Below are 241,456 nucleotides of genomic sequence, written 5' to 3'. Positions count from 1 at the left end.
TTTTTTTTAAATTGTATTGTATGCTGTACAAATAATATACATATTTGATTTTGTTAGCTACTTTCATAGATAGGTATTATTCATTTAGTTCGTTTAGTTAGGTTAAAGTATAATGAAAGAAATATTATTTCAGAAATTAATGGCTATCTTTCTAGGTAGGTTTATGCCTTAAGCATGACGTTGTTCATTGTGTTCGTCATATAAGTTCTTTTTACATCAACTTAAAAATATTGGTAAGACATTTGAACAGTTTTATTATTGATAAGCAATTCAAATTATTTGACTAATTCACTTAGAACCGTTTGTGTAAAATAATTTATCATTGATGCTTAATATATAGCAGAACAGAAGGGAGCTATCAATTTTGAACAATTTGTTTTAAACATAATAGTTGGGGGATTTTGATACAGTTACACATGCAGTTAGTGGAAAATGATTAGTTTCTTTTGTTTGTAACGATGTATCATTTTTTTACCAAGAAGATGTAGCAATTTTTTTTTTATTTTAGTATGGTTTTAAAGAATATTGGAGGGGAGGGGGGTTAAGTTTAATTATATTATACCACTAATTGGAGATCCTTATTTAAATTTTTTGTAGATACATATACAATTATTATTTTGTCTTTTAAAAATTAGATAAATAATAATTTAAAATAATGAAAACTTTTATTTGTACTTATTTATTATTTTTTTTAAATTTAAATTAATATTATGAAGATAACTGGGTCTTTACGAGAAACACTTGTGTGGAGGTCCAGGGTTATCTTAGTTTATATATATATAAATGTTTAAAGGTATGTCTGCACATGTTATGGTATAATAAAAATAGAAAAAAAAATCATTTTTTAATAATAATAAATAATTTAAAATTCAACTTGTTATTCGGTGTGGTGCAAATATTAAGTTTTAGTTGCATCATATTTCTATCGGAACCAGTAGGAATTTTTTTTTTTGTAAAGGGGTAACGACATGTTGGCCACACCACTGGTCATTAAGTTAAATATCTGAATTCCCATAAAATAATATACTTTTCGACAATCAGTTTTTGTAGGCTAGTCTAAGGTAAAATTATTAGCCGCATATTTAGTGCAGACTCCATGGAGTTTGAACAATGAACTTATGAATTTGAGGAATCGCAAGTTCCTACACGAGAGTAACAGGTAAAGAAATGTAAAGAATTACATACGTTAATTCCAACATATGTGATGAATAAGTTCCTACATGGCGGAAGACAGGTACATAATATGTAAAAATAAATTCTATATTTTATATACTATAGTCACTTTAAGTTAAACTGATGATATGAAAATAATATCATTTAGAAGAATATAATAGTGCGGAGTAAATGAAGAAATAATATAACCACATAATAAATAAATTATTATTATATGATATAACTGATATTAGATTGATAACTTATAAATTATATATAATAATACATGTAGTATAAGAACGTACGTATTTTTACTGTGTAGGAACTTACATACTATTATGTACTTATTTTTATACTGTGTAGGTACTTACATATGTACCTTATTCTATCGTGTAGGAACTAATATATTATGTATTTTTTACTTGTTAGGTCTCGTGTAGGAACTTATATTCACCCTTGAATTTAACAGTATTTAAAGTAGTAGTATATTAGTATTTAGTATTTTAAACTGTAAGAAATAAATAACTCCAATCATTATTCGGTATTGTCAGCCAAGAGATATTTTAATATTACTAATATAAATTTAAAATCAAATTGTAGCTACAGGTATAAAATACATAGTCATACTCCGATACTCGTAATACGAGAGTCTTTTTGAAGTATGTCTCGATAATAAGAAGTCATGAAGCTCATATTACTGAGATTGCGTCCACTGAATAAGTTAACAGTAGAAGTAACTGTGGAAAATTTGTATGTGGCTTTGGCTCGAGTGGATGATCGATACCGTAGGCGCGGAGAGTATTTACAAAGTCGACATTTTGTACTCGCGACCGACGAAACACGATTGGTGATTGCGCTCTAGTAATTAGCACGATTGAACCAGTTTTACCTCTACCTGTAAAATACACACCACTAATCCTTCTAATAATTTTCCAATATTTTATTTAAATATATAGTTGGACTTGGTTAACTCAAAGTCAAAGTTAAAAGTTCGAGTTAACCAAGTTCGACTTTATACTTTATTAATACGTCATGGCATTATAAATATTTTTCATATTTTTTTTTGATGAAAGTATTTTCCCAATATGTAGAAAATAAACAATTAGACAATTTAAGTAATTTTAGTATTTATTTAAATATATATTGGGAAAATACGTTTATGAAAAAAAAAAATATGACAAATACTTCCAATCCAATAATGCGGCAATAATACCTTTATTGTAGGCTGGAGTAGTCGAGTGCAATCATGGTGTGTTTTCTCTAGGTAAAAAGATGAAACCGGTTTAAATCGTGCTAATTACCGGAGTGTAAATTACTACAATTGTGTTGCGTTTTTCGCACGTAAAAAGGTAGAGCGGGCGCAAACGTGTTACACCCCTCCCCCGGCGACATCTTACAACGCGCAAATCTTCTATCGTCCGCAAGTTGATTAAGTCACGTCCGGGTGGTATTACAGGGACGTTACGTTGTTCATTATTCGAATTTAACACGCTCTGGTCGCGATTCGTCATTATTCTAGATAAATAAATCGCGTGTATTATTTTATTTTTTTAAACTTATTTCTGCATTTTAGGCGCACCGAGTATTGAAATTTAAACAATCTTCCTGATGGTTGGCCTCGTAGGGTTCAACACGGAGATGCGCAAACGGGCGATTAATTAGTTTGAAGAATATTTTTTTAATAGTAGCAGGTAGCGTTTTCAGTAACTATTTTATTATAGTATAAAATATAATATAATAATTCTATATTTGCAGCCTTACAGGTCTCGTGTCAGGTATTAAGAATCGTAATTTTGTAACTTGTAAGCTTGTCTTTTTTAATTTTTTTTTTTTTATAAAACTAAAAACCAAACGATATGTGTTGTAATTTATTGTTTAAGGTTAAAATATATTTCGATGTGATATTATATAATACACATTAGTCTTAGGTAATCTAATTCGGTTCACAAACAGAAAAGAATAAAAATACAACTTAAGATTCTTAACTAAATCAAATATAATATAATGATTGCACAATAGAATTAATAAGCCTAAATATGTATCATAAAATTATAATTAAATAGGTATCATATGATGTAAATATTTTTTATATTAAATAATACTGTTATGTTACTAATAATACTGCTCAACAACGTAGCTATATTCTTAACATTAATCAAATAAAATAATATTACATATTATATTATATCCTAGACTCAAATACTCAATTTATTAATGGCAAATTATTATCATGGGAACAAATGCAATAAATTATTTACATCGGGTATAAATATTAATATTAACTTTTTATTCTAATGGGGAGAGAAAATAACAATTAACTACTAACCATTTTATATATTATACTAAAAACATGGACTATACAATGTACAATAGCAATATAATGAAAAACAAAAATGTTTTATAAAATAAGTCATATTAAAATTAAAACGAATAAAATATATTTATAATATAGTTTAAATGATTACATTCATAATCACTAGGCAGTTCTTGAAATATGATAACAATCATTAAAAAGGTTCTAGGAAGGTATTTGTACACGAATACAAAATAAGTAGTAACAATTTTTGATAAATCGATATGCATACAGTAAATTATTGAAGTAATATAGATACACGAATATTAAATTTATTATAGGTTGGAATGATCAAGTATTTTGTATTATAATGTATAATGTTGTATAGGACGAAAGTCGTAAAAATCTATTTTACAACTTGATTTAATTTAAAATAACCATTATGTAAGAATCCATTACTAAAATGACGAATGACCGAGTAAAACCTTTCAATACTTAATGAAATATCTATTATTTAAAATTACAGAGTTTATAACATGCGATGAGCATAGTCCATTTAAATCGTTTCTTTCTGGTAATCTTTCGGGATTTTAATCCCCATCAATACCACTGCAGTGTTTGGAAAATTGGAACTGCTGACCACTTGGCCTACAGCTTTCTGTTCGTATCTCCCTGCAAAATTCGTGTCCGTGGTTAGGTTAGGTTAGGTAACTCAACCATGGAACGTATGCCACTCAGGAAGCTGTCTTTGTCGTCATCAGACCACGTCTGGACCCATTCGGTGAACAGATTAATGCATCATTTGAATAGACTGAGCGGACGGACTTCCTCTTTGCACAGGGTTTCCATGATCGCCGGCGGACCATTGGCTGCGCCGCCGTTACTCCCGAACCCGTGAACTAACACTGGCGGGAAGTCGCCACGTCCCAATTTGCTTCACTCTCCGAACCACTGTAACATATGTGTAGTGGATCTGTGCCACGACGGTTGTTGTGTACGCGTTATCATTAGCGTACCACAATGAAAATCTCCGTTTAAGCGCTGAAGAGTGAGCTGAAAAATCGATAAAAAAAATTGCCGTTTGAATTAAAAATTATTATAATATAAAACAGTGCCCACAGCCGTCCTATATTAACGAAGGCACTTAAACTTCGTTTCACGTTATTTTACACGGCTTCGACATGTCATTATTAATTATTATTCACAGTATTTTTTTTTTTTTTGGTCGTTTACGATTTTTGAAGTTTAAATTTTAACGATTTTGGATATTTGTCGATATAATAACTATTTAAAAATTGATTAACTTTAGAAACTCGAGATTTTCATTAAATGTTTATGTTTGTATTTTCTATACATAATACCATGTACAATTTTCAAAATATTTAGGCACTAACAACTTAAAGTTTAGGCACTTGAAATTTTTAAAAATTTTTTCACAATAAATTAGTAATTACGATAAAATAATTATTCGTTCGGTAAAAATTTTTGAAATGTAATTTAAGATCTCATATCAGTTATTTTTATATGCGTAAAAAAATATCAAATAGAAATAGAAACTATTAGTTTTATATGCATAGGAAATTATGAAGTATATTTTCTTTTTACAAAACTTGTCAAAATAACTAACATTAATAAATTACAATAATTTTATAATTGAAAATTCATGAAATGTTCGATTTTTATGGCTTAAGTTTGAAAATGTAGCTTAATGTTCTTCATTATATAATAGTACCTAGGTAGTTAATACTGGAAATAAAAGTCTGAAAAATATACAATCAAAATTATTTTTTTATAGATATTTTAAGTTCAAATTTGGAGGAATTAAATTACATGTAATACCTATCATTAATTAGTAACAATATTTATTATTTTTTTATAGTTCAAAATCATTATTCGCGAGGACTTGAAACTTATATTATGAATTTCATTAAATGAAATGATGATTTCAAAAATTCAAAATATGTAGAGCAATATTATTTTAAATTATAAACTTTGAGTGTACGAGTAAATTATACTATTAGAAAAACAGTGAAATTTATAGGCTATCCATTTTTAGTTAATGTATCTATTTTTTAATTAACCGAGCTCTATTTGATATCATTTTATACAACTTCACTGATATTCATTGATACTTGAAAATTTAAAAAATAATACTATAATAGCTTTGCTTGTAATTATGTGAGTGAGCCAAATTAAGTGTTCAACTTTATATGTGGTTACATTAGTAGGTTATGCAGCTTAATATACATGTGATGTATGTGTACTAGATATTTCTTATAGTATAGGTATTACCTAAGTATTTATATTATTAACTATTAAATACTCTATTTATATATATTATTAAAAAATAACTCATGTTTGTGATTATTATAACGGCCTTATGTGGTTTTGTACCTATCGAATTATTACGCCTTTTTCGATGTTTTCTAATGATTTGTCAAATGAAATAAATATTAAAATGTATATAGTACCAAATCAAATATTACTGCACATAAAGATGTAAGGTAACTTATATTATATTAGTATTATTATGTCGATTGCTCGAAAACGTAGGTATTACGTTCACGCGAATTGTGAACTACGTGTAATATGGAAACAAAGGTATTACCCACGTCTTATACTCCTACGTATAAGTACTTATGCATAATAAAGCGGTTATTGTGATTCGTAATTTTCCGTATGTATATGCACAAGTTTGACGGTTGTGTGTATTTTATATTGTTTAAAATTGTTTTTATGTGTAGTTACGATTCCGCTATAATCTTATATTATGGCTTATCACCAGTGTTTAAAAAAAAAAAAGTATTTATATAAAAAACATAACAGTAGCATTTCTTTCGTACGTATATTTGAGATTCTTTTCTACTGCTTTTGTCATCGTATTTCTCAATGTTTCCTATTATTTATGGATTTTACCTCTATTCCTTTAGCTCTTTGTTTCTTGTAATATTTTATTTACTTAGGTACTTTTTAAATTATCTCCCTACTTTTTCATTCTTTAGTTTACCCACACATAATTTTATTTTAGTATTTCCATTTTTTCCGCTTTTCAGGGTTGTGATCGTTTTCATTAGTAGTGGATTAGGTATGATTAGTATCGATGGCCGCCCTTGGGTAACTTTTGTATTTTTATATTATCATTATCTATTCCTTATAAATATATTATCTATTTAACCACTTGTCGCAAACATCGAGCCAAGACCGGTTTTTTTTTTTACCGTGTGCGGCATTCGATGTTAAATAAGTTGACAGTTAATGGTGAACATCCGGTCACAAACATCTCGCAGGAACGGTTTTTCTTTTGTATGCATTTCTCGGTGCCTCGCATCAAATTGCATCTTTGAATGATTGATTGCTTGTTGCAAACATCATACATGTACGGTTTCTCACCCATGCGCGCCTTCCGGCTAATAATATTGAGATCGTTCGTATTTAATACGAAACCGGGTTATCGTTGTTATCATCGATCGCATGTTCACTGATAAATGTTACCGATTACAGGTCCATAATATCTGACTTGGATTGATTTACGTATATAATATGTTATACGAATAATATCGTGTTTTTTTTCGTAAAGTGATGAGGTCATTAGACTATTCTATTTATGATCGATTAGAATGTATTGTCAGTTGTAGGTTTACTAGCCAGAATTTGTTGTACTTTAAGTACCCCGTTTAAAATGAAATATTAAAATGAAATCAAGTGATAGAAATTGGAAGAATTAATAAGATATAATATTATGACGTGAAAGGGGATATTTGTTTAACTATTATAGTTATATGTTCAATTACATATAGTTTGTAGTTATTAACTATTGTAATTTATAAGTAAAAGACAAAATCCACGACGGAATGCATTGTTTACCAAAGTATAAGATCATGAAATCCCTGTTCATTTTTTTTATATTCTATTATAATTTATATCGTGTTCTTTGATAATATTAAATTTACACAAATAAAATGCTTACTATATTGAAATGCATAAAAATAATTAAAATTCATTTTTTTGTAATATCATATCTTTAGGTATTTCTATATGCCTATAATTGTATTAAACATAGGTGGTAAGTAATTAAAATGTCATAATTTAATACAGGTAAAATTTTACATAATTTACATTAAGTGTTAAAATGAAAAATTGTTTACTTTTTGATCAATAAAAAAAATAATAATATTTTTATTAAATCTTAGGTAGAAACATATTATTTATTTTTTTTAGAATATTTATAGAATCAATGTTGATATTTTGTCTAAGATTATTTAAATCTTATAATGGATTAAAATATTCTTTGATAAGAAAAAATAATTGTAGATAAATACATCTAGCTACATTTTCAATTTTTATTTTAAAATAAATAGTATAATAAAAAAATCCCGTCTAAATTGTATTGCAGTGAAAATATTGTATTTGACTTTAAATGCTAAAGTATTTCGATATGTGCATGTTTAAATACAATAAAAATAACCCACATAAGCTATAGTAATTTATTTATAAATGCATTTTCTAAATTTTTTAAACTTCTCAAATAGAAGGTTTTTAAATTTTAATTTGAGTGTATATAAGAAAACTAACTTGCATGTGCTATTTATAGATGCATGTACGTGGTTATTTAGTTAAAATAATATTTTTATAAATTATTGAAATAATATAAAATTCTAAATGAATCAATTCCATTTATTCATATTATAAAATACTATTAGTTGGAAATGGAGTTTTTGATGCTATTCAGTAATTTAAATAGTAAATTTTTAGAATAACATTGAAGTTTTCATAGTTAACTTCGTAATAATTTGAATCAATGTATTTTTATAATTTTTTTTTTAATTAACTTTTTTTGATTGTTTCCACAAGTTTTTTTTAATTTCGAATAGGAAATTATAATTTCTGAAAAAAGTGTAAAACGAAAATAGTAGATACTGAAATGTCACGTCTCAATTTCTTATGTTTATTACTTTTTTTTTATTAGAAAACATAATTTTATATACATATAACCATGTATGCTTGTTATTTCAGTAGAACATCGATTTTTGGGTAGACCGTTATACTATAAATCAGCCTTTTTTTCAGGATAGGGTTAAAGTTTGTGACACCTAGGGAACCCATTACATTTTTCAAAACGGCGTCTATTGTATATTGTATTTATTATAATAAAGATAAAAAAAATAATACATTAAAAGGTTGGGGGAGTGGTTATTATTTTTACTACATTTTTTATATAATCTAGAGAAATACGATTTGATATAAAATTTTTAAGATTTTAGTTATTATTGTTTTATACCATAGTAAATACATGAAGTCATAACCTATCTAATACAATTATATAGAAATATAAGTATACAGTTATACAACAGACTTGTGATAATTAGCAAAAGGTAAGTTTTAATTGATAGTTTAGATATCATATAATTTTTTTATATAGGTAGGTAGTAAGAATTTACAGATTATTTGAAAGTATCAAATATACCATATTAAGCCTTAAAGAGTTTCGTTTTATTATATTAAATACAATTGCAAACAATTAACAGAAAACATTTGTTTAATGTAAGTAGAAAAAATATAGGATCAAATGAAATATACTATTTATATTATATATTATAGTCACAATATATTGTTAAGACTGATTGTTTGCTAAAAAATGGTTCATATAAAATACTATAATATTTGATTTAGTAATACAGCAGTGGAAAACAAATTACACTTTAATAACACTATACATTGGGATAAAATAATATACTAAGCGTTTATAACTGATGTGGATAAGTGAAAAAAATTGTGTGTAGAACACTTAAGATAATTGTCAGAATTTACAAATACCGATGCCAACTATTTATTTCACAGAATTACTTTCATTTTCTTTGTTATTTAATGCTTTTAGTAGGTACATACATCATAGTAGGTAATATACATTAATTTAGGTACATAATATTCATAGCTTTGTCATTCATAAAAAATATATGCAGGTGTGACGAAAAAAACATAATATAGTTTATAATTCATCTTAAATGTCATATTTGTTATTTTTTGTAAGTGGCACTCAGAGCTATGTTACACATTTACACGGTAAGTGAAATTAATATTAAATAATATCTTTATTGTGAACTTATAGAAACTTTTAAATTTATCCTTTTTTTCTTTTTATCTCGTATCCGTCATTACAATTTGTATACTATGGTGAATTTTAATGTTAAAAAAAAATTAGTTATTGAATAGTGTATGAAAATTTGCCATTTACTATTACTATTGCAGTAGGTGATTTGATCCTTGAATCAATGTAAATATATTATATATATTAAAAAATAATTTTGTTGAAATTAGTCAAATGATTATAAATTAAAATTGAATTGAATATAGTTTTTAAGTTAATTTTTTTATCATTTCCATTATATTTATTATTGTTTTGAAACACCTGTATAGCTTATTTGAATATCGATTTTATATAGCTAATAATTAATATTGTATTACGATATTAAAACATAAATAAAAATTTTTTTTTCTAATAAAAATATTATGATAAAAAAAAAGTTAAAATATTTTCAAATTATCTTACAATATATTTGTATTTTGTAGTAATATGTGTACTAACAAGTAGCTTACTTAATTTAATTATTCTAACACGTATATACTATTGTATATTATACAATATATACATATAATAAAATATAATACTTTTAAGATTATACGTTGTATTTTGTATAACCCATGTGCGTAAAATAAAATATTATATTCATTTCTTGGTTTAATTATAGCCAGACATTATAATAGTTCGAAGTGCCTACTAAAAACAATTATTTTCTTTGATAAAAATTAATATAGCTAGTTATTTAGCATTAATTATTAAATAAACTTAAAGCTAAACATATTAATTAGAGAAAAACATCATAATATTTGTTTTTTTCTATGTCAATTTATTTATTTTTCAAATAAATTATTTTATAAATCATAACTTATTTTTTTAAAGTATATTTGTTTAGTTTAAACATTTTTTTAATATTTTTATTTTTTATTACTCAAAAATAAATTAATACTTATTTTAAAACAACTGAGTACTTGCAGTATATTTTGTTTTAAATGATGACAAATTTTCTTCACAAATTTCATAGGACAAGAAGTATAGTAATAATTACTAATTAATATAGTTATTGGAATGTTTTGATATTTTAGAGAATAGTAGTGCATAATAAACATATATGATTATTATTACATTAGTAATATTTTAGAACAAATATTGATGCTTTATCCATTAAATAAACTTTCAAGATGGTATCTAAATTCTAAACTAAACTATTCTCTACAATGTATAGCCTTCAGGAACTCGTATCTTCTCCTTTTCGTCATAGCTTAACTTGCCCACAAATTAAAAATTGTTTGAATACATTGATTCAATACAAAATGTAGTTATAAAGGAGTTCACCAGAGCCATAGAATGTGTATATGGACCAGAGTTTTACTTCGAAGAGGTCTAATCAAATGATAAACATTAATTTATCCCAAGACACAAACTTTTTGTGTTTGCAGGATTTGATGCGTATACAATATACACCTTTTTGATAATTTTTTTTTAACTACATTACAGTCGTGTCGTGAGAACTATGTGTCTGTGTCATAAGTATAATGCAAGTAATGCAAGTATATTCTATATTTTAGACAGTATAATTATTAACGTTACATTGTTTTGGACGCATTCGTGTATTCTAATATTTATAGGTAAAATAAAAAAGATAATATTACGTTCATAACTATGGAAATAATTAAAATTATTTTTAACGTAGAAAATATTATGTTATATTTTAGTCATTAATATAATGTGAACATAACACGTTTACAAATTTGTATATAAAAAATTGTATGTAAGTGTAACTAGCATACAAATAAATTATCATCAGATAGGTTGAATCAGTAAACTCTACATTTTACAAATTTTAAAATCATAAATGTATTCATAAAAACGTATAGGTAGTATATAATTCTTGCTAATATAATTGACATATTAAGTGAGTTTATATTTTATTTTAGTGTACAAATATCTATAATAATAATCTTTAATATAACGACTTACCTAATAATATATGTACATTTATAATATAAAAACTATTATTTGTATTTACTTATTTATACAGAACTGTAAGAGCATGGTTAAAATTTGATATTTATAATGTGTTTATATATTTTCCGGTGTGAAGAATTTCAGGGTTTGTATATATATGTGTACCATATATAGGAAATAATAATTCACTATAACTCTTTAACATAATCAAAAACTAAAATGGATTGCATATTTATATACTTATAATTCTACCAATCCTAACACTAAAATATTTAAAACTATACAAAACGTTGATATCAAAAATGTCATGGGTTGTTTTAGATCAAGACAAATTGATAGTTTGTTGTGCGGAACTAACTGTCTGCCACAAAATTACCTCATCACAAAGTATACACTATATAGCCAAAAAGATGTAGGTACTTTTCAAACACGCATGACATATTTTCATAAACCCATTGTAACCATCTTCTAGCTGTAGTAACCATTAGAAATATACATAGGTCTTTATAACAGTGACGTAGCGTGAGTTTCAACCTAATCCTCCCACCCCCTTTCAATTTTCAAAAATTAAATTTAAAATTTACACAAATTTAACTTTAATAATTATTAGCATGTCTCCACTTATCTCAATTATACTTTTTTTTTTTTTTTTTTATCAAAATTCAATGAACCGAAAGTTTTTAAAAATAGTTTTTCAATTGCACACCCACAGACTGTATTCATTATTGATTGTTAATTGTTAAAAAAATAAAAAAAATGCTAATTTAAAAACAAAATATTTCAATAAATAAATAATACTATTACGTCCGTATAAATGACAATAATAAATGTTATAATTATAAACTTATAAACATAAAATATGCGGAAGTATAACGTGCAAATTGATGTTGTATGCAATACTGATCATGCATACACGCGAAGGGACGAAGGGTATACGACCGCGACGGTCTAAGAGCGTTTTATGCTTTGTTATCGATATCATCCATAACAAAATATATAAATTATTGGCATTGTACGTATGGAATTGCCAACATGCATACTGTACACATAATAAATACAATAAAATATCGTTATACGATATTACCATGGCGCGGTGGAGCATACAAAAGTATATAGTTTTAGTATACAGTTATAGTTGTATTATATAGTTATCGCGTAGCGTGACCGTAGTGTTTCGGATTGATCAATCTCCACGAACTATAAAGATAATCCATAATATTAAATATATTTTATCGCAAAACACTATGTAATGTAACAATGAAAAAAAAAATAATTTTCCAATTGTTGAAGTGTAGCACAGCATATACGCTATGCCACTGCTTCAAAAGATCCTTGTAGAAATGTATTTCGACATCAATAATATAAAACCTAAGTAACTTATATCAACAATAACTACATAGAACTAATGGGGTACTAACTATATAGAAGCTAATTTGAACCTAGAATTTATTAAGAATTACACACCTCGTATAATTTAATTATCAATATTTTTTACGAAATAATAAACAACAAGTTCAAAAATTACTATGAAATCTATACCGACATTTCCAAAGTAATAATGATATAAGTAATAGTGTGTTATATTTCAAGGTGCTATAATTGATAGTTTTCGATTATCACGACAAAATACCGAAAATCATTTGAGGATAAATCAATATTATACGTGTAAATATCCAATTTCGTCAAAAATTTTAAGTTCAAATATTTATAAAAATAAAATAGTATAAATATCATATAATATACCTACAGTATATATTTTTGGTAAAAAAATGGTATCTAAAGTTATTTAATTTTGAATTATAATAAAAAATAAGATTTTTTACAACATTAATGGGGTGTAAACATTTCAATTTTTCTTGACATTTTTTTGGTTTTCCACGTTTGTTAAAAAAAAAATACTGTGAAATTTTGAACTGTTGATCTCCTAAACTAGCAACTATATCCAATTTGCTACCAGAAACAAATCTTGAAGCCGATGGGCATTATTTTTTACTATAAAAAAACACATACATCATTGTTGAATCAATACATTTGCCGAAATCTAAAATTAGATTTATTTTATATCCACTTCACTAGTTCTATTGTATATTATATGTACTTCACTTTTGTTAAATATTACTGATTTTGTATTATTTATTATTTATGAAGTATGAAATGTAACAGTATGTTTACAGTATATGATATTTATAAGCTTTATAGGCCATAGCACTTAAAGTATAGTTATCATTTTATGTTTTACTGTAAATTTGAGAAAGTAAAACCCAATTGAAGTTTTATTAAATAATAACCTTTTAGTGTATTGTAATTTTTAGTTACACAATAATAAATGAAAAAAAAATAAATCATTGATAATTACCTAAAATGAACTATGTTAATCTATACAATGCTTTCTACTTCAGCGTATGGTTTGGCCGTACTGGTGTAAACCATATCCTGCATCGGGTTGGACTTGCGGTTTGGATAGTGTACGAACGATTCACATATCTTTTGCTGATTGCTGTTCTGCGTTCGCGGTGTCGGTGTGAATAACCGGACATTGTTTTTATCATTCAAACGACCTTCCAACTGAAAAAAGAAATTGTTGTATCGAATTTTGTTTTTGTTAATCAAAAATAAAAATTATAATCGGCGAATAACCGTATATTATACTTATAATTTATTTCAATGTCTTATACTGCTATTACGATGTATATTGCTCTAAATGTCCCATAATAAACTAATATTTTTCTATCAATAATTAATGAATAAATTATAATGCGAGAACTTATCAGTTTATAGAAAAAATGAAATGTATACTATGCTAATTATTTGTTTATTAAATTTAGTACCCACATATTATTATGAAGGTATTAGTCATTACTTGTACAATAATGCAACGAATAAAGGACTATAAAAAACTCAAGGACTGTTTTATTTCTAGTTTATATTCTAATATTTGATCGAATTTGATTTGTTCAACTAGCTTAATATTATATCATATTATAAGTTAATATGCTATGACATTGAGTTAGTATATGTTTCGTTTTTATGTCCTTATTTTAGTAGTAATTTAATGGATGAACCTTGATAGTTAGAATGTGCATTAAAATAAATTAGGTAGGTACCATATCAATATGAAGTTTAATTAAATTACATCATTAATTTTACTTAATTAATACTGTCATTGTCTGTCAATATCGTATACTTAAATACAACGCATGTATCTAATGTAAACTCGTGTACCGATTCTATATTTTAGAATAAATGTCTCGTAGTTATATTACGATTTGACGATATTTAAAAATTATAAATATCTAAATACCTATTTATAACTAAAAATTATTATGAAAAGTGTATTTTTTTGTAACTTTTATGTTGATAAAATACAGTATTAAAAAGTCAAACTTTTTTTTTATAAATTAATGAAGGAGATTTAAGAAAACTCACATTATAAATTATTCAACAAAATTGATAAATATGTTTTTAAGAAATGATAATAACACTTAATAATTTATCTCTTTTAAAAGTACAGTTGTTAATAATATGTTAGATATACATTTCTATATATAATATATATGTATATATAAATATTTGTATAATTAATTATTATTCAGTTAAAATGATAAAAATAGCGTTATTATTAGACTGCAAAAAAATTAAAAAATAGGTAACTAGTTTAGTTGAAAAGTAGATTTTGAGCGTATCTTCGAACTCATTAGTCATTAGTAATAGTACATAACTGTAATAAATGTCAGCAAAGATGGTGAGCCAGCTTTTACATCTAATAATATTTTCTAATATATTTATATTAATATAGGTAATTAATTTTTCTATAAGTATTACGTTAAGTTGGATTAATTAATTAAAAAAAAAGTCATCGCATATAATAAAACATATGTTATTAATTATTATTATATATATATTATATTATTATTATAAATGTATAAGTTAATACCTAAGTATGTAAAACGTTATAAATAGCTTAAAATTAGTTTTAAAAATTTTTTCAGTTATAATAAATAGTTGCATCCCATTTTATCACAGCAAATTTATTCTTATAACGCCGATTAGTAATTATTTAATAGGTGCACGTAATTTGCGCCAAAAAACAACAATATATTTATATAAATATATTATGTAATTTGCACCGCATAAAACTAAATAAAATGTATTGTATAATCTACGTCATCTTGTACCCACAAAAATTGTAATTTGTGCCACTTTAAAATAAATAAAAATACAATATACTTTATGTATATTGAATAAGTGAAATTTCGGTTAATAATAAAATATATAAAAATCAGTATTATTATAATCATTCATTTTTTCAATATAATATTCGTGATTTATGTGCTTAAAACAAATAAATTGTGTAAAATAAATATTTGAAATGAAATAAAACTTATGATATCTAGCTTACTTGCCTTTTTTTTATACTTGTTAAGTTGTAACTTAAAGACGGAACTAAGATTTTTCTATCAATTTTCTTTTGTCTATAGTCCTTATATATGTATTTGTTGAAAATTTTCCAACTGATTTTTATTTAAAGTAGAATTATATTTATATTTAGCAAAAATTACATACGCACAAATGTACCTTATTTAATACTTTTAATCATTATTATTTTAGAAAAAATAAAATTTATTGAAAATTCGTGACGTCATAACATTGCCAATTTATAGTAAAATTGAGTCAATTTTTTATTTATAATTTATTTATAGTACATTTGGATAAGTTTTGTAATTAAAGCCATAGTTCTCGTCCAGTTTAGAACAATAAGTAAAAATAATTTTTAGTAAATATATTAAGCTTGAACAGAGAATTTGTAGTCAGAAAGTAACAAGTGATTATCCACAAATAGAATAGGTAGTTTATTTAGACAATATTAGTTACCTACTCAATTAAAAACAACGAATAATATTATGAATATTATATTACTTATAGAATTAACAAAATTGAGTTACCAGATAGGTTAATTATTATTTTTATATTATTATTATTCAGTAACCGATAATTGATGTGTGTACAACATTGATATGACATAATATTGTGATGTACCTGTAACTATCAATATTATCTATATCATAGAATAAATTAATGTAATTACTTGTATTTATAGTGACAATAATTCATATTATTGTTATTTGTATTATAATTATTATTTATTATATATTATTTGTATAATATAAAATACAGACATTGTCAATATTGACAATAGTATAAGTACTTACTCATTTAACACTGCTAATTAATTGTTTATAACAATTTGAATTAATCAGGTTTATTATACATTATAATGTAATAATCTAATGGACTTGTAAATTATGTTTTTATTTTATTTTATTTTTTTTTAAATAGATAATTACGTAAGGTATACAATATGCTATTGAATTTTATTGAATGAAAATTATTTTGTATAATTCAATAATATAATTTCTTATAAACGTAATATTAATTATTATTAATACTTAAAAAAAAGTGTCAGCGAAAAAATAAATTCAACGAAATTAAACTGTAGCTTAATGGGTATTGATCAATAAAATAGTTAAAATGGTTTTTTACATTTGAAAATATCTTATCAATTTGAACATCAAATACTTGTAAAAAAAAAAAATATCGTATTTATGCATTTTGGATATTTTGAATCATCATAACTTATATTAATATTCTAGCCATTATATAATTAAATTTATGATAAATCTTGTATTTCACTATAGATTAACTAAGATTGAAACCTTTTAATATATATATATATATAGGTATTGAGATTGAAAATAATATATCAATTCTTGTGACTTTGACAAATAATTAATTCTAAAGCTTATACAATTGTATTTCTTTCATTAATGAAGTGGCTATGTATATTCGATATTTTTACAATTGTAACATGATGAAGAAATGTACATTAAATTCCGAGCGTAGTGATTGCACAGTAGATAAGTTTTTTTTTTTATGTGTAGCTAATGACAATTTTTATTGCGATAAAAATGTTTTAAATTTCAAAATGGGTATTTGAGACTTGGTTGGACTTTTGGAATCAAATATTGACAAAGTTCGTTTAAATCGCGACATTTTAAAATAATTTTGTTGTTAAAAGTTTATACATTTATTACTTCAATACCTATGTTTCGAAAATGTAGTACAATGTCTCTTATAAGTTGTACTAATAGACTGAAGTATTACTTAGGTACTATACTATGGTATGGTTATTAGAAATCTTTTTACAAGTATTTGAAGTTAAACATTTGATTTATTGCTGTTTCAATTATTTAAACCTAAAGTAATGATTTTTCCTCAAACGGTTTTTACTTATTTTGTTGACTTGGTTTTTAAAAAAATATCACTTGTAAAAACTTATATTTAAAACGTTAAATCAGTGCGTAAATTATCATTTTCTATACATTATGAGATTTTTAAAATGAGTACCTATTTTCACCATTCTACAGTATTCTGATATTGAATATTTACTTATACCTAATTTAATATAACAATGTTATTATAATCAATATTAAATAATAATATGTGATTAATTCAACATACCAAACTTAAAATCTACCGTATTTATAATAAAAAATAAATTACAAGTAAACATAATAAAATACCTGTTTTAATAAATTCTTAAAACTATATTTTGACACATTGAAATTTAAAATGTGTGATAATATATATTTATATAGGTCGTTTATACCATATTTTTATATTTTATATCTTGAAATATAATCTATTAAAAATAATATTAACCTGCGATGCTCGTGAAGTATTAATATTTTGTATAGTTAGTACAGAATACGACGATTCTGAATTAATTTCTTTGTATTGTCCATTTTTCAAATTTTCATGAATTTTGATTTTGACTTTTGATCCTGTTTGCATTCCTCTTTCATCGTCTAAAAACAACAACAATGTGAATATTAATCATTAATATAGCTAATAATTATAAACATTTTAAATATGTTAGTAATATCATTAATAACAAACTTATGAAACAAACATTTTTATTTTTAAATTATTTGTAGTTTTTAAAATATTTATATGTACACCAGTATGATAATAACCATTAGAGTTATTGTTTAAGCGTTATTTAAAATAATAAATAAATTATTAACCCTTTTTCACACAATTGGACATTCTGTGTACACAATCGACGAAAGTATTATAATTAGAGTTTTGAAGTGAAAGCCTTATAGGGGTAGTATAATTTTCTATTATTATGTTGTCGATATCTAGCAGAAACTATGGCCGGAACTTTATTCTATACAATGACGAGTTAAAAATTAAAAATGTATATTTTTTAGTTTTAGAAAAAAATTAATCTTTTTCTTATATTACCTATGTGTATATTTGTAAATTATACTTAATTATTTAACGTAGGCATTTTATTGTTTTAAATATTTATGTTAAATACTAACACTCAACATAATGAAACTTTTGAATAGTACCATATTTTTGTTATACACCTCAACCACGTATAACTATTTTTACTAAATCACTAAACCAGTTTTCAACCGTATTTATGAAGTTATTTTTAATAAAACAATAATATTTAGATAATATAATATTATGTAACCGAGGGATTAATAAGCTGTTTTTTTTTTAAATATTGAACAACGTTTTTTGTATATTAAATTTGTACTATTGCGTATTTAAAATTTTATTTTTATATTTTATTTTAATTACCATTTCATAACATTCGATCTCTGACTTAAAATGGTTTTTTTTTCACAATACCTACTAATAATAAATTATAATAAGCAGTTAAATTAGTTAAATAAATTATTACACAATATACAATATAAATATTTAAATTATACTCATCCGGTTTTTTCTCAGTAGTAGTTGTTTAAATCTTTAAAAATAAAGTTTTATTCGAAAAAAAATACTTTTATACTCATATAATTGAAATTACAATAAGTCTATTCATTTCGAAACAATTTATAAAACTGTTATAATAATTATTTATTATATATGAAATTAATTATAATGTTAAAATATAAAGTTAGAGTTTCATATTTTTGAAAATACAGAACTTTTTAATTTACATTAAAAACTACAGCTCAATATTGTGTTCTATATAATCTGTTTTAAAATATTTATGAATTGTTGGTACCTATATGATATTAGCAGGAGTAAAAATAATTTTATTACAATACTAGGCATTTTGATAAACAAATTAATTCTTTGTTCTACTCAATATCAATAGGTACATATTATTAATTATACGAAAAACCAAATTGTTGTATTATTTGTTTTATTGATATAACTACTATTACAATTGTATTGTAAACGGTGCACTATATTATGAAGTTGATTTAGATTAACTAGTAGCTTTTGAATAATATTTAAATCAATAAAAAATAATAATCGACTGCAGAAATATCAATTAATGCGAACGAATGTAATACCAAATGTCAACAACAATTTTGCAATTAAAAAGTACACGGATCACGTTGGTAAGTACTCGATATTAAATCTTACTTAATACGGATTTCAAAAACAGTTTGAGTTTTTGTTAATGATGATCGATTTTAAAAATTTCAAAAGTATAATAAAATATTCAGGTGATTTTAATACGAGCGGTTTATGTGGTTTTATTTTTCAATTTGCCGGTGTCACAGCGGTGTATTTTTTTAAAGATGATATTATAAAACTCGTAATATATAGATAACACTATAGTAATACACTAAGTGTTTTTTAAGATATAAAATATAAATGCATTTAATGCGTTGTTTAAAATACATAACTACATTTACATTAATGTAAATATTTGAATCTTGACTGAATAATATAATATGAAATATAAATATTAGAATGTTTACTGAATAATATTATATAGTGCTTATTAATTAATTTTTTAGAATATCTATTAATATAGAAATTGAAATGTTTAAAAAATGATCTCCAGCTCTGAAATTGAATATTATATTGTTATAATATCTAAAATTATTATTGTTATGATCTAAAATTCAACACGTGATTAACCATATTACATAAACCATTTTATAATAATTTAAAATTTAATGACGAAATCAAAAAAAAAAAATTTCATTAAAATTAATTGATAGATTTTTAGGTGTAAATAGTGTATATCTTATATAAGATTAATAATTTTAGTATAGATAAAATAAATAATACATTTATAATATCTTCGATATTAAATATTCATGATATACAGCTGATATTTTTAATAGTTTTATAATACGTGTCTAGAACTTTAAATGTCAATAATAATTATTATTATTTGATTTGTAGTGGATTGAGTTAGTATAAAAATAATATTAGCATTTATTTATTTGAAAAATAATACATACTACATACATTTATACAATTTACTATGAAAAATAGCAAATACTGGAAAATAATTTTCAGGATTATTTTCTTAGCGGAATATTAGTTATTTGATTTAATGCACACGATTATGTGCATTTACTTTTTTAGCAGTTGTTCGGGAATTATTGTTTAAAATAATTGTAACGAACTGTTACTGTTTTTTTGGAAAAACTTTGTATCACTATACTAACCAATATGATTTGGAGTTTATCTTATTAATCCATTTTAACTTCCTGCTATGTTTTTAAAAATTCCCATGAAAATATTATAGTATATACCCGGAGTAGGAATGGCGTAACCAAAACCCTGAATATATCTAATCAATACGGAACTGTTGCGGTAGGGCCTTTTATAATCAAATTTTATAATTAAATTCCCATCATAAATACGTTATAACTTTTTGTTGTGGTATTTTATAGAGAATATAAAAGAGAAACAAATTAAGCATTGCATCAGTCGAACAACATACTTTGTTCAATAATAATTATCGTTGAAGTTTTACAGAGACAATCATGTAAGTAAATATTATTTTTAACTAGTTATTAAAATTAACTTGCTAGTTTTTATTTTTAAATCATACTATGTATATTATTTGAAAAGCAAAAACATTAAAATAACTATAATATTTAATTAATATAATATAATACTTGAATTATAATTTATTTTTTATTTTTTTATTTATTATTAAAAAAAACAAATATTCAGTTTAAAATATAAAATAAATCAAAATAGTATGTAGACATTTTTAAATATTTTTTGAGAAATTAATTATTCAAGTATGAAGTGTCAAATACTAATTGACAATTTTTATTATTTCAATAAAACTACGCAATTGGACAAATTAAAAAAAATTTAAAAATTACTTTCATTTATTATATAAGTTTCATTAAATTATTTGTAAATAAACATTTTAAGATAATTACAATATAAATTACAATATATCTATCACTCATCACATGTGTATTTTATATACTACGTAATATTATTACTGCACTTATTTCTGTTAAGATTATAAAGTAATATTAGGTTACAAATTATATTTCTTGTACGTACTTTGTATATTTTTTTTCTATTCATTTTCTATTTATTAAAAAAAAAATATTTTTATATTTATCTAAATGTTTATAAAACATATAAAAATATATATGAAACACAAATTTAATTTTCTGTTGTTATTTCACAAGGTTTTAAATCCAATAGATTTTTGAGTGAGGAGTGATGAATATATTCAAAAAGATTGCTTTACTCGTTTAGATTGGTTATTAAAAATTTATGTATATTTGTATTTTTTAAAAACCATTGATCTAATTTATGTGTGTATAGAAAAGCAAATAATCATGACAGACAAAAGCAACATTTTGTACTTGTTCGATCGTCCCAGTGAACCCATATTCATCGGTAAAGGCGATGAAAATGTATCATTTGATGTACCAGCAGAATATTTGGTGAGTTGAACTAGTATTTTATACAGATTTCAATCCGACCCATAAATTTAAAAAAAATAATAAAGCAATGATTAGATATAATATTTTTTTGTAGATTGTCTACGAGTAATACATTTTATCGTTTGTTGTCGCGATTTACGATTATTTAATAAACTGTAGGCAGATACTATTTTAGGCCCTGTGCACACCGCACGCTTGTGTTAAAATTTAATTGATAATAATTACGATTTATGATAATGAATGAATTTTATAAAACGTAAATTTTTAAAAATGTTAAATCATTATAAAATAATTTTTAGTATTTTGGTGCATTTTTTTTTAAAGATTTTTAGGTTATAAAGTTTCAGGCCCTAGTAATAATATAATTTAATAGTGAAAATTATGTTTCTAATAATAATTTGTCAAACAGTTAATTACATATTTTTTTTATGTGTTTAGACTGATCGATACAAGCCATTGGCATCTGACATTCAAAATCGTTTTTCTGGTGGAAAAACTATCTCAATTACTAAGTTGGACCGTATCCCCGACCTGTCATTTCCACTACAACTTCCCAGGGATGCGTCATTTTCTCTTTTTATTCCGTTTCACTCTAAAATGGCTTCAAAATTGATTGAAATTTTTATGGGTTAGTATATTATAATTTTTGTCAGTACTTTCGATATTTAAGTAACTACTAAACTAATCGGTTTTGAATATTTTACATGTATAATACGGTTAACAATATATATATATATATATATACATATTACATTTTACAGATACCAAATCTTTCGAAGAATTACTGTCATTAGCCGTGTACTGTCGCGATAGAATGAATCCGTACATGTTTATTTATGCATTATCTGTAGTCGTGACACATAGACCCGACACCCGTAATTTGGAGCTGCCATCGCACGCAGAAATGTTTCCAAGTTTATACATGGATTCGACAGTTTTTAGCCGTGCCAGAGAAGAATCGGCAGTGGTTCAAACAGGTTCGAGGGTGAGTAAATCTATAAATTTTCAGTTCACCGAATTGCTGTTTACATTAACAACTAAGATAATAATATACTTATGCAATTTCTGTACATTTAAACAAATATTATTAATGTGTTAGACCCCAATTGAAATACCCCACGATTATTCTGCCAACGATTTGGACTTCGAGCACAGAATCAGCTACTTCCGCGAAGACATCGGTATTAATCTGCACCATTGGCATTGGCATTTGGTTTATCCATTCGATGGACCTATGAGTATTGTAAATAAAGACAGACGCGGTGAACTATTTTATTACATGCACCAACAGATTATAGCCAGGTGAATTACTTTAATATTATCCATTTTATTTTATCGCTATATGATGTGATGCGTGAAATTGCGCAAATTGTCACTAATTACCAATGTGTTTAAATGGTATATTAACTCGTATAGGTACAATATGGAACGACTGAGCAACGATATGAATAGAGTGGTTCGTTTGACAAATTGGCGTGACCCGATCACGGAGGGTTATTTCCCGAAATTAGACAACATTTTGGCCAACCGTGTATGGCCACCGAGACCAGTCAACGCCAGATTTTCTGTAACGATTAAACATTTTAATTCCATTCGCATTATTTTCATAATTGTTTACATTTGTGTTGTATTGTACAGAATATTAACAGAGAAGTAGAACAGATATCGTTTGACATCGAAGATCTTGAACGCTGGAGAGACCGTATATTCAACGCTATACATTCTGGATTTATTATTAATGTATGTATAATGCTATGTGCACTCTTATAAGCTGATTATTTATTATCGTTTATAGTAATATACCGTATGGTAAATAATTATGGACAGTTATTAAAATCAAATCTGTATACTTAGTATAATAGGTTCTGTGATTGAGCTGTTTAGGTGGTAATAAAAAATTAACCATAAACCGAATATTGTTATTTTATTTATTTAGACGGCTGGTCAACAAGTTCGTTTAACTGAAGCTGACGGAATTAACATTTTGGGAAATCTCATTGAAGCTAGTATATTAAGTCTAAATCCAAATTTGTACGGATCTCTTCACAACAATGGTCACAACGCAATCTCATTTATCCACGATCCTGATAACAGATTTTTGGTAAAAATATATTTTTTTCTTTCTATTTATATTATATGTAATATATATATATTGATATGTAACAATCGGCTTCATGTATTTTAAGGAAAACTACGGTGTAATGGGCGACTCTGCCACTGCCATGCGTGATCCTGTATTTTACCGTTGGCATGCATATATTGACGATATATTCCAAGAATTTAAAGCTACTATACCAAGTTACAGTACTCAAAGCGTACGACAGTAGTATTTTTTTTAAATAATTGTTTGTTTAAATAAATCGTTATATTTTTAGTTGGGTTTCGAAAACGTAAGAGTACAAAGCATAGAAGTATCGGCCACTGGAATACCACGCAATGAGTTTTCGACATTCTGGCAACAAAGTGATGTTGACTTGTCTAGGGGTTTGGACTTTTTGCCACGTGGTTCTGTATTTGCTCGGTTTACTCATTTACAACACGCACCATTCAATTACAAAATTGCCGTAAGCAGATTTTGTTTATTTTATTGGACAACATAATAATATACCTACCTTAATGTTTTTAAATGAAAATTATAGTGTAGAAATTAAATGTAAAATTAAGTAGAGCCACACGAATAGTACAATTGATTTTCTTAGTTTAGTTTAACAATTTAGATAGAAAAAAAGAATTTTAACTAGTTATTGATTCATTATAAAATAATATGATTAAAATATGTTAAATTTTTATAAGGTTGAAAATAATGGAAACCAGCGAGTTGGAACAGTTCGCATCTTTATCGCTCCTAGATTTGATGAACGAGGTTTACCATTTTTATTTAGGGAACAGAGAAAACTTTTTGTGGAGCTTGATAAATTTAGCGTAACACGTGAGTATTTTTTTTATTAAGATTTACTCAGTGGCGAAGCTTAAGTTTTTAGTTGGGGAGACGTTGAATAAAATAACACTAATACGCTTGAATTCCTCCCTTTTTATTTTACCTATTGAATAATATATTTTTTTTCGTATGAGTAATTAATAATTCCATCGTTCAAAATGACATAAATTAAATCATCAGCCATGAGGACAAACTATAATATAAAAACAACAATATTAAGAAACACTTAGGTACCTATCGGCTAACAGTAATAGCGATTTACAGGGGACGATGGCGAGACAACGCGATGGCGATGTCGATAATTGAGGAAATCCGAATAGCGAGACGTGTCTCATAGCAAATATAGTAAATCCATAGTAATATATAATATTTTATAATACAAATGACGTTACAATTTGTAAATATTTTATAAAATAAAATTATTTGTCTTGTGTTCTAATTTTTTAGTGGGTAGACGTTGTCTCATTGTCTCCTATGACGCTTCGCCACTGGATTTACTGTTAAAAAAGTTATGACAATATTTTTTCTTTTATTGTATTCCGAGTTAGTTTTTCAATAATATAATTTGTAATGTTGTAATACTAATGCTATATTAATGTATAAACAAAAACACCCTCTGAAATTGGTAATTAATAATTATTATTTTTAAAATAATAATTATTGGTAGGTTCGTAGATAAATCAATAGTTTTTATTGTATACCTATAACTATTAATTTTTTTTCAAATCGAAAATTGTAACTGTTCAATTTTAGTTTCTCATTATTAACATTATATAGTATTATATAACACTATGCATAATTTTATTTATACAGTTAAGAGAGGAAAAAATGATATTACTCGACGATCTATTGAATCATCAGTGACTATTCCACATGAAGTAACTTATCGAAACTTAGATAGAAACAGACCATCCGCGGGCAATACAGAAGCATCAGCAGCTTTTAATTTCTGTGGTTGTGGGTGGCCACAAAACATGTTAATACCCAAAGGGTCATTTGAAGGATACCAGTGTCAATTGTTTGTCATGGTATCTAATGGCGCTAACGATCAGGTAATAAAAAACAAATGTTTAAATCTTATGAAATATAAAAACATTATGTCTATTGTATATCAATCACCAATCGTTGAAAAAACGAGCATCAATCGTTGACAAATGTCTAAAACAAGAAATATTGTTTTTTTTAAATTATTTTAACATAGTCTCGATAATAATTTACTAGGTGGTTAATTCAAACGTCAGATATGTATATTAATGAATTAACGAATATTAATTATCAACCGAAACAGGTGGAGAGCGCCCAAGACAGTCAAACATGTGACAATGCTTCCAGCTATTGTGGTATCCGCAACTCGCGTTATCCAGATGCTAGATCAATGGGCTATCCGTTTGATCGCACACCTAGAGACGGAGTGGTCACTCTTCAACAGTTTTTGACGCCGAACATGGCTGTACAGGATGTGCGTATACGTTTCGCGAATCGCACGGTGGCACCATTACAAAACAGAGTAGGAAGTCAACAGGCTCAACCTCCAAAAACTCAACCATCAAAACCGGCATCTGGTGCCAATTGGAACTAGTGACATTCGGAAAACGTAATATTTGTAAGCTTAACTTACTATATTAATGTATGAATAAATTAACATATTCTCATCCAAGACAAAAGAATTTTTAAAAATAAATAATACGAATTTGATTGATTTAAATTGTTAATATTTTAAGTATGATGACAACATTTTTTTTAATATTTATACAGGTCAAGAATTACATTGGGAAAATATGATTCAAGTTTATTCAATAATTTAAGTTAATATTATTATTTATATATTTATCACATTTTAAAATTATATTGCTTTATGAAAAATTATAAAATAAAATAATTTTTGCTTTATATTATATAATTTAAAATATATTATTATAGAAAAATATTGATTATAAATGGCATAATAAAAACATAAAATATACTTATTAACATAAAATTCTGTGCATTTTTATTTATATAAATTGATTTTTATAATATTATGATTCTATCCTTTCCGCTAATTAGAAAATGTAATAATTAATGAAACTTTTTAGTTAAATCATTTAATTGTTGTTTAGTAAGAGTATAATGAAAGAAATATTATTTTTAAATTGATTGACTATTATTCTAAGTAAAGGTTATGCCTTAAGCACATCGAGTTCATATTGTTTGGCATATAAGTCCTTTTTATATAAACTTAAAAATATTGATAAGATATTCGTACAGTTTATTTGATAAGTTGTTAAAGATCAAATTATCTGATTAATCAATTCAGAATCGATTTTTTTCTGTACATTAATTTCTAAATTCTAAGTTTAACCAAGTCCCATTTCCTGATTACATACCACTAATTGCAAAAACTTATTAATATTCTATGTGCTCATAATTACATATACAATAATCGTTTTAATACAATTATATCGCTTCTAAACATTAATACCTTTTATTATTATAACTTAAAAAAACTATTATTTACTTCATTTTTTTTTGAGACTGTTGTACTTTTATATTTTATTTTTACCAAATAATTATTTGACGATTTATTAGTTAAACTGCACAAGTTATTAAAATTTTAAGATAAGACTTGCTTATATTTAAAAAAATATAACATTATAAGAGTTTTTAACGTTTGTGTGTACAACAGTAGTTTATAGTGAGTATTTGAAATAGTTTTATACTAATATTTCTATTTTAAAAACTTTGTTTTATGAAGTTTCTGTGACCATCAGACCATGAGTAATAATTATCATATTTGAAATGTGCTATTTATTTAAAGATAAAAATCATTTTGTTAATAAAAAATAATCTAAACAAAAATTTTAAAATAAGGAAGCTTTTATGTATAGCTATTACTATTTGTTATGCACTTTGATTAATAGTATATTATAAAGTATCAGAATTGTAGGAAATCAACAAAAACTACAATAAATTGTTATTATTGTCAGTCCAGAGATATTTAGATATTGAAAATGTAAATTTAAAACCAAACTGTAGTTATTGTTAGGTATAAAATATGTATACTACAATCATACTCGTCATATGAGAGACTTTTTAAAATAAATTAATAATAAGAAGCCACGAAATAAAACCATCGAGATTGTCATCTATGTTCATAGATACAAATGTTTGTATCATAATTAATTATTACTTTTGGAGTTTAAATACGAAAAATGAATTAGAATAAAATAAACTGAAAAAAATATGGCTATTAGACAAAATATGTTCTGTGGACTAGCTACCACGGAAAGGGACACCATCGCTAATGATATTTAAATATACATACATATATATTTATTGTCGCTACCGTTCACAACAATCGAGTTTATAATTTATCATTTTATGAATTAGACAAAAATTTGTAATTTTGCGATTTTTTTTTTAAATTGTGTTTATTTAATAAATGTATATAAAACATATTTCTTATGACTTCATAAATTACAAGTATTTCATTGTTTACTCAAATCTTATAAGTCGGGCTCATTCTTCTTGTAATTTTAATATTTACGGTTGATCAAGTAGGAACGGCTAGTTTGATGAATTTTTATTAAATATTAATACATAATAATATTTATATCTGGTTAGGTCTATGTTTATTAATATGTATGTTTATTTTAATCTCCTTTAATTATTTGTTTTCTTTAATACCAGCCATTGTTTCTTAGTATAATAATCAATATTATTAAAATTATTTCAATTAAAGAATTATAATCTTTAAAACAAGTCGGCAACAATTTTAGTTGTTTATTTAAAAAAAAAAAAAATACATAATAATATTTAAAACAAAATAAATTGTTTTTAATTAAATATCTTTGAACCACTATTTTACAAGTGCGGTTGTAGAATCACGAGACTTTCGCCATAAAACCGTTTTGTACGTGGATGAAATAATTAATGATAATTATCGGTATATTATTATTATTATTAAAATTAATTTCATATAAAATAGACTAGAAATGTATCTATAAAATATTAAAACACCATTTTAAATAGATTTTTAGAAATCTAGTTTAGCACTGAGCTTATAACTATCGGGTATTAAAAAATATGACTTTACTAAATTAATGATATATGCAGTGTTAATCTATCTAAAAAGTAATTATTATTTGAATGCTTTTAGGATTATTTCTCTTTTATACTATCGTTACATTTAAAATTATATATATGTTATGATATCAACCTATTAAGAGGGCACAACTGTAACGAAATTATTCTGAAAACACATATTAAGACACTTTGCATACTATGCTCGCATCAATGCTCCTAGAAATTTTTAATAAATGTAACTTTTATATACCAGTATAAAGTTTACAAAATATAATAACATAAGCTTTTGTTAATATTTTTTTTTCAAAAAGTTCACGATTCATTTAATTATTCCACATTTTAAATTGATACAATTCAGAATTGTTTCAAAATGTACAATACAAATTTAAATTATAAAATTAAAAAATAACATACCTATACTTATTACGTGTATTGCACAAGCTGAGGTGTATACAAGGACTGATGTGATCTGATCTCCCTAAACGAGGTTTTTTTTTTATGAGTTTCATAAAGAACATAAAAAAAATATTAGAAAACTATCAATCAAACTCAAACAATAGCGTTCTAAATGATTGAATAACAAAATTACTATGATAATTTTTGACCATCAGGAGGCTGGAAACAACACACACACATACACACATATATATGTATAAAAAAATTACGTTATCCGAAATTTAAAATTCTAAAAAAGGATGGGGTCAGTGAAATAATATTATTTAGAAAAGGTTTCGAAGTATAATATCTGTGTTTATTATCATAAAACAACTCAGTTATTTTATTGTAGGTAATACATATTTAATATAGTTCATTACGAATTTTATATAGGTAGTACAACTATATTCTATATTTTTGATTATACTGATTATAGTATATTATACATGAGATAATATAGATGATATAATATTACCTTATCTTGTTAATTTATATCATAAATTATAGTTAAAAGGTACTGTCACCGTGAACCGTGGCTAATGTGGACGATATCATAGTTGCTGTCATAGTGTCATAACTAAGTTATTGAACCTTTAAATGTGCTGAAACTTTGTGATTATAATAGTAGATAATGGATTTGGGGAGCTTGAGTGTTGAGTATAATAAAAAATTGTTTTTTCATACACTAATTCCTTTTTTTTTTTAAACGAATATTTTTTGTTATCATGTGAATTAATAGGTTTTTTCTACTGATTCGAGTTTATTTTGTTTAATAAATGTCTTCTTTAATTGATGTCAACATACAGATTAAGTTAACTTTGGTATTATGAATGTCTAATGTTGTTCAAGTTACTTAGTGCTACGTGACAATAATGCATCATGCAAATGTATTACTAACACGACTACACGAGATAGATTAGACATGTGAGGTATAATACTTATATTTATAGATTAAAAGGTAAACACTAAACGCAGATGATATTTTTTTTAGAAATATATTTTTAAAATCCCTAGAGTTATTTAATTGAATAATGTAAAGTAAAAATGACATTTTCACTTAATACAGTAGCATAAAATGCATTTTAAAATCGGAGAAAGAAACACTTATAGACTATTTATAATATAAGTCAAAACCATAAAATAATGGAATTTTTTATAGAGATTGATATTTTAAATAAAGATGCATTCTTAAAATAGATTATATGTTGGTTGTTTTTCTGATTTATTTAAATTAAGTTCTTATTTTTAGATTTAAAATGTATCGTTACTACTTCAATGAATAATCGGAATCTTAAATTATTATTTATAATTTAAACCGTTCAACAGTTCACTGTGAATATCATAAAAAACTATAGCTACCAATAAATAATATCAATACATCAACTACTAATTTTTTCTCTGAAGTGAGCAAAGTGCGGCGAGAGATGAACCATAATATTATTATACAATAAAAAGCTTGCGAGTCTTGTCCGAATTTTTCAATTATATTTGTATAGCATAATGTTAGGTGGTTATTAAAATATAATATGATATACTTTACTGAGATAGTTTCAGTCATGTACATATGGTATTATTTAACCAAGAAACTATACACTTGACAGTGTTAAATTAGTATCCAGTCACGTGTTCAAAATTTAAAACTGTCTGTATATATATATATATTATATACATAAAAAAATCAATTCAGGTCAACATAATCTATTGTGGAGGGTTCCGGAGAAACAGTTTTATTTTTAAATTGAATATTTCACGACTACGGCGAGGACCTGTTTTTCCCTTCCATTATTTCCACTAACTTGTGACAACTGGACGTTCTTCGACACCCTTGGACCCTGTAAATCGAATTTCTTCGCCGTTTTGAATCCTGACAGTTTGCCGTTCACGGAATACTGATCGTCCACGGACGTTGGCCGCCAACCGTTTGGCGTACACCACGGCCATTGCACACACTCCCACGAAGCAGCATCCGAGAAACAGGATACCTATGTGTGCGGCTTCGGAAAACCGCGTAGCAGTGCTGGTGGAATCTCCTAGGGTCGAGTTGGAAAAAATATTAACAGCAATGTGAATATTATTATTATTATTATACTCGTGTAAGGTGAAATGTGAAATAATAATAACTATGGCGTAATACACCGGTGACCGGTTATCGAGTTTGAAAAATAACGAAAAACAATATTAGTTTTAGTTATTTTTTTTATATTTTTCGTGTACAATGTGTACATACGTCACGATATGGTATTATACTAATATCTCTAAACTGGTGTTAAATCGATCACGTTCGAACAGGTATATTATTCTAATAACAATATTGTTGGTAAATATTATGTTCTCAAATGGTTTGAGTAAATATCATTAAAAAGTTGTAAAACTATGTAACTAATAATTCAGCCATCACTAATCGAATGTTTTCAAATCAAATATAATGCAATCAAAATTACATTCATGACATATTTTATTTGTTATAGTCAAGTATCAACACCATGATATCAATAATTTAGTAAAATAAACAAATTGTTGTTCGGTCACGTTGTAAATATGTAGTCTAAATAGGCATTTAATTTAGAATTCATATTTATGTTTTGCTAAGATATGTCAAATTGTTGTTAATAAAACCTGCAGACGTATACGTGTAATCGTCTGTGATTAAATATATAACCCAAGAAACGATTACTATGATGAAAAAGAAAAGGCAAGTGACTACGGCGCTAGTAAATGGAAATGTAAAAGTTCTAATGAACGATAATTTACGTGACTAGAATTATATGTTGGTATGAAACAATTTGCAGTAAGCGTTCGATTGATAATAAACGTATTAACTGACGGCAAAGACATTCGTTCTGTTCGGTTGTATATGCACTTGGACTGGACAATGTTTATTGTCGAAGGGATAAGAGGCTTTTACACGAAATGTCGTTTTTTAAGAAATGAGATAACTTATTATTTATTTATTTTTTCTAAAAATATTTACTCTTATTTCAGGTTAGACGCATATTTGTAGATTAGTTATACACTCGCACGTAATTTTGTATTTAATACCTAAAATTTATATAGTGTAGGTATGCTACAGAAAATATTTAGAAAATCTCAAAATATTATATATATGTTAATAATAAATTATATTTCAAACAAAATATCAAATTATTTTTAAGCTGTCTAGTGTTCATCCGTCTTGCCTGTGGATACATCGAACTTACTCATATAATAATGATTTATAAATTACTATTAATTGATTAACAATACAATTTTTCAGTTTTTTACCATTTAAATAGTTGTACGAAACCATTAAAATGCAGAGAAAAGGATTATAAGTACCATCTTAGGGTATGTTCAAATTTTATTTAATTTGGGATAATAAATTTAAAATATTAAATTATAAAATAATATATTCAAATTTGAGAACATAAATCTACTGACCAGCTACATGTGGGTCCTTGGGATTAGGAGCTGTTTCGACATAAACTCGTACATGGCCGATACTTGAGCCTTTTGCGTTGCTTGCGTACACTGTGGTGACGTATCGGGTGGACGGTCGCAACCCGGTAATTTTTACAGTAACGTGACCGGTTTGGCCAACGTAACTGGCTTCGACTACATCTGGTCGATCGATCGTGGCAATTGTGCATGCAAAGTGCTGCGGAAGTCCACCACCATATCCGGGTTCACATCGAATTGTGAACCGAGTACTCGTCACATTTACTGGCAAGCAATTTCTAGGTGGATCTGGCCTACCTGTGAACATGGTGTATGATCGCATAATTATTATGTACTAAAACGTCTAAAACTACTTGCAGCATGCTATAATATTAGGATGTATCAATATGCTGTGTTCAAGCAGATAATTTGTCAATTACCGGGTGTTAATAACAGGACAGCTCGTAAAATATTAGTCGCAGATAGGACTGAGGTAACAGGTAAAATAAAAAAAAAAAAATAGTAGACATTTACGATACTCGGCCGTTTCTCCGCTGTAGTATTACGAAAATCAGCTTTTTATGATGCTTTTAAGACAAAGAGTTTATAATATATATTTTTCGAAAAAATCTTTATAAAAATTGCAGTGGAAATTGCTCTTTTATCATTCATCCAAATCTAATCGTGTTAAATGTCTAAACAGTCTCGAATTTAAAGTATCCAATATTTTTTATAATTTTGTAAAATATGCCATTTTTTAAAGAACACCATAATTTATGCATTTTTTTACACAATAATTATAATATAGACTTAAGTAAATATTCATTAAATATGAGAAAATAATAAATTATCAACATAAAGTTTATTATTGTATAAATTAAAAAGGTCATGAAAGAGGGTACTATTCTGCTATACGGTAGGTGTCGAGTGATGGATAAGTTAAATTTTAATTCAATGGTAGGTATATAGTTGTAAACCAAAAACGGTGTTCAACAGAGATAGTCTATACCACTAGGTAAATATATTTAATGATATAATTTCTTGTAATACAACTATTAAAGTAATTTATTTTATTATAAGTAATAATTATATAGTTTGAATGCTTGATGTAATTTTTGCCGAAAACATTGAATTTAAAAATATCATTGTGTGTATAAAATATAGTAATATATACGTGAAAGTTTTATATTTTCATAAATAATGTTTTTGAACTAAAACAAAATAGTGAATATTATTATTCATAATTTAGTTCAAATTTGAGTTTGAAACATCTATAAAAAAAGTAAAACATTTATATATTTTTATATTTTTTGGTTTCAGAATGTACTTTTTATTACATTTTCAAACCTTAGCTATAAAAACTAAAAATTTATGAATTTATAACTTCAAAAAATTTTATAAATTTTCACGATTTTGATGAACTTTTTCAGAATTTGTATAAATTTGGATTTCAAATGTTTAAAAATAACATCAAAAGATTCAAAACATTATATTTAATAATGTGGAAAGAATGTTTATACTCGTATAAACATGTGTTCAACATTTTAAATATCTATAATTATTCATTTAATTATAACAAAACATCAAAAATCATCTGAGTAGAAATAGTTATTTTATGGGTGATAATATGCTGTTGTAAAACTTTAAACTCATTGCATCACTAACCGGGATCTCGACTCTATTTACGGCTCAATAAAATGCATTATTACCGTCAATCTACTCAACAATATTACACAACTCTCCCCTATGTATCATCTAGTATTTAAGTAGTCTTTTTATCATCATTTTTGCATTGTTATACTTCTACGTTATCTACATTTAATATTGTCAAGAGCACCAAATGGTTATTGCTGCGTGGGTTTATTTAAACAATAATAATAATAATAATAAAAAACAATCAAATCTGAAGACTGTTACGCATAATTATTTTGCGGTTGTTGTTATAAAATAAATAATACAAATAATACAAGGATAGTAGAACACTTATCTTTAATAATCTATTTACAAATATTATTACAATTATTTACTGTATGAATATGCATAATATAATTTAAAAATAAAAATAAATATTACAAGCTTATCAATTCTAAAATCCCCTGTCACAAGAATTTATAAAATATAATAAGTTTACATTTCAGCTAATAGAAATTCTACCAGGCGTACAGAATATCAACAATATAATTAAAGGCCATAATTCTTAACTTACAACTATATTTTGGAATCAATCTAGGTACATTTAAAGAAAATAAATCGTTTTTAATGTATTATTATTTAGGTAAAAGTAATTGTTTAAATTTATTGTATTTGGTATTTTTTTTTCTAGAGAAATGTTGGAATGGGTAAGGTAAGCATTTTTTTTTTCATTTTATACTTAAAGTGTCATTTAGAAAACATTCCAATTTGTTCGGCATGCTACACGCGAAAATTCAATTACTGAAACACTACAATTGGTGTTAAAAGAATGAAAAACAAGTAGGTACATTCCAAATATTTAACATTCCTTTAAACCCTTTGATTTTTATTATCTTTGGAAATACATTCTTTTGAAAGTTTTGTAAAGTTCAATTAAAAAAAAAAAATATTAAGAATATAGTATTTTTACAGAATAAGTAGATAAAACACAAGGAAATTTTCCAGTTAGTAGAATCTAGTGGATAAATGAAAAAAAAATAAACTTCTTTATCGACTAAAATAATAAATTGAATTCGATTATATAAAAAGTTGAAAGATTAGGTATCATATTTTTTAAGCTTACGTAATAAAATATAATATACTTTCTGATCAAAATACAATAATAATAACTTGAACACTGAGTATTACTTACACATTATTATTGACAGTTTTCTATTCAGTTATATTTTTACCAATAAATAATACAGATACGATGCTTAAGTTTCAAGAAATCAATCTTAGATTTAGGAAATTTTACGACGAAAAAATGTGTACTAAATATGAATCTCAATCAAATTACAATACTAATTATTAATAAGACGTATAGGACGATTATTAATTTAATAGTTGCTACTTATTATTAAATTAATTATTTAACTACACACACAAATGTACAACTATTATTTCGAACATAAAGTGATAAAACTAAAATGAGTCTTACTATGAACTATTGCCATATAGTTATAGTACTCCTGTGGCCCAGTCTCCTAACCGTATAGACGTTATAATATATGTATATATGAGTTATAACTTTGAATATAAGTTAATATTTAAATAAAGAGTAAATAAGAGAATGGTAGTGAATTGGATAAAAGTATTGACCCTTCAGGGAAATCTGCTAAACTCTGCAAGTAGTTGTACACATATTATATAGTTCTTAGTCTAAAATTAAGTTTTATACTTCAAGTAGGTTAATAGTGATACAATATTGATTTAGGTATTGAGTTTTTGTTTTGTTTTGCTCTTTCGATCTTCCGGGCCATATATTTAATTATATTAATTTTATGGAAATTCTGCTTTAGTTAAGATTTTCAAATTAAAAAGCAATTATTATTCATATTATATCAATGGTTATTTTTATTATATGAGGTTTTTGACAAACATTCACGAATAAGAAAATTTATTTTTATTCTTTATGGTAAATTAGTCATAACGAATCATTAAAGCTTTGGTTTTGTTTTCAACCATGTTGTATAGAGTGTAAAATTTGTAAAAAAAAAATAAAAATGACAAAATTTAAAATTTTATAACGACATTTATATAAATATAATATGGTAAATAATGGTCATGGACTAAGAGTATAGATATAAATTATGTTGCGGGCAGAGTAGACTATCGGACAATGTTTACATTGCCTGATCTATGTATACTTTGCCCTGCGTTTTTAAGCAATACATTAAAAATACTATTTTGGCTGGGCAGGGTTATACTTTGACCTGTTCAAGTTACTTTGCCCGTAGTTAATTGGGTATTGTAACCTAAGCTATAAACAAAACTTACGAATTGAGTAATTTTTTTAAAAAACGTGTTAGACAATTAAGAAAGAGTAGGTTTAGTCAAGAGGATAGGTAGATACAACATTAAAGTCAATTTACTCAATTTAGTATATATTATACTTGGTTGGCATTATTTAGGCATTTTTATATTTATAAAGTAATAGGTATGAGAGTATATAGAACTAATAGTATAATATTATGAAACAATTGTCTGTCAGTACTTTAAATACTATTATGAGCCACGAGGTACCAATATACAGTATGTAAATTAATTGGAAAGTCTGTAATTGGAAAAATAATGCATTCAGATATTGTCGTGCAGTTTTTTCAATTTAATATATGACTTATAGCCTACCTTTTACAATAGTATAAAATAAATGAAAATAGCCATTATGTAAAGTTATTTATTTTTAATACGGAGGAAAACACACAATTTTGAAATCGGTTGAATTTTGAATGAACGATGAAACTTCTATTTCAAAAAAATACAGTATAATGTTATGGTAAAATTGTATAGTTTTGGTAACTATAATGGTATACCCGGGTAATGTCATCATTGCTCGAAAATCTATTTTGCGCGTAATATATTATTTATTATTATTATTACATAGTAATAATATATTTGGATAATATCGAAAAAGTACTTTATTAAATTATAATTTAATAAAATATGTATAAGTATAATAGTGCATACCTAAACTTAAAATTGGTACCGTTCTAAAACCAATGTAATAGTTCCGCATGAATATTTTTGATAATCGTGACTCGATACTATTACGACTGTTATTTTGGTTTTAGTTTATTTAAAAATGCTTATATTATTAAATATGTGGTAAATGTATAGACTGTTGGTTATCTCAACATTTGCTGTAAATATTTAAAAACAAAGTTCTTAGATGTTTGACTTACCTGCTGGAACAATGTGATAGACACAAGGTTGGGATTGAGTTGCTAAAGAGTTGGTTGCCCAGCACAAAAGCGTACCAAAATCTGATACTTTGAACTTAATGATGGACATACTCTTGTCTGAATTAGCTACGTTGATCAATCCAGATACGGAGTTGTTGAAAGCCCAACGGAACGAAGTAGGAATAGGATTGCTGTTGACGTCGCACTTAACCCACGCAGTTTCTCCTTTGTGTGCACCGTATACACGTTGTTGATCAGTTTTACAAGATGGTTCGTCTATAATTTCGTCGTCGATACAGTTTTACAGTTTTTAAATAAATAACTTATAGAGGTGTAGTATATAAGTATTATGTATACATGGATTATACGTGTTTGTGCGAAGTTGGTTATATAAGTAATAAGCATAGGTACATGAAGTATTGAAGTGTACAGTGGTCACTGGACAAGAATTATACCTTATTAATTGGTTGTCATGCTATATATATATATTAATAAATTAAAATTACTTTACTCTAGAATTAAACTATATTCGACTAAATATCTTACAAACATATTATCACATAGTATGAGATACAAGTTTAAATTTAGTATTATCTCAATTATTAGAATGAAAACAAGTACAGGTAATTGGAACTAGATAACTAACTCGTTTTTTAGATGGAAATCGCAATAAATCTATATGACTTATACGTTTAATTAATTACGCATTTTTTTAATAGTACTTAGATAATAATATATATGCAACTATCGTAAGACTTGCAAGTAATAAGTATAAATATATAAATTATATAAATAAGGTTAGGTTATGTTTATTGTATTGTACATGGTAGGTAGGTATATTATATATAATATGTGTGTGTGTGTGGGTAATTAATGAGCTTATTAATTTAGATTTATATCATAATATTGTTGTTAAATTAAAGTTTTGAGTCTTAAATAATATTACTATGTCAACGTATATATTATTTACCCCTTGCAAGATTTAATACAATTAATTATATATAATAATAAATATAATTATATAATATAATATATTATTATATATATATATTTTATTTTATTGCACTTTATATGAGTTAATATTTAATATTTAAATTTTGAACTGTAAACTGTAAAGCCAGTCTAGACCTCTAAATTTTATAGAAATCTGTCTAAAACAGAATTATTTTATGGCTTAATAAACAATAAATACCTATTATTAAATACACATAAAATGGTTTATAGCAAAATTTATTTGTGGTATCGACTACCCAGCAATGGACCCATTTCTATAGTGAATATTCTATGCAAACACATAACAGTAATTCTAGCTTGATATTAATATTTTTATGACCATTGGAATGATAAATTACAATTAATGATTCCTTTAACGTATTAATATAAAAAATTTTATTGTCTGTGTATGTTTTGGAACATTTAAAATTTGTTTTTAGACATAATTTTGGATATGTGACTCGTATTATTTATATGGTGACAATAGGCATGAGGATTAATTAAGGAAATCTGAGTATTAATTAATTTTATAGAAAAAAAGTTACTTATTCATCAAAAGTAAAGCAAAATTAAAATGTTTATAATTAGGTATTTATATCATAACTAAAGTAAAGTATGAAAAAAACATTATATTTTAAATAAATTAAAAACAGAAAATTCCTTTTTGTGTCATTATACTCTTAATAATCCATCATATATTCAAATTAAGTGGAAATTATTTGAAATATTATATGAACTTACATTTAACGTCAAGGTGATAGGCGTCACTTATCGATTTTCCTCTGGCATTTGAGGCTATGCACCGATAACTTCCAGAACCTTTTCGTGTTATTGATTGTAAGACTAATGTTTGATTGCTCACAATTGTCCTTCGGCTTTCGTGCTGTCCGACATTTGATCCCTAAAATAATAATTATTAAAAAAATTACTCAGTTTTCAGGTATTTCAATAAAGAATTATCTATAGTAACGAATATTTTCTTTCTTAGTTTAATGGCTTATCTAACTACAATGTATAGAATCAATTTAAAATATGTGTGAACTGTTATACTGACATTATGATCCCAATCAAGTCTGGTTATGGTCGGTGAAGCGTTGATAGTACATTCGAAGTATACATCTGATCCTTCTTTAATGTTAGACACATTTAGGTTCCTGCCTAAACATATTTGTAGCCTTGGAGGATCTAAGTAAAAATAATTTATAATAAAATATTACATAACACTTATATGGTTATTAATATCATACAATGAACGTTAAGTATTATCTTTTGTTCTTTTGTATCAGCTGGAAAATATATGTTGCTTGCCACGCAGGTTATAACACTTTGATTATCGTCATCAGTTGGTACTAATCTTAGAGTACTCCATGTCATATTATTATTTCCCACCACCTAAAAATTAATTGTAAAATATAATTAGGTAGATAATATTAAGAAGCTAAGCAATTCCTATTTTATGCTGCTAATTTTTATTTGTAATTCAAATATTATGTAAAGTTTAAATTCGAATATTTAATATTTTGATAGAAAGCAAATAAACATTTAAATACAAATAATTTTTTTTCTGGAAAATGTTTTGTTATTTAAATTTATTTTTACGATGTTCATTTTAGAAGTATTTATTATATACAAATTAGTATTTTAAATATTTTATATACCACGAATATATAATAAAAGAACCAATTGAAGTTTTGTTATTAATTAAGAAGTAATAAACTAATAAATCATGTTCATAAACATATTTCGATAAAATTTTAAAACAAAATTTGCGTAATATTTTGCCCAAATATAACTATAATAATTTATTTTTAATAAAAGGATAAAAAAAAAAAGAGAATAAAAAAAAATAAGAAATACTTAATATTTATTTATTTTTACTTTAAATGTCATAAGAATATTGATTATGGTTATACAATCGACTAAACGCAACCCAATTGACACCAACGGACTATTCTATAAATCGGTAAAAATTATTTATGACTTATTTCGGTCGTACATTTTGTTAAATGATTATAATACATAAAAGGAACTAGGTCGAGCCCAAAAGATTGTGGTGACCTTTCAAGAACCAAAAATACTTTGATCTCTTAAAAATGCTTGTATTTTTACACTCGATTGATTCATACATCATGGAAGTATGAAACTATTCAATCGCATATATTTTTACTTGAATTTTATTTTATTAAACAGTACCTATATAATATTTAATCAAAAATAAAGTATAAGGCAAAATGGCAATGCACGTACCTTTATCCTTTTTGTTTCATACTCGATGATCTGTCCATTGTGGTACCATGTGATATTAGCTGCTGGTCTTGAACCATATGAAATGCAATCGAGATTACTTGGCTCTCCTGAGAGAAAAGGGTGTTCAGCTCCTGTGATAGCCACGCTTAATGGCTTCACTGTATAATGTTTAGAAACAAAATTTTATAAGATTCTTTCATGATTGTAACAAGTAAAAACAAATTTTTATTTTATTTTTTGGATAAAGTGTGATGTTTTTAATTGTGGGAATTGGTATTTGAAAACATTATTTTGCATATTATATCATAAGAAAAGTTTTATGTACATAAATCTGTTCACTGATATTGTCATTACTCATTTGTAACATAACTTATAATTGTTTAAATAATATTTTTCTTTATTTTCACTTATTAATCAATGAAAACAATTTAAGCATTTAAAAGTATGGTCTTTAAATATATTTAAAAATTCAAAAAACTTGAAAAGTCCATTAATTTGTAGGTAAATAGACATCATGCTGCTATACAGAGTGCCGAGTATGGAGTGGGTGATTATAATGGATATGTTAAATTTGAATTCAATGTTTTATTATTTTACACAAAAAACGATTCAGACGGTTTGTCAACCTGTATCACTAAATTATGTCATGTTTTCATATGTTTTTTAATATAGTTGTTAAAGTCACTTAATTTACTATTAGTAGTAAGTTGACAACATTTTTGCCAAAAACGTTACGTTTATTTTATTATTGACATATTTTAATTATAATAGTAATAATATTCTAACTTTTATCATATTATGATCATGTTATTAACTTTTGAGTTAATACCTACCGCATTACCGAAAACCAGTGAAGATTGGTTCATGGTAAAAATAGATAATATCTTAAAATCATTCTATATATTTTGAAAATATCAATGCGTTTAGTGAAATTCATAATATATACGTTAAGATTTCAAGTTCACGTGAATAATGTTTTTAAATTATAACAAAATAATTAATATCGTTATTCATCAATAAAATATATAATTTTATCCACATTTAACTTCAAATATTCATAAAAAATAACTGTGATTGTAGAGATGTCCTCAGGATTTGTTATTGGGATTATTATTTGTTTTTGTTTAAATTTGTTAAATTACTGTACACATTTAGTCTTCAAAATTTAATTTCATTGGCAATTTAATATTTTTTTTTTTATCCAAATGAGTTTGGTAGGTAAATACGTGCACGAATAAGTTATTTGACACAAGAGTCTATATTTTTTCAGTTCGATATCTGAAGAAGTTTGTAATATAATATTATAATGTTAATAAATGGTTTCACATTTTATGTCTCGTTTGATAATAGATTATCTCTAGAGACAAGTGTACATATTATATGGTACTTTATTGTTCAATCACATCATTTTCTATGCAGATGTTAAATTGAGAAACGTTACTGTTGTTTCTTTTTTTACAACATTTTTTTCACGTAAATAGACACTAGACAGAGATTCATATAAATTCCCTAAAGAATTTAGTTTTTGAAATTTAAGTAGAAGTTTATATAAAATAAAAGTTTACAATAAAAGTAATAACTTTTTAGTTTGAATAATATACTATATTACACATATTACCATTTGTTTATATATTTCGTATATCCCTAAATATAATATTAAAATTTTATAATATAATATAGAATCCACATGAAGTAACAGGATTTTTCACAAAATAGATAGTCAATAAATGAACTTTGATCATAATAACGAATAAGGTCGTTTTTAGATTTCTTGTAATGGATATACATTTTATTAATTTCATAAAATATAGACCATTATTTAACATTTAAAATTTTGTTATTTAATTCAATGTTTTAATTTACATTACATGAGTAACTTTTGGTAAAATAGCCATCAGGAAATAGCAAACATTGAAGCAATATACATTTTTTTTTATGATTATTACACATACCTTCTGATAAGCTTAAAATAAATAAACCTACCTAGTAAATACGCTAAGCTTTTATTAGATAAACATCTATAATTTAATTGTTTAAAATCAAATATTAATCTCAAAATACACATTTTGTAATCAACATCATTTATATAAATTTAATCAGTATCACCTGAAATAAATTACCAACCAATGAAACATAATTATGAGAATTGTTGTTTTGTACATGTATTACATTGTATATTTATAATTAATCGAACATCACATATTTTAAAGTTATCATGTTTCATGATTGCTATACTTAATAGAGATAAAACAGGAATAATTGTTAAAAAAAATTAATTATATAAAATATAAAGATAAATGTATTTCAGTAGACTCGCGGATTATAATGAAAACTCTAATACGTAAAATATACAGGCGATAAAAGTTAAGTGTAAAAACATTAAGTATTTTTTCTTATACAATTACCTAACTATTACTTTTATTTATTATTGTATTGAGAAATTTATTTGTTCTTTGTGATGGAATTTAGATTAAATATTATAATTATAATAATTACGTATAATCAATGAGAAATAATTAATTTTCGATAAGTTATAAAAATGTGTTTTCATTTATTTTCCATTACTGGCTGTATAAATTCCCAGATTAATAATTTGAATAGAAATATTGTTGAATGTTCGTATTTACATATATTTACCTTATACGATTAGTTTTTCTATAATGAACTTTAATATTGTTGTACTTTGATAGTGTGATTGTGGTTTTATAATAATAACTAGCACATAATTTATAGCCGTTCGCTCAAACTATCAAATTTGATGCGCCATTATTGCGTCAATGCGGTTTGTAGTGAGTATTTACGATTTTATCAATATTTGCTAAAATAATATTAATCAACATATCCAATATCTATACTGTTAAACACGTACAATAAGGACAGTTTATAAGTTTTATAATTTGTTCAGAAAGGTTATATTTTTGGTAACAATAGAGCAATGTACATTACTATATTAAGTTTAAATCGTGGTTCTTATTAATTATATTGCTTTTAAAATATTGTCTAAAGAAATATTTTGTATTTTATCAGAATTAAAATAAAGAACATGCAAATAATCAAAAATTATTATTATTATTATTATTATTGTAGGTCTACAGACTCGTCAACACAGAATATTTTACCATTACGTCCACTAAAAAAGTTTAGTTAGAACCTAATTATTATCCATTTCATCTAAAATAAGTTTTATGTTCCGCGAAAGCATAAATAATCCCTCAATTTATATACATAAAGAATGGTAGGGGTTTAGTAAGTTATTTCATCCCTACACGTACTTTAAATATACCCTGTTACGGCCTTAGTCTCTGCTGTTAAACTTTTAACATTACTTTGTTTCTTCGTATGATGCATCAACATTTTTAGAAAAATATTTTCTTTTAATTATTAAATTAAAATAAATTAACGGATTATAAATTAAAAGTTTTTATTAAATTCACAAATAGGTAAGGCCGAAGAATAAATTATTATAATTGGGAAAATATTTAACACTTTTGTAGTAAAAACTAAAAAGTTTAAACACAATGTTATAATGATAATATTAAACATTGACAATGATTTTCATCAAAAGTTTAATTCATATAAAACTAACAATCAATAGAGTACCTATGTTCAACGTATGTGTGCATAAGTTATACAAGTTAATTTGCAGATGAGACGTATAAAATACAATTCACGACAATTAATAAATAATTGCTTTTAGTCCTAACTGTATTTACATTTCATCCGTGACATATGAAGTATAGTATTGTTGAAATTATTTTACATTACTCTGGGGAACTTGAATCTTGATAACTTGACTTTTTCCATCGTTTTAATGTTATTAATTTCCTTTAAACTTATAAGTTACCGTCGGTTTTTTGCATTAGTATATCATGGTCAATACTGTCCAACACTAAATATCTGAATTTAATTTAAAATAGACTCAGATACACGTGAATTACGAAGATAATATAATAGACATGATGATTTTGGACTTATTGCATATTAAATTTAAAAAAAAAAACAAGTATATTTTTAAAATCGTTTGATTTAAATGACGTAGATTAGTTATAAATTGTTCACTTACGATAAACATTCATAGTAACTGACGTTGATACTTGAATGGTATTTGGCATGTTGGACGCTTCGCAAATGAGTTCTCTACCGAGATTTTCTCGATGAACATGATCAATTCGTAACACATTGGCCACTGTATTGTCATCGATCTTCATTTCGTACGAACTGTCTATATTTTCTCCTCGTATATTCCACATTAAACGTGGTAAAGGATTTCCTATATACAAATAATGAATAATATACAATATTAAATAATTAATGTTAAAAATGTACAACATTTAATTTGCAATATTCTTAGTTCATTTATAGTTTTTATTACGTAACTAGGTACTATACTTGAATACATTTATGAAATAAATTGACACTCAACACATGTATAGATTAAAAAAAGTTTATAGTGTTTGTGTCGATTAATAATAAATCAATAATAACCGATTTCGGTAAGCACCTTTAATATTGCAGTCGTTTAAACAAATTATGTAGTTGATTTTTAGAGTATATACCTAAATAATACATAAATAGAATGATTTTATTTAACAAATGTACAAACCCCCCAGCTGAGATTATAGTATAGTATAGCCGGTGTTATTAGTATAATTCTAACGTCAAGTAATGTACTTGCAAGTGTGTACAATGAGCTTTGAATGGTTTTCCTTTCAGTGCGGACTAGGGTTTAAAATTTAAATTAACACTTTTATTTTTAAATTTGAGACGGGATTTGATTCGTTCTTGTAATAACTTATAATATAATAAATTATTTATAATTTTATATAATTAAGTAAAATAAACATATTAAAACACATTTATTTGACAGATTTGATGTTATTTTATTATTTACTAAAATGTTGTATAAACTTGTAAGCAATATTAAATATTCATACAATATAATAAATCCACCACTTTTATAATCAAATAACTTATGCATGATGATATGATAATATGATATATAACATTATATACGGGTTTACCAATGTTCACATTTTCAGATATTATGCGTATTTTATTCAGTTAAAATATGTGAGTAGAATAGTACATTTTATTAAATAACGAAACATGCATTATTAAATTATTTTATTTTACCAGTTACATAACTACATTTAATTTAAATTATTAATTAAATATTTAAATACCATTTGTCGTATTTCTATAAATATAGATACAAGTTGAATTTTCCTAGTGGTATTTAAACATATAATTAGACGTATTTAGCATATTATGACATTTTTATTCCATCGACACACAACGATAGAAAGCTGGAAACATTATTTATTTACTAAAATATTATATTATACGCAGTTATTTATGTAGACACAATGCATAAACAGTTCCGATGTCAAGTACTACACAGTTAACATTGAAATTGCATCCTAGAAAATATAATATATTATTCATACATTATTTGAGTGTACCTATGAGACCCAAGTCATAATTCGCAAGTTATAATTATCCGAGGTACAAATTAATGTATGATCGATAGTACGGACGTGTATTTAAAAGACATAAGTATTTTACTAGCGAAAATACATAATATATATTATGATAAAATTATTGAAAGAATAATTGTTTAGAACTAAATCGCTGTTATTTCAGATAAAAGAAAATATTATATTCGTTGTATTTTTAACGTTTTTTTGAGATTCTTAATAATACCTTAATAACAACTAAAACTGTTATATTACTATTTTCATCAACCATCTCAAACCATTTCACAAACTGAATACTTTGAATAAAAAAAAGCAAATTTTTAAACTGCGAATATTATAATCAACGATATAACATTATAAAATATGATTAATAATTATTTCATTTGGAATAATAAAATTAAGTGTAATAAAATACGGTGGTATTATAACAGCAGGGTTCATACAAAATGAAAATGGATAAATATATAAATGATATACCTAACATTGGTAAGTGCGATGTTACTTCTCGCAAATGTCCGATGTCGTATATTTTACTTTCTCCGTATATTTAATTAAAAATGACTAAGAATAATAATTAGGTACTTATTATTTCTGAAAAAAAAACAACTGAAAGAATAATGCTAATATATTATTTGTACCGCGGGAGTTCTGTTTAACCAATTAAATCCGCGATCTTAAAATTTTAGTTATTTTTCTCGATATTTTGCAATTTTGTTACAAAGCATTTTATATTTTTGGTGTTATACGATTAAATGATTATGTTCGATTTTTTAACATAAAATATATTACATTAAATAATTGTATTATTATATTTTGCAGAGAAATTCAATGATGTCTGTGCTTGCATAGGGGCTACCTAGTTAGAAAGTATTTTGGCGGTGTGTTAAAATGCAGATTAAACTGATTAAAAGTATAATAAACAAACCGTAACTACGAACAATGGTTAAGGCTGGCACAATATTGTTATATTTTTGCTTTTATTTCATACGAATAATTATGAACACGTAAAAGCCATGTTCGTGATTTTATATTGAATAATAATTGAAATTAAAATTTTTAAATAGTCTTCAGGCTATTATATTAAACATATATTGTGATTGAGCAATCAACACTTAATGATCTACGATAAATAAATCCTAAATAAATTTCCTTTTTGTATACTCGTACGTTATATTATATTATTATATGGGTTGATTGCCTTAAATGAATGCCAGTGCAATTTTTGTCATTTCTACCGGAAATACATGCGCTACATAGATAGCAGTGCGTTGATATCCTCTCAACACTGATCATTACGAAAATAATTATATTTTTTTAATAATTTAAGATTTGTGTACAATTCAAAAATGTTCTATTGCCTTTATTACTATAATTTATAACTCTTATGTTTTTGATACAATATTAAACAAGTAACAACTATATATATATTTTAATGACAATAACCTTTACATTTTTATAATTTCATAATATCATGAAATAGAAATGAACTCTTGAATACTTATTAATTAGGTTATTATAATTTATAATAATAAAAATTTAAGAGGTTTTTTACGAGCCCCGTTCTAAAAATATACTCATAATATTATTATGCGCAGATACGCGGTGTACGAAATAATCAATAAAGGTTTAATTCTAGTAGTTGTCATAATAAATGTAGGCTTTTTATTTTAATAGACGCAAATATTGAGAAAAAGTGAAATTAAAATTAAATTCACGTTCAGCGCGCGTGCCTTTTATATGTTCTTTTAATAATTATTAGTTAGTATTGACATTATTATTAGTTATTAGCCGTGTTGGTCGTTTGGACCAAACACCAATTTCATACTAACAATATTTATGTGAAGTCGAAACCGTGAAACGACCCCTCAACAAGGAAAGTCAACCCATCGAATACAGATGATGTACATAATTTTCGTTACCTATTAGAAATTAGATTTATTGAGGTTTTCGAACTAGAAAAAGAATATTTTATTTTATATGATATTAATAAATTCAAATATAAATATAAATATATTTTTCAGTAAATATCTCTTAATTATTACAAAGGTGTAAAATAATATTATGCACCAATTTTCTAATATGATAATGTTATATCTATATATTATATTCAGTACTTAACCTAATATTCTTTTAAAATATATATTTATACTAAGCAATCTTGTAATTGTAATCTCAACTTTCGAACAAAACTAAAAACTAAGATGATTTTTGAAATCAGAATTATATTTTAAATTGAATTATTATTATTGTTATAGTGTTGTTGACCCGGATTTGTTATAAGTAATCTAATTGAATTCTTCAAATTCAAATAATTTTGAGATAAACATAATCTATTTTATGCGTATTTAATGAGAACGGATACATTGTAACCACTACACTAGTAATGTTATTACTTATTAGTTATTAATATGTAATAATAGACTCATATTTAATTATTGTTATGCGAAATTACCTTGGTTAATAAAGAGTTTGCGTCCTATAAAATAAAATAAATTATTCTATATTGTAACTATTGCAAAATCACATAATATATTTTTTATATTTTTTTATAATTATTTCCTTTTAGATTCTAAGCAGAGTAAAGTTATAAATGTAACTACTCAAAGCTTAATCAAAATTAATAATTGGAGTATTATTTTTCACTCAAAAAGCATTATTGGACATAAAATTAAACTATAAATTATGATAAAAAGAACATATAATAATATCATTTTAAAATTAATAAATTCTTCGCTACACTTTCAATCTAAAATAGGAAAAACAAGAATTTTTACGCGAAACCACTTTTCACGATTTGAAATCGGACAATAGAGAATTAGAGAATTTTTGTTTAAAAATCTTCACCCCCTCCTCCAACCGCCCCTTAAGGCTTAAATATTGTGCTGCGTATTAAACATTTATAGAAAATGAGACTAGTATTTTTTGTAATATAGGTTTAATATTCACAGTTCTAATAGATTACCGATTAGAATCTAAAAACTTAATGGGTATATAATATATAATATGAGTTTTAATTATGACAAAGAAATTCAGAACTCGACTAGTAAGTTGAAGGTAACTTGCAGTTAAAAATATTTATTGTCATTACGGTCGATAATGTAATACCGTAAATCGTGATGCATGTCGTCGCGGTCGCGGTCGGTGCATAGTTTTCTGACAACGGTTCTCATCGTTACGCTGTTTCTCGGTGTTTTATCTTTACTATTATATTATTAAATTATTAAATTTATCTATAGCCGCCATCTACTGCAGAAAATTTCTTCAGGCGGGTACTATAGAATAATATTGGTAATCTATTTATAAATTTAAAAACTAGTAATTTGAATGACATATACTGTGTAGTAGGTACAATGAAAACAAGACAAGATAACTATCAAAAAGTATGAATTAAAATTTTAAAATTTTAATTTAGTTTTATTTATATTCATTAGGTATACAAAAATTAAAAATGTTCAAGTTTTCTTAAATATGAGGAGTTTTACTCACGTCCACACTTTAGTCTTATTTCTATTAATGCGTTATTTTCAAACACTGGAAATATGGTTTATTATAATAAAAATATAAAATACGAGTACCAATACATTCTCAAATTTCGCATACCTAATAACTGTAATATTTATCAGCTACCGTCATAAACATTTGTCCATGAGTTGCAATGTAACAACCTAACTTTAATTATTATTAAAAAATATCTCTATGCAATTTTAAAACAACATGAATGTCAAATCGTCAAACATTTAAATTTAAAAATAAATTTAATTAAATTAAAACGTATATGAATTTTTTTTAAATATTACGTTCCTAAATATATGAACTATCATCAAAATAATGAAATACAATAAAAAATATTTAACCGAATTTACTAATTAGTTAGCACCAAAGGTAGCTAATAATGGAGTGTAGAGTAACACGCATAATACAAATTCTTCAAACATTCCACGTGAATTTACGATCAGAGGACTATTATGACACTTTACGGTTCTACAAAACTATAAACATACTACGCTATCAAACTTCATTAAAAAAATTTCTAAAATATATACGCTAATATATAAATTTATCATATAGAGTCTATACTATAGACTGAACGTTCATCGATACGACCGGTACACACCAAAAGTAGAGAGGATACTGTTTCCACGACCATAATAATATTACAAGAGTTGATGAAAACTACAGTCGTTGGTCAGTTTTTTTTAAACTTTTTATATAAACTCATGTCGTTTGTGGGTTTTTTTTTTTCATTCAAATGAGTATTAATAAATTTACATCGTCCAAATTTCAATTCAAATAAGCTATGAAATCACTGGGTATTAGCCGTTTTGTATTAATCTTAAAAAAGTGACTTGTTGCTCTGTTTCACTATCAAGCCTGTCCCCTATCCATGTATTATTAAATGAATTTTAATTAGCATAACATAATATAGAAGATAGATCTAAGAATTAGTATTTATCATATAATATTATTGTTCATAATTAATTTAAGTAGGAATAATATTTTGTTTTAAATTTTAATTGGTTTCTAAGGAATCACATGATAGTTTCAGAGAACATTGGTAGTAGATTTATAGATTTATAGAGATAGCTTAGTAATAAGGTACATACGTACATTTTAAGATATAAAAGTGTACATGGACATCAGGAGTCTTTTAAATTTCATTCGATCCATGCTTGGCTCTTCGGTTGTGACAGACATCCTCACAAGTCACAATTAATATAGGTATAGTGGTATATACTAGATTAAATATCATATTAAAGATAAATTAACCTTATGTTACAATTTAGATTAGATAAATAATCACTAACATTAGAACAAAATAATTAAACAATTATTTTTTTTTTTTTTAAAAAGGCTCATTAGAAGCGATTAAAAAGGTGATTGTAACTGTTTAAAAATATCGATTTTGCTGTTGATAAAACTGCATGCTTAAACATTTTGAAATTGTGATAAAAAAAAAAATTGTTAGTTAAAACTAAAGAAACTCGTTTTTTTCGTGTTTTTTTTTTTGAAATTTCATAGCATGATCGACTCATAATCATTAAAAACTACGTGGTCAATGACATAAGTTACATTTTGTATACATTAAACCGATATAAATAGAATGATATTAAGCATATCATAGATATCATAGTGATACCGGTCATTGAACTCAACCCCGTCAAAACATCTCTGCAATTACCATAACTTCAGATAGCAGACAACAGCAATTATAACCAAGGTAAGTGCATTAAATAATTTATACACGTAATATACGTTACACACATAATAATAAACAGTAGTAGAATAATAATACTATACACGCCAAGAATAAAGAGAAGGGAACCACTAAACTTTCTCAATGACCCAAAGTCCCCAAACACTTAAAATATACTCAGGTATCCATATTCTATATTCTAAACCCACCAAGGGTGGCCAAACTTTTTTAAGATTAAGATACGAGAAAATTGCAATTCAGAATGTATTTTTCCTTCGAGAATCGACTCCGGTGGAAAAAAATTATTATTTTACTAATGAAAACAGAAATTATAAGTAGGTATTACACTTTTGTTTCATTCAATCTAGCCTATACCTACCTATTTATTATATTATTCATACTAATATAATACATAAATAGTTAGGTACAAAAAAATAATATTTAAGACTAAATTGATTAGTAATAACAGACATGATACATAAATTATATTTATTATAAAAAACACTTTTTGTTCCAGGAATATATTATTTTCTGTTTATATCCTAAAAATATAGATTTTTATTTTTATCAATGATTATTATTTTTTTAATTAGATAGTCTTTTATTTTATCTACAAATGTTAAAAAAAGTATAAAATAATATTAAAACTGAACATATAAGTTGTTACGCCTTATTAACTTTTTTATATACAGTAAATTCCCGTTACGACGAATACCAATACAACGAAAAATCCCGTTATAACGAGTTATAGAAGTCCCCTGCCGATTATCCCTGATAAAATCAGGGCTTATAAAAAGCTTATTCGAATTTTCGTTACAACGTAATTTCCGTTATAGCGAAAAAAAAATTCGGTCCCCTGAAGTTCGTTGTAACACGATTTTACTGTATATAGTATATACATAGTTATATATTTATTTTATTTTTTGGTAGCCGTTTTTATTTAAAAATGTAGGTACAATCGAAGCTTGAAGCTCATTTAAAACTTCAAGTGTATTTTAAAAAACTTTAAAGACTATATGTCTATATAAATTTATAATTATTTTTTATGTATTAAACTTTAAACTGCAAAAAACATATATTATCTTTAAGCTTACAAAGTTAAATTTAGATTTTTGCAATGTAAACATTTTGAAATTTTGTTAATACTAACATTATATAAAGACGAAATATACTTAGATACAGTATTTTACTTTTAACTACATCATGTATAGGTAAAAATGATTATTAGAAAATGTTTTTTTTTTTAATTATTAACGGTTTTTTAAACCATATTATAGTATATTATAGTAACAATATCATAGTATACAATATGCATCATATAAATATCATGAATTTATGATGCTTTATTTATGTCGTACAATTGTACCAGAACATTAGTATAATTAATATAATGATTACAATTAATTTGATCAATTTTTGCAGGGAAATAGTATACGAAAAATACAAAGTTGTTCGGTCACGAGGACAAGACAAGTGTTCTCTCTTATAACCATTACTTCACACACACACATACACACACACACACACACACACACACACACACACACACACACACACACACACACGCACACCATATAATGATCATTTACACGCAAGTTTGCACTAACTAACTCGATTATCACATATGAAATATTATTGCCTAGGTACATTCAATAGTGGCGTATTTCGGCTGGGGTATTTCGTCTTACATACTTTCCTCATTAGTTTTTTAAACAGTTCGTTAAATAAATAAATTATTATATAACATTATATTATAATATACATGGTAATTGCAGTATCGTCATTTTAAGATAACTGCAGACGGCGACTATATGTAATATTTAGTTGTATTGGTGAAAACGTCGTGTTTTGTCTATTAATAACATTTAAGCATGTACACATTTGAGTGGAAGTTTTAAAAGGAAATTAAAAACACAATAACACATTAGAAAAGAGATTTTACCCCGTGAATAAACGCTTTTATAATAGAAATGTCATTTTACATTTTTTCCGCTTAGGCGTATTATCATTATATTAAATAAAATTTAATTATATTTTATTTCAACATGACGTTTGCGTTGTTTTAAAACAAATGCGTTCATATGTTTACATAAGTTGGTTTCCACAGACATAAACGTGATCATCCGTCCAAGTAAATAAGAAGAGTTTTAACCTGTCGTTGGTATACATTATTGTGAGCTCGTCACTTACACAGATAACATTTCGAGTGTCAGTCGCCGTTGATAAGCTCTCTCAAAAGAAAGCTCTAAAAGTTAATTTTTAAGCATGTAATATTAAACAACATATTAAAATGTCATTGTTTTTATGAATGTATAAGTGGTAAAATAATATGTAATATATTATAATATGTACATGATATAAATACATTTTAGTATAATAATAATTATTAGCACTTTTGAATTAGTAAGAATTCTACTAAAATATTATCATAATTCAAATTCTTTGTTAAAGAAGGGTTCTGTCTCTTAAATGCTATATTATAGGACCGGCCACTAAGTTTCACGCTACGTCACTGCTATTAAATTAAATATATATTTTAATGAACTATTATTGTTATAGCTTATTAAATATGCTTATAGTTACTATGAAATGCGAATTTTTATTTTCACTTCATCACTTTAATATTGTTTTTACTGTATGTAACATTTAGTTTTTAAATACAATTTAACTAATAATTGCCAATTAGGTACCTATATAATAAAATAAATATCGATTATATGACGACAATCATCCATTCAAATAATTATAACATTTACAAGTTTTACATTGGAAATGTATTATTACATTTTTCTTTTCTTCTCTTTGTGTCGATATTTCTACAACCAATATTCAAGTATGTAATTTTGCTATTTATTCTAACATTAAAAAGACACTTACAAAAATAGAAATTATTAAAATAGAAATATACATATATATTATATATATTTACCGAGAAAAGCGTTTATTAGGTATTTAACATCTATACAATATTTGTATAAGTAATAATTAAAGAGAAGTTAAGAAAATGCAACGAAATGATTTTAAAGAAACCTCTCAACACACACATTCATATGGTTAAAATAAGTATTTATACTTTATATCAATGTTTGATATATATTTTTAGCTCATGTTAGTTAATTGTTAAGTTAGATTTTTTTAGATTTTTTTTTTATTTTACCATGTACAATTTAATTATATTTTAGCATGACATTTTTTAAACTTTGCTATTTAATAATACTATGATAAACTTATACTATTTTTATCATTATTACTATAAACTAATCAAGTAAAGTAGAAATATAATGGTTTTTGTAGAAACGATGTGATAAATTCTTATGGGATGATTGTTAGTTTTCAAAGTCAATTCAAGTACAAATTGTAGGTTTTACAGATTATTGGAATTGACTTTGGTTCTTCTGTATTATGTGTCGTTCTATTTCTATAGCTATGTTATCTAATACCTATTGGTTATGTTATTTCATTTTATTTGAAAATATACTTATATTAAAATTTAAATGACACTAGTTTGTCAGTTTTTTTTTTATATTTCTTTACAGTAGATTCAAATTTTTAATATAACATAAACTGACAGATTGCGTAACTACCTAGTTATTTAAAAATTGAATTTTTATATTTTAATTGTTAAGTTTTAGATAATTTAAATCAAATGACTCTCTTATAATGTTATTGTTATAAGTACTAATAACTGTATAATAAAGTCATTTATACACATTTTATAAGAATTAAGTAAAAATAAATTTGGATTGATATTAAGTATACACGAGTACACGGTTGATTTAACGTGTATATTATTTAAAATTATATAACACAATACATATTATTTTAAATTATAGTACATTTAAAAAGTTTTGTATTGGTTTTACATCGATGTTTTTTTATTTAAACTATATATTATTGTAACAGATTTTTTTTTAAACGTTTGAATATTTTAAAAAAATTGTATAGTCTTATGAAAAAAATAACGATTTTCCGAAAATAATTCAAGTTATATATTGAGATTTATTAAAACTATTATGAATAATATCTAGAAAAATCTATTAATTATTTATTTTATTACTTTATATAGGAAACGACACTTTCAAAATATTTAAACCAATTATACGTTATTTATTGGCACATGATATTCTAATTTATTTCATTTTTAGTTTATGATTGATAAAATTTTTATTTCTTGATGTTTTTCTAGAAAATATAATGTAAGGTTTCTCATAAAATTTTGTTTTTAGAGCAGTTATAAAATAAAGTCGCTATATGACTTTAATGAGTATGAAGTTCAAATTTTGATGAATATAATTAAATTAATAACAACATGTTTTTGTAGAATAAATTGTTGACTTACAATTTAAATGAAATATTATAAAATATTAATACAAACTTTTTTTACTAGTCAAAAAATGTATTTAATGATTGAACATTCAAAATTTAAACAAAAAGCTGAATAAGTGCCAAAATATTAATAATGAATATAATATTGATATGTCAACATAATATTAATATAATATGGTGCATAATAATATTATTGTTAATTTAAATATTCATTGACAATTTAAAATACTATAGTTAACAAAAAAACTAAGTAAACTTTACCGAAAACTAGTAATAAATAATAATATTTAAATTTTAACATGAAATTTTTTCTTAGTGTTTTCAATTATTACGAAAAGCACTTTGAATTTTTGCTTTTGACCTTTCCCCCATTAAATATAAATTTCTATCTCAAAAACAACCCTCAAAGTTAAAGGTTGAAATATGTTAACTACTCCAAAAATTTGATGAGGGATGACAGACAAAAAAAAAGTAAAACAGCCATAAATAAAACATTAAAAAATCAAAAATAAACAGGTTGTAAAAAAATCGCTACAAAAAGAGTTGGCTATAAATTACAAATGTATAGATACAAAGTAATTTAGATAATTCATCGTTATGACATAAGACAAAAAAAAATATAATACTTTGTAGCCATTTGTTCTACGTAGTAGCTACGACTATATAATTTGGAATTAAATTTAATAAACATACATATTTATATAAATATAATATTAATAACGATGATATAAGAACTAATAAATAGAGTAAAATAAAAAATAAAATACCATCAAATCTGGCATACATTAAATATTGCTATCGTAATTGGATAGGTATCAAACCACTGAAACCATCGAACCTGGAATCAAACTCGGTAGTCGCTACCCTCTGCACCATTACGATTTACATTTAAGCCTTCTTGACTATCTAATCAGTCGAAAATCCATATCGAAACTCGGTCGCTATAACAATGTTAGCTATAACAACTGTGACGTATCAACTAATAGCAAAGTAAAAATACACTATTCGTTTACATTTAAATGTAAATGTAAATATTTCAATTTGAACAGTTTTTATTAACTTTGAAGTTTATTTCAAATACTTTTGACTAAAAATATATTTAAGAACACACTCATTTTTTTTCTCTGTGTAAAATTGCAGTAAAAAAAAAAAAAATTGGTCTCAAGCTAATTAGTAATAATATCATATTAATTTTGTTGAGATTATCAATATTATTTTTGATATTATTATTTATTAATGAAATAGCACCACTTCAAACACTCTAGAAATACATTGTTTCAGAATAATTCGAAATGTACAACTTATATTTTATACACGAATAGTTTCCTGGATTGTAAGCAAGTGACCAACGCGTGACAGTTATGTGAAACAATACAATGCGGGACGTTTGTCGTTTAAGTCGATCGATATAACAGTGCGCCGAGAGTACAAAACACACTTGACAGGAGAATAAGATAGCCATGTAAAAAATCTCAGTCGTTACTCGTTAGAAAGAATGGTCTCTCAGTAACGTTTTCTAGTTTCATTTTTATAACCAGATAATATATAGATAGATATACATTCATGTTCTATATATAGTGCGGATGTGTACGTGTTCTACCCAAATCAGTGACAAGTTTGTTCAATACTTTCAAATAAATTATATACAAGATATGTGTCCGGTTTTTTTTTTTTTTTTTAATATAAATAATTGAATACATACCATCGTAAGCTTTACACGTGATTTCTAATGCCCCGTTTTCCATGACGGGTGGCAACGTGGAATTCTGAACGACGTTATTCTGGTCATCTAAGATTTCCAGTCTGCTTGGCGGTACTATAATATTGGACAAACGTTTAAAAAATATTATAAAATAACCTTTTATGTATACCGTATACCATATTAAAGTTTATTTATTTTTTATTTATTGTACCGCTATTTTATCGTTATAAAATAGAATAATATTATATACATAATACAATATGCTATGGTTTTTGATGAATTTATTTGGTTATTTATTTAAATATTTGAATAACCACAAATAATAATGTAAAATAATAATAACTTTATATTTTCGACGTCATGCACTTTTTACTCGTATTATCTATAATAGATAAAATATTAAATTACTTTATATTATGATGTATAACGATATGTAGTATTGATTAAATTAGTACTTGAATATTTATGGATTTGCATGTTATTTACTTATTGGACATTCGACTCTATCATAGTTTTTTTTTTATTAATAAAATTAACAATCTATGCTTTATGCACAATAAGATAACACGATAAAATAAATTACAAACGCATGGAAAAATCTCAGAGGTGGGGGGCTATCCAGTGATAAAACCCTCTGTAAACCGATAATACAGATAAAAATGTGTCTGGTACACACGAATAATGTTTTAGGCGACGCTATAAATAAAATATGCCAACATTTTCTATAATATTTCTCCACTTTTTTAGTTTTGAAAAGAAGAGTGCATACTTATAACTTTATCTTTTTTAAGTGCAAATTTAAGACCTTTTTTCACAATTAAGAGGACTCCCATACACCCATAAATTGTTGTTGAAAATTGTTTCGCATGAAAAAGAACCACTCAGGGAACAGTCATACATGATAAAGAAAGCAATATTTTCTGTACCATAGGGTTTTCATTTTTTAATATCATTAATACAAACAAAGTGATTATTATTTTAAAATAAGTTATTTTTGAGTTTTTTAAACTTTAAATAATTGTATTCGTATTTATAATATTAATAAAAATAAAATAAAAACGCCATGACATGGAAAAATATTTTCTTCACTTCTTTCACTGTGTGAATTTAATTTCTTACTGGAGTTTGAGTGGTTATTTTTCATGCATTTATTATAATATTTTATGTCGTAATTATTACGCAATAACCAAAAATGGTAGGTACTCACTCGAATGTTACAATAATATAAAAATAATTTTAAAAATTTATTCAGGTATTATTAAGAAACACTTTATATAACTTTTTTTTATCAATTAGTAAATTAGGCATATTAACTCAGATGTGTATAGATTTTTCTTCTGTATTATCTAATTTTAAATATCAGTAAAGTTTTGTATAAGGGCTTAACTACTTAATTCAAATTATTAACAAAGTAACAAAATAGCAGTTAAAAATAATTATTAATTATAGTAGTGTTTGTTGTTATACCTTATTTTTCATTACTAACTATATCTAATATATTTTATTAATTACAAGCTATTTATGAAGTAATATTTCAAATAATTACTATGTAAAAACATTATATTACTGAAATGTTTTTATTTTAGTTAATTTAAAATCATTATGTATCTTTTTATTAGTTGTTTTGTATAAAAGGTTGTTACATTTAAATTATTGTTTGTTCGAAATTAATATTAATGATGAACAAACAATAACTGAATATCAGCCATATTAGAAATGCTATCTAGAATATTATGTAAACAGATAATATTTTGGGAGATGATCATTTATTTTTACAGTTCTAAATATTTTTAATTGAAAATCGGAAAAATAAGGATTTATAAGAAAATATTCAATACAGTTAAATAAGTGGTACTTAAAATGTATTAAAATAATGGTTAATATATATAGTATTTAATATTTTAAAAAGTATTTTAATATCAATACTCAAATATTTTTAACACTACACAAGACCACATTTAAGTTACTTTGTGTTAGTATTTAAACATCTAATAGGTATAATATTTGAAATTTAAATTATTTCTAAAATTTTTCTTATATAAGATTTCTTAAATAGTAGGTGTACTCTTAATAATTTGTAGACAATATATATTATTTTTAAGTAATAAATTGTGAGTTTTTTATTGAAAATTTTATTCATGTATGTAAGACGATTATTAATAGTTAAATGGTTTTTGTTTTGTTACATTTAAATTTAAATCGTAATCGTACTTACTTTCTAGGTACTTTATAAGCATAAGCGAAACTAAACATTTATAAAAGGCCATAATATATTAAAATCCAACCCCCTAGTCAAAAAAAATAAAAAAATAATTATTTAAATTTGTAATTTACAAGAAGAACTTAGCTATATTTATAGAATTAATACTAGGAGATTTGTTCTTTGTATTATTATTTAATATACCTACTTTGATATTAATATATTAATATATAAGTATATTTATTTTTAATATTATAATCATACTTATACTGCCGCAATATATTATTTAAACTTTGCATTGAATTCCAAAAAAATATACTGATCATTAGTATCTGCATCGTGTCACCGCAACAAAAATACAGCCTGTAGACTTCGACTACCATCGTTTTTCTTTTTAACTATATATTTCTCTAAAATATGTGTATATTTAAATAAAAAATATTGTAAATAATTTTCATTTGTTGATTTTAAAAAAAGATTTTAAAAAGCTTTTCTTATTTTTTACATTAGGTAGAGGAAGACGGTAATATTATGTCTTATGTATTATTACTGTAAATAGCGATAAAAATATGTATTTATTGTTTCCATCATAACATTTCGGGAAAATAACCATAAAAACGGTAGTTTAAATTTTTTTATTTTACTGGGTGTAACATATAGACTTGACAAAAAAAAAATTATACTACTTAAATGTGTGACAAATATTGTTAATATTATAATATGATGAGTAAATAATTTAAAAAATATACTCATGTCAGCAAATTCTCAAAAGTCATATTTTTAAAAAAGTTATTACGTTCCAAATTAATTTAATAAAAAAATATTGATATTTTAAAAATAATTCTAAAAAATAAATTATTTGACTTAGATAAATCTTTTTACCATCATAACAGTTCTTATAATCAGGTTCACAAATTTGCTATTTTAAATTTATCCAAACAAATTTAAATCAAATTTAATTTTTTTTATTTTCAGTACTAAAAATAAACAACAAAAAATTATACATGTAGCGTTAAGGTCTCTTAATGATAAACAAAAAAAAAAAATTGAAAATATTAATTAGAACAAAAGTTATTCCAAAAATCAGTTCTATCTGTTACACTCTAACCTAACCTAACCTAACCCTGTGTATATATTATTAAGTTCATTAGGAGGTACCCCATATGTATAATTCCTGTGACTGATAACCTGTCATCATTAGATCAGTACATGGTCTAACTCGCCTGACCTGTATATTCACTAATGGTTATAAATTCTAGATAAATGAAATATTAATTATTATTCTTTAATATTTATGTAACATTATACAAGGCGGTTCTTTTTAAAGTAAAAATCATTGTCTTAAAAATATTTATGTTGATACAATATTTTGTTGTCATTGTTCATAATTTAAGGTCATTACTATACACAATTTTCGATAAAAAAAATAATGAAAACATTATTTTTTATTGCAATCATTTATCAATTTTAAGTTTTTACTTTATTGAATGATTTTTTAATTTTTTAAACGTACATTCAAAAGTTATGGATTTTTTTGAGTCTGTGAATTCGCTAATTTATTTCACATCCATTTTTTTTATTAAACACGTGGAATTTTATTTTCAATGCATTTAGTATATTTTAATGGTTTCTAGTTTCTACATAGCGGTGATCGATAATCTATTATTTATTTTGAAGAAGCATTTGCTTCGACCGTCTAATATTTTTATTATAATACTGTTATTAAAACATTTATTTTTAATTAGGTACAGATATTTTTAGTTTTTACTGAAATTATTAACATACAAAGACTTTTTTTAAACATTATAAGTATTATAATTTAATACGTTTAATAAATATCTGTAATATCACTAAAAAGCTAGGTTATGCGTAAATATGCTAAAAAAAAATTGTGATTAATTATACTTGATGGATTTTTTATTTTTATATACTCTTAAAATTCTCAAAAAATATTTTTCTTTGGAGTATGAAATTAAAAATATATGTTGTTATTCAAAAATTAAAAGTCTATAATAATAAACTATGACAATAAAAAGTAATAGTAAAAAGTATTTTGTTTTGTATTTACCTAAAATCATTTCCAAAAACATTAAAACTTTTAGAAAATTAGTGTTCACCTTTAACAGTTTCATCTTGTTTTAGTTGCATATAGTCAATGACGTACGACGTACTCTACTAAAAACAATCTTAAGTTATAATAAGTTCAATCAAAAGTTTATAATATGAAATAAATAAATTACGTTAATTATGCGTAGGTAAATTTAAAACTTACTTCGCGTTTTTTATTCAAAACAATTTTTTATTTATTTTTTTTATGTAAACAATACGAGAATGTTCACTCACATATTAGAGAATATAAATTGTTTTGTAACACAATTTATTTAAATACGACCAATTGATATGTATAAATGTTAGCTCATTATTTACTAACTAATAGTAAAACAACCGTAAAAATACTCGTTATAAACAATCCCGAGTGGTTATATTTTATTTTAACCAGATTTACATTTATCTATAGTTTTGTTAACTCTTATAGATTATCATACAGTTTTATTGCTGTTATTTATTTATTTTTTTTTGTATTCCAACCCTTTGATATATTTTATTATCAGTACTTTCTTACCATTTGGTGATTTATAAATGACACATAATATATACAAGAAAATTATTTTATGTCCATTTTATTTTTTGTAGTTATTATTTTGAACTTTACATTTTCTATTTTATTTTATTTTTAATAATTGAAAACAATTAATTTTTTTTTGAACATGTCACTAATCCATTATAAAATTATGCATGTATACAATTATTAGGTAATAAATATATTTGAAATGTATAAAAACTGAAGGCCTATTCTAAAGCGTACCACTGCTTATAATTATTATAGTCTTAAAAGGACACCTCACACAACATAATATTGTCTCAGCCTTCGGACGTATGGCACAGGACATTTGTGTTTAGCCGTTCCAGTTTTGTACAATACGAGTACCTTTAATAATACAGATAATTAACTTATTATAGAACTTATACGTATGGACATTATCTGTACTTTCAAATTGTTTAATTTTAACAGTATTTTAATTTTTAAGCGAATCATGAGATTTTTATGAATCATATTATTTTATATGATCGACACTTGCTTAAAGACAAAAATATCTTAAAAAAAAAAACGTTTTGAAAAATAGGTAAATTTTCTAAGTGTATTGAACGTTTGACGGAGGCAACACACGCGAGTCTTCTTATCGTTAATAATATAACAAGTATACGAATACGAAATACCGTTAGTGTTTTGTTTCTTATCAATATTATTGAGCGTAAGATATTTTTTTATTCTAGATTTTTCAAAACTCTTACGAATAACAGTTATGCAAAATACAAAAACATTTGTCTTGCTTAGTGTATGGTAAACTGGATTTCCCCGAAGTCTTAAATAAATTAAAAATACATATCATATTATAAATACTTATAGTATTATATTACATTACATTATATTATTAATAAATAACAATAGTGACGTAATTAAGGGAAGTGTTTTGATTGTCTGGACAGTGGGCGTTATATTCACTATTCAGTGGTGTGAACCATAAAAAAAAAAAATCACGTGCCTGTTTTTAATGGAAGTATACATAAAATACACATTTTTATAATAATATAATGTATTTATTGTATACATAAGTATACATATATTATTTAAAAATAAATGATACTGAATACTTAAAATCATATTTTCGTGTTTGGTTCTGTGACGTTAAAAACTGTTTATATCATATAATAATATAATATGTTACTTTTAGAATTTTGGTAACATTAATCATCAGGCAGGTATGCGTGATAGTTATTTGTGTGTGTTATTTTTATCAGATTAATTTATTGGATTATGTCGACATTGACATATTGATATGACATATCATTAACGTTTAAGATTACAGTATTTTTAATGTGCACTGTGATTCGTACAGGAACAAAAAAAGAAATTATTTTTTAATATTCTATATGTACTGTATTTTTATACCACTGCAAGGTTAGAAATTTCCAATTGTTAACGAAAATATTAAAAAGAGATTATTTTAATTGTATTGATATATTCCAAAATGTATAACACTACAATAATAAGATAATTAAGTTGATAGAGCACAGAATATGTTTTTTAAATAAATATGAATAAATATGTTTAACATGCATAACACATATTATATTCTCCGGTTAATCGGATAATGCTTTCTCTAGAAAAAAATAGTACTAATAATTATAGTGTACAATGCATATTTTTCAGAAGACTGGTAATAATATTATTGATGATCATTTATAACTTATATTTACCAAAGTTACCTAACTTGGTTTCATTTTTAATTTACGAATTTGCAATGATATATAATAAAGCTCAACAATCTTAAAAAACAATGTACAATTATATGCAACGAAAACAATGATAATAATATTGAAATTGTGGAACGTAAAAGCAATAATTTTCGTAAAACCGGTGAAATAAAATTGAATTTACAAACGTAACACAAGAAAAATAATATGTAATAGGAATGAACAGAAGAATACATCACGATGGAGTGTAGGATAATCGAGTTTAATCACTCAGTGTTTCAGTCTATTCAAATTATTTATTTAACCGCAGCTGTGAGCTGTATAATATGCAGTAAATACTTACTTATAATATCGAGTAAAATAAAGTTGTTGCGCGTCGGAGCGTACTTGAAATCCTCTCGGCACCTGTACTGACCCCCATCAGTTGTACGTATGTCCTCTATTATTAATACAGCAAATCCTTTGTTTTCTGTGTAATATATTCTGTCTTCCAAAGAATGAGCTGACCAATGTTTGCTTGTCGTGTGATCCCGCTGATCAACGCTGTTATTAAAGTATAAAGTGTATATTATTATCAAGTCATTTTTCTAAAAACTATTTCATTAAACGTGAGGGAAGACTTTGTTTTTTTTTATTCGATCAACGATGAACGTTTAATACATGTTATAAGTATTACAAATTCAGTAACACCTACAATACTCATTGACTTAATATTTCACTTTAAATATTGATAAATGTATATCGCCAGTATTTAAAATATTACTGTCTTGATTTTCATTTGTAGGTACACAAAACACTATACATTGTTGAAAATTAATCTTAAGATTAATACGTCAATGGCTGTAATATGCAATGGAAAATAACAAGCATATTCCTAACGTCTTATATAGCCATGTCTGTAGCATTCGCATATGATTGACGTATATGTTATTTAGGTACCTATTATGAAGAAAATCAAGAACATAACATGCGTGTATAATCTTGAGATTAGTCTGAAGAAATAATGTTTATAGAAGTAACATGCTATGTACGCTTGAATTATTTATTTTTAACATTCGTGAATTCGTATTTTAATGTGTTGTACTTGGATTGATAAATAGTTTCGGATAAACTCGATGTTTTAGAATTACAATTAATATTCTAATAAAAATTTACGTTTAAAATACATTACAATATTCATGTATGTGTGTAGACAATTAATAACGATAAAGTTCAAGGTGGTTATATTTTGTGTAGTCATCGCTGTGCAGGACATTGCGATCGGTTACCACAATAATAATAGTTATTAAAACAACGTAGCATACAAACAACGACGCACATACAACGGGATTTTTGCGTTGTCGAGAAAGGCAGAAGGAAAACAGAACACTTGCACTGTTTAGTAATAATAATTAAAACAGTTGGTTGACCATAATATAATAATAAAAAGTGATTATGTACTTGGACTCTATAGAGCTGGGAATGACTATTTACTCGCGGCGATGTGACCAAGACCACGACGAGCTGTCTAACACCATTGGATAATTATTGTAATCCACATAGTATTGTACTATTTTCTGAAGTAAGGTTCTATTCTTATAACGTATGAGAACGTGTTTTTAATTGAAATATGGCTCAATATTGGTCTAGTATTAAGTTATTCAATTGTCAATTTTTCACTGACTGATACAGTTTTCATAATCATCGCATAATATTAAAATAGTATATTGTAATAATGTATTAACTATTCGTATAGTATTGGGTTTACTAAATTTTTGTTTAGAAGTCTAAAGTCATAATAACATCACACACTTACAATTGTTATTGTATTTAAATTTTGATCAAATTTAAAATATCTAGTTATTAACAATTTTGTTAGTAATTGATATAATATATGTATTTTCTAAAATCATACAGCTATGTATCCACAAAATACATAACAACGATACATTTAAAATAGCTTATATTAAATAAATTAGTTCCGTTTCGATTTTTGATAAAATGAGTATATTATATCTATTATTGGATATTATAAGGATTTTAAATAATTTATTGTTTTAGATTTGTTTAGATACATAATGTCACAATAGAGTACTGTGTTTATATTATTGTGAAGTGGATCGTTATACTGTTGATGCCTACTTTTGTTTGGTGACTAGATTTGATTTTTAGAATTATATCTAAAAGTTTTTGTTTGATGATGTTTTTTTTTCTGGTTAAATTGAGGATGGATTGAAATGTCATTAGTTATTTTTATATTTTTTTGGGAAGGTGATGAAATCTTTTTCATAATTGAATAAAATGTACTCAGTATCGCGACGCTTAGTGATTAATATTAAATTAGAAACTTTGGGTTTTGAATTGATATTAATAGTTTTTGTTGAAAATCAAATGGTGTACTTTTTAATTTGAGGTGCTTAAATATGCATTCGTTTTATCTGAAAATGTAGATAAAATGTGACTTTGAAATTAACATAAAACACGATACTGAATCATTGGATAAGTATAAATATCCTGTAGTTAGTTTCATCATAATACTTACGCAGTCAATTTATTTATATAGCCGTAGTTAATAAAAACTTGACGACAGAAACTTAAAATAGGGAAGAATTTTTCAATTTGTAGTTTAACTTTTAAAAAAGAAATCGAACCAAATTATGATGTATTAAGTTAAATTAATATGTGTACTACGGTAGTGTAAGGTAATATAATGTCATATAATTTGGATACAATTATATGATATAATATGTTATGTTTTTTTTTTTAGAATTACATGGTTTACATAATTTAAACACACGTTGTTATATTTTAATAATTGGAAAATGTTTAATTTTTAGATAGAAAATGCGCATGCCACCTTTAAATATTCGGAACGCGCATAGAACGATGTTATGCATATTTACAAACAATTTTAATTTATACTATCGATTAATACGTAGACTATTATTGTTTAATTGTTGACATTTGTCTGGAAAACCATTTAATCATAAAATCAACGTGCTCTGAAATAGTGACATTTTTAGTACACACACACACAGCTTAGAATCGGCGTTTGCGCTTCATATCATTTTATTATTGTTTGGACATTTTATATGGGGACCAGGTATTTAGTTTACGGCGTGATTTCAAAATTTTTTTTTATTTTTGTGCAACTCTACTCGACAACACCTTTTCAATGAAAAATACATTTTACCTCTAACAGTTATGTTTACGAGTGGAGTTATGGATACGACAAAAGAAGTACTCACGTATCAATTTATAGATTGATTTTTTTTTATAGGAGGGGAGAATTAAACTATTAGCAACAGCCAATTGTTGATGCGAGCGATTTTTCGTAATAAATCGGATCATTAGGAATTTCCAGAAATTTAATCAATAGGGACGTTTGTGATGTAGATTATTCTTGATATTGTATACATCGTCTAAAGTAAATATTAGATGTAAGTTGTTTTTTTTGTTATACAGTAGAAAGAGATTTAGTCGTTATACATATTTATACATAAGTATTTTTATTGAAGTTATTAGTAACGGCTGACAAATGGATGAACTTCTGAGACTAGTATGTTTTGAACTATTTTTTTATGGCTTGCCTCTTCTTAATGGTTTATTCCTATAGATATAATTTAGGTATCAAGAGGTAGATATATATAATATAAATATCAGTATTTTACCCAAGTCCGTAAGTGTATGATATAGTATGATAAGTACTGCTATTATAATAAAGTTGCCACTCACGATACGGTACCTGTTGTCAGTATGCCGTGTTGTTACATATTTTATAATAAATATAATTTATAAATAGATTGATGGAGTGATTTAGACGATAAATTAAATTAATTTTATGACGATGAACCTGAGTTTATAACCACATGAATATGTAATCTAAACACTAAATTTTAAATTTTAAACAAATAACGCATATATTATTTAGAGATTGTCAAATATTTTTGAAACATTGTTGTGTGTGAGTACTGCCAACTCAAATTTGTGTAGATTGAGACATATTATCTTATATTTTACTACATATTTTATTTTGGTTAATTTTTGTGATAATATCTCTTTTATTAATCATAGAAACTTGAAACTCTTAATTTTTATAATTTATAAAAATCAATATTTTATGTTGATTGATCAAGCATAATCATTTTATTTTAGATTATGAGTAGAACAATTAATGTATTGGTTTTATAATGATGTGTAAATACATTTTAATTTATTATATATCATTATATGACAAAAATAGTTTAGCATAAACCCGCATAGGTATACCTTTTTAAAAACGATTCAAATTGATGATAAAATTCGATATTCAAACGTATAATAATGATTTATCATCAACAATTTTATTATTTTGGTATTATTCGAAAAATATTAGTCTTAGAAGCTTGAAGCATTCAAATATGACTTAAAATAACTTTTGTATTAAACATAGTTATACAAATGTTCATGATCTATCATGAAGCTTGATAATTTAAAATATGATTTCTCATAAATCGCTATGCTTAGTAATTAAGAAGTACCGAAAATAATGGAAAATCTCTCTGTCTACCTTCCACATAATAATATAGGAATAGAGTTATTCCATATTTTCACGATTACGACTCTCTGGTTCAGTTCAGGGCAAAGGCACCCATTATTTATTTTATAAAGAAGAATTTTTCCGGTGCGCTGACGAGATAGATTTTTAATATTTACACTTTTTTTATAAATATAAGCATGTTTTAATTTTAAATAATTTTGATTATTTTAATCATTAATAACATTTAAAAAAAAAAAAAAAAACGATTTTAATTATTTTGTTGAAATTTAAAAATATATTATTCGTAAATAGTTGAAATTCTCTGTATTACATTCATATGTTTTATATTAATTTATTTTATTTCATGAAATGATATTAAAATAATTTCTGTATAATATATGCGATTTAAAAAAAAATAAATATTAGTTCAACCTATCATATTAATAATAGAAAAATAAACTAAAAAAACAAATATAAATATATAATACTTATAATTGCTGTATATGCATGTACAACAATTCATAATTTAATTAATATGTAATGCATATATTTTAGTCACTTATTCAATTACGATGTACAATCGACACCTATTATTCAACAGAACAACTTTCCTGGTTTCTTTTCTTTAATTATTCAAATTTTAAGTTTTGTAATTTTTAAGAAAACCTTTGTCCATACAATCTTTTATTCTTTTTTTCAAATAAGAATTCATTCATTTTTATTGTAAATTGTTAACCAAACGGCTTTTTTTATGTTTGTGTAACTACATAGATTAATTTAACTAGAAATTACTAAATTATTAAGTTTTATGTACTTAATCTTACTTAGAATAATATTCTACGATCATAGATTTTAAGAAATTAGAGTTATGATGATTTGAGAATTATAATAACTAAGAGTAAATTAGCATTAGTATTTGTAAAATTGTTCTGAGCATAATATAGTAAGTGCTTATATTCAGTGTAATACCAAAATCAAGGATTATTCTCTATAGAAATATCTTGTATATATTTTTGAATAGTAATAATTTCCTACTTAGTATAATGAATGAAATTCAATGAAACTAATTGAGTGCCTTATTTTGGAAATTGTATCCTTCCTGGTTTTTTTCAAATAACAAAAGTTTTTTTTATTAATAATTGCATACCTATAAATGGGATAGTCTTGTCCTCTATACCAAATTATTAAAATCGGCGATTCTGTTGAATTCTTGATAGTCTGAACGTTACATGGCAGTTCAGCTTTATCACCCAAGACTGCATCGACGTGTTTAGCATTATCTGTAATAATAAAGTAACACGAAATAATGAAATAATATTTTATACAAATATGATATAAAATAAAAATATCAATTACATTGTATTACAATAAATAATCATATATTTTTTTAAATTTTAAATGTTCAACTTATTTTCTGGGCGTACCAAGCATATTGAAGGTGGTAAAAAAAAACTGATGGATATAATTAACTTTCAATAACATTGTATTTGTTCTAGTAGTTCTTTTTTAAATCCTTGTATGAATATGTAAATTATACTAATAATAATAATAAAAAGATAAATATTGATAAAGTTAATTAGTTGTTAGTGCTTGTCAGTTATTTCAGTTACACTTCGTATATTAATATTATTATATTAAATTAATAATTCAAATGTACTAAACTTTCATCATATTATGATTAGAAGCAATTGAATATTGTGCAGTTCATTAAATTACATTTTTTTAAAGTTATTAAGCACAATTGATGCGCGTACTTATTGTCTATTTTAATTATTTTAAGCATGAATATTATTTATATGAGATATTTTAACAATGAGAGTACACAATATAGAATGTTCACTAGGTACGATCAGTACCTATGATCAGTGTGTCACAGATTGAGTATGACATGGTTAGTTTGTATTATCAATTATAGTTGTAGGTACACTACATAGTCAGTAGGTTAATAATTTGTATGTAATTAATAACAACTAGTATCTATCTATTGGAACTGAAACAATGAAATGGCTAAAAACCAATTTATTTATTTAAACTGAATAGCTACAAAATATCCAAGTTAGAAATTCCTATTTTTGTAAAATTTGATCGATTCATAAGTTAATATTTTAACAACGGAACTTATTACTCATGTTATTTTTACATGAATATTTGATTTGTATTGGTAGTAGTTTGATTTTATAATAGTCTGTTATATTATTATATAGTCGTATTTAATTATACTTGTTAATCATTATCATAATAAGTGTGATTATTGTATTTATATCTATTAAAAGTAATGAGTAATACCTATCATCTCAAATAAAAATTATTTTTACTTATAATTTATTTTGGGAACTTAAATATCTATAAAATTTAAATAAAACGTTTTTGTTAAGGTAGATAAATGAAAAAAATATGTTAATTTATGTAACGGTTAAAAAATGAATATAAAATACAAAGTATACTTGATAGACTTAATATACTTAATATTAATATAAGAAATTTAATCATCAACATAAAATACAATGTGAAATAAAATCCTGATAAAAAAAGCCCATAATAAATCATATTGAAATTGTATACATTTGATAACATGGTTATTGAGAAGTCCGTTAGAAAGAAGAATGTAGGAGAATCCCGAATCCACCATCATCAGTAGTGAATAATTAAAAATTCTTACTTAAGAAACGAACATTAGAAGTACTCATGGCAACCTCAATCCCATATAACAATTTATATTCAACATGATACAATTGAACTTGGTTAACTCGAGGTGGAAAGGACCATAAAACAATTCATAATAACCGAGAAATTAAAAGAAATTTAAAATAAAAGTTATTTAAATAGCACGCATTTCAATTTAAGCATTAGGAAAATAAATATAATCTAATAAACATATCTCGTTGAAACATTACAAAGTACTAAAGATTGTAAAAACTTATTAGTTTATGACTTTATTTTGGATATTAGATTAATGAAATGTTTAACACTGATTTAAATAAAATTTAAACTTAAAATTATTCATAGATATGCGAGTTGAACATGATTTTTTAAATTTCTTAAGTAAAAAGAATTCTAAGTAGATACAGTGAAAAAGTTCGAGACATCAATGATTTCAAATTGATAGAGTTTGAGTTAACTGAGTTCAATTATAATTATTAATTAATAAACAAATAATATTCATGTGGGTTCCTTGAGATATTGGGATACTGGGAAATTAAAAAGTAAACTTAATAACGAATGAAGTCTCATCATCTGTTTTCCACAAAATAAACTTAAAATAAGAGATACCTACTGAACGTTATTAAAAACAGAACAATGGAAGCATGACCAATTAGAAGAATAACTTTTTTATTACTTTTTAAACAAACTCAAAAATATAAAACTTTACATAAAAAAATGGAAATATCCCCCTGACATCAACAAAAGAAATGAAGTAATTACGACTTGAATGATAATAGGATAACTCATCCAACACACTCATATCTAATAAACAAATAACCGTATCCAGTTTGAGACACGTGTAATGTGAAGTCTTTCAATCAATCACATAATTATCAACTCTGAAGTACCTCCACAAAATTCTCAATATTCAATCATAACTGCAGCAAATGTTCAACGGAGAAACTAACGTAGCAATAAATATAAATGTTTTCACAAAATACAATTGATTCACGAAAAAATGTAAAAATTATGGATATTTTCATTAGATTTAAGGTATTGTAACTTATAATTGATATGCTTATGCAAGTAGACTGGAAAATTTCTATTAATGTTAAAGCCTTAGAAAAATAAATAATAATATGTATCGTATATTATATTTAAAATATAATATAATTAAAAACATGTTGAAACTTAATTGACAAAACTGTAGTGATATATTTTTTATTTTTAAAAAATATTATTTCTGGTATATTGTCATGTATTTTGTATATTTTAAAATGCACAAGCTATTGCCTTTTGAAATTCATCAAATTAGTTGAGTTCATTCATAATATTTTTAACTAAATAAAAATAATTATAATAATAATAATCTCACTGGTAGAAATATAGGTATCTACCATTTTCTATGTTATATAATTTAAATATTGATTATAAAAACGGTATAGGTAACTTAATTCCATAACAGTACGATATACGAGAGACGGATACTGTGTTTGTTCGTTTGTTGTATAGTCGTATAGATAAAGAATTATTAATCTACATTATATAATTATTTTAATAGTATAATATAATTTTTGTATACTACCTATTACCTATTGAAGTTGTATACTTGTATCAAAGTGCATCTTAATGTTCATATAATAGTACCAAATAGATTTGCTGTTAAGTATTCATTTAATCATTGTTCTTACGATGTTAGTTTGATAAAAGTGCAATAATATACCTAGCAAAATAGCAATATACTAACATTTTTATTTAGCATACGGTCGTTACCTATATATTTAGATCACCTATAGAGAGGTTTTAAAGTATTTTATCATGTATTTTATATCATAAAAATATTGTTTTTATTAAATACATCAACTATTTACCAAAACATTATTCAAAACTATTTTGAGATATCATATATCTTAGGCGTTAGTTACGACTCAAAGAAAACACTCGTTTTTTGATGAGTACTTATATTTATTATGTTATTTATTTTATTTTACGATATAAATTGTGATACAGCTTAAAACGAATATAAAATATATTTCGAACAATTAATTGTGTTTAAAATATAATAATGGATATATCTAATGTAGAACAGTTTTGAATTTGCGATTAATATTGTTTAAATTACACAAAATAACTAAATCCATTGAAGGAAAACGGTTATTTTTCGTTTAAATATTCAATTTTAACTTTCCAAAATATTGCAATAAGAAAATTAACTAATGCCCCTCCATATTATGTCTTTAACCATATAATTCATTCTGGTTTCAAATTGAAAACCCTGCACAAAGAAGCTAAACTACACATTACAAACGCTTCTACAATCGTCTAATCTCTCACGTCTAATCCTTTTGTCAAAAATCTCGTAGTACCCACAATTTTCGACAATCCTCCAAGACGTCTCAAATGTAAATGGTAAAGTGTTCTGCTTAATGCATTATATTAACGCCAATTAAAAATTAATTGTACAGTGTTTTACCTAAACCACAAATATTTACCGTGCACTTTAGGTATATGTATATATTGTGTATTTTTTTTTTTTAATACACTTCGAATTTCGTCAACATTTTAAATTTAAATGACTACCTATGTACAAAATGATGTATAAGTTAAAAAAATATTTTTAATATTTTAAAATTTGCTTTAACAACTATGAGGACATAATGTATTACATTTTTAATATTTTTGACTCAGAAACACAGTTGTATTGAAAAATAACCAATATTTAGAAGATTAAAAAATAGTTTTATGGTTAAAAATTGCTAATATAAATATTTTGTTAGCATTTCAAGATTAAATGGTTGTTTTTTAATTGTTTCTGAATTAAGACATAAAAATCAAATCAATTTTGTCAATCGGTGTTTTTATATAACAGGTATGCTTAAATATTTTCTTTTTATTGCTGTTTTTTGTTGGTTTTTCCAAATTATTTAATTATGAAGAGAAGTATATGGAACTTAATATGACCTTTTAAGGTATTATTTAGGTCAAGTTTGTTACCAATGACCTTCCCTGAATGTTAAGATTTGAAACAAATTATTTATGTACATTTTTTGATGTTGAATACAATTATACCAAAATAACATCATCGTAAAATGAAATAATTATTCTACTTGGAGTATAAAATAGAAACTATATAGGAAATATATTTTAAAAATCATATATCATATCAAATTAATTATACATATTATATTATATTGAAACATTTTAAATATACATATAATAAAAAGTTGTACGTGGTTAGGAATGTAAATATTAAAACGTAATAACTTATTAAGATACATTTTATTGTTAGAAGATGTCTCAAGAATTATAAAGGCATCGCCATTTTGAAATTCATGTCTACGTACATCTATGTAAGTAAATACCTGAATATTCTAGTTTATAATAATTAATGATAATATAATTAGATGTATTCCAATTCGAACTATTTTAGAATAAAGGAACATCAACACCTCTAAATGACGATACAATTATTATCAAACAATTATTCGAACAAATTAAAAAAAAAAATGTGACTATGTGTATGTATTTATGCGGACATGTATTGTCTGTATTGCGTTTACGTTCAGCAAAAATTGTATTTAGTTTTATGTGCACTCCTTGATTGTTTAATATTCTGGGTCAAATCAATGGATTTAAATTGAACACCATCATATACAATTACATGCGATGTACTTCTCTCTTTAATATATTATAATTTTTCTGTCAAAGTTACATTTATTTTTCCATATTTGTCTTTCTACCTTCAACTTCATCTCCAACACCCCTTCTCCATCTCGTCAAATATAATTTTCCAAGGACTCTTACACGATATTATTTATTTTTAGCGCAAAATTCATGAGAAATGTTAATTAATAATATTGTACGTATGAGCTGTAATTTATTTTTTGTACTTGCGCTCTCACCCGTTTGACGAATGTAAAATAAATACATACGTACTACGTATCAACAATAATAATAAGTAATAATTAAATAAGTGATAGGTAAATATTAAATATATGTGTACATATTTTAAAACAAATGGGTTACGAAATTATTTATTAGTGATTTTTGTTTTTAATTGGACTCTCTATTAATTTTAAATTACATATTATATTGAAGAATATTTATTAAAGTTATGAGTACTGTATGAATGTAATAATCAAAAATAAATTATTTTTTAGTGCTCATGCCGTAATGACTACAAAATTAATATGTATTTATTGTGCGTAAAATACAATCAAAATAATATGATTTTTACAGAAAAAAATTGGAAATTCATCATTGTGGCTATCATTTTGACTTGAGTAATTAAAGTATGAAAATATAATATACTCGTACTTATATAATTTTCTAAACTATTGTATATAATGATGAAGTTGAAATATATAGTATTTATCAATTATTTTTGTTATGGTGACCCACAATATGTACTCTTTTCTTAATAGGCAACAAACTATTAATAATGATAAAAAAAAAAAAAACAATAGTGATAATGTTAATAATTCTTTCAATAATATTTTTTTTATCATAAGCATTTAAGCAATTTTGTGATTTAATTGTATTAAAATGTGGTACTAAATAATGAATATTTAATTTTTTTAAAGTTTGTTTTTGATTTTTTATACTGATTAAGTATACGTGTATGCATCAAACGTTTAGAATCAAGTTTTAGAATATTATATATATTCTAATAAAATATTTCAAAACTTATTGTATCATAACAATCTGAAGTTAAATTTTCAAATCTTTAAAAAATAGGTGTTTTTAATGTAAAACTTAAAAAATTGTACGGCGGAACAATTTTATGCAATGCATGTTTATTAATTAATTTTAATATTATACTTAATTTTTTTAATTTGCGTTTGTCTTTCGTTGCTTGGTGGCAAGACAAATAACTTAGTTCACATACACGTTTAAACATGTACGTTCTTTAAAATGTGTATTGAGAAACAGGACACTAAATGTTAAATAAAGATTAAGGAGACAATTTCATCATATATCCTCAACGAGGGTACACTTAAAAACAGATCTATAAATTACTCCCGATAATCTAAATATTGAGTGCATAGTGGATTTAATTATAAGTAGGTATTCAATTCGCATAAAATAAGTGGGGTTTCATCAATTTTGAATTTGTGACAAATACTTATTTTATAATAAAGCACATTATACCTATTCAAGAACAACAAAAAAAAAAAAGAACAACTGCTACAGAGTACTCGTATGCTTAAAATGGTTAACTATATTCTGAGTTTATGCGTATGTGATTAATATCTGAATTTTATTTTATTATTACTCAATGAAATAATTTAAAATTATCAAAATATTTTTCGAAGGTATTAATGTTAAAATAGTTGCATGAAACTTTTTTAAATAAAGTATATTGAACTTAGCTGTATTTAAGTATTTGACCTTTACATTGTGATAGAAAAAAGAGTATTTATTAAACTTTCCAAACAATCGTTAACGATGCGTAAAATTATGAAACAAGTTTTTATATTTTGGGTACGAAAATTCTTAACTTATAATTTGTACCTATATTGAACTTTTAAAAATATAATATGTTGGAGGCAGAATATTCATACACTTTTAATTGCACAAAATATGCCAAATAAAGTATTATTTTTTGTTTACTATTTTACGAGTATACGTATAATTATGTGTAAAAAATGACAACACAATTCACCTTCACTATAAATAAATCCATAAAACTATTAATTATTACCTACTATTATCATTTGGTCAGATAAAAAATACTTTAATACCATTTTTGATTTACTTGTTATTGTAATATTTTTTTAATTTAAATTTTAAATGCAAATTAAATACGAAAATATATAGGGTATTTGGAACACTGGATATTATGTATAATTATTATGCATTTTTGAGTATTATATGATAATTAAAATACATACATTCAAAAAAATAAAAACGATGACACAGCCATAAATAGAATATTGTTATTAGGTATTATGTCATTACACAAATATAATAAATTATATAATTATATTATATTTTAAAAGAATGCGAGAGGAGTAAAATATGTTTGTTCGTCTTATTGTTACCTCATTAAAATGTTAAATAAATAAATATATCTTATATAGGTATAGATAAATGCACCACTGTTAACAATTGCTGTTGTACAAGTTTTTTTTATCATAAATATTATAATATATAGGTACATACAGATTTAAATAATTATTTTATAAAAAAACAGGGGTAATAATGTTTATTAGCGAGGAACATTATGTAAATATCATAAATGAATAAACAAGACAATTGTATAAAATATATAACAATAAATTATACTAGAAAATAGTGTTTTAGGAATTATGATTTATATTTGCCTACCTTTAGTGGATTCAAATAAATTATAATTGAATATAAATTTCGAGAATTTACGTGTATTTGGATTTAGTATAGTGTAGTATATGGTCAAGATATATAAATAATATTATATACTCAGGTGTATATAGCGCGTTTATATTTAAATCTTTAATCTTATCGTAGAATGCGTGTACATGTATTAAAAATTCAAATGCACTACATTATGTTATTATAGAATTAAACTAATTATATGCTATTAGCTTAATAAATTATATTAATTTCCTTTAAATATTGGTCTAAGTATATATAGCAAATATCACAACTACTATTATTCAGTACTATTCGATGGTAAGTTAGCAAGTTGTGGATAGAACCGCGAAACACAGAAGTAAAATAGCATTAAATTTATCAACATAGTTTCGCCATAAAGCCAATCCTAACGTGACACTTAGAAGCGGAGCGAACGAACATTAACTCTTTACTTAAAATCTGATAAACCTTTTCAATAAATATAGAGCCGTGGCTTCTCAAAATGGAATTAAGTTTTAGTATTTGAACAGAAATAAACCTTATCAAATCGACAACACAAGAATTTGTACAATACTTCTACGTAAGTAGTAAACATCAATTGTTTTATTAAAATTTAAACTCGCCTATTTAATGCAGTTTATTATAAAAATATTATATAGGCTCCTTATGTATATAAATATAAAGGCAAAGGTATATGACTACATCGTAGAATTAAAATACCTACGTGTTGTAGGTAGGTCAAACTTATGTACCAATATATTTAAATTAATATTGAAAAAAAATTGAATAATTATTATACCAATAAAACGGAGAAAAGTATCATAAAAGACGTTTATAAGATATATTTTTTTTCATACTCAGTGTACGTTTAAATTGATATAGGACCGTTGGACGATCTTGCATAGCGAAATGTCGTCGGTATAATAAAATAAATTGCACAGGTATGTTTTATGTGTATAGGGATATATAAATAATAAGCATGAATATTGCATTTTGTATATTTTACCTTTTGTGTTTGTTAAACATTGGAATAAGATGGCTTACGTGACCGTCTGTTGCTTTTCGGATACGCTCCAGATGCTTAGTCAACACTCAACAGGATTACCTTTCCAGACCAACTGTCAAGTAGAGACATATCCTTCTATATGCTAAAGTTGATTCAAATTAAAATAGATCACCCAGACATTGTATCTATTGAAATTGCGAGTTTTTGTTTTATCATATTGCATCATATTGATGGATAAAAACGTATTGAACGTTACATTTGTGGACAATTGCGGAAAATTTTCTGCCATGGGAAATAATTCAAAGTATAAATATTTTAAAGTAGCAGAAAATGGAGTCAAATTAAATAAAATTTCTATTTGAACATAGAAATAGCTGAATATGTATTGATTATCGTATTCTTTTTGTTTTTAAATTTATAATATAAATGGTACAGGATTTACTTAATTTTGTTCATATTTAAATCTTCAAAATGTACGATATATTTTGTATGTTATACTATACCTTTTTACAAGATAAACAAGTATTCTAAAAAGATTTTAAAATTTAGAAAGTAAGAACATTACGCTAATAATATATACAGATGAAAAATGAATAAAATAAGAACCGTCTAGAATAAGATATTTATAATCTAAATCTGGTTTATAAATATGTATATATTTATGTATGTAGATGATGGAAAATGGATAGGTATCTAAATTGCATTAACCAAAAGCTCTTTGAAAAATCATTGACCCATTTTATTATTTTGCTTTTTGGCAAGTATTGAATTTAAATTATAATCTATATAATTATCGATACTTTTTATTAAATTGACAAACATGACGTTAAATAGATGTTAAAAAATTAATATTTCGTCAAACAAATTAATTATTTCCTTTTTTAACTAGTTTAGTTTAGTTTAGTTTTAGTTTTTTTATTATAACAACTATAACAACATTTATAAAATGTTTGTTTCAACCCAAGTTTCACCTACATCGCATAATATAGCTATAGAATAGAAACTAAAAATTTAACTTACAATTAGACGTCTTCTATTTAAATAATAAAATAAAAAAAATATAAAAAGCTATATAAAAATATGTTTTAAAATAAGACTGAATATTTTAAAAATTATGTTGTAAATGGAAAATTATAAATAATAGTGAAATGTTTCTATGATTAATATTTTTAAATAATAAAAAAGTAGTTAATTTTTACCTTTAAATATCCAACTGATTCAACATTTGAACTTTCATGTCTATAAGCTAAACTTTTACTAAGCTAAATTTTAGTAAAGACACTTATGAACATATTTATAATATTTTCAAGCAATATGCACAATTTTTTTTATGCATTTTGATCTATAAAATAATTGACATATTTTATTAATTTTGATAAATTGTGTTAACATTTTAAAATTAAACACTTAAAAATAATTTGGTCATGTATATTTTCATATTACCATATTTTTTAAACGATGATAAAAATAACTTATGAAACGGTTTGTGTTATATTTTCACGCCTTTTTTGCAGAAAAAATATACAAAAATTTAAATCTATACAATTTGACATAAAAATAGCCAAAATATATTAAAAATCAAAACATATCTAATATAAGAATTCATTGAAAGAATTAAACCCTATAATTATTAATTTTTACAACAATTAAACAAAAACAAATTTTGTTAAGAATTGGGTTCAACAAGTTTTCAAAAAATTCGTGTTTTTCTTTAATTTTGTTTTTTTTTTTTATTTGAGTTCTTATTTAATTCCTTTCACAAGTACTAACAAGATACAGTTTTCTACCAAGAATCTCGTTCAGTGTTTTTACCATTTTATTATTTTAAAAGAGGTATATGACATTCTCGTACATATTATATACGTGTAATAACGTAAAAATAAAATTAATATAAAGAAATATATTCTTACTTGAGATGTTTATTACTCTTAAAATAATTATTTATTATATTTAAGCTAGAGAATGATCTCTCGGGAGTACCTACATGTATAATATATAAGAATATATTGGTACTGTGGAATATAGATACACCATACACCGTACCTAATTATTATTTTGCGTTTATAGAGTGCTCATAATATATACAATTAGTTCCAAGGTATTTAAATTACCTACGATCCACAAGGTGAGGGAAAATCAAACAAGAAATTTACTGAAACTCATTGATGCAGATATTATGCATAATTGTCTTTCTGTTAGAGATGGCATTGATTATTCTTGAGATTTAGAACCAAACAAATTAAACGAAAATACAATTGTTGATTAATTGAAAACATAAATTTGTGATAAATTAGAACAATACTAGTCACCACACTTAATTACGTTTTAATTAAATCTTATAAACAACTCACAAACCTTGACTAGTTAACATATTCTATACTCTTCCTTATAATATTTAATTTATTATAAGTTTGATTAATATAAAATTGAAAAATTTTAAATATTCTTTCTACGTTTCTTTGTTATAACTAATTTTAATCAATAAGTAATTATATTTTTTTTTTATCTACAACCGAAAAATAAAATAAAAGTTCTTATAAAATGTGACTGTATAATATTTTATACAGGCATCGATGAGCAGAAAACATTTCTTTTTTTATGAATTAAAAGTTTTTTTTTTAACGGGGTAAACCAAATTTGTTTACTTTCCTAAAAAAAAAAAAATAGATTATGTTAAATACTAATAGAAAACAAAATTACTTGACACTTAATCACGTACAAATAAATCAAATAAATATGCATTTTTTTTATATTAAACGGGTTATTAAAAAATATTTTAAATGTTAAATTGTTCGATGTAGAAAAAGTCAAAATGATTGGATATGAGTTCGATTATATTGGTATTATTGATAACGAGCTTCTGGCATATACAGTTACTATGTATTTTTATCGTTACTCTATATATTATAGCTACTTTTTTATTGATTGAACATTTTAATAAGTAGTTGGCTGATTTATGCAACGATTAAAATAATGTTACTGAATTGTTTATTTGTATAAAGCATAAAAGTACCTTTTGTATAATTCGAAAACACAAAATAAATTAATATATAATAACGAAAATGACGGTATAAAATATTAAACTCTTAATAATTAAGTAATTAATGGAGTTTAATATCTTTATAGGATAGCAGAGATGAATTGGAAATTGTGTCTACAAATTTTGAAGTCGAAGATACCGTTGATAATTTTGAATTAATTCGAAATACTGATCAAAAGGCCGTAAATATTGCAAAAATAATAATGCAATTAAAGAAGGATTTAGTTAACTTACAAAATGTATGTATAATGTATATGGCACATTGATGACTTCAAATTTTAGAAATAGTAATGTTGAAAATGTTAAAATATGTAGGACTGTGGAGCCACAAATTCGAATGAACAGGACATATGTAAGTTACAAGCAAAGTTAACAGAAATGGTGTTACAATATAAAAAAACTGTGGTTGATGTGCTTAAATTGGCTAAAGCTAATAACTTTGATATTGAAAATCTCGTGTGTCGAAAAATTGACATTAATCAAAATACTAAATTGGACGATTGTGTGACAACAGTAATCAAACCTTCTGTAAGATTATTTTTTTTTACCTAATTATTAAAGAGCATTAAATAGAAGGAAATATTGTAATTTTGATTGTATATTTACTCGATGCCATCGAACTAAATTTATAATTTATATATATAGGTAGTATTTTTTTAAATTAGGTACCCTTCTGTCACGCGTATGTGAGAAATTAACTGATGAGACAATTAATATTTTATCTTCTATTGTTATTAAATGTTAATACTTAATAAGTTTGATAATATTGTTTACACTATTCATTTAACAACAGGTATGTAATTGGCGATTGATTTATTATGTAAACGCAGATGACTGAATCTAGTTTAATTATTAATAAATTATTATGGACTATTAAGTTAACAAACTTAACTACTTAGATCACAATATTATTATTATTTGTTAAATGATTTAAATTCATATATAATGACACGTACTTATAAGTTTTAATATCTATTATTTCTGGTCTCAAATAAAATAAACTTTTTATATTTATTATATTAACGAAATGTCATACGTTCGTGGTTTATATATTATATTGCTTGTTAAAAACCTAAAAAGCATACAAATAAATTTCTATCATAATAATAGGAGTACATTGACTGAGCAATAATATTTTTATTTGTTTAAAATGTTATTTTTTTTCGCAATATTTAGTGATATTGACAAGATAAAAACGATTATTTTTCACACGAAACTATTTTTATGTATAATTTGGCAATTATTTGCGCAATTAAATAGTATATTTCTAAGTTAAAACATGCAAGATAATTTCAATTAGTATTTCAATTTTTATAACGTTGTTTTAAAAACAGTGATCACATAGTAATAAAAAAAAAGTTAATAATATTTAACTACAAATTATTATTTGATAATAATTTTATATTTAAAGATAAAACGTGCTTTATTCATAAGATATGTACACAAAAAAAAAACTTAATTTAGAATTGATTTATCTAAAACACAGCATTTTAAATAATATTATTTGTTTTTAGATACATTAAATTTTTTATAATAATTGATTTTCAATAAAAATATTCCACGCTTATATATTATACACAGTTAACACTTTTGAGAACTGCATGTGCTCTATAATTTTTCTAATTTAAAGATACTGCTAAAATAACAGTTATACTAAGGAGTAAGAACAAGTAAATTCACGAATAGAATTAAGTAAGATCGTTAAATATATAACAATTTTATCAAACGATATGTCGAATGATTCTGAGTAAAACGAATACATAATTAGCCAAAGTTTTGTTAAAAATATGTGTTCAATTTATTGTATTGTTCGTTTTCTCGATTTCCTTAAAAATTAACTAAAAAATAATATAGTTGATGTAAAATGTATGAAATTAAATTTATAAAGATATAAAGATGCCCTGTTAGTTGTTCAATTTTTTTTTTTTATTTAAATTATTGATGAAAAAAATAATGAGAATATAATCACATTCACTGTGAAATCAATAACTTTCTGTTCTGATCAGAATCTTAAAATGTTATAGAATTATAAACATCTTTGACTAAAAATAAAGTTATATAAAGTATAATTGAACATACCTCTTATAAAAACTCTTTTTAATATAGTAAGAAATAGTGACTATATAAAAGTATAAATTGATTAGGTATGTATATAATATTTAATGAGAAAAAAATTGTAATAATTTCAAATATAAAACTATACATTTTTAAAATTTATTCAATCGTATTATTAAAAAGTTCAACTGATTAAATACTTAAAACTAAAATGGGTTATATTTTATAACTTGAAATAATAAAAAAATATTCAAAACTATAATAATTCAATTAATTTAAATATTACACAAATATATGGTTTTAATAAAAATGTTTATATTATTGATTTAAGGAAGGAGAACAAATGGTTCCGTGGATATTAATCAATGATGAACAAAACAGTCCAACATTTTTCCACTATGATCTAAATAATAATGGAACTAAATGCAATGAAGTTAGTTATTGAAAGTCAGAAAATTAACTGATTTTTGAAAAATGTTATTATAATTTAAACATTTAAGGTTTTTTTTTTTCAAAAACGTATTAATCAAACATTACTTTAGCCTGATAATGAATCAGTTTGTTCATGTAACGATGAATCCGAAAATTGTTGTTTGACCGATAATGAAGATAATCATACTATGAGTGATAAGTGCAAATTACGTTCCAAAAATTCAGATACTGATTGTAAAAATGAAGGATTTAGAGATGAACTGATGAAAATAAAGGGAGAAATGAAGATATTAAATCAACAGAACCACGATTTTCTGTGCAAACTTAAAAGTGCTGTAATGAAAAACTCCAAAAATAAATATGATTACAACGAAATATTAATCATTTTTTTTTTTAGAATCAACAAACACATATCTTAACAAATGCTCTTAAAAAAAAAGTGAATATTTTATTTAATTAAATCATCGAATATAATAACTTTTTTTTAATGTTTGTAGCTAGCTTCTCAAGAAAATAAAGGAACAAATGGGAGTGGTACATGTCAACCCGGAAATATTGAATCGGTATTTATTAATTTAAAAATATTATTGCAATATCATACTTTTTATATTTCTAAATTTGTTTTTTTAAATTCCTTTAAAATCTTAAAGAAATCAAAATCACAAGTTTTATTGCTTGAAATCAATCGTTTAAATGACGAATTAAAGGGATTGAAACGAGATCGATGTCAAATTGAATTAGCTAAAAAAGTATTAAATATATCTGATGCCCTGTGTGCTGTAAGTTTTTTTAACACAAAAGTCAATAATAGCGTAGAAGCACTAGTTTAAGGTTTTCTATAACTGTGTATAGAATTGTGCAGGGCCAATAAATCTATGCGACGGCCAAGAACCACAGTGTAAAGATCTGACTACGGAGTATAATACATTATTGGCAGATCACAAGTGAGTTGATAAATAATATGACTTAATTATAGAATAATATACATACACAATATCAATAGTGTATACTATTTACATTTAAAATCAAAATATCTACACAAATTATACATACGTATTATGCTGTACGTACTTATCATGAATGTTTTAATTAAAGAGAAAAAAATCAAATAATAATATTTGGTGATTGACAATTATTATTAATGTACCACATACAAACGTTTGCATTATTGTTCAATACATTTTTTCATTATTTTGCGACTGAATAATTTATTCAGGTATCGGTGTGGAATGTTTCGGTGTGTTCGAGTTTTTAAATATCAGAACACAATATTTTAAACAAACATTTGAGTGCTCATAACTGTTATTATTAGGGTTACTATGGGTATTCATTTGTATTTCACCTGTTTTCACAGGCGTTCAGTACTCCAAGAAAAACTTAATTCGAATACATAGTGTTGGTATCTATTTATTTTTTTCTAATTTATAGGATAATTTTTAAGGTATTGCTTTAACTAATAAAACATTACTGTTAGACAATTGTAATAGCTTAACAATAACTATAACAAATTATTATAAAACGTAAATTTTAATCACTTTTTAAGCTATTTTGAAATTATAGACTATAGATTTTTAGAATTTTAACGGATTTAAGTTAATTTGGAGCCTTTCGTTTTTTCGTAAATGATATATTTCATTATTTGTTATATCGCTGGTTAAAATTCATAAACATTATTGAAAAATATTATACAGTAAAATTACTCGTTAATTATATCTTTATACAATTTGTATATATAAAAACGATCAACTCCCTCTGATGTATTTATATAGTATTTTTCGAGTGTACCTTGAAATTCAGCAGGTACATAATATCAATAAATTATTACATTCGGAAAACGGTCTAATGGAAGGAGGCAGGTGGTTTATGTCAATGACCAAGGATAGTCTATATTATCTTATATTTATATTACAGTATATTTTTAATGAACATTTTAAGTATACGGTTATTCTTTTTTTAATTACAACATAAAACAAAATCAATGTTGTCAACAATTCGTGTAACAAATGAGTTTCAGTTGTTATTTTATTAGATTTCCAAATAACTAAAAAAAGTACTTTTTTAGAATTTAATTTTTTTGACTGATTACAGCGTAATATATCAACTAGTTAGATCAAATTAGCGTCCAATAACTAAGCTTAATCAATAGACAAAGCAAATGTTTCACTCTAAAATGCGACGTCACAAACACAATATAAAAACTCATCATTGTAAAACCAATATACTCGTACTTCACGCTCCTCTCAAAATCTAAAACCTTAATTTTTGATTTAATAATAATAATAAAAAATAGTCATATCTCAATTTATTGAGGCTACGTTATACATTATATAAATAGTACCTATATCTATGCATAGTGTTTATATTACCATAAATTGTTAAAAAATTACAATATGAATTGGCTTACAAAATGCGTACCTATGTTAAATCACATTAATTTTCAGCAATAAATTATTAGAAATTGCTAATCTGCGAAAAAAGCTTAACGAAGCACAGTGTAACTATAAGAACTATGAAGACCGTTTAAAAATATTGAAAACTCAGATCTGCCAGTTACAAAAACAATTGTTTGATTTCACTTCAGCAAAATCCCACGTAATATTATATTATTTACTAAGGTTTTATAATATTATTGCGAGCATATTAATAACTCAATATTTATTCAGGATCCTGAATTGGCCTGTTCAAATGAAAAATACTTGATTGAAAGCTTGAGAAATCGTTTGCAAGATGCAACTGACGAAAAAACTAACATGCAGTTGGCACTCGATTTTCATCTGACCGAACTCGAGGATAAAAAATCAAAGGTTATTTTCGGTTGCGATGTTTAAACTATAAAATTAACTATATACTTTGAACTAATATTATACAATTTTTATTTTTGCTATTATATCAATGGGTTTTAGTTTTTGGCAGTTCTACAGACAAATCAAGAACAAAAATATCGCATTGAAAGTATTTGTAGAGAAAAAAATAAAATTGCCGAAGATTATGAAGCGGAGTTTAATCGAATGAATGTAAGATATCTATTATATATTGTTATGAATCATGCCTTGAATAATAATTTTAAAGTTTTTATTTATAAAACGTTTTTAAGGTAGTTAAGCGAAGTAGCAACTTTCTAGGTTAAAATATTAAGCATTTATTTGTTATTAAATAACAAGCAAGTACAAAGTATACGAAACACTTAGCTGTACAGTATATAAGTATGGAGTGTATTTCGTCATTGAGTAGGTCACTGTAAGGGGTGTGTTAAATTTTAATTCGATAGTAAATAATTGTATAAAAAAAACGATGCTAAAATTAATTCAAACATTTTTTTAAAATTGTGTTGAGTATAAAAAATGATAATTTAATTAACAGTGAAATATTTCTAGTATCTACAGTTAATAATTTTTGAATTACAAAAAATTTCTAACATTTTATGACGATAAATGGAAATTTTAAATGTTTATATTATATTATATTATTATTATTATTATATTATTATAATTGTATATTATTAATATTAGTGAAAATTTGAAATTCAGACATTCATGAAAATGTGTAAATATAGGATAATGTTAAACTTTTTGTTATAATTCTTGTAATCAAAACTTTAACGGAGCATCGACTTACATTTTTAAAAGTTAGATATAAATATTAAAAATATTTAAGACTTTTTTGATTTTTCGTAAAATCTCTAATTGTTTTCATTTTTTTTCGTTTTTTCAAAATGTTCTGGGAAAAAAAGATGTAGGGACTTTTACTTTTAACTTTTCCCACTCAAATACCGATTAAATTCACTTTTTATCAGAAAAGATATTGAAGTTGAAGATTGATTCATTTTTATTGCTCTATAAGGTGATGACACACTACGTAAAAAAAAGGAAACACACATCAGCATAAAATCAATACACTCATCGCTCTGCACAGTATCTAAAATAAAACTAATTAATATAAATAATAAATATTAAGAGGACGCTAGTGCACGTGCTGACTCCGTTATAGAAACGTAAAACATTTAAAATTTAAGTTCAATAGAAATTCAGCGTAAATATTAGACGCATTAATTAATTAGGTTATCAAGGTATATAAAAATCATCTGTGTTTAAGCATAAGTGTTTTTATGATATTTTATTTCTAAGCAATATTTGAGTATGCAAAATATTCCAAATTTAAAATGCTCATATTTCGCTTAATAAATAATCAATTATAGAGAAAATCCACAGTTTATATTCTTAAAAATTTGATTATGGATAAATTCACTCGAATATTTAGCTGAAAATGAGTTTGGTTGAGTTCAAATTATACATGTTATACGTTTGTATGATAGAGATAACACATTTACGGGTAACGTCTAATTAGGTAAATTAGATAATGTGTTAATAACCCAATCATTGCAATAACTTTTAAACTATAAACTATATTGTATTATAGAGCGGTTTATATACATCAGTTATGTTTTGGTAAGTGAAAACCCTTTGAAGTAATATAAACTGGGTTTTAATACCTTCTGGTATGATATTGGTTATTTGTACCTACTTGGAGTCTTTGGAAGTTACGATAAAAGAAATATTATTAATATGTAAAAAATAATATAGCTACTTAAAAATAAGTACTTAAATAAGTTGCTACTAAAAAATGTATTATTTAAATTCAAAAATAAATAATGGCAATTATATATTTTTTCTACAGTATAATATGATCATAATAAAATTAGGAATTACGAATAAAACTAGGTATGTAGATATTGTAGTCACAATATTATTTAATCTTTTTAATCCCATATCATCCAGACGATTTGATACTCTAAATAATGGGTGACTGTAATTAGTAAAGATTATTATGACAACGCTACAATTTGATATAATCCTTTAGTATTTTGCTCGAAAAAAAAATCATAATTCTAACTTTCTATTCAACATTTTTTTAAATTAAAAGCTTTTATATAACTACGATTATAACTGGAGGAAAGGTATTTCTTCTTAAAAATTACAATAGGGTATTTTTTTTAAATTTTAAAATATTTTGGAACAAAAAAATAACACATAAGTATTACATAAAAAAAAAAAAACAAAAACTGTACAATGAGTATTTATAATATTTACAAGATTGATATTTCTTAGAAACAATGATTAATGACAAATTAATTTTAAAATTATAATTTTGTGTTATGTCAATGTGCCGTTACTTAAAATAATTCATATTTTTAATACTTAAAAATTTCCAATATTCATTTAAATTATTGAAAATATATTACTATGATATTATCATTTTTAATAAATAAATCATTTTTATAAGAATAAAAATGTTACATTTTTATTATTTTAATAATTCCAAGTGGTTAAATATAACTGGTTAAAAATCTTAAACTAAATACATATTATTGAAAACAATTATACATATATACATATTTGGTTATTTTTAATATTTGGTAGATAATTTACGCCCTAGTATATAATATTCAGATACTTCTTGTTCAAATCATAACTTTTAAACTTTGTTTTCAAACTTCTCATAACTCTTCATGTTATGAAAAAAGCAAAATTTGGAGATTTAAAAATGTGAAAAACATAGTGTTTGTCGTTTTGTCTTAAAGTTGTTGAAAACTAAAAAATAAGTTTAAGTTTTTAACGGAAATTTGTTCTTTGATTGTAAAATATTATTTATTATTAGTTTAAGTTAATATTTTTGGTAGATTTCTTTTGATTTATATTCATAATAAGTACTTAATGTATAAAAATAAGTGAACTCTAGTTTTAAAAAGTAATTAACAAGTTAATAACTTTTACAAGTTGTATGCTCTATAAAACGTAGCAAGAAACACTTAAATTTCGATTTAAAATTATACAAAATAAATTAAATTCCATTTTGTTATTCTACTTTGTATTCCTTAAATTTAAACTTTTATAAATTTTTCTTTAAAACAAGAAAACTCATATTTAATTTGATATTAATTAGTACGTTTATATTATGGTGTGAAAACGATTTAAAATCCAAGAATACTCGCTGACTTATTAATAGTTCGAGGTATTTTATTTACTAGTAAAATAAGAAGTAACTATGGATACAAAAAAGTTTTAACACCATATAATATATATATATTTAAGTTACTATTTAATATTCGATATTCAGCATTAACATTTAGTTTTTTTTTTGAAATTTAGTATCTTAACTAAATTGTTCTTTATTATGGGTAGGTATCTAAATATTCTTAGAAAATTAAAATGTTATTCTTTAATGTCATCGCAGGAATGACTGTAATGCATTTTGCAAAGTTAGGTAAGATTTAATTAATACACACCGGTATTGAATTAAAAAATATATTGATAACCTCATTGAATTCCTTTTGTGTAATAATATATTTTTAGTTATACATAAATAACTATTGATGCAAATAATTAAGACTGTCAGATCAATCAGTTATATTTCTTTCGAATACTTAGTCCAAAATCTTTATACAACTATATATAAGTAGTATATATGGTAGATAAACTGTACACTTAATTTTTATTGTTAATACCCAAATTTTAAACAGGTGTAAATTACAATGACGTTGGTTAATCGGTTTTTATTTATTGAAATTAAACTATGTTCGTGGTTACTAGTTATACACCAAAAGTCTTAAAAGGATCCTATACTTATTAATATCAGTGTTAGGAAAGTTCATTTGATATTATTTCATGTCTTATTCTTGAAAACTTGGGTAATTTTCATTTACATTTGAAAAAAAATATGAAGTTGTTTATCTGGTCATTCTCATTAGTTATTACTTTATAAATATTTTATCATGATTTTTTTTTAAAGTTTGTTAATAAATTGGTCATAATTAAATTTTATTAAATATTAACGTATACAATTAGCTTATTTATAATTATGCTATGAATAATAAAAATAAAAAAAAAGATTAAATATAACTTACAAATCTGATATAAAATAAATTTCAAATAATTTCTGATAGGTAGGTAATAATTTAAAATTTTAATTTTTAAGTTAAAATGCTGATCTCTTTTATTATCAACAGAATAAATAATTTAAATATTATCAATTATAAATTGGGTAAAAGTAGGTAACTTCTCTTCTGTGTAACTCATTAAATGAGGTAAATTTTACGAGGAGTAAGTTATTGTACTATACCCATGTGTTAAATTTGTATTTAATGATAAATCATTAATAAACCAATCCTAACCGAAAAACGATTCTGAGTAAAAAAGGTCTGCTGGCCTATATTATTAAACGTATTTTATGATATATTTGTGTCGTTATTAAAGTAATTTAATTTACTATTAGTAAATACGGTAAATTAAATTATTTTTTTTAAATACAATTGTACATACTATATCTATAATTATGTATGTAAAAAGTTTCGAGTACCCACGAATAATCTTTTAAAATTACGAAGAAAGAAATTATTTGACATTGTAATTTTCGGTTTACTCCGTTTTCGTTAACTTAAAGTATCTATTCTATAAAAAAAAAATATGCTTATATGTATCTTACATATTTTTAAATAGCTATAAAAAACATTTTGAAGAAATCTTTTGACATATTTTCCAGATTTTTTGACCTAATGAAAAATTTGGTATTATCATTTATGTATACAAATTTTTTATGTTTAAATGTCTATAAATAGCTTAATAACAATGAAGAATTACACTCGACTGTTATTTACAATTAAAACGGTAATAACTTGTAATAAATAAACCTTGTAATACTTTTTCAAACCATACGTTTGTAGATATAATGTATAATTAATAATAGAAAAAATAATTTGAAAATTGTTTAGATTTTGACGTATTTTATAAAAAAATTGGAATTAGTGAAAAATTGTAGCTAAGTATTTTCAATATTATTAAGTGGTATATTAAACACTTATGAAGAAGAACGTTATATTACATTTTCAAGATTTTTATCGAGCCAAAAATGGTTAGTCGACATTTATAGGAAAAAAAATGCCAATAATACCTCAAAAAGCTTAAAACTTAAAGCATATTATGAAGGGAATACTAATATAAAACAGTGGTGAAAATTTCAAATACTTCAAATACCTATGGTTATTTAATATTAAATTACAAAAATAAACTAAATAGATTATTCTTGTCGAATTAGGTATTCTACCTACTTGGTTTGTGTTTTCTTTAATTTATTATTCATTTATCCAAATTATGAAAAGTATCGAGGTATAGTTTTTACTTTTAACTACTCAATGTATCAGTTAGATTTAATTTTTTACCAAAATCCACACTCAAATTTAACAATCCAAGCATAGTAAAATTATCCCAAAAGGCGAAATATCAGACAATAAAAATCATACATAATACACGTCTTTAAAAATCAATACATCCATATCTCTGCTTAGAATTTAATACATGATAGAATTTATAATTTATTTAGTCATATAATTATATATGTTATTCAAAATAAAATAAGTAACCCTCAATGAACAATCTATAACATAAAAAAAATGATATTCTATTTTAATATAAATTTGACAATACACCGCTATGTAGATAAAATACAATAAGAAATACAATAATATGGAAATAATATCAAAAAATAAAATTGTAAAAGGAATATTATAATTCAACGAACTAGATAGTAAGTAACGAGGGATGTGTTCACGTGTTGTTCGCAAAATGTGAATGTGAACGCGATGAACGCTCGTTTTCAAATGCGTACTTTCCAAACATAGATTAATATTAAATAAACAATATACAGGCATAATTCAAATTTACATGTTGATATGAGATTAATTCACATTTTAAAATATAATACTTGTTTTTGTAATATCGTCATCTAAGGAACATTTAAACTCATGCCTTGAAGAGCTCGGGACATTACCTGGATTATTAGCAACTGCGCAGCGGGATTTAGAAAAGGAGAAATTGACTAGAATAGAATTGGAAAAAGAACGTGACAATCTTTTAAAAGAAATTGAACTATTAGTATGCATAAAAAACGTATATTGTTACTTTTAATTAATACAGATTTACATGCTTATATTAGAAAGCAGCTTTGGCGAATGACGATAGAGAAGCCAAAGAAAAAAGACTCATATGCCTAGAAGAAGAAAACACGCAATTAAAGTAATTCAAAAACTAGCTTATTGTAAGAAATATCAAAAATTTGATTTATTTAGGAAAAATTATTTTAAAACCATTTATTGTAGTTATTAGATACAGAGCGCTTCGATTAATGTATTAATTTTGCAATAATGTATATTTTCTTTAAAAGTAATTTTAATTTTGTGTCTGTAATCGCCTTTTATCAGTAAAAATTCAACTCTGAAAATGGTTTATGGTAGTGAATCGGATATAGTCGGTACCTTGAGAGAGAAAGGATCAAAATTAAAAAATTCAAAGCACTTTTCAAAATAATCGAAAAAAATAAAAATAAAATCACGAATATTGCGAATTTACACACTAGTTTTTAACAAAATCGATTTTGGTATTTGGTTGTAATTAAAACATTAATAACTATCAAATTTGTATTGTTAATTACAGATGTTTGTAATTTTCACCAAATATGTGTAATGATATTTTTTTGACATGGTTTAATTTTTTTAAAAATATTTTGACTAGTATTTTTTTGTAGATAGAAATTTCAAATTTTTTATTTTTATTTTTGTATGATAAAAATGATGTTGTTAAGATAATTAGTTTAGAAAATTTCTCATTAATAATTAATTAGAATTAAAAAAAAAAATTCATAAAGCCTAAAAATTTTTTATGGACAATTGAAGTTTAAATATTAATGATATCGGATATTCAAACGTATAACAACGCGCGATTGATGCTTCAACAGTTTTGTTAGTAGTTAAAAAAATATTAATCGTATAAACTTGAAACATTCCAGATTCTAATATAACTTAAATAAGTTATAGTTTCCAAAACAATAGTTTAATTGGTAATATGAAGTCATCAAATATTATAACAATATAATATAATATTGTTTAAATTTATGATTTCAAGAAACACTGGTTAATAACCATGAAATAGATTACTTTGTTACTTTACTTTTCTATGTTCTTTATAATTTTATTATTTCGTTGTTAATGTCAAACAATTCAAGCTGATCTGTAAATCCAATTTTGTACCTATTTTTTTTTACTATTCAAAAGTTTTTTAATAAGTTTAAAAAGTTACCTAGTTAATATTAAAGTTTACCTATTTTTTGTGCATAATGGATAAGAAATGTTGCAATAGTATTGATTTACATTATTTAGTATTAAAACGTTAAAATACTATTAATGTATGTATTCTTTAAGTAAAAGTATTTGAATACTTTAAATATATTTACAATATTATGTTTTTTTAATCTAAGTAGTTAGAAAATATTTTAAATACCGTATTAGACGTGTTTGTATTGAACAATTTAATGTATTTAAAAATTTAAAAGAACTTATCGTGATGGTTTATTATTTAATTAATATAAATTAATTTCAGAATTAATACGTAACTAATTTGTAATTATTTTCATTTTTCATTATAAAATTAAGTAGGTACTTCATATGAAGTACAAATCATCATTAAGTCACAATTAATATGACATTTTAATTTTAAATTAGTAATTATTACCTATTAGTTAAAAATTAATTTTCATATATACTTGTACAATTAAAAAAGTATTTAAAAATATATTTGTTCTTAAACACTTGAAGGACATTTTTAAAAGTATTAAAATGTATTTCAAATATTTTCTGAATAAATTAATGTATTTTTTATGTATTTAAATATTAAGTGTAAAATCATTTTTATTATTATTGTACTACTTTCTTTTTTTTTTTAATCTATTATTATGAGTTATTTTTAAAACATATAATATTAATATTTTTTCCAAGGGCTAAGATAATGACTCAGGAAGCTATTTTGGCGGAAAATAAACGACTATACATGGAAAGAACTCACTATTCGTTGCAGTTGAAAGAGAACTTAGATCTTGTAAGAAAAGAAGCAGCTCTACAAGTGACGAAAACTAAAAATTTTTCTGAATGCCAGATATTTAAATATGTTGAATATATACAACAATTAGAACAAAAGTTAGTTGAACACAGAGCAATATCGTGTTTAGAATTTCAAAAACGTGACCAAGTGAGTGTATTGATTCTGAGTATACTACCTATTGCATGAATATGATTAATAATAAAATTTTATTAATAAATTAAATATTTAGGTGAAATATTATATAGCTATATGATTTAATAATTAAATGTAAGCTAAAATGTTGAATTGGTTAGATCGGGAAAAGAGAAATCGTCTAGTGGCAGTTATCTTTTAGTGAGATTTTTTTTTTAAGGGAGAGAAGATGAAAATTTTTTGAGGATTCCTTCTTTTATTTATAAACAATTAAGAATTAATTTTCACAGCATTTCAAAAATCTTGAATAGCAATTACAGCAATCTTGAGTGTCAATATAGGATGAAAACGTGTTATTTAATTTCTAATTTTTGTGTAACAGAGTTTATTGAATTTAAAAGATTAATGTAAGGAGGCCTTAGTTCGAAAAAGAAGAGACAGATAAGTATCTTTGTTTAACCCTAAAAAACTTTGCAACATCACTGGCAAGAGAGCCTTTAGATTTTAAATTATTTATATGCATTCAATCGGTGGTATTATGGTAGCGGTGAGGTAGTGTTTGATTACCACACGATAGGATTTTTTTTTTATTTTATTTGATATTTTTGTACATAAGATTTTTTTCTTTTAAATATTTGATTATATTCTCTTAAGAGTCAACTCTGAGGGTGTATTCAATTTTATGCCATTTATTTAGGATTCTTACAGAAATTATTCACGGGAAATTAAAGATCGAATTGTGTTGTAGGATGATTGATAATTGATAAAAGCTTTAATGGATATTGATTGTATCAGTGGTAATGGTGAAGTAATGTATAGATTATTGCGGACTTTGGGTTCGAGTGGGGGGTAATGTCTATTTCCATCATTAGTTTTCCATTAATTTGGGAAAGGGGCGTATTTGTCTATATAAATAAATCGAGTATATATAATTATCTGTTTTTATTTCTGAGAAAATACCTGGTGAATAGTTTTTTTGTTTACAAAATTATTTGAACTAATTGACCAGCGGTTCTCAAATAAGGTGCCGTGAACTTTATTTAGGGTTCAATGAAATTATTTGAAACATATTTTTTAAAAGAAAACGATTTCACGAAAAATATAGCACTAGCTATGAATGATAAAACAGATTATAATATATATATATATATATTTATTTATATAATTAAAAATAAAAATATATAGGTAATGTTCAATGTAATAATTTGTTTCATAAAATATAATATTTGTATATACTATATACCTACGCAGGCACGTATACAGGGGGGTTTTGGGGTTTTAACTTCCCCCTGGAAATAATTTCGACTAACGAGGAAAAAATTGTTTTATTATGTTGCTGCATAATTTGTATTGCTAAATTTTGTAAGCCTCCCGACATTTTATTTTATATACGTGCCTATACCTACGTCTTACTACTTTTGTTTATACTTATGCATTGCTAAATAAAACCAAAGTAGTCTATAGGGTGCCTCCAGATTTTTATAAAACGACTAAGGATGCTGTGAGTCAAAAAATGTTAGGAATTTCTGTAGTAGACAATCAAAAATGTAATTCACGACATTAATTTGTGAGTCATACGATATTGTAGTTAAGGCCTTTAGTGTATTCGACGATCTGATTTATAATTTTAATCGGCGACACAAATGGCTTTAGTTTATTTCCCAGTCAACTCAGTTTGTGTGGCGAATATCTATTTATTATAGATATCAATAAAAATTGTATTCATAATATTATGTGTGATTTTTATTATTAAACAAGTTTTGTTTTCGAGTGTTGGATGATGGAAAATGTTCTTATGATGTCCTCTTAATACTCACATCCTGTTAGGTTTGTTCCTAAATATATAAAATATTATTAAAAAAACACGATTAATCCAAACATACATTTTTTTCTAAAATAGAAAGAGCTCATAGAACATGTATTCACTATAAAGCAACATAAAGCTATTCAATCATATTATTATGTCATATTTTTCAAAATACTTATATAGTATTATTTATTTGTTTTTGTGTAAATACAATCTACAGATTGATGAACGTTTAAGAAATCAAATCGAAGTATTGACGACCAATTTGAATGAAGCACAAAAACAAATAGAACATATAATCAATGCGAAACATTCAATGGAAGATGAAACGGGTGGAGAAATATGCAAGATTCCTAGGGTGCTAAATTCAGCATGTCATGGTTTAAATAAACCAAAAGACAATTGAAATTCGTGTAATAGCAAGTAACAAAAAAAATTTTAAATAAATTTAAAGTGCATATTTTATAATAACTCAATAATAAATAAATATTTATATTTTATTTGAAAATAATAAGAAATTTACTAAATCAACAACTATATATCTAATATATACTTATTTGTCATCATGATTAAATTAATGTATTATTTTTAAATAAGTAGGTATGCGTCAATGTGATAACTTGACTGGTTATCATAGAATAAAAAAATTATGAAATTTAGTCTATTTAGTATTTAAGTGATTATTATATTCACACAGTTTCTTACAAACTATAAAATATCATTATATTTCATTAATATTCATTACTATAATTTAAAAATAACCATAGTCCCATATAGTACCTCTCAAATGTATTATCATGGATTTATGCTCTATAATACTCAAAAATAAAAATTCAAAAATTTCTCGTTCGAATTTGGATTAAGAAACTGTAAAATTAAAAAAAAAACCATACGTTTAATAACTTACAGTAAAAAATTTATATTGTCAGAGAGCGCTCTTTACATAGTATAAAATAAAGATATTTAAAAATATGATCTTTATTTATACTTATAAAAATTTCAAAAATCAGAATCAGAATAACTATATTTTAAAGTAAAACACGAAGGTGAGTATGCTCGGTGAACCATCTTGTATAGGATAACAATCAAGATTATGATTAATTATTTAAATTATAGTTACGCGATTATAGAATAACATTTGTAGTACATGCATAATAAATTGTATTTTAATTTTTAGTTATTAGTAAGTATTAGCTCAGAGGTTACAACCTGTTTTGACTCACGGCATGCTCAGTCGTTTTATAAAAATCCGGATCCACCCTGTAGACTACTTCGGTTTTATTTAGCAGTACATAAATATAAACAAGAGTTGTTTGACGTAGGTATATAGTGTACACATATATTATATTTTATAAAACAAATTATTTCATTGATCATTAACTATTTATTTTTAATTTTAATAATTATATATAATTATTATAATTATTATTTTTTTTTATTATATTATATATATATATATAAGTATATTATAATCTGTTTTATTACTCACAGTTATATATTTTTTATGAAATCATTTTTTTTTAAAAATAATATATATTTGAAATAATTTCACAGCACTCTAAATGAAGTTCACGGCATGGCATTCTGATTGGCAACCGTTGTATCAGCCTATAGCATTCTACATTAATCGCAATTCAAAAATGTGCATATCGAAAAATAAGTTTACTAAAAATGCATCAATATTTGAATAGCTTCCTCTGTACTCTATATATTCCAATTATCAAAATACGTCCAAAATTCAATCAGTTCACAGCTAAACATAGACTATTCTCAGAATATCACGTGTATTTTAGTATAAATCCGCATTTTCAATAGTGGTCTTCCATGTATACTCAACACTCCGGTTTGTTAAGAACACATACACATTACACATTTATATTATAATAGTATATACTAAGTACGTGTGTTGCAGAAGTATCTAACAATAAAGGTTAGGTATTGCAACTATTTACAACACATTTAAAATGGATAGTTAAAATAAAATAACCTGTTCCCGACTGCATTATATATTGGTTTCTACCGGTGTCGATGACTTGATTTTTGTATTATTTTTAGATTTAAGGGTGTAAAATCGAAAGAATTTATAATCATTGATTTTTACTGGCTGTTGGTTTTTATTCTTTGGATATTTTTTTTAGACTATAAAGATCTAGCAAGTCACATCTTTAGTCACCCCAGCAATTCATTCACATAACGCTAATATGAGTTACTTCAAGATTTATATTTATCAATAATAACAATAATAACAATAATAATAATCATAGTTTCTAGTGTTTCTACTATAACCATTGTAATTAGAATGGAAATATTAACAATCTTATTGAAGGGTTAATATATGATTTAATTTGGTTACAATTAAATTGTCGGTACACATTTTATAAATTATTTTACATTTATGTTAAAAAATTAGGGTTATTTGTTATTATTATAAAGTATTTGAATTGACTTATCGTATACCAAATAATAAATATAATTCTATTTTTTGAACATTTGGAAGAAAAATAGTTGTTTGTAAGTCAACAATGTCATAATTAACTATCTTTATATTTTATTATTTACAAATCACTACTTAATTTAGGTTTTATTTATCGAAATGCATTGGACTTTAACCGAGCTAATTGCCCCTTGACGTTATAATAAACACATATTGCTACGATAGATTTTAGAATATGGAACTGTTATACATATACTCTTATATTCAAAAAGACTTTCAAATAACTGAAAGGGTTAAAAAACGTTTTCATTCATTAGCTAGTTACGTTTTAAAAATGTCTCACTCATAATTTATTATACATTTCAGGTATCAACGTTTTCAAAATTATTTAACCTTGAAATCAGAAGAATTATAACATAATTAGACATAAGATTTATTAATTATTTAGTTTTTTATAAGATCGCTGCCATCGGTCTACTCTGCAGTAGGGTTATATTTCATACACCCAGGATTCAAAACAAGTTTTCGAAATCAGCATTCGTAAAACCAACTACTTATGCATAATTACCCTACCCAAAGAACCAAGCGTATAATTAATTTGAACCCTAGTCTCATTGATTCTTAGTCCAAGTGAAGTGTAAGATAAATCTTAGACTCAGACCATACATCATTTAGTTTTTAGTTTGATCACGTGTATATTTTGTACTATTATTTTGCTTACCTTTAGCTATTTTAATTGCATACTTTTATTAATAATTTATTGTTATTTATATAATTTAGTTGATAGCTTACTAACAGTCTGGTTTTTTATTTTTTTTTTTTGTAAAATTTCGCCAGTCGTTGAAATAAACAAACAAATATTAGGCTCATAGAAATAGATAACTATTTTTAGTTTTTAATAAATAAGCAGAGTTTATCTAAACTGTTTGGTTGATTTTTGTCCTTGTCGATTTGATTGATATTTTTTAGTTAATTTTATCTATACTTCTATTCAATTAACTAATCGAGTCATAATTAATTATCATCAACTTTAATCATTCCATGTCATGTCACGGTGATCATGCCATATACAATTTATATTGAAATAGATATATTATACTAAGTATAAGTTCGGTTTTTACATCAGTAATCGGATATATTAAGCAAATTTCACATTATTACTAACGTTACATTATTTTCGTGTCATATAGGTAGATGTATTTGTATACCTACATTATATTGACGCATATAATGGTATTAAAAACTATATGCAACACTCCGAAAAATACTTCGAAATATTGTAGCCATTTTACATAATGTTATACGCGCTGTCTCTTCATTTATAGCGGATTATTGACCCTCCTGGAAGTTAGGATTTTATCTCGTTTAACGTTATTTCATTTATTTTTTGCTACTTCACTTTTTCTTTCATGTGAGTATATCTAAATAATTGGAAATACAATTACAATGTATTATACATCTGTCAGATCTTTTATAACTATTAGTGACTATGGAGTGATTATAATATTTTTCGAAATCGACGCGGTCGCAATAAAAAAATAAAAAGTGACTGTAGATAAGTACGTAATAAAATGAAAGTCACTCGCACGATTAATTTATAAGCCATAATACTATTTACTTACATCCATTGATACATTATAATTGTAATATTGTAATGTTTATAATATGCCACATTGTCGTATTGTACCTAATGTATCTACTATATATTATTACTGTTGTAGTATAGTTTGTACAAAATGAATTAGACGTACAAGAATGTACATCTGTATTTCTCGGTTTCGTGTATTAAAAAAGCGCATTGAGTATATTTTGAAATATTAGCGAACAAAATAAGACATACATTTTGTTAATAATCATCACGGTGACAACAATTTAAATGCTAAGAATGTATACATGCTGGATTAGGAAATAAAAAGCAAATTTATAACAACTAAATTATTTTATTTATTAAATTTTGAACTCTCATAATGATAATATTTCTAATGATATTAATATTTATAGTGAGGTAACGTCTGTTTCTAACACGAATGAAAATAAATTATAAATTGCTAATGGTCTACTCGTATATTGTTTAAAAATTATTCAAAATCTTTAAATTACAAAAATCAAAAATATTTGTTGATATTTTGTTTTTAATTTTATATTTTTCAGTTTATAATAATTTAATATAATTATAATTTTATATACTAATTTATTGATAATTGATGTTAAAGAAAAAAATTACAAATTCTGAATTTTGAAAGATATTTTCTTATATTTTGTTCCTCCCTCACTAATACCGGCTGAAAACTTAACAAACGGATCGTCCTGTTGTATAACTAATTTTATTTATTGCATTTGTTTTAAAAACAAATTAACAAATATATACAAATTATATTAATAATGTTCACATTATTAAGCTTATCTTATATCAATATAAATTGTATACATTTAATAAAACGTTTTAATTTGAATACAATAAACTATGATGTACCGTTGTTCAAAAACAAGTAAGGATTACCTACACAGAAATATATTATTATAACAACTTTATAATATCCCAAGTATAGTCTATGTCGTTGATCCTTTATGTTTATAATCTAGGCTATGTATATTTGCACACCAGGTATTTAATAATTGAATTGCATCCGATTAGTATTAATCTCTATATAATGCTATTGTATATTTGTATATTATACGTGTACATGCGTTTAATATATTTATTATTTATGTATAATTCTCGATGCTGGCTTTGTCACAATTGAAGCTATAATAAGACACAATTCATACGCAGAATTCAATAACAATAATTTTATAAAAACAATACTAATGAAAATTATACAGATACAGATCAATTGAAAACATTTTACGTTAAATGAAATACATTTTGTTGAAATGATATTTATTATTGAAACTGATGACGTTTGTTTAAATTTTAATATTTAAACTACAATAGTACTATAAAACCAATGCATTTAATGTATTTAATGATTTAAAATTGATATTATTTTAAAATTTCAACAAATAGTTACTGCATTTTAGTATAGAATTAAAATATGTAATATAATCGCACGCGTTAGGAATATCGACCTCAACGGCACATATTGTAATAATTAGTTTTCTCTACCAACATAATTAAGAAGAATACCAGTGTATACGACCCAAAAGAATATCAATAAATTGTGTAGTCGTTTCTAAAGCTCTAATAACCAACTCAATAATAATCACAAAATATAACCTAATACGTAGACACGTAGACATTGGTTTAGTTGAAACATTAAAATGAGTAGATGTTAAATTTTTTTAGTCAATTAGATATTGATATAATATATTATTCCTGCTTATTGACTATACCCGTGTGGTATCTTAAATCTGTCGGGCAAATTGTGTATACCTATCTCGATTCAATGCGTAGACCAAAATGTAAAGTGGTGTCTATAGAATTCTCATACGCCTCTCTTTATTTGGGCTCTCTACTAGCAAATACATTGACGTTAATAAATTATTGTGTGGTAATGTATAGGCATTAATTTATTTTCTATTTATAGGGTTTTAAACAATACACTTATTTAAGCTATATTTATAAAACGCAATGTTTGTGTGTGTATGTAACCATGGCTAAGTTTATGTAACTCATAATTCTGAAATTTGGAATATGGGTAATCTAATATCCGCAGATTTGGACATAAAAGTTAATTTTTTAAATTTTAGTTATTAAACAGAGGTTCAAACAGCTATTTTTAGGCTGTCGAAAGACGAATATGTTTTTGTTTGTAGAGGGTTTTACTGTTAGTTACAGAAAATAAAAAAATTGTTATTACTTATTACAATTGGATATAATTTTAGACATTTATTTTAGATTTGGTCAAATATACTGAAGTAATGTGTTGAAATATGCGTAGTTAATGTTTATCGTAGTTTAAGACAAAGTAAATACAATGGAATTATTTAAACTTGTCACAAGCTATGCCGAACAGGATCAGCACTAATTATTAAATATATCTACTGTATAAAATCAAAAGCCTGAAACTGATAACTTTTAGGAAATGCTAATCCTTTGTAAATCTCGAAATTTTTACCTATTTTCATAAGATAATTGTCAATAGATTTAGCAAGATCCGTAATTTCATGAGCTACTTCTTATTACTTTATTACTTTTAACGCATATTTGTTGAACACAGTTAAATCACGACCGGGTCTGGTATATAATAATATACACACGTATAGTAAAAAGTGCAACTATTTATCTTAAATTATTTAATCCGTTTATAACTAAATCTAAATCAACATTTATTTTGAAGCAATTCATTGCGCCGTAAATATCTAATGATTTAAAATGGTGTTTGTTCATAGAGCTCACCAATTATAAACGATGGATTGGATTTTATTATCGCGTATCATAGAAAACTTTTTATTTTATTTAGGAACAACATACGGGCCCCCGTAGAATAAGGAACTTAAATTTTAGGGTTTTGATTACAAAATGGTGTACAACACTGAACAGGCACGCTAGGTGGGGCCCCTTACGCACGGTCCACTGTTACTAACAAGCAATAAAAGTACGATAGATGTTTTTGATACTTAACAATTTTATAGACTATTTAAAGCCCAGCGTTTTATGTAGTTTTGAACAAACCGCAGTACAACAAATGAAATATACTCTTGCAACATACAAATGTATGGATATTCCGTATAGCTATTAAAACCAAGTATGAAAGAACGTAACACAATATAAAGTTAATTTCTCAGTAAAAAAAAAAAAAAAAATTATCTCATATAGCACCTAATTATTAAATTATGTGACCACACGAGTTGGTTAAATTACTATCACGCATTATTGTTGATATAATGGTTACCTATTAATTTTTTTTATTTATGGAACCATAATGCTTCCATTTGATAAACTATTTATTTAGATTTTATCGTTTTTAAGCTTTTAAGTTTATTTTGATTGAAAATTATAATATTATTCTGTATAAATTATATTTTCATATTGTTATGAATAAGCGTAAAAAAGTAATAAAGTATTTAAAGTGGGTTAGTATAGAATTATAGAATATTATGTAGCGCATATCAAATTTTGCCATTATCAATTAAAATGATGTAAGTAAAAATAGAAGAACTCAGATAGTTATATTCATAATTTGGATTCAGATAAACAATACGACACTTTTGGGATAAACTAATAATAAAATGTTAGGTCAATAATGATAGAAAATAAATATTTCCACACCAAACAATGTTCGTTAGAAAATAAATAATTAACTTTACATTAATAAATTAAAGAAGAAAATCGACCCGACTAAGTGTAATAGTGTACCTATACTATAGGCATCATAAACTTAACTTAGCCAGAGTTCTTTTGTTCATTCAGTTTAAGGGCGGATAATGAAATACAGTAGAAACCGTTTATAATGATACCGGTTGTAATGCCATACCGGGTGTAATGACCTTAGATTGCAATTCCCGGCAAAACTCCTATATTGTATGTACTAATTTGTATCGATTATAATGATGTCTGTAAAGTGACTATACGGATGTTATGACGGTTATTTTTAATTTTTTTGGAAAAAAGTTTTATCTATAGTGCCTTTATTAATTTTATCGAAGGTCTTATAACAACCGATAAAGCTAATTTCATCGGTTTTTTTTTGTAAATTTATCGTCAGTGTTCCGATATTCGTGTACTTGATCGTTAATTAAATATTAAAAAATTGTATTATAATTTTTTTTTATATGAATTAAATTTACGATTTATATACATATATATAATATAATAACACATTAAAAATGTTATGGTAATAAAATATTTTGTTAATTGCATGTATATAAAGAGTTTTTAATATAATTTTTGTCATTTTGGTTATAATGACAATCGATTATTATGACCAATTTTGACTAGTCCCTTGAATGTAATTATAAGCGGTTTCTATTGTAATTAAAATCTTCGGTTCACGTGAAAGTTGACATATGGTTGTGGTTAATTAGATTAATATATTATTGAATCTGATTTTTATTTAAGTAACTGAAACTTAATAATATAATAATATAAACTCAATAATTTCATCTAATGGAATTATAATATGTGAACTGAGTGTCAAAGTGTAATAACTTTTAGTCGTTAAACAGATGAAATATAATAATTAAAGTTTCTTAATAGATTTAAAAATAGTCTGAGTAGATGAGTATAATAATATATGACACATTGGTATACTAAGAATCACTCTACTCGCCATAAATAATACACAATATGAATTGTCTAAAGTTGTTTCAGTAAAAATAAAAATAAATAATACTTTTATAGAACAGGAGAATAAAGTATAGTGTACTCCCTAAAAAGTTAAATACAAAATGTATCTTTCCTCATTTTCATATTTTCTCAGAACTACTTATAAATAAAAAAAAAATTTACTGTAGGTAGTATAGATACTCATCTAAAACAGTAATTTATAAAAAAAAAGATCTCTTATAAAGTATCTCTGTGCTGTTGTCTTATGGACAGTGCTAGAAGAAACAATATACTATTTAATAATAGAAATGGTTAATAAATGTTGTATTTCAACATTTATCTTGTTAATGCTCCTTTACTAGATGATTATTGTAGTTCTTTATTAATATATTATAATTTCTGACTACAGAGTTCTGACAAAGTTTATCCTATAATATCCACATATTACAAATATACGCATAATACCATTATTCTTAGTGTCATACGTAGGTATATTTTATGTATTTACCAAAAGTATAGAAACTTAAATTTTAAAATAATCTAATGTTGTATCGTTATAATATTATTACAAATGTTTACATCTAAAGTTATCTTATAATATCGTGAACCAACTTAAAAGTTCAAATGGTTCTAAATAATATTGCATTATGTATGAAATATATAAAATGGTATTTTATTACAAATTATAACAAAATACGTGCCGTAGTGTAATCTAAGTTGGGAAAACCTGACCATTTATACGTTTATGTACCGGAAAATAAAACTTTCAATGGGAGTTATAGTGAAGCTTTACAATAATAATAATGTAATGTAATTTGTAAAAATGGTTAGTTCAATTAAACTATAAACTAATAATGCTTAAATAAATATTTATAACTCAAACGAAGCTACATAGCTCAACTAGTTTAAATATAACAGGTATATTATACACAAACTATTTCTGCGGATTTCAATTAAAACGATATTTTATACATTTTTAAAGAAATTATTTTTATGTCAAATATTTTAAGTGAAATGTTTTATAAATAAATTAAAAGCGCATAACGTAATCATATTAATGTTTTACCTTTGAATTGTTGCTAAGTACTAATAATTATAATAAAAACTTAATAAGATTCATATATATATATATATATATATATATATTTATATAATGTTAAATGGTAGAACGGATTTTATATTTTTCTTTATATTAATATACGTAGTGTAATATAAATTATTATATTATATTTTAAACTTATTTATTCCATACCTATCCGTTTAACATTGAATGGGTATTAAATCTAATATCTATTCATATTATACACTCTGAAATGCGGTATAATAAAAATATTTAAATATTCCTCACAGTTCCTAAAAAAATCGTAAAATGTTTATGTTTATGAGTTGATTTTATTGAATAATAATAACACAAATAAAAAATATACATATATTATATTATTTACACTGAAAAACTAGAATTATTATTAATATTTCAATACGATTTTTATTAGAGGTACATTTTAATATATTTAGATTTTATCTATAAGTGTATAACTAATAAACACACATATATATATATATTACATAAATAAATATAATATAACAAACTATATCATTATAACGTAATATTATTTAATTTCAAAACAGTATGGGTAATTATTATTTTCGAATAAATGTTGGTAGTTACGTATTAAAACAATATTAATCAAATAATAAATAAACAACAAATTGAGTAAAATATTTGGGAAAAATATTTGGTCTCTTTGGGTCGGGTATCTTTAAATTGAAAAAACAATAATAAATCATTGCATTCGAAAAATTATTTTTTTTTTATTATTATTATTGTGTTAGTCTAAAATTGGTTTATTTATTTAATAACGAGGTTTTTTTTTTTTAATTTTCTCAAAAATGATTGAGAAATTAGGAAAATTTCCTGTTTCACTTAGATATAAATTGAATAAAAATAGTAATTATAAAATGTTGTTACCAGATATTTCGTTTGGTCTTGTACTGCTCTAAATTCGATAAATAAAAAAAAAGTACATACAAAAACAGGCAATCCCAGTAAATATACATAGATACATTCTATTCGCTTTTTTCATTGGTTTTAAAAAACATTTTATATTGATAATACTCCACAATTTATTTGTTTATTTTGAAATATAAAATTAATATAATTGTGAAACTGTGTACCTAACCGAGTATAAAAATGCATAATGAAAACAGTTGATAAGAGTTTTAAAGTTACAGTATCAAAAGGAAAACACTACTAAGCAGAAAAAAAATGTTCACCAAAGATACTTAAAGAAAATGAGCTAAGGTAAAACATTTTATAAACAAATTTAATTCTATTTATTATGGACGTTTTAATTAAATAGGTATTATACATATATACATAAAAAACTATATAATTTGGAATAACTTAAAACTATACTTTTTCTCATCTCTGAATTTATAAAAACAACTAGGTGCAATTGACTTTATGTTAATTGTGTATACTCAGTAGGTAGGTATATATGTCATAATGACTTCAATTAAATCAAAAATAAAACTAATACGTAAAATAATTACTCCAACTAACCAACTCACTATCATTATGTGAAATATTATTTTAAATTTAAAAATAGGTAACATCCTCTACTAAAGCGGTCATATCCATGTGTATTATTTTATATGCACAACATATATTGTATTTATATTGTAAATATTCGCTTTCATATTAATATAAATATGTAAAAGTAATAAATATTGAACAGCGAATGCCATCAGAACAGTTAAACCAAAATAGTTACTGATGGATATCATTCTATTTTGATGTGATCCATCATGAATTATTTGTGCTTGTTTCATTGTATAATACTATAATATAACAGCAAATAATAATAAAATAAATAGGCAATTTCAAAATTTGTTAACGAGTAAAAATGTATGTACTATGAGATTAGATCTTATAAAATTAATAAACAATAGAATATTAAGCTAGAATAGGTTACGAGTAGCCTTATATTTGATCGTCTTTTGGAATTTTGAACAAAAGTAAATTTTTAAAATATTACCGATGTAAAAACAATTCATTCCACGTGGTCTCTTTGAGTTATTAATGATAAAAGAATAGTTTTAAGATCTTTGAGACACTGTTGGAATAATACAACGTTCTTTATTTATTTAAAGGACCATTTGTGACTCTATACTATTCAATATATAAAACAGAATATAATGTGCCCGTTTTGTTAAACCGATAGATTTTATCACACTGTTTTAATTTTAAACTGTATTGAATTATTTTTAATAGTAATTTAGTGATTAAATATAAACAATTAAGAAAATAATACATTTAAAATGTAAATTATAATGATAATAATGCCTATTTTAAGGTTTCAATTTTTGTACATGCGATAAATAATAATGAAACTAGTAATTCAAGCTGGGATTATTCCATGTCAATAAACAAATACACAGTATATCATTTATTTTATAAACTGTTATTAAAGAACATGTTTAAATCACGGTAATGGACACTTTCAGGTTTGCTTGATGTGTTGAAGTATATGTAGTTACTTATTTAATTATATTTAATTGATTTTAAAAAGTAATATTTTTTTAAAACTTAAAGTTTTAAAAAACTATTTATTGAAACAAATTATATTGTATGAATAATTATAATCAAGATAATATGTTTTAAAATATAACGATAGTCGTTTTATATTTAATTTAATAAGACTTTCATGACCTACCAAAGTCAGATAGCTACCTACGGAAAATAATGGAGTTCTATCCTTAAAAGAATTTGCACTTAAATTTATTATTATATTTCATTCTCGATTGCGAGGAATGTTGTAGAATGACTATTCATAATTAAATAAGTTAATAACAAAGCTACTTTACCCATCTGCAACACTCTGTAGTCTGTTGTTTATACTTTTTTTTTTCATAACAGTTAAATAATAGCAAAGAGTTGTATTTAATTAATGAGTTTAAAATAAAATCGCCATTTAAAATGTTAATTTTTTGGTACAGTTGCTATTGATTATAATTTATAAGATAAAACTTCGTGTATTATCATGAAGTTTATTCTATTTATTTGAATTATTAAGTTTGTAAAATCACGAAGAAATCATATAAATAGTTTTTAGGCCAATAATCTATCCATTCTATTTATGCCACCGTCAGAACATTTAAAATAATAATAAAAATAGATTTAAATATTTATAATATTATAAACGTTAATTTTACATTATCAAATTTATATATAAGTCGGTATTAAATTGTTCATGTTAAAATGTACAACAGTAGTAAAACTGTACTTATTAATTAATAGCAAACTCAAACATCCTAATATTTAAATTATTAATTATTTATCATTGTTAATTTCATTAATCTCAGACTTAAGTTCAGGAAAAAGTTTACAAGTACTAATATTGAAATCTTAAGTCATCTTTATATTTTATAGTCTATAAAAATCAATAACTGAAATTCTCTTAAATGATGTGATAAAATAAAACACATTCGTAGTGCTTTTTTTTTAAAATAAAGCATACAAATGATAAAATTGCTAATTGTTTCAAAATTAAATATTTAAATTCATGAAAAATAGGTATTCCTAACGAGGTGAATTAACCTTCTCCGGTGTAAAAAAAATAATAAACAATTTTAGAGAGAAATTAATTTTTATTTTATTATTAGAATGGTTTTATATAACACCTGATACGTCCTTAGACAGTAATTATATCAAATCATTTTAACCGTTACAGTGCAAATAATCATACTGCATTCAACAATAAGCTTGAAAAAAAAAATTGAATAATACAAACATGTACTATGATAATGTATGATAAATATGTCTTGTAGAAAAAAAACCATTAGTTTTTACAGATTTTTTCTGAAGATTACAAAATAATAATGTAAAACTTATAACTGAAATACTTCAAAGATCGCAGTAAGTAAAATATTTTTGCAGTGTTTGATATATGACGCATTATGTCAATATCAATGTTACATAGTAGATTACATTATTAGAAAAATATATTTATTTACCCATTACCTAAAAAATTATTCGATATTGTAATTTGTAATTTAAATAAATATAATTTTAAAAATAACTGGACTTATTTTTATTATTATTATTATTTCACAATTATCTACCTGCTTACCAGTTGACGAATAAATAAAGATGAATTTATAAATAAAGATTTATTTGATCATTATAATATTATTTATAGTGTTATTGAATATTTGGTCTGAAATTATAAAGCATTACAATCAACTCGATTCACATTTATTTTGTAATTTGAGTGTTTCCACTAGTAGTTTATCAGAGACATTTTATGTCAGACCCTTTAATTCACTTCTACCAACAATAAAGGTTGTTCGGTTTTCAAGCGTCAATAAAAACCTTTGCACGTGGGTTCAATGTAATTTTAATATATAAGTATATATATATATATACATACTCGTATACCCATACCTTTTTATTTTGTTTTATTTGATCTTGTGTTGTCTTAGATTTTATTTTTAATCATACGTAACATATTATGATAATTGAATGATATTATTTTATTGTTTCAGTGTCACGTAATTTAAATTCAATACACTATCATATAATATGTCATGATAAATGTTTGTACCTTGAAATAAGTATGTGTCAAGATGCATACAATGAGTATGAAAATGGGTTATATAAATAAAACTATAAAATAGATAATTGAGTAATAATTGAAAAACTAAATATTCTCATACAAAATATGTATGCAATACTTGGTTGTAACGATACGATTGTTTTGAGTATAAAACTTTTTGTTGAAAGCTATCGTTAATATATTTTTATAACTGTGTATTGCGTTATATTGAGATATAATTTTTAAAATTCTTCAAAAACTTTGAAAAAAGTAATATTAAAATTAGTGGTTAGTTTAAACAAGTTATAAGTTTGGTAAATTGTATTACTATTTTCTTTTATGTATTAATTTCGTTATTTATTGTAAATTATGCATTTTGAAGGAACTAGATCAAATAGAAATGTTATTGTTTTGTTAATTAAAAATATAGTTGAATAAGATATTTAATTATTATTTTACACACATATAATTTAATATTAATTGTGCTCTAGAGAAAAAAACAGATATAACCAATAATATTTCAATATAAATATAATAATAAAATACGTATAATATGAAATTGTTACATTTAACTACTTAATATTATAACCATTTTTACAATATATATATATATAAATATAATATGTATAATTGTAATTTCAAAATGATAATTTATTATTGACTTAATAAAGTCCATTTAGTTCCATGTGAATAGACAATAATTACTGTGTTGTGTCCAGCCCATGTAAAAAGTTGAAAAATAAAAGCAATTTCGTTTGAACCCCTGTCAAACTGGCAAAAGTTTCGTTGACAAACGGGGAATAGTGAGAGGGAAATTGGAGTTTATCAGTTGACCTTAACATTTCTGGTTTTCCAGAAAAATAATGTTATGTTAACATAATAATACAATAGAAAATAGTGAAAACAACTTTCAAAGTATAGCTTTAGAACGAACGATATAGTCGTTATTTTAATTATAACAGGCTTAAAATTAGTTAATTATGATAAAATAAAAACTAAATTAAAAATAAAATGAAAAAAAATACAGCAATTTAGTTTCGATAAAATCGATTCCAATTACTTTGTTAAAGATAAGTAAATAATTATTTAAACATTACAATTGTATTCTTATTGACTTTGTTTTCGTCAATGTTTTTTCATTGGGATTTACTATACTTATAAAAAAGATCAGATAAATTTATTTATTTTTAACTAACTTTGCTATAGTTCTTTTTTTTTGTTAGTTCTAAATGTGAATTCTATAACTTAACCAATTTATTGTGTCAGTATTTCAACTCACAATTATGTACGGATAGATAAACATCGTGAACACGTGTAAATTATTGAATTTATATATATATATATAACCTTAGCCATGCGCATTTAATTTTTGATATTATTTACAATGATAAAAATGTATAAAATACATTAAATTATATTTATTTTATATACTAATAAAATTATATATATTCATAATTTTTTATTAATATGATTTACAATATTATTATATTGGAAAATAATAATATTATTTTCTTAAACTATTTAAAACAGTTCTTATCAAATAACTTGTTTTCTTACTCTTTTATTTATAAAATGTATATATTTTTTTAAATATTATTTCTACGCTCTAATGATATACTAACACAATTTATATAAAAATAATATAATTTTACCTTAGTTATACATTATGAAATAAAGTAATTTTTGTTAGGTACTCAAAAATATTTTATTCATTTTATGGTATCTAATAACATTGTGCAGAATTAATTATATTACTTTTTGGACCTATGTATGTAATTTTTTATAACGTACGTTTGTTGAATAAAATATTTATTATCAAATATAAAAGTTTGAACGAGTCATGGAACCCAAAAGCGTTATGCACATCATCGCTTGAATTCTCTTAACTCACTTTCCCGTTAAAACGTAGAATAGCTATGTAATTAATAATAATATTTGTTAAAAACATATTTACTTAAATAAACTAATCCAGTTTTTAAATAATGATCTATTGATTTACTTTTAAATAATACAAAGTATTTTTTATAAAATATTTACTTTATTATTTTTCACACAGAATAGAACAGTGTATATAAAAAAATTCTTAAATGTTATTATATTTATATTATTTTAATATTATACATATTTAATATTAATAAATTTAAAGTTACGATATGCCTTTGCATATCATTCTGAGTTAAAACCTTTGGTTTTCACACCCCTCCCCTTTCTTTTCAAATAGGTCTAAAACGACTCTGGAAGGAACATAAAATCTGATTATTAATCTCGTGATGTATGATGGAAAAAATCTTATAAAACGCTAAGAGATTTATGTCACCCTGTGATACTATCAGAAAGATCTAATAGTTTTATGTTTTTAACGTAGACAGTTTTCTCAAACATTTTATATTTGGACAACGAGAAGACTTATATAGTTTTATTTTGAAAAAAAAAGAACTATAAATTGATGGTGTTTAAGAATAAAAGAAATGCTGAGGCAATGGTATATTTATACAAATTTGAATAGGTTTTTTTAGAGATAAGTTCATCATTAAGAGATGATTTCCAAAAAAATTAACTTTGATTGTATAGTTAGTAATATACATAGAAGTATCAATTCAATCAGGTGTTTTAGTGGAGATATAAAAACTACACAAATAAAACAGTTCAAAGGGCTACACGAATAGACTAGATACATTAGATAATAAATATATAGTTAATTAAAAGAACCAGTCACGGAAATAGAAATCCAAGAAACCTAAAGCTTTTTAAAATATTAATACGGTACCAAGAAGTAGAAATGATACGTACGTGGCTTAAGAAACCATACATTTATAATAACTGTGGAGTGTATGTATAATACATAAAATATACAATTTTTAATGAAATAGTTCATTCAGCAAGAATGTGAGAAAATAAATCTAAAATCACATAAAGTAGAAACTGAACCAGTAGAAATGTTGCAATTGAATGTGGGTGTTGCTGTTGTAATTAAATATGGGTATATACCATATATAATATACACATTAAACATATATACATTATGTAACTTTAAAAATGAAATAAAATAATTATAACAATATGTTACAAGCCACAACATATTAGTTTTGTACGAGTATAATATATATAAAAAGTGGAAAGTTAATTGAACCGATTAGAAAGAGATGGTGTAATAGAAAAGGTTGGATTTGTGATAAAACCAAATGAAACTGTATGATCATTGTTTGTTGATCAATATTTTATTTTTTAAATTACGATAACTAATTAGATTTATGTGAAGATACACAGAAAACGTTAAGCGTGGGATATATATATATATATATTTATTTATTTATTACGGAAATTGTCTTTTAAAACTAAACAGCTTCCTACATTTTTTAGGTATTTATTGAAAAAGTACATTAAATAATTGAAAAGAGTGAAAAACGTTTTAGACGATACTATTGTAAGATGATCAGATGATTATATTGTAGTTTAAATAATGTGGCAGAAGATCTTATTAGGTTACAAGAGGTTTGATTTATATGAAATACGAGTAATGTTTTTTTCAACAAATGAAATAATTAGGCAATGCAATGAAAATAAATACAAGTGGAAATAGAAAATATCGATAAAAAGTAAATAGTAAAAGCATAGAACGATATTACAGAATTCTGTGATTTTTAAACTCAAAAGACAAAAACGTTCTGAATATAGGACGTTAGAATAGAGACTATATTAGGTTATGCTACTAGACAATGATGTAAATATATTACCGTCCTAATGTAGAGACACAAATTGAGATAATATTATGTGAATGATTTACTTTAATTATAGTATTATATACATAAAAGGATCCATTTATTTGAATAGATTGCCATTCTTAAATACGATTTTAAAAACGGGTCAAAACGGTATTTACTCAGTATTTAAAATGTGCACGAACTCACATGATCTTTTTAAGTATGCAGGTTAGGTGCATTAGATTTTAGTTAACAATGAATGTAAATTGTCTATTTTTATCGTATCATAAATATTTAATTTGTTTGCAATGTTCTAAACAAAAGTTCGAATTAATTTTCTTTTTAATGTTTATTTATGAGACAATTTTATTTATGAACATTCATGATGAAGAAAAGTTAACAGAACTTTTTCTAAATAGACACAAATAATAATTTATATATTTTTCACATTATATGGTTATATTTTTTATATCAATACGATAAATTATTTTCTATATATATAGAATATAGAACTACACGTTATGCAACTATAAATTAGGTATAAGCAATCATTAAATTTTTTTTAAATATATCATCCTATCATATAAATAATTATAAAATTCATTATTTGGTTTCATAAAAACTTAAAATAATATTATTCCTATAAAGGCTCAATAACAATTGCAATTTTTATTTTTAAAAATAAAAACGTTGAGTATTTATATGCACACAGATGTGTTTAAATGTAATTCGAGTGTATTTGTTATATAATTCGCTAAAATTCTCCACAAATAAAGCATCGTATCATGATGAAACTCAATAACAACAGAAAAAGCTGGTAAAATATATTTTAAATAATTTTGTTTTGATAATAGTTTAGAAACATAATATTACAGACAGTTATTCTGAGACTCTGAGAGAGTAGGTTTCCAAGACTTATACACTAATCAAACTGAGATTCCGAAACTTACAGATTTAATCAATGTTAATCGTTTTATTTGGCGGCCAAGGTGTTATGCATGAAGATTCCATGCTCGAAGGTCGTACAACAAATGCACAATAATAAAAGCAAATAATGGACCGTCTCTTGTAAGGTGTATTAGACATGATTGTCCCGCTGCCATGTTTCAGTCACGCGATTTTTTTTTCCTTCTGCGCGTTAATATACTTCAACCGATGCCGTGGTATAGTTATGATTAATTTTTGGCATAGAATGACGTCATTACTCTTTATTATCTACTATTCACCATAATATATGTCTGTATCTATTGGTTAAAAATATATCTATGATTTTTGAATTAAATTTGTGATTGAAAGAATGAAAGCAATTTTAACGTGCTGACATTTCGTAGTCCAAGAACTATGTAGGAAGAATAAAAACCTCCAAAATAAAATTACTATTTAGCATGGTATATTACTTTACCGTACATAATATCTATAGTTATAATTTCTTATAAAATTAAAACTATTATATTCAATTATTTTTTAATGTGAATAAAAATTATATTTTAGATATTTTTCTGTATAAATCATAAACATGTAATAAATAATATTATTATAACTCTAACATATTGCATCATGACCATGGTATTATTAAAATTAAAAAATATCGTTTGACCAAATAAAAGATTTTTCTTATAAAATTCCAAGGAATTATTACATACATAATTTATACATTAATATGCAAAAAAGTATTTTTACAGTTTAATGATTAAATATCATAAATTGTTTAATCCACATAAAAGTGGAGTATATATTATTAGAGATCAAGAATAAATTAAACTTCAATTTAGTTCACAGAGTTATGGTAATAAATTGTATTTCAGTATTAATAATGAATACCTATTATTGACATGAAAATCAAATTTTGGCGATAAGTATAAATTATAAATTAAAATAATAATAAAGTATATCATAGTCTTCATATATTTACCTAATGAATAAAATAATTAATAAAAATGCCAATTAAACTAGTAGTATAGTTGAATCCATTGTCAAAAGATTATGCACAATAGTAATATAATTTTCTAAATACAATAACAAATTTAATTAGTGAAATACGTAGGTTACAAATAACAACAAAGCATTTCCCGAGCAGCAAAAATTATGAACAGTCTTTGGTAAACTATTGACACATGTAGTCGGTAAATTTCAAAGGTTACATAAAACAGTCGAATTCACACAGCTTCGATTTCAGAAAAACAAATCAACAACAAACGAGATTTCCTTAATTTTGGTTCACTATGTTGCTGATGGTACTACAAAAAAAAAAAAAACGACTTGTAAATACATGAACCTCTTTTTCTGTCTTATTCTAAGTTATTAAAGAGACACGTCATTTAAAGTTCAATCGTCGTGGGCGTACAATATCTATAGTACATTAAAGAAATCTTGATAGCTATAGTTTGTAAATCGAAACTGTAAAGTAACATTGTATAATATACATTTTTGATTATGTTTAATTATGAATATTTCAACTAGACTTATTTGAGCTATTTATTATGCTGAAGCTCTTTGGATTCGGTTAAAATTAAAATTCAAAAGCCCCTGAAAACACTCATTGAATTATACATATGTATTACAGGTTCCTCAACCCCGCTATAGTAGAACACACTAAATGCACAGTCATACAAAACCTTTAGATCTTTTAGTAATACAAATAATAACAACATTATCTTCTTATGAAATTTAAATAATCACATAAAACAATAATGTATATACATTATTTAATATATATATATATTGACCATTAAATTTATCAAAGATTTCAAAAAAATCTACCGTGGTTAACCAAAAACCTAAATATAAAATTATAAATATTTTTAACTTAATGAATTCATTTAAAAATAAAATATTTATAACTTGCTCAATAAATCACTTCTATAAAATTCTTTATAAAACGTTTTAATTCATATTACATGATTTTAAATTAATTGAAATTAAATTAAAATTTTTACCAACATTTTCATTTGATACTAATTTATATTTTAAAACTTTTAATCACCTTAAACTGTATCCAAAATAAATATACAAATGTAATAGAATGATGTAACTATGTTTTTTGAATATTAAATTCTGTTTTACTTTATGTTTAAAGTATTTTAGTAAAAAAAAAAAAGATAATAACCCTCAATCTACCTTTTATATTTTACAAATCGTTAATGTAGAAATGTCAATACACACTCTTAGGTAAATTATGGATTAATTCAAAATTGTATAACTTGATTTAATAGAATTAAAAACCTCGGCAGAATTAAAAAGATAAAAGCCATTCGCAGTTTTCTCGTGTGTTAATAATGAGGCGCGCAGCTTAATAAATCTGTTTGATGTTTAAAATATGATTAATGGGAAAATTTGTTTCTAATATTTGTTTTATGGGTATATTTTTAATTAAATCTATTATGTCGGGTTAAGATGTGTACCTAACACATGTTTTATCATTAAACGGCCATTAGATAATATTATGTTCTTATCGTTTTTTTTTAATATTCTATTATTTGGAATCATATTATATTGATTTATTTCATGTACAAATTTATAATCATCGATAATATATTACTTAAGTATCTACCACAACAATAATTTAAAACTTATTTAAATAGTAATTGTGATGATCATACAAACATTTTAAGTACGTAAATAGTTTATAATAGGTATACTTGTATTATAGTGGTAAGTCGATCTATAATTAAATTTCTTAGTTTCTAAGATGAATGATGTATAAATATACAAATATTTAATGAGTAAAATAACAGCTAAGGATCAACGTGGTCTTTATGCACGCTAGATTTAATAGTTTTTATAAGTGATTAACCGTAGAACATATTGTATGCAATTAATATTATAAGAGTACATAATATTATATCAATACATGTGCTGATAATTTAATTTTTATAAACACAATTTATATGATTTTTGGAATTTATCCATATTTAAAATCAGCAGTTAAATTGCTTATTATACAACAATTAACTGTTGACAGAAAGAAAATATTTGACACTAATTAAAAATAAAAGAGTTAATTAAGTAACAGCGATGATTCTTTTTAAGGATGAAAACATACTTTAAGTTACGTATCTTTTTATTTATTTAATTTAGAAATACAAAACAGGTAATAAGGATTATTAAAAAAACAAAAAAAAAAAAAAAAAAGTACATTCAGAGTAAAATTTAAACATTATTAAAACATTCTATATACATTTTTATATTAAAATGACATAACTGAAATATATTTTGTCATTCATTTCTATTCACTTTCCTCTTGCTTCACTAAATATTATTAAATTAAATTGAACTTGAAAAACTATCTATCGTAAATTAAAATTAATTACATATACACAAATCATACGATCCAGTTAAAGATTTAAATTATCAATATTGATGATTACTAAAATAGTAAAAAAGATAAATCAGATAAATAATCACCTAATAGTTAATAGAGTAATAGGGTAAGTATTATGCAAACGGTTCACTCTCATGAGGCGTTAACACAAGGAAAAAAAGTTAATAGAGTAAATGCTCTCATTTTTAATTTACAAACATTTTATATCAACGTGAACAATAAGAAAATTGTACTTATACATGATAAATAAAATAGCTTAAGCATAAAACAAAAAACCAATTACAATAATATATCTTTGCATATATTAATATTACAATGTAAAATGCTTGTATGTCAACGCATTAGTAACAAACCTACCTAGCGGTGACTCTATTTTAAAATAATATAATTCCCCGTACATTTTTAACTGTAGTTTCATCTTTGAATAATTGCGAAAGTTTTGTACAACAAAAAAAGTTTTTTTTATAAAAAGAACTATAACTAGGTCAGTAGAGAAAAAATTTTATTTATCTTGTAAAACTTATTGTGAAATAATCATCGCAGGTACTTTTTAATTTTTGTAGTTTTAAGTCATAAAATAGGATATCAGTCTACCATCTATTGTCACTATCAACATTATACAAGTTAATGTTTTTATTTTCTGTTCAAATAATAATAATAATAATACAATTATAATAAATGTGTAAACTTTTTTATTTTTTCATTCAGCTAAAGAAAATTTTAAGATATTATAACACCATACTCGGAATCGCAATATATAAGTGTTATATTATATAAAAAATAATACCGCAATTATTATGTTGGTTGAAGATTTCCCAAGATATAGTTAATATAATATATTATTATAATTTATAATGAATAATTGAAAGCTGCCATATTGGAATAGAACAAATAGTCAACGGAACGATAAGTGAAAAATCCAATAAACTTTTTCACAATAATTCCTTAAAAACCATAACATTTCCATAGTAAAATCTTGTAAAAAAATAAAAATTATAATTTCGCATGAGGTAAGAGTAATTTTTATTTTTTTATAAGATTTTACTATAGAAATTTGAACATTAATTATAACTATATTTTTTCACAAATAGGTAAATAATCCGTTTGTAAAAAAACCAATTCAATTATATCTCATACACTCAGTGGGAGCTATACGACGTAAGTGTGACTATCTACCGTTTTAAATAAACACTTAAGTACTCAAAATTTTGTAACAATTAATCATTTATTAATATACCTACCATAGTTAACATTATAAAGTGAATTGGCATTGTACTCTATTAAAAATGTATGATATTATAGATGAGTTTCTTATTGGACAGATGACAAACACTACAGACTTCCACACTTCAAAGAAAAAACTCAATTTCTACCTAAATATTCTCGGTAACATTAAGCTTAAATATTGCATTACCCAAACAATTTGATTTATTTTTGATATGATGTTAAAACGAATAATAATTCGTATGAAGCTCCACTTAATTCTTTAATTAAATAAATTCACGTTACTCATTTTTCATTCAATATGGATACATATACATATCCATCACCAATCTAATAATTATTTTTAGATGCAATTCTTTGTTAAAACCTAAATACAAAAAAAAGTGGATAAAATCGTTACAATTTAATATTTACGATTTTGCAATCAAACCCGACAAGCCCTTTCATCTGAATATTATCATTCAAAAAGCTTCCAGATATTTTAGAATGTCTTCAATAAAAAAACTTTACGTAAGTGAGATTTCTCCCTAATATTAAATATTTAGATGAGTGAAATGATGAATTTACTGGTTTTATAATAATTTGTGCTTATTTAGTGTCTAAACTTTGAAATCATATTTTTCAACATTAAATATACTTCAATCTTTAAAAATAAAATGCATATATTATTTAAGTAACATTAGTTTTGACAAAATCGATTTTGTATTTTTGTAGTAATCAAAAGACAAGCTACTCTAGATACTTGATATTTTCAAAAAATATTTATATGACTATAGGACTCAGATTTCAATGCATTTACATATTTTTTTTTTGGGATGTCTTATGCGATGTTTTTCAAGCTACAAATATGTTTCAAGTACTCTGTATTTAAACCAATAATTCTTTTGGCACATTTTTACATTTTTAGTAGATTATATTTTTAGGGAAATTTTTGACGTTTTTAATGCATTTTTTAAAAATGTCTAGGACATTTTTGACCTAATCCTCGTATTATAACTATAAAAATTTACCTCATTGAAATAAAACTACTACAATATATAGTACTACGTAATATAAATTATTTTCATTTGGAACTTAACATCAGGTAATCTGGTTTTAAATTAGACAAGGCTGAAATTTATCTTTACGTCACACCATCTAATTAGCTGATTTTATTACATACAATTAAATAATTTTTATCGGAATATTTGAATTTATTTAATAATTAATGCATTTTTTGAAAGGGCATATTTTGATATTTTAGGGATTTTAAATTTAAGCTCTATATATGAGTAATGACTTAATGAGTACTTATATTATTTATATGACAAGACAATTATTTAAGCTTTTAATAGACAATCATTGACATTTTTAGGTTTTATAGCTATTTGTTTTATACAAAATATGTAATATGCGTATCAAAATATCTGAAAATTTCCCATAAACTGTTCTTACAGAAACGTAAAATTCACAAAAAGACGAATGCACAATTTTTTTTATACATAAATTTAAAGTCCATATTTCAATTTAATTAGACATGTATTTAGATGAAAAATACGATTAAAGATTGTTGGTACTTTGTTGTGATTATAAATTCATTATATTATTCGTAAGGCCTTACAACTTTTAATCTTGAAGTATATACTTACTTTATACAACGAAATTGTTTCAAAATATTTAGATTAATCTAAAGCTATTTATACCTCAAACATATTCTCGCTGTTCCACAGTATGACGGTATTAAATTATAAGATAATAACATATTTTAATAATATTATAAATTATAATATTACTAGGTTAGGTTAATTTATAATCACGATAAATATATATATATATATAATTTGGCAAAAATTAGATCAAATTACTGTACAACTAATCACTAATGAAAAAATTAATTAATATTTATAGTAATATGAATAGTATATCCTTAAAAGTATAAGATAGCAGAAGCCGGTCCCTACCGAAAAAATTGTTTCGTATACAATGATTTATTATGAATTAAAATATAACACGTCTGTTATAGATTTGTTCAATGATATTATGATACACTTTATAACCAACTATAATATTTTGAAGTACATCACAGAGCAAAGATTTTTATTTTTACAACTATAAAATATGTCATAATTTCTTTAAATAAAATTATTTATTTATATAAATAGATTTTAAATAATCATAAATTAAGCAAAATAAATATCCTGGACATTAATTGCAAAAAAAAAAAAACAACAAGAAAACAAAAATGTGAGATGAATATTTTCTCTCTATTTTTAATTGAATTAAAAATTACTTAAAATATTTGTTTACTAATGTCTAGCTAATTTGCATATTATAAGAGTATTTTTTGATAAGAATATCCAGAATCAGATGTTTTAATTGAACTGTTGGTATATTTCAAATTTATTTTGATACCTAATATTTAAATGTTATATGTAACTCCTTTTGATCATGTGAACAACATCTAGTCAAAACTCAATTTTTTTTCATGCATATCCGTTGTCAATTACAATTCTAATTTAACTCCACTAATCTTTTAGGTTTTGTGTCGTTGTCGATAATGGATGGTCGTAAACACTACACAGTATAATTACCATATCCCCAAAAGAAGTAGTCACATAGTGTATCACCTAGGAAGCTAGTTGCAAAGCACCGGGAAATTCATTATGAATAACCATTTATTCTATTATCATATCCTATATCAAATAATTTTTTTAAAAATTAAGCACAAGTCATTTATGCACGTAAAGCACAGTAACAATATTCAATTTTTTATTATTTGATTTTAATAGCCATTTACAACATTAATATGATAACATTTCAAACAGTTTTATAATATTTTTTTTTTTAGAATTATAACTTATCATACTTAACGTCTTGAAAATGTATTATCATTGGGTACAAACATGTATGTTATTTATTGTAATTTAATTGAAAAAAATCTAAATTTATACATCGAATAAAAATATAAACAATATTTTATTGTTAAAAATAATAACGAGTATAACGAACATAAAATAATCATAAAAAGGAATATGTTTCTGAATGATCTATTATCCGTCTAAGAGTTTTTCAGTTACGTATTTTTAATTTTTCAAAGAATTATCACAAAATAACAATTACCAGCAATTAATGAACATTATCTACTTATATTGCATAGCTTTATATCTCAACAAATATTTTTATAGAGGTGAATTCATTAATATAACAAATTAATATAGTGTTACCAAAGCAGTTCGGAAAATACTAATTAAAATTTAATATTTATCAACTTAATGTGTCATATTTTGGTACTAAGAGAGGGGAAGAACAATAAATCTAAACAAGCACACTGGACGAAAATTTGACGTGTTATGCGTTTTAGATGGAACCAACAAACGCGAGTAAAGCATCCGCCAACCTCAATACCACTATTAATCATACATGATTGTAATAAATGTAAACGTGTAATTAGAAATATTAGATTTTAGATTAATATTACCTGTCAGTATTTCGTCCAATTACTATTCACTGAGTTGCCTCTACACCACTGTTCCAACTTAACTCTCAAAAATAGAGAAACAACTGATTCTAGATTACAATATTTCGTTACGCTATGGTATTTCATAAATAGATTTTTTAAATATTTTATTGTTTTAATATAATATAATAAATCAAACAAAATTTTCATATTATATTATGTAGAGTATTTTTTTTATTTTGTAACTATTTATGTATGTATATATTATTAACATAGTTTTTAGTGAATCGAAAATTATATAATATATAACTCAACATACACAATAAGTGCTTTTTAGTACTTCAGATGCATATAATTATAGGCAATTGATTTGATGAAAATATTTGTGTGAGGTAATTAGAGACATTTTAATTAAAAAGCTTTATTGATTAATTGAGTTTGAAGTACAATTTCTGAGTGGATTTAATGAATATATAAATAAATTATGTTTTTTTTTTTTTTTTTTAATTTCATTTCAAAACTTATTTTTATAAAATTAAATGACTTATTTTAATACTCAATTTTGTTGAAAAAATATACTGGTTATACATTTAGAATTATTTCAATGTTAATAGGTATTGTTATTTAATATATAATAATATATTATTATAGTTACGTATAACATATTTCTAATTAATTTGTTTTTAGTATAGATTTGTAATGGTGATGACATTTTTTAATAAATATGTTGTGTATTATATTGATCGTTATATTGTAGATTTATATGTTTGAGGCGTTTTAATAAAATGTATAATAATAATAATCATTCGGCTAAACTAAATATTCGTGTGCAGTACTAGTCTCGTTTCATCGCGAGTTTCATGAGATTACTATCAGGTCATTAGTAAAGTAAAATATATTGTGTCTATGTTATTATGTTATTTCAATAAAGTTTTAATTAATTTCAGCAATACAACTACGTACTATATATAATATTATTAACATAAAAATCTTCTCGTATTTCATCGCTTGATTGATATTAATCTGTTATATTTATTAAACTGATAGGTAAACTGTCCTAAACTTATGCCTTAATTAACAGAAATAAGAAATTAATAGTTCAATTATAAGACTTAAGTTATAATGTTAAAAAATTTGAAAGTTGTAGGAACTAATTAGATCCATTTTTGTATCCAATCTCATAATTACCTACCTAATAAATAAATAAATAAATATTATTCTATTCATTTTATTTTATTTAAATATTATATTTGTTTGATGATTTATCAATAATAGTTTTTTTTTTAAGGTTTCTAGAATATATCGTTAGTTCACATTCATAGTATTATATGTGGTAAATTTAAATAAAATGATAAATCGTCACGTATGAAAAACGATTTAGGTTTGAAACCAAGTATCTGCTTAAGTTTCTATAGATATTTTATTAAAAATAAATATTTTAAAAATTATGCAGTATCTAGAAAAAACTAATACAAATATATTTTTTTTGTATCTTTTAAGTATCTTTAATTTAGTTTTTGAATAACAACAAAAACATAAAATTGATCTTTATCTGTATATTATTAAATGCATTATTTCAGATCTTAGATTTCGATTTGGTACATCAACAATCGTTAATACGGTACCGCATACACGATTTTTTTTCCAAGGGAGCCGTGCTAATAATAATTTTTACAAAATTATATACTTTTGATACTATAAAAGAAAAGGTAATTTTGTAGAAATAAATTTTCATGAGAAACGACGTCTCCAAGGGGAGGGGTAGAAATTGACCTTTGAACACTTACGTGTGCACCACTGTAATTACAATGTATGTAATACTATTTTTATTATTTGTTTAGTTGCTACCTATTAGTTTGGTTATTGAAGGGTAAAAATTTTAGGTTTGGTGCATAATAATTCAACAAAATAAATTATTTGAACTATTTCGTAAATATTTTACAAAGTTATTAAAAATAATCACACAAGTTTTAAAAAAATCAAATTATTGTAATATTATTTTATTTTATTTTTCTAACATTCGTAAATATATATGATATATTTGTATATAAATAATACGTACATGTATAAGTATGTTCAACTTTAAATTAACCTATTATAACAGCATCACTAACTGTTTGTTATTAATTTGTTAGTTATTACCAATTTTCCATCGAACGTTGTAAATAGGTTCGTGGCATAAATTGTTTTAAAATTAACTAAATATTTTGAAGCAATTGCGTTTAATACATAGTAAATGGCTTATAATAATTTGCATAGTGTTAGAAAGCTAAAAAATGTATACATTTAAATTATAAATATGTTTTTGAGTAACGGCATAATAATTTAAATAATTTTAATACATAATATCGTTAAAATTAAAATGTACATAAAAACAAATTATTTAGAATAATTTAGAATATTATTCAACGTGAAAAGTTATTAATAATAATACTAATATATAATATAAAGGCTAATTTATATAGAAATTTGTATTAAATTAGTTAGTTATCAAACTAAAACTTAGATAAATTATTAAATTATTTTCAAATATTTGTGATGAATTTTATCAAAATTTCTTTTTTTATTATTTTTAGTTAGAACGAATTATTCTGAACTATATATTAATTTTGAAGGCTTTTAACTGATCATAAATATTTTTATCAATATAAATAAAAAAAAATAATAATCGTAAACGTCTATAAATCGCTCTATAAAAAAAAAAAAGATTCCAATTAATATTATGAAATGTATATGCAATACCTAGAAAATGCTATAATAAATAATTAATAAATATTTCAAACATTACGGTTATTCGTTTAAAAATTATAAAAGAATAAAAAATATTATTTTTCAACATTTATTGGTGTTGTGTAAATATTTCTTATATTTTTTTAATTTTTTTTTTCGAAGTATTTTCTGATTATTAACAAAGTACGTGGAATTACTTTTGATATTTCTAGTACCAAAAGATTTAAGCATATTTATTGCTTCGAAATGCGACGAAGGTCATAAAAAAAAAATAATTAAGTAAATTGTAAATTAAACATAATAATAATATAATATTATGATATTTTGATAATATAGATATTATTGTATTATTTTAAGTAAAACAAAATAGTAAGTATGTATATTGTTTTTTTGTTTGGTAGGTAGAATTTTTAAGTTTGTTTTATTATATAAATCCTGAGAATAATAAATATTGTACATTTTAATAGACATATTTCTGTTTATGATAATTGTACAAATATTATTTTTTAAATAATATTCTTGAAAAAATTAAATTATGTAAATGTTTTTTTCTTAGTAATATGTGTTTATTTTTCATTTCAACGCATTTCAACAATATTAAGCTAAGTTGACTAGGTTCCTAGTAAGTAATTTAATAGTAAAATATGATTTTAAATAAATCAAATTAAATTTTATTTAGAATAAACTTATTATTATATTTAGTTTGTTGTTGAATTTTATTGACATTGACTTGTTTTAGGGAATTAAAGTTGAATCCACTCCTAGTTAATATAAACTGTAACAGAGAGATTGTGCACGAGATAAGCTAATTAAAACAGTTAAAGTTATTTATTATATTATTTATATCCAGTAAATTGGATTAAATCCAAGCTAACACAAATACAGTTAGTAAAAATATAGAACATTAGATACACATTTAAAAAATATATTATCGTTTATGTACGGGGGGGGGGGTACCTAATATCGTTAAATATTAAATATTAATTTACTTATCGAAATCAATATACTATAGTGTCTCTCTATATTTAATATAATATATTTAGTTGTTTGAATAAGTGTTTAATTTAATCTATGTAGTTATGACGATATTATTATTAAACATTGTTGACTTTTGATACTTTTTATCTAAGTAATATTATCAATCTTCGAAATTTCTTAAACTATTTTTGTACATAAATAGTAAAATATACATTGTATGCCATTTTAATATTACTCGTATTTTTTTTTTCGATTGTTAAAACAAGTTACTTGTCTCAATATTTAAACACATCACATAACACATACCTAAAATTTAGATACGTATTAAAGTCATTTAATAAGAAAACTCGGAATGATTCTGATTTATGTCGATGAGATTATAGATGTTAGATTTTTTTTATAATTATAAAATACATTGTAAGTATAAATAGTGATAAATATGTATTTTAATTCGTAGTTATTCAAAAAACTAACAAAACGCTTATTAATATTAATGTACAGTTCTTTGTTTAACATGTTCAGTCCACTTAAATAAAAATTGATTATCAATAAAACAAACTCGATTACTTTCAAACTATATACTCAATTTTCGTTTATTAATCTAATGGTATAAGATTATGCGTCTGAAAACACAATATATTATTATTCATCATTATAATATCCACTACCCATTGGTAAATAAACATTTGAGTGCGTTTAAAAGCGTGAAATCAAGTAAACGTTTTCGTGTAGGTATAAACAATACAAAATAATACAATGAACGTTATGGATTGGCAAGTCGTTTTGTATAACATGATTGTATACACACATGACATATTATACGCATGCCATTGATAGTATCTATTGATTGCATAATATGTTCATAATAATAATTTAGCTGTATATAATGTGTACAGGTTTTTAATCGCGAGTCGTTCATTTGTTCATCGTACAATGCACATTGATATAATGTACGTTTAGCTATACAATTGTAATAATATCGTCTGAACTTCAAAAGTACATTTTTATATTGGTATATTATATAATATACATTTTATAAGTTGAATACATTTTTTTTTATAAATTTTAGTTTTATTTTATTATTGTTTTATGTTGTAACTGTTTTTGCTATAAAAGTTCAAATATAATTGGGAATTGCATGGCTAAATTGTATAAACATTTAAAAAAAAAAACATAACAAAACAATAATTGTTTACATTTTTCATCGTTTAAATAAACAATTACTGAATTACCATTTTTATAATATGATAAAAACGTAAATAAAAAGTATTATTAACAGTACCTAGCTAGCCATATAATAATTTCAATAACTATTACTCAATATCGTTCTATAAAAAATTATATATAAAGTAGACGGTAAGAAAACTATTATAATGTTTAATTATATATCGATTTTTGTGCTTAAATAATATATATTACTGTACAACGGTTGGACAGTTCATAAGGCATCACCGCTAAAATCTGTTCATTAACAAATTCGATGATAAATCCTACTGAAAATCATCTAAAAACGCATAGTATCACCACTCCACTTTATGAAAAAGCTTTGGTTTGAATTAACCGTTGCTCTACCTAGTAGAGTCTACAATCCATTACGCCTACAATTTCTGTTACAGACCACATCCGGATAATTCCAACATTCCAAGAGCTGCTAAACGTACAACTACAAACTTCACCAAAGACATAAAAATCAAGTGACCAGTAGATTCCACCGAGAAGACTATTCTAGCGTTAATCTACACAAAAACCAAATACGAAGATCATCCAAAAAATTCTACTAGTTCGTAAGTATATCAATGCCAATTATTACAACTAACTCGCGAGCCCTAAATAATAACAACAATATAAAAAAAACCACTAATTTTTAAGTGGATTGATGCATTTTAATCAATTAGGTTCTAATTTCTCTCTTTATTTTCATAATCACAAAAACAATAAACACGAACAATTATAATTACTTCATATAGGTAGGCGAGTACATTCAAAAATTCAAAAACACAATATAAAATATCTCGTAAATTACAGAAATAAACACATTAACGATATCTCTAAACTCTGTTGAATCCATTCCTGGGATTCCTGAAAATTCCTCTTAATCAGGCTTAACGTTATTGGTGTAGTTACCTTCTAGCTAATTACAGTTTATTAGTCGTCAACGTTCTTAAATCTCAATCCACGTAATATAATGAATGGATAATTTCTTTATAATATTGTTTTACTAATATAATCAATTTTAAACAGGGGCACAAATAGTTATTGTAAAAAACGATTTACAGATTTAGACCACAACATAAAAAAAAATAGTTGGATCTATCAATGTAAATTATACGAGCACATTGCACAATATATAAAAAATATTTTTTTCTAATTTATTTTAGTCTTGTATACCTAAAATTTACTTGTATAACTAATAAAGTTATATTATATTAATATAAATTATACCTTATGAAAATATAAGGACGCTCAGAGATCAATGTTACTTGATGAACAAAATAAGTAGGTAGCCTAAAGTACGTTAAGGGTGATGGAAATTTGCCAGACGTTGAAATACATTTACATTTTGTGGTAATGGCGTTTGATCGAAATGTGTTCTGGCACAGTGGAACTCATCTTGATTGTAATAATACATTACTGGAAAAATATTACAATGTCAATGTATTTTAGAAAAATAAATGACATGATATGATATTATAAGTACATTGATTTGTATAGGTATTTTAACAGTGACACAATTTCAATGATCACTGTCAAACCTCTTCAAATAGAGCAACTAAGTTGGGGTTATAGATATTAGCAATCAATGTAAATGTTAATACTAAAATATTTTTATATTTTTTAGTAAGGAAAATTATTTTGAATTAATATGAACTAATATTTTTAATATGACATTAAAATAGATTTGTATTTGTATTTGAATTTTAAATTAAAATTAATCTAAAGTAGTATTATTGAACGCTTCCTTCCCTCAATCCGTTAAGCCTTGTAAATTGTGTCATATTATTAATTATTGTATTTTTCATACATATTATAAATATATAATCTATAAAGCTAATGAACAATAAATTTATGTGGTTAGAAAAATAACTAGGATATGAGGTGTTGAATAAGAAGCCGTCCATTGACGACACTTAGCATGATTAATTATATATTATATACATATACGTATTTATTTACTTATATATATATATATATATATATATTTTAAATATTTTTGAGAGATTGGAATTATATATATATATATATATATATATATTTTTAAGTTGGTAATTGTAGAAAGTCACGACACCATTTCCTTTTTAGCCTGCACCTTGGATTTTCTAGGAGTGTTAGAGAAGAGAGGTTCTAAACAAGAGGATTTTGATGGGATAGAAGTCGCTTGTAGAAGCGCAAGTAAAAAAAATGAGCTTCTTCATTGATAGTTTTCGTGTAAATATCGTTATATAAGATTAGATTTGAGACGTACGGTGGTGCATTGGAGAGTCGACGAAGAGTTACATTTTGGAACACTTGAATTTTGTTGGTGTTGGATTTTTTTTTTTTTGCTGAGTCCCAGAGCTGTATACAAATAGGTTTACCGTTAAATAATTATTATTCTTGAATAAACTAATTTACCTATAAAATATTTTATAGAAATACAGTTACCATATTATAATGATTCTAAAAATAACTGTATTTGATATTAATAATTTTGGATATTTTTATTTTATCGAGAGCCACATTCTTAAGTTTATAATATAATTTCTCTGTCTTTTTCTGTACATCTACATCGATATTAAACAAATGCAATATTTGTTTTTGTATTTCTTAAAAACTAATAAACAGAGATTTCAAATTAATTTGTCTAATTTATCTAAATATTTTAAAAGACGGACTAGTATTTTTGAATAAGTATTTTTAGTATGTGTTTATAATAATTATGTGCGTGCAAATAAAAGAACAACAAAATAAAGACCATTGTGCATAAATTCAAAAATATTTTTTTCTCGTTAAGACAACTTTTACATCATAATATACGAATTATACGTAAATACACGTAATATAATCTATTTTATATTTAAATAAAATAAATAAAAGTGTATTTAGTAAAAATGCAATCGATATAATTTACGCAGAAATTTCTACCAAAAATGTTTGCCTTAATTAATTTGTTTAACTTAGAAGTAATAAAAAAAAAAAAAAAAAAATAAGAAAATACAAGTATTAACAAAACGTTTCATTTGATGGAAATCATAATATTAATATTATATGAATAGCAACTCTTGGCATACAATTTCAATATATTATATTCTAACATTTGTCATTACCTAGAGTTGGCTTCTTTCGATGTTAAAATGATGGAAAAATAAAAACGAAAATTGATGATACAATTGAACATTCAAACTATGGGTTACGATATTAGGTTAAAACACAAAGAAATTATAATATGAAATTCAATATTTTGTTTAAACTTTATTTTAGACCAAAGTGAGGGTTACGACCGTTGGACCTTTTATCCGTTGAATTGTTATTAATACGATGGTTATTATTTGTGCTGCAATTATTATTGTGTTATGAAGTCTTTATGCTTTCAGTTGTTTGTTACCGCAACAATACAAATTGCTTAAAATTATTATTAATTTATTTTTATTTATTTTTTTGTTTATACCGAAGTGTCATAAAATGGATAACTTGGGGCACACATATACATATTATGCATTCGATATCCATTATTTTTTTACCGTCATGAACCGACAAATTACGTAAAAGGATAGGTACGTTACATATTCAATCCGTGAAATATTTATCAACGACACGTGCAATATCTTGCCATAAATTTGTCGTTTAATCGTAATCGTTTTATTAAAATGCTTAAGTGGAACGTTGAACCACAGGCCAAAGCTATACTAAAAGCACACGAAAGCTTTATCGGAACCCAGAAATTTACTCTCCCCGTTTTCTCTAAATTAATTATCTATGCCTTTATGTTAAGGTTAATATTATATATTATGTTGAATTATTATAATATTATAGTTACTGCTTATACATATTATATATTATTATATTTCTAATTAGTTTTAGCTATCTTATTAAGGCATTATGAAATAATACGTTTGGATTTTGTAGCGGGGTTAGTTAGTTACATTAACTATAATTTAATTGTCTATATTGCTTCTCTTTGTTGTTGTTGTAAGATAAAATTAATCAGTGTCATGAATATTTTTTTATTATACTGCTAAAAATAGCTAAATCAAAACAACTTTAAAGTTTGATTTTATGGCAAGACGCCTTTTAGAGTTATACTTTTTGCTTTTCATTGATGCAATATTTTGAAACAAAGTACTTATTAAATATATATAAGTATTAGCTTTTATAGCTAATATTTGTCAAAGTATATTTCTCTTCCAAGGAAAATTTCAAAGGTTGGTATATTATATAGCTTCCGAATTTTTAAGCTTATTGTATTAAGTACAATATTCCTTAATAATTATTATGAATTTTCATACAATGTAATACATTTATAGTATTGTCTATATTACCTTCATATACAATACGACGAATTTTAACGGGTTGTTAAAATAGAACTGTGCTTTTTTTCGATTTTCGTAGTCTCTTGGCCAGTCCGTTCTCCCGTCTAACTTTAAACAAGATTCTGTCCCGCTGTCTCCATATTGTTATGTGCAAAAAATTTAAAAAAAAGTAGAAAAATAAAAATAAAATTTGTACAGTTTTATTTTAAAACCAAAATTATAAATTACAGTTTTGTGTCCGATGAACAATATTATTTATGTTAATTGTTGAGAAACATAATATATGTGCAGTGTAATAATTTTACAAAATATAAATTTGTATGGCTATCCACAGACAGGATAATTTTATAATTTAGCAGTATTTCGTATAATATTATGTAAATCAAATAAACAAAACTAATCTTAGGGTATAAAATGACATAATATTATCAAAACTATAAAATAGAAAAATAATTTTTGCATATTATGTTGTTAGTTACACAAATTATCCAAAGTTGTTTAGGTTGTTTAGTCGTTAGATGTCTATTGCCCACGATTATCCCTCAGAATATTCAACTAATATTCTAATTTACTCCAAACTACATCTAACACATCAGAAGTGAACATTATAAATGCAACGTCGATCCTCGTTTTTGATTATTCTACATGCTGAGGCATTGGTGGTTTTAATATATACTCTTTTACATAACCTCGAAAAAATCCCATTATCTCAAACAGAATCGCTCAACAACTTAGATCACCTAAATACCTAATTATATCAACATCCCGGAAATTCACTACCAACTACCTACCATGGAAACCACTCAGCGAATAAACGTAGGTAGATGTACATGTGCAATGTAACCGATGTAAGCTTATGTTAAATAATGCTTTTAGTCATTCTATTTAATTTCAAAAACATTATTCGTAGGAACTCGAAACCTTTTTTTCCAACTTATAAGTTGCTTAAAGATTGTAATATTATTTGAATGATTACTAATAGCATTATAACATATATATTTTTTTTTTTTTTGCAATAATTAGCTCAATCTACCGTATAGCCAAATAAAAATAAATTACTAATAGTAATATTAATATAGCATAAACTAAGCTTAGAAATAGATACTGAATGCTGATATATCAGTTTCCTTCGTTCTGAATAAAATTTTGTAAGCAATGATATATTTAAAATGTAATATATCCATAAAACTGAATTAATCGATATACAATTTACAATATCTACTATAATAATATGGTGGTGAAAGTATTGCAGTGACTTCTCGGTTTTTTTTTAACTATATTTTTTAATTAAATTATTTTAAATATTATATTTCAAACATAGTTTCCAAAAAATGTATAAATGTGTTCTTAACATAGATCTAAAATAAATAAATAGTTTAAATGGTAATATTATTTGTCCCGAAATCTTAGAAGAATTAGATTAGTTGGTTGATTAATATATTTTACGCAAAGTCCAAGGCTAACTTTTATGAGTCATTACACACGCAATGCTATAGTTTTAATGAACCCAAACGTCATATATTTTGGGTCTATAATTAACTTTATATTTTCAATATTTAAACTTTTAAATTTATATTTGATTGTAATTAATACATTTTTATCAATAAAATAAAATAATTAATCTTATGTTGAAATAATTTTAAACATTTTATTAAATTCAATAATATATTTAAATATATATTTAATAATATATAATAATATATATTGTTAAATCCATATTTATATGATAAGTAGCATGTATAATATATTGACATTAAATGTACAATACAATGTACGTACCCTTATTTTGTTATATTATATTTTAATATACACGAAATACACGAAAAATATGTATATGGTTTAGTTTATGTGGCTGTGTATATAATATTGAAGTTAAATTCTACCACTGAAAAAATGTAATTACTTTTTTTTTCACATAAAATACATTTAACAAACCCACAATTATTGTAAGCAATGGAATAAATTGCAGTTATACATAAAAGCACTCTAGTGAATATGAACTCGGTGATATACTCTCGCCTACATTTGAAATGTTAAAGCAATTTGTAAACTATGTAGAACCAAAGAACAAAGGTTCTATTACATTTTCGTCGTTGACTTCTAATTGTAGACGTCTCATTATGTGAAGTTCTCGATGAAGAGATAAACGACCAATAATAATATTAATTTATCCGTACAAAACTTTACAACGTATATTATTTCAGACGAAGCAAACGATACGTTTATCAGACTACACATTTTTATTTAAAACCATGCGTAACAATAGTTTAAGTAATAATAATAACATTATTAATTATACTTTTATTTTTTGTTGTGTTTTATCGGTAATATTAACCTAATCTATTCTTATGTTATAGCTATGTGTGCGTTAACGTGTATGTTTAGACCAAGGTTTGATATATTTATATATATATATATATATATACACACCCACCTTGGTTTAGACTTATTAAAATCAACACGGTAGTATAAACTACTCGACCAGGAATGAGCTCAATGTATGAAATCAACCAAGTAAATCGGTGTCTTTGCCAAAGATAATATTAAAAGTATTTAGATGGTTGATACGGAAGCTGATAAATACATTTGTGTCGAATATAATGACTTAAAATACAAATGACGTTATAGTATATTTTCGTGAACGCGTTAAAATAATTCCAAAATTTTATAATTTGGTTTCTATAACTATAATGTGATTTATAATAATATAAACATAATATAATGAATATAATATGACCATGGTTAATAAACATTGCATTTGAAAATCACAAAGATTAGATACGAATAATATTACTTTATACTATTTTATTTATAAAAAATATAAGTTCATTTTTAAAACTCAATACAAAACATCCATGTTTGTAGTTTTATTATTATACGTATTTTATTTTTATCAAAATATAAAATATCATTTAGAGATTTGGTTTTAAATTTTAAATTTAAATACAAATTATGATGTGTCCTAATGTATTCATTTTTATCAATTTGTTTAGTGTCAATAATATTATATTTAGCCAGATCGTAGCTCCTATCGTATAATTCGCGTCAATGAATTACGTTTACCGAGGAAATACTATGTAACTAGTAATCAAATTAATTGAATGCTAATAATAATAATAATATATCATTAATTATCCTTAGAAATGGATGCTGATCTATTCAGTATCCTTCGCTCGAATCATTTTCTCTATACAATCGCTAATTATTGAATTAAAATTTAACATATTCATTACAACAGCAACCTGGTACTCAATGACGAGTTACACTCGAAACCAACTATACAGCAGAACAAATTCTCAGGTTTTTTTTTGCTATAAATTATTATTTTAATTCGCGAGCAAAAAAAAAAAAAAAAAACGAAATCATAAAAGGTTTCACATGCCTGTGTTACGATACGTTAAACCCTTAAGAAATCGAAAATAGTTTATTTTTTCATTTTAGTCTCTCTGCCATCGTATCATTATTGTACATTGACATTGAACTCTTGTTGTAAATAAATGTTTAGACGGTTTAATGTATGTTAGGTGACACGAGGCACGATTGATTATCACCATCAAACCGTAGTTAGCTAAGTATTTTGTCGTTCACGGACATCGACAGAGGATCGGTAAGTATAACAATAAAGGTTAAATCGGGCTGTCAAAACGCGTTTTCACATTTCACAGGTCGTGACTGCTCACAGAAAAATATTTGTTTAGTTTTGTTTGGTTGAGTGGTGTTCACTTAACCTATGTATTTACGCTAAAGTACCTTTTTTTCTCATTTATGTTAAATTTATTTTTCCGACGAATTTTTCTCCACAAAATGGAATATTAAACAAATAGCAAAAAAAAAAAAAAGAAGCACAGATAACATTTCGACTAAAAATAATAATTTTAAAAATAATAATAAATACCAACGGTAACATTACGCAATAATCTTGAGTGGTACAACCCGAATTGGAGCACTTGTAAATTATTTTTTTCAACTGAAAATTGAAATAAAACATTTCAAGTTTTCTTAGTATTTCTTGTATTTCTTTCGGTGGTTTTTTAGAATTCCTTATCGTTAAATTTCTTAAAAATCGAAACTATTTCACATAAATAAGTAACCATATAGAAATGCATCGAAAGTGTAATGCCTATAAGGGTTAGTATGGGGTAGTATTATAGGGATAAGTAGTAGGTACACATATAAACTGTTTTTATTTAACGTGAAATATTATTTACGCTGTACAGAAATATGGACAATTTGTTATCTTAAGTATTAAAGTAATTTAAAATTATATAATCTTATTTATTATAAGATCATTATTATTTTTGTTTGAGTGTTTGTTTTTTGTTATCTTGTACAATTTGTTTCACTAAATATATATATAAACAAATGCAAACTAACATATAATACGTAACGGCCAATGGGCTTAAATTTTAGCAGACTTAAGCAGTTTTTGTCCATGTAATGTATATTTTAATAGTCAGAATAAATTACGAGCCAAGTAGGGACACAAAGACGGTCGTCGCAGGTAATGTGTTTAGTTTAATAACCGTTGGTTGATATTGGGCTGCCATTAGAAACAATTTGTATGTTAAATATGTGTCGAGTTATTAATTTCAAATATTTATAATTCATACTTAAGTGCTTTCCACTCTTGCACTTTCTCTTCTCAAATTGTGTATTATCTCAGGACTACATACAAGTATATATGTATAGTGTCATTTATTTTAATAGGAAAAAACCTCAGATATAATAATTATATTAAAAACCTGGAAACACAAATTACCTTTATTTCAAAGTTTAAAAAATAAATAAATAAATAAATAAATGTGAAACTTAAAATATATTCTGAATTATTGAAATAAACTATTAAATCAATACCGTAAATATAGTATGCATTTTTTTTAAATATTCAATATTGTTAATATTTGAGTTATAAAAATACTATACTTATGACATATTATTATGATAAAATAATTATTATATTGATTTATTATTTCTAATTATGTTTAACATATTTTAATTCGAAGACCTAAACAGCTACTCCTTTTTAATTCTAATAAAATATATTTAGCTAATTGCTCTATTATATAAGTACTGTAATATCACTACACTCTAATAATTAATATTTTTAAAAATTAAAGCAATATTCAAAAAAAAATAAAAGTTGAAAATACTACCATTTTTATTTATAGTTAGTAGGATTCAGATTTAAATGCCCTAAAAATATTTAAAATATGCCTTTTGAGAAATACATTTATGATACAAAAGCGCTAAAAATAAATATCCCTCCCCAAAATAATTTAAACGTAAATTTACATTATATTATTTTATTTTTATGAAAGAACAACAATTGTATATTAATGAAATAAATTAATATTAAAATTTAGCAAATAAAAATATGTTTATTTAACAAATTTGACAAATTAAACTTGTATTTCACCAAGTATTACACATGTATACTATATGTATTATGCTTATATTTCAATGAACTAATTTTTTTTAGTCATAATACAGAAAATTAGGTCAAAATGTCTTATAAAAATTAAAAATGTCAAAAATGACCTAAATATTTTTTGTAATTATAACATGGAGTACTTGAAATACATTTGTAGCTTAGTAGCATCGTGTAAGACATTCTAAAAAAAAAATGTAAATGCATTGAGATCTGACTCTGAATAATTAATTATTTTAGATATTTTACATGCACAAATTCGTTTCTTGTATTTTATTAAGTATATGTACATCAAAAAAAAAAACTATCAAACACTAATAAATTTCGTTTTAACACTACGTATAAATAACCTGTTGTTAGAAAGCACCTAAGAGTTTAGATAAAATAAAATAAAATAAAATCAAACTTAATTTCGTTCCACTAGATATATTTGTTTTTAAGATAATTAACAGTACAAACTTGACTATTTTAATTTGTAGATCAAGCATAATGTAACAAAGAATAATATTTATTATTTTAACGATTATTGTTTATTATTTTTTTACCTTTTAACCTACTATCAAAAATTAAATAAATATTGATAATAATAATAATAATTGATATATACGATATGTAAAATTAAACTTTTATATTTTATAAATACTAAGATGAACATAAAACTCAATTTTTACACAAAATTGATTTATTAATATTTTGTAATAATATGAAGTTAATAAAAAATAAAAATAAATTAATATTTATACAAACTGTATTTAATGCGGTACCTAAGGTATTTAGATTTATTTATTCTAAACAAAATAGAATATACAATCATTACATTGATTAGATAAATTCAATTTTATATGTAGTTTAATATATTATTATACAATGAAGTACATGAAAATAAAATGTATTCGTGATAGTTACTAAAGTAAAGAAACGTGTATATAGTGTGTATAAACAAGGTTAAAGGATAATATACAAGCGAATAGCACAAAGGTTTAATATCCAATGGTCTCTGATACATGCTCAGGTTTCTTTAATATATCGATACTTGCATTTCGATTTTGATTTATTGAAAAGTCAATTTAGTTTTCGTGAGTCTTAGATTCAGCGACTATTTTGTGTTTTGCAAGAGAAATATTGGTCCAAACTTGGTTGGAGTATTACTTTTTCAGTTCATTTTTGTAAAAAAAAAAAAACATTTTACCTTTGTAAAGAATATTTATTATTTTTAGTATTTGTCCCCCTTGAAGTGTATTCCACATCAAAGTCAATGCATAATAATATGTGGATTCCTGTTTACCAGTATGACTAATACTAATTCGATTTCAAAGGGAGTTGATAATTTCAAGTGAAATTGTATAATCACTAGTATTGAATTATAATTTATGATAAAATTGTGAAACAAGTTATCAACTTGTAATAAATTAATAAGCACTTTTAAACTATTTTTAATAATGAAAATAAAATATATTTTTTTAAGTATCATCCATGCAAATGGCATCAACTATATTATTATTTAAAAACAAATGATAATTTTTGTGAAAAAAATAATTATAATAAATACATTTGAAATTGTTAATTTATAGTTTAAAGAAACTGCAGTGATGATCAAAACGATATAATAGTCTAAAATATTATTACCTAGTAACCAAGAAGAGAAAAAAATACTAAAACACATAAAATTTATTTATAAAATAGTTTGTTTTAAATTATCTATTTTGCGAATAACCGAATTCTTAAAAATTTATTACATTTTGTAAATTGTAGTATGTTCTAAAGTATAATATATAAGCATAATATTTTTGAAAACAATTTTTTTTTTAATTATAGCATCCTTTGTTGATTTCATATTCCGTTACAAAATATTTTTCTAAACAATATAACTTTGAACAAATAATTAAATAGTTTTTATAATTATTTAAAGTATAGATGAACGGAGTAGTATACCAAAATTTATTAATGTACATAATACATATATTTGTATCATTATACTTATAAATTATAATACACTAATTTAAATTTTAAATACGTTTATAAGACAAATTATAGCTACCTAACTAATCGACCAAAATTCTATTTTTGTATATTATCATTTTTAGAAAATGTATTGCTTCAGAATATTAAATTAAGAATGTATGCTGTCATTTGAAAAAAGTAAAAACATAAAATATGATAATAATATTATAATATAGGTAGTGAAAAATATAATGTTTTTTAAAAATTTAGTTTTATAATAATTTTAAATAATGTAAAAAAAAATACTTTCAAGAATGTTAACTTTTTTATCTTTTTTTGAGAAAACTAACATTTACTTTAAATTAATTATATATTGTAGTAATGTGTAGTAAATAGTGATAATATATCAAATTAAGTAATTATTTTTTCACGTAGTTGTTAATTCAAACGCAAAACGTATCGTTTAGTAATTTAAATTATCGATTACATTACTTTTAGGGGTTTTTAATATTATTGTATAGCACTTTGTTTAAATAATAAAATGTCATTAATAGTTATTCATAATTATATAATTAGGTGATTTATTTGTAAATAATTAATAATTAATAATTTATTGATAATTGATATTTATTTATTTATCGAATGCCTAATTTTTAAAATTATTATTAATTTTTCAAATTTTGTTTTTCGTAATTATAAACTAGATTTATTCAAAGACTATAATATTTAAAAATACAAAATATATGTACCTTATAGGTAATTGATTATTTTTTTTTCAAGAAATATTGAAGTAAATACATTTTAATTTTAATTTGTGGTTTCTAAGCTATAGTATACATATTACCTAAGATTTATATTAAGCTGAGATCTTTAAGGTATAGGGACTTTATGATTTGAAAATTATAGCTTGTACCTAATAAATATTAATATAGTTAAATTGTTTACTAATTTATAAAACATGTTTGGCGATAGTAAGTACTAGATTAAATACCTAGTATATATATTTTATATTTCATGTAAAATCATTTTTGAGAACTATTATCCTTAATAGATGCAATTTAAAAATTTAGAAACTATCAGTTTGTATTTTGACACAGATGTTTAGATACATCAACAAATAACTTAAAATAATCGTGATATCAATTATTATATTACTTATATTTATTTCAAATGATTTTGATCCAAAAATAAAAATTGTACCTGCACAAGATACTGTTATATGGAATCTAAGTAACTGAAAATATGGTATTTTTATTAAGTTTACTTACAAATTGAAAACAATTTTTAACAAATTCTAATAAATGTATTATTTGAGTTTAAAACTGTGGAGATAGGGGACTTTCTTAACAAATCATCCTTTTTATACAGTAGTCTATGTATAATATGTTGTAAAATATTATTATTCTGATGAACTTATCATTAAACATTATCCAGAATTTATTACGGAATTGTACAGAGTTATAACGGTATGTTTCGATAAGAACCGTGTATATACATACACGGTGCGTATGTTCCGAAACGTAGTAAATAATGTATAACAATAATAATAATAATAATACGAGTAGTCTATGCAAAACAAGACCCAAATGGTTTATGATAACGTCGTATATCTTCTACCCATATTATGTGTACCTACTGCTTTGTATGTATTTATTTATTTTTTTGGTCCTGGTTGCCCAATCTCTATTTCACATTCAGATTTCAGATAATTGTTTGATTGTATTCTGTTACTATTATAGTGTTGTACAATAATATTGTCAGTATGCCCGTTGAAGATTAGCCGTTTTGATATCGGGTAACCCATACACACTATACAGGTTAGAACGGTCTCCAATAGAGGCCTGCCTCTCAGTTAGACCGTGAGTAGAATGGCCTGTTGAAATTAATTGGTAATATTTGAACATTTTGGTATACTTATTTTATATTAAATACTATTTTAGTCTGCAGGTAAATCATTGATTACACAAACAATATCGTCTATAGAACACATGTAACTATTTTTTATTAGGAGGATTCTATTCGAATACCTAGCTGCCATAGGTTAGATTTGATCAGTATTGTAGAATATACGGTATGTTATACACCGATTCATCCGAATTTGGATTCAAATCATTAAAATAGCATTGTAATACAAAAGATATTTAATTCCCAAAATGCTTATTATTCTTGAATTCGAATAATTTATGGTAAATTGTATTGTTGAATAATGTGTATAGGGTCCGCAAAAATTCTTATACGTGGAACAAAAATTTAACGTATAATGGGTGGGGGAGGGAGCTGCAGATATTTTTATCGAAATACGAAAAGAACGCGTGACACCGTCCAAACAAATATTCCTGTACTGAGGCCAGGTTGATTGTATGATATTTATCATATATATATATCATATAAATATATGATCATAACGTCATTTTCCCTATACTTACACTAGTAAAGTATGTACACTATATTATTACTATAATATATACTTACATACACTAGACGACGGATATTAATTAAATCCGTACTGACCTATATTTATTTGTTTCCCAAATAGACTAAATCCCGTCTAAGTCCGTGTATTACAAATACACACTCCTCCTTTTTATTTAGATAGGCAAAAATGCTAAGTAGGTAAATATTATACAATATGTTATTATTGTACGATATGCACGAAAATTTAATATAAAATAATTCAATAACGGTACTATAAGGCGAATGGGAATAGTATAATATTTAAATATTTTTATTGGTATTTTATGGCATAAAAACAAATATTAAAAATATATTATGTAAAAGGTATATTGTATTGTCACGTCTAGAGTGTGACATTATTAGCGATCAATTATAACCGATAGTAATATATAATATGACTTTGAACGCTACCGCAGAAAGGAATTGAATTAATTTGCAATCAAAAGTGTATAAATAAACAATATCTAAGCAAAACCGATATATTATATTTTGATATTGTGTATCGCTATTTCATAATATGACTTTAAATAATAACTTAATTGAAATATGAATTATGTACACACATCTCATGATCGGGACTTGCGACGATAAAATCTAATTTTGTAAAATAATAGTAAGAATAGTTATTGTAGTAATTGTTTATAAATAATTATAATATTGTTATAACAGTCGTCCATGTTTTGCGCATACGTTACACACCAGAATATCATGCACACACCGAATTTGCAGATAACAATAACATTATGACGTACGGTTAATTCCGGTCGTTACCACGTGTATCACGTCGCACGTCGTCGTCGCGGTAACGAGTAATAAACCAAATGGATAAATTTTATTATTCCGTCCCGTCGAATGCCGTTTGCACACAATCACAAACTCTCACGCGTCACGCAGCTGCACTCATATACGGCATATAGGGTGATTCACCAAGCATTCTCGCTCCCTTTTTTCTTCAATAATACTATTATTGAAAATCTGATTTTTGGAATTTTCAATAGAAATATTCTTCATGTTTTTAATTTTTGAGAATTTTCGTTCTCGCTTTAGAGCTTCCCCAGTTTACTGTAATTTACAAAGTAGATGATTTTCTGAAGATGTATCGTTCGAAATCGTAATTAGACAGAGTAGTTTTTGAATTTTTCAACTTCGTGTTCTAAAAAAATAATAGATCCAGGATAACGGGTTTGGAATATATCATATTAATCTATCAACATCTATAATTTGTCAAAATCATACAAGTATAATAAAATTAGTCCATTTTTAGGGGGTATCGTACCCTCAGCTATAAAAATTTTAATAACTAAAAAATTATTGGTTCAAATGTCGAATGAGGTACATCGACATTTAAAAATGTATACACATATATTCACTAAATAATTTGCAACAAAAAGGGGCGCCACAAAAGTTAGTAATAGAGAAAACGTCTAGGTTTTTAAAATACGGCCTTTGAGTATACCTAGTTAAAAATTCCAAAAATCAGAATTTGAATAAATGCATTATTGAACGAAAATAAAAAATGGGGACGAACGCGCTTAGTAAACCACCTTGTGTGTATGCACTATGTATAATATATAAATAGTGCTGTGTATATTATACAGTATGTCCACCGCGTTATTACACTGTGTTATATAGGGGTTAAGAGTTGACGGGGGTGGGAAGGGGACGTTTGTTTATTCCGGAAAACGAATTGAATAATTATTTAACGTCTCAGTGCACGGCGGCGCGATGTCAGATGGCTGTGGCGGGGCATGGCGAGATCGACTATACCGCGTGTGTGTTTATATATTACACACACACACACACACACACACACACACACACACACACACACACACACACGATATAAGGTGGCGTTGGCACATAAGCAGCGACGACGGCGTTACGTAAATATACGACCGCAGTTTGCACGCGAATCTCGCACTCTCGCACCCACTCGTACTCACACACTCACCCCCATCCCCCTTGCACACACACACATATATACGCACGAAATCGCGTGGCCAAATACGGTGCTCACAGCATATATGCACCGAACGCGTATTGCTCTCGAGATTACATTTAGTCAAGGTAATTCGGTCGCACGCTACACTTGCCTCGTCGTATTACCCGCGCTGTCTGATCGCGTTGCCAGTCCGACTACCCACCCACACACACATATACACTATACGACGACGAATAGCTGTGCGTGTTTATATATATATAGTAGGTTATACCTACTACACCGGTCGCCTTCCTAGACGCAATTGCATCCCCCGCCCACGCGCAGATCCACCCCGCGGACGGGGGTGGGCGCGTTGTTTATTCTCATCCCTGGGCGGCTGCTGCTGGGGCTTAAATTAGCATTTACACCCCGCAGATAAGTACCGCACATTATTCCGTTCGCCGTAAACCCAATTGGTTATTTATTGCTCTCGTCATAAGCCCCCCCCCCATCCCCTTGCCGATAGGTACGCGCGTGCGCGCGCGGCGGACTACGCGTTTCGTGTACGTGTATAACGCACAGGTATAGGGACGCGGCCACATTATTATTATTATTATTATTATTATTGTGTACTTAGGTATCTAAGGCGGGCCGTACTACACGACGGGGTTATTCGAAAGTGGTGTGGAACACGCTGCAGTGACTCTTTGTCGACTTGTGGTTTTCGTCGGACCGGGTCTTCCACAAAAGTGCGTGCTCCGTACAAATCCTATATAACGTATATTACACATACACACACGCGCGCGCGCGCGCACACACATGTACACGATTATAAATAGAGAAACTATATATTATTATTATTATTATTATTATTATAAAATACAATATGTGCGTCCGCAGGCCGTCATGCGGAAATGATATAACAACAGATATTTGGTTAAATTGCGAACTTCAACTCTCGGAGAATTATTTTATTAAATTCTGACCAGCGAATATATTAATATTATCATAATATGAACGATACGCTTTTCTTCGTTACTTCGAAACGAACACTGACTGTTTGATAATCACAATATTAAAATTAAATATAAATTAATTGAAAGTATTATAAATTAATTAATAATAATATAAATATTGTTATAAAAAAACATACGTTTTACTGTTTACCGTGTAACTGTTGATTTGTTTTAATAATCCGGAATTAATAAATATTTTGCAAGAGAAGTGCACTATAGTTTTTGAGTCAGACTAATAATTTGAATACATTATGACCTCTGTTGTCAATAGTGTCGATAATTTATTAATACACGGTAAATTAAATGTGTAGGTATATATTGTATATATATTATATACTTTCATAAATTGTATATTGTAAGTGGAGCCAGTCATGAATGTATTGGTTTGACAATAATGAGTATTTTTATTTTTATTTATCACTTTTGGAGTAGTACTTCAACTATTCAACTTCAAATGTAATTTCTGATAAATAATTAGATTTAGTTGGTGCATTGTGAGGTCAAAAGTTTTTTCGATAAATTCTTGATAATTTTAATAATTGAAAAAAATAGGTACAGCAATGTGGGAATAGAAAAATTATTTATTACCATATATTTATTAAGAAACAGAGAATAAAATAAAACAATATTTCAATAATCCCATTTTAAAATACATAATGCGATGATGATAATTCAAATGTAAAAAAACTATCAGTTGCTTATAATACAAATACATATTGTTATAAAATAATACAAATAATTTAAGAAATTACAATAAAGTAATAGTAGTCATAAAACATATAATATATCAAAAATCAAAATAAATAAACAAGTTTTTATTTTTAATACGATGTTATTACAATAATATAGCTATTATATAGACGTATTAAGATACTTTGGTTTGATTTCCTTTGAATGGCAATGGACACATTTTTCTAGCTGCGTATGTAAATTGACCCTTTGAAGTCTGCAATTTGACTACCCGTGCAACATTTTACCTTCCATGATGTAACTTTATCACCTTGGCCAATTTCCATTGGAATGTTTTGTCACCCTCCTTTATTAATACCACAGATCCAATCCTACCCCTTGACACCTCCGCCTACTCATTTACTACGCTATTATGATTGAGCTAAATACTATTTTTGTCGGTGTGACCATACTATTTACTGGAACGCCTGAATCACTCTTCGCCGTCTATTTAATCTGTTAAAAGGTCAAGGAATCTCCCCTCAAACAATTACCTGTCGTTAAAGTAGTGAGTTAAAAAATGACGAATGATAATGGATATGAAAGACAAGAATTAATAAAAAAATTAATTAAATATCTTTTTAATAAAAACCTTTATATGAATTAACACATTGTTGTTCGTAAACCATATATACATTTGCGTAACTTACATCTCTATTTAAGTGAGTTTTCATCAACTTCATAACCACTTCTTATTACTCCCCCCCCCCCCGGAATTAAGGGAACCGTGAGTGGTGGAGGGTATTATGTTCCGGAAATCACCGACTCATTAACACACGTCTTTATGTGTGTCTATGTTTTCTTCGGTATGAAATAGGTTTTTTAGTTCGATAATCCGCGGTTGGCTCCAGAAAAGTTTGTCACGCTATTGGAAAATATATCTGATATAAGTTCTCTACGGATTGTAAATCTTAATGCCTACGCGTTAAGGGATTCTTGAGATAACAGATCACATACTACAATGTATAGATAACCGGTTCGTAGATTATATTTTTTATTTAGAACATTCCCGCAAAATCTATATTACGTACAGAAAAAAATACGGCTTGATTTTATCCTTTGCATTGACAATCACAAATGTTGGTCTTACATTTATTACAAATGTTGTATTAAAACAGTGTTTATACTACATGAGTGAAATAATTGTTTAGCTGTATTGTTTTCGCGTACGGGATTGAAGCGTACTCGTGCACACTACGTAAGAATGCATTGCAGATGCAACACCACCGTACTACATTACTTTTTCGCGCGTAATGTGAAATAATAATTTAAAAATGATTTTCATTCTTCGTTGTTGGACCGTGCACGTGGAACATCAAGACGTCATCTTGCGGGCGATTTAAACTTTAATGTAATATATTGAGCTCAATACTAAAAATAAAATAACCTATTTTTCAACATTAAAATCAGCCTAATGCATGCTTATTCTCGCTTGTGCGGGCATCGTCCGTGAAACAATACGTTCAGGTTCATGAATATGAATATTATAAATATAATATAATAAATACAATATGATATTATATATTTTATATTATTTTTTATTGCGATTATTTGTATAAAACTAGCTTTTAATAAAGTCGATTTTTTTATTTGGTTGAAAATCTTGTATAAATATAAATCCTAATAAATATATTAGCGTATTGATGTTCTGTGATTTATTCTGATGAACTACTATCAGATTTTAAGCGCTTTAGTATTAATAATTATTAGCATCAATTACTTGAAAATTATTTTTCTTTGTTAAAGTTTTATTTGGTTTCTTTAGCTAAATGTTTATTCTTAAAGCAAAGGTCGTTTAAATTGTTCACAGACATTTTACAGTTACTTATTGCAAGTGATTTGAAATATATAGTGAAATAGGTTAAATAAATTAAACTAAGGGACGTAAAGTATCAAGTTTAATATATTAAATCACTTCATACTCCTCAACAATGCAAAATTCACTGAATAACCATTTCAAAGTACTCCGCTATATTTAATCTACTGCTTTCATACCATATAAGTACTATTTGTGCCATGTTCATAAACCTAGTATAACTAGGTAAGTAGCTTTAACACATTATTCTCAGAAATAACTGAGATTGTTGTTACCACTAATTGTGTATTAAAATAATCGGTTTTTCTTGATTATGTATTGTAACTTTCAAATTAGGTGAATAATATTATTGAATAGGAATTAATTTAATTTAATTTTAAGCACATTTAATAGTTGGTTATAAATAAGTATTTTCATTGATGATAACTTAATTTATTATGAAGAGTTATAATACTTGATATAATACTAACATAAAATATATTTAAAACAAAACCAAGGAAATCATTTTTTCTATGTAGAAGAGGTTTCAAGTGTACCATGTAATCCAACAATATATAATTGAACATGAAAAAAAAATTTTAATTTAGAGAACTGGTAAAACAGAATATATTTTTAAGATTAAGGATAGTTAATATTATATTGTAATATTATCATTCTTATTATTATAATTGCATTTTTTTATTAATAGTGGCAATAACATTCTATTTAACTTATAAGTCAATAGTATTATACCATAGAATGGATTAAATAGGTTCGTTGTTAAAAAGTGAAAATTATTCTTCATAGTTAAAATATTTAATATTTTACTTATTATATAGAAGTAACAGTGAAAAGTGTTGTATATCTATGTTTAACAATTAATTTATTTTTAATTAAACGTTTTAAAAATAAATTATTCAATTTTATAAATTTTAGCATCAAACAACGTTAAAAAGAAATTGTGACTCTGCAGTTTCATTTATTTTTAATTTTATAAGAACATCTTATAACATAGTTTATATTAAATATTCAAGCTATTTGACTAAGTAACTAAGTAAAAATATTAAATCGCTATATATAGTTTAAAATAAATTATAATACGTATTTTTAAATTTGTATTTTGTATTAAATAATTTAGTCTAATTAAAAACGGAATGTTTCTATTTATATTTATTTTATTAAAAAAAAAAAAAAAAAAAAAAAAAATGATTGCATAACATTTAAAACCAAGAACATATATTGTTCCGCTCAGAATCAAAATTATTGAAAAAATTACTCAAACATATGTAATATTATTACAAGGTAAAATTATATTATTTGTTTTTATTCAATACTTAATAATTCATCACCAAACACAAGAATTAAATGCTACTTATTGGGATTAAAATAAGTTAAAGAATTTGTCATGAGTTTTAAACTTTATATCTAATCACCAAAAAACATTTTGTAATCTTAAAACTTTGTTTCTGACAGTTGGACAAATGAAATCATGAAAGTGTATATCACAAACCTCATGTTGATTAGATCGATTATATTTATATTTAATCATTACCAAATACAAAATATAAATCCAAATTACTGAACAATTTCGATGATTTTATGAGACTAGATAATTTAGATTTCTGTATACCTACATTATATAATAAAAAAAAATATACTAGGGATAATTTATAAAAGCAGCTATATTAAACAGTACTGTAGTCTGTTTATAATATAGCATTGCCTATAGTAACCTCGTATTTTGCAACTCATTAAAATACTATTTTAATACGTATTGACTTGCATGTCTACGTATTATTATCAAGTAATAATATATAAACTATAATAAAAAGTAAGAAACTATTGTTCTGTTCCAATTCTGTATTTACATTTCAAAATTTCAAACACGATTACCGATATCAAACTCATGTTATATCTCGTCAATTATTCTTATGTCCTAATGTCCCATGTTAAGATTTTATTTACTTCTAATATAATTTTGTAATTAGGTATAATTTAAATTTCTGTAAACTATTGTGCAGTTTATACAGTTTATAAACCATGAATTGAATTAAAATAAAAAACTGATGTTAAATAAATTAAAAAAATTACTTATATGTCATATTCACTCAAATTTATATAACACGTCAGAAGTCTGAACTTGGTTTTATTAAATGAATTAGGCTGAACCGTCTACCAAAGTCAAACATTTTATATTTAAAAAAATATTTACTCCACGTGATAACGTGAAAATTTAACATTTGACGACCTGGCATATTATGTTCATTTTGTGACAGAAATAAAAATTGAAATTATGCTCGAATTGTGTGAGAATCGTATATCTCTAGGCTACTGGAGTAAGAAAATATTATAAAACAAAGAGATATAAAAAAATTCTGCATTTTTTTTGTAACTAACAAGTTTTATAAGTACATTAACCCCTTATCTAAGATAAAGATGTTCAATAATGATTTTTTTTTTTAAATGAACTAAATTATTTTAAAAGTAGAAACCTAACTTTTCTTTTTAAATAAATTTCATAGTTAAAAACAAACAAATATAGTTCTAAAAGAAAAGAAAATATAAGTTCTATAAAATGATTTCCCAGCGTGACCAAATATTACAAAAAAAACACGTCACCGATCGATGGGGTTAATAAAAAAAAAAAAAATGTAATAGCTAATAAATTATTAAATATTTTACTAAAACTAAGTTTTATAAATAAATTTTAAAAAACCATTGAAGTTAAATAACTTATATGATTAATTATGAATGTCAACAGGAAAAACTAAATGTAATAAATGTCGATAATCAGGTACCTATTTAACATTTATTTAAACAACAATTTTGGAATTTTTAATAACTTTTTCATTAACAGCTTATTATCTACTAACATAAAACGTGGTTTGTTCGTTTTAATTAAAGATAATAATAATAATAAAAAGTTATCACAATATAAAATTAATATAATATTACCTATGTGTATTATTTTTAGAAAATAATTTAAATTAAGTTCTAAAAAAATGCAACATGACTAAATGTCAATTTTTTTACTTAGAACTACGTGTCATCATTTCATTTAATTTTTAATTTTTTATAGTACATATATTATTATAATGTTCCGGAGACCGGCTTCTCTTGTATCGGAGGTAACTGTTACTGCTTGTCTAGAAACAATGTCTATTATTACATCATTAAATAATAATACGTTTCTCTTACATAGTACTGGCAATTTGTTTCCGGTGTACAAGTTTTTAAACTCGACTTTTAAATTGCAGTATTATTTATTTTGTATTTATTTGTTCTTCTATGTTTACAAATTCTCTTACAATTTCAATCAACATCTGGAATTCGTATCCATACATTATCTTAGATTTCAACTAGTAAAAACATTTTGTTTTAAAGAAAGGATATTTTTTTCTGTTAGTAATATTATTCAAAGTAAACTTTGGTAACTACGTCTTTACATTTGTATATTTTTCGATTTATTCAATAGCACTTCGTCGAGATCATCTCACAGTCAAGACTATTATAATTAATTATTCACAAAAAAAATAAATACGAATGATTTGTATTGGTAATTAGACTGTAAGTATTAATAGTAATATACTTTTGTATTTATATAGTAATAGCTTAAAGTTGACATTATGATCAAACGAACTTTTTTGAGGTTTACTATAACCAATATATTATTAATTAATAATTATATATAATATACAAAATATTCGTTCACATTTGTAAATAATATTTTTCAAAAAATAAGTCAATATTTGCTACCTAATGAACGACACACATTTTGAAATTAAAATTGTGCAGTATCATATGACTTACATTATACAAACTAATTTAACTGATACATATATTATTGGTTATAGGTTATTGCATCGATATTTAATGGAGATAAAATTAAAATATTTTAAGGCTTATAAATACCTTATTGATCATTTCATACGTCTTTACTGACTGTTTTGAATTTTTAATGAATACATAAAACCTTTAATATTGGTTATAACTAATTATTTTATGTTTGAAGCATACTATAAAGTATCATTTCAAAGTTACATTTAAGTTAAAAAACAATCGAGTAACTGAGAATTGTATGTTTATTCATAATAAAATAATTTATAATAATTCAATATTTAATGTAATATAATATTATAATTTCTACAAACAAATATTTTTCTTTATAAACATACTTTAAAATAACTGTTCTACTATAAAATACTTGAAAATTAATTTATATTCAGCTTCTAAAATGCATATTTATATCAGATATCGAATACGTTATTTTTAATAGATATTATATTTTCCAATACAAATAATAATATAATATATTATGTATTTCTAGTTTATATGGTATTTGTTTAAGTCTATACAAATATAGTTTTATTTTTTTTCTATGTTTATATGATATAATATTATACTGAGTTAAATTGTTAAAAACACAAAATGAGATAAATCACATGTTACAATAGTTATGGTTATTTATATAAATGAATACTTTTACGTTTGTTTCAATTAATTATTATTTATTTTTTTTTTATTCGATTCTATTTGAATCTCGCTATGTTTAGTGATAAAATATTAAACATGTATAAAATAATATGTATTTAAATGGTAAAAGGTAAAATAATTGACGAATAATTTTTAGAATTTTTAAATAAACTACGTACCATTGGCGATATTATAATATTAAAAAATGTTAAATGCAATAAATAACAACAAATCGGCAAAGCCACAAAGTGAATGATTGAATATAAAATCGTCTGTTTTTTGTTAATATATTATTATTTTTTAGTTAGATATAAAACTCTATAATAAATTACAGCCTATGTTAGAGTGTACAAAAAAAAACTAATTACATACATAATATATTAGTGTACTATGTACTATAATGTATGTATTACTCTTTAATTTTAAATTTTATTCATTCATAATTTTATATTCGAAAATAATTTCATTTAGATTAAAAATGCATTAATAGGTTAAATAATTATGTTTAAATTACTCATACTATTATAGTATCATAGTAATTGTACCTATTATTGAATTATTATACGCGGGTTGTTTTTGTGTATTTGTGGTTCTTCACATTCATGTAGCAATATTGCATAACTTATGCGCCGTCTAACATGGACTAAAATATTATCTCTCCATTTAATATTATTTATTGTCAATAAAATTTAATATTGTGTACTATTATAATTATGAAGCTATACTTAACCAATAAATAAATTTTATACAACAAGATTTAAATTGCTTGAAAAGTAACTTCATTGTTTCTAATGTATTTAAATTTGATATCTCAACAATACCATGTAATGGTTTAGTATACTGATATTTGAAATTTAATGAAATATTAAAACTAAATATATTTATTTTAGAAGTGAAATAAATACAAAAATGTATTTATAAAAGTATTTTAAAATAATCAATACATAAAAAACCCCAAAAAATATGTTGAATAGTATACTATAATTATAACAATAAATATAAAATTATTTATTATTAGTGGTTATTCTTAGAATAATAGAAAATTCCTTGTATAGATAGTTATTATTTTAATAGTAAACACTCGTTATCTTCAAAAGTCTTATTTTAGAACTATTTTTTTTTACGTTTTTGAAATCAATATTGACTTCGAAATTTTTGAAAAAGTATTCTGTATAAATGTATTTAAAGAGCATCATCCTGTAAACATAAACGAAACTAGTTTTATGAATATGCACTTATAAAAATTGTTGGTATGGTAAAAATCATAATTATTCATTTGAAAGTAAAAAAATAAATTCCTAAGGCAATTTGAATATTTACATTGAAATATAAATTATTTTTGATAGTTTTAATTAAGTGTAAAAATTATTTTTAACAGTGTTACAAATCTATAAAATAATAAATATTAAGTATATTAAATATAATTTTGGTTTTCAAATTAATATGTTTTTCTAGCCTATGAATTGTTAAATGTATAAACTAAAAATATATATACATAATATATATTATGTAATAATTTTTAATAAATAAAGCATTTACAAATTATTGAAAATTACTTTATTATTTTAGTTTTGGAAAATATAAGACAAATTTTAATTACTAGAAATGAGCGATTGACTTTTAATTAATTTGTAAATATTCGCTTTATATATTATATTATATTTTATAGTATAATTATTAATGTATTGGCTTATAAAATAAACATTTTTTGTAATTTCAAAGAAATTTTATACATCACATTGCTTTCGTTTCTGAACCAAATATTATTATTTTTATAATTTTACTGTAATTAAAACTATATAGTTTATATAAAATATGACTGCTATAAACCTAGGTGTTATTTTATAAATATTACTTTATGTGTAGTTTTCAATCTATTGTTATATGTAGATTTAAAAAATAAATATACTATAGTATGCTTTCAGACATAAAAGTTAATAAAATATGATAATGTGATTGTTAATTTAAGCCAGAAGATTGAAGTTTATTAAACTCATCTGACATATACATTATCCATTAATTATTTTATCCATTTGAGTAGTATTATTTAAAATAATTAGTCACAACAAAATATAATTGTAATAAATAGTTTTTATAATAACGAGACAGGGTCAATAAACAGTAAAAATATTCTAAATATACAACTTAAAAAAAATGTATTTAAATTTATAACTTAGTAATATCCAGAGCTTGAAATCGATTTTAAATATCGATAAAAATCGTTAAAAATCTTTTAAAAAATCAAAAGTAATATCGAAATCGTGAATGCTTGTTAATGATTTTCAAAATTTGTATTAAAATTAAAAAAAGTTAAAATCGATAATTTATATCAAAATCAAAATCATTACATAATCAAATCGATTTTAAATAAATGTAAAAAAAAATTTAATTTTAAATTCAAAAGTATAGACATCAGGTCTATTTATATTTTATATTGTTCATAGGCACACTCAATGTTAAATTAGATAATAACATTGACTATACATAATGCATATCATGCACAATAGTGTGTATAGTAATAACTACTAATAATTAATAACTAATATCTAATATTTTGTTTTCTGAGAATAAAATATTTACAATATAGTATACATATTATAGGATACTATTATACTATAATAGGAATCGGGTTCGACGAGCGATTGTTGTTGACTTGTTGTTATTGCAAGTTTTATTTTGATAGTTACCTACACACGTTTGAATCATTAAATAAAATGCTTGGAAAAATATTTTTTTTAATGTTGTAAATTTTAAAATTAAACTAAAATCGAAAAAGAGAAAAATATATTTAAAATCGAAATCATAATATAATTAAATTTATATTCTGCATCAATAAAAAAATCACAAAATCAATATATTATTTTTAAATCGAAATCGGAAATAAATTATATCGATAAGTAACATTGAAATTAAAATCGAAAATTTTTAATTCGATTTTAAGCCCTGTTAATATCAATATGGTTAATATATTGATAATAAAAGTAAATAAAAATTATATATATAAAATATAATATAACAATAACAATCATATTATGAGCTTGGTAAATTATTTTATGTAATATTATTAAATTATTAAATAAGTATTGAAATAATCAAAATTATATGTAATGTCACATCTGCTTAATGATATAAATATTTTTATTTACAGGATATCCAGAAAGCAAAATAGACTCAGATCGTGTATTTGAACAATTTTATATATAATTTAAGCATTAACCATTTCTTAAAATGGACAACATTATAAATAAAAATATATAAAATTACATTTTTTTTTTACATTTTTAATAAATTAATTTTATTATACACAAATGAAACTGATATCAATTAAAAATGTTTTAAAATTTGTATTTAATTTAAAATAAAAGTAATTTTAGTTTAATTTTAACACTGTATATTAATCATCGAAAAATTAGCAAATTTAGATAAAAATTCAACATTTTACCATTTTATATTATAATTTAAATTAACTTACAATCATTAGTCTTGTTTATAAATAATATTAAATAAATATATATATTCTTTTTATATAAAACAATGCTGAAAAATAAAATTGAAATAATTCAAAATAATTAGTTTTATAATAATTACACGAAAACTGCAATATCATAGATAATTATTTTATTAAATAGATGAATATATTATGTAATTTTGTTAAATTTTACAATGAGGATTTATACTTCACTATTTGGACATCCAGTTCACGGAAAGATTGATATCAATGTGAACGCGATATTTTTAATATTCGTTGTGAATTTACAACAAACGAGCGAAAATGGTTCTCATTAGCCAACTTCATTATTCAGAAAGTAAATACGCATAAAATTATCAGTATACAAAGAAATATTGAATAACAATTAACACATCGTTAATAATTATAAAAAGAAAAAACCTATGCGTTATTTAAATGAAGTGCGAAGTATAATATTGTGTAAGATGCATCCTTATGTACTATAAAATAAAATCATAAAATCATGATCGTAATTAATCATAGGAACAGTATGTAAAGTTAATAAGTCAACAAACGGTTTAATTAATTTCCATAAAAAATGGCATGTTTTTTTTAGTTGAACACCTCGCTGTGACGAAAAACATATACCTACGTATATGTAAATTAATTCTTACGTTTGCATTATATTAAAAAACTTAGATTGGGTTGAATTTAATTTAATTAATTTCTGTAGAACCATAAAAATACTTTCAAAAACGTTATACCATACGTTGTACCATATTTAAATAAATTTAATATTATTGTAACATATTTTGTACGTTGCTCTTATATTAGAGCTGTTATTGCCTATATATTGTTAAATAAAGTACGTTTAATAAAATATTTCGACAAATTTAATATTGTGATAATTTTAAATTAAATATATAATGTCAAATATAATTATTCGTATACTGAAATTCATAATTCATATTTGAATTGAATAACATGTTATTATCTAAGAAATAAATCAAAACTACCTAAGCCATCCATCCAATACCTGGTCCTAACCGTTCCGGGAAAAAACACTGAGTACATGTCCATTGACCAAAAACCCGAAATATATTGCGCCGTGAATTATTTAGGTGCCAAAAAAATAAATTATAATTTTAACTACACTTTATCAAATACTTATACTTCTGGTCTATAGAGACAACAATATTTACATTGATAACACCAATATTATTAAATTTAATTTTCATAATGAATGAAATATTAAATAAAATTGAATATAAATATATTAATTTATTATTTAGGATAGGTAATATTAAAAATTGTATTAAGAGATAAAACTCAAAAGTAAATAAGTATGTTTTAAAAATTTAGATTTGCAATCTGTATTTGAGTTTATTTAAAATGGTTATATTGTTTGGAAAAAATGTTTATACTATAAAACAATATGGAAAATTATTATAATTTTTTTTTTCAGAAATAAGAAAAACAGAATATTAATGATGATGTGTCGAATTGTTCTTCCTTAGGGCATTATAGACTATTATAATACATTGATATTCATCTAGTTGTTTTTCTGGCATTTACGAATTATGAGTAGGAAATTAACGGAATTGTAGCACGCAATCGATTGGACTAAAAATCGAATACAGAATTTTTTTTTACAAAAAAAAAAAATTAAAATATGGACTCCCCTTTAACGTTGCTTCCGCAGTGCATATTTCATTGTCAATCGTTGTTGACCCGGTTACATCCTGTTATGCATTAAATCGATTGGATAAAAGGAAACTAAAAGCACCTTTATAAAATCACCAAATAGCTGTGAGATGCGGAAAATCCTCTACGCCAATATACTTTTAATCGTTTTCGGTATTTTTAGTCAATATTAGGGACAGTGTAAAAAGAGGGTAATACCATACTCAAGGACATCCTTATAAATAATTTCCTTCCTGAAAGGCCATGCATATCCTCAATAACATTCCTGAACCCAACAAATTTGTAAAATATTGTTAAAATGATAGATTAAGGTTTAATTTAATGAAAAGCTATATTTTTGAATATAAATAGCTGCTGGCTAAATAATTATTTATATTATAGAATTATAAAAATAAATTTTAATTGAAAATAAAGTACATTGAATCTCTATAAAGTTTTCATTTTCAATCGAATAATAGGTATATCTATATATAATATAAACAATTATTCAGACTGATGTCTCCCTTAGTTAATTTGCATATCCATTAGAGTATCAGATATTTTGTTTCTATTTCAAGTAAAGTTTAAAAATGTATAACTACTTAATTTAATAAGAACTACCAAAATATAGGTCTAAGTACTTAATTTTCTTTTTCTATCTTGTAGTATTAATATCTTTCATAAAATTGTTTGAATAATGTTTACTTAGATATAATCTTTTTTAAAAATTAATTTTATTAATTATGTTAATAAATTTTAAGAACATGACATTATAGTAAAATATAATCACAAAATATTGTATTCATTCAAAATAATGAAATATATTGCAAAATATTTCTCGAATGTTAACCTAATATCATTATTCACTATTGAATATAATTAATACAATTGTCTGTACATTTAATAGGTTGCACCTTTTTAAAAATGGTTTTTATATTGTGTCTAATCAAAATATTTTTTTTTTAATATATTATACAAAATATCCTTGATAAACAGCTTTTATATTTATTAATTTGTATATTTAAATTAGAAATGAGTAAAATTTGCAAGTAAACATGTCACCAGCTTATTGTAAAGTTTACCATTTTTTCTTAACAGGTTTTATGACCCTTTAAATCGATTGTAATTGGTTGTGATTTAAGAAATTATTTTTTAATTTTTGACAGCTATTTTTGAATTGTTATCATTTACCATTAAGTGGTAGTTAGTCATATAATATATCAAAACAACTCTACTGTTAACTGTTAATAAGCTACTATAATATTATATAACTATTAAAATTGTCATATTTAAGTGATAATATCTGTTTCACATTCATATAAATTTGTTAAACATTTTACAATTGTTAATTATTTATCACTATTTTTGTTTACATAAATCTATTATCTCTATTATTTAAATGATTAAGCAATGGTTATCCACTTTACACTTTAATTCCTAGTATTTACATTTCCAAACGAATCCAAACAGCCGTTGGCTACAAGGCTGATAGTAGTAAATTACTATAACGGTAATAGTCGACAAGGTATTATAAAAATGTCAATATGACGGAAAACTGCTGATAAACACACATTTTCAATTCGATAAAATTTTGGAAATTATTTCATGAGATAAAACTGTAACTGACCCGCTGTGTTATCTTTTACGAATTGTTTTTCCATAGGTCCTTCGTTATACTTCACTGTAGTCTGCTCAATACAGATTGTTGGTAAAAAAAAAAATACAAAATACATTGTTTCAAAAGCTCTGTCTACAAGAGATAAGTCCGTGCAAATAATACAGCTAAAAAGCAACGAGTCGCATTTCCATAAATATCGTTATCTCAGAATAAAATCAATTTTTTTTTTTATGTCAGCCAATATATAGTTTGTAGGCCACTTTGTACCACACCCATATTAAGTACATACAATTATAATAATTTGTTTGAAATTAAATAATACTAATAAAGTAATAATCATAGGAGATGTTATTGAATATTATGTTTTATTATGTGTTCTATTATTAAAACGAAAGACATAATATAAAAATAATTTTTGATAAATAATATTTTATTTTGTGGTTATATATATCATTATGAAATTCCAGTACAAAATAATACTGTTCAATTAATTTCCACCAATAAAACAATATAGTTTATTAATTATTGTTATTAAAATAACAATATTATATCCCTCTATGAGTTAAGGTTAACAACACGATAAAACAAAACCTTTTTATATAATATTATATAATTTTTTAATTTGTTTTAATGTTAGTAACCACAGGAACAAAATTGTATAATACAAATGGATACAAAAATTGAAAACAAAACAGGGTTCATATATAAAAAAATTATATGAAAGCTCAGAATTCTTCAAGTACATTCAAATTAAAGTTAAAAATTTAATTTTCTATAAATAAATAAATTGTTTTATGAAAACTAAAATAAAATTGTAAAAAACGTTTGAATATAATCTAAGACATAATTGTTATAATTGTATTTTGCATTCTTGGTTTAGAATATGGGTGTCAGTTACGTAATAAATTGAATTATCTTAAGACTCAGTTAAATCATTATAGTTATTTTCAAATGTAAAATTGTTTTAAAATTATTATTATTATACACTATAATAATATACGATAAGTATAACCGAATTAATTGTTACGTAACCGGTAATTAGATAATGATATTTTAATTAAATTTCTACTTTCTTAAGATATTAACTTGATTAATTTGCTTAAATTTTAATCTTATCGTGATATGTATAAAAAAAATTTTTTTAATGTAATAGATGCTTAAATATAAAATAAATAAATTTTATTTTTATTTTCAACCATGAAAATATATTGTTTGATTAGTATATTTCGAGTTACATTTTTAGAACAATATTTCTAATATTTTTTTAATTACCCCAACTATATCAAACAAATGCATTTATATTATGGTTGTATTATGCTAGGGTGACCAGTTTTACAAAAAAAAAAAACGGGACAAACAATTTTTAGTTTAAATACTCTAAAAAAACATACACATTTTTTAAAAATATTTTTATTGTGTATTTGTAAAATCACAAAATTCTTTTAATGTTTCCACTCTCACAGTATAAATATAAAAGTATTGAAATATTTTGTTAACGATACATTCGATATCAATAGGTAAGATATCTGTACTAGTTTGCATAGCGTTGTGCAGAATATGAGCTGCACAACCAATTCCACAAATGTTAGTTTTTAAATTATTGTTTAAAATCGTAAAAACATTTTTTGTTCCCCTCCTTGCGGCACCTCCAAAATTGGTATTACAGTTGTCACCGGTAAATGCAATGATTTTGTGAGCTAATTTATGTTTTGTTAAAATTTCCATAATATAAGACGACAGTATATCCTGAAGTTTCTCCTTTCAAATTTGTGAATTCTAACACTTTAATTTGTACCCCGGTTTTAGGACTGAAATACCGAATAAGAATGGGGACAATTTTTAAATTTTTATGATTTGAAGTGTCAATCATAACTGTCGCAAAATTAACAGCTTTCAGTTCGTCTATTATTTGATCCATTGCAAAAGGAGCCAACACATTCAGAATAATTGATTCACACTTAGTACGTGCACAAGAAAACTTTTTTTCATGTAACTTTTTTATTAAAGTAGTAGTACAATCCATTGATCTAAAAGAATGGTTATGTACTATAGTGTGAAATGCAAACATTCCCTCTTCTGCTGCAATTTTTAAACCTTCACTAGTTAAGCCAGCTGGTCCTTGTTTTATAAAATATGATGTTACCTTGTCACTTTTTGAAGCACTAGATAAGGCCGTCGTATGTTTTTTCTTTTCCATATGCTGTTTAATATCTGAGCGTCCTCCATGTTCAATTGAAAATACTGCCTTGCACACCGTACAAAACACTTTTCCAATTTCATCACATTTTTTTAGGAAAGTAAATTCAGACTGTAAAGATACAGTGAACGTGCATCTCCTCTTTGGCATTTTTAAAAAAAAAAATAATGCACCAACTCACAAAATTGAAATAAAAATACGATAGGTAGGTAGTGGCTATAATAAACACAATCGCTTTACTGTCCGTACGTTACTATTCGACATATTTTGTTGTTCGACTTTTAGATTAAACAAATTAATATAATAATATCTAAATATATCATCGATTATAAATAGTATTATATTTTATTTTAGTTCGTAATGCATATGCTATTATACGACGTGTATCATGCTTATTTTATTATTATTGTTTATTTGTATTGTTCCTCGGCATCGGCACTCGACGTTCGTTCCACGGAAATTTTAGTCTGTTATTTATAACTTTGGTTTCAAGTTTTAAATATAAACTGTTTTATACTTGGTTCATCAATTTATTTTATTCTTTTACAAAAAAAACATAAATTATAATTTAATTATTTGGAAATAACGGGATTAAAACGGGACAATCTTCTAAAAACGGGATAAAAAGCGTCCCGTTCGAAGTTTTTTGGGACAACGGGACACGATGATCAAAAAGGGGACAATCCCGTTTTAAACGGGACGTATGGTCACCCTATATTATGCTTATCTTATGTAATACAAGGCTATTCATTATAATTTTATGTTGGTATCTGAGGCATTATAGTAACATAAAATATGTTTTAGAAGTTTAATTTAAACAGAAACAATATAAATATAATTACAATAATAATTGATTAATGAATCATTCATATAAGCATCATTCTATATTTTTAGTTGTATGATTTCAAATTAATTACTATACAATAATATAATAATGGAAACATAAGTGCGTATGATTGAATAATTTAATTTTTATATTAATATCCTATATGCGAGTTTTAAAAAAAAATGTTAATGTTAATTTGAATTGTTTTTTTTTTTTACGTTTATTTGAAAAGATCAATATAAAACAATATCTTCTCATAAATAACACTTCATTAAGTGTATTGTAAATGTACATGCTGAGCAAACTAGCACTGTATATGCAATTTGCATTTTTTTAAATATATTTATTTAGTTTGTATGTATGTATATTTTAATACTCATATTCTATACAGAGTTTAACTAGAAATGTATTGACTATATTATATTTATACGAAAAAGCATTTACCAAAACAATAATTGAGATTAAAATATAATATTATGTTTTATACGTTAACATGATTCGAGAGAATAAATGAATACACAAGACTCGTGAGCTCAAAAAATTATGCATGCACTTCTGTTTGTATAATTGCGAATGTTCTTTATTTATTGTATTTAAGTCTAATATATATATATTTCTTTTATTTTTATTGCCATTGTAATACGCGTATAATACGATGGACTACGGTAAGTGTAATGGAATAATCTTATATTTTAAAGAGTAATATTTAAATTCCCTACAGTCATTCATGTGTTTCTTTTGTCAAATGTATAATTTTTTTCTTGTCACATTAACATTTCCACCTTTATTTCGTGTTACAATAATATAAATAATAGTAGGTAGTTCTTTACGCTACCACACTCATGTGTGGGGTTGTCCTTATTTAGTCCTTCGTTGCATTAGGTGTTTGCGTCACATATAAACACGGAGCTCTGTTGTCGGCCGATTTCAATGTTGTCGATTCCAGTCGTGTCAAGCCAAAACCCACCATTGACCTATATTAAGGGTACATATACTGATGTACCATCTCACTATTATTCAATGCCGTTTCTCGCCATTATTTGAACCATTCATGAGGTATATTGAAGTTTTATTGCCAGCAAGTATTCACACAGTGGTTTTAACGATTTCGTGCATACGTACGAGTTTACAGTCATAAATCTGGTATATTAACGAGTTTTCATTCTCCTCGTATTCACTGATGGTTCTCTTCGACAACTTTTGTTCGTTCTGAATTATGACACCATGCGGCACGTTGTCGATCAGACGTGATTGTTACGCTAGTAGTTGTCCCATCCTCAACGCTAAACTTTATTAAACGGTGTGCCATTATTTAACAACAAACAATTTTTTTGTAGATACTATTTCTAAAACAATATTTTGTCACAAAACAAATTGTACTTAAGTCAAAAATTAAATTCCTTAAATCTGAGTGTTTGATTCTTATTCCTAATTCCAACCTCACACTAGATGATTAAACAAGACAATTAGATATTATGTTTATGTCGAAAACTAAATTCAGATAACGGTTAAATAGCAATTGTTTAAGAACGAGTAAGGTTATTATTGTTATAACAATATCAGATCATGAAAATATATATATAGTTTCTTAAATTAGTTTGTGATGACAGAATAAAATAGTCCAATAATGTTTAATGTTAATATTGTTTTGCAGCCTATATATTGTAGTTTTTACAGATGTACATAACTGCCATATTTAGTTATTCCAATTTTCTATAACATTAACTTTGAAAAATGGTTTTAAGTGTTATACGATTTTGTCAAGTATTATTTTTATCAATAAATTTTTGTTTTTATTTACAATAGGTAATTTTAATTATAATTACTATAAAAAAACTCAACATTTTTATGAAAATGAAAAAAAAAACTTAAAAAAAATTTTCAACTTTATAATCTAAGAGATTCCTTAAAAAAAAAAATTGTGGCTTCTATTAAAGAGTTTTTACAAACTCTATAATAAATAATTACGACAAAGAATAATGCATTTGCTATTTTGTTTTTTTTATTAAACCGAAGAGTTTTAAATTTTAGTGATAAAAACTCGCTTTTTATATTTGAAACATTTACAGAAGTTCTGAGGGTATTATATGCTTTCGAATGATTACGCCACTATAAAAGTTCATTTTAATGTAGACTATTATTAAATATTATATTTACTGTAATACATGCAAAATCTATAAGCTCATATCCTTGTTCTGCTTATTGTGTTTAAAAGTTAAGAAACCCAAGTTTGAAACAGAATATTCCACTCGGATGCCTCATTGATATTATCACTTAAAGTTTCAATCGTAAATAATATTAAAATCAAACTAATCCAAAAGCTCTAGTCTAAATAATTTATTAGTTAATAAATATTTTATGTAACATAATATTATTATGCTAATTAGTTTTATTAAATTACTATTTTGAGTTTGAAAGACGATTTTATATTGGTTATGATGTATTATTTATTAACCAATGAAGTTTTTTGATATAGGTAGGTGATATTCGATAACTCCGCTATATATGCTAACAAATTGTTTTTTCATTATATCAACTACGTTAATGAATTATGTTATTGCATATCATTATAAACATAAACATACATGACGCAGTGTGACTACTTATTTAGTAGATATATTAAACATACTGTTGATGTATCACTAATATCAAAAATTACTGAAGAACTAAGAAATTAACAAATTCGATTGAAAAGGATACACATAGAATGAATTTGAGTATCGATTAAAAGTTATTCATGTGATTAAAGGAAATATTATTATTTTATTTAATGCATCGTATTATATTAATCTAAACGTAAAAACTAAAAATATATTGTGAATGAATATTATTATATTGCGCAAACTACACTTTTATAACATACATTTGATCTTGTTTGTCAAATTGTATTTTAAAGTTCAATGAGTATAATGTCGTTAAATTAATTTATAAATTTAATATTTAACTCGATTGACTATTCAAAGAATTCACACATTAATTAATGATAAAATAAAATCACATTCATTTTTAATTTAAAAAAAAATAAATACATTTTTTAATAATTTTTAGAGCATGAAATAATTTAATACCAACCTATATCCTTTTACATTATATCCTATTTACATTCCTTTTGAAACAAAAAAAGTGTAAAGGATATTTAAACTTGAATAGTTATTCTGTTTTTTTTTATTATTATTATTAAATATCTATAAATATATAGTTTATATACAAACAAAAGTGCACCCCTCTTAAGTTTTCAAAAATTAAGCTATTCCTCAATTTTTAAATTTTTTAATACACTTAAAACCGTATTTTTTAAAAATTTTTGAGAAGTTTGTTTCGTCACAATTCACAGAACACTTGAATACACCACTGGACACTTCTTATAAGTAGTTAAAAATCTTAAAGAATTTGAAAACACAGTTGTTAGGTTTATTTAAAAATTCCAAAAATCATAATTTTAAAAAATATATTATTTGAGTAAAAAATAAGAATAAGCCTAAAGAGCTAGTAATGCTATTATGTATAAAAATATAATATGATCTATTTATTATATAATTAACATGATAACTGAAAGAAAGTTTTGAGTCAAAGAAAACGTCTAGGACTTTAATTACATTATTACGTATTTGGTGTCAAATTTGAAATATGTAGTGTTTCATCAAAAATAATGTATTTTATTTTTAAATACGATTCTATAACAGCACATTTATCAATATTCAAAGATATATCCTTCTCATTACACAATTGATAAATGCTATTTAAAGCACATTAAAATATTTAATCCATCGTTAAGACATTTAATAATTTTGTAGATTTTGGTGCTATCCGCAAGTAAGAGATAATTTGAATGTTTTAAAGTTTTATTTATATCATTTATGAATAGAGAAAATTATAAAGATGATAAATTATCACCCTGGGTAACGCTGAATAAAAGATTAATTTGATCAAAAATAAAATTTTTCTATCATACAGCTTGTATCTGATTGGTTAAGAAAATATGAATCCGAGAAAAAAAATGGATCATAAAAACCATAGGCTTTTAGTTTATTTATTAAAAGATAATAATTAGTTCCATCAAATGTTTTTTCAAAGTCAGTATAGATAAAGTTAAATTGAGTTTTGTAATTGAAAGAATTCAAAAATAGTAGTTTCAACATACTTAGGTTAGTTATTGTTTAATATCCTGGAACAATTTTTGAATTATTTTAAAAATTGGTGTTATAAATGAAAATTTCTAATTGTAAGAAAAAATATTTGCAGTTAAAGATTTGTAGATAAGTAGGTTATAATATAAATGAACATTATTTTAAAAATCTCGCAGAGATGCCATTAAAAACAAATGATTGATTATGATGAATAGACCAAAATGCATTAAAAACATCCATTTTAGAAATATTTATAGAGTTGAGACAAAATAAAGAGTTATCTAGTTTACTGATATTGTTAATATTATAAATAATTGTTACAATAGGTTTATATATGTTTAAAAGTGTGATATGAATAAACTATCTATATCAGAACCAGAAGAAGCTTCTGTATCAAGATAAAATATATTTTCAGATAACTACAAATATAGAATTTTAAAAAATATTTGGGATAAATTTAACTGAGTTGTGAGTGATAATATTATAGTTGGGATTTAAATGTAAAAACCAAAAATATGTAGTATGTACATATGTAATATGTAGTATGTATATAAATGTAATTAAAATGGTCAAAATATGTAGTATTAAATAAAATTATGTCAACGTGTAAAATTAAAATTAAATTCTAAATATTTTTTTAATAACATGCAATTAATTGTTTTTATTTTTTAATCAATTTAATTAAATTGATTAAAAAATATAAAGATATTTTCACAACCACACGAACGCAAGTACTGACACTGTTGAAAATTCGTAAATATATTTTGTCTATTAATTACTAATGAATATAAAGTACAACAGAAACAAATAAGATAAACTATAATCAATTTATTAGTATTTAACTAATACTTTCATATTAAACTTATTTTGTTTATGCATTATACACTTACGATTTTTATGAGTACTATATCTACGTATAAATGTATAATACCACTAAACCACTGAAATTGTCAAAATATGTTTTATTTTATTGCAAATCACGTGAAATGAATTTATCATTTGCAATACTTAATTTACCATGTTTTAGTAAAAAAATGTAGATACATACAAATTACTGTAATTATTGTAACTATTTACATAAAAATCCCAGCCCTAGTTAGTAATGTATAACTTATAATCGCAATATCTAACATTTTTACATTTAGTTCGAAGATTAGTAAAATTTAAGTATGATTCTGGTGAATTTAAAATTTTTAAGATAAGATGAGAATTTTTTTTTTTTTTTTTTATTAAGGTTTTTGATTCTTAACTGAATAATACAGGATAACATAATTTATGTCTAGGTAATTTTGGGACAAAAGTATTCATTACAGTAATAATATGAAAAAATAAAAATCCGATATCATCGTTAATATTAGAATTAAAATTAAAATGTTATATGTTATAAAATATACTATACGAGTATGTCGGCATAAATGTAATTAATCATTTATTGTTTTATTCATATTTATCAAATATGAATAAATAATAACTAGACGATTTTATGAATTGCTTTACATTTGTATTGTAATAATTAATTCATTTTTTCTATGATATCGCTCTAGGTGGAAGAGAACTAATTTTCCATCAGTTTTCTCGATAATTTTAGCAAATGCTGAAACTCTATACTACTATGAGATTTAATCACGATTTAAAGCAATATCTGCATATTATGCGAGTCACTCAACGATGCATTTACTTGACAATATGTAAACCAAATGACAATTACAAAAATATAAAACAAATTGTGTTAATTAAATTCAAATTCAATAGTATAAGCATCATGTACGTTTTAATTAGTTTCAAAGATAGAAAACAGAGAGTTAATTTTATGATGGTGCAGTAACATGACCATATGAGGTGTTGTGTCTAGGGATGACGAAATGAAGCCGAATGTGAGTATTTCAATAATGTTTATCGTGTATATATACACATATAACATATTATATACATTTTAATTTGATAATATATTAATACATAATTATTTAAGAGTTCTGGTTCTGAATTTCTATGTTATAGTAAACAGTTGACAATTGAAAACAAACTGTGCGCGTCAATTATTTGGGAGACCAATTTCTATATAGTGTCGTGTAACCTGTATATATCTTAAATTTAAGATTTTAGATGTAATTTTACTATTAAGCTCTCACTAGTTACCTTAAAATGTTTACCCGATATATTGTTTTATCATATATACACCATATATGCTTGGGGCTCAAGTCCGTATTAAATAACAAAAAAATGGATATAACAAATCGTTATATTATTTTACAATACGGTTAGGTACCACTTTTGCCTATATAATACACTGTGTTGCTCACAAATTAACGAGAAAATCAATTAATCTTAATATTTCTAACGTAACACACACTAAAAAGGGTTTTCTTTATTAATATCTTCAGTAAAACATAATTCCGTATAAATTTCATTGAAATAGTTACTAGAAATCCTTGGTGAAATAAAATTACATAAATGTATGTTTAAGAAATCAATTGATGTGTTATTTGTAAATTTTATAAATTTTGTATTTTATTATCTGTACACTGTATTATGTTAAACACGGCCTCAAAAACACGAAAAATGAGTCTTTTCGTATCTGTTTAATGTATATATTATATTTTAATAAAACATAGGGTTTAAATTATTGTATTATATTATCTATGTATTAATAGTGCGCTGTATTTCATGTTGTATAGCATCTTTATTTGGTGTTCATATAGATATCGCGATGATTCATTAAATATTATGACACTCCGAAGTTTACGATGAAGCAAGAAATTAAACACATTTTAAAGTTAGTTCAGTGCTTTTTACGTCGTTAACAATAACGACAATAATCAAAACTATGGCACTTAACTCATTGTATAGTATTGTATTACTTGCAATTATCCATGTATTTGCTTGATTCAGATTGTTCTGGTTTTACATATTTTGGTTATAAACCTATATTCTATAACAAGATTATAAGAAAATACAAACATATTGTTTAATTCTTTAAGAACAAATAATTCAATGATTAAATAAATAAATAATCGATTGATTTATTATAGTTGTTGTACACACTGAAAAATATAAAAATATCTACATATACAAATAATGTGAATCTATATAATATATATTATAGTTTAAAATTACAACAATTATAGTTAAAATATCGTAATTTGTTTATTTTTAAAATATTATAGTAGAGCGTGAATACATAATATGTCATCCATGATGAATAATACTATAATTTTAAAAATATCACCAGATAAATATTTTTGTTATACACACATTTAGCAAAGGCAATTTATTAGTGTTGTCATAATAATGGATATTTACACAATATGATTGTTGAATGAGTTTTTTTCTGTCGTTGTGTAATTATAGATTCGAATGGAGCAATGACTCATGAATGTATTAATATTTTACAGTGATATGTATCTTTTTTATGTATGTATATATATGTTAAATAATCAAAAAATGCTTTAGTTTTAAACTTTAAAGCAGTCTCTGATTAAAAAAAAAATTAGATCTAATTTAAACTTTAAAGAGGTGACAAATTAAAACTGCCCACTTCTTTTCAAAATAACTAGGAAAAATAAAAAAAAAAGTAAAATGAGATGGAAATTGAATACAAATTTAGTTTTAAGCAAACTTAATATTGTTTTATTAATATTAAACAAAAATGAATAATTGTAGATATTTATACAAAATGATACAGTTTTCAAAATTTTAATTTTGAAGTTTTTTAATTTTTTTTTTTACAAATGTCTATCATAAATTATTAGCTGGCTAAAAATATATGCAAATTTAATACGATGTTCCTTATAACTTAAGCTAACTAAAATATCGACAATAGTCATACATTTTTTTTACACTTGATAATATTTAGAATTTTAACGAAATTCATAAAATCTTAATAAGTTTAAAATTATTTTAAGAAATTCATAAAAAATATGTCTTTATTTCAAAGATTGAAAAAATGTAATACAAGCTTCTTTATACCTTTTTCAAACTATAATAAAAAAAAAAATTCTCCCGGAAAGTTAAATCAATTTTTTATGACTTATAAGATTTCAAATTCTAACTAAATTAAATACTCCCTCGTAAAATAACGATTTCAAACGATTTTTTAATATTTTGTTGTACCAGAATACACAGTATAATAATGTATATTGTAAGTATCAGTGTTCTTAATTAATACTCATAATATTTATAAGTTATAAGGCATCTTTGAATAATTTTTAAATATAATTATCTAGATGCCTACTAAATATATTAATATTAAAATTTATTTATGTTAATTTTCAAGCTGTCTTTGATAAATTATTCCGTTTAAAAACAAATGTATAACAGTCCAATATTTATTAAAATGGAACATATTTATCTGAAAAAAATATTTATTTAATTTGTACACTATACATTTTTTTTATTATCAAGATTAAAACGCAATAGGGAATTTCTATTATTTAGTTCACCAAATTTGAATTTTGGAAAATGTATTTAATATCTAATTCATCATTAATGTTGTGCTCATAAAACAGCGTATTGTATACACCGTTGTGTATACTTTTTGCGATTTGAGAGATGAGAATCTCGTACAAACTATAAAGTGAAAACATCTTGAAGATATTATTTGAATCCCGTTAATTATCAATATTTGTCTGAAACCATTTACAACGCTTGGAAGATAGAAAATGGCCTACTTCTTAGAGTGTGTTTCATTTAGCATATTATATATAGGCCATATAAGCATATTGTTTAAACAACTTAAGGTCATTGGAATTTCGTCAGTAATTTAGAAATTAAAACGTTTCTGTATATAATATCTATTTAAAATAATTACTTAGTTCATATTTTGTTATTTTATTTTATTTGTTACAATGTATTTAAAAGATATTGTATGTAAAATGTAAGACATTCAACACTAATCAAAGATAAAACCTGTACATATTTATAATTTTTACTGTAATGTAATAATTATAAAAAATATAAATATGTATGTACAAGTGAAATTTTTAGAATATATTAGTTATGTCAATGAATTATCCATTGCATACTAATGTTTCTGTTTTTGTTTTTAATAATTTAGTATAATAAACTATTATTATATTATTCAAAAGGATGTGATAATTATAAATTGTTGTTTATAGTAGTCTAAATTCATATACACACATATTATTATCTTTGATAAATAAAAGTTATATTAAAAATAATTTTTATCAGTCCAGCGATAGACGCTGAAGCTGAAAACACTGTTATTATCCAAATTACTTATGTATTCGTTGATTAAGGGAATTTTACTATTTACATTAATAGTTCTTAATTTAAATAATAAAGCAATATATAATTAAAACCTTACACTGCATAAAGTATCACCCACGATACAACCATGAAAGTTAAAAATAACTGCCGTTTATATAACAACAAAGGTTTGGCTGTCTTTTTGTTAACATCTTCCCACACATTATTTATTTGATAAAACTTCTTTGACATCAGCTGTTTATTAGTAAAATCACTATCAATGATTGTTATCAACAACAGAAAAACGTATTTTTCAGTTCAAAATAAAGTGGAAAATACCATCACAACTAACAGAAAAAAAATTATTTTCTTATTCAGTTATGTGTTGAGGTTGTTTTTAAATTGTTTAATCTCAAATTAATGGTAAGCAGTATACATTTTTATTCATTTTTCACATGTATCACATATGATGCATTATGCATTAGTTAAAATATAATTGTATCACAGATGATACACTGTGCAATGATGACTATTACAAAAGTAAAATTTAATAATTACTTTGTTGAATTGTTTTATTGTTTGCAATAATTCCTATACATATTATTATGCTTTTTTAATTTAAATATATTTGCTATATCTACTATACGTTTGATAATCTATTATAAAAGTGATCATTTGTTTTATATATATATATACATTTGTTTTTGATCATACAGTTATATAAGAAAGATAGTATCTTTTTCATTATTATAAATCATAAATATATTTTTTTTAATTTGTTTGATATACAATATTGGAAATCTAATTACCAATACTACTATACTAACTATTACTATTTGAATGTAACAATTTAATATATTAAAAAAAAGAATTCTTATTGTGAGGTTAGTTAGTTAGTTTTTTTTTTTTTACTTCAATGCATGATGTATCATGAACGATACAGGAACTTAAGTAGTTTTTATAAAGTGAAATTCAAAAAAAAAAATTCAAAAAAAGAATTTTTAAATGATTATTGACCTTATTTATATCTAAAAACAACTTTTTCAACTGAAAGTTTCACCATCATAATTAAATCATGCAGTGTAGGGTTAAAAAATATTATTACTAAAACGATGAAAAACTATATTATGTACATTATATCTTATTATCTCTTGAATTAAAATTTCTAATAATCTATCTATGATATCATATTGGAAATTACTGATAATAATTATACCTATTACCTATATTATTATACTCTAAATATTACATTATTATTATTTCTTTCAAATGATATTACTTTATCATAGACAAATTAAATATAAGTGTGCATTTTTATTTATGTAACATTTTTCCAAGACTTAATAAGTGATGCTTTTACTTTATTATATCATACTTTTATATAATATCCTGAAAATGTTGAGGTGTCTATTACTTTTTTTGGTTCGGGCCACAAGGGGATACATTCACATAATATACTCTCTTCTTTTTACAGTCTATGAAATACACACACATACATAAATGCTCGTATAATATATATTTACTACTAAAATAAAAATCTTTATATTATATTACATTTATATAAATATATATATATATATAAACAATGTCACGACATTTATTAAATCCTATGAAAATAATAAGTTGGCCAATTTTTTTTTCAATTGAAAAGGATCAAATGCATGACAATAAGTGATCAAAACCTCGTGTGAAATCACAAGCTTAGTCTTCTGGGTATTTTTATATATAACAGAATAAATATGTGGCATGGATAAAAAAAAAAGGAAATAATATAGTAAAAGTTTTGACAAAAAAAAAGACATTATAATTGGATTAATGGACGGCAATTCAACGGTTAGACAGTTTGGATGTTAATAAAGAAGATATGCCACAAGCTTGAACGAATATATGACATTATGCTGTATAATAATATAAAAGTATGGTGTATGTTTATGTTTATTAACATAAAGGAAAAGAAATTATAATATTAGTAAATTATTTTAAATTATACCGGAAAAAACAACACCTATAATATTTAATAACGTATTCATTAATATTATTACAATATTTTCCTTATTATGTGTTATATAAAATCGTCACGCCACTAGTTTTTATATATATTAATATGAATATATGCAATCACATTACATCTATTGATCAAATTTCCTAGAGGTACCCACTTAGAATGTAAATAATTTTGCGTAGGGTTTGCACAAAACATTTATTATAATTTAATATATATTCAATTTAGGTTGTATACTGTAATAAAATGATATATTAACGTTTTGTTTTTTTTGAGCAGAGGAGAATATTAAATAAAACAGCTATTGTAAATTAAACATTTATGTCATTATTTAAATTATATTTATAAGGAAGTAATTTTAGTTTAATTTTGAGTGAAACAACTCCTGGTTGTTCATATTCCTATTATTATTTTTTTTTTTTTTAAACACTCGTGAGGAAAAGTACTCTCAAAGTATCGTGTAAAGTAGTTGAGACTGAACCTTTTTAGAGTTGACGTGAAAATATGCTTATAGAAATTTTAAAAATAATTTAATTTACATTTGAAGCAAATGTATTTGTACTTCAAATTTACGTTTTTCAAACATTGAATTTTCACTGAAATCAGGCCTACGTATCAGCCCAGGCATGTGTTCCACGAATAACTGTTTAGATGTGTCAGAAATTCAATGAATCGGAAATTGGACATAGATTGGATTTTGAGTAGGTGAGCCAATATTTGAAAATCTCTAAAGTTTTTAAGAAAATACGAACAAGATACTGAAACTGAGTGTTCAGCACTAATATCACATTTCTTCATCATCTGTGCAAACTAGCGCGTTGTCATAATTGAAAATAATAAATGACGTTTTATATATATAAAAAAAAACAGTAGTAACACATGTTGAGTTATCAAAAATAATTAATAATATTTTAGTATAAATTTTGTGAGAATATTATATTATGCATAATAATTTATTGTATCTAAATTAATTAACGGGTAGCAATTCGTTTTACCAATTTTAGTGAACATTCATTCAATACAATTAATACAGTTAAATGTTATCCTGGACTTATCATATAAGAAACACGATGTAGAGAAAAAGCTAGCAGCTACACAGCTCGCTATGTTGTATTATAAGTTTCCAATATATCACTGAATATAAAAGGAAAAAATAACATCATATTTTTGCAATTCTATTGTGTACTTAACAAAAATAGTGTTTTTCTTATTGAAATATGGATTAGGAAAATAAAATATCAGTCGCAATCAGCTCAAGGCTTGTATAAAAGTATAAAATAATATTTTATTTCTTTATTTATTATTTTTTTTTTCAATAATTTAATAAACATTTTTAATACGATCACTGTAGCTCAGAAAAGTTAAAACAGACTTGTAGGACACTTGTACATCTATTATGAATAAAAAGTTCTTACCCTCCAATATTAATCCTATTGATATTGAGTTTAAAAGTTACTTTGATGAAGCAATTCTGTCATAAGAAATTAGTAAATTTGATTATCTACCTGGCGGAAAATTTGAACTAACTTATTTTAAAAGAGTTAAAAAAGTAGGTACTTGTGTATTCAATCAGTAGCTCAGTATCTTTGTTTAGGAATGCTTGTGTTGTTATTTCAATAGTTAAATACATATAATCGATCAAAATATGACTAAAATACTAGCATTTTCAAACAAAAATGTGAAATATAATGAAGGAATATGTGGGTATTCACATTAAAGTAAAACGATTAGTATACTATAAATATATTATATTTGAACTTCAATCATTTTTATTATTATTTAAATTTAGTGTAACGTATCATTATATAAATATTTGCATTTTATAATAAACAAACGAATAATTACGAGTATTGACTTTGGAAACATCGAAATAAAATGAGTATTTAGTATAAAATCAGAATTATTAATACCAAATACTCCTAAACTTTCAAGTAAATTAAATATATAAAATATAATAATTGTTTATAAACAGCTTTGGAAATGTTTAAAAAAATCAAAGTGTAGTAATATTATAAGTTCATGGGAATTACAACAACATAGAACTACAAACTCACCGATATATTATATAAACTATATTTTTAATCCTAGATATTATTTATTTATTTTTTAATATGATTTGTGGCATATTATTTTCAAATAATTTTATAGTTACAAATCGTAACATACAATTGCATCAAATTCAATATGCGTTAACTGACAAAAAAAATACTAAGGTATTCAGCCTTTGTTTTAAGCCTCAATGCCTCATAAGTCATTAACTGTCATACTGCGAACAAACGTGCATAATCGCATTATTTTTATATACATAATATGTTACCAATTTACAGAGATTGAACTATATTTATTAATTAGGATTAAACTTGTTTATTTCAACACAGGAGAGTGAACAAAGGCATTTGAATGTTCTCAACAAAAACACAATTGTACTATAATATAATAATATATTCATACAATCCAATTTGTATAAAGTCGTTTGTATAATTTTATTATAGAACCTAAACGCTTGTCGTATAACTCTATTCATTTATTCTGTGTTTTAGATAATACTTTTTTTAGTTCGGTACCTACCTATTGAATTAATGATAGAAATAGTCTGCTACAGTAGCCAAGACATATTTTTCTTAATCGAATTGGGGGATATCTCCTTTTGAAAACGATACATAAAAAACTGTAAGTAAACAAAATCTATTTGTTTTGGACAATATTTTATTTTAATATTATTTATAGACGTTTAAAAATATCAAAAACAAATACTATTGTCTATCGGGTTAAAAAATTGATCAATTATTCAACAACCATATTTACGAGTATGAGTCTTTCTTCGACATAATAATGTTACAACTAAAATACAAAGTAAATGTTTGAACATTTATATTTTAATAAAATTATCGATTGATTTAATGTATTAATACAATATGTTATGATATCATATAGTTTTATAAAAATCGTTATGTTATTGATGTACCTATGAAATATGAATACACGCGTACTATTATTTGCTTATGAAATATTCATGTAGACAATACCTGTTGGTAATACATAATTAAACAACCTTAATACATTTGAGTCATATACACTGCGGCGCAATAGATAAAAGTTATATAAAATATTATTATCGGTATAAACTTCTAGTGTCTTAATTCAAGCTGTAAGTGCATACTTATTGAAAGAATCCAATGGGTTAAAAACTATGCATTGAATATTACCGTAATAAATCTTTCTATAGTGTCTCCGGAGAGTCACCTGTCAGCAATAATTTTGTCTTGAAAATTGTATTAAATCTCCGATAGCACCAAAACAAATCCTCGGCGTTACTGATTATACGCACACATTTTAAAACAAAAGCACTCAGGTCAAACCAGTGTATATTTGCAAACCTATCTAAATAGTTTAGAAACTCGGGGAAACGATTTTGAACGGTATAATTCAAATAATTGTATATATATATATATTATATTATATTCACCGTTGTTTGTTACTAGATCTCAGATGACCTCGCTCGCAATCACGGCGTTTTTAGTACTCTTAATTATAATATGTTACCCCTTACCCGTTTACTCAATATTTGTAACCATCTATACGCGAAACGAAGACTTTCACGCTCATTTGATGTGTTGTGTGAAAAACATCAGTCACAGAATTCGATGCTATTGAGTATCGGCGATTATGACACTTTATTTTGTGATAAATATTTATTATAAATAAACTTATAATAGTTTCCTTATTAAAATGTTTTTTTGTCATTCAGAATCTAAAAATATACAAATTACTGTTGAATTAATCCCAAGTTATTTTTTAATACTACACTGTTTTTAATAATTATGAGGTCTGCAATCGTATTGAATATAAAATTATGTTAAATAGTTTTTAACTTGACAATGACCTTTTGATTAGTGTATGCTCACATTTTCTCAAATTTGTATATTTAAAAAACAAAAAAATAAACTATGCAATTAGGCACAATTTATAAATTATTGACGATAGTGGTGATGTAATCATAAAGTAATAATTGAAAAAAAATAAAATTTTAAATCTAATATACTACGAGTCATGTCTGATGTACTAAATCAATCCATGGCCTTTTTTTATATTTTGCTCTTTTACCCAAATAATTTCTCAATCAAAGTAGAGATATTGTGTGAGTAGTTATAACAATCTCTAAACCAATAAAAAATATTGAAAATTGTCCACACAATTATAAATGTACCTATGCCCTTAATAAATATTCCGTCCATACTTTTATATCTCAGTCCATGACGGGTTATACCTATTTAAAATAATTATATATGTATGTTATAAAATAATCATATATCAAAATACGATATCGATATTTTTAATAATAGGTTAAGATATTATATTGTTGTATAAATTAAAAATCAATTTTATCATTCTATTGTAATTAATGTTGCACTATACGATTATTTATTTTTCTATAAAGTTTTAATAACTATAATAATTTGTTTACTTTAACTATTAATATATACAGTATTATTAAAAATATTTAATATATTCATTAAAAAGCAACTTTATGAGTTTATAAAAATATTTTATTTTTTTATTTTATCTTAAATACGCCTTTCGCAATGTTCTTTTGTAACAGGGTCTTTAATTTAAAAAGCATGTTAAAGGATTAATTGTATTTTAAATTCTGTGAATATGGATCTTTGGTTGAATTCATAGATGCGTGTAATATGAGTTAATTACAAAACGTTTGTAAAGTTGGGAGGATTTAATGTCTCTCTTTGAAAATATCGTAGGCTAGACACGCTTCATGTGTTTAAGTCTGAAATTAAGACAATAGCTCTAACAGCTTTTCTTTGCAGTTATTCAGCTTTATTTTGTGTTATTACGATGATATAATATAAAATATTATAATTTAATATTTTTTTTAAAGCAACTTTTGTGCAGTGTTTCCTTTGCTCAATTTTGAAGAGGGAATATAAACGTGCCTAAGCACACATATAAAACATAAATACAATAACAATAACAATAACTGACAACTTCTGTTGGTTAAATACATATGTAATATATTATAATATTAATGTAAAATATTCTAGTATTGCAGTTACAACAATGATATTTTAGAGGAGAAATAGGAACAATTAAAGTTTGAAGTGGAATTTATTTCATTGGAAAATGTGGCTGACGTATAAACCAATTATTCTAGGAATGCAAATTATTAAAATACACTTTTTTTAATTTTGTCGGGTTTACCAGATAAGGTATATCACTAATACAATTAATTATATACTAGAAGGAATTTAATAATATTATAAATTCACTTTTTATATTTTTAATTGATAACAGATTTGCAGAGTCTATAAATAAAACAGAGTTATGAAATAAGCGATCCAGACTGTTGAACTATGCAAAATGTCATTCTGAGAATGATATATTATATAATATATAATATTTTAAATCAAAAATATACAACAGTCGAATTACTTAATTTATGAATAAATAGGACGATGATTTTATTGAATAACTCTCAGTATTTCAAAACCTAATAGGTTTTTGAAAAAAAAAATGTTTACATTATTTCCAGTCAAAATAAAAAAAAAAATTGAACAAAACAATATATAATTTTTTTGTCAGAAATGTTTAAGCTATTTTTTTTTTTATAACAACATTTTTAATTTCAAATTATGATGCAATTTTTTTTTTTTTTTTGAGTATTTTTTAAGTTTTTGATAAGTATTTAAGTTTAGGCAAAGAGTTTCAGATAAAAACAGGTATTTGACGAGTACAGAATATTGCTTGATTAAAATTTTAAAATATATAAAAATAAAAATATCGAAAGATTAAAATAAGTTATAATTTATTGATTGTTATTATTAAAAACAAACTTCTGTAAAAACTTAAAATTTTCACCAAATATTTATATTATCATTTTCTATAAATGGTTTAACTCTGAAAATATTTTTAAATATTTTTACTTTTTTTAAGCTATGTATCTTTTTTATAATATATATAATTTATCTGTGCGCGTGTATGTTACTAAACTCTTAAATGGCTGGACCGATTTCAAACTTCCCCTTGGATGGCTTAAGTTCATAATTAGACCCAGTAAATAGCGCTGTAATCAGTTTCTAGGAAATGTTGAAATGGATTTATCTTAATGACACAGGTGTGAATCTTATTAGTTGGTAACAAGCTCGGGAACCACTCATCAAATCGTCATGTAGCTTATTTTAGAATAAAAGGGCATACTATGGAATATATTGTAAGCATATTTTTATGGACTCAACTCCAATCTATGAAATATTAAGTGATAAAATATGAATATATCAATAGTGTAATATTTTAAGGAAAATTAAATTAAATTAATTGCAAAACACGGTGAAACATTTTCCTTGCGAAGTTGAGCTTAATACAACTATAAGAATTTACAATTTTGTATTAACTGAAATTGTTTATAAAAATCTACCAAACAACTAAAGATTTACCCGTGAACTGATAAGTACACTAACACTAATATACAACGGTGTAGCACCATATCGTCCAGGTGGAGAACATTTTAAGCTTATTATCGATTCTATAAGTTAATTAACAATCAAGTTGTTAATTTATAAAATAACTGGCAAATATGCACATAAAGGTATAAAAATAATGCCATATCTTATGTGAACGATAAGCGCATAAATTACGAATTGAATAAAGTTTGAATTACATAAGAGGCATAATTTGAATGGACAATAGAGTGCAAGAGATTAACTGTTATATTACTTACTTCTATGTAAGCTCAGAAAACTATTTACACAGCTATGCCTCTGACTGTAATAACGAATAAAATAGCTTACAAAGAAATATTAGAAAATCGATAGACACTTTGAAGGATAATTAAAAATATCAGTCTGAAACCGGACACTGGTCAAAAATATTTTTTTTAAAAAATGCTACTTTTAAATAGTCAAATCAATTTCACGGAAAACACCGGGTGGGGCATCTGTGTAATGTTGTTATGTCGAAAAAATCGTCTATACACCAAATCAAAAAATCAAAAATATTATTTATCCACACGCGTTACGCTAAATGTTAACATTAAGCAACCAAACTTTACATGGATGCATTAAGTACGGAAACCTAAGTGCACGAGGACACTAGCAGACAATATATTAGGCAATAAACATAGCTTAAATATTTTCGTTTTTTAATTTTCAATAAAAAAAATATTTACAAAAATTCTTGAAAATGTACAACGATATCTCACGTAAGTTATTCTTATATCTGTATTAACATATTGAATTAACCTATTTGCACTGTTTTACGGTATGGTGGCATTGACTTAAAAGTTAACAAAAATGAAATAATATGGTAAAAATATAATGGTATTATTTTAATAATTAAATGGGTAATAATGTGCCTACTTACCGTCTCCCCAAATCGTAGATTTTAAATTATTGTTTAAATCAATTGTAATTAAAAAAAGTTCATTTTTTAAATTCAACTCAAGTATACAAATTGAATATAATAGCGTGATAAGGTTAATAAGGTTCTATGGAATCAACGACTCTGGTACATCTGAATATACTGTGCTGAAGACTTATTTATATATGTGACATTCATATTTTTTTGGATCTGAAGTCCATAATTTGGCTATGGTCTTGTTGCCGAGTCCTTCGAAAATTACTATTTTCGTAGGGACAATTGTGTTGGATAGATCAAACCCGGTTGTTCGTATATTACAGCAAGTACCTGCTTACGATTCTGATTATATAATAACACATGATGATGATGGTGATTCTAAGGATTTGCAGTTATTATTAAACAACGTATTTCCTAATAGTTCTTAAATATGAGTAGTCATCTGGCAATACATTAAAAAATAATGTTATAAAAAATGCGATGTTTTTGGAAAACAATTAATTCAATCTACCGTGATACTAATAATAAATTAAAAGCTATATAAATAAAAAAATAATTGTAGCTATATTAAAAAACATAAAACGAAACGTACTCAATTATATGGGCCGACAGACCGTCTGAGTTGTTTTTTATATGCATTGATTTAACATTACATTCAAATTAAACACATCCATTACAGTGACCCACTCCGCACTCGACACATACTGTATACCTGAGTGGTATCCACTTAACTACCTTTATTTTTTTTACCGATATTTCTTATTTGTCGACGTTCCGACATCGATCGTTTAAGTGTATTCCAGATATTTTAACAGCGATTATTTTTAGTTTTCTTACTATTAATTTTATATATTATTTACGTTTAACATAATCATACGTAAAGAATAAAGATATTCTATAAACATGGTAATATAGTAAAATTGTTTCTAGATTTAAAAATTGCACTCAAAAAAATAAAAATGCTTTAAAAATTAAAACTAAAATAATATCACTTAAACTCTAAACATAGGCACATTTCTAAAATTGGTTGATTAAGTCATAATTTTAGACTACAGCCATTTATATTAAAGATTACCTGTTAAAATGAATACTATAAATAGTATTAGTTAATAGGTATTTAATTTTAATTAATTCCAAATTCCAATGAAACCATACTTTATAACTACTCCTATTGATAATATTGGCACGATGATCTCTATACTAAGCCATATAAATTTATGTTTTTGGGAATTATTTATGTGTAATACAAATTAAATTAACATATTTTATCCAAAAAAAAAAAGTAAAAGAAAAATCATAAAAATAAATGGAAAACCCGTAAAAATAAAAATAATAAAAAAAACATTACATTTTTCTATTGCTAGTTAAAGTTTGTCTTGTTGTCGTCGTCGTTGCACGCGTATGTATAAATTTCATATTAACTAAAGACAATGATATTAAAATAGAGAATAGTGAGCATACGAGTATATTGTACATCGTAAATCACTCAATAATAATATATGTTTATACAATCAGCAAAGGTAGTATTATATGGTAACAATGACGACAAACTACACGACAAATAGACGAACAAACATTTTTAGCGGACATAATAAGTATTGTGCATATGTTATTATTATTATTATTTTTTTTACGTTACATTCGATGAAACTAGACAATTTCATAATCTACAAGAACTCGTAACTCGAAAAAAGCTCATGAACATAATTTTTGTATATTCGTCGAACTGTATACACGGTAACCAAACAATGATATTTTATGTAATTATTATGAATCGCCCATCATTAAATTATGTGTAAACGATAAAAACATTAAATAAACATTTGAACTGAATATATTAAATTAGCATTACATGCGTTGTGAATATTAGGTACCTAGATCGGCTTTTCAATAGTGTTTCATTAATGTTAATAGGTATTAATATTGATCAATATGTTTTGTTTGTGTCAAACGGAGGTAGGCTATTGCTTTATTATTTCACATTTTAAAAACCAATACAAATCAATGGTATATTATTTATACTTCATTTATGTTTATTTTTTTTTTCTTCTAAAACTTTTCCACAGTTAATATGAATGCACATTCAATTATTTGTATAAAATAGTTTTTTTTGGTTTTATACGAATAAGAAAAATATGTACTATATTGTTTTCAAAGTTGTATTGCCTATTTATATATGCTATTTTGTTATGGAAAACTACTCTCCCAAACAGTTAATTATCTACGTAACGTACATATATACATTAGTTAAGTTGCGTGCAAAAAATATTCTAAGTCTATAATTATTATTGTTATAGATGTCGGTTTAATAATATTAATGGTTAACGCTCATTGACCTCATTACTAAAACTTTTTCATGAATTCAAATCGTATGTTTCTCTAAACATTAAATGGGAAATATATGCAATGTAAATAATGTGGATAAAATGTGAATGATAACAATATTTTATATTTAATAAAACTGTCTATAACAACATTGTATTAATTTTTGTATAGCAGCTACACACAGTTTATGTTTTAAAATTAATGTATTATTATAACTTATAACAAATGTAGCTAAGTATATATATTTATATATTCAGTTAAATAGCGTGATTGGTTATTTTTTTAACTTAAATATAACATTAAAAATTCTTATGGCTAAAATTATTATTTTTTTTTTTCATAATAATTTAAAACAAAATGTAAATGTTCGCAATTTATTTTTATACAATGATACATTTATGATTATATTAATTTTAAAAGCAATTTTGTGTTTGTTTCTGTCTCATATGAGAAAAATACTGTCACAGTATGAAGCTTAACAAATTATTTGTTAATATATCTAACACATAATATAGTTATAACTTATAATACACCTTGTATAGGAATTCAAATTTAATTTATCAATCAAATAATAATTATATATAATAATCAAAAATCTTGCGAAACCACAAACCAACTTCTAAAAACATTAATTGTTTCCAACAAACTATTTGCATCTAACAATCAACCTACTCAAACTATCAAAACCAGTGCTTTATCAGTTCAAAATCAAACATCTCTAATAAATAAAAATTTGACAACTGTCTTCATAAGATAGTCTCTACAGGACAATACCAAATTGAATGATTTCCTAAAAACAAAACCACATATAACCAATTTAAAATACATAAAACAAATCCATTAGTACAGCCTGGAAATTATTAAGGTTCTATCAATTTCGGACTCGTATACTTAATATAATTTACATTGGGATATAAAATATTACAAATTGGATAGAGAAAGATAATATTATTTTTATTTTTAATAAAATAAATAACTTTATACCAATGTAATTTATTATCAGATTCCTTATGAAGTCGCCCAAAAGTAACCGCTATTCTGAAATATTATATCCATAATTAGGTAAACCAGATGCATTTTGGAAATCTAATATTATAAATACATAATAAGCGTTGAAAGCCATGTTACATAAAATAATAAAACACATTATAATTTATAACTGAAATCACACTCATTAAAACTTCGAAATCAAATATAACAGTGAAAGCTTTCAACTCTTTCACTCAGATTCGATCATAACACTAGGATAGGTGTACCTAAAACTGTATTTTTTAAGTAATTTATATAGTTTCAATTGTTTCATCAGTGTAAACATAACTAAAACACACTTTTAAAATCACAATAGCGTACGTAGCACAAGTAACAAAAAAAAAAAAAAAATGTATTAACACAAACATAAAAGTAAAACGTTAACATTAACCTAATTACTTTTCACGTAAAATCTCATTTATTACTTTAAAAAATATACTTACGATTTTGAGGGCCTAATTATTTTATTATTTATAACTAGTATCTATAACGTTGAATTCATATATATTAATAGAACTAAATAAAATTTAAATAGTTAAATATTATTACTGGATATGTTATGAACAATTAATTCAATGTTATATTTAAAATTTAATATGTCGTATAGGTACATTTATAATATATTAATTAATTTTATCAAAACTATAAAATAGGAGAATTTTTAAATGTTCACATTTTTTTTTTTTAGAATTTGTACATTTTTATTCTTCTAAATATATAAAAAATCTAAATTCTTATTCTCTAGGGTTGTAACTCTATAAATTATAATATAATAGCTAAAATACATTTTGTTAAAAGTGGGTTTTCCATAAATTTAAACGTTGGTATTTAGATTTTAAGTGAACCAAACAAAGCTATTTTAACAATGATTATTTTTTTTCTTGTATTATTTTGAGGAAACATTATTAACTGTCTTTGTAATAGTAATACAAATCTATATAAACTGATCTATAAAATAAATTAAATATATGTGGTACTTTAAGCATTTTTTTTAGTAATTATAATACAAATAAGAAAAAAATTTTAAATTTATATCAAAAAAATTGATTATGATTCCATAATTAATTAATTTACCTAATAAAAATATAGTGTTTCAAATACCTTAGTTGTATTAAATTATATTAAATATTATGTTATTTTCAAACAATTTAAAAAATTTAATTTTATGATTTTAATTTTCAAATTCACTTTGATAATTTATTTATTCTACTTATTTTCTTTTTTTTTTTTTATTTCCTTTTACATAGACATTTTTAGCTTACGCTATCGCCTATCACTATATTCCAATGATAATATTTAAATTGACTCGATATGAATCAAATATTTTCCAGTTTTTTTATAAAAATGTTTATTCTGAAAAAAAAATTAAATTTGTAATTTTAAATTTGCCAGTGTTATAAAAATATGTACACTAGCTGTAGGTACAATGATAATTTATTTGTAAAATAGTTCTACTAAAATACGTTTTAAAGTAATATAGATGTATTTAGTATAGCATTTATTAAGGTAGATTCAAAATACAAACATATCATTATGGAAAATCTCGAACTTATGTTATACATCATTGAACTACAAAAACTAAATTAAATTTTAACAAATATTATATCAACTTAATAGATCCATTACCTATATTTTAATTGTGTGTTAAAGTCCTAACTATTTAAAATAAAACGGTGCATGGTTATTGGTTAGCAGATTGTATAATCGTAAGATAAAAAAAAAAACTAGATTAAATAATATATACCTTATATGTATTTATAACTATATTGAAAAGTTTTAGTGAATCATTGGTCACATTACCATTTAAAAACCATTCCTATTAAATATTTTTAATAGACTAAACATTTTAAATATAATACCTAAAGTATTTTTACCACTGTACAAAAAATAATAAATTCATTTTTTATTACAATTATTCAAGGTTACATACATTTCCTTTTTAAAGATAAATATACATATATATATATATATTCAATGAATTATATCATTATACCTGTCAGTCAGTATTAAGACTGTCGACGAATCGTGTACCCTTTGTATGGATATTTTCAAGTAGAAATATAAAGCTCTATTTTCATAAAACATTTTTTTTTAAGTGCACATACCACTAATTTGTGTTAGTCACACGCTGATGGGTCAAAAGACTATACAGGATTAGGTTATTAAAAGGGTCAGTATTAAAAACATTAAGTTTTTATGTAATCTCCGCCATTTTATAATGTAACATTCCAGTGACTAACCCAGTAGGTTTATATGATAGAAGGATAGTGCTATTAGATTAATTTGCCAGATATCATTTACGAACGAAAATTTACGAATATTTTATATTAAAATACTATAGATACAGGTAATAATATAATATATTTCATTAAGTACCTTAAGTTAATTTTCTTTTTAATTTATACAGCTTACACCCCATAAAGGTATAAACGGTACGGGCTGCATTAAGTTATACAAATTAGGTTATTATATTAAATTATTAGTGATAAGTATGCAATACTTAAAAAATTATATATTATTAAAATATATATAAGTATTACTCAAATGTTGATTTTATTTTTCTCATTTTTCTTAAGTAATAATTATTTAACATCGACATATTAATATGATACTTTAACAAAACATCTTTTATATATATATATAATTGTAAAATATTTAAAAAGAATAGGTATTATGTACAATTTCAATATTATTTTTGATCGTTTATTATAATGAAAATGTATTTCTGAAATTCATAGAGCGCATTTTTTATGTCCTTATATCTAATCTTTAATTTGACCCTCGTCCTACCGTATTTATTTACAAATATAACTGTCTAATTATTTTATTTTTAAATCTAGTTTTAGAAAATTTTTATATTAGATGATATAGATTATATTGATATAAACTACCTAATATATATAATAATGTATTTTGTGTGTTACTTTAAAAATTAAGTTAGTCAATAATATATGACTCCTTCATTTAGCGGTAGTACATGCTATGTCAGTAAACAGTTTAGTTTAGTTTAAAATTTAAATATGCAAAACCATGTGAATACTTATAATAGGAATTAATATTTTAACTTTAAACTTTGATTGTAATTTTTTTAGGAACACGAGGCTTACCAAATTAATTTTATATGGTTTTTTTAAATAAAAAAAAATGGATAAAAAACTTTTTTCAACACCTATTTAAATTCTGAAAAAATAAATGAAAATGATAACGAGCTAATCTATTGCTGTAATGGTTTTCAAAAATCAGATTTAAGAAATGAGAATAAAATAGAAACATTTTTGGTGGGGTCACACGCGTATAAAATACTATATTTCTATGTATTGAAAAATAATTAACTATACAATTAAATACATCATAATTTTTAAATGAGTATAATATTGAATTTACTTATTTATATTTTATTATTATTATATATATATAATATACGTATAATACCTACGTCTGTACCTTTATAAACTATTAAACTCATATTAATTTATCAAATATTTTTAACATAAATTATATAGGACGTATTAACGTAAGTAAAATATATCATGTTTTTATGTGAAATATTATATACACATTTTTATTACACAACGATTGATTATTAGAAAAGATTCAAAATATTTTTATTTTCATTTCATTATTTTAAAATTAAAATAATACAAAATATATATTTTTATTTTTATAAACATACATTGTAAAAGTAGGATTCTTGTTTCTAATTCGAACACGCTGAATGATGTAGAAAATAATGTATCTACATTATTGATGAATTAAAAAATAACAAAAATAATACTATATTGCTTATTAATAGGTACATAAAAACATTTTGGTCTAGCTGTATTTATATTTGTATACAATATAAATTTCGAAAAAACAAAATGAGTATTTTAAAAAATATATGAAATGTTCTTAGCTTTTTGTAAAATGATATCTTTGAATATGAATATTCAAATAATATTCTCTTTGTAGAGTTTTTTTTTTAAAAAAAAAAAGCTTTGAATTGTATTTCAGAACATTAAAAAGCGAGAAAATAACGGATGAATTTAAACGTATTTAATTAAGATTTAAGTTGAATAATACTTTGCGCTCAACACAAATATATTCAGAAAACTGAGATACAAAATATCAACATGTACAAAAGTCTTATGAATTTTAAGTTTAATAAACAAAATTGTTATGTCTATGTATTTTAGTACAATAAATTCTTAGAATACAACTATTACACGATGTTGTCCGGGGATAAATAAAAACGTGCGGCAACCCACCTGCGACGAATAATATAAGTAACATTTTTGTGTTATTATATTTGACAATTCTCAAGCGGAAATAAACGAATATATGGTTATATTGTTTTAATATTATCAATATCGGATAAGCCACCCTAAATTAGTTGATTTAATATACTCGTATTATTCAAATTTTCCTTGTATCGTCAAAATCGGTCGAATATTTTTTTGATTCTATAAACCTCAGGCATGCAATTTTGTTTTTGATATGTATAAGTTTTTACCCATGACTTTTATTCAAATACTCTTATTTCCCATCCGGGATCTTGAATAATAAGTGTTCGAAATTTAGTGCCAATTATTACTCGAAAACTGTGGATTTTCACATTCATCATTTAGATACATATAGTGACCTATATGAATTATACAACGAAACTACAAACCCACTTCAAGTATCGAGGAATCTATTGATGTAACTGTTATTGATAGCGATCAATTGATTTTGAGTCTATAGAGAATAAAAAATGAAAGAAACACTGATCTCAGTGTATTATATTATACCTACATGGATTGATTTAAATACGAGTATAATACTTTTTTTTTTCTTTGATAGATTGTATTGAAATTATTACGATTTAAGCATTTAATATTAATTGAATACATTTAGTATGATATTTCGATCAACAGTTATAAATAAATTATATTTAGTTTAAAAATACATATTTATTCTTACCATTAAATTAATTAATGTGTATAGCATCGAAAACTCTATACATAAAATAAGTTTAAAATGCGTACCTACCATTATATAATTAAAATACGAATCATTTTCAATTAAGCACCATTTTTTTTTTTTTGTTATTAAAATTAAATTTTAGTTATTTTATCAGTCTAACAGCTAATTAATTCGTTATTTATGTTGGATATAGGGCGTTCGTCTTCACAAATTAAACTGTTGATTTTCGAATTACTTTTGTGTACATTACTTATAGTAACTTATACGCTCTATATTTTTATGGATCCCAACAAAATATTTGCCATAAAATTACACCGTTATAAAGATACAATAAAATCAATTTACTGTACACCGGTAGTCTAATAATAATGATTATTATTATTCGTTAGATAAACGTATTATTTAGTGCCTTATCTAATTATGTTTCAATACTTTATATCTCATAGTAAACAATTGTTTTTTCTTGTTCTTTCAATGATTTTTGTGCAAAAATTTAAAATATTGTTATACAAATAACCGCGTTCCGTAATATTAATGCACAATATTGAATATTGTATAATATAAAGAACACAAATTTGAATATATTATATAGCATGAAAAATATTGAGGAGGTAAAACAATTTAACGACAAAATTCAAATTAAAAATTAGATTCCAATAAACGAACACCTGTCGCGTTTTTTTAGACAAACTCAGTAGAATGGTTTTTTATTTTCTTATCAAAATCTCATCGTACACGAAAATAATACATATTGTAAGTTATTAAAGAAGTGTATTTTTTTCACTTTTAAATAATAATATGATAATGTACCTACAGTTTTTCTTTCTGGTTAAAAACGGAAATATAATTCGTTTCCCGAGTGGCAATACAACAGATAAGCGTATTATAGTCGAACCTATAAAAAATGCCATTGGCTATACACCACCCCCTATTTTCACGAAACCTACCACAAAATCGACACACGTGACCTTTTGATTCCATTTAAAGGCCGATTTAGGAACGCGGTCACACACGTACAGTCTATGTCATTATTCTAGGAGAGCGTCTTCAATGTAAGTTTTTCTGCAATTCTCTAAAATATTCTACGATTGTGTGAGTTAACTATTGTGCACGGTGTAATCGCTTGGTATCTGTATGATTACCGCATCGCAATGTGGTAACATTTGTTTCTCAGTTACAAGCTGTACGAACACGTTAAATTGGTAGCTGTACGAACTATAAAACGCAGTCGTCTTTATCTTATACTTGATGCATATGAGACGTCATTCAAACCATACGAAAATCATGGGCTAAGGCTATGAGAGGATGCGTGATGTGTAAAATCATTTAAACACAACACACACGAACGATACATAATTACATACGTATTCTAACTACAACATTTTGATGGAAGCATTTCAAGTTTACATCGGGATATTGCAGTCGTTCGTCACACTACATTCTCATTTCTATTCCGACTCCTCGGCTTAACGCTCGTACCATCCAATCCAGGGGCGTATTTATGGGGGGCTGAAGGGGTTCCAGCTCCCTTTGAAATCCAGGAAATATTTATTAAGCCTGTTTAATATGTCCTATCATATTGTGTAAATTGTAGAAGTTCAATGTAATTATTAGCAACAACTAACAGGTTATTCATGTAATGTGTCTGACAATTTTGATTGTAACAATCATACCTTTGAGCTTAATTTTAATGTGTGATACTGCTTCATTAACAATCGCCGCATAATAATTATACGAGTCCATATGAGCTAAAAATATTTCCGAAAAGTCGACTTTATTAAATCAGAAAAGTTGTGACGAAGACGTCCGAAAATACGGTGGTCGGCTAAATCAGCTAAATGAAAAAATATTGAAGACAACTTAAGGCCCAAAACTGCTATAAAGGCTTTAAGTGTCTGTGATAATTTAATGTACCCGAACATGGATGAATTACATTAATACTACCTATAATAGTAGTATCCACCGCTTCAGTTGAACACAGCTTTTCGACGTTGAGAAGACTCAAAACGTATTTAAAAAATACAACTCTAGAATCCAGGCTAGTGGGACTTGCACTTTTAGCTATACATATTTTATAGAGATATTGAAATACCCATATCTTTAATAAAAATAGGGACTGGACGACATTTTAATAGAGAACTTTGCCAACAGTAGCGTAACGTAAAAAAAAATGTTTTCATTTTGGTGTAATCTTTAAATATTTCGTTGTTTTTAATATTAGAACAATAATACAATTATTTGGATACTAATCACAATAACGAAAACATTGTGTTATTCGATATTTTTTGGCATTTCGAATGAAAAATAACTAGTGAATGGTATGCAATATAAAAACAGTTATAATTTCTTCATGTACAATAAGATTATCGAGAAACCTGACAAAAGAACCATTATGCTTGAAGCATGATAGTAAATCAATTTAAAAAAAAAAAAAATTATACAGATCACGCCATAATATTACATTATTGCAGTTACCATAAGTTGTACGTTATGTGCACATGCAATAAGATATAAAACATCATGTATCACCCATCTTGTAATATAAAAATTGTATGTGTAGTTTTTGGCCGTTAAAAATATATTAGTAGTTCATACACCTACTTTAAGTAACCAGATAGTTAAAATTTTTCGAAAAAACACAATATTTTAAATAAATCGCAACTCCTCGATGTAGTGGAAAATTGTAACTGACAAAAAGTACTTCCTCTAGTGTCATAATTAAATCGAATAAAATAATACTTAAAAACAATGAGTAACATCAGTAGTTTAATCACATTAAAAACTAAAAGTGGATATAATTTACATTTTTGCAAGAGTTATTATTTCAAATCATTTGCCATTTTATCAATTCTTCTTTTTAACATGTTATTCAAAATATAATGTGTATTTTTATACGTATTATATTATTTTTAGTGAATGAATATTATGATTTAGGTAATTATTAAGTATGTAAAAAGCAGTAGATTTTCGATTTCGCTTTAGATTTCAAAAAAACTGAGCTGTCGCAGGACGCCTGGCAGATGTGAAACATCAACAATTTTCCTTTTGTAATAATGTTGAGAATTATTATTATAATTATTATTATTATTTAATTATTATTATTATTATTATTATTTTGCCGAGTTTCGGCGAATTGAGTCGACGAGCCACAAGTGGGGCGTCACCACGTAACAATCGGTCTCACTACCTTACTGCGCCATTAGATGTTACTCATCAAAAATTTGGAAACCTTGAACTATTTTTTTAAGTATTATAAATGTTTAATTTAATCTAATAATTAATGAATCTAGGAATCTCTGTCAATATACAATGTATAAAAACTTTGCAATAATATTAAGACGTACTATTAAGTACTTAAGTATTAAGCCTGTTTATTTGTTTGTTTGTTTTTAAGCAACTCTTGGCTTATTAATCTCTAAGTCAAAATCGTTTCCCTTTTTAAGTTATTTAAAAGATTTAAAAAAAGATTAACATTAACATTATTTTTAAGTAACGGTATTAACTGACAAAATTATCAACATACATAAGAGTTTGATCATTACAAGTATCTATATACGATTTTGTAAATATATTAATATATCGTACATATAGTGAGAATATAATAATGATGTATAGACATTAAAAAATATACCATTTATCGTTGCAGCATGGTGGTGATTTTGACTTCTTATATTATATTAATTTTATTGTACGTCAATATTTCTATATAATTTAATTATTTTTACAAACATTTTTACTTTATCTTCCTTTTGTGACTGAACATTTTTTAACATGAGTTCTTTAAAATTTAAAGAGCTAAAAAAAATATAAAATTATAATATATAATATTCTGTTTTTTGGAACAAGAATAAAAATTGTATAATACAAATTGATCAAAACCTACTTCACCTTTCATTTGTGCTTAATAATATTGACTTAATTACCTAACGATTTCAGATGAAATATATTCATAACAAAAATTTCATAATATTTTGTTCTCACTAAGGTTATAATTATTCATCATCTAGTAATTGTATTTATACCATATAAATAGCATTAATGAAATTCATGGTATTCCCTAAAAATTATTGATTCAATTACGATAGGTATTTGTTTTACTTTAGTTTCTTATTACATTTGTATCATTGTGCTTAATAGTAAACCAAGGAATTATATTTTTCAGCTTTAAAATCAACACTATTAAAATAATTTTTCAACTGATTGATTACCTTACAGTACCTAATTCTAATAAATAAAGACAATTATTGTCGACACAATGAACATGTGTTTAATTATTAACAGTAAATCTTTATGATATATTCGTAACATCATAGTTCATGCAACTATAATATGTTATAATTTAAATTTATAAGGTTTATTTAATTAAATGTTGGAAAATCGATATTTAACTAAAAGCATCAATTATAAAACACTTTCTTTGAATGTTTCCACGATCTGGCTAAAGTAAATAATAAATAATGGTAATTTATATTAATATGTCATTAAACTATTTATATTATTATTTTTATAATTTAAATTATAATTGAAAAATGTTCATGAACGTTCATATATTATGCAAAAAAGTACTTAAATAATATATAATATTCTAAATTATATTACTCTGTATTAGTATGATTTAAAGCATAATTTAAAGAACTACGTGGACAAGCATTTGAAAAATTCAACGGATTTTCAAAAAAATGTTCCTATTTATTGTATTTAAAAATAAGTTTAAACATTTGTTGTTTGTTGACTCCGTTTATTTTTACGAGCATAAAGCGTATACTCAAAAATTAAGAAGTATAAACAAATATATTATTTTCATAATAGTCATTATATTGGTTGAATACATTATTTATATAGCTATTTTGTATTTTTTCCAACTGCGTTTCATTCTAGTACAGTTTCTTTTATCAATACCGCCCCAATTGTTGTGCCTACGATAGCAATATATCACAATGAATCAACTTTACATAGTATTTCTATGAATTTTAATAATACAACACTATTATTATATGCTTTGTTCTTAAATACATAAACACAAATATCATATGTAATATATATATATATATATATATATGATACATACCTATTTCACGTGATAAAGATTTGGTTGTCGCCAAACCTTCGAGGTTATCTGTAGTCATCACCAGTAGCAAAAGTACTAATGTCAAGAAGTTGAATTCAACCATTTCGTGATCTGAAAAATGTTCCACAAAAATCATTTCGTTTATATGCATTTAAAAGAGTGGGTAGGTATTAAGCTGTTAAAATAATTATTATAATAGGTATGTGTTCAGCGTTGTACTGGTAATTTTTAAGTGTTCACAAAATTGTTCTGGGGTGGTTATGAATGTTTATAGGGTTTGCCTCATTGTATTTCTTTTTTACTTTAACACCACATAATATAAATAGCTTTCAAAAAATATAAAAATATATTTTTTTTAAAGTGAACATAATATTATAATTGTGCAAATAATATAATTACTTTAACATAAAACTATAAAAACGGTAAAATATTTTGAAGTGAATTTAGTAGTTAAGTATAAAAAGTACTTTGACATAAGATATTATAAGATATTCATTGTTGTTATTATTTATGTATATATATATATATATAATATGTTGCTGTATACATTCATTATTATGTATCATATTGTTAAAAACCGTATGGCGTTTATATGTAAAAATAAAAATAAAATAATATGCCATTTTATTGCAATTAGAATAAATAACGTGTAGAAAATAACAATTTGATTCGATAACATAAATACATAATAAATTATACTTTATAGTATTACAACAGGTTTTCGTACACCTATTATATTACGTAAACAATTTTATATCATTAAAAATAGACTATATTTTATGTTACCAAAGTAGTGGTATATTTTGATTTTACTTTACCGTTAAACTATAAGTGCAATATAAAAAATAATGTGAACATTTTATGCATATAACATTTAAATATAATATATTAATGACTATTTAACAAATATTTTTACTTTTTACAATTTATAGACATTTGTAATTAAAAGCTTCGATAAAAGCATTTAAGCTTAAAAAATAAAAAAATATGTAAGTTATTTAATTTAATTTATTCTTATCATGATTTTTTTTTAACTTCAAATTTTGATAAAAACCACCAAAATCACGAAAGTTTGAAAAATATTTATAAAATTACTAATGTCCATAGCTATTTGCAAGGTTTTCAAACCATTATATTTTATAGATTATAACGTTAAAAAAAAAGAAAAACAATAAACAAAATCTGTAAACCAAAACCCCCCAAAAAAAATTAATACCATTAAACATATTATATCATTAATCATTAACAAAAAAACGTATTTGTAACGTAAACAATATAATAACATTATTCCAATATTTTTTTGGAATTAATCTAATAGCCTGACCAACAAATTCTATAAGTTTTGTAGTTCTTGCCTTACGGTGTGTTTAATTATAACATAAACTACAATATAGTTAAGGAAAAAAATGTATAATGTATTTATAAATTTTAATGTTAAATAATATTAAAAAAAAAAAAAAAAAAAAAAATTAAAAAAACGTTACAACATAATATAACGTTAAATAGAAAAAATCAAATAACGTTTGAATAACGTTAAAATAACCGAAAACGGAAAAACGACATATATTTTTTTAAATTTAAGCTCTGTAGCTAAGACTTAAAAGTTTAATAAAATAATTCTCATAAATAATTCATACAGAAAATAAAATATCTAAAAATGTACATCGACACAATTTTTCAATTTATTTTTTAACTGCCATTTTATGTTTATATTTTTACGATTTTGAATTTTTAAACAAAGAAAAGCAATTCTAGATGTTTTTTTGTAGAGATCAAAAATGTATATGGCGACTTGAAATTTTTAAATATATCATCATATTTACTGATCAAAATTAAATTTTCAAAATATTAAGATGAGTTTCAAATTATTATTTATTTATATTAGTCCGTCCACACAAATTTACGGTTAATTGGTATTGACCCAAAATTTAATACATAATTTTACCTATATATTATTATATAATAATAATAATTTATAATATAATCAATGCGATATTTTTCGGCAAAAATTAATTCAATCCAATGTATAGTGATGTAATATTAATATGTAATAGTAAGATAAATATTGTGATATCAATATACATAAATTATATTTTAAAATTACAAACCACCTCCGCTCAGCATCATTTTTCGTAAACAATTATTTATCATCGAATTAAAATTGAACACATCCATTACAATCGCCTACTTAATGACGAGGTACACTTGAAATCTACAATACTGTAAACGAGTTCCCCGGTATTTATCTATTTATAATAAATATATAAATATAAATATACATTTTAGAACAATTACCATAAAATAATACTTTATTATATAGGTAGTCTTATAGGTACATATAAATCAACTATTATTCCAATTATTGAGCAGTTTCCGTTTTAAATTATTATTGTTAGATACTTTACAAACGAAATATAATTGTACATCTTTATTTATGTATAAATTCGTAATACAAATTATTTAGTATGCGTGTGAGGTGTTTGATCACAGTTAAGAGTGTTTATGAAGTGAAATTTATTTTGTTCTAACTGCAAAAGTTCAAATATTTAAGACGTATATTTTCTCCGTTATTCCCCCTGGGGTGTTTATTTTAATGGAAAAATACGTTAAGTATAGATATTCCATATTTAAACTCTCATGATACTGAATTGTGAGTTCGTGATTTAACATATAAAACTATTTTTAACATTTAAGATAAAAAAATATACAATATTTTATTATGCTATAGCGCTAATAGATACACTAATATTTTAATTGCAACAATTATTATTTAAAACAATGTATGTTTTACAAATCAATATTTTTATCTCACTATATTTTTTATTAATTTTTGAGTTGACAAAGTTAATTAAGTGAATAGGTATAATGTTCTATAAACATTAATTATACATATACATATTACAATGATACGTAATACATTAAATATTTATTATTATCATATTAACCTTTATTTTATATTTTTACCTAACATTGTAGATATATATATATATATATATAAATTTAATATGCACAAACTATAACTAACGAAATTTCAATAATAATTAACGTGCATTGTACATAACTTACGACAATAAAAATTATATAAAAGTGTATAATATAATTTTGTTAAATGTATCCTTGAAATATGAGAGACTGTCTATATTCTGCAAATTAATTTCATATAATTTATATAGTTTACTTATTAAATAAAAATATTTTTTATTTATATTTTCAACGTACATTCAACACTGTAATTACGAAGTAATTAACACAATAATGATTACTGATAAGATATAACTACTAATATGCATGGTACTTATTTAACATCATAATAATCACCGTATGTAAACTTATTATTAATGTATGACTAAATATAACGTTGTGAAAAGCATTCATTTTTAAAATCGTTAAATTTACAAACATGAAATTGGGTTATCCACTTCAGAGCTTTTAAATATTTTGGTTCATTTGCCCGAATCAATAAGAATGGTGAAAAGAATATCATATCGAAAATCACGTATTTGATGACAAGTGTGCACGCCGTGTGGTCGGTGGTGCGTTAAGAGTTCAGTCAGTTCTTAAAACAAAAAAAATAAAACCGAATAAGTGAATAAAAGTAAATAAGTGTTCAAAATAATATAATATGGCTTCTCTATCCTTTTTACACTCGTCTGCGTAATAACCATGGACTCATGTATGAATAACCTCGAGTGTGTCTACACTAAACAAAAATATCTCACAATAATGCAATAACCTAAAATACATTTAACTGATTTTATTTTTTCTATCTATTATATTAACATTATTGCAATTTCAATAACTAATACATTAAATAAATAGCCACACACAACTTAAACGCTTTGGACATTTAAGTATTTTTGTGTTTTTATTTATCACATTATGTAAATCCACATGCACCTGTATCTGTAATAAATGAAAACCTTTATTTCGCGTAACTTTAACAAACTATGCGTATAATATTAATATAACATTTCACTATTTCAGAGTTTTAATATTTTTGGATATTGAACATTACAACGGAGAACTTCCTTCAGCAATCACTCAATAAGCAAAGATAACTCACATCATTCATCACTCATAATATTAGAAAATGATTTCACTGATTTTATCTCCCGGCTGTTTCAATTATATCCGCGGTAATTTTTAAATTCTTCAATCCCAAATTTTTAAAACTTCTTTCCCGATAAATCGTAAAATTGTTGTGTAAAATACGCTAACTATACGTATTATTGGTAACTAAGTTTTGACTTTTGCTCGACTGCAGTCTGCAGAATTGTCGAACTTTTGTATTTGGTGACCCAGTTGTGATTAATATCAGTAAGACTGGCATTATTGGAAAGTTGGACTGTATCTAATCGATATTGATTCGTATGTATTACTGGTAGAAACTAGAAATTTACCAGTTACTATTACGAGTCTATGTATAGTAGAATAACAGCAAATTGACGTAAAAGCTGTTTAACTGCATGGAAAAATAACTTTATATCCAAAAAAAACACAGACGTTCTTTATTAAAAAAAAAAAAAAAAACATTAAAAGTCGTCGTCTTGTGTCTGCGCGTTTTAAAAATAATACTTTGCAGTCAAACGTTAAATTAAGTACTTTTTTACATTTATATATCATTTTTTGCCAGTGTAACTTTAATTAAAATCGCAAGGAAAGAAAAAATTATATTTCTAGAATTATAACGATCAAATGTTGTCGAAAAGGCTAACCATAATGTGTTTAGTTCGAGTCCGAGTGCTGATGAAGTTTTGAAACGTTGGCGGAAGATCGAATCACGCACGTGTGCAGTCTACATATATATTATATACTCGTATAATCGTATATATATAAATATTAAATATATTATACAAAGACGCCTTTAAACGACGCCACTTTTATGTATAATAATATGCTTAGCGTACAACCTTTGTGCGGTTGGCAAACAATGTTCTTCAGTGAAACATAAATGTATACGCGAGGGACGTGTAAATATAATTCGCGGTGGCCCCCTCGAGCAATATTTGCGTCAATACGCATAGACTATCGGGCGAATAACGGTCATGATATCGTTTGAATCGTCGTGGAAAATCAGTGTAGTACGTGTTTCAAACGTCTCCCCATCGCAATAAGTACCTCGTATCTAAAGGCAACCAGGCTGTATACATTATAGGGCCCATCGTAAGCGTTTTAAAGTATTATTTAAGTCAATCGTGTAAAATCTCGTCGCGTCTTTTTAAACCGTGCCGCGTCCAATTGGCCGGTCCGTTCGAGGTGAAATCCGCGGAAGCTGTGTTTTAGCAATTCAGAGTTTAGTGTACAAAAATTTACCTGCATATGATAAACGAGCGACTCGCTTACTCTATGCTATTATACGGTGTATTATATATTTATATTATTACCCGAACAAGTACTATTACGTACTTACCGGTATTGACATTTTTCATATAGACATACTATAATATGTGACTACCATATTACAATATCAAACAGAAATTATTATTTCCAACTCTTTAAACGATAAATGTACAAACTATTTTCACATCGTATTATGCACGTGATATCAAATGGTTAAAAATTAATTGATTTAACTCAATGCTAAACGAATTATTATAATAATAATAGTAAAATACAATTTACATAATTCTATCTAGTATAAAATAATATTTGAACTTATAAACAAAATTAAACTTATTTATATAGAGTTAAAATTCGATGACAAAAAATATTTTCTAATTATTATTTAATTTAGACGATATATTTTTTTTTTTTATCAAAGATAGAATAATATTATACTTGTTTGAAAATAAATATTTGATAAAATAATTATCTCAATTGTTTTAAATAAAATTAATTATATTTCTCAACTATTAATAACATAATCTCAAAAAAAAAAAAAAAATTATTTATAGAAGTGTACAACTTGAAAAGATAATAGCACATGTAAGCAGTTTATTACTAAAAATATGAATTATTTATTTAAGGAATAGTTAATATAAAAAAATAAATAAGCATTAACCATTTATTATAGACACAAGAATATCCATGTCGAATAGACGAGTATTTTTTAATTTTTAAAAACGAGGAATATTTACAATCTATTATATTTTTTTTTTTAAATATCAATTTTAAAGTATTATTTTTTTGATGTTTATTTGTATTAAATAAGATAAACTTTTTTTTTTAAATAATATTTTAAAGTGTACTCTTTTTCTGTTGATAAAAAGAGAATAATATTAAGGGTATAATAGAAGAAAAAAATTAAGTATAAGGTATATTATGCTGCCTAACAGTGACTAAACTCTCGGAAGAGAAATTTGTTATTTTTTTCAGAAGTTAGAAATCAAAATAATTTTACACCAGTGTTTTTTTAATTGGCAGAGAAATTTCGGAGTATAAATTCACTAGCTTAAACAGTCGGTTGTTGCTAGTAGATTTTTGTGTAGAGTTATTAATGTACATAACATGCTTAAACTATAATATAAAATGACAAAACAGTTGGTTCTTTGATTTATGATTATTTTATTATTTACATTATATTGTAGCATTTTACATTTTGGTAATTAAATAAAGTTTAATAGATTATTTTTTTAAAATAATTATTTTGTAAAAATATATACTTTATTTCAAACAAATAAAAAGAGATTATATACCTGATTTATATATTTAATATATAAATTTATATTTGGTTATTATTTTCAATTAGATACACGTAGTTATTATTACATGGAATTATGCTATGTTAAATACTAGTTAGAAATTATATTATATTTATTACGAAAACATAATTGAATACAGTTTGATTTAATTAATTTAATTTGATATTATGTAAGCCTGATTTACTGTAATTCGTTGAAACGTAATTTGGTGTGTAAATCAATAACATTTATTCATGTATGAAGTATAAAAATTAGTCATGAACAATAGTCCCTCATTTAATTCTCTACAAATTATAAAAATTATAAATTTACCAAGATGAAAAAAATAATAAACATCATTAATATTTTATTTGTATAACAAATAAATAGATACCATATTTAGCACCATATTTTATTAATTATTTATTTTTTTTAAATTAACAAATTCGTCATAAAAGATGCTGTGTTCCTGTTTTTTGATAAATTACTGTATTGATTAACACAATATAGTTGTTGTATACTAAATTACAAAATATGTAGATGTTGATAACTTTGAAACGTTGATACAAAGAGTAGCAAGTCAAGTTTTTGATGATAATTTAGTTTTCTATAAACTACGGTTTATATATATTCTCAAAGACGTATATTATGAGTAAGAAGTCACTTTCAAACCGAAAACATATCGTGTGTATATTATATAATGTTTTTAGAAACAATTATCCCAACTTATATAACATATTTGTAAGCATAAATTAAAACACCGTATAGAATAACACAAAAGTCGGAGAGTTAAAGATATATTTTAAATTGGTGTTAATATATTGTCTAAGTATACTTAAAATTTGATATTGATTATACATTAAAGAAAATAATGTATAAATAATTAGTTTAAATCAATAAAAAATTATATTCAATATATAATTTTTCATAACAAAATCCTTAGGTACAAAACAATTTATTATTCCAATCAGTTTAGTGCAAATCTAATTATTGTAATAAAAATATATTTAATTTCTATAACATAAAAATTCCGGGCATTTCAACTTTGACACGTTATTCTAAATATAAATAAAGATATAAATTATATAAACTAATAAGAAGTAGAAACTAAAAACTTATGTAATTCAACAAGAAACAAACATTGGGAATGAAGAGTATAAAAACTTTTGCAGCTGAATTTTCACAGCAAGTAAAAGAGGCATAAAAAATATTACCAATAAGCATTGAAACTCCTAAAAAACAAACAAACAAACAAACAAAAACAATTAAAAATAGATTAAGTTAATTATTATTTCTATGAAATCGACGGGAGAATATTGAGTTAATGAAATAGGAATCAATTATTCATTATAATATAGACAAATACAGCTTTAGAATAATTATTGTTAAAGACCTACCGTCATATTATGTTCAACTACTTGTTGAATAATCTCTGAAAAATACAATTGATTTAAATTTGTTTTATTTGTATTATATTTTAAAAAGAATCGAAAAATACAACTGTTTTTATTTTTAATTAAGCGTTTATTTTTTTACGAAGAACTTCTCAATGTTTACGCATACAATTTATTATTATAAAATATGACAATATATATATATATATGTATATCAATTCTAATGATATTTTAGGTTTTGAGCGTAGCAATGAATGTTTTGTTTTTACAGTGATGTGATTTTTTTTATTTTTGTTCTTTTTAACTACCCATTTACTTTTATGTCTTCGTTCGCTTTTGACTTTTGCCTTTTGGAACAGTAAAAATGCATCAATATTAAACTTCGAAGGTCTTTCCTGGTATAATATCGGATCTAGTTGTTACTTTTAGGGATTAAAAGTAGTTTTAAACATATTTGAGAAGAACTAAAAGTTAATAATAGAAAAACGGAAATATTTACGCAACATCAATTATTAACAAAATCGATTTCGATAATTTTTTGTAATTCAAAAATACATAATTATAGATATTTCAATATTTGTAATTTTCACGAAATATTTATAACGAATTACTTAAATAGATGTATAACTTTTTTAGTTGTTTATAGATATTTACAAGACTAAAATATTTATCATTAGATTCAAATTTTAAATATCCAATATATTGACCAACTCAAGTATGAAGTACGCCTAAAACATATTACACATTAGAGTGAATTCTTTTGTTTTTAATACATGATTTTTTTTTTTTTGATTTTCTTCTTAATTTTTTATGCATAAAAAGAAGTTAAGTATAATATATAATTATATGAAGTAGCTGAGATCTATTTTATTTATTATTTTGGATAATAAATCAATAATAATTAACTATTGATAATTTCATCAGTTATCCATCAGTATCACATTACCTATAATATTTTAAAGTCGTTAAATGTTTTTCATATTTGTACTTGGAGTTTTTTAGTGAAATTTGAAAATGTATATTTTGAATACGCGGAAATTTCTTCATATATCAGATCAAAAATTGTTATAACAATTAAAATAGCAAAAACATTAATCTCAAAAAATAATTTTAATAGTTAATGTTTGAGTTGCTGTGTATTGCTACTTAGATTTTTTTTAAATATCTATAATTTTTTATGCATTTACGTCTTGTGTTTTCTTATTTGTGTCTATGTAATCCAAGTAAACCTGTAACGTAACATTTTTAAAATATTTACACTAATAATTTCTGCTGCTAAAACTATATCACTATTATATTATAATATTATTATTTTCACATCGCCTAAACAGTTTCACAATTTTACAATAACTGTGCAAAAGCTCGTATGAAAATGTGCGTTTTATAAAATTTAGCATCCGTTCGTAAAAATTGAGGAAATACTCTAGACCGCAGCTGTAAACCGTGAACAGCTGCAATCTGTGCATGTTTAGCAGAACTTCGTTCGGGAAATACTTTATTGGCTCTGAAACGTATGCACGGGTTTCCGGGGTTGTTATTATTGCCACCACCACGTATAAGGCTCGGTATTTCGAATTCGGTTCTCAGTCGGAATTATTATTTCGAATAATGTGTAATGTAATATAATATATAATATAATAAGATAACCGTATATGTCGTTAGGTTTTGTCAAAACGTAAACTCGTATCGAATATCGACGACGTCGTTTTGGTTTTTTATTCTCTCGTTTATTGTACACGGACTTACGCGTTTAAATATGCGTCTGATCTACACAATAATAATGTTATGTGTGTTATTGTATTATCATATCGTTTTAGTCGCACTGTACTGGTTATAGAATATATTCTGTACAAAAATATACCCCGCAGCCGATTGTTTGTAACCTTCTACTTCTCGCCCCCCCCCCTCCCTGCCCACTATCCTCCTCATACTCCTTCTCCTCTTCCGGTCGATCGAATACGTCCGACGTCGGAAAATCCCGATGGGAATCAATTCGGATGGATTCCGTGTCAATATAATGTTATAAATGTGTTTCGCACGAATATCGCCGTCGTCGTGGTGGTCGTCGACACGATAACCCCATAGGTAACAGACGGATATATTATTATATACACCGAAAACTACTATGTATGTGCACGGGGGCGTTCGCGCGCGCGTGGTGTAAAGCGATGATCGTGTCCGTCCGTCCGGCGCGCGACACCGTGTTCGCCGAACTTTTAACGGTTTCAGACATTGCTCCGAGTGTTGATAATAATGTTATGCAGTCACGACCGCCCTCGTGGGATGGGGAGGGGGTGTTGAAGAGAAAGTTTTGTCCGTACGGCAATAATATCGCAATAATAATAATCGTAGTGCGGCCATAACGGGGGGGCACGACACAGTAATAATAACAATATTAGTGACGGTAATAATATGTTTTAGCGATCCGACTACGACTGTTAACACCGCCGGGCCGCGTTCATGCGTGCGCGAGTACGTGATTCGTGTACACCGCCGCCGCCGCCGGAATCGGTCCGATACGATATTATATGTATATAATATTATTATAATTACAAACCGTCCCGACCGCGGTCACGTCTCGCGATGAGCTTTGACGATATATACATATATATATTATATTATTATATATTGTAATACCTTTCGCGCGGACGACGGCGACGACAACGTTCGACGATGTTACGGGTCACCGCAAACGGTCGTCGCCGCGGACGTGCGGGGCGGCTTTCGCGCAATATAATAATTTCAGATATTATATTGTATTGTGTAGGTGTTAATACGTTTTTTCGCAACGGCATAACCGTTCGTCGGACGTACAACACGGGTTTATGCCGCCGAGCTATTATGTGCGTCCGTCGGGTACCTGCAGTGTGTATACTGTTATAATATTATACGTTATTACCAGAACTCGGGACTTATAGCACCTATAATCATTAAAATAAGCGCTTAAAAACATCATTATAAGCATTTAAAAAATTTAAATTTGAGCAAAAATATTTAATCGAAAAAAAAAATAAAACTTTCTTTTTACATAATAAAGTAGGTACTAGACATAATTTTTAATTGTGTTAAAAATAATATATTTAAAGATTACAAAAAAGATTGAAACAAAATGATTAGGAATAGTTTTTAACTAAAAAATCAAAAAAATAAGCGTCTTTTTAAAAAATCATTGACAAAAGAAAAAAAAGCTCTTTCAAATTTCATAATTGAACGTTATGTAACATGACATATACTTCCATAGCACACTGCTACAATTTAAGTCAATCCATAAAAATAAGCAAATGCTTCAAATCCCGAGCCCTGGTTATTACATTTTATATCGTATAACTCGATCGTGTGCAATCATAATAATGTATTCAGGACGGTTAAAAATGAGACTCGAGTATACAGACGTACAATCGTACTTAATTTTATTAAAGAAGAATATTTTTTTACCCTTTTTCGAGTACCTAAGTGTACGTGGTGTTATCATCGTCGTCCCGCTCGCGGTTTCGCCGAGTTCGTTTAATATTAATAACGGCAAATTAATATTATATCGTCATCGTCACTTCTGACTTATCTTATCGCGTGGGTTGCCAAAAAGCGTTATGCTAATTTGGTATAAATAATAATTTGTATAACATTGTGTCGTCTCGGGTTACACTATACAACGCGTAGAATGATATAAGGAATTACTATAATAATGTGTTTACGACAGTATATTATGTAATGGTTCAGTGATTAGTGTGAAGTGTGACCTTGTCCCACACAGACGCGTGCACACACACGATACACCTCTTCAAGTTGTGGAGTTCACAAGTTCTAATAGGCTTTCAGAAATCTGTTCAATCGGAGTTGACGGGTGTACATTTCCTAAGATGACACGACACGGTCGCTTGTTTTATATGGAAATTAATATACGTGTGAACTTTGTTCACACTTTAGTTAGAAAAAACAAGTTATTTTAATACCTACGTGTTATATAATAGGACTATAATAAAATATTATACATATGATCTTCTAATTAATTACCATCGTCAACAACTAAGTAGTTAGGCGGGTGCTGATTTTAATTGGTAAATGTACAAAAGCTGAACGACGAATTTATTTTATGTTCGTTAGAAGTAGATACAAATAAACCTGCAGTACCGTAACGTTGTTTGACGAACACTAAAGTAGAATTTTATTTAATTTACGCGTTTTGTTCACTTGCATATTTTGTATTTCGGATAGCGTCCAATAATAAATTTATTATTACAGTACCTAAAATGATAACAATTATTTACCGACTATTGAATGTATATAGTGACTATAATTATTTTGCTAAGCCAACAAGCCAAATCAATTTTGCAGATGAACAAAATCCTTTGAACAAGGCGATATTTGAAGAGATTATATCGAGAGTTTGATGTAGGTACGTACGTGCATTTGAAATACAAACAGAAAAAAATAAACAATAGTTTTATTTTTATGTTACTAATATTATAGTTGTGTCCTATATTATACAGAGGTAGTAGGTAAGTACCTATTATTAAAAAAAAAAAAAAAAAAAAAATACTTAATCAACGACAGTTAAATAAAATTGAAAAGAAACATATACCTCCATAGTAGTTCTCTAAAGTTAGTATAAATAATAAAAATAGATATTATTTATGAGTAAAGTAACACATAAAAAAAAGTTCAATTCACTATAATAGTTTGACTGGAAAATGTATTGACGAACTTTGCACCGGCAAAACAGTGTTTTAATTAGTCACCCGAAAACACTGGACTAATAGACCAGACAATTGCCGATATCACATTTATACAACGATAGTCTACATTGTTTTTAACATATTTACAAAAGCATTTATTTTACATATCCAAACATGCTGAATTCATACGTAACTTTTAACCCGTATATGTTTATATTACGCAAACTATACATGAATTAAAAAAAAAAAAAAAATGAACCAAACGTTTAAATTAAATGGGTATACATCATATAAAATTAATAAGTGTACGCTTACAGATTTAACATAGTTTTAACTGTTATATTGTATCAAACGCCTAAAATAGAAATATAATAATATGTCCACTGTAACTCATTGATTACATTAAACTTAATTTATTGTCTTTACTAATGTCCATGACATGACATTATTAAAATCGATCGCAATATAATAATATAATATTATTAATTTGATTGCTTTATGTGTTTTGTATTGCGATGTACTATTATATGTTTGATCACTGTCAATAGTGTCTATTAATCCTATTAAATTCAATAGTCGTATTTACCATAGAGATCAATGCATATTTTTTTTATTTCGAAGATAAGGATAATTCTAAATTCTAAAATACTACCAAATCTAATATTGTACAAGGCTTTGATCGTGATGGCTCATTAGAAAAAATATGATTGTAATATTTAAGAAGTCCACTAAAGAAAAGTACTATTTTTCTATGTACTTATAATAATGACACCTTTTATCCATTATCTTCTTACCATTAACTTTGAAAATATAATAAATTACAAGACTAACATACATAGTTATATTATCTAAGTGACTGCGTAAGAAAAGACATATTCTTTAACACGATCAATATATTATAATATACGTTTTAATTTATACATGTTTTTGGTTGGTTTTATTCAGTAAGAAGAAGTAGTAACATTTCTATCGTAATCCACCTTAAGATATAAGTAGCATAATAAATATATTATACACTGACGGGTCAAACAAATGTTCATACGTCATGAAACTATAATTCATGTATTGTTGTATAATGGGCTTGTTTATTTTTTCGTAGAATATTATCATATAGTCTGTAAACTGCAGGATGCCATAAACGATACATTTTATATTCTGAGTGGATCAAGCGATTTATCGGTTTAAAAATTAACCCGGTTGTAAATAAGTTGTGTGTACGGCCTTTGTGCAGTACTTACCTATAATGATGTTATACATTTTATTGAACCAACGCAAAATATTAGTATTATATTATATTTGCAATTATGGGGTAAATATAAACAAAACATTATATTTGGTGTATCACTTAAGCGGGTAATTGCGCTCTAGAAATTACCCATTTAAAAATTATTGAATGTTTACAAATTACGAGTAATAACATTATTATTCATAAATACGACATGTGTGAAATACGTCGCATGGCATATTATTATGTAGTTCAGTAGTTATTACTTGTTCGTTTATTTTTTTTTTTTTTTTGTATTTAAAATTGGGTCAAAAGGGTTACGAGTTAAGTGTTAAAATGTCACAATACTAAAACATATATTTGTTTTTATTCAATAATTTAATAATTATAATTACTTCTTAAATATACATTTTTAATAATATTTAAAAACAACTAATTTAAAATACATTATTAGCTTCGAAGTTTTAATAGATTAACCTGTAATATAACCCACTAGTAAAAACGATTATAATTATAATATATTTATTTCACGTATAAATCGTGTAAAACTTTTAATAAATAAAGGACTAACACATCCATAATCATCCCCTTCAACTTCGTGTTTGTAATTAATAGTTTTTATTGTTGCTACAATTAAACTAACAGTAAAATAATATTTTCTACGATTTATCTGAGGTTTATTTTTTTATCTTCCATGCGTTTTTTTCGGAGAACTAAATATAATTGATTTTAGTTATTGGCATCTCCAATGTTGTTTTAAAATAATAAACCCGATATAAATTATTCATTAATTTATCGTAATTTATAACTATCCACACACGATATACATATTATTATTATTATTACCGTAAGGTAATTTAATGTTCGGTTATCATAATAATATTATAATATGTATATTACATATTATACAGTAGGTAGGTCATTTGTTTTATTTCATAGTCTAAGAATATAAATTACTTTCAGTGAATAAATTAAACATTAAAATGTTATTAAATAATTTTCTATTTATTTTAATATCTAAGTAATTTTGTTAAGTCCGTACATACATTTTAGACCAGTGTTTCTCAACCGGTGTTCCGCGGCACATAAGTGTTAATTTTCTTAATGTTCCGTCAAATGTATTGTTATAAAAAATGTGCCATGAGTATAAAAATGTTGCGAACCACTGTTCTAGACAATAAATGAATATAATAAATAAATGGCATAAATGCCTGTTTAATTTTCTTCTTATATGTATATATATATTTTTATAGACTGTTTTATTTTCGCGAGAATTCAAACTAGAAATTTCAGGTTTTTTTTTTATAATATCTATATATAATACTGATACTAAATGCGTATTTTACTTTTGTTTAGTAATTCTTAATATTAAATCAAATTTAACTTTTTATTATTTTACTTTTATTGAATACATTTCAATTTTTCAAAAATCATTTCTCTTATATATAGTATACATATCAATAATTTAATATATTATATTCTGTTAAATATGAGGTATTTATATTCCTAGCCCGTTAAAAATCCAAAATGTCTTATTAATATTTACAGCTATATCTAAATAGATCCTATTAGAATCGTTACTCCAATATGAAAATAGTTGTATATGACGATTTTAAAATTATAAAATTATAATTTCAACAGCAGTTACTTGCATTAGCGATTTTAAAAAAAAAAGATCCTAATTAAAATTATCAATTATTATTAACATAAATATGGTTAAACTGAGTATAAAACAGTTTAATGTAGGTATTCAAAATTGTTCTTAATTTTATCTTCAATATTATCAAATCCGATGTTTATAAAAATATGATCATTACCTTCAATGCTACCTGATTGTTGTATATTGTATGCAAATTAAATGGTTTAATCTCAATTTTACCAATTGTATAGGTGCCTATTTAGGTAATTGTATATTCACTACACATAGTAATGATACGCAAGTTTGTAAATAAATACATCGAATTGAAGTAGGTATAATAGATATATTTTATAGTGTACCTACCTATCATTTGATACTGTGTTAGATAATACTTAATATCATGCTAAAAAAATTGATATTTATTTATATTTTAATAATGTAATTATAAACCATGTAAGTGTAAATATATTCTATATGCATACTATTAGTCTACAATAAAAAAAAAATAATAATAATTTTGAACATACAATCAAATTCATCCAAAATAATATATGTTTTCAATAATGTGCTAACAGAGAGTATTGGACGGGGAACTGTATCCTTTTTTTAGTTAGTTTTATGATTAGTGATAACCTAATTTTTAGAGTTAACTAATGGTTAAATGTGTAATGGAGCAACACGAAAAATAAAAACCGTTAGATAAAATCGCCATTGCTCTTTTGAACACTCCAATCTTGACTTATTAATACGTTTTTTCGTGACCCTATGGCGTGCGTGGGGTCGACTGAACAGCATACTACCTATTAGTACGTATCGAGTCACTCCACCACGTCAGCTTTCTGTTAGGTAGTAAAACATGTTAAATCTAAAACTATGTTTTATTAAAATCTCTTGACGTTTGTTATCCAATGTGTATTTTCAAAAAAACATTGAATTTTTTATATAATTTATCCATCCCACAAACATGGTATATTTAATCATATACCATGATTGAATGAACCTATTTATAATAAATTGATTTGATTACTTTTTTTTTTTAGAAATACGAGTATTATCGGGTAACTTATATAACATTTGGATACCTGTACATTTTCACGCTTTTATTAGATCTTCTATATTTTTATACGAGAAAATAATTACTATAGCTAAAACATTATGCAAACAAATTCAAATTATTATTTAAATATATATAAAAATGTTCACATCCAGTTATATTATGTACCTACTACAATATCATATTATGAATACAAAAACCGTACGTGTACCTGAATGTGATAGTGTAATGGTAAAAAATTGGACATCACAAAGTTGTATTACATTACATTTATTTTCTGATGAAAAAATTACACAGTACGCCATAGTAACTTAAAATTAATCTACATATTTTGAAAATTGCATAGTGTAGTAAATAATAATTTTCGTTATGAGAAAAAGTTTCCAGACCTATGAATTATATTTTTTAAATTACAACAAATTAATTAAAAATGTTTTTTTTTTTTTGTTAGAGTATACAATTTTGTCAACTTAAAATGTCTAAATATATATATTATGTTATATTTTAATTTTTTGGTTGCTATATAAAAAAAAAACTCATGAAAAACAATGGTCTTAAAAATGTAACGTTTTATAATGTTTCAAATCAATTGACTAATTATTTTTAATTATTGAAATTAGATATACAATAATTTATTATGATAAAGAATTTGATGTATTACTGCCTACTAGCACAATTAAAATAATATTTACGTAGCTAGAAGTTCTAAACTTCATTTATAAGACTCTATTTTTTATTATATTATTTAATTATATTTAAAATATAATTAATAATATACTTATTTTAATAAAATAGTTTTTTTTCCTTTGCTAAATTATTACTAATTTATTATAATCAAGACTTAATATATGAGTCATTGAAAGAGAACATTTACTTTTAAAAGTTAATAATATACTCGAGACTTTTATTTTTAATAAACTGCACGGACAATCGTTCATTCAGACAATGTATTTTTAAGTGGAAGGTTCTTTAAGTACTTAAGTAGAGCATATTTTAGTACCTATCAACCCTTTACTATACATAAATAATGTCTACATAAATATAATTATTATTTATTATTAATACTAATTTCAACTAAATTTAAAGTTTGATTAATGATTATATTTTAGTATTTTAGTGAACAATTTATTATGTTTTATTCATTTTATATAAAATATAGATACCTATACACAATTTTGATACTAAGATATTATTATATTCAATCTTGTAGTTTTACTGTAAAAGAGAACCTCCAATAAAATATGATTCTCTAATGGTTAATATAGAAATACATTTTAAATCAGAAAAATTATTATTATTTTCTATATAGGTATAAAATCGAATTATAAATATATAATTAAAACGATATACGAGGTAATAGCAACACTTTTAATGAAAAATCAATAAAAAAAATAATAGTAATCATTTAATATAATTGGGTAATTTTATATATTATGATATAACGAATACGTGGGGTACTTATTTTTATTTGGAGGTATTTAAGGTTCAGATTCTGATGATATAGTATAATAATTAATTATTATAATCTATTATATTTTACACATTGTCACCAATAAACCTTTTCTACTTTTCACGTCAATAAAAAAAACAAATTCTTATTGTATTCCACAAAAAAACGAATAATATAAAAATATTGGTTAAAAATGAAAGAGAAGCAGTTTTATAGTAAGTTAAGCGTTGAAAAACCTTATTGTGAGTACACATGAGTATATTATGATGACTGACGAAGGCGTAAAAAAATCCATGTCGTTACTAATAATGTTATTGATTTTTTACTCGACTAAAGGAAATACATATTTGCGAGTAGTAAAAATAATAATAATAATAATAATAAACAAGGTGGTGGTTGTTTTTAATAATAATGTAAAAAATAAAATTTAAAATTTAAATTGCAAACTATTTGTATTTTATAAAAGTAAAAAATTGTCAAGAGAAAATTAGATTTCGTTTGGATTTATCGTTTTGTCTCGAGGCCGTTTAGTATAAATCGTTCTTAAGTGCATAACTATACAATAATAATACACATGAATAATAATATCCATCCTAAAACATCAGCTATAAGTTACAAAACGGTGAATGATTTATGGCAGAAAACCTCTAGAAATGATTAAAAACACTACAAATTAACGGAGGTGAACTAATTGAAATTGTATAGATCGGTGAAAATAAACTGAAAAGGTACATACGTATTATGCCTTTACAGCGTGTCGTTCACTGTTATTTTGTTATTTCCTATATCGTGTGCTACCATAAAAGTGTATAACAATACAATTTTATAAGAAAAATGCTAAGAGCTTACTAACCGTTTTCTTTCTTTTTTTTTTTTAGTTCAATTAATTAAGAGTTGGTACTTACTACTCAAAAAATCGGTATAATACAATAATTTAAACGATAAACCCGCGATACAATACTTTCTTTCTTTATTTCTTTTTTTTTTTTTTACAAAACTCGAATTGAAATATTGATATTTGATGAAGTGGTTTTTTTTTTTTACCCATCTATTGTGTTTATCTATCACTGTAATATGGTGTCCAGGTGAACACATTTAACAAACAAACACTATAGCCTTAATGAATAGTACGATTTAATGCAACGCAAATAAAGGAACCCAGACTTACGCTATTGAATATAATATTTATCAGATATAATAAAAACATTTTCACGTTGAAAGATGTATAAAAAACAAATTTAACATAAAGCTGAATAAAAAAAAAAATGTATTCAAAGTAGGTAGGTAAAGTAAAGTACGTGCATCACCTACCTATTTAAACACGAGAAGAATCATGAATTACTTAAAATAATAATTAGGCCGTGCGAAAAGGCAGGTACCGTGACAATTGAACGAAGAAAATCAATATATTACGTAAAGCAAAATATTTATGTTATGTGAGAAAGAACCTGCCGAACACGAAAACATTATAATATAGAATACGTAAATAGTTATTTTACCTCAAAATATAATCCTCATTCTAATATATGTCACGTATATTCCTAGTTTCTCGAAACAAAAATATGAGTAAAACATTTTTATATTGACAAATAAATCAACTTATATTGTGACTTAGCTTATACGTACAGCATATCGGTGTCCGTTTATGGAACATAGATTTAGTGCATAAATGTATATTGAATACAAAATATCGACGTGCGTATCTGTACCCAATCCTGTTTACTAACAAATGTAATAAATAATTTATACTTTTACTTCATTGACAGGAAAAAAGTGTTTTTTTTTTAATTTGAAATGGTAGGTAGGTAGGTAAGTAGGTATTGCAATAATTTAGAATTCAATAGAATTTTTCAACACAATTAAATGACAAAAAATGACAAATTGTATACGACTTATAAAAATTCCATATGATTATTATAAATGTATAACTGTGTTAATGAGACCAATGACAATATTTGAAGTACAAACAAAACATCAGAGGAATTAATTATAGTAAAACAATATCAACAGAAATATTGTATGGAAAATAATTATAAACTCAACGTTGATAAATAATAAAAATATTGGTTTATCCGCGAAAAAGAAGGAAAATGTATACTAATATTTATACTTGAGCAGTTAGACATTGCAAAATATATTGATGTCAAACTTTCATGGGATGCTAAATCATTAAGTTTAATTAACATGCCTTAAATAACTCATGCTGTCCAGTACATGTCTCGAGTTTATTGGGAGTATTCCAAGTACGGTAACTATTGCGAAAGGACTGGTCAAAATAACGATTGTATATACTATAAACAATATAATTTGCCTATGTATCTGTATTGGTTTGCTGGTTGCGTGTTTTTTAATATAAGATTGATGCGAATAATGCGTATTTATTGTAATAAAAAATTGGTATTTATCAAGATATTGACAGCGTTTCAAAATTGATTTTTAAATTATTATATATTATATCTATTTTTTTTTTTTATTGGCAGATTATATTTAATGAATACATATTATCAACCTTTACACAAATACTTAACATATTTGATATATTTTGACTTCTGAAGGGTATGAAAGAGTAGTACTTTAATAATATTACGTATAATATGTAATTCTTACTTCAAAAACGACTATAAAATTTAAAATTGTCATACATCTTTATACTGGTTATTCGTTTTTAATTAGAATTTTTTAAAAAAAATTGCAGAAAACAAACATAACTAGACACCATGACGTAGAATATTATGGTAGTGGGTTATTTATTGTTATACATTTGTGGAAGTTGTTGGTACCAACTACCCTCAAGCTCGTTTACATTACTTAAAAGTTTTTTGTAGTTTTCCATTTGCTTGGAAACACTAAAAAAAAAAAATATACAAAAAATAAAAAAAATATTTAGAATTTCCGTGAATCATTTTGGTAGGTACATATAAGATAATGTTTGATCTTTCGAAGTGTTATACATGATACATTTTAATTGGAAAACAGATTATTATATTATATAACTATATATTTTGTAACTATAAATGTCCATTTATATCAGACTATTACAAGTTTATAAACATTTTGATTTTTTAGTAATGATTAAGACAACTTTAAGACCTTGCGTGAATAAAAACTCGAGAGAAAAAATACAATTTATATAAAATATTAAAACTACGTCGCGGCGATTTAGATGCAGATTCAGTTATAAAGTGGTATGTATATGAGCAGTTGCATTTTTCCGTTACTCATGTTTTAGTTTTTACAGAATCTGAATGAAGCAAGGGAATTGATCTACCATAAAGTGTTTTTTTCTTTTGGAAAATACTTTTAAAAACCTTATTAAAAGTAGTACAAAAGTTTCGTGTTGGTATCTGTAAATCGAAAATTGAACGCAAAAAGAGTTTAAAGGCATCATAGTTTTTTATTTTTTACTTTGCTAGTACAATAGCTAAACAGATTAAAAAGTGAACAATACGGTACAACTATATTATTAATAAAATAGGTTTTTATTTTAGTAAAAAAAAATTATTATATTCATAAATATGTAGATAGCTACTTAAAATTGTTATTAAAATATTATTTGCTTAATATTATTATTGAAACATTTGAAATGCCACATTTTGAACTGTAAAATATATAAAATTGTATAAATATAATATTATTCAATAATGAATATTAATTACAAGATTAAAAATATTATTATATTATATATTATAATTTAATTTTGAGTTGTAACCCTTTGAAATTGATTACCTTGATATATATGATTACCCATATTTCAAATGTTTTATCTTCAAAACTTATATATTTTGCTTAAGACTAATTTATATTGCAATATATTTGAGTCATATAATATTACTCATATCAGACTATTTATGGACTGGCACACTAAGCTTATAAACAACATCAAAACTTTTTTTTTTTAAGATTTATTAGATCAGATATACATAATATTATATTGGATCACACAAAATGACCATATTTTTGAACTTCTTATACAAATATTTAATAGGATTTTTAGTACAATACAGCGGGATTACATAGATTATGTTATTTTTAAACTTCTTTTTGGCTTAATTGATGATTACCTTGTTCTTAGGCTAATTAATATAACAGTGCCCTCTAATGAGTTTTTAAATTTTAATATAGTTTTTTGAGAGAACATTTTAGCTTTGCGGTACCAGAGTAATCCTTGTTCAGTTTTTGAAGCCGACCAATATTCCCTTTAAGTACAAAGCATTTTAAAGTTATTTTTCTACTATAAGGAAGCATTAGTGTTTTTCAATAGTTTAATTAATATCGAAACGCATCATTCCTCGGATAAAACTAAAATAAACTATCATATTATTCGTAATAGTTCTATATACTTATTTGTGTTACAAATTTGTTTGTCTAACTAAATGTATAATTTTATGTTCTATATATTTTATTGTAGGACGTTGTGCGTTATAGTTATTGATGCATATTTAGCATTTATATATGACACATGTTGTGTTTATATTAATAATAATATTATATGTATAATATTACATGATCAATGGGGACTATCAATTTGTCTTTACTCTTTAGTAAGTAAACAAGTTGAATACACTTGCATTATGATTTAGTGAGTTATCAGTATAAAATGTGTTTTTATAATTATTCACGTTAGTTATACACAACGCGAATGACCATTATTGAAAAAATAAACCAATAAAGTATAATAAATCTATTGGACAGTTTTAATGAGATGTAAAAAAACCTAGGAGTTCATTCTATTATCTAATAAATGTCGATTGTGTCTCGCCATCGAATAGATTAATGTAATAATGTAATTTATGAGCTAAATTATTTAAATTTAAATTCAATTATCAACATTGTTGTACACAAAAAACGATTCTGAATAGCAAAGACAGTATTTTATTTCTTAAGATATTTTATAACTGGAGACTGTGTATGGATGTAAGCATGTTATAAATGTATAATAATATGAATACATGTATTATGAATGTACAAAAATGTACTGTACGATGTATGTAGTAGTGTAAATACTCAATGACGAGGTACACTCGACATCTGTTATGCAGCTGTAATGCTGTATGCTGTAGACTCCCTTTGTATATTATCGTTGATCATAGGTACAAAGGTTTTATTTTTTGGTGCAAAAAATACAAAAATAGTATTATGATCACATTATCTACAAATTTATATGGAGAAAGGAGTTATAATACAAGTTCTCGTATTATAGTTATTTAATCTATCAATATTATCTTTATTACTCTGATATTATTTGGAAAGCTTTGGTTATGAATTTATGATGTGGGTACTTGTCTAAGATTATTTAGGCAATAATCAAGTACTGTGGATTTTAATACTGTAAAGTGTGTTCAGACTGTTTATTGATGTTTGTAACATTTTGTAAATTTTTTTTCGAAACTTTCACCATGAAAAACGAATTTAATAGTCGTTTAAAACTACTATAAAATGAAAAAAATTCCAATAGTATATTTTTGAATGAAATTAAATATAAGAAACTAATGAAGAAAATTATAGAAATAACAACAAAAATCACGGCTAATACAGGTACAAAATATTAAGTTTTAAAAAATATGATGTTATGATGGTGGGCGCAGTTGAAAAATTGGTGGTACCAATATTGCCTACTTGTAATTCAATTAAATTCTATGTTTATAATGAAAAAATATTTGAAATTATAAATTAAATTCATTTAAATATTGGACATAAAAGGCGTGATCGAATAAAATACGAGATAAATTCGAAGTATAAAAATATTACAAGGGAAACTATAATGTTATATCTAAGTTTTGTATGACATGTCAAAAAACAGGTTTAGTTGTACGACCAATCCTCTCCTCAGAAATAAATTTGAGTTTCCAGGTCAACTTGATCGACATGCTAGCTCAGCCCGATAAAAATTTTAGTTAAAACCTAACCTTAGCAAAAGTGTCAAACAAAAAAGAGTAAATGTAAAACAGCAGGTACACAGTGTAACACTAAATACCACAGTGTTGCAACCCGTATAAATACATATAGCTATTTTTCAATGTTACCTATTAAACTAAATAATAAATTATGATTACTATGTATCTGTGTATACTAATATTATGTATTTAATCAATACAATAATTAATAAATAAATGTAATATTTATTTTACAATAGGTATAGATGGTATACCATGGTAACATACATTATTACTCTTCAGAAATTCGGTCATTGTACACATGTCCGTACAATGTGTTTTATTTTCGCTTTAACCACTAAAATTGGGCCATTGTACACATTGCCCCACGAATACCCCATTTTGCCGTAACATATACACATTACACATAAATACGTAAATGCATTGTAATGAATATATTTCTTTAATATTAAATAAAAAAATTATTGGAGTTAATGTTCTATATGAATCAGTTATCTAAACACAATTGAAAAATATCGAAAATAAATAGTCATATTATTATTTTAGAGTATTATTTTGTGGGCAAACAGACATGTCTCTTGGAATCGTTTTTAATTGAATATAATGATTTATTATTGAATTAAAATTAAACAAATCACAAATACACCGAACATTATTATGTACATACGTAATGAAAAAAAAGTTTCTACTATTGTCGTTTTTTTTTTTTTTTTATAATTACAACAATAATAATTGTAAGTAACTATGATGTCTTCAACATCTCTGAATTCTCATATTAAATATATACCTGCATCCTTATACTTAACTGTCACTCCTTAAATATTGAAATTAATTATTACACTAAGAAAATAACCAGATAAATTCGTTGTGAAATTTTCAATTCTACTGTTATTAGTTTTTTTTTCAATTGTATAACAAAAAAACAAAATCTATTCTGTCATCAATTATCACTCCATTTCCACTCTTTTTATTTTTAGTATTTTTTTCCAATTATTTAAAAGAAACCACCCACATAGTTTAAAAAAAATTCAACACTTCCCTCAAAATATTACATATGATTAATAATATATCAATTATTTTTCCATATAATTGTAATTCTTAAAACAACACATCATAATATGGTGGTTACGTTTACATTTTCCTTTCAAACCAATAACAACATTTCAATGCGTAAACAATTTTATCAGTATATTATAACGTAATAATTTTCTTTAAAATGTATAATGACGATATAACAGTACTGGATCGAATCGACTCAATCGTAGTCAGATGAATATATACCATCATAGAAATCGCTGACCGTACAGTTGTTTGTACATGTATTTACTACCACAACAGTTCGTCACATTTACTTATAACTATTTTTTCTGTGAACCTATTGAAATAATACACACAAAAAAAAAACACCCACAAAACGTTTTCAGGAAAATATTATACTGCAGTAAAGGCTTACAAAACTATATCTGTCACATTCGTGAGTCTGTGACATGTTCAAATCGATGTGACATATGGATTTCCATATTAAACTAGACAGGCACGCTAAACATAATTCTGTCATTTTTAACTATAGATTTTTTCGTATATTACATGACAATAAGTTATACGGTATATGAGCGCATGACGTACAATTCTACGTTCGCGAATTTTTCGGATTGACATCGACTCTAACAATAGGTGCGCGTACAAAGAATTTCATCAACGTTTTGCATAGATTCTGTGAAAGTATATTACATTACGCATATATAAATGTGAACGATGTGGAAAAAATCACGGGGGCCAAACATCGACTTGCTGCGTTTGGCACTAGTAAATGGTGCGCGCTAGCTTCGGCTTCAACCACCAGTTATTACATTATACCATCAAGCAAATATAATATACAGAAAAGTATTTAAGTGTCAAACCATCGGATTTGATTGCATAGACGACTATAATCGGATATCGGTACACTTTAGAATCGATAACGTTTTTTTGAATGTCAGTGAAAAATATTAAATTAGTCTATGGTATTTTTAAAACATAGAACAAGCGTTGTCAAGTATCTATCGATACTGATAATATCGTCATAAGTTTAAAATATTGTGCAGGCGATCGACTGAAAATAATATGACTTAAATAGCGTAAGATCGATAAATTGTGCAGTACCTAGTAGTTACTAATTAGGCATGATAATTTTAGTTAATACGATGTGCGTGTTTTTTTTCTACTCAGCTATATTTACCATTTATGGATTTTTTTTTTTTATGTACTTAAAATATCGCAAGTTTAATAATGTCGTTTTTTTATTTTTTTTTTAATATACGCGTACGGAATATTATCAAAATGTTAATTTGTAATTTTATATTTAAATATGTTCTATAGTGTAATTTGGCAACCAAAAGACTGGAAAACGAGGATCCATTTCTGTAATTAAATTGTACCTCTCATTTAACTGCCTCTATTTTACAACAATTATTGATGTAATTTCCCTGAAATTTTATAAATTTTAGAAAATTTAATTAAAATATTGTGAACAATAAATTCACATAATATAATATATTAGTTATTAAAATCAAGTGATGTAGGTGCACTATTGTTTGGTTTATTTTGATAAAACGCCGTTTTAACTGAAAGCAGCGTTTTCGTTGAAAAACAATCACTTTTATGGTTTTCACGATTTAAAAATTAACAATAGTTTAAGAGTTATATGTATATATATACAGTGTATTATGTATAAAAGATATTAAAAATATTATAAAGGGTCTAAACGAATGTTTGAAAAAAATATAACGACAATTCGTTTCATGTATTATACGTCATTGTGATTTAAATAGTCTATATCCATATTCTATAATACTAATTAGAAAGATAAAAGATTAAATACACAATATACTAGCAAAATAAAATGCAAGTCTTAAACATGTGTATTGGCAGTAATAAAAATTATGGTTTATAGCAATAAATATATTCAAATAACATAATGTATACTTTTAATTTTTGTATATAAATTAGAAATGAATCAATGAAAAGTCTTTACGTTTACACTCTCGATAATTACTCTTTCAGTGTAAATGTCAAATTTTTAATGATTCGGTCAGATGATAAAACCTCAATCTACCGTTCACATTTCATAAAAGTTTAATTGACATTTTAACATTATATCTTTTTCCTGTGGACCACACGTTATACAATTTTGAAATGAGAAAATAAGTATTGTATTGAATCACATAAATGTTATAAAATATATATGATTTATAAAAATAGCTGTAAAAAAGTCTTTTCTAAAAATAAAAAAATATTATTATGGGTTCAATAAAAGGTATTATTAGTTATGACAATATATGATTGATAATATACTAATATTATTTAGTGTAATTTTTAATTACTATTCACAACTAGGATGTATCATTATTTACTTTCTATTCTCCTTAACAATGAATTTAAACAGTTATATACGTTAACTAGTAAATTATTATTTATTTTAACATAGTTATAACTAATTTGTTTACCTAATACATTTTATGAACTCGTTTTTGAGAACTTCGTTTCAAGTATTAGTAAATAATAATAAAAATTACCTATATATCAAATGATAACCAACTCAATATTATTTCTCAAGGAATTACTTTCATTGCAATAAAAAATATATTGAATTAAATATATATAAAAAATAAAAAAAAACAGAAAAATAATTCTGTTTTATACTTAATGGATTGCAACATTTTTTTTTGTCAGTCAAAAAGCTCGAAAATAAATTACAAGCCTTCTCATAAGTCACTTTTGCAGAAATAAAATGATGTCGAAAATACTTCACAGTAATTTTGTCTCTAGATATCAGAAGATAAAATTTTAAATTAATATTTAAACAAAATATAACGACATTTTTTAATATATTAGTTTATTTTCGCCTCATATTTTTTTTTAATTTACATTTATATATATGTGTGTGTGTGTTATGTTATGTTATAATAACCTGACCTAATAATGAAGTAGTTTCATATTTTATTTGTACAACGTTTATATGGATCATAGTGTGACACGTAATAATATTCAATATTAACAAAATTTGGATCGTTGTTTTATGTTGACCATTAAAATGTGTAATTGGAAGTTACCTCCGATAACTCGGAGGATTATTCAGAAAAATACTACATACCTTTATAACAATAATATGATAATATACATGTGATTGTAGGTACATAGCTCAAGTCATAAATAATTAAATATTTAATAAAATAAATTTGAATAAGTCAATAAATAATAATATATATAAATATATTTATTTAATAAAACCTGTCTCGTGGGTTCTCATGAAGGGGACTGTATCTCCTCTCTTTCTGACATAAATACTTTAATATTATTATGTTCAATTTTATAACCAGATCAGTCGTTTTAGAATATTTTGTTTATGTGGTTAGTTTAAAACAAAAACTATTATATATTCCTAAACAAAGAATACCATAATTTCTCAGAACTAAGTAAAGAAATATTATGTTTATAATACGACTAGGTAAAAACACATAACATATTTTGACCTATAATGGATAATTATATATAAACTAAATTTTTATATGATAAAAAAACCACTATAAGCTCTCTATAGCTAGGAATACTGGTAAGTTAGAGGATATGGAACAATTTTATGTATTATACTTCAAATGCGAGACACTAAACGTTATTGATTAAACAGTAAAAAACTTTCTTTATTCTTAAACTTTTAAGCGTGCACTTGGCATTTCATTACCATTTTTTTCTTTAATTACAAAAGGGTTATTTAATTTATAGTATTTTGATAATCAATTGTATTCGACTATAAAGTACTAACGTTGTAATTTTATATTAAATTTTGAATGAACTAAGTTTTTTTTAATAATAATTAATTAGAAATAAAATTTACTATTGGGTTATTACTTTGGTTGTTTTTTGTTTTTTTGTTGAAATTTAATTTTTGAAAATCTGATCATATTTCACGTTGCAATTAAATAAATAAAAAAAAACCCCTTATAAAAAGTAGATAGGTTTTTGACCTACTTGTCAACATCTTTACTTAATAACTTTTACAATAGTTTGTAATATCTTAGACATTTCGTGTGATTAAATTTTAAATTCTAATCACTTAGCTTTTATTCCTAAAGTTTAGTACCTACAAGTATTTTAAACATTTAACTGTAATTTCCGCTTTTTAATGCTTACGATAATTGTATAGAGAATAACCTTTATTTACCATAAACTTAACAAAGTTTTCATTTTTAATCAATTTACTAGAACTTATTAATTATAATTAAACTGATATTCATACGATAATTGCAGGTATATTATAATATTAAATAGGTCATTTACTTTTAATCACAAAGATCCTTAACCTTGAGTTAAATTTAAGTCATAAACGTATTTTATCGATAAGTACTGATGTATTTTTATAATTTTTATACTTAGTTTATAATAATTATAAAAATAATTATAGATTATAAAAATTGGCGGTTTATAATACATTAGTCATAGTATGAATTGTTCTAATATAGGAAATAATTTTAACTTATAATATACAAGGATTATTTTAAATAAATAATATTAAACGATTTAAATTACCATATTTAGGTACATATTTATGGTATAGATATCGTATTATTTAAAATATAAGTAAGTATATTTTAACTGATTATAGCTTAGAATCAGGTACCCCTTCTAATTATTTACCAAAAGTATTTTAGTAACTATATTTAACTGCATAGTTCCATAAATTTGTAGAATTTTAATTGAACGGTGATTTTAAATAATTTTTAATTATCGTTTTCTATCTGGCTAGCAATTTAATGAGAATTATAGAATACAATGAAAGCTTGTCTAATACACGTTAAATATATGGGTAAATAATGAAAACGAATTAAAATTTTTAATTTATAGGTTTCAACAATAACTATCTAAGTTTTCCGGCATTGTGAAAAGTAGATAGGTATAATAAAGTACAATTTTTAAAACTATAAGGTACACACTAACTCTTGTGTTTAATTTTTACAATGTAAACATTTATACATACATTAAATACATTTATTTTCTATAATAATAATGAGATTTTAAATCATTATAAATATTTTTTTTTTTTTTGCCATTAGAGTATAAATTTATTAGATGCATTAAAAATAAAAATATAGTTCCTATTCTATAAATTGTAGTCACATTTAAATATGTTTGAACATGATATTGTCTGTGCAGTAAATCATTTTACTGTATTCAAATGTGAATTTAAAAATAAATTAATACTACATCAATAGTTATAAATTATGGATAATTATTTATGGAAGCTGTAATAAATAAACCACAGAAGAATAGTTGGATCTAACAAAAGTGACATTACTGAGTTATTGCATAGAGCGATAGCACAAAATGGCAAATCATATTATTGGGTAATATTATAAAATTATATTACGTTTATTTACATTGAAATTTAATATGGTAAGTACCTATATATATATATATGTATTAATAGTGTTAGACTAAAAAATAAATTAAAATTTTTTTTTTAATATTTAATACAACATTTTTTTATTTAATTACTTTTTCTAAAATAATGGTCCATATATATATATAAATTAAATACATAAACATATAAGAAGTATTATAGTAGAAAAATTTGATAATTATTTTTAATATAATTAACAACAATTATTATAACATATATATTTATTTTATTAAAAGAGAAATTTATAATCTGTACAATAGAGAATAATAAATAAATATGATATATAATCAATTTAATAAATTAACACGAGTACCATTATTAGCAATAATCCTCTAAGATTGTTATTCATATCTATATTTTAAAACGGTTTTTTAGAAAATAAGACATTGTATAGTTGTTATTATATCTGTCAATTATTTCTATTGATTTAAGTATATATATTATATAAACTATAAATTAGTATCATCTTTGTTATTCATAAAAAATTAAAATAGGTTGTAGTAAAATCATGATTGAACACTTATTTTGCTTATTTACTAAAAAAAAAAAACGAATCTGCTTAGAATAGGACTCACTTCTTCACGTGCATCGTATTAAAAATTGACGGAATAATTTTACTGTTCTTTGAATTTAATTAAAGTTACTTAAAAAAAGTATATATTATATATGAATTATTAATTTTAAAATGTATTATTTCTACATAATTGTTTTACAAAATTGTATAAACAATTTTCCAATATAGTTTATAAAATACTTATTTATTTATTAATTTAAAAATTGATTAAACTATGTTTATTTGAAAATATTTGATGAATGGTTATTAATATAATAAAATGACTATCATACAAATTTTGGAAACTTTAATTTAAGTCATTTTTTAAAAAATAGGTAATAAGTAAAAATTGAATTGAATCAATAATCTTATTATTAGATTTGGATTAGTGCTTTGGATAAGCTTTTCTGAAAACATAAAAAAACAAATTTTACTCATTATTGTAGATACAAAATTGTAACTGAAAAACTAATATTATTTTAATTTACATTTTTAAGAATTTGTATTTTGGCATTTCTTTAAAATTATCAATTCTTTTAATTTACTTTTACATCAATTTTCAATATTAATTCATTGTTAATTATTTTTTATGCTAAGATATAATTTAATAATATTAAATAGCATATTTATGCAATTCCTTCACTTCTAAATTGGTAGTTTGTATATGTAATTGTAAGTTATATACTTATATTATGTTCATCAGAAAAAAAACTTTTATTATTATTCAATTTTTAATTATATTTCAATAGAAACTTTTTAATAATAAAAGTAGGTACTAGAAAAATATTTCTAATTGGTTCAATAAAATATTTTCTGGTTACCTTTTCATGGAGACAGTATTTATCATTATTTCTTTAACATGATTACGAAGTGCTAAACTCAATTTTAAAGAAAAAGTTAGCTTCTTGTAACCTATAAAAGTTTAATTTAATATAGAATAAAGTAAGAATCCCAGTTTCATATCGAACCAAGATTTCAAAAATGAATACAAATTGTGAAGTAATTAGTAGTTACACACTATATAAATACCTATAATACATTAAACACTCTACATGATTGAACAACATACAACTTACACACTCAATACTTTTTACACATCCAAATTATTACCTAATATATTAAAATCACATATGGCACCAGTTTGACGCTAACCATCATTGCAAGTGAACTTAGCAATACAATTATTGACAGCCATCTATCAAGCTATAAAATATATCATTATTATAGATATATAAGCTATACGTGTCTAATTATTGATAAACACCTCATACATAGTACTTTAACCCCCAGCTACGGAAGAAGTATTTATAAGGAATAGAAATCCTTCTCTGGATAACAAATATTGTAACAAGGATCTCCCGACTACGTTACAGTAGGTGTACTCAACAATTTTGAAAAAAAAAAATAAAGCGAAAGCAAATAAAATATACAAGAAAAACCACAGGATGTTTAAGCTACTCTAGACGATTTATTTTATGTAACAAACAATATTGTTTTGGCACTTTGCATATCATTAAGACTAAAGATAAACAAATAATACAGTAACTGAAAGTTTTTAATAATTATGTGAGATTTGGAAAAATTATGGAGTTGATGAAAAAAGGTTGTAGATACCTACAAGGTTACAGAAATAGTTAAAAAAAGACTGCGAAAGTTGCTTTGTTGTATAGTAATTATTAGTAACAGTTAATATGTAACTCATCAAAGTGCCTAATTCAATGTATAGTATGTAGTATTTAATTTTAATTCAATAAAACATCATTCTTCATAATACGGGAAACAAAAAAACAAATAATTGGTAAAAACAGGAATTTTTACGTAAAACAGATTTTTGAAAAAATCTATTTAATTCAAAAACTGAAAACTGTAGTTGAAAATTTTACCACATTTTTACGTTAGCATTTTCTATACTAAGTACAACTTTCAAAATATTTTGACCCTTCGTAGATATATTTTCATATAAATATTTATAGTAAAATGTATGCTCTGCCATAATCCTGAAACTTTAATACAAAGTTCCTCATAGGTAAAAATACTATCACTTTATTTTTTTTTAATCTAGAAATTTAAAGTCAGAAAACCAATTTAAAATTTAAATTATTTTTACTGGTCAAAAAGGTAATTACTTACACAAATAGCACACTATTTTAAAGCAATATATTTATTCCACTCAGAATCTCAAATTATATATTTTACAAATATATATTAGTTATTTCAAAAAAAGTTTTTTCAAAATATATAGTTCGGAATTTTCCTTTTTTTCATATTTTTTATAAAAAAATCTAATATACAACAAAAGATAATTTTAAAATATGATAAACAAATATATAGTTATTATTTTATGCATGTATAATTATTTTATTTTCTACACTAATAAAGTATATAATGCATAGGAGGTCCAAAACAATAAAAAAAAAAAAAATAATAATATTGAAAGGTTCGAGAATAATTATATTTATATTTGTTTTTTTTTTTTTTTTATTTGCGAGGAAATAATAATATAATAAAAATATGCATATTTTAATTATTGTAAATCTTGAATACCAAATTAAAAATAATAGTTAAAAAATCTTCCTATTCATATATGAAGTATATGATGATGAATATTTTCATTATATTTTATAAATTAAATTCAACCTAAGGCGTCAATATTAACACATAATATATATTCTTCATAATAAATTGAAAATACAATTTTTAAGGTATACTACACTAGCCTCAATTAACCTCGGTTTTAGCACGATTAACTTCAGCAACTAGATATAAATACAATAAAAACATAGTAAACAATCTGTAGTTGAGACCCATTAACTCTTTTTTTTATTTAGTTACGTGCTTGAAGTAAATTTATAAATGTACTAAATGAATAAAGAACATTTTTATGACCAACTGGAAATAACAAACTTTTATGTAGTCTGTGACAACACATCAATTATTTTATAAGCTCTAATTATTAATTTTTAAACTTAGGTTAAACAATATTGAAAAGTATTACTAAGCATATTTGTTTGACCAAATTTATTTGGAGTTTTGGTGTTGACTTAATCGTAATTCCTTAATTTCCCTAAATGACTCATCAAAAGCAGACTATTTATATTATACTTTTTCTCAATCAAATGTAATTTAGTCAAATGTATAAATATATATATTTATCTCCAAGCTTATTAATAGTTAGTTCAATAAATATTGCGATGTGTACACATTCTGTGAATGAATCTACTCAATAAAGATTTTAAACATTATTTACCTCAATCTTTATGTGTCTTACCATTAATAACTATTAAAAATTGTATATTTACAAACTATTTTCTGTTGCTAATGAATAGTGATAATTCCTCATCAAGAAATATATATTTTATATCACTTATTATCATTATTATTGTGAAATAACTCAAAGTTTGTTTGAAAACATAAAATTATGAAAAAAGGATGTAAACTTACATGCGACTTCTTTTTTTATATTCAATAAACAAATCGGTATAAATGGATTTTATTAAATAATCTTAAAGAAAATTGCTTTTATTTTGCTTATATTTTTTCCAATTTACAAGCTTAGAACTATGTCAACTTTAAAAATAAAGCTACCTACGCTTAATTTTATTTATTTATTGAAAGAATACTGAAAATTTCTTTTTACGATTCGTTAAAAAAAAAAAAATACAATTTTGAAACAACAGTTTATTGGTAAATGATCATTGAACTAAAATGTTTGATTTTCTTGTTCATAACTATCATTAAGCATACATTGTTGTATAATTAATTATTCTATGCTTTAGTAAAAAATCAAACGATTTAACAGTCTAAATAATTTAAAACGAATTCCAATCATTATTCTTTATATTCTGTCATCGAAATCATTATTAAACATTTAAGATTAATTTAAAATAAAATTTATTAGCTTCAAAAATGATGATAATAGTGTTAATAATTTATTATTTTATTAAGTCAATGTTTTAATAAAATATATATTTCTCAATGCTGGGATTTAAAATATGAAAAAAACTAATAAGTACATGATTCTTACAACTTTTTATATTATTTATTTCACGATGAACTACTCTCATTTGGGTTTATATCTTAGCATTATAATATCTAATATTATTTATAAACTAAGTGTGTAGACTCTGATTCATTTTAACAGAAAAATATATCCCATAGAAAAAAATCATCATGCTTTGTGAAATACTGATATATTTTATACGTGAAGAATAAATCAATACAAGTTGAAATGCGCATTTAGATTTTGCAAACTCTATTTTCAGAAGTTGGAACAATTTTTCAAATAATCACACAGTTTTAATTATCCTTAAATAAATTCTACTAGTGCTATAAGTAAATTCAAATATCCAATAAAACCTATAAAAAGTCTTCATCTTTCCAAATAAAAAGAATAATCAAAATCTGACTAATTCATAAAGCGTGAAAGCTAATTTTATAAATTATTTTTGTTTGTTAAAATGTTTTGATTATATTTTTCTGTATAGCCACCATGAAACGAAACTATAAATTGATTTCAAGTTTTACTCCTTTATAAAAATATGGTCCCTTTTGTTCAACGTATATAACAGATAACATAAATAAAAAAATATGTTAAATAAATTATACTATATTTATATTATCTATGCGGCTTTATTTGAATAAATTATAATAGATTAAAATTTAAAAAGAGTAGAATGTTCTTAAAATTGGTATAGGAATTGAGAACTACTTAGACTGTTATAATAATTTGTTCGTATATAAAAATACATGGTTGAATACTTATATAATAAATTATACCTTCATTAGGTATGTACACTAAAAAATATGAAGTCATGTCCGTTTTACAATTATTACTTACTTGTTTATAAATAGATGAGAATTGTATAAGAAATTATAATTTTAAACCTTTAACTCCAAAATGTATTTCTGAAATAATAATAATTATTATAACAATAATTTATCTAAAATGTAAAACCACGTTTAAAGCTGAATAACCTTACTTTTTATGGTGCTATTTTAAACAATTTTTTCTATATAATAATAATATAGTATAATAATCATAATATATTATATTTTGTATTTTGTAACAATATTAATACAACTTTGGTTACAGTATTTAATTTAAAAATGCTATTTGACCCGTACAGTTTCTGAACAGTATTACCAGTATTGAATTATCTTCGGGATATCTGTATTGAATATTAATAGTTAAACTAAAAAGACAAACTGTGATCGGATGGCAAATGATTATGACAGACCTGACACGAATTTAGAAATAATTAATGTAGGCAAATACCTATATTAATATAGTATTCAGTGACTACAAGTGGCAGACTATATTGATTACACGTTACTAACTATAAAAAAAAAAAATCACAATTTTATAATTTTAATATGAAATCCAATTTTTATACTCAGATTTTGTTAAAAAATAAAACTGTTTTACATTGCTGCACCGATTTAAAATAATTTAAAAAACATTTTTTTTTTCTAGAAATATTTTGAAAACGCATTTGATGAATTTTACACTTATACTTACCGAAAATATTCTCACAAATATATTAAAAATACGTAAAATATTTATTTTAAAAAAAAGTATAAATTATTGAAGTATTATTAGAAAATTTAAATAAAAAACAGCGAAATTGATCTACTGTTTAGTAACATAGTAAATATTAGTATATTTCATCAATGAGTAAGTTACTATGTAAAATTTGAATTCAATAATATATATTTCTAAAAAGTGATTCTAAGTAGAAATGATAAGTCACATTATTAACTTTTAAGTTAATTACCAATTATATATAAATCCGCTCAAAATTTAAAGAAAATTTAATTTTTAGATGATTTATTTAATTGTTATAATTTTAATGATTTACTCATATATATCATATCGCAATAATATATGTTACTATTCAAACAATTATACATTTTTAAGGTTTGAACTACACCACATATTTTTTTTTTTTAACTTTTTTCTATACCTTATGTGGTTCACAGAACCGGAAGAAAAAAGAAATTAATAGTTAACTCATTACGAGTAGGTAAATACACTAATCCATTCTTGTTAGCTGTATTCAAAATGTAAAGTGTCCACTTTTACTTTTGTGTACACACCAAAAGTTTTTAAACCGCATAATAAAAATGTTACTTGTTTTAAAAAAAAAAAATCCAATTGAAATTAATTGTATACGAGTAATAATATGGTTGTCAAAAAACAAATATAATTGTTATTTATTTATTTATTTATTTGAAATAACTCTTAACAGCAGTCTATATTGAGAGCCAATCACAAATTTTTTAATATATAAAGATTATATAATACGTCATTAACGAATATATTACCTATGATATAACTAACTTAATTATCAGTTAGTAAATAATATTTATTTTTTACATTGACAGAACCAACTAACTTGATCAAAACTTCACTTGAAAATATCTCTAAAATAGATATATATATATATATATTATATATTATTATATAATGTATTATTGGTACGAGTATAATATGTACGATGTACAATATCATCAGTGCCGAATTAACCATTAGACGCAGTATTAGCACTCCAATGTAACTTGTGCAATCCCTAGGGCAGTGGAGAAATTCCATAAAAGTAAATTTGCGTCAGTGGTTCCTAATTTAATTATTGTGTTTATGTAATGTATTTATCTATTGTTACAACAACAATATCAGATATCAGAAAATTGACTAAAATCTCTAATCACAATCTAAAATTTATTCCAATTTAAATTTTTGTTTTACCTATTTTTTTTTATTTGAAAATCTTTTTATTCCAAAAAAAAAAAAACAAAATACAATGAAAAAGAACGAATTTGTTAAATATAAAATTTCAATACCTACTTATATTGAATACATACAATTCCATTAAATGTTTTCTCGCCTTTTTTTAATTTTTTTTTTATATATTAACCAAACTGTATTAAGCATTTTTGTTCATCAAGAGCATATTTTATTATTAATTTTTTAGGTGACAAATGGATTCAGATAAACAATTTTTAGTCATTATGTATTAATCTCATGAGCAGCAGTAATATTATATATTGTTATACATATAATGTATTACTAAAGAGGTAAATTTTTTCGTATGAAAAAAAAGACATTCAATACAATTTGGTTTAATATATATGAGTCGTTCATCTACATCTTTATTTCTCAATCCTACAATGTTTCAACAATCAACTGTTGTTGTACAAAATATTTATATAAGTAATTTTTATTCAATCGAAATCTATATGTATATTATGCACAAATAACAATTATTTTATGTAAATTAATATTTAACCAAAGAGTCACGAAGAACTAATATTGCATTATAATCCTAAATAGTTGAATAAAACATTTTGATAGTACAAAAGCTACAAAATGTATTATTAAATACTTGAAACACCTTGTTAATATTTCCAAGAACAGACCCAAATATAAAAAATAAAAGTTCTAAGATATGGAATTATATGAATTATTTTGTTCAATTTGTGTTCAGTATTAGGAAACAATTTTTATTATTTTCCAATGACAAGAGAAAATGTTTTCAGTAGTCATAGAATTTAAATGACATACGAAGTAAAAAAAAAAATAATTGTATTCAAATGGTTGAGACTTGAGCTTATTAAACCGGTAAGAAAGTTTTAATAACGTAATAATAATTTATTTTATTATGTTTTTTTGAACTAATTTATATAATAATATAATCATTTATTAAATCTTCGTTATTAATTTTTAATTTATAATTAATTTTTATAATTGGTCACTTTATTGGTACTCAATTTAATCATATTGTTTACCTATAAATAATATAAAGTATATACTATTATTAAATATTTAAATGTATGCACTGTAATAATATAATTTATACCCTATCGTTTTATTTTCAAATTTTCAAATATATAATATAAATACACTAGGATTGTATGACAAATATTATATTGTATTACTATATTTGTAATACAATCCTAGTGTATTTTTATTATATATTTGAAAATTTGAAAATAAAACGATAGGGTATAAATTATATGATTAATTTGTATTCTGACTATTTTGAGCCATTAGCATATTCTTATTATTTTCGCAAACTTGACTTTAACATTTTGAAAATGGTTACTTCAAGTTTCAACAACAACTTTAAGTTTTAAACAATAATGCCTATTGCTAAAATACTAAATTAAATTATGTTATTCTATACCTGTGTTTATTATTTACATAAATTAAGAATAAAAATTATATTAAATATATGTAAATAAGTCATTATTGAATGTTTTAGGTACCTATTTGATATTATTTTTAATAAATCTAACCAATTCAATTTTATCAAGTGATTTTTTGAATTAACATTTTTCAATGGTTTTGTCAGCTACATTGACTGATTGATTATTACTTTCGAAACACCAGATGTATGATTTCTTTCGTTTCTTTTTTTTAGATTAACATTTTTTTTTCAAACCATTGCCTTTGAATACAACTCAAGGTGAAAATGTATTTGGTAAAACTTTTATGAAGTTTTTATTAATATTTGGTGAAATGGAATCTTCTAAACCTTTAGAGGTGTACAAAAATATAAGATTTCTATAAAGTTTTTTTAATACGAATCTTAAATTATTGTAAACGCTGAACTTTTGTTAGACATTTTTTTTTAATACCTTTTTATTATGTAAGTAGCTATTAATATTATAAACTGCAATGCTATTAATATACCTATGATAAACTACGATGTCGTTGTACGTAGTAGTACATTTCAAGAGAGAATCTCGTCATTGGATAGGTCACTATTATTTATAATAAGTATAATATGGATAATAGATATATTCATATGTACAGAATTTACAAATATAATGATTTAATAGTAAACGCACCACGATATAGCAACATTTACATTAAGCCGTTATTAATATGATATTGTGAACACAATATATTTTAATCAATAATCGACTTGGGTAATTTTTGTTTTAATTATTGATAAATAGACAAGATAATGATTAGACAACATTGTTCACAACTATTATTAATACTTATTTTCATAAGTCGTAAAATTGTGTTTCAAATAGAAAACATTAAATAACGAGCATACAATCTGAATAAAATATATCCTATATTATTTTTTCATGTTTATCTATTCGATGTATTAATTACTAATGATAGCGGATACATCATTATGTATTATTAAAAAAACATCATAAATATTGTGTTCCAATAGTATTATTTCTACACCAATATTTTGATTCATAAACGCGTATTCCTATATGAAAGTTTCAAAATTTTTTCTAAAAGAAAAAAAACAAAAAAAAAATATATCTATCTACTACTTAATTTAATAAGTCAAAAAAAGTTTACCGTTAATACTATACGAGTGTGTTATTTAATAAGATATTATTCGTCTGTTTGTATATTATGGTCGTATGACACGTTCATTAACGCGATCGCTCGGTATCACTATATTCATTAGTCATTACGCACGCAGCTACACTGACAACACGGTACACCATCGCCCGACGCTTCCCGACCGCATATATAATTCTTGCGACGTGTGCAGCAAGCACGATCCACCTTGGCGGCAAACCGATCGTTTTCAGTTTTTTCCCATAGTCACGAATACGCACACGACTTCTGTTTCGCTTATTGCTGTGCTAATTTCGGTGAGACGACGAGTGATCGTCATTCGTTTAAATTAACGTTCGTCTTTGCTTTTCCCTCTGTGGGCATACTGGCCACGTTCCGGACACGGAAACGCCACTGGAACACTACGCTTAATATATCATGTTTTATTTATAATATCGAATTTGTCACTGATACGTCTATAACTATTGCGTTACCGATCTGCCGCAATCTCGTGGTGATCACCGTCACGATAATATATTATTCTCGTGGAATGTGTAAATCAATTATTTAAACCGATACAAAATCGCGTAGGTACAAATACTCGGAGATAAAGTTAAAAGACAAAATTGTAATACATCTGTGTATGTTGATCGAGTGTCGTAGCTTAACTGCTTTTCAGAAATATTAAACAATAATAAAATATATAGATGCTCATATAGTAGATCCTACGCGCGAAACCGTTAAAACGGAAATTACCAACCAATCTCTGAGATCAAAATATTCACAATGATGTTATAATAAGATATATTGCAGCGCGCCAGTGTAGAAATAACGAAATTATGAATAACATTACCACATTAAATTGCAATATTAAACAGTTTTTCTCTTTTCTTTAGATTGAAAAGGTTAATTGTTTGCTTGTATACTTATTTTTTATATTGCATGTTTAAAGTTCATCTTAGAAAAAAATCAATACTAATGTGTACAAATTCGTACTTCCATCATGCACTAAAAACCGAATTAATTTAAAATATTCAAACATCAACGGTTACGATCACGATCGCTCTTGAAATGTAATAAGTATACCCACAAATCGCGATCCTCGGCAGACATAATAGTATACAATTATATAATTATATACTCTCCACAAAGGCAATATGGTAAGGTTATAAAATGTAAGACTACGGGATCACATCCAGTAACTGTTATATGCGATGTACGAAAGTCGAGAAGCGACACTCCGAACTCCATATGGCACAGTCTTAAAAATCAAACTAATTATTGGAGCCTGCATAATGTGATACGTAAGTCATCTCGTCATCTCGATGTGTCTTTTAATAAAATTGATGTTCCGTGAACATGATTTCAAGTATAATTATATTTTACTACAGAAAGTCTAATTTATATTATTTATAATAGCATAAGACCAAGCTCTACAAATATGACGATTGCATTTTTACTGATTTATTGTTAACATACAGGTGAAAACAGGTAAAAAGAAAAAAACTATTGACCATGGAAGTCCGATTGCTCTGCTGTATAGTAGGTTTCGATTGTAACTCGCGATATTGAGTTGGACACATTAATGGATAAATTTAATTTGAATTCAATGATAAATTGTAACACACGAAAAACGATTCTGAGCGGAAACGACTAACTATTTTTTTTCGAAAAACATCGTTTATATATTGTTATATAATAAATGATCATAATATTTTACCGTGTATTATTGTTATTAGGTAACCTGTAAGTCTGCAATTCTGACGTACAGTAGAATGGTATTAATAGGTTCGTGATATAAACAGCTTAAAATTAGTCTAAATATTAAGACAGTTTAATGGTGTACGGAAAATGATAATATTTAAGTAATGGTTTAATGTTTCGAATTTATATGGATAATATTTTGGAATATCTAACATGTTACAAAGTAGCAAACAATTTTCACGGAGAATTTTTAATTGTTATTTTGTGTTAGAATAACTAATTTTTTACAAATTTAAATTTCAAGCGTTCAAAAAATAATGTACTAAATTTACCTTCTTTTAATATGTTTTTTTTTTAATTCCATTAAGCACAATTTATGAGGTATCTTGTTTACAATTTTTAATTTAAATTTATAATTATATACATTTTCAATCATAAAAATATTTGCTATTTTTGTAAGTTTTTTAAAAAAAATGACTCTAAACGACTATATATTCTCTAAAATATATATATATATATATATGATATTATACATAAATTCATTATTAAAACCTAATATAATTTACTATACTCAAAACCACCTCAAGGTTAAGTTAGGAAAATTGAAGAATTTTACTGCTCTAAAACGGACACAAAAAAAAAATTGTTAAAAATAATATTCTGTTGGTAAGCAATTACTTTCATAGCTTTAATCACATCGCAGTGAAAATAATTTAACCAATAATTATATTGAATATATTCATCGCTCTGCTCCAAAACTAAAATAATTCTTAAATACGGCTAGATTATAGTTTTAAACGAATATTAAAACAAATTAAATTTTTTCTCGGAAGTTTCGATACAATAATCACACACGTGTTTATTACAAAACTTACAAATAAAAATGTATTTTTTTTTTTTTTGTTGATCTACATAATTTATATAACTTTGTTATGAACTAGTGCACAAAATCAGAATCTTTTCTTTGTACGACCTATTTATTTGAATGCATAACATACATAATATATAATGATATATTGACATATTGTATACTGAAAATCTATATGATAGATTTTTAAAATTATGTTCTGTACCGTCTATTTTTAAATAGAGGATTTTTTTCCTTGCCGCCAATATACGGGTTTGGGATCAAATTAACATTATAATCGAATTGTGTCCCTCAAAATTACACAATATTTCAATTTTTCTAGTTGAATCCTGATTGCGTATTACAATAGTATGTCCGAATTAAGTCCTGACTTTCGCGATGACAAAACCACATTTTTAATTTATACATATATTAAAATTAAAGTATGGACAACTGTTTCAAGTCTGTGTTCTTTACGATATCGTTGTAAAGGGCACAAACGAAAAGGAAAAAGTTTTTATAATCATTTTTTTTTTTTTTGTAGTTTTAGTTTTGGGACTCAATTTGAATTCATCCCTCTCCCCTGGCTAAACTAAAAATATTAATATTATGATGATTGTAATCGAAATTTGTATTATTTTTATTATTATTTCCGACGACATTTATATTAAAATATATATTGTATTAATAAAGCACGGCAGTACTCACCACTCGTTGAAGACGATTGTGAACACGCGGACTTCGCGGCACGTGCTGCTCGCGGGACCTCCGAATGATATTATGGCGACGGTGGCGGCGGCGTACAACACTTCCGGTCGGCTACGACTGGCCGCCCGTCGTGTTCGGCTGACACTGCTTTCGTCGGGCGGCGCGGCCGTTTAAAGTTTGAATCGGCAGCGCCATACGGTGGCGGGTTGTATGTGCCGCGGCCGTATAATATATGACGTATAAGGATTTAAGGGTAGGTACGCGAGTTTCACCCTCCACCACCGCTGTCCCCGAGCTTACGGTATACGTTTTAACAGCTCGACGACGACGACGGCGACGGCGATGTCTGCGTGAATTTTATTTATATTATAATATATATATATATATATTAATGTCTGTTAGACGCGTTGTTACTGTACGTTCACAAGTATAGCGAACGGATACCACACAACTCTAAGCATTATATATATATATATATATATATAAATGTATTTATTTACTTCCGATATACTTCCGATACACGTCGAGTGCGGAGTGGCATCACGGGGCGGTACAGTTACGAAAAAGTAAAATAACAACGGTGTGTAACGCGTTGATTTCTTGCACTCGAATGCGTGTTTATTATTTATCGTTTATTATTTTTCTGAAAACGTGTCTGCAAATGTGTCCCGACGCCGCCGTACGCATTTACAACAATATGTATTATGCTTAACGATTTATTGCGCCTTCGCGGTATGGAAAAAAATAACATTATCACTGCGAAAAATGTTTAAAAATTTGTCTACGTTTGTATAATAATATTTTACTGAGGGTGATTTGCATCATGCGTGCTCACTTATGTTTCTTCAATAACGCATTACTTTAAAATATTATTTTAATCCGTGGATATATAAATGTATGTTTTTTGTATGAGAATCATGTCTGCTGTATATATAAATTTAAATTAATATTTATTGAGTTGTGATTTGTAAAAATCGTTCGGGTATGATAAATTCCAATAACTATTACATATTCTGTCTTATGTTTTTGTAAAACGATTTTTAAAAACATTTTTTCTTAGTCTCAAATCTTATTTGAAATAATATGATCTTTGAGTGTATTTATGAATTAAGAAAATTAAAATTTTTTCATCAAATAAATAATGGAATAATCATGCTTAATGAATAGTTGAATCATTCTATATATATAATGTATATTGTATGATAAAAATAACAAAAATTGAAAAACTATTTCTAATGTATCATATCATAGGAAGATACATGCAATGCAGTGAATACACAACGGAAATAATAACAATTATATGATCATAACTCAATACACTTCCAATTCCTTTTTTTGAGGCCACTCATAAATATTTTACTTATATAAGAATTATTCTTAATCAATAATTAGTTTTCGTTTTTTTTGTTTAATAGCTTAAAATAGTATCATACGATACATATTTGTTCCGTCAACAACATCCTTTTCAAAAAAGAAAGTTTTCATTTAAACTTATAAAGAAAAATATTTCTTTTAAGATACAAGCATATTTTTAAAAATCAACTTTTATATTTTAATTAAATTCGGAATCTGTGAAATGTGAAAATTACATGCCCGTGTATTATGGATAATAATATAATAATATGACTTCAAAAATAGTTCTTATTTTATTCATACAAAAACAGTATTATTCTTTGATTGTATTTCCATAGTAAGCTCTATCATTGGATTATTTAATTGTACAACTTTATTTCGTAGGTAAAACAATGTGATAACCAACCAATAATAACTATATTTTAAGGAGGGGCCCGTTTTGTCCAGATACCAGTATCGAACAATGCCATTTTAATCGTTTTAAAATTAAATTTGTTATAATTTTTGAATAAAATAACAATATATCATTGTGTTTTACTAAAACTGTTGTAAAAAGTTTATTACTATACAAATTATAATTATGAAACTGATTAGTGTTTAAAATATCCTCCTCATTCACCAATTTAGAATTGGTCGTGTAAAAAGTAGCTGAAAACCTACGTTATTTCACGCACCGTCAACGAATTTTAACGGTGCTTAAATTTTTCGAAACAAAATAGTGTTTATATTTATTAATAACCATTTCTTTATTTAGATTAATTTTTTTATAAATAACATAGACATCGTCGAATATTGCTTTCCGCAAATATTTTAAATTACAAATTTTTCACAGCTCAAAACTCCATTACTAGCGACTATACTAACTTATATAACGTCATGTAATTAACTAATAATATATTAATGTGAAAATTTCTTCATAACAATTGACTATCGTTTCATTAAATTTATAACGAGATAAAAAGGTCTGTATGTCATTGAAAGATAGTAAGACGTGTTCATAGTGATCGCGACAAATACAAGTCTAAATAATAAATATTGTCTTTCGCTTCTTCGTGGTTTTTTTGGATTACGATAAATGAAACACAAATATTATTTTAAAACCATTTCCGACTTAATTTTAAAACGACTAAAATAGCTTTATTCGAATCGAGTATCTAGAGGAAACGGGTCAGGATGATTTTTGGCGAAACGGGCCACACCCATATTTATCATTGTCTACAGAAGAATTATTTTTATAAATACTTCAATTTATATGTACTTCAATGTTATTAAATATTTGACAAATTGTTTATTACTTATTTAAAATTTTAAGTTAGGCTAATAAATACATATTAGTGTGCGATTTATATTATTTTATAGTGCTGCGGATACTGACGGTCGTCCTTATCGATCCAACCGATCATATCCCACATAGGATTATATTTATTTACGTATGCGTGATATGAGTGTCGAACGACCAACCTGCGGTCGATTATTATTATTATTATTATTACAATGTTAGGAATTACGGTTTAATTATTAGCGATTATCTAATCGAATTGGACGATAGTTGTATGATGTTGTATGAGAAATAAAACAGTTAACATTT

General features: G+C 24.5%; 2 protein-coding genes across 3 annotated transcripts; one reads left to right on the top strand and one right to left on the bottom strand.

Moving 5' to 3' along the window:
- Positions 1-3,737: 3,737 nt before the first annotated feature.
- On the bottom strand, positions 3,738-238,626 carry LOC113555891 (nephrin-like). Its single transcript, XM_026960497.1, has 16 exons — positions 238,516-238,626; positions 195,006-195,116; positions 70,050-70,182; positions 64,748-64,947; positions 57,888-58,001; positions 45,252-45,458; positions 41,189-41,346; positions 40,189-40,333; positions 39,996-40,126; positions 39,683-39,842; positions 37,949-38,224; positions 33,096-33,410; positions 31,475-31,708; positions 18,210-18,355; positions 13,846-14,054; positions 3,738-4,498 (listed from the first exon to the last, which is right to left on the bottom strand). The coding sequence occupies exons 2-15, from the start codon at positions 195,106-195,108 to the stop codon at positions 13,866-13,868; spliced, it is 2,511 nt and encodes an 836-aa protein (XP_026816298.1). The 5' UTR covers positions 195,109-195,116; positions 238,516-238,626; the 3' UTR covers positions 3,738-4,498; positions 13,846-13,865.
- LOC113555893 (phenoloxidase 1-like) lies at positions 21,229-27,068 on the top strand. 2 transcript variants are annotated; one of them, XM_026960499.1, is made up of 14 exons: positions 21,229-21,309; positions 22,119-22,240; positions 22,679-22,868; positions 23,002-23,225; positions 23,340-23,542; positions 23,657-23,807; positions 23,879-23,980; positions 24,177-24,341; positions 24,427-24,555; positions 24,616-24,804; positions 25,034-25,169; positions 25,992-26,230; positions 26,467-26,772; positions 26,934-27,068. In XM_026960499.1, exons 2-13 carry the CDS (start codon positions 22,133-22,135, stop codon positions 26,755-26,757), a joined length of 2,127 nt encoding a protein of 708 aa, XP_026816300.1. In that variant the 5' UTR covers positions 21,229-21,309; positions 22,119-22,132; the 3' UTR covers positions 26,758-26,772; positions 26,934-27,068. The 2 variants fall into 2 exon arrangements, with proteins under 2 accessions (XP_026816300.1, XP_026816299.1); XM_026960498.1 differs by having other exon boundaries at positions 26,467-26,781.
- Positions 238,627-241,456: the final 2,830 nt, after the last annotated feature.

Source organism: Rhopalosiphum maidis, chromosome 3 (assembly GCF_003676215.2).
Source record: "Rhopalosiphum maidis isolate BTI-1 chromosome 3, ASM367621v3, whole genome shotgun sequence".
Taxonomy (NCBI): Eukaryota; Metazoa; Arthropoda; class Insecta; order Hemiptera; family Aphididae; genus Rhopalosiphum; species Rhopalosiphum maidis.
This window is presented reverse-complemented; position numbering and strand designations above follow the sequence as displayed.

What these genes read in the sequence shown, in the direction of transcription:
- LOC113555893 (XM_026960499.1), top strand. Translation starts at nt 22,133, where the DNA reads ATGACAGACAAAAGCAACATTTTGTACTTGTTCGATCGTCCCAGTGAA. An exon ending in TGGTTCAAACAGGTTCGAGG is followed by an intron (nt 23,226 to 23,339) that starts GTGAGTAAATCT and finishes TTAATGTGTTAG; the next exon opens with ACCCCAATTGAAATACCCCA. An exon ending in CAAGTTACAGTACTCAAAGC is followed by an intron (nt 24,556 to 24,615) that starts GTACGACAGTAG and finishes TTATATTTTTAG; the next exon opens with TTGGGTTTCGAAAACGTAAG.
- LOC113555891 (XM_026960497.1), bottom strand. Translation starts at nt 195,108, where the DNA reads ATGGTTGAATTCAACTTCTTGACATTAGTACTTTTGCTACTGGTGATG. An exon ending in ATCTTTATCACGTGAAATAG is followed by an intron (nt 70,183 to 195,005) that starts GTATGTATCATA and finishes TTATTATTACAG; the next exon opens with ATAATGCTAAACACGTCGAT. An exon ending in CTATCACCTTGACGTTAAAT is followed by an intron (nt 38,225 to 39,682) that starts GTAAGTTCATAT and finishes ACGAAATTATAG; the next exon opens with ACGAACCATCTTGTAAAACT.